The sequence below is a fragment of the Brachyhypopomus gauderio genome, chromosome 21 (assembly GCF_052324685.1).
Source record: "Brachyhypopomus gauderio isolate BG-103 chromosome 21, BGAUD_0.2, whole genome shotgun sequence".
Classification (NCBI taxonomy): Eukaryota; Metazoa; Chordata; class Actinopteri; order Gymnotiformes; family Hypopomidae; genus Brachyhypopomus; species Brachyhypopomus gauderio.
The window spans coordinates 2,280,471-2,568,828 of record NC_135231.1 but is presented as its reverse complement, the minus strand read 5'-3'; the positions used below and the strand labels follow the sequence as shown (position 1 = coordinate 2,568,828).

The window sequence follows — 288,358 nt, the reverse complement described above, 5'->3', positions numbered from 1 at the left end:
ACCAGAGAGAGATATTACGGAGCCTCTCTTTAATAGGTCTAACCTATGTGTCGGTCAAACCAGAGAGAGATATTACGGAGCCTCTCTTTAATAGGTCTAACCTATGTGTCGGTCAAACCAGAGAGAGATATTACGGAGCCTCTCTTTAATAGGTCTAACCTATGTGTCGGTCAAACCAGAGAGAGTTATTACGGAGCCTCTCTTTAATAGGTCTAACCTATGTGTCGGTCAAACCAGAGAGAGATATTACGGAGCCTCTCTTTAATAGGTCTAACCTATGTGTCAGTCAAACCAGAGAGAGAGGGAGATATTACGGAGCCTCTCTTTAATAGGCCTAACCTATGTTTCGGTCAAACCAGAGAGAGTTATTACGGAGCCTCTCTTTAATAGGTCTAACCTATGTGTCGGTCAAACCAGAGAGAGTTAGATGGATGGCTGTTCAGGGTATTTAAACACCTGGACTGTAGACACACCCTTACTTCCGTCAAAGCAAGCTTGTTCCATGTGTTGCCAGTGGTACTGCCACCTGCTGGTTTAGCATGGTACCTACATTCCCCCATTGGTCTTCAGACTGGGGCTGATGTCACAGTCCTGAAGAGCACAAAAGGTTATCCATGCAGTCCATGTTCCCTGTAGCATCCACTGGAAGGTGATCAATTCCATGAGTCAAGTTGTCCATCCCGCTCATAGCATAATCCATGAGATGGCTGGGAGACGCTGTAGACACACATCTGGGCAACAAGTTCACTACTGGGCAGTTCTTGAACAGTAACTAAGGTTAACCAAATCAAGAAAAACAATGAAAGGATACTAATGCATGGCTTAGATTTCTCTTGGCTTTACAATAAGAAAACAAGGTCACATGCAGGGTTAAATGCCTTTGATGGAAAAGAGGAAATACATCAGGCATGGAGAAAGGTGTGGAGTTAGCACATGTTGGTGTTAGTCTGTTGGCTGGAACAAACCTAACAATGCTTTAAAGGAAAGATCTTGCTGGACTAAAACATTTGGGTTAATGTCCAGTTAGAGTGTGGCTTCTTGTGAGATCTAGTAAAATGTAAATGGGGGTTTAACTGAGGTGTAATGCCTCATCCTATCCTGTGATAGACAAGTATTTAAGTATCTCACACTTGCTATACTGGTAGAGGAGAGAATAAGATCTGTGTGAGGGGTAAAATGTAGAAGTTAGGAGGTAACGCCGGTTACACCCCCCTTAGTAAAGAACCTATTGCATTGAGAATGCAGAACTGTGAGCGGAGATGATGCCAGGGACATCTCCCTTTAAAGGGTTAGAGATCTGGAAACATAGCTACATGTTTACAGGCTGAAGGTTTACATGTAACTTTGTATAAAGTCAGTTCTACCTCCCCCCTGGCTCAGGCTGGAGGTCCACTAACTGATCCTTATCTATGGCTGTCCCCCCTTCCACTGGTTCTGCCTCTCTTTCCACCTCTTGGCTCTGTCCCTGTGGCGAGAGTAGTGAGAGGGGCCTGCAGAAAGAACAGTGTCTGAATTTACAGGGAAATCATAGGGAGGATCTTGGAGCTCTTTGGAGTCTCCTTCAGGCAGACTGGGCTGCATAACAGTCTCCCAAACTGTCTGCGTGGTCTTTCTGATCTCACGCATCGACAGGTCACCCTGGCGTGCTAAAAGTGAGACATGGGTTCTCACACAAGGGTGGAGATTGTGCAAAAATAGGGATTTGAAGATGCTCTGAACGCTTGTGCTTAATTTTAATGGCCGACATGAATGCTGACGCTTCGTCAAAGAAAGAGGAATACTCCTCAGCGAGGGCTTTACAAAGCTGAGTGTAACTGTCCCTAATGGAAAACGGCTGTGACTCTATGAACGTGTGAACTGATCTAGAGGTGGTTTTCCAAATTAGCTTCACTTTCTCTCGTTCTGTTGCATAAGGCAAGTCCGAGAGGCTACACTCAATTTCTTGGAGGTAGCCTTCAACATGGTAGTTTGACCTTGCTGGGTCGAATGGCTCCATGTCCTTGGCTAGTGAATCTAGTAACTTTAACCGAGGGAAATGTTCAAGGACATGTCTATTAGAATAGGAAGGTGGACCTTCACTATCCAAGTGGTGTAACTCTTGGTCAATAGGATGCCTACTGCCTCCTGTCTCTCTGTGCCTAGGTGGCAGTAATGAGCCTTTATGCATCTCAAGTTGGGAAATATCTGTATTTCTCCTTGAGGAAAAAGCTGTAGCATGTACGTCACTGTGCCAGCCTGTGCGTGGGTCAGTGGAATGATGCTCAGCGTTTAAGTAAGGCCTGTTATCTGCTCTACCTGGTGAGACGTCCCTTGTCTGTACGTTCTGCCAGTGGTGTACATCAGCATGACTTCTGCCGTCCTGCTCTGTGTCTATAGGGAGCAACAGTGAGCCTTTGTGCATCTCAAGTTGGGAAATTTCTGCATTTCCTCTTGAGGAAATAGCTGGAGCATGTACGTCACTGTGCCAGCCTGTGCGTGGGTCAGTGGAATGATGCTCAGCATTCATACAAGGCTTCTTAACTGTGGTACCTAATGAGATGTCCCTGGTCTGGACATCATGCGGAGGATAATGGTCATCAGCATGCTTTCTACCTTCCTGGTCTCTGTCCATAGGGGGCAACAGTGAGCCTTTGCGCATCTCAAGTTGAGAAATACCTGCATTTCTCCTTGAGGAAGAAGCTGGAACATGTACGTCACTGCGCCAGCCTGTGCGTGGGTCAGTGGAATGATGCTCAGCTTTTAAATAAGGCTTCCTAGCTGTTGTACCTGACGGGATGTCCCTGGTCTGGACATCATGCAGAGAATAAGGAGGGCCAAAAGACATAGCAGGATTAGTATTACTCTTCTTGTTACTCAAGAGTAAGGGGGCAGAAGCTAGGGACGAGTAAGAGGGCTCTGCTGACTCGTAGCAAGAGGATGCAGACAGGGCATCTGCTCTTGGAGGGTGATTCTCCACAGAGGCTTCACTTTGAGCTTCAGAAGCTGAACCGTCAGTAGTATCATATGGATACTCTGAGGAAGAACTAGTTACATCTAATCTAAGACTCGTGGGGACTGGAGATGTACGACAGGTGTATCATCACCTGTGGAGTGCTGACTATATTGGCTTTCTACTGTAACTAATAAAGAAGGTCTAGAGGTGCCAGATCTAGTTGCAAGGAAATCTTGCTCTCTTGCACGGGCAAGCTCACTCTCCCTTTGGAGGCGGGCAGTTTCTGTTAAGCCCGTGTGACGTTCACTTACGGTGAGCACGTCATTCAGCGCACGAGTGGTCAGTTGGAGGTTGTGGCGAAGGCTCTCAACCTCAGAACTGAGCTTAGCAGTGTCCTGTTTGAGGAGTCTATTTTCCTTGCGTAGTGCCTCTACTTCTAAGAGAGCCTGCTGCTGACATAGAAGGAACATTTTAAAAACTACATCTGGAACGGTAGGGGTCTCCTCAAAGGAGTCCTTTAGAGGTTTGTCAACTTCCTTTCTACCTGGTTCAAGCATCTGAAGGAGCTGAACAACCAGAGATGGACAAGTATTCTGCTTTAGAAAAGCCATGGTTAGTCTCTCTAAGTGCACCTATAGACTATTTCAAAAAGGGGCAAAATCAAATCAGCTTTAGTACAATCTGGCTTAGTTAATGTGCCGCGATCCTGTGTCTGGCAAGTGTGGGCACGTAAAAGGGTAATACCTAGATAGGCAAGCCAAATTGAAACTGGGATAAAAAGAATTGTGCAAAAGGTGATTACAGTCTCTGAAACTAAACACTAGCACACTGGACCAAAGACTGCAATAGTGAAGTTATACAAAGACAGTGAAATCTGATAACGGTGCTAAATAATTATCCCAATACTTCTGCAGTACAGGGGAAATCAGTGGGATGCCACACAAATTAAAGCAACTGAATTACTATTGAAGTAATCAGAAATTAAATGAGTAAAATAAATATACTGATCTTCAGTTGATTGCTCAATGAATGTGAATAGTAACCAAATGGTAATCAAATTAGAACACTATCACCAAACTGTAGTTACCAAGTACTAGCTTTCCTCTATAGGAAGACTTGGGAAGCGCTCTGGCGGCCTCTTCTGGCGAATTTGGAGATGGTCCTATTCTAATGGCTTGAAAGCCTGTGATATGAAAAATATGGTTGATATCAAACAAATATGGTTGAGCCAGAAATCTCCCTCACGCAGGGGCACCAATTATGTAGGGGTTTCACCTACTAATCCTTTAAAGTAGTTATACTTTGTTTTACCTTAATTATTAATCAGTCTCATTAATTTAGAAATCAGTCTCATATTCTAATTATACCAGAACCACAAGTTTAGTTATCAACTAAGGGTAATTAATGGTTCGGTATCTGAAGGATTTAACAATGAATTCTTTGGAGGTTTTGGCAACAACCACTTTTGAATGACATCAACACAGACAATTTGGTGAAAATAAATGATACATTTATTTAAAACCAACTATTCTAAAACACAAAGAGCATCAACATGGATCAGTATATTTACAGTGAAGACTCAGCATCTAGTGTGTGTGTGTGTGTGTTTGTGTGTGTGTAAAAAAAGGGGAGGAGTAAGTGTGCGCGCTTGTGCGCGTGTGAGGAGGCGGAGTTGTAATCTCAGTTCTCCTATGGAGAACAAAGCAACTAAAATGGCGCCGACTTTAAACAGTAGAGCAGCGCGACTATGTTAATGAGCTCAGCTGGTTTATTCCAACGTGGTCAGAACAAAGAGTAATGGCGCTGGCTTACTAACTAAAAATTAATGTAGTGTGTCTGAGAATGGGAACTACAAGTTGTCAAATATTCAGAAGATAAAACATGGAGATTGCATGCCAGGTGGAGAACTTGTGTGTACAAATCTTAACAAAGTTTATGAAAATAAAGTTAAACACAAACATTCAGAATGTATTAACAGAAAACTTAGTTAACTCTGTAGTTCAAATAACTATGCCCTTTGATGAACTATGCCCAGCGGTAAGAGTCTCACGTGTTGAGGATTTGGGGTTTTGTCGTCCTCCCTGAATTCTCCTGGAATTGGGAGGAAATTTCCACCGCAGGCTCCTCGTTGATTAAACGACGTCATCCAGGTGTGCTGGGGAATCGTCCAGGAACGCGAGTCTCGTTCACGGTTTAACAACAGGGAGTTGATCGCCTTTGTTTCAGTCCGTGTGGCCGCGTTAGCAAGCTTGATTGAAGCAAATCGGTGAATTTGTCATCACGGTAACGTTGATCGGTTGGTTGGTGTAACTCGGGCTCGTTAATGAGGTAATACGACATTCAGCTGTTTGCTGTTAGTCGTATCAAAGTTTGCGTGCTCTCAGAGAAAACCGGAGAGAGAGGAGTGGCGGAGCCTCTCTTTAATAGGTCTAACCTATGTGTCGGTCAAACCAGAGAGAGATATTACGGAGCCTCTCTTTAATAGGTCTAACCTATGTGTCGGTCAAACCAGAGAGAGATATTACGGAGCCTCTCTTTAATAGGTCTAACCTATGTGTCGGTCAAACCAGAGAGAGATATTACGGAGCCTCTCTTTAATAGGTCTAACCTATGTGTCGGTCAAACCAGAGAGAGATATTACGGAGCCTCTCTTTAATAGGTCTAACCTATGTGTCGGTCAAACCAGAGAGAGATATTACGGAGCCTCTCTTTAATAGGTCTAACCTATGTGTCGGTCAAACCAGAGAGAGTTATTACGGAGCCTCTCTTTAATAGGTCTAACCTATGTGTCGGTCAAACCAGAGAGAGATATTACGGAGCCTCTCTTTAATAGGTCTAACCTATGTGTCGGTCAAACCAGAGAGAGAGGGAGATATTACGGAGCCCCTCTTTAATAGGCCTAACCTATGTTTCGGTCAAACCAGAGAGAGTTATTACGGAGCCTCTCTTTAATAGGTCTAACCTATGTGTCGGTCAAACCAGAGAGAGTTAGATGGATGGCTGTTCAGGGTATTTAAACACCTGGACTGTAGACACACCCTTACTTCCGTCAAAGCAAGCTTGTTCCATGTGTTGCCAGTGGTACTGCCACCTGCTGGTTTAGCATGGTACCTACATTCCCCCATTGGTCTTCAGACTGGGGCTGATGTCACAGTCCTGAAGAGCACAAAAGGTTATCCATGCAGTCCATGTTCCCTGTAGCATCCACTGGAAGGTGATCAATTCCATGAGTCAAGTTGTCCATCCCGCTCATAGCATAATCCATGAGATGGCTGGGAGACGCTGTAGACACACATCTGGGCAACAAGTTCACTACTGGGCAGTTCTTGAACAGTAACTAAGGTTAACCAAATCAAGAAAAACAATGAAAGGATACTAATGCATGGCTTAGATTTCTCTTGGCTTTACAATAAGAAAACAAGGTCACATGCAGGGTTAAATGCCTTTGATGGAAAAGAGGAAATACATCAGGCATGGAGAAAGGTGTGGAGTTAGCACATGTTGGTGTTAGTCTGTTGGCTGGAACAAACCTAACAATGCTTTAAAGGAAAGATCTTGCTGGACTAAAACATTTGGGTTAATGTCCAGTTAGAGTGTGGCTTCTTGTGAGATCTAGTAAAATGTAAATGGGGGTTTAACTGAGGTGTAATGCCTCATCCTATCCTGTGATAGACAAGTATTTAAGTATCTCACACTTGCTATACTGGTAGAGGAGAGAATAAGATCTGTGTGAGGGGTAAAATGTAGAAGTTAGGAGGTAACGCCGGTTACACCCCCCTTAGTAAAGAACCTATTGCATTGAGAATGCAGAACTGTGAGCGGAGATGATGCCAGGGACATCTCCCTTTAAAGGGTTAGAGATCTGGAAACATAGCTACATGTTTACAGGCTGAAGGTTTACATGTAACTTTGTATAAAGTCAGTTCTACCTCCCCCCTGGCTCAGGCTGGAGGTCCACTAACTGATCCTTATCTATGGCTGTCCCCCCTTCCACTGGTTCTGCCTCTCTTTCCACCTCTTGGCTCTGTCCCTGTGGCGAGAGTAGTGAGAGGGGCCTGCAGAAAGAACAGTGTCTGAATTTACAGGGAAATCATAGGGAGGATCTTGGAGCTCTTTGGAGTCTCCTTCAGGCAGACTGGGCTGCATAACAGTCTCCCAAACTGTCTGCGTGGTCTTTCTGATCTCACGCATCGACAGGTCACCCTGGCGTGCTAAAAGTGAGACATGGGTTCTCACACAAGGGTGGAGATTGTGCAAAAATAGGGATTTGAAGGTTCGGTCTTCTGTGAGACCGGGTCCATTTCTTCCCTGGAAAAATGTTTGTTTCAAGCGATTAAAGTAATCTCTGGGATGCTCTGAACGCTTGTGCTTAATTTTAATGGCCGACATGAATGCTGACGCTTCGTCAAAGAAAGAGGAATACTCCTCAGCGAGGGCTTTACAAAGCTGAGTGTAACTGTCCCTAATGGAAAACGGCTGTGACTCTATGAACGTGTGAACTGATCTAGAGGTGGTTTTCCAAATAAGCTTCACTTTCTCTCGTTCTGTTGCATAAGGCAAGTCCGAGAGGCTACACTCAATTTCTTGGAGGTAGCCTTCAACATGGTAGTTTGACCTTGCTGGGTCGAATGGCTCCATGTCCTTGGCTAGTGAATCTAGTAACTTTAACCGAGGGAAATGTTCAAGGACATGTCTATTAGAATAGGAAGGTGGACCTTCACTATCCAAGTGGTGTAACTCTTGGTCAATAGGATGCCTACTGCCTCCTGTCTCTCTGTGCCTAGGTGGCAGTAATGAGCCTTTATGCATCTCAAGTTGGGAAATATCTGTATTTCTCCTTGAGGAAAAAGCTGTAGCATGTACGTCACTGTGCCAGCCTGTGCGTGGGTCAGTGGAATGATGCTCAGCGTTTAAGTAAGGCCTGTTATCTGCTCTACCTGGTGAGACGTCCCTTGTCTGTACGTTCTGCCAGTGGTGTACATCAGCATGACTTCTGCCGTCCTGCTCTGTGTCTATAGGGAGCAACAGTGAGCCTTTGTGCATCTCAAGTTGGGAAATTTCTGCATTTCCTCTTGAGGAAATAGCTGGAGCATGTACGTCACTGTGCCAGCCTGTGCGTGGGTCAGTGGAATGATGCTCAGCATTCATACAAGGCTTCTTAACTGTGGTACCTAATGAGATGTCCCTGGTCTGGACATCATGCGGAGGATAATGGTCATCAGCATGCTTTCTACCTTCCTGGTCTCTGTCCATAGGGGGCAACAGTGAGCCTTCTTCCTCTCCTTGAGGAAGAAGCTGGAACATGTACGTCACTGCGCCAGCCTGTGCGTGGGTCAGTGGAATGATGCTCAGCTTTTAAATAAGGCTTCCTAGCTGTTGTACCTGACGGGATGTCCCTGGTCTGGACATCATGCAGAGAATAAGGAGGGCCAAAAGACATAGCAGGATTAGTATTACTCTTCTTGTTACTCAAGAGTAAGGGGGCAGAAGCTAGGGACGAGTAAGAGGGCTCTGCTGACTCGTAGCAAGAGGATGCAGACAGGGCATCTGCTCTTGGAGGGTGATTCTCCACAGAGGCTTCACTTTGAGCTTCAGAAGCTGAACCGTCAGTAGTATCATATGGATACTCTGAGGAAGAACTAGTTACATCTAATCTAAGACTCGTGGGGACTGGAGCCGGGGCCTTAGGATGTACGACAGGTGTATCATCACCTGTGGAGTGCTGACTATATTGGCTTTCTACTGTAACTAATAAAGAAGGTCTAGAGGTGCCAGATCTAGTTGCAAGGAAATCTTGCGCTCTTGCACGGGCAAGCTCACTCTCCCTTTGGAGGCGGGCAGTTTCTGTTAAGCCCGTGTGACGTTCACTTACGGTGAGCACGTCATTCAGCGCACGAGTGGTCAGTTGGAGGTTGTGGCGAAGGCTCTCAACCTCAGAACTGAGCTTAGCAGTGTCCTGTTTGAGGAGTCTATTTTCCTTGCGTAGTGCCTCTACTTCTAAGAGAGCCTGCTGCTGACATAGAAGGAACATTTTAAAAACTACATCTGGAACGGTAGGGGTCTCCTCAAAGGAGTCCTTTAGAGGTTTGTCAACTTCCTTTCTACCTGGTTCAAGCATCTGAAGGAGCTGAACAACCAGAGATGGACAAGTATTCTGCTTTAGAAAAGCCATGGTTAGTCTCTCTAAGTGCACCTATAGACTATTTCAAAAAGGGGCAAAATCAAATCAGCTTTAGTACAATCTGGCTTAGTTAATGTGCCGCGATCCTGTGTCTGGCAAGTGTGGGCACGTAAAAGGGTAATACCTAGATAGGCAAGCCAAATTGAAACTGGGATAAAAAGAATTGTGCAAAAGGTGATTACAGTCTCTGAAACTAAACACTAGCACACTGGACCAAAGACTGCAATAGTGAAGTTATACAAAGACAGTGAAATCTGATAACGGTGCTAAATAATTATCCCAATACTTCTGCAGTACAGGGGAAATCAGTGGGATGCCACACAAATTAAAGCAACTGAATTACTATTGAAGTAATCAGAAATGAAATGAGTAAAATAAATATACTGATCTTCAGTTGATTGCTCAATGAATGTGAATAGTAACCAAATGGTAATCAAATTAGAACACTATCACCAAACTGTAGTTACCAAGTACTAGCTTTCCTCTATAGGAAGACTTGGGAAGCGCTCTGGCGCCCTCTTCTGGCGAATTTGGAGATGGTCCTATTCTAATGGCTTGAAAGCCTGTGATATGAAAAATATGGTTGATATCAAACAAATATGGTTGAGCCAGAAATCTCCCTCACGCAGGGGCACCAATTATGTAGGGGTTTCACCTACTAATCCTTTAAAGTAGTTATACTTTGTTTTACCTTAATTATTAATCAGTCTCATTAATTTAGAAATCAGTCTCATATTCTAATTATACCAGAACCACAAGTTTAGTTATCAACTAAGGGTAATTAATGGTTCGGTATCTGAAGGATTTAACAATGAATTCTTTGGAGGTTTTGGCAACAACCACTTTTGAATGACATCAACACAGACAATTTGGTGAAAATAAATGATACATTTATTTAAAACCAACTATTCTAAAACACAAAGAGCATCAACATGGATCAGTATATTTACAGTGAAGACTCAGCATCTAGTGTGTGTGTGTGTGTGTGTGTGTGTGTGTAAAAAAAGGGAGGAGTAAGTGTGCGCGCTTGTGCGCGTGTGAGGAGGCGGAGTTGTAATCTCAGTTCTCCTATGGAGAACAAAGCAACTAAAATGGCGCCGACTTTAAACAGTAGAGCAGCGCGACTATGTTAATGAGCTCAGCTGGTTTATTCCAACGTGGTCAGAACAAAGAGTAATGGCGCTGGCTTACTAACTAAAAATTAATGTAGTGTGTCTGAGAATGGGAACTACAAGTTGTCAAATATTCAGAAGATAAAACATGGAGATTGCATGCCAGGTGGAGAACTTGTGTGTACAAATCTTAACAAAGTTTATGAAAATAAAGTTAAACACAAACATTCAGAATGTATTAACAAAAAACTTAGTTAACTCTGTAGTTCAAATAACTATGCCCTTTGATGAACTATGCCCAGCGGTAAGAGTCTCACGTGTTGAGGATTTGGGGTTTTGTCGTCCTCCCTGAATTCTCCTGGAATTGGGAGGGAATTTCCACCGCAGGCTCCTCGTTGATTAAACGACGTCGTCCAGGTGTGCTGGGGAATCGTCCAGGAATGCGAGTCTCGTTCACGGTTTAACAACAGGGAGTTGATCGCCTTTGTTTCAGTCTGTGTGTGTAACGGTGGCGTACCCGAAGGTAGTGAGGGATCCATACGCAGGTGGAATAACAGGAGTTTTAATCAAACACAAGGACTGAGCAGACCCCGTAGGGAAGGCAGGCAACAGTACAAAAAGGGCAAGGCAAAAAGGAGAGTCAAAAAACCAGGCAGAGAGTCAAAAAACCAGGACAGTCCAATAGCAGCAGGCAGAGGTACAGAAGGGCTAGGCAAACAGGCGTAAGACAAGAGGGCAGAGCTAGGATCGGTAACCAGGAATGCAGACAGGATAGTAAATACGGCTTGGTAATGCTACACGGGGAGGCAATACTTCGCACTGGTCTGTGTGAGCAGAGTCCTTAAGTAGGGCGTGTATGAGTAGCCGATCAGGTTCAGGTGTGCAGATCAATATTCGGGTGATGGCGCCCTCTGGCGGTCACGGGCGTGATTGCCATTCCTGACATCAGCCCCCCCTGAACGGGTGGCTCCAGCCACCCGAGAGACACGACGACGGGGACGGCCCCGGGGCCGCGGCGCAGGGCGATCCGGGTGGGCAGCGTGGAAGTCACGGAGTATGGAGGGATCCAGGACCTTGTGGGCGTCGACCCAGCTGCGCTCCTCAGGTCCGTACCCTTCCCAGTCCACCAAGTACTGCAACACACGCCCCCGTCTGCGGGAGTCCAGGAGCTCGTTCACCCAGTAGGCCGGGCCACCGTCGATGTCCAGCGGAGGTGGCGGGGACGACTGCAGGTCAGGAGACAGACTGGAGGGCTGTGCAGGCTTAAGCAACGAGACATGAAAGGTGGACGAGATACGGTAAGTAGGAGGAAGTTTAAGCTTGTAGGAAACGGGGTTAACCTGAGCCAGGACCTCGAAAGGCCCCACGTAGCGGGGGTTCAACTTCCGGCATGGTGTCTTCAGACGGAGGTCCTTGGTGGAAAGCCACACCATCTGGCCAGGTGAGTACACGGGAGCCGCCCGTCTGTGGCGGTCGGCCTGGATCTTCTGGTGGCGGATAGCCATTCGGAGTCTCACATGGGCCGCCTCCCAGGTCCGTTTGCTGTGACGAAACCAGTCAGACACTGCAGGGAGATCTGAAGGTTCCCCCGAGCATGGGAACATGGGAGGCTGGAAACCTAGGACACACTGGAAAGGGGTTAGACCGGTGGATGAGTGGGTGAGAGAGTTCTGGGCATACTCTGCCCAGGGCAGGAAACGACTCCACTCCCCCTGCCTGTCGCTGCAGTAGGACCTGAGGAAGCGGCCAATCTCCTGGTTCAGACGCTCCGCCTGCCCGTTGCTCTGGGGATGATACCCCGACGTCAGGCTCACTGAGATATTCAACAGTTTACAGAACGCCTGCCATACCCGAGACGTGAACTGGGGTCCCCGGTCTGACACTATGTCCTCAGGAAGCCCATAAAGCCGGAATACATGGGAGAAGATAGCCTCAGCCGTCTCCATGGCAGTAGGCAGCTTAGGCAGAGCGATCAGTCGGCAACCCTTTGAAAACCGATCTATCACCACCAGGATGCAGGTGTTTCCTTGGGACCTGGGGAGATCAGTCACAAAATCAACAGAGAGATGCGACCAGGGCCGCTGAGGGATAGGTAGAGGCACCAGTAGCCCTGCTGGCAGGCGTCGGGGGGTCTTACAACGAGCACAAATGTTGCATCGGTTTACGAAGTCCTTCACATCCTTCTGGAGCTCAGGCCACCAGTACTTTCTCTGAAGCAGCTCCACGGTCCGCAGGATACCCGGATGCCCAGAGGTCGGGGCTGTGTGTACCCACTGCATCAACTCCTGACGGTGTGTAGTAGTAGTAGGCACATAGGTCTTACCCCGGGGACACTCGGCAGGAGCAGGTTCGTCACGGTGAGCAGTCCGGATCTGTGTATCCAGGTTCCACTGAACGGGAGCAACCACCATGGAGGCCGGGATGATCGCCTTGGGAGGCTCCGACGTGTCGCTTCCCTCATAGAGACGGGAGAGCGCGTCTGCCTTGGTGTTCTTCGATCCTGGCCTGAAAGTGATGACATAGTTAAAGCGAGTGAAAAAGAGAGCCCACCTCGCCTGTCGCGCGTTCAGCCGCTTCGCCGCCTTGATGTACTCGAGGTTCTTGTGGTCGGTCAGGATCAAAAAAGGGTGCGACGCCCCCTCCAACCAATGTCGCCACTCCTCCAACGCAGCCTTCACCGCCAACAACTCCTTGTTGCCCACATCGTAATTCCGCTCCGCCGAAGAGAGCTTACGTGAGAAGAAGGCACAGGGGTGGAGCTTCGGGGGCGACCCATGACGTTGCGACAGAATGGCCCCTATGCCGGTGTCCGAAGCATCCACCTCCACTACGAAAGGGAGCGCGGGGTCAGGGTGCTTCAGAATCGGAGCAGAACTGAACCTCCGCTTCAACTGCGAGAAGGCGCCCTCCGCTGCCTGAGTCCACGGCAGCTTTTTCGGAGACCCCCTTAGCAAAGACGTGAGGGGCGCAGCAACCAGACTGTAATTGCGAATAAAACGCCTATAAAAATTGGCAAAACCCAAAAACCTCTGGAGTTCTTTAACCGACCGGGGTCGCGGCCAATCACGCACAGCTCCCACCTTGCCGGTGTCCATAGCCACCCCCTGACGACTAATGTGATAGCCCAAAAAGTGCACACCCGTAGTATGAAAGGCACATTTCTCCAGTTTGGCGTACAAGTGATTTTCTCTAAGGAGCTGCAACGCTTCTCTGACATGCACGACGTGGTCCTCTGGGGTTTCTGAATAAATCAGGATGTCATCAATATAAACTATAACACAGCGATTAAGCAATTCTCTGAAAACGTCATTCATGAAAGCTTGGAACACTGAGGGGGCGTTGGCCAAACCGTATGGCATAACTAGGTATTCGTAGTGTCCGTTTGAAGTGATAAACGCTGTTTTCCATTCGTCTCCCTCCTTTACACGTACAAGATTGTATGCGCTGCGCAAATCGAGCTTAGTAAACACAGTGGCCCGACGTAACTGCTCCACTGCAGCAGGCACCAAGGGGAGAGGATATGAGTTTTTTACCGTCACGGCGTTTAGACCGCGATAGTCTATACAGGGGCGTAACCCACCGTCCTTCTTCTCCACAAAAAAGAAACCAGCCGCTGCAGGTGACACAGAGGGGCGAATGTAGCCCAGTTGTAACGCCTCTTCCACGTATTCCTTCATGGCTTTTGTCTCAGGGATCGATAATGGGTACGCCCGCCCTCTGGGGGGAATCGCACCGGGCATCAACTCAATAGCACAATCAGAGGGACGATGTGGGGGCAGAGTAGCAGCGTTAGTTTTGCTAAAGACGTCGGAGAAGTCAGCATACTCAGGAGGGAGACTAACTGTAGTCTGGACGACAGGGCTTTCAATGTTAGTCGTTCTGACTGCTGTATGTAGGCAACACTCGTGACACTTTTTGCTCCATTTAACCAGTTCTCCTGACGACCATGAAATGGTGGGGTTATGTTGAGCTAACCAGGGAAACCCCAACACTACGGGATGTTCTGGGGAGTGTATGACGTGAAATGACACCGTCTCAGTGTGTAACAGACCCACTCGCACGCTGACTGGAATGGTGCGTTCGGTGACTGCACCCGATCCGACAGGTTTGCCGTCGATCCCTTTGATATGGAGAGGAGTAGTACATGGAATCAGGGGAACAGACAGATGGGTCGCGAACTGATGGTCGATAAAATTTCCCGCTGCTCCCGAATCTACCAGGGCTGCAACAACAGGCGCAGAAACACCCCACATTACTTCTACAGGCAGAGTCATCTTACGTATGTCGTAGGGTAAGGAGATAACAGGACTCACCCTTCGAGCAGTCGCTCCGCCACTCAACACGGGGCAGTTTGCTCTGAAATGACCTGATTCGCCACAGTATAAGCAGAGTCTGTCCTGGACGCGCCGTTGTCTTTCGGTCTGTGACAGGCGAGCGCGTCCCACTTCCATGGGTTCAGGCTGGGTAGACGAGGGGGATACTGGGGCTGTGGTGGCTACGGCAGAACTCCTCCGTGACCGAATCAGATTATCTAGCCTGATAGACAGGCGTATCAAATCATCTAACGACAAGTTGTCGTCCTTACATGCTAGTTCAGCTCGGAGCGTGTCAGACAAACTCTGGCGATACACGGTAAGTAGGGCTTTCTCGTCCCAGCCGCTGGCTGCGGCGAGGGTGCGGAACTGCAGGGAGTGTTCTGTAGCAGACGACCGACCTTGGCGGAGGCGCAGGAGTTGTTCCCCTGGGTCACAACCTGTTTCTGAGTGGTCGAAGACTTCTTTGAACCTGAGTTCGAATGCAGCATAAGTCTGACCTGTAGTGGCCGTACCCCCAACTGCCATAGCCCACTTGAGGGCTCTCCCAGTAAGCGGTGACATGACGAATGCGATCTTTGCGGCTTCAGAAGGAAAGGCTGTAGGCAACATACTAAAATACAACGAGCATTGTAACAGAAACCCCTGACAGAGACCTGGGGACCCATCGTACTTATCGGGGATCGCTAGACGCACAGGGGCGGAGTGCCCCAGACTGGGGTCTGAAACAGGTGGTGGCGAGGGCTGAGGCGCAGCTGACTGGGCAGTAGTCAATCAATCAATCAATCAAAGTTTATTTGTATAGCGCTTTTCACAACACATGTTGTCACAAAGCGCCAGTATTAAGGGAGAGACCTTGTAGCGTGCGAGACAAGCCATCAACTGCGGATACCAGTTGGTTGAGTAGCTGTTCGTGGCTTCCCAGCATGCGTCCCTGGTTCATCATCGCGGCTTGGAGCGCTGGCAGTCCTGCTGGATCCGGTGGCGGCGAAGTATTCTGTAACGGTGGCGTACCCGAAGGTAGTGAGGGATCCATACGCAGGTGGAATAACAGGAGTTTTAATCAAACACAAGGACTGAGCAGACCCCGTAGGGAAGGCAGGCAACAGTACAAAAAGGGCAAGGCAAAAAGGAGAGTCAAAAAACCAGGCAGAGAGTCAAAAAACCAGGACAGTCCAATAGCAGCAGGCAGAGGTACAGAAGGGCTAGGCAAACAGGCGTAAGACAAGAGGGCAGAGCTAGGATCGGTAACCAGGAATGCAGACAGGATAGTAAATACGGCTTGGTAATGCTACACGGGGAGGCAATACTTCGCACTGGTCTGTGTGAGCAGAGTCCTTAAGTAGGGCGTGTATGAGTAGCCGATCAGGTTCAGGTGTGCAGATCAATATTCGGGTGATGGCGCCCTCTGGCGGTCACAGGCGTGATTTCCATTCCTGACATCAGCCCCCCCTGAACGGGTGGCTCCAGCCACCCGAGAGACACGACGACGGGGACGGCCCCGGGGCCGCGGCGCAGGGCGATCCGGGTGGGCAGCGTGGAAGTCACGGAGTATGGAGGGATCCAGGACCTTGTGGGCGTCGACCCAGCTGCGCTCCTCAGGTCCGTACCCTTCCCAGTCCACCAAGTACTGCAACACACGCCCCCGTCTGCGGGAGTCCAGGAGCTCGTTCACCCAGTAGGCCGGGCCACCGTCGATGTCCAGCGGAGGTGGCGGGGACGACTGCAGGTCAGGAGACAGACTGGAGGGCTGTGCAGGCTTAAGCAACGAGACATGAAAGGTGGACGAGATACGGTAAGTAGGAGGAAGTTTAAGCTTGTAGGAAACGGGGTTAACCTGAGCCAGGACCTCGAAAGGCCCCACGTAGCGGGGGTTCAACTTCCGGCATGGTGTCTTCAGACGGAGGTCCTTGGTGGAAAGCCACACCATCTGGCCAGGTGAGTACACGGGAGCTGCCCGTCTGTGGCGGTCGGCCTGGATCTTCTGGTGGCGGATAGCCATTCGGAGTCTCACATGGGCCGCCTCCCAGGTCCGTTTGCTGTGACGAAACCAGTCAGACACTGCAGGGAGATCTGAAGGTTCCCCCGACCATGGGAACATGGGAGGCTGGAAACCTAGGACACACTGGAAAGGGGTTAGACCGGTGGATGAGTGGGTGAGAGAGTTCTGGGCATACTCTGCCCAGGGCAGGAAACGACTCCACTCCCCCTGCCTGTCGCTGCAGTAGGACCTGAGGAAGCGGCCAATCTCCTGGTTCAGACGCTCCGCCTGCCCGTTGCTCTGGGGATGATACCCCGACGTCAGGCTCACTGAGATATTCAACAGTTTACAGAACGCCTGCCATACCCGAGACGTGAACTGGGGTCCCCGGTCTGACACTATGTCCTCAGGAAGCCCATAAAGCCGGAATACATGGGAGAAGATAGCCTCAGCCGTCTCCATGGCAGTAGGCAGCTTAGGCAGAGCGATCAGTCGGCAACCCTTTGAAAACCGATCTATCACCACCAGGATGCAGGTGTTTCCTTGGGACCTGGGGAGATCAGTCACAAAATCAACAGAGAGATGCGACCAGGGCCGCTGAGGGATAGGTAGAGGCACCAGTAGCCCTGCTGGCAGGCGTCGGGGGGTCTTACAACGAGCACAAATGTTGCATCGGTTTACGAAGTCCTTCACATCCTTCTGGAGCTCAGGCCACCAGTACTTTCTCTGAAGCAGCTCCACGGTCCGCAGGATACCCGGATGCCCAGAGGTCGGGGCTGTGTGTACCCACTGCATCAACTCCTGACGGTGTGTAGTAGTAGTAGGCACATAGGTCTTACCCCGGGGACACTCGGCAGGAGCAGGTTCGTCACGGTGAGCAGTCCGGATCTGTGTATCCAGGTTCCACTGAACGGGAGCAACCACCATGGAGGCCGGGATGATCGCCTTGGGAGGCTCCGACGTGTCGCTTCCCTCATAGAGACGGGAGAGCGCGTCTGCCTTGGTGTTCTTCGATCCTGGCCTGAAAGTGATGACATAGTTAAAGCGAGTGAAAAAGAGAGCCCACCTCGCCTGTCGCGCGTTCAGCCGCTTCGCCGCCTTGATGTACTCGAGGTTCTTGTGGTCGGTCAGGATCAAAAAAGGGTGCGACGCCCCCTCCAACCAATGTCGCCACTCCTCCAACGCAGCCTTCACCGCCAACAACTCCTTGTTGCCCACATCGTAATTCCGCTCCGCCGAAGAGAGCTTACGTGAGAAGAAGGCACAGGGGTGGAGCTTCGGGGGCGACCCATGACGTTGCGACAGAATGGCCCCTATGCCGGTGTCCGAAGCATCCACCTCCACTACGAAAGGGAGCGCGGGGTCAGGGTGCTTCAGAATCGGAGCAGAACTGAACCTCCGCTTCAACTGCGAGAAGGCGCCCTCCGCTGCCTGAGTCCACGGCAGCTTTTTCGGAGACCCCCTTAGCAAAGACGTGAGGGGCGCAGCAACCAGACTGTAATTGCGAATAAAACGCCTATAAAAATTGGCAAAACCCAAAAACCTCTGGAGTTCTTTAACCGACCGGGGTCGCGGCCAATCACGCACAGCTCCCACCTTGCCGGTGTCCATAGCCACCCCCTGACGACTAATGTGATAGCCCAAAAAGTGCACACCCGTAGTATGAAAGGCACATTTCTCCAGTTTGGCGTACAAGTGATTTTCTCTAAGGAGCTGCAACGCTTCTCTGACATGCACGACGTGGTCCTCTGGGGTTTCTGAATAAATCAGGATGTCATCAATATAAACTATAACACAGCGATTAAGCAATTCTCTGAAAACGTCATTCATGAAAGCTTGGAACACTGAGGGGGCGTTGGCCAAACCGTATGGCATAACTAGGTATTCGTAGTGTCCGTTTGAAGTGATAAACGCTGTTTTCCATTCGTCTCCCTCCTTTACACGTACAAGATTGTATGCGCTGCGCAAATCGAGCTTAGTAAACACAGTGGCCCGACGTAACTGCTCCACTGCAGCAGGCACCAAGGGGAGAGGATATGAGTTTTTTACCGTCACGGCGTTTAGACCGCGATAGTCTATACAGGGGCGTAACCCACCGTCCTTCTTCTCCACAAAAAAGAAACCAGCCGCTGCAGGTGACACAGAGGGGCGAATGTAGCCCAGTTGTAACGCCTCTTCCACGTATTCCTTCATGGCTTTTGTCTCAGGGATCGATAATGGGTACGCCCGCCCTCTGGGGGGAATCGCACCGGGCATCAACTCAATAGCACAATCAGAGGGACGATGTGGGGGCAGAGTAGCAGCGTTAGTTTTGCTAAAGACGTCGGAGAAGTCAGCATACTCAGGAGGGAGACTAACTGTAGTCTGGACGACAGGGCTTTCAATGTTAGTCGTTCTGACTGCTGTATGTAGGCAACACTCGTGACACTTTTTGCTCCATTTAACCAGTTCTCCTGACGACCATGAAATGGTGGGGTTATGTTGAGCTAACCAGGGAAACCCCAACACTACGGGATGTTCTGGGGAGTGTATGACGTGAAATGACACCGTCTCAGTGTGTAACAGACCCACTCGCACGCTGACTGGAATGGTGCGTTCGGTGACTGCACCCGATCCGACAGGTTTGCCGTCGATCCCTTTGATATGGAGAGGAGTAGTACATGGAATCAGGGGAACAGACAGATGGGTCGCGAACTGATGGTCGATAAAATTTCCCGCTGCTCCCGAATCTACCAGGGCTGCAACAACAGGCGCAGAAACACCCCACATTACTTCTACAGGCAGAGTCATCTTACGTATGTCGTAGGGTAAGGAGATAACAGGACTCACCCTTCGAGCAGTCGCTCCGCCACTCAACACGGGGCAGTTTGCTCTGAAATGACCTGATTCGCCACAGTATAAGCAGAGTCTGTCCTGGACGCGCCGTTGTCTTTCGGTCTGTGACAGGCGAGCGCGTCCCACTTCCATGGGTTCAGGCTGGGTAGACGAGGGGGATACTGGGGCTGTGGTGGCTACGGCAGAACTCCTCCGTGACCGAATCAGATTATCTAGCCTGATAGACAGGCGTATCAAATCATCTAACGACAAGTTGTCGTCCTTACATGCTAGTTCAGCTCGGAGCGTGTCAGACAAACTCTGGCGATACACGGTAAGTAGGGCTTTCTCGTCCCAGCCGCTGGCTGCGGCGAGGGTGCGGAACTGCAGGGAGTGTTCTGTAGCAGACGACCGACCTTGGCGGAGGCGCAGGAGTTGTTCCCCTGGGTCACAACCTGTTTCTGAGTGGTCGAAGACTTCTTTGAACCTGAGTTCGAATGCAGCATAAGTCTGACCTGTAGTGGCCGTACCCCCAACTGCCATAGCCCACTTGAGGGCTCTCCCAGTAAGCGGTGACATGACGAATGCGATCTTTGCGGCTTCAGAAGGAAAGGCTGTAGGCAACATACTAAAATACAACGAGCATTGTAACAGAAACCCCTGACAGAGACCTGGGGACCCATCGTACTTATCGGGGATCGCTAGACGCACAGGGGCGGAGTGCCCCAGACTGGGGTCTGAAACAGGTGGTGGCGAGGGCTGAGGCGCAGCTGACTGGGCAGTAGTCAATCAATCAATCAATCAAAGTTTATTTGTATAGCGCTTTTCACAACACATGTTGTCACAAAGCGCCAGTAGTAAGGGAGAGACCTTGTAGCATGCGAGACAAGCCATCAACTGCGGATACCAGTTGGTTGAGTAGCTGTTCGTGGCTTCCCAGCATGCGTCCCTGGTTCATCACCGCGGCTTGGAGCGCTGGCAGTCCTGCTGGATCCGGTGGCGGCGAAGTATTCTGTAACGGTGGCGTACCCGAAGGTAGTGAGGGATCCATACGCAGGTGGAATAACAGGAGTTTTAATCAAACACAAGGACTGAGCAGACCCCGTAGGGAAGGCAGGCAACAGTACAAAAAGGGCAAGGCAAAAAGGAGAGTCAAAAAACCAGGCAGAGAGTCAAAAAACCAGGACAGTCCAATAGCAGCAGGCAGAGGTACAGAAGGGCTAGGCAAACAGGCGTAAGACAAGAGGGCAGAGCTAGGATCGGTAACCAGGAATGCAGACAGGATAGTAAATACGGCTTGGTAATGCTACACGGGGAGGCAATACTTCGCACTGGTCTGTGTGAGCAGAGTCCTTAAGTAGGGCGTGTATGAGTAGCCGATCAGGTTCAGGTGTGCAGATCAATATTCGGGTGATGGCGCCCTCTGGCGGTCACAGGCGTGATTTCCATTCCTGACATCAGCCCCCCCTGAACGGGTGGCTCCAGCCACCCGAGAGACACGACGACGGGGACGGCCCCGGGGCCGCGGCGCAGGGCGATCCGGGTGGGCAGCGTGGAAGTCACGGAGTATGGAGGGATCCAGGACCTTGTGGGCGTCGACCCAGCTGCGCTCCTCAGGTCCGTACCCTTCCCAGTCCACCAAGTACTGCAACACACGCCCCCGTCTGCGGGAGTCCAGGAGCTCGTTCACCCAGTAGGCCGGGCCACCGTCGATGTCCAGCGGAGGTGGCGGGGACGACTGCAGGTCAGGAGACAGACTGGAGGGCTGTGCAGGCTTAAGCAACGAGACATGAAAGGTGGACGAGATACGGTAAGTAGGAGGAAGTTTAAGCTTGTAGGAAACGGGGTTAACCTGAGCCAGGACCTCGAAATGCCCCACGTAGCGGGGGTTCAACTTCCGGCATGGTGTCTTCAGACGGAGGTCCTTGGTGGAAAGCCACACCATCTGGCCAGGTGAGTACACGGGAGCTGCCCGTCTGTGGCGGTCGGCCTGGATCTTCTGGTGGCGGATAGCCATTCGGAGTCTCACATGGGCCGCCTCCCAGGTCCGTTTGCTGTGACGAAACCAGTCAGACACTGCAGGGAGATCTGAAGGTTCCCCCGACCATGGGAACATGGGAGGCTGGAAACCTAGGACACACTGGAAAGGGGTTAGACCGGTGGATGAGTGGGTGAGAGAGTTCTGGGCATACTCTGCCCAGGGCAGGAAACGACTCCACTCCCCCTGCCTGTCGCTGCAGTAGGACCTGAGGAAGCGGCCAATCTCCTGGTTCAGACGCTCCGCCTGCCCGTTGCTCTGGGGATGATACCCCGACGTCAGGCTCACTGAGATATTCAACAGTTTACAGAACGCCTGCCATACCCGAGACGTGAACTGGGGTCCCCGGTCTGACACTATGTCCTCAGGAAGCCCATAAAGCCGGAATACATGGGAGAAGATAGCCTCAGCCGTCTCCATGGCAGTAGGCAGCTTAGGCAGAGCGATCAGTCGGCAACCCTTTGAAAACCGATCTATCACCACCAGGATGCAGGTGTTTCCTTGGGACCTGGGGAGATCAGTCACAAAATCAACAGAGAGATGCGACCAGGGCCGCTGAGGGATAGGTAGAGGCACCAGTAGCCCTGCTGGCAGGCGTCGGGGGGTCTTACAACGAGCACAAATGTTGCATCGGTTTACGAAGTCCTTCACATCCTTCTGGAGCTCAGGCCACCAGTACTTTCTCTGAAGCAGCTCCACGGTCCGCAGGATACCCGGATGCCCAGAGGTCGGGGCTGTGTGTACCCACTGCATCAACTCCTGACGGTGTGTAGTAGTAGTAGGCACATAGGTCTTACCCCGGGGACACTCGGCAGGAGCAGGTTCGTCACGGTGAGCAGTCCGGATCTGTGTATCCAGGTTCCACTGAACGGGAGCAACCACCATGGAGGCCGGGATGATCGCCTTGGGAGGCTCCGACGTGTCGCTTCCCTCATAGAGACGGGAGAGCGCGTCTGCCTTGGTGTTCTTCGATCCTGGCCTGAAAGTGATGACATAGTTAAAGCGAGTGAAAAAGAGAGCCCACCTCGCCTGTCGCGCGTTCAGCCGCTTCGCCGCCTTGATGTACTCGAGGTTCTTGTGGTCGGTCAGGATCAAAAAAGGGTGCGACGCCCCCTCCAACCAATGTCGCCACTCCTCCAACGCAGCCTTCACCGCCAACAACTCCTTGTTGCCCACATCGTAATTCCGCTCCGCCGAAGAGAGCTTACGTGAGAAGAAGGCACAGGGGTGGAGCTTCGGGGGCGACCCATGACGTTGCGACAGAATGGCCCCTATGCCGGTGTCCGAAGCATCCACCTCCACTACGAAAGGGAGCGCGGGGTCAGGGTGCTTCAGAATCGGAGCAGAACTGAACCTCCGCTTCAACTGCGAGAAGGCGCCCTCCGCTGCCTGAGTCCACGGCAGCTTTTTCGGAGACCCCCTTAGCAAAGACGTGAGGGGCGCAGCAACCAGACTGTAATTGCGAATAAAACGCCTATAAAAATTGGCAAAACCCAAAAACCTCTGGAGTTCTTTAACCGACCGGGGTCGCGGCCAATCACGCACAGCTCCCACCTTGCCGGTGTCCATAGCCACCCCCTGACGACTAATGTGATAGCCCAAAAAGTGCACACCCGTAGTATGAAAGGCACATTTCTCCAGTTTGGCGTACAAGTGATTTTCTCTAAGGAGCTGCAACGCTTCTCTGACATGCACGACGTGGTCCTCTGGGGTTTCTGAATAAATCAGGATGTCATCAATATAAACTATAACACAGCGATTAAGCAATTCTCTGAAAACGTCATTCATGAAAGCTTGGAACACTGAGGGGGCGTTGGCCAAACCGTATGGCATAACTAGGTATTCGTAGTGTCCGTTTGAAGTGATAAACGCTGTTTTCCATTCGTCTCCCTCCTTTACACGTACAAGATTGTATGCGCTGCGCAAATCGAGCTTAGTAAACACAGTGGCCCGACGTAACTGCTCCACTGCAGCAGGCACCAAGGGGAGAGGATATGAGTTTTTTACCGTCACGGCGTTTAGACCGCGATAGTCTATACAGGGGCGTAACCCACCGTCCTTCTTCTCCACAAAAAAGAAACCAGCCGCTGCAGGTGACACAGAGGGGCGAATGTAGCCCAGTTGTAACGCCTCTTCCACGTATTCCTTCATGGCTTTTGTCTCAGGGATCGATAATGGGTACGCCCGCCCTCTGGGGGGAATCGCACCGGGCATCAACTCAATAGCACAATCAGAGGGACGATGTGGGGGCAGAGTAGCAGCGTTAGTTTTGCTAAAGACGTCGGAGAAGTCAGCATACTCAGGAGGGAGACTAACTGTAGTCTGGACGACAGGGCTTTCAATGTTAGTCGTTCTGACTGCTGTATGTAGGCAACACTCGTGACACTTTTTGCTCCATTTAACCAGTTCTCCTGACGACCATGAAATGGTGGGGTTATGTTGAGCTAACCAGGGAAACCCCAACACTACGGGATGTTCTGGGGAGTGTATGACGTGAAATGACACCGTCTTAGTGTGTAACAGACCCACTCGCACGCTGACTGGAATGGTGCGTTCGGTGACTGCACCCGATCCGACAGGTTTGCCGTCGATCCCTTTGATATGGAGAGGAGTAGTACATGGAATCAGGGGAACAGACAGATGGGTCGCGAACTGATGGTCGATAAAATTTCCCGCTGCTCCCGAATCTACCAGGGCTGCAACAACAGGCGCAGAAACACCCCACATTACTTCTACAGGCAGAGTCATCTTACGTATGTCGTAGGGTAAGGAGATAACAGGACTCACCCTTCGAGCAGTCGCTCCGCCACTCAACACGGGGCAGTTTGCTCTGAAATGACCTGATTCGCCACAGTATAAGCAGAGTCTGTCCTGGACGCGCCGTTGTCTTTCGGTCTGTGACAGGCGAGCGCGTCCCACTTCCATGGGTTCAGGCTGGGTAGACGAGGGGGATACTGGGGCTGTGGTGGCTACGGCAGAACTCCTCCGTGACCGAATCAGATTATCTAGCCTGATAGACAGGCGTATCAAATCATCTAACGACAAGTTGTCGTCCTTACATGCTAGTTCAGCTCGGAGCGTGTCAGACAAACTCTGGCGATACACGGTAAGTAGGGCTTTCTCGTCCCAGCCGCTGGCTGCGGCGAGGGTGCGGAACTGCAGGGAGTGTTCTGTAGCAGACGACCGACCTTGGCGGAGGCGCAGGAGTTGTTCCCCTGGGTCACAACCTGTTTCTGAGTGGTCGAAGACTTCTTTGAACCTGAGTTCGAATGCAGCATAAGTCTGACCTGTAGTGGCCGTACCCCCAACTGCCATAGCCCACTTGAGGGCTCTCCCAGTAAGCGGTGACATGACGAATGCGATCTTTGCGGCTTCAGAAGGAAAGGCTGTAGGCAACATACTAAAATACAACGAGCATTGTAACAGAAACCCCTGACAGAGACCTGGGGACCCATCGTACTTATCGGGGATCGCTAGACGCACAGGGGTGGAGTGCCCCAGACTGGGGTCTGAAACAGGTGGTGGCGAGGGCTGAGGCGCAGCTGACTGGGCAGTAGTCAATCAATCAATCAATCAAAGTTTATTTGTATAGCGCTTTTCACAACACATGTTGTCACAAAGCGCCAGTATTAAGGGAGAGACCTTGTAGCGTGCGAGACAAGCCATCAACTGCGGATACCAGTTGGTTGAGTAGCTGTTCGTGGCTTCCCAGCATGCGTCCCTGGTTCATCACCGCGGCTTGGAGCGCTGGCAGTCCTGCTGGATCCGGTGGCGGCGAAGTATTCTGTAACGGTGGCGTACCCGAAGGTAGTGAGGGATCCATACGCAGGTGGAATAACAGGAGTTTTAATCAAACACAAGGACTGAGCAGACCCCGTAGGGAAGGCAGGCAACAGTACAAAAAGGGCAAGGCAAAAAGGAGAGTCAAAAAACCAGGCAGAGAGTCAAAAAACCAGGACAGTCCAATAGCAGCAGGCAGAGGTACAGAAGGGCTAGGCAAACAGGCGTAAGACAAGAGGGCAGAGCTAGGATCGGTAACCAGGAATGCAGACAGGATAGTAAATACGGCTTGGTAATGCTACACGGGGAGGCAATACTTCGCACTGGTCTGTGTGAGCAGAGTCCTTAAGTAGGGCGTGTATGAGTAGCCGATCAGGTTCAGGTGTGCAGATCAATATTCGGGTGATGGCGCCCTCTGGCGGTCACAGGCGTGATTTCCATTCCTGACATCAGCCCCCCCTGAACGGGTGGCTCCAGCCACCCGAGAGACACGACGACGGGGACGGCCCCGGGGCCGCGGCGCAGGGCGATCCGGGTGGGCAGCGTGGAAGTCACGGAGTATGGAGGGATCCAGGACCTTGTGGGCGTCGACCCAGCTGCGCTCCTCAGGTCCGTACCCTTCCCAGTCCACCAAGTACTGCAACACACGCCCCCGTCTGCGGGAGTCCAGGAGCTCGTTCACCCAGTAGGCCGGGCCACCGTCGATGTCCAGCGGAGGTGGCGGGGACGACTGCAGGTCAGGAGACAGACTGGAGGGCTGTGCAGGCTTAAGCAACGAGACATGAAAGGTGGACGAGATACGGTAAGTAGGAGGAAGTTTAAGCTTGTAGGAAACGGGGTTAACCTGAGCCAGGACCTCGAAAGGCCCCACGTAGCGGGGGTTCAACTTCCGGCATGGTGTCTTCAGACGGAGGTCCTTGGTGGAAAGCCACACCATCTGGCCAGGTGAGTACACGGGAGCTGCCCGTCTGTGGCGGTCGGCCTGGATCTTCTGGTGGCGGATAGCCATTCGGAGTCTCACATGGGCCGCCTCCCAGGTCCGTTTGCTGTGACGAAACCAGTCAGACACTGCAGGGAGATCTGAAGGTTCCCCCGACCATGGGAACATGGGAGGCTGGAAACCTAGGACACACTGGAAAGGGGTTAGACCGGTGGATGAGTGGGTGAGAGAGTTCTGGGCATACTCTGCCCAGGGCAGGAAACGACTCCACTCCCCCTGCCTGTCGCTGCAGTAGGACCTGAGGAAGCGGCCAATCTCCTGGTTCAGACGCTCCGCCTGCCCGTTGCTCTGGGGATGATACCCCGACGTCAGGCTCACTGAGATATTCAACAGTTTACAGAACGCCTGCCATACCCGAGACGTGAACTGGGGTCCCCGGTCTGACACTATGTCCTCAGGAAGCCCATAAAGCCGGAATACATGGGAGAAGATAGCCTCAGCCGTCTCCATGGCAGTAGGCAGCTTAGGCAGAGCGATCAGTCGGCAACCCTTTGAAAACCGATCTATCACCACCAGGATGCAGGTGTTTCCTTGGGACCTGGGGAGATCAGTCACAAAATCAACAGAGAGATGCGACCAGGGCCGCTGAGGGATAGGTAGAGGCACCAGTAGCCCTGCTGGCAGGCGTCGGGGGGTCTTACAACGAGCACAAATGTTGCATCGGTTTACGAAGTCCTTCACATCCTTCTGGAGCTCAGGCCACCAGTACTTTCTCTGAAGCAGCTCCACGGTCCGCAGGATACCCGGATGCCCAGAGGTCGGGGCTGTGTGTACCCACTGCATCAACTCCTGACGGTGTGTAGTAGTAGTAGGCACATAGGTCTTACCCCGGGGACACTCGGCAGGAGCAGGTTCGTCACGGTGAGCAGTCCGGATCTGTGTATCCAGGTTCCACTGAACGGGAGCAACCACCATGGAGGCCGGGATGATCGCCTTGGGAGGCTCCGACGTGTCGCTTCCCTCATAGAGACGGGAGAGCGCGTCTGCCTTGGTGTTCTTCGATCCTGGCCTGAAAGTGATGACATAGTTAAAGCGAGTGAAAAAGAGAGCCCACCTCGCCTGTCGCGCGTTCAGCCGCTTCGCCGCCTTGATGTACTCGAGGTTCTTGTGGTCGGTCAGGATCAAAAAAGGGTGCGACGCCCCCTCCAACCAATGTCGCCACTCCTCCAACGCAGCCTTCACCGCCAACAACTCCTTGTTGCCCACATCGTAATTCCGCTCCGCCGAAGAGAGCTTACGTGAGAAGAAGGCACAGGGGTGGAGCTTCGGGGGCGACCCATGACGTTGCGACAGAATGGCCCCTATGCCGGTGTCCGAAGCATCCACCTCCACTACGAAAGGGAGCGCGGGGTCAGGGTGCTTCAGAATCGGAGCAGAACTGAACCTCCGCTTCAACTGCGAGAAGGCGCCCTCCGCTGCCTGAGTCCACGGCAGCTTTTTCGGAGACCCCCTTAGCAAAGACGTGAGGGGCGCAGCAACCAGACTGTAATTGCGAATAAAACGCCTATAAAAATTGGCAAAACCCAAAAACCTCTGGAGTTCTTTAACCGACCGGGGTCGCGGCCAATCACGCACAGCTCCCACCTTGCCGGTGTCCATAGCCACCCCCTGACGACTAATGTGATAGCCCAAAAAGTGCACACCCGTAGTATGAAAGGCACATTTCTCCAGTTTGGCGTACAAGTGATTTTCTCTAAGGAGCTGCAATGCTTCTCTGACATGCACGACGTGGTCCTCTGGGGTTTCTGAATAAATCAGGATGTCATCAATATAAACCAGGGGTACTCAACTGGCGGACCGCGGTCCGGATCCGGACCCGAACGCAGTCCTGTCCGGACCCAATCTCATTCCTGATTAACTGGATACGGACCAAAACAAAACCGTAGCATTTATTTCAGGGCTATTGAAAAAACACTCCGTCACGAGTGTTACGTTCGCCCCCCCCCCCCCCCCCCCACAACAAGCCTGCCTGGTGACGCTTCGCGAGCGGCGCGAGGGTCCGCGCGGCGAAAATGACGTAATCGCTGTGGCTCCGTGTGTGCGCGAGTGCCTCGCGCGCTGTCGGTTCGCGAGGTCGTGCACCTCTCGACTTTTGTAACTTCGCGCCGCGCTTCAGCGCAATGAACAAAGTCACGTTTTCAGGGTTCATACACCTTTATAAGGTGGAATTAAAGCACTTGTACGTCACTTTTAAGGTCCATTTCAATATTTCCCAGCATGTTAAACATAATTAAGTTAAATATTTATACATATACTCGAAATAATTCGCTTTTTATCACATTATGTAATGGTTGTTTATTTAAAAAACGCCCAATCTTCACGTCTTCACGTTCTCTCATGTTTCGTCCTGGAATTACAAGAGGCTCGTATTTGTTAACCTAATACAAGAGAACTATTCAGTCAGACAGCTATTTGTTGTGAAACAACAAACAAGTTGTTTACAAGTAGTCACAATTTCAAGCATTTTAAAGTACTTTAACCTAAATTCCAGCACTTTTCAAACCTGAAACATATAGCAACATTAAAATTGGTCAGGTAAATGTTCATTCCCCTGTTTTGAGGGGTGTTTCTACCACATATCGTTTCGGACAAAACGCCTATCGTTTCGGAGAACATTGCAGTGACGCTCGCGAAAGTATAAACGCCTCCACCGTTCGCGCACCATCCCACCCCCCCCCCCCCCCCCCCCCCCCGCTCAACAACTTACGTTCGCCACCCCCCGCCGCACCGGACCTCAGGGCACAGGTATCTGCCAAAATTGGACCGCGGACAAATTTAGTTGAGTACGCCTGATATAAACTATAACACAGCGATTAAGCAATTCTCTGAAAACGTCATTCATGAAAGCTTGGAACACTGAGGGGGCGTTGGCCAAACCGTATGGCATAACTAGGTATTCGTAGTGTCCGTTTGAAGTGATAAACGCTGTTTTCCATTCGTCTCCCTCCTTTACACGTACAAGATTGTATGCGCTGCGCAAATCGAGCTTAGTAAACACAGTGGCCCGACGTAACTGCTCCACTGCAGCAGGCACCAAGGGGAGAGGATATGAGTTTTTTACCGTCACGGCGTTTAGACCGCGATAGTCTATACAGGGGCGTAACCCACCGTCCTTCTTCTCCACAAAAAAGAAACCAGCCGCTGCAGGTGACACAGAGGGGCGAATGTAGCCCAGTTGTAACGCCTCTTCCACGTATTCCTTCATGGCTTTTGTCTCAGGGATCGATAATGGGTACGCCCGCCCTCTGGGGGGAATCGCACCGGGCATCAACTCAATAGCACAATCAGAGGGACGATGTGGGGGCAGAGTAGCAGCGTTAGTTTTGCTAAAGACGTCGGAGAAGTCAGCATACTCAGGAGGGAGACTAACTGTAGTCTGGACGACAGGGCTTTCAATGTTAGTCGTTCTGACTGCTGTATGTAGGCAACACTCGTGACACTTTTTGCTCCATTTAACCAGTTCTCCTGACGACCATGAAATGGTGGGGTTATGTTGAGCTAACCAGGGAAACCCCAACACTACGGGATGTTCTGGGGAGTGTATGACGTGAAATGACACCGTCTCAGTGTGTAACAGACCCACTCGCACGCTGACTGGAATGGTGCGTTCGGTGACTGCACCCGATCCGACAGGTTTGCCGTCGATCCCTTTGATATGGAGAGGAGTAGTACACGGAATCAGGGGAACAGACAGATGGGTCGCGAACTGATGGTCGATAAAATTTCCCGCTGCTCCCGAATCTACCAGGGCTGCAACAACAGGCGCAGAAACACCCCACATTACTTCTACAGGCAGAGTCATCTTACGTATGTCGTAGGGTAAGGAGATAACAGGACTCACCCTTCGAGCAGTCGCTCCGCCACTCAACGCGGGGCAGTTTGCTCTGAAATGACCTGATTCGCCACAGTATAAGCAGAGTCTGTCCTGGACGCGCCGTTGTCTTTCGGTCTGTGACAGGCGAGCGCGTCCCACTTCCATGGGTTCAGGCTGGGTAGACGAGGGGGATACTGGGGCTGTGGTGGCTACGGCAGAACTCCTCCGTGACCGAATCAGATTATCTAGCCTGATAGACAGGCGTATCAAATCATCTAACGACAAGTTGTCGTCCTTACATGCTAGTTCAGCTCGGAGCGTGTCAGACAAACTCTGGCGATACACGGTAAGTAGGGCTTTCTCGTCCCAGCCGCTGGCTGCGGCGAGGGTGCGGAACTGCAGGGAGTGTTCTGTAGCAGACGACCGACCTTGGCGGAGGCGCAGGAGTTGTTCCCCTGGGTCACAACCTGTTTCTGAGTGGTCGAAGACTTCTTTGAACCTGAGTTCGAATGCAGCATAAGTCTGACCTGTAGTGGCCGTACCCCCAACTGCCGTAGCCCACTTGAGGGCTCTCCCAGTAAGCGGTGACATGACGAATGCGATCTTTGCGGCTTCAGAAGGAAAGGCTGTAGGCAACATACTAAAATACAACGAGCATTGTAACAGAAACCCCTGACAGAGACCTGGGGACCCATCGTACTTATCGGGGATCGCTAGACGCACAGGGGCGGAGTGCCCCAGACTGGGGTCTGAAACAGGTGGTGGCGAGGGCTGAGGCGCAGCTGACTGGGCAGTAGTCAATCAATCAATCAATCAAAGTTTATTTGTATAGCGCTTTTCACAACACATGTTGTCACAAAGCGCCAGTAGTAAGGGAGAGACCTTGTAGCGTGCGAGACAAGCCATCAACTGCGGATACCAGTTGGTTGAGTAGCTGTTCGTGGCTTCCCAGCATGCGTCCCTGGTTCATCACCGCGGCTTGGAGCGCTGGCAGTCCTGCTGGATCCGGTGGCGGCGAAGTATTCTGTAACGGTGGCGTACCCGAAGGTAGTGAGGGATCCATACGCAGGTGGAATAACAGGAGTTTTAATCAAACACAAGGACTGAGCAGACCCCGTAGGGAAGGCAGGCAACAGTACAAAAAGGGCAAGGCAAAAAGGAGAGTCAAAAAACCAGGCAGAGAGTCAAAAAACCAGGACAGTCCAATAGCAGCAGGCAGAGGTACAGAAGGGCTAGGCAAACAGGCGTAAGACAAGAGGGCAGAGCTAGGATTGGTAACCAGGAATGCAGACAGGATAGTAAATACGGCTTGGTAATGCTACACGGGGAGGCAATACTTCGCACTGGTCTGTGTGAGCAGAGTCCTTAAGTAGGGCGTGTATGAGTAGCCGATCAGGTTCAGGTGTGCAGATCAATATTCGGGTGATGGCGCCCTCTGGCGGTCACGGGCGTGATTGCCATTCCTGACAGTGTGGCCGCGTTAGCAAGCTTGATTGAAGCAAATCGGTGAATCTGTCATCACGGTAACGTTGATCGGTTGGTTGGTGTAACTCGGGCTCGTTAATGAGGTAATACGACATTCAGCTGTTTGCTGTTAGTCGTATCAAAGTTTGCGTGCTCTCAGAGAAAACCGGAGAGAGAGGAGTGGCGGAGCCTCTCTTTAATAGGTCTAACCTCTGTGTCGGTCAAACCAGAGAGAGTTATATTACGGAGCCTCTCTTTAATAGGTCTAACCTATGTGTCGGTCAAACCAGAGAGAGTTATTACGGAGCCTCTCTTTAATAGGTCTAACCTATGTGTCGGTCAAACCAGAGAGAGATATTACGGAGCCTCTCTTTAATAGGTCTAACCTATGTGTCGGTCAAACCAGAGAGAGAGGGAGATATTACGGAGCCTCTCTTTAATAGGCCTAACCTATGTTTCGGTCAAACCAGAGAGAGTTATTACGGAGCCTCTCTTTAATAGGTCTAACCTATGTGTCGGTCAAACCAGAGAGAGTTATTACGGAGCCTCTCTTTAATAGGTCTAACCTATGTGTCGGTCAAACCAGAGAGAGATATTACGGAGCCTCTCTTTAATAGGTCTAACCTATGTGTCGGTCAAACCAGAGAGAGTTAGATGGATGGCTGTTCAGGGTATTTAAACACCTGGACTGTAGACACACCCTTACTTCCGTCAAAGCAAGCTTGTTCCATGTGTTGCCAGTGGTACTGCCACCTGCTGGTTTAGCATGGTACCTACAATGTAAAGGGGGCATCAAAAATGTTGAGTGAATGTGTGACTCTTTCCCTTCTGTTTCAATAAAGCAGTCAATAAAGAGTTAGGATGAACACTCAAAACCTGTCTGGTACTCTCACTCCCGCCGACACGCTACAATATGTAGTTGCAACCCTGTTAGCTGGTGCTACATTGAATGGTGCTTAGCCAGTGTTTAACCTTTAGCCAGTAAGTGTTTCATTCACCCATTCAACGTTAATACAGAGTTGACACTAGCAAGACTGAAATTTCAGGATCTCCAGGACATCACCCCTCCTTCTTGCCAGCAATTAGCCATCCTTTTATTATGCAAATGCGGAGCACTGAGGCAGCAGGTCAAACACTAATATGGCTAAAAGTACGAGGAGTTTCGCAGGCAAACCACGCAGACCCCCGCTCTCCTTTCCACAGAAAACCAGCTCATCTGTATATCACAGCTTCAAGAAGCAATTCAAAAGTTACAACCCGTGAAACTATCTTTTTTTATAGCGCGAAGGTAATTATTCCTATGATGAATAGGAATTAATCTTTTGGTTTGAATCTCGCTAAACATTCTAACTGAAATAAATCTTCGCGATAAAGAATGAGTGTTTAATTTAAATAACTAATGCCGGTCTAATTAGCACCGTACTGTATGTTTTCCGTCATTAGTCCTAGTTGTTTATACTTTTTTTGTTGTATATGCACTTTCAGTGTACGTCTCCTTTTCCCTTCCCCTCTCTTTTTCTCTTTCTACACTCACCCAGCGATTTGTTCACCCACTTTCAAGACTGCATTGTATTGTATGCACACACACACGCACATGCAGGCAGGTAGGCAAAACAGACACACACGTAGACATATAGCACAATCTCACACTAACACACAGGAGATACACACACATGACCGATTCATGCAGGCACAGACACACAGGCATGTAGCGCAGACGCAGACACATACACGAAACATTCAACACAGGCATACTACACAGAAGTGCAACACACACACCTTTAGCAACCATCCAACACTCAAACAAGTAGTTTTAACATTAGTTCACTGAAGTTCGTCACATGGAATGTACGTGGAACTGGTTCGAGGGAAAAGAGATTGAAAATTTTTAATCGGCTAAACGACTTACAAGCAGATATTGTCTTTCTACAGGAAACACATATGTCTAAAACACCTACATACACACTGACCTCTCCTCAGTTCCCACACTTGTACTCAGCCTGTTACAACTCAAAACAAAGGGGGGTGGCCATATTAATTAACAAAAGGATAAGCTTTTCCATTAGCAACAATATAACTGATCCAGATGGTAGATACATAATACTCAACCTATCCATTCTAAATATGCGTTTATGTTTTGCTAACATATATGGGCCGAATGTTGACGACCCCTCCTTTTTCCACAATATTTTCACTGCACTCTCTGATCACTCTGACACCAAACTAATAATAGGAGGAGACTTCAACTTGGTACTTGATCCAGATATCGACAGGCTCAGTACAGCAGTGAGTCAAAGGAACTGGCAGTCTATAGACACCCTAAAACAATATATGAATGATTTTGGGCTCTCTGATGCGTGGCGTTCACACCACCCCACTCTCCGGGACTACTCTTTCTTTTCGGCAGTACACCACTCACATTCTCGTTTAGACAACTTCTTAGTTAGCAATTCCATTATGACAGATGTCACAGACACTTGTATTCACCCTATCACTATCAGTGACCATGCACCGGTCTCTCTCTCTTTGACACAGAAAAGAACCACACCAGCAACGAGGAACTGGAGATTAAATACATCATTACTTAAAGAACAAGATTTCATTAATTACTTCAAAAAAGAATGGGCAACATATTTAGAATATAACGATCTACCAGGTACCTCTCCGTGTGTTCTTTGGGAAGCAGGGAAGGCAGTAATGCGGGGGAAAATAATATCCTACTGCACACATAAGAAAAAGACAGAAAAAACACAGGTATTAGAATTGGAAGAAAAAATAAAATCTTTAGAAGCTGCCCATGCTGCTTCACCACAAGAACACACACTGAACAAGCTGAGGAAACTCAAACTGGAATTAAATGAAATAATAGATAAAAAGACACAATTTTTACTGCAAAGACTGCGCTGGCAGAATTTTGAACATGGCAATAAATCTGGAAAATTCCTTGCTAATCAGTTAAAGCTTAATAAGGAAAAAACAACTATCTCCTCTATTAAGAACTCAACAGGCAGCATTACTCACGACCCACAACAAATAAATAAAGCTTTTAAAGAGTTTTATAAAGCTTTATACGCATCACAGATTAATCCATCAGATTCAGCTATTGAAGAATTTATTAATAATATAAATCTCCCAAAGCTAGAAAACGAACAAATTGTTGCACTGGATTCACCACTTGCTCTGCCCGAATTACATGAAGCCTTACAGCAGCTACCAAATAACAAAGCTCCAGGACCAGATGGATTCCCTGTAGAATTCTACAAAGAATTATGGTCTGTGCTAGAACCAACCTTTTTTAGAATGGTAAATCAAATTCAAAAAGATCATGTCCTGTCTCCAGACATGAATTCTGCTAACATCAGTGTACTTCTAAAGCCAGGCAAAGACCCTACACTTCCTTCCAGCTATCGCCCCATTTCACTCATAAACGTAGATCTTAAAATTATTTGCAAAGCACTTGCCAGAAGATTAGAGGAAATCACCCCACTTATAATACATCCAGACCAGACAGGTTTTATCAAGGGTAGACAATCTGCCAACAATACACGCAGACTAATAAACATAATAGATTACTGCACAATTAACAAATTAGAAACTACCATTGTATCTTTAGATGCAGAAAAAGCATTTGACCGGGTAAACTGGAAATATTTATTAGCAGTTCTACACAAATTTGGATTTGGCCCATCCTTCATTAACTGGATCAAAGCCTTACATAGTTCTCCTAATGCACGGGTTAGGACAAACGACATCACCTCACAAAGCTTCACTCTGCAAAGGGGCACCAGGCAGGGCTGTCCACTATCACCCTCACTTTTCGTTCTCTTCATTGAGCCATTAGCAGCAGCAATTCGACAAAATGCAAATATTACAGGAATTAACACAGGAACCACAAACCATAGGATAAGTCTTTACGCAGATGATGTATTACTTTTCCTACAGAACACACAAGCTTCCCTTCCGAATACAATCAAACTTATAGACAGCTTCTCTTCTATAACAGAATATTCCATCAACTGGGGCAAATCAACAGTTTTGCCTATAAACTGTAGTTTCCAGAACACGACCACCACTCCACTACAATCAGGTAATATTAGATACTTAGGCATACATGTCTCTGCTAAACTGTTAGACTTGGTGCAGTTAAATCATATCCCTCTATTAAAAACAATAGAAGATGATCTCACACGTTGGAACGCTTTACCTATATCACTCATGGGGAGAGTGGCTACCATTAAAATGATGGTTCTACCCAAAGTTAACTATTTATTCTCATTAATCCCAAATAAACCCTCTGCTGCTTGGTTTAAATCCCTAGATTCAAACATCTCAAAATTTCTATGGAAAAACAAGCCATCAAGAATAAGTATGAAAACCTTGCAAAAGCCAAAACGCAATGGTGGCTTAGAATTACCAAATTTTTATGAATATTTCTTAGCCAATAGATTACAGTACATTTTAAAATGGGTCAAATACGACTTAATAGACAGGCCATGGTTGGACCTAGAACAAGCATTTTGCGGGAAAATAAAACTCTCAGACCTACCTTACATTAGCTCTAATATTAAGCGTCAGGACTGCTTTAAAAGCCTTAATATAAATACTTCACTGACAGCCTGGTGGGAATTCCTTAAATTAACTCGGTCCCCACTCATCCCATGCAAACTAACACCCATTTGGAACAATCCAGACATCTGTCAGAACAAGAAAGTACTACATTTTTCATCATGGCATGACAGGGGAATAAAAAATTTAGAACATGTTATTAAAGATGGAAACTTTGTCACATTCCAGGAACTTGTATCAGAATATGGAATAAACAACAGTAGATTTCTGGAATATCAACAATTAAAATCCATCATTCAACAGAGATTCAACCGCAATCAACTGAACTTAGAAATATCAGCATGGATAACTGAATTTTTTAATCTATATACTCCTAAATTATTATCAAAACTGTATAAATTATTGGTAAAATTTGATGACTCAATCTCCCTTCCGATAGCCAAATGGGAACGAGATCTATTTATTAATCCAGATCAACATTTCTGGACCGACATATGTACAAATATCTTCAAAATAAGTAAAAGCCCCAACTTACAACTTATACAATACAAAGTCCTTCATAGAACACACTATACAGGACAAAGGATGTTCCAAATGGGCCTAGCACAATCAAACATATGCACCCACTGTACAGGCAATATAATTGATAACTATATGCATGCTATATGGGATTGTAGGCCTGTTAAGGAATTCTGGCAGAAGGTATGTGTAGAATTGTCCACGGGGCTTAAAAGCTGCATCCCAACTTCACCCAGACTGTGCATCTTAGGAGACGTCAGTGAATTAGATACAGAGGCAGACATATCACACATAGTTCTCACTGCCCTATGCATTGCCAAGAAAACCATTCTTATCAATTGGAAAACGAAAAAGGACCTGCATATTACTCATTACAAAAATTTATTACTTGATCACATCTGTCTGGAGAGAATGTCTGCTTCCTCTAAAGACCAGTTGGAGGAATTTAATTCTCTTTGGTCCCCACTGATCAGTTCCATTAGCTAGTCGGGGTGGTTGGCAGGGGCCTCGGCCCCCGGAGGGCCGGTTGGTGGCTGGGGGTCGACCCCGGGGAGACTGCTCGTGCCGGCCACTTTCTGGGCGGGGGGGCCGGGGCTGCCGACCTGGGATGGCATGTGCTTGCCCTGGCGGGCGGTGGTTGGGGGGGGCTTGGGTGGCGCTCCCTCTGGGCTCTGGGGTGTGGGGCCGGGGCGTGGGGGGGGGCGGGTGCTGGCCCTCGGCGGGGTGGCTGGCCTCCCCTGTGGGGCCGGGTGGCGGGACCCGGGGCCTGGTGCCTGGGGCCCCCCGACCCCGAGCTGGGGCCCTGCCCGTGCGGGGGGACCTGCGCCGCTGCGGTTGCGCCGCTGGGGGGGGGGTGGGTCGGTCGGCCTGGGTTGGGGCGTTGGGTCTGGGCCTTGGGGCTCCGAGGTGCCTGGGTGGCGGGAGTGGGGCGGTGGATGATGGGGATGTCTGGGGTGGGCCGGGAGGTAGGGTTCCGGACTCCGACCAGCATGTCCTCAACACTGTTGATGTCTGTCATCGTTTGTTCACTGTGCGATTGGTATGGTTGTGGGTGCATACACAGGGGTGTGGTGTATATGGGACTAGCGTGTATGGGTATATATGTATGTGTAGATATATATGTAAATATGTATGTATGTGTATGTATATACTTATATATATGGATGGATGTATGTATGTATATGTGTATATATGTATATATTTATGGGTTAAATGTGTGTGAGTGCATACGTGTATGAAAGAAATGTGTGTCTAGGTGTATGTGGATGTGCGGACCGGCTGCCCTCTGTGGTGGGGGTGGTGTGGATCCGGGCTTGGATGTGGTGGTGGGGGGGGTTGCCGCCCTGGTCTCCCCGGGTCGACCGCTCCCTGCCTTGAGCTGGGGGGGCAGTGAAGTTCGGTGCTCAATGAGCCAGCTAGCAAGCTGGCTCTCCTCTTCCAGAGGACCCTTTCCTCTGGACCTAAGCATTCCCACCCACCCACCCCCCCCCCCCACACACACACACACACACACACACACACACACATCCTTGCTCATTTAGGATTCTGGGGACAGGCATGTACCCAGAGGTTGACGAGGTGGGCCTGCTGCCATGGTTCACCCGTCTCCTCACCACTGTCTGTCCCTCAGTTTTTACTGCACTTTAGACATTGAGGGCCTTTGAGGGGACGGTGTGGACATGCACTCACGTTTGTCCTAGCACCTGTCCCCTCAATTTTAACTGCACTATAGTATCACACACTACGACACATGCATATACACCAACACCTACACACAACACTGGGGGTGGAGGGGTGGGAAGGCCTTCCTTCACCCGCTTCCTGCTCCCTGCCGGGGCGGGGGGAGGGTCGCTGGCACGGGACTGGGCTGGTGGCTTCCTAGGACCGCTACCGGTCCTTGCTGGTCCAGCCATTTGCCCCTGCCGCAGAGGGTGTGCTAGTCTGGATAAGTGTGTGTCTCTGTCCTTGTTTTCTTCTTGTTTCTGAATGGGTGGATGAATGAGTGCGTGTTGGAGGGAGGGGACATATGGCCAGGTTTGGAGGTGTGAGGGTGAATTTGAGTGTATGTGTGTGTGTGTGTGTGTGTGTGTGTGTGGGGGTGGGTGTGTACATGGTGGGGGTGTATAGGGGCGAATGTAGGGTGGGTTTGGTTATGTGGGTGAGAACAGCTGGTTCTGGGTCGGGGCTGGTCATGCCCGGTTCACTCATGGACACTCCCCTGAGACTACTGCACCACTCCAGAGGGGGGGCGCCTTGGGGCTCCGGAGTCCGGCTTGGCCCCCCGGCGTAGGGGCGGTTGGCCCGCTCCCCTGGGCGGTGGTGGTATGGGGCGGCCGGGTGCTCCTCGGCGGGAGGTGGGCCCTGCCGGGTGGTGGGTGGCTTTCCGGGCGCGTGGCGCCGTGGTTTTGCCGCTGGCCCCTGGGGGGGGGGGGGGGGCATCCTGGGGGGGAGGCGCTCTGTTCCCTCTGGTTCCCCTGGACCTGCGCTCCTTGACTGGTGGGGCGCTGTCCGGGGTCTCTCTCTCCCGCCTGCGGGGGCGGGCGGGTGAGGGTTTCTGGGAAGTGCAGCTCTGGTACTCCACCGCTCTGTGGGGGGCCGTGGGCGGGTGGGATTCCCGGGTCTCTCTCCACCCGCCTCTGGCCTCTGGGGGAATGCTGTCACAGCTACCCACCCTTGCTGGTAAGTACATTCCATACATCTATCCTATGTTGCACTTCTAGGTTGCACATAAACACACACTCACACACACTCATACATCGCACTCATCTGCACTATATGTATTTGGTTTACTTTCTGTACTTCTTTGCAGTGGTCATTTGAGCTGGTTGCGTGTTTTATCTTATTAATATTATTATTATTATTATTATTATTATTATTTTTTTTTTTTCTTCTTTTCTTTTTCTTCTCCTTTCTTCTCCTACCTCTCTTTTCCCTTTTTATTATTTCTCTCCCTCTCTTTTCTTGGTCCACCTAACCCCAATAATTATCACTTTGCATATTGTTATCACTATATATTGTTATCACTACACTATATATTATACAGAATTGTTATAATTGCCATTTAAATCTGTACATAAAAACAAAGTTGTCCTCCAAAGATGGGGGGGTGGAGGTGGGCCAAAAAAAAAAAAAAAAAAAAAAAAAAAAAAAAAAAGAATGAGTGTCTGGTTTGCCTTGTGAAAATCGCACAACACGTATGCCTACTGCATGCACATTATTGTAGTTTATTCTTTAGTGCGATGGAGTAAGCATAAAATGCGAATGAAACATATAAAACTGGCTAGTCTGTGTCTGGTGTGCTTTGAGAAAATCGCACAGCATGTACGCCTATAAAAACAACGCGAGGATTTATTTCACTTAGAATGTTTAGCGCGATTCAAACCAAAGGATTCATTCCTATTCAGCATATGAATAATTATCTTCGCGCTATAAAGAAATATAGATTGTAACGTTTGAATTGCTTCTTGAAGCTGTGATATACAGATGAACTGCCCAGGCTGAATTTCCTTGGAAAGGAGAGCGGTGGTCGGCGCTTGACACTCATAAAATGGGCTAGTCATTGTCTGGTTTGCCTTGTGAAAATCGCACAACACGTATGCCTACAATGAGCACATTATTGTAGTTTATTCTTTAGTGCGATGAAGTAAGCATAAAATGTGAATGAAACATATAAAACTGGCTAGTCTGTGTCTGGTTTGCCTTGAGAAAATCGCACAGCACATACGCCAAAAACAACGCGAGGATTTATTTCACTTAGAATGTTTAGCGCGATTCAAACCAAAGGATTCATTCCTATTCAGCAAATGAATAATTATATTCGCGCTATAAAGAAAGATAGATTGTAACTTTTGAATTGCTTCTTGGAGCTGTGATATACAGATGCACTGGCCGGGCTGAATTTCCTTGGAAAGGAGAGCGGGGGTCGGCGCTTCAAACACGCACCATGTCTTTAGCAAGACAAAGGGCACTAATCTCTTCACAGCAGGGAAGTGGGCTACTCGGCGGCTGATTTTCCTCGCGACTTTTTTCGTAGCGTTGGCCTTCCCAGTGTTGACAGCAGCTGATGGCAGTATGGCCTTTGATTATCATCCTGGCTAAGAATACTGGTTATCTCCTTTTAGCTATGTGCTTGTGCTTTATTCACTGCTTGGTAAGTTGCTGTATTTTAGCATAAAGGCTAACCCAGGGTTGCCAACTCTCACGCATTTGACCGTTTTCACACGCTCTCACGCCACACTTCCGATATCTCACGCCGAAAAAAAATATCCCCTCAACAAAAGACACTCGCCACCGGCTCCAGGTTAAAATCTCACTCCAAGCGAACGTCAAAAGTTGGCAACCCTGCTAACCTGCTTAACTCTGCTGAGTTCAGCACAAACACAAACAATAGACGACAACAGTGACAAGAATAGATGAAAGGAATCCACATTTTATTTAATTTTTTTAGTGGTATGGTCGACCACATAACATAAATCAGGTTGTGCCAGTTGGCCTTTTGGAAATTGAGAGTACAGGGCACCGTGACAATTCTTCATCTCACCACTTAGTCCAGTAAGCAAAGAACAGTACTTGGTAGTGGCCTTTGTTGCACTTTAAACATTTCAGAAACATTTTTTGTGGCAACTTTTTCTGCTGGTTTAGCTTGCCTAAATTTTTGCATATGTTTGTTTCTTAATACTGAGCAACAGAAACTAGTCAATGGGGTAGTGCAAAAACTCCTTTCCATGCCTCGTACTTTTGTCTGCTGGAGTAAGGATTACTCTGCAAAATCATTGCTGGGAGGTGAAAGCATACCCCAAAGGCCAAATACTAGACCTCATCACTCCTCTATAACCATAGAGTATCTGTTGAGCTTATGTTACACCACGTCCTGTGCTATGTGCTGAACACATGTAAACATATTTGATACAGAGTGATACTCTATGAATAAATGCAGCGTGGTGTAAACACGATGAAGAAAGGTTTGTGGAGGTGAGAGATCCTGATGAATTAGTTTGAGCAATATTTGAGTGGAGGTAATTCAGTTATTCAGGAAGCGGTGAGGTTTCTGTGGAGGGTTTGGGAGAATATTGTGGATTTAAAAGCGACGCGTAGATACATTGGACATGCTGGTACGCTGGGTCATTCCTCCCATGCTAGAGCCGCCACTACCAAAACCCATCATACCACCGCCTCCACTCATGCCCATACCACCCCCACCCATGCCCATGCCTCCGCCTGATCCATAGCCAAAGCTGGATCCTCCTCCTCCACCACTGCCATAACCACCTCCCATGCCAGCACCTCCTCCGTAACCACCACCGTATCCTCCACCTGCAAAACACCAAAATAATGGGGCTAGTGGTCTTTCAATCTGCACAATGTAAGATCGTGCCAGGAACAATAAAGAAATGCATATCAAACTACTTACCACCTCCACTTGTGCTCTCCTGAATGTGGATGGTTGCAGTTGATCCACCAGATGCAATCCTGTGGGTGAAGTCAAACCACAGAGCTTAGACACAAAAATTGGAAAGTACAAACACACACACTGTTTACCTTTAATCATTATATATCTTTTATACTAAAATAAACTGACCTGATCTCTTCTCCTTCCAGGAGTTTCCTGTAGGTGGCGATCTCAATGTCCAGGGCCAGTTTGACGTTCATGAGCTCCTGATATTCACGTACTTGCCGGGCCATGTCCTGCTTGGCTTTCTGCAGGGCTTCTTCCAGTTCCCTAATGCGTAGTTTGGCATCTGCCACTGCTTGCTCACCTCGCTGCTCTGCGTCTGCGATCTGGGTCTCCAGATTGGCACGCTACCAAAATGAAAGATCCCAAAACAAGTTTCTATCTCCATCCAGTAGTAAGACTTTTAAAATGTAATGTCTGGCCATTATTGCATCAGTTATCTCACCTGGCCTTTCACAGCCTCGATTTCGTTCTGGAGTCGGCTGATCATGCGATTGAGCTCGGCAATCTCACTCTTGGTGTTGCGAATGTCGTCGCCATAACTGCCAGCAGATGTCTGCATCTCCTCAAACTGGTGAGATCAAGGAAAGCAACACCCTGTTAACTCCAGCGATCATAATATAGATGTAATTTATTTATTTTTTATCAGACTTTTCTTACCTTCTGTTTGTACCATGACTCAGCGTCAGCACGGCTTTTGTTGGCAATGTCCTCATACTGAGCACGGACTTCAGCCACGATGGCGTCCATGTCCAAAGTGCGGCTGTTGTTCATTTCCACAATAACTGATGTGTCCTTGATCTGTCCCTGAAGCTCACGCAGTTCCTGAAAAATTCAAGGATCCAATAAGGAAGTGGTGCAGAACCAGCTCTGCATATTTAAAGGGAATGTGGGCACTGCATTCATCTTCTGGCCACACTGTAAATGTATTGTGATCAGATCCCCACCTCCTCATAGATGGCCCTGAGGAAATTGATCTCATCCTGGAGGGCATCAAGCTTAGCTTCAAGCTCAATCTTGGTCATGTAGGCCCCATCAACATCCTGATGGATAATACATGTTATTTAATATGAGAGGCTTCCTTTGGGGGTGAGTAATTCAACAGATTTGTGGAATGTGTAAAAAATATAATTGTAGCCAAACCTTCTTTAGTAGAACAAATTCATTCTCTACAGCGGTGCGCTTGTTGATCTCATCCTCATATCTGCAATGTTAGAGATGTTTATGAGGTTCATTTATCATGTACGATTTCACGACCTGCAGGACAGTACAGACCGGGAGACTCACTTGTTCTTGAAGTCGTCCACCAGGCTCTGCATGTTCTTCAGTTCTGACTCGAGCTTGAGCTTCTCGTTGCCGAGGCCATCCAGTTGTCTGCGCAGGTTGGCGATGTAGGCCTCGAACATGGCATCGATGTTGGAGGAAGAGGACTTCTGATCCTGAAGCAGACTCCACTTGGTCTCCAGCATCTTGTTCTGTTGCTCCAGAAAACGTACCTGCAGGAAATATGACCAATTGGAATCAGCATAAAACGTGACGAATGGTTGATTATTGTACTAACGTTCATATTACATAAAACATTCCTAACAATCTCTATGAAGACTTATTCGATTAGAATTAGAACAATTAGAAGACGCTCTAATCTATTCTTAGATGTTTCGATCGAGGTATAATTCCATTGCATGTTGGTACTTGCTTTTAAACAGCTATGAACAAGTCATGAATTAGGACATGTATTAGCATAAGCATCTTATCTGTTGGGTCTTGCTGGCCGAAAATCATAATTTGTGCCCAGAGGCAGAGGTGGTCCTCTGATCATCACATTCCCTTCCTGAGGTTATGAAACACTAACTTCATATGCCTTTGCAACATGTTTTAACATTGCCTATGCTTGGTGTGTGATCTCTGGGCATTATCTACCATATTTTACACAGTACTTTGGCAAGCCCTCTAGGTGCCTATTGCCTGGTCTAAACAGTTATGATGGAGTGGGGGTGTGGTTAGGATTCCTACTATGCAATTACAGTGGTTTTGGGTGTTCACAGATGCAGAAAGAGTTTCTTTAAACTAGAGAAGTTATAATAATATGGGTATTCTTCTAAAGTGGCTTTATGCTTCTGTTAACAAAGCTTTGCCAGTCTATGCACTGACCATGGTCATGGAAATGGATCTTGCGTGGACTATAGAAAAGAGTGAACAAGGTGCAGTAGCATACTGTGAAAAGCTAACATAGCATTTAATAGACAGGGTGTGGCTGGAACCTTAATTCTCCCAAGAGGAAACAACACTCCAGAATTGATCAGGGGTAATTGTTTGTGAGCTACTTGACCAACATGAACCACTACCACTCCCTTTCAGAAAAAATTCAGCGTTGTTGATTACAGCACCCCCAAACACACACACAAGCACACACACATACACATACACTTAGTTGCCATGGGAATAGATGGCTAACTTGATCCATGCCCTTATTTGGATAGAACCTGCTGTCACTGGATCTGCCTAGGCTAAGGTTTCCAAACTCAAACACCACTGAATATGAACTGTTGCTGTCAAAGAAAACCACTGAACCAAACAGCTGTGGACCTATACTTTGTATACAGTGTAATGCAGAGCAATAAATCCAGTACTGAACATCTACTGTCTTGAGTGTATTAATAAAACATATGTTTGTGCTGTCTTTTGACTTCATAAACACTACGAGTATTAGTTAAACAACTAGGAATAAACATAAGACTTGATGAATGTGCTTTTAAGAATCTCATCTAAGTCTGATTGGTCCAGATCTAAGTTGGACCATGGTGGGATCCATGGTTTCAGTATGGCTGTGAAATATTTAATGAGTGTAGTGGTGTTCAGGTGAAAGCTATTACAATCACTCTGAAATACGTGGCCAAGCCCAAGACCACACACTCATCCAAATAGATCTCAGTGGAATGGGAATCTGTGCAATCACATAAATGGAGATGGTCATATTGTTTTGAAGGTGTGAAAGAGGAAAAGCCCCACCTTATCGATGAAGGAGGCGAAGCGGTTGTTGAGCGTCTTGATCTGCTCTTTCTCCTGAGTGCGGACAGTTTGGATGTTGGGGTCGATCTCTAGGTTGAGAGGCTGAAGAAGGCTTTGGTTGATGGTGACAGCAGTGATGGGCAGCGGCCCAGCTCCCCCAGCCATGCCACCTCCGAAACCATAACCTCCACCAAGACCTGCTCCTCCGCCATAACCTCCACCATAACCTCCACCGGCTCCTCCACCATAACCTCCGCCGTAACCTCCACCTGCTCCTCCGCCGAGACCTCCTCCCATGCTGCTGACGCTGTAGGCGTAAGAGCTGCGGATGGCACTACCGCCACCAGCACCTCCACCACCCCTGACGCCGAAGCCAGCACTGCCCCCGAAGCCACCGCCACCGCCACCGAAGCCACTGCCACCAGACTGGCGTACACTGATCCTCGAGCCCAGGGCAGAGGTCGACTGGCTGGAGAAGCCCCTCTTGAAGCCGCCGGCGGCTGAGCCGCCCGAACTGTAGCCACCCGAACTCATCTGAAAGCTCATGTTTCTGGCTGTTGGTAGGGTTTGCAGAGGGAGGGCGCGATTAGAGAACGGGCAGGAGACAGGCGAGCTCACTTAGAGGAGAGTCCCTCTGCGTGCCTCCTCTGCAGCAGAGGAAGCCTTTTAAACCTGTAGGGAGAGAGGGAGTAACCTGGACCTCCCAGCTAGCCTCAGGCACATCCCCACCCCCCACCTCATACACACACCCCACACACACACACACCTCACCTGTTCAGGGACCCACCCATCACGTTGGGCAGGTGAGAGAGTTCCGTAAGGGGAGCTGGTCTCGGCATTGTTGCTCACATGCTCACTGGAGAAAGTTTGGAAAGGAAAACAGGTCAATGAAATGCGTAATTATCAGGTAAATACCCTATGCATAGCCTTTCATGCTCAAAACTGAGTGGCAGTTTTTATGCAGGACTGTTCCACATTCTTTTGCAGTTAATAGACTCGGATCAGTTCCATGCTTGTTAAGGTTCACAGTGTTAAGTGCAGCAACATGCATGTTTCATGAGACCGAGAGTCACTACGCTCAATGTCTGCTTGGAGCAACAGGCTGCAAGCAGGTATTTTGAATAGGGTAATATTTGATGAAGGGCTTCAACACGGTTGCAGTGCACGCATCCGGATCTCATCATAAAAGCCTTTGTCCTTCAGCGAGTCCTGCGTGGAGCCACACAAACAGACCTCTGTTCCACTGGCGGAGGGCTGCCCTCCCTACTACTGAGCACACAGAGCCCGCTGGCTGAGCGTGGCGGAAAGCACAGAGCCTCGGCAGAGTAGGAGATGTTGACATTTGCAGGCATGTGACACCAGCGTTCGTTGGAACGCAACTAACGCCTGTGAACTCAAAGTCCTTTGATGCTGGCAGGCAAATGCAAGCAGCAGAAGACCAGAACAGTGAATAAGGCAAATATGTCAACACATTACACACCATGGTGCTCCAGAGTTAACATAAGCAACCGAGCCCTGATCCTCTGTATCTCTCAGTGGTCCGTGTTTGCATTTAAATGCCACTGGTAGCCATACACAGCATTTGAGCCATCTTGTTATATGTTTGGTAAAACTAGAAATGGTTAATAATCTTAATAAAAAAACAACTGGCATCCCAAAAAGCAGGTAACACATTTGAAATCTGTCAATTGGGTTCTGCAAGACCCCTTTTGAAATCTAAAGATGGTGATTAAGGTATTACATGTGATTCTCTTAAAGAGCGGTAAGTTTAACCTTATCACAAAGCCCTGTGGGCTGACAAAGTATAGGAAAACTTGTTATGTGACATTTTTTTGCAGAAACTACAGAGGGTGTGGCAGTGCAGAACTTGTGAGCCAATCAGGATTGTAATAAACAGGCCAGTAAAACACCAGGATAGAACAAAATCACAGTCACCGAAACCTTTAACTGTAATGATGTAATTTTTTAAAGCACAGCCATAAATATGTCATTAATATATGTTATATATGTTACTTATTTTGTAGATTGTCAAGGTAACAAACCGGTTTTTGTTCAGGCTTGTGCAGCTTTTGTATACACTGAATTTTCTTTTTTATGAAGCCAGCTACAGTGGCAGAGTGTTCTCTGTGTAGGCATTGCTTTACCAATTAAACAAGCAAAATAGCATTTGCAGTAGTAAATCCACTACACCCGAATTATCTTATTCACCACTTTGATTACCTTCACACATGAGGAACAATGTAGCAGGTTTTCACTCTCTTGCTGAACTCTGAACAAGTTTAGAATATCCAAACCAACATACAATCCATTACAAGGACCAAGACTTACACGCTACAAACATCCGAACAACATACAGAACCACAGAGTCCTTTTATGAGTTTGAACAAGTTGGATTATAGGGCCATAAATTCGACTCTGGCATGGAACGAAGTGTGTTGTCCTAAAGGCAAATGAGGTACTAGGTCGTGTTGTGAGCTGCCAGACTCCTTCTCCACAGCTACTGCTCCCCTGTTTACTGCCCCCGAGGTGCAGAGTGGTGTGTGAGACCGACGCCTACCAAACGCAGCATTCTGGAAAAAAAAAGAACAAAAAAACTAAAAAAAACTGCAGGTCAAACAGCTTGTGCGTGTTCTTCAGTACCAGTTTTCCCTGAAGTGTTTTACAAGAAACAAAACTCAGAACTGAAAAGTACATTCCTGCAGTAGCTAGTATTTAAATGTTAGAGTGGAATAAATGAAACATGCTTTAAAACTGTTGCATTTTTTAAAGCAGTACATAATAGCACGGCAATCTGACTGCAGGAGGAATACCTACAGGAACATGGGTGGATATACATTGTTTGTACAGACATCATCCCATAAGTCACATATGTACTTGCATTGTGGAGGGTACATGAATGTATGACTATGCCAGACCATCTGGGAGAGACTAATAAAAATGTCTCTCTGCAAAACTACCTTAATGAGTGTAACAGTGGTTACACTCATGCTTAAAGCAGGCACCTCTTCTACATACCCTGCCCCACCCAACAACATATATACAGTATATATATATATATATATATATATATATATATATATATATATATATATATATATATATATATATATATATATATATATATAGATATATAAAATTTAACGTGCAATGTTTTGGCTAACATTTATAGATAGAGTTGTCTGACTTTATTAAATTATTGTGAAGTTCTCATCAAGTAGCCTTTTCAAAGCTTTTCACTGAGGTTTGCCACAATGTCTGTTTCTCTTGAAGTTGCCTTTTCAAGATACAGTAGCTTGCAAAGGTAATGTAAATCAGCAGTGATGTTTTACTAGTAATGTCGTAGCTACTTCTTCAGATATGCTAGGCCAGCTAGTCTCTGCTGCCATACTAACAAACACTTTTAATTAGTTCCATTATCAGATGGAAATGTTCCCTACAGTATATGAATATATAAATATGTAAATACGTGAATATATAATTAATGTATGCAAGTAAGGCTGATGATTTTTATTTTAGTTTATTCATTAAATAGATTTATATAATTTTTCCTATCCACTTTTATTACCCCTTCTCTGAAAGGTTAGATGGGCCTGAGTGTACAACACTGGTGTAAAATGACTTTTGGTATCAGCTCAAAAACATGCACTGATTCTGGCAGTGGTCTCTGCAAAAAAAAAACATTTAGCCTTTGTGTCAGTTATTGTTGTAACATGACTTGCAGTACCGTTCTGTAAGCATGTCTACATACACGATTGGACCTGATGGTAAGTGGAGGCAACATGACAGCATTAAGGGACAAGACATGAGATGAAATGAAACCATAGCAACATTACAAAGCAAACACTTCCAATGGCAGTTTACCACTGACATTAAAATAAGGTCCAAGACTAGGCTTAATCTGTATCAGAATTTGTCCCTAAGTGACAACACCTTTATATTAAGGGAGATACAACACCTGAACCAAAACATTCCCCAACATCACTCACAAGCAACAGACCTTGAGGTAACCATAATTAGCATATTTAGATCAGATTACAGATGACACTGCCAATTCTAGACGGACAAAAAGAAATTAGAATCCTTGGCTTCAAATTAAAAGTTGGTAAATTTTGGTATATCGTTTTTCTTAGACTAAAAAAGAACTAGTTCTGGGTGGAAATTTGAGCTGTGTGGCCTGAAGTGGACTGCACTGTGCCACTCTTTAGGGATCCTACCTACTACCTAAAGCACCCTTAATTGACAGAGGTATCCTGGGCACTGCCTGTGGGGATTAATGTATCACACTTATGGAATGGTATGAAGCAGAGGGCAGATTTTTCACTGCAATGTGAGATTTCCATACATGTTCAGACACATTGACTTTGTTAGGAAGGCTGAGCTGAAGACTCCCTTCCCACCGCCGCACACCTATTACCCCGGGGGAAGAAGAACCCCACCCGCCAGAGCCGTGGCCTCGTCCCATATCCACCCCACGCCTCTCGTTCTGCACTCTGACTTCCAAACCTAGTGATGAATGTTCGAAATAATACAACCTGAGAAAACCCTCTAACCGCTCAGCATTATGATATCAAATGCAGTCCCAGGACGAACGCCAACGCCCCAGAGCCCTGTCAGGCACACTTCAGCGCTTCGCTGCACGGACCGACTTCATTCCGTGCCCATGTCGTGAATCCCAAGCAGGCACAAAGAGCTGAAAGCTTGCGCTTGTTCCAGCATGAGCTCCGTGGCTTTAATTCTTAAGCAAAGCAGAGAAGCTGCTGAAATGATGAGTGGGTCACATGTGTGGGTGTATTTCTGTTGAATGGATGGGGTTTGGGTTGGGTGTTATCAGGCAGTGTTGAGAATGAAGTGACAGAGACTTCAATGTACTATATAAATACTGCTAGATCTGGACATCCAGCTTTAGATGCTGCTATTTTATGACTTGGCGAATGTCTGCAAAGTCATTGATTGATTTATAATGTAGAACGGGGTTCATGACATATTTCGGACCTGAATGGGGCAGAGACGCTTACTGAAACCCCAGAGCAGGCCTGTTGGTGAACTTCTCATAAATCAAATCAAAATATATTGGTGCTAAAAGCGAAATTGCAACAGAACCAGACCACATCAGAACAAAGTGCAATTCTCAAAACATATGTCTTACAGTGTACATATGTTGCAGAAAGCACCTTAAAATAATGTCCTGGCAGCTGAATAATAATAATAATGTCTGCCATGGCCTCTGTTTTGGCCTGTGGTTATACGACCTCATGGACATGTATGCTTAAAGTCATCTGACTGTTGTCCCCTGAGGGATTGCAGCCACACCTCTAGGGAGTTCTCACAAGCCTGTGCCAGCCTCTTCTTTTAATGCTAAGCTTTTCTGAAATCATAACATGAAACCACATTGAGTTCTCAAGCTCTATTCCTGTGACATTTAATAATTGACTTAAAATGCCTCTATTTTTTAAACGCATGAGCACTGATGTCGATAGGGATTAAGAACAGTCTATAGTGATTGACAGGGTAATAAAATAACACATTGCAAAGCTACACACAGACAAGAGCATTTCTACACTATATAATGGAAATGACAGTTGTTTATATCCTGGGCTTAATGATGGCAAGTGCGCAATATACACTAAAACAGTCTATATAAAAAAAAAAATTTATAGCCTGTTTGCAATGTACAAACATACAATGGGAGAACCTGTGCAGTAATAAGAACGTTTGAAGCCCAGGAATTCCTGTGCATGTCAGAGTATGTTAACTTTTTTTTTATTCACTGCTGGTCCAAATCTGTCCATGTTAGTGTTGGCAAATTCTGATGAGAGAGAACAAAAGGAATGTTAAATTAAATATACAAAGCCACAGTCTTTTGTAAATGCTGACTTCATATTTTTCTTTCTGTTTAACATTTTTATTTGTATGTATTTTCCACTGACACACATTTATCTTGACACGTCTTGAAAAATGCGACATGTTGAGACACAGTGTAGTAGTGTAGGCTGAATCATGACAACGAGGAATTGACATATGAATCGCATTATGTACCTTCATACAACTACATCTCTCTTTCAAATATTACATGATCAAGAATTCAATTTGCATTTATTTACCCTTTACAGTCCTAACAGAGCGCCATCTTGAACAGCAGATGGATTTGGATGAATAATGTGAACATGCTATACCTAAAAAGAAAAGACACTTTTGTTCACAAATTGGCCAGTTGACAATTTATTAATCTGTAGTCTGGGGAATACCAGCATCTTGCAGGATGTTGTGGAACAAGCTGTTCTAGGTGTGTCACAACCATGACCCTGGACCCACTGAGTTCACACTTACCATGCTGGAGATGTCAGAGGCTATGAGTCCTGCCCAACCTCTGCATTTAGAGCAATTCTAGAACACCTTCAGCAGCAGACATTCTCCAGTAGTGTGCCAACACCTCCTTCCCCCTCACTGCACTGAGGCTTGTGACGCAGGGCGCCCACAGCGATTGGACTGTTCTTTCCCTCAGCCTAAAACATGGAACTGCTTCCAGTATGATTTTTCATTAACACATACAAAAAACTGTCATTTATCAAAAAAATGGATGTTGTATGATATTTATTACAATCCAAATAAGGTATATAGCATAAACATGTAGGTTAACGTTAGCGTTACCTTTTTATTCATGCCATGATGTACTGATGCGTTGCGCAATCAGTGAACCTCCCCGTCCCGCATAGACCTGCCAACTCTGGGGACTCAACTCGTCTGGTCTGATCAAGCTCGCTGGATTGTTAATCCGCCACACCTGATCCTCATCTGTCTTCCTGTCGGGCTCTTTCTTAGGCCTGCAGTTTCCGCTTCCTCGAATCTGCTGTCTGCTGAGCTTCCTGGTTGCCAAACTCGTTCATTTCCTGTGCAGACCGAGCCTTCAGACTCACCCTTGCCCCCTGGACTCTGCTCACCTTCTACGAGCATTTTATTGACTTTCCTCCGGGCCATTCGTTCCTTATCTGAGCCTCAGACGCTCTGCTCTCTTCTCCCCCGCCACACCCTCCAAATGGCCAACAAACAAATAAAGCCCTCTTGCAATTAAATCCCCGCCATCTTGAGTGTTTACTATAGTCACATGGTTGCGTGTGAGGATGATAAGTAAATTTAAGCACAGAAGCAGGGCTCACAAGCATAAATATGAAGATGAGCAGCTGGCTGAATTAAACAAGCTCCCGAAATTGGATGCTTACCTCAAAAGACAGAAGACGGTTAATAGTTTGGTCTTTTTGTCCGGTGAAAGTCCCAGAGAATTTGGACTTGAAACCTGAAATTGGGAATCTTAAAATATCTAATCTCTTTGGGACCCCATGGAATTAATGGGGCCCATGACATCCTAGTTACAACATTGATGATATGGTACCATACATGACCTTGGATTATCAGAAACACAATTAGAATTATTGGAACCTTGTGCTTTTATTTGATAGGATTCTTTCTGATAGGGCACTCCAACTAGAAGTGTGTGTACTGTGTGTCAGCTCTTTACACTTTTCTGTATTGTGGGTTTGTTGTGTGGATTCACCCAAATCAATCAGTCAAATTCCTGTTTCCCAAACATATTACATTACAATCATTTTAACTATTAGAGTCAGCTGTCAAAGAAACACTTGCCTTACCACCTTGCAAGACTTGCTGTCCACCTTTGGAAAATTAATTTTAATTCATTAAGTACTTCAAAGACTCACCCTGACATAGAAAAGAGTGTACATTTCACAAGCTTTGCCCTGTAGGAAAAGGGCAAACCACCTTCCACCACCCTGTGATGTTCATTATGTGTAGCGTGATTTACTATAATCAAACATGTCTGAGAGATCCTCTTTCTTAAACGAAGGTGTGGGCCTGTCATGTTGGTTTTACTGTGAGTGTTTTAATGCAGTGTTTGATTGATCGAGCTCCTTGAGGAGGTTTTGAAAGTAGGCTTCTTTCGTTCTGTCCGTCTTTTTGTCTTTCGTCCCTGCTTTTTTCATGCTCTCTCTCTCTCTCTCTCTCTCTCTCTCTCTCTCTCTGTTGGCACATTACAGTGTATGAGGTGTTTGGCAACTCTGTGTGCTGTGCTGCTGTTGCATCTGCGGGGCATCTGCACAGGCCCCACCACACTTGGATTAGGAAGAAAGAGAGTTAAAGCCACACCCTGAAGTGTGAGTGTGTGTGTGTGCAACTGTTTGTGTGTGTGTGTGAGAGAGAGAGAGAGAGGCAGTGAAAGAGAGAAAGGACGCTCAGACTGCTGTACTAAATAGACTGTTTTACTTAAGGAATTAGATTGCTCCGATTGAATCCTATTACTATAAATTTCATGATGCAATAGCTACTACACACAATTTACCACAAAATGTCTTTGTGTTTTTGCCGTGTCTGAAACGTGAGAACTGTTTCATGTAAACCACAGCTAAAGTTGGTGCTGAAATAAAGCCAATCAATTATAATTAGCTTATTCCTCCACAGTGCTTTATTTACAGGCTGTAACTTCTAACACTGATTCCTGAAAATGTTAGGAGTAGTGCACAGGTGAAGACAGTTAAATTCAGTAGTGAGATCCTCAGTAGGAAAATACTCAAAAGAGATTCAGTGGGTGATTACCTGCCTTAAATCTAGAAGCCAATAATCACCATGACTTTGGCCATGTGAATGAAGTAGCATTAGTACAATTACAAAGTAATGACAGCTGGATATGCCCAAGATCTATGTTGGTAGGAGTCAGAAAGGCACAGTCAATCTGCACAATCTGAGGTAAGACTGACTCTGCGTCAGGGGTTATGAGTCCTCAGGGCGTACAGGGCCCCGCATATTTTCTTCAAAGCCTCCGGCACAACTCATGAGCTAATTAACAAGCACGAGTTGGTTTGTTTAAGCAGGGAGGAGCTCCACACCCAACTGGATGAAAGTCATCATTCTCATTGGTCAACATTTACACTTTTCTTTGCAGAAGCCAAATACCAGCAAGGAATGCGCAGAGCATTGGGTATGCAGAATATGCAGAATATCTCATGCAAAGCACACGTGTGTAATTATCTAAATCAACCTGATGAGGAATCATCCATATGTCGTTTGCATAGCAGGACAGGCTGAATTCACTGTATACCCACACTGAGCGAAACTTGAGCCCTAAATTCTGAATGTGACTTGAACATACATGAAAATACAAGCCTGTGCAGTAGAGAGTCACACAACCATTTGCCCACAGCTCTGTCTGATATATTGCAGCAGGAAGGCCCTCAATTTTCAGAAAAAAAGCACCTGCACTGAAAGATTTGACAGGAGACTTGTTCTGTGGGATACCTGTGTAGAACAGACAGCCTGTCCCCTGGGGGCCAAACCAAGTACAGTCCCCTACTCCCTTCAAGCTCCTAGGGCCACCCTGGGCAAGTCCATTCTAATATCCTGCCCAGGCAGCATGCCGCTTGTGTTGCACAGCAGCAACAAAGATAGTGCTGATGCAGCTAAGGGCAAAGGTCACAGTTCAACAGAGAGATGATGAAAAAACACACACACACACACACACACACACACACACGCACGCATGCACACATGCACACATGCACACACACACTTGCACACACTGTTATGTCCCATACTGCTGGATCCACTTCCTGCTCCTTCGGACCTGGACTTGGCTGCCATCTTATGCTGGCTCCGCCCCTCCACTCAGGCCATATATATAGAGGGAGAACACGCCAAAGAGAAGAGAGATTCTGGAGACTCTGGATTCTGGAGGACCCCCCCCACACACACACACACACACACACACACACATGAATGCATGCACACATGCATGTACACACACACACACACACACACACACACATGAATGCATGCACACATGCATGTACACACACACACACACACACACACACACACACACACACACACACATGCACAGGCACACATACACACATAAAAGAATGAAAATAAATTCTCCCTAGTTGTAACAATGTCCTGTAATGTGTTTTTATCATTTTAAAAATATACTGGTCAAGTCTCTAGAGCGACCCTTGGATGGGTCGCGAGCCAAAAAAAAAGGGTCGCAAAAAAATAAATGTTAATATATTTAATAAATTATTATATTAATGGATTATACTTTCGCGAGTGACCGAACGGCGGAGGCGTTAATACTTGGCGATCGATCGCGATATAATACTTAAACTCAACCCCCCCCCCCCCCCCCCCCCCCCGTCAACAACTTGGCTGGGTCGCGTGAAAAATCATGGACAAAATGTGGGTCATCAGAACAAAAATTTGAAAAACACTGCTCTAGAGCATGTTTTGATGTGGTGTATGCATATAGGTTATAAATATGTCAGCATGCTTAAAGGCCTTTTTTTCCAACTATAACATCTATTACATAACATAGTCATGAACATCTCAGCATCATGAGAAGTGATTGACCAGTATGAGTTGTTCAATGTCAGTGGTGATATCTAGAGAGCAGGGAGACTGAGGGCTGACTCATTTTGTGTTGTTGGATTTTTTGCACTTTCTAATACTAAAAACAAATTATTAAAAAATTCTTAAATTACTGTAAACCTAAACTCTGCTATTGTCTGCATTGTCTGCATGTCCTGCAAGTACATTCTGCAGTATGCATATTTTAAATTGTCTGCATATATGCGATGTGTGTATGTATTTGAATCCAGATCCAGTGCTGGACCCCCCCCAAATAAATAAAGAAATAAAATAAAGAAATAAAAGACTTTGGGAGAGGAGAGCAGAGATGTGCATTTCGTGATTTGGTTTGTCCTTGTGTTGCCTAGTTTTGGCTTGCTCTGTCCTTGTAACTACATGCTGTACTAGTGGTAGGGCGTGGCTGTCATTTCTGTTGGGTTTGGCAGTCCCAAAATTAACAACAACAAAAAAAACCAGCTCCGAACTACAGCAAGGCTCCAAAACCTGTCCTCTAGGCTGAACCCCCCCTACAGTTCCCATCTAGAGGTGCCAATAAAGCCCTTAATATGTGGCTGACACACCCACTGTAACTAACAGTCAGATAGCAAGGGCAAATCAATACAACACGCCTTAAAAGGTAATGGAACCAACCTAAGTAACTAAACACAAAAGCTCCAATCTGCAGCTTGTCTTGTCAGGCCAACTCCTCTCTGTCCCTGTCCCTAACCTGGCCCTCTTCAAGGCTCCACAAACACCAGTCCACACCAGCGACCCAAATGCCTATGAAGTACATTTTAAGGTAAAGAACAGAGAGAACACCACTAAAAATTGAACACCCTAACCAGGACATTCATGCCTAGGGTACATGTGGCAGAGTATCAGCAGATACATTCTCAATTCTCCAACAGCGTCCAGTTGTTACCCCTGTAAAACCAGACACCACCTGTAAGCCTTTGGTTTGGGCTTTGTAAGAAGTGGAGGAAATTGTGGTTGTGGTGTGTTTTAAACCACCAGGGGGCAACTTGAAGAGCCCACATACACTCATGGCCACTTTATTAGGTACACCTGTACAACTGGTCATTAATGCAAATTTCAAATCAGCCAATCACATGGTAGCAACTCAATGCATTTAGCCATGCATCGAGCTCATGAAACGACAACAGTAACTCAAATAATCACTCATTACAACTGAGGCATGCAGAAGAGTATCTCTGAATGCACAATACATCGAACATTGAGGTGGATGGGCTACAGCAGCAGAAGACCACACCTGTCAGATAAGAACAGGAAACTGAGGCTACAATTCACACAGGCTCACCAAAATTGGACAATAGAAGATTGGAAAAATGTTGCCTGCTCTGATGAGTCTCGATTTCTGCTGTAACATTTAGTTGGTAGGGTCAGAATTTGGAATCAACAACATGAAAGCATGGATCCATTCTGCCTTGTATCAACGGTTCAGGTTGGTGGTGGTGGTGGTGGTGCAATGGTGTGGGGGATATTTTCCTGGCACACTTTGGGCCCATTAGTACCAATTGAGCATCATGTCAATGCCACAGCCTACCTGAGTATTGTTGCTGACCATGTCCATCCCTTTATGACCCCAGTGTACCCATATTCTGATGGCTACTTCCAGCAGGACAATGCGTCATCATTGCAAATCATCTCAGACTGGTTTCTTGAACACGACAATGAGTTCACTGTACTCTAATGGCCTCCACAGTCACCAGATCTCAATCCAATAGAACACCTTTGGGATGTGGTGGAACAGGAGATTCACATCATGGATGTGCAGCTGACAAATCTGCAGCAACTGTGTGATGCTATCATGTCAATATGGATCAGACTCTCTGTTTCCAGTACCTTGTTGAATCTATGCTACGAAGGATTAAAGCAGTTCTGAAGGCAAAAGGGGGTCCAACCCGATACTAGCAAGGTGTACGTAATAAAGTGGCCAGGGAATGTAGACCTTAAAATTTAGCAAAGCCCAAATGAATGGCAAAGCCTCTTTCTCTCGTACAAAATCAACTGGGAGAATCTGAATCAAAAAACTGCGAGGAAACTGCACCATACTGACACTGGGATTAATTTGAAGTTTAGAGTGCAGTTCTGACCTGGGTGCAGCTGATGTAGGCATTAGTTTAAGGAGTGACGTTATGTCCTCGATAGCTTGTTGGCGTCTTATGACCCTCTCAAACTTCGAAGAGGTGATTTTAGAACAGAGACATTTTTCTGCAGAAAGCATGATAGCACCTTAGCCTGTCCAGGAATCTCTTCAATCAATCAATCAATCAAATTTTATTTATATAGCGCTTTTTACAACAGTTGTTGTCACAAAGCAGCTTTACAAGTGCCGAGTCCTAGCCCCCAGTGAGCAAGCCAAAGGCGACAGTGGCAAGGAAAAACTCCCTAGTTTTTTGCATGAGGAAGAAACCTTGAGAGGAACCAAGACTCAGGGGGGGAACCCATCCTCCTCTGGCCGACACCGGTCACCATGACAACAACAACAATATAGACAGAATGTAGACAGAATGTAAAAGATGCAATAATGTCAATTTAGACCGAAAAATATGTAATAATGTCCATCATGGTGTAGGCATCCGGTTAGGCAGGAGGTGGCCGGCCAGGATGGATCGCTTGTCTCTCCTCATCTCATTATTCCTCAAGCAGGCGGGCAGCCATGTGGAGAAATGAAACAGGGAAAATTAGCTCTGTATGAGGACATATACAGGACAGGTAAAATTATAAACATTTCTGGAGTGTGGCAGCAACTCCGGCACTAAGTTAAATTATTACAGCCTAGCTAAAAAAAAGGCAGAACCAGAAGGTAACATAGGCTTGGGGGCATTCTGAGACAATGGCATCCGTCCACTGCACTGTCAACAAACTTGAGTGACCACGAGCAGTGACAGGATGACAGCACCAGTACCCCAGTCTACCATAAAACCCTTCGTCTATGAACCCCTGGATCTGTACCTTTATCTAAGGGGGATATTAATTATCAAACGCTAGACTAAATAAGTGGGTTTTCAACCTAGATTTAAAGATTGTGACTGTGTCAGAGTCCCGGACACATTTAGGAAGATTATTCCAAAGCTGGGGGGCCTTATAAGAAAAGGCTCTTCCCCCTGCTGTTACCTTGTTAATTTGTGGAACTAATAACAGACCAGCACCCTGTGATCTTAGTTGACGTGGGGGTTCATAGTAGGAAATAAGTTCCTGGAGGTATTCAGGAGCAAGCCTGTGTAGTGCTTTATATGCTAATAATAGAATTTTAAAATCAAAACGAAATTTAACTGGGAGCCAATGCAGGGCTGATAGGACTGGTCTAATATGCTGAAATTTTCTAGTTCTGGTCAGAACTCTAGCTGCGGCATTTTGAACTACTTGAAGTTTATTTAGATTCCTATTTGAACATCCTGACAGTAGTGAATTGCAGTAGTCTAGTCTAGAGCTAACAAATGCGTGCACCAATTTTTCTGCATCATCCTGTGATAATGCATTTCTTAATTTGGCAATGTTGCGGAGATGTAGAAAAGCTATCCTAGTAGTATTATCTATATATTTATCAAATGATAGGTCAGAGTCGAGTATGACGCCTAGGTTTTTGGCTACTGTGCCAGGTGTAATGGGATAGTCTGCAAGATTAAGCATTAAATTTGGAATTTTCTGTCTTGCGGCCTTAGGGCCCACAAGGAGAACTTCTGTTTTGTCCTCATTTAATTGTAGGAAGTTTAGAGACATCCAGCATTTAATATCTCTTACACAGGCCTCAATTTTTCCTAAACTGAGTTTGTCATCGGGTTTGGCTGATATGTAAATTTGAGTGTCATCCGCATAGCAGTGAAAATTGACACCATGTTTGTTTATAACTGTGCCCAATGGTAGCATATATAATGTAAATAATAGTGGTCCTAAGATGGAGCCTTGCGGGACCCCATATTTAACCATTGTACGTTTGGATGAAATATTATTGAGCTCTACAAACTGATAGCGATTTGTTAAGTAAGACTGAAACCATGAAAGGGCTGTGCCTGAGACTCCAACCCAGCGTTCTAACCTTTCTAGCAAGATCCTATGATCAATTGTGTCGAAAGCTGCACTAAGATCAAGAAGCACTAACAGTGATACATAGCCTTGATCTGATGCAAGGAGGAGATCATTTGTTACTTTAACTAATGCTGTTTCAGTACTGTGATGGGGCCTAAAACCAGATTGGAACTTTTCAAATGTGTTATTCCTATGCAGATATAGGCATAATTGCTGGGCAACAGCTTTTTCTATGATCTTAGATATAAATGATGTGTTTGAAATGGGTCTATAATTAGATAGCACAGTCGGATCAAGATTTGGTTTCTTGATCAGAGGTTTGATAATTGCTAATTTACATGATTTGGGCATGTGACCTATTGTAATGGATGAGTTAACTATAGTTAGAAGAGGTTCAGTTACAGCTGGTAATACCTCTTTTAATAACTTTGAGGGAACTGAGTCTAATGTGCAGGTAGTACAATTTAAGGAAGAAATTATTTTCTCTAATTCTGATTTTGGGAGTGGATGAAAAGCATCAAGTTTTTCTCCCGGTATGTAATTTAAATCAATATCAACCAAACCAGATGACATACCAGTTGTATTGCTAATAAAGGGTTTTATATTTTGTCTAATATTCTCTATTTTATTATCAAAGAAATCTATAAATACATTACTAGTGAGGTTTACTGGAATCTGAGGTTCTGTGCCTGCTTGATTTTTTGTAAGTTTAGAAATAGTATTAAAAAATAGCCCTCTTCCTCTTCACTCTCCTTTTTCTTTGAAAGATAAGAAAACTCATCTATTGCAACAACTGGACACACCCCTGCTCCACCACCTTTCTCTAACACATTACCATGACAACTCCCATCATACCGGAGAGGTTTGACTTGATAAACCAATCACATAGCACGCTGATATGGACCAAGTTTATTGTGTCACTAAACACCACAACATTCAAGTATAGAACAAAAACACTGCAAAACAGCACGAACCAGCAGTCCTATTTGATCAATGCATCTGTGGTAAAGGGAAAGAATCAGGTTTAGTTAATGCATTTATGTGATGATGGGGTCGTGGCGAAGGATGAGACACCGAATCCTCCTTTAGACTGACGTCACTTTTATTTTAAATAGGAATTGCGCAATAGCGCACACGGAACACGTATACATACACACTGAGACGTGTAGACTTTAGACAACGACGAGCACAGGACACTGCGCGAGCGCACATTAAATAGACAAACCACATTAGCCCCATGTGATTACGAGACGATTCACAGGTGATACACATTATCACACGACATAGCCTTCACCACAGAGTTCCACAGACGCAGACAAAGCACGTGGACCACGTATACACACGCCCAAAGGGGAGGGGCCGGGGTCCTCAACGTGACAGACGCCCCCTCCAAGGGCACTACCCGTCCCGGGGTGCCAACAGGACCGAGTGCCCCGAACCCACGACGATGGGCGGATCCGACGCGCTCAGTCCTGCGTCTGGGAGGTGATTGCCCTTGGCGAAGCGTCCGTCACGAATCGCCTAGCACACCCTCCCTGGGAAGACCGGGGAAAAAACGTTAGACACATTCAACGGAACAGATACGAATACACACACGGGTACATTAACACAAAGAGGAACGAGAGGGAAAAAGGGGTTAGGTAGACCTACGGGTAGACTTACAAACACTGGAACAAACAAACACGTAACAGGTGCCAGGCTAGGCGCCAGGAGTAGGGCGATAAGGGGAGAGAGATCGGGAGCTGCAGCAAACGGTCCTCCTCCGACCTGTGCTGTGAAGCCACCGCCCGGTCGTCAGGCGAGCCGCGAGGGAGCTCCTCTGCTTTGTCCATTCCCTCCTCTGACCTCTGGCTCCACTCCATGGACTGCTCCGGGCTGCCACCCCGGGAGCAGTCCATCGCACTCTCGCCAGAGCGATCGGAGGGTGGACTCCTCTTCGTAGTCCCGACTGTTCTTTCGGAGGAGGGCGGACTGTCCTCCTCCTCCTCCGTATAGGAGTCCTCCTCCTCTTCCTCCCCGCCTTCCTCTACGGTGGGAGAGGAACCTACGGGCGGAGGGAGGTATTCGTCTCCCTCCGACTCCTCCTCCCCTTCACCGTAGTCGATGGTGAAAACGTCGCATAGCGACGGAGGGTAGCCCTCTTCCTCGTCATCCTGCTCCTCCCCTCCACCGTAGTCCACGGTGGAGGCGGAGTCCTCTGACCGAGGGTAGTCCTCCTCCTCCTCCCCTCCACCGTAGTCTACAGTGGAGGCGTCGTCTAGTGACGGAGGGTAGGTCTCCTCCTCGTCCTCCTGCTCCTCCTCCTCGCTTGGAGAGTCCCCCTCTCCAAACTCGCTCTCGGGGGTCCTCTCCATCCCACAGAGCATAAAGGAACCCACCCGCAGGGGTGAGGGATCCCTGGAGGATGAGGGGGGATACTTCCTCCACAGCCGCACCACCTCCTGGCGGACCTTCTCCGCAGACTCGGGGTTGTCATGCTCCTGAGCCTGACGCAGCAGGGACGCACACACCGGGTCCTGCTCTAGTTGTTCCGGCGTAGGCGTGGCCTCGTGGAGCGGGGAGGAGTCCCCCTCAAGCTCGTAGACACCCACACGCAGGGGCGAGAGCTCCCGGGAGGGAGAGGGGCGCTTCTCCAGCCACACCCGCACAGCTGTCCGGCGGTATTCCTCCTGTAACTCAGGAATAGCCGTTTCCCGAGCCGCGCAGAGCAGGTAGGCGCACTCTGGATCTTCCTGGAGCTGCGCCAGAGTCGGCGGGGCTTCGCGGCGCGGGGGGGAGGAAGACGTGCGGTGATGCCGCTTGCTGGGATGCTGTGCCCTCTTCGGCCGGGTGGCATAGCCTGGCATTCTTTCGGTGTCTCTCGTAGGCTCGTCGTTATGTGACGATGGGGTCGTGGCGAAGGATGAGACACCGAATCCTCCTTTAGACTGACGTCACTTTTATTTTAAATAGGAATTGCGCAATAGCGCACACGGAACACGTATACATACACACTGAGACGTGTAGACTTTAGACAACGGCGAGCACAGGACACTGCGCAAGCGCACATTAAATAGACAAACCACATTAGCCCCATGTGATTACGAGACGATTCACAGGTGATACACATTATCACACGACATAGCCTTCACCACAGAGTTCCACAGACGCAGACAAAGCACGTGGACCACGTATACACACGCCCAAAGGGGAGGGGCCGGGGTCCTCAACGTGACAATTTACCTTATATAGAGGTCACTGCAAAGGTTTGCTTACTTATTAGCATGAAGAAGACATTTGTTTTTTAGAGTATCATTTTAGAGTATGTAATAATACTACTATTATAAGGGGTTAGCTATCATACTATCATATGGCGACCCCTAAACGGGAATTGCCGAAAGAAGAAGAAGAAGAAGATGGGGTCAGCATTAGCCACATCCATGTTAACTTTAATTTGTAGAAGTGTGAATGTTTGAACACTGTACAACAGGCAGAGGGGCACAGATTTTATGCAGATCTTTAGCATTTTTGTCTGGCCCTGAAAACACAGTCAGCAGAACCAAAATGATCACCAGGATCGACTGTCAGGACGCAATGGAGAACTCAAATTCATGGGGAGGTAACAGCCAAGAGGGTAGCTTCAACCCAAATATACACCCTATTTTCTGTCATAGAAGCATTTTTATGAGGGTTTTTATGGAACCACTCCAAACTTGCTTAACTTAACAATCTTGCTTGAGTGAACAAGCTTGGTTGACTGGCTAGGAACTTGGCTAAACACAAAGCAGTTAAAGTTTTAAACCCTTGATCAGACTGAATGACTATTCAAATTGAACTAAACTGAATCCTGGGGTCTGTCCCAAAACCTAGTGAGCTGTCTACATAGACAGCATTTACGTCATAGTGTGCGAAGGATTTATTAGTGTAGATTACGAAGCAGTATCCCATTTTTCACTCTCTACATTGGACATTATGGTAACCACTGACATTACGATAATGACATGTGATCTACTTCCTGGTCCTTTTACAAATGTTATATTGCACATTCTATGTCGACATAAAAATAAGGCAATTCCTGATGAAAGACCTTCATTCATTTTCTTGTACCAAGGTAATAGGCAAGAAGCCGAGAACTGCACACAGTTGATTTTCATATCATCATCCTTATTAAACCTTGCATGGGCATGAATGATCGCCAGTGCAACTGGTTCAGTTGTTTTATTAATGATGTTATGACAGTTTTATTTAATGTATGATTGCAATCCAAATAGTTTTATTGATGATGATGTGATAGTAAAAACAGGATGATTTCTTATCTGCTCAGATCCAAACTGGTATCCAAATGCCTTTTCAGTTCTAAAAAGCAGAATATTCTGGCCTGTGAAGTCATTCACCTGATCTGAGTCCCATCTGAGTATGTATTTCACTGTAATTAAATCTGCAGGCAAAAAAACCTTCCAAAATAAGCGGTAACAGCATTTTATACAAAGCGTGTCTACATAAAACATTCATAATATTCATATCTTAATCTCATATCTGTACTACAGAACACCTTCATGAGTGTTCCTATCAACATGATGTTTTCATGTTTTACCTTACATCAATGTGTCAGTTCAGTTTTTTATTATGTCAGAAACTTAAAAAAGACCCTATAATGGCTTGTTTCAATGTCTGAATGCTCGAATGCTTGAGTAGACTACTTTATTATATTTAAGATATTCAATTGATAATCATGTATGATGTGATGTGATGTAAAATGTACAAATAGACAGAAAGGAGTTACAAACAAATCCATAGTGAGGTTCTTGCTGCCATGATTTCACCCCTTAGAGGGCAAACACACTATATTAGTTCTGATTGACACGACACTCTGCCTGCACCTGAAATGCCAAGTAGATCTAAAATTCAGCACTCCCAGATCATTCAGTTCATTCAGTCTTTGAACATCTTAAGTCATTCTGTACAATAAGGCCCTTGGTCTTTATTTGGTAGAAGCGCACAATAGCACACTCTGTTTAACCACTGAGAGAACTGGTTTAATGCCATGGGGAGTGAAATCAAATCTTGCAGGGTGTCCTCAGCCTAGAAAGACAGCCTTCACATGGTTGCTTGCCTTCTGCAGAAAGCTGTCAATGTCTTTAAAACATTGACTATTTCTACATTAGCTATAAATGTTTTACTATAGTACAAGGACTTTGACTAATGCAATATAATTAATTTATATTAAATTTACACAGTATATATAATAAATTTACAGTGTATATATAATGAGTCATATATACAGTATATATTCCATTAATGGCATAACTGTTTGCATTGCTTGACTGGCACTCATGGAACTTTAGAACACCATGGAGCTAATGTCATGACTTAAACGTCTACTTTTCTAATATGAAGATCCACCGTGGGTGTGGGTGTGGGTGTGTCTGGAGGTGGGGATGGGTGTGTGTGTCTTCCAGACTGGGTGGTGGCCAAGACATGTCAAAAAGGGCCAAGACAAACTATAAATCAGAACAGATTAGTATATATATATATATATATATATATATATATATATATATATATATATATATATATATATATATATATATATATATATTATTAATAATAATAATTTATAATATATAAATGAACACATCCATAGTGTTTTAAATATTTTTTATTCTGTTGCATTGCTTTTTGACTTTGTTACATTGGCTATAGTTGGGTTGTAGGAAAGGGAATTCTCGCTATGACCTACATAGGAACGCAAGTCATTCTGCATATTGTACATTACAATCAGTACGACAGACATACATGGCAAAAATAAGAGATTAAAAAAAAAAAAGTAGACCCAGCAACTGTTAAAGAGAAAAACAACAAGAAAAATAAGAAAGTAAATCATATAAACACCCACATACACAGACAAAAAATAAATTATTTTTTTAAATTGTTTACTACACCAGACTCTTGCATAGTTATGGTGCGGATTGTATGTCCTCCAATAATAATTGTTTACAGATCTAATATGAGGACAGCTGTGCCACAAATAGGAACAACAAGATGCTGCCACGCCCTGGTCAGTATCCAGTCACAAATCACACAGCAAGAAATCACTCACGTCAATCATGACACTCAGCCACGCCCCAGTTATCAATCACCCATGTGTTGGATTATCTCAACCTCCTGTACTTTATTTATTCCCATTCCTATTTAATCCCCACAGGCAGTAAGTTCAGTCCTTGGCACTGAACGTCTACTGTGCAAACCTTGTTTTTGTGCTTTCTTACAAAGCCCTTTTTGTCTTAATTAGGTATTTCCACAAAATTTCACAGATACAATTTTAGTAAAGAAAATTCAAATGTCTTAATGACGAATAGTAATATTCTTGTATGCAAAAATCATTCCAGAGTAGCAGATGTAGAGTTGGAAACGAGGCACACTGCCAATATATGTGTTACACTGTAGTGTGAATTCCCTTCCAGCAATCAGAATACATGCATAACAGTCTCTACATCCATAGAACATATAAAACACTGATCAGACTAATTTGACAATCTTCTCTGCAGGTGAAGTGTTTAATGGAGTCTTTAGTGAGTGGATATCAGCATTGAAATTGCTTGTTCTATATTTGTCAGACACTTCATTGTCTGGGGCTCTCCTGTAACTGTCCTGTAACTGTCCTGTAACTCAACAGGTTGAGAAAGGAGTTAATAACAACGGGGGTTTGGGTTCAATTTCCAAGAAGCACGCTGCTATGTTTCCAGTGCTATATGTCACTTCACACTTACAGAATAAGGAAAGTATATAGGCCTACATGCTGTCAAATACTCTAAATGTACCATGTAAACATGTAGTGTTTAATTCTGATCCAACCATCTTAATCCTTGTACTCCTTGTAATTAAATGTTCCCTTTGCTTAAAAATTGTAATGGACCTGCTTGAAAAGGTCTAAACCACTGAAGGATGAAGTTTATAGCAGCTTGCAGTAGCAGCATGGATGTGGTTGATGGTTAATGAAGACTCAGAAGCAGAAACAAGCCAATGTGTGTCAGCCAGGAGTCTTCATCAGACAGGAGTCTTCATCAGCCAGGAGTCTTCATCAGACAGGAGTCTTCATTAGCCAGGAGTCTTCATCAGACAGGAGTCTTCATCAGCCAGGAGTCTTCATCAGACAGGAGTCTTCATCAGAGTGTTTTCACCACCTTGGCAACTCAGGCACCTGGCACGTTTGTGGAAAGCTGTAGAAAGCTGCCAGTGTTATGCAGCTCCACCTAGCATGATGAATGTAAAACCTCAGAGACATCTACGTGGCTCATTGCTAAAACTGACCCAACAACTTGGGAGTGTTTGGTATTGTCATTGAGTTGCATTATATTCTGTAGTCAACATTTCCAGGAGAAAATCATTAATTAAAAAGGAAAAAAATATATTCATGGCTCCAATTGCGTTTGTTACTTTACCCCCCCACCCCATTTTTGTAGCCACTGAAATTTTTTAATAAATATTTCTAATGCCACCCTGCTGGAAGACAGGTGTTCCTTTTGCAAGACCACTTTAGCCCAGGGGGCTATATGTCCTTTCTCAACAACACAGCTGCTGCTAGAAATTACCACTTGAATTCAGGGGATTGTGACTTACGTTTTAACTGGGTGAGTCGAAGAAAGAAAGAAAAAAAAAACAGAGAACAATTCTCAAAATGTGGCACCTTTTCATTTAGACACCTGGTCCCACACTAATCAGTCAGCCCTATTCACTTTCACCCTCGCCCTCTCCTCTCCTGGAAGCTAATACATCTGTCACACATATCCCCAGGCTGTTGTGTCAGTCAGAAGGTTGTGTAGCCAGTTCTGCTGAGACCACAGGTGTCCCGCAGCTCTGCTTCAGTGCGTTGTGCCTCCTCCTCTCTCTGCCCTCCTTTGCTACTGCACTTCATCAATCATCTATTGTGCATGCAGCTTTGTGCTTGATCAGATATTTGCTCCCTATCTTGTTTGATATTACATAACCTACACAGCTAAATCTGCAGGGATGAATTTAAACCTGCATGAATTAACCACCGGTGTTCAGCTGGATGCAATCAAACATGTCAAGACATAGTACATCACCAGGGATTGGGCTCTATAATACTGATACGTAGGGTAATAAAAATAATGTTGGCGAACTTCAAATCAATGACTACAATTGTAGCTAAGATGTGTGCATATGCATGAACTTTAATGAGCTACAGATGACCACACAACATGTGCTGCACAACTGTAGAAGCAGTGTTTATCAAGAAGGGAAAAAGACAAGATGAACTCCGCTGCACTGGGACTGGTCCATCACATTCGCCAAACAGCAGCGCCCAAAGCTGACATTAAAAACATGTCATTGCAGCATAATATAAGAAGGCGTAATAAAACAGAAAAATTACATTTCGCATTCTAAAAATACTACGGTGGAAACTGTGCTGTGTCTGGCATGAGGCCCTAGTATTTATGTGAGTGGTAACATGAGTGGCTCTAACCTGCCCGTTATGACTGGTCTTAAGAGTGTGCAGTCAGACATGTTGGTACAGATACTTCTTCAAAGTAGGAAAACTCTCTAAACACAAGGTTAGTTTAGCATATGAGAGTATGCATGTGTGTGTTTGTGTGTGTGTGTGCACATGTGTGTGAGTGTGTGTGTTTGTGCACGCATGTGTGGGTGTGTGTGCATGTGTGGGTGTGTGCGTGTGTGTGTGTGTGGGTGTGTGCACATGTGTGAGTGTGTGTGTGTTTGTGCACGCATGTGTGGGTGTGTGTGTGTGTGTGCGTGCGTGTGTGCATGTCTAAAGAAGGATTTGCCTCAGCCTGCATTGCAATGCCAAGTACCTCCTCTTTACTGGCTTGTCAAACGTGTCCTCTGTCTTTGTGGTGTGACTCATTTAAGCTGACAAGAAGAACAACGATCTCTTTCATAAGGGACTAAAACATTTCCCTTCAAGACTTCACCATTATGTAAACGTCTGGTCAGTATTACCTATACAGACCAGACTTCACTACAAGCCCAGCCTCAATCATTTGGATGAATTTTCTGCAGAGGTTATAGGAAGGAGGGTTTAGATGATCAGCAAGAACGTTATAATGATGCACATTTGAAAGATTTGCCTCCTGGTGCATTCACAGAAGATTTGCTTATGGTGAGAGTAAACTTCGACCCAATTTAGTTTACCTAATGCTCTCTAGAAAGTTAATTAATTACATTTAGTAAGTAGTATAATAGTATTGTAACTATTGTAACAGAACTACAGCATAAAAAACTATTTCAGAATGTTATTTATGAAAAGTGTGAAAGCTATGCACCTTGGGACCAGATGACCCAAATAAATTCAGAATATCTGTAAAAGACACAAATGATATGCATGATGGTACAAGGTGGAATAGCCACTTGGTAATGAAAAGACTAAAAATATTGAGATCCATAAACTCCAGGACCAGTGTCTTGTTGCTGATCAAAGGTCTCTTCACAAGTGTACTGTACAACAAGACCAAACGTGTCCTCCTTACTGGCTAAGGTAATGTGAAATGAATTCCCTGACTTGGATGTATCAGATTACGAATGCACCCCAATTTATTAGGGAATCCTACTAATCCTAAGAAGCTGTAAGGTGTTTCTCAGATTAATGAGTAATTGGAGTTTCTCAGATTGATGGATAATTGTTGTGACTATTCATTTAAATGCAGAGCAAGTTACAGTCACAGTTACACTAGCAAAGTTCATTCACCTCTGCAGGCCTAAACATTGCATGAAATACACCACAAGCATCTCGTAAGACTAGGAGTGTATGGTTCTGTTCCTTTGCTTCTTTGCAAAATCCCCCTTTTTTTGCAATGAATTGCCAGGTTGGTTCAACACTTGCACCAATTTTAAGAAATGAAATATGAGAATTATTAATCAATTTGCAACCAAAAAGCACCACAAAATGCTAATACTTAGACGCATGGGTTTTTTCTATGTGTAATTACATCTCAGATTACAGTGAGGTAAACCTGACTCAGCAAATGTACACTTCACCATAGTTTGAGAAATCCCTATCATTAAACCGTATGGCTTGTAAATGCTTGTAGCTTTACATGTCACGACCACTGATGTTGGTGTCGTTTGTCCAATAGCAATGCCCACAGCGTGTGTCACACCAGGTTCAGGGGACCTCTGGTATGTTCACATCTGACAGCAGATAGGAGTGTTGCTCTCGGCACAGCATTAATCTTTCTCTCTCGTCAGCACATTTGACTCTCGTGGAGAACAGAGCCTGTCAATACCAATCAACTTTAGCTTGGGAACCACATTGAGCCCTGTCGAAGAAAGATGAAATGTTTGCAGTAAAACCACAAATTCCAAAGGCATCAAAACGCAAAGGAACACGACCATGTCATAGTAGTATGTGTGATGATTGACAGCTGTGACAAAAAAAACAGGCCCAAGCAATATGCAAATAGGCATAATAAAGGTGTCACAGGATACCCCACAGGTAGGCAAATGTCCATTCTTCAAGACCTGACTCAGGGCAATTTCTATTAATATTCTGACACTTTCACTGTTAAAAAAGGAATATATTGTCATTCCTGACAAATTGTGAGTTTCACAATGATCAGACTGATCTAGATTTCCTGGCTCCTAAAATGAATGATCTTTAAAAAGTGATGAAAAAGAGATTATTGATTATAAACCTCCAACAGGAGGATGAATTAGTGACTGAATTAGCGACTGGAATCAGATGTTAGGAATTTATATATACATGGTGCATTTACATATAGGCTACAGTATATAAAAACACAGTAAAGGAATAACATTTGTTCATGTGCAATATGTCCTGGTCAAAGAAGTCTTTCCCAATATTAACCTAATAATAATAATAAAAATAACAATAATAATGATGATGATGATAATAATAATAATCATAATAACCCAATTAATAAGCTCATATGAACAGAAATGATTGCAAAGAATTATCCGCATTGCATACTACTTATATAGCCTGCGTATTTTCATTAAAAATTTTAATACGACACCTTCTAGTCACTCTAACATTTACAAATATGTAAAGTGTGCTAAAAGAAAAATAACTACTTACTGTAGTTATTAGCTTTTATACATATTGCACTTGAAGCTTCACTTAAGTAGGCTTTAAATATAGGTCTGGGTGTTTACAAATGCGATTTAACTTGTTTCCATGTCAGTTATGGCTAGTTCCTATCTAGGGCGTTTTCACCCTTGCCCCGAATTCTTAAGTCCGCACCCAGGACCGATTCTGGGCTCGTTTGGGCGAGGAGCTCATTATCGCTGATTTGCTTTCACACACAAAAATTCCAACCGAACCGTGGACCGATTGCTCAATTCCATACGTCACTTTCTGCTTGCAGGTTTGCAAAATATTAGTCACTAATCCGTTTACTGCATTTTATTATTTCCCTTGGATACACTCATGTGGTGAAGAAAAGCGCATAGCCTACATGTCTTTTCAGCGTGCAGGACCGCAACCGTTCTCTGGTGTGAGAAGGGGTTTGAGAAGGTCTTTGGAGATGTCTCCAGGTACACGCTCTCGCTCCACACAGGTGACATTATTACAGTAACTGCTTGACGAACACAAAACCACCGATTTCGGGAGATCCAGAGGTCGGTTCTGCGCTCGACAACAACTTTCACACTTGACCATATGTATCGAACTCGCAGAGCAGGCGGTCCTGTGCACACACACACACACACACACGCACACACACAAAACTAGCGTGAAAACGCCCTTGTCACGTAACAAGCATTAACTCGTTTCTATGCATAGCCGTGAACTGGCGCGATATCCCAATGATAGGGCTAAGCTTCAAACAGTTACACCACTAAGGCATAAAGTTTCATGTTTTGACATATGGACTTACATATTTGCATAAATTACGTACATATGTAGAAGTACGTTTAAAATCCGCTTATAGGTCTTACACTTTTCAAAGTTAAGCGGTTATGTTACTTGTGTGTGCGCGTGCGTGCGTGCGTGTAACGTTTGATTTGTTAGTTAGGCTACAGCTTATTTACTTATGTTGGACCCTTCTGCTGTGTATGACTGTCATGATACTGCTGGAGAACTTGACTGGCGTCTTTGACACTGGCAACTCTGACGTGATGGCATTTTGACACAGGAAGAACTTAGCCTACAGACAGACCAGTAGGTTGTTTCTTTTGGTAGGTTTAATGTCCTCCATCACCCAGGTTAGTAACCTCAGTGTCATTTTTGTACTCCACACAGTAATCTGATGATCATATTAAAACCAACACAAAAACCTGTGCATCTTAAGAATGTGACTACGTGATCCCACTGGTTTTACTAAATCCAGAATTGCTGCACTGATCTCTCTGGGCCTCTTGCCTGTGGGCTTAAGAAGATATGGTATGTCCAGAACTCAGCTTCTAGAGTTCTCTTTCATACCAGAGCATGGGAAAACAGACGTTCAGCCTGCTGCAAATACTGTATTCAGAGCTTTTTATTGTTCATGATAATTCCAAGATGAGCTGAATTAAGTATGACAGAGTAGGAACTTAAAAGATTACAGAGTGCTGTGAAATTCTATCTGTTAGTAAATGTCTAAGAAATGCATATATCTGTGAAGCATGCAAGCTAGTCTGCTCACCATGCCTGTCACACCTACCGCAGTTCCACACTTTCCTCTTTGGTAAGCATGCTTAAACAAAAGCTTGACTTTCTCAGGTTTACCAAATACCACAGTAGCTTTCTGTGATCTGAATCTAAATAAGGTTGGATCATGCATCAATCAAATCAACGGTCCAAACACAGCTGACTAAATAATCAGCAGACTGGCTCAAACAGACATGTTGTGTTTTTAGAAGGGCCAGGTGTTCATCTGAGATGCCACCTCATTCAGATCACATTTTAAGTGCCACTGAAACTGATATGCTGATCATTCTGAAGCATTCCAAAAAATCCATTTCCTACAATTTCATCCCCAAATCACTATAAAATTGTAAAGCACTACAGAGTGCCCCCTAGTGGTCAGAATATTCTATGTCAAAAGATAACGTGACACACAAACTGAGAAAAAAAACTCATTGTGAGTCACACACACACTGAGTCACTGCGAGCGGCCTACAAAATTATTGGCCCACTTAAAAAACATTTGAAAAAAAGATTATGAAAAAATGCTCCACTGAAACTATGAGCTAAATTTCACCTTACCACGAGGTAAAATGCAACCAGCAAAAGCACACCTTAAACTCCACACAATCATGGTTCCCCAGCCATAGAATTAAACTCTTGCAGTGACCTACACACCACTGAACTGATAGACCACAAGCGATGACCACAGATTTTGGATGATGGCCTCTGATCCCTTAATGGGTGTCATGCCACCCAATTTAGCTTTATAATAGAAAATCAGGGCTGCTTCTTTGGCAAAGGGATTACATGCAAGGGTGCAGTGCAAGACCTCTCAAGATTGCAGTGTAAAATCTTCCCCAAGGATACCATTAAGACATCACTGTATCTGCATCTGTTATAATCTATTGTCTATAGCACCCTCTAGTGGTAAATAAAAGTTTTAGCTTTGAGTTGCACTGTTGTTTAATTACAGGCCATGTTTCTTGATTGCATAATAAACCGATAATTGTACAGTAGGGCAACAAATCAACAAGAGAAACGTGGTTTCTTTTTTTATTGAACACATAATGAACACGCATCTTTCAGGTACAGGAGCTCAGGCCATTTTTCAGGTTTTCTGGCTGATTAGTTTTTGTGAGGTTTTACACTGTGATTGCCCCCCCCCCCCCCCCCATCCCCGAGGTCTCAGAGGTTCTGCATCCGATGTGACTCATTATTGCATTACTTCCCATCCCATTATTGCCAGTGCTACCAGTACCAGAGCAAAATATTCAAGACTCCAGTTGAATAATATTGACTTTGTTGGAGGATGCTTCATTTGACTACTTAGATCTATCCAGCAACACATTCCCTGAAATGAATCCAGAGTCCTCCAATGGGCACTCCACTGATCAATGGGCACTCCACTGATCAATGGGCACTCCACTGATCAATGGGCACTCCACTGATGTGTAGCTCTAAAGCTCTGCTTTAGAAAACAGAAGAACCTGAATGTTGTTGTCTTGGCAAGTGAAGCAGAGTTGTGTCAGCTATTATTAGAAGTTACTATTCACTCCGTATTTGACTACTGCAAAGTCTTGGTCTTGACTCTTGACTCTGACAATGATTTTGCCTTTTCAACAGAACCACATAACACCACACGTGTTATTGGACACTGATACCAACCAGAACAGGAAAGTTTGCAGCACACCGATGTAATACAGGCCATTCAGTGTTCAAAATGGTCTCCATGAATGTTCGTCACTGGCTGGTGATGTTGTGAATCTCAAAGAAACACGAGATAATGACATAATGCTGAATGCACAAACATGACCTTTGGTGTCTAGTACACTGCATGTTTTGCCAGTAATTTGACTCTGCAGGTGGTTTTACTTCAGACAACATAACCTTCATGATGTCTATGGGAAAATATTTCTGTTGAGGCAGATGAGTACAATACCCCAAAGCTCTACTAGTGTATGGGCCTTCAGAGGCTGACCTCAACTTCCTGTTCCTGGGCTAAACACAAATGTCAAGTTTCCATCAGGATCTCCTGGTGTGTGTGTGTGTGTGTGTGTGTGTGTGTGTGTGTGTGTGTGTGTGTGTGTGTGTGTGTGTGTGTGTGTGTGTGTGTGTGTGTGTGTGTGTGCGCGTACAAGCGCTTGCATGCGGGCGTGCGGGTGTGTGTATGTGAATGAAAGCAATCTAGCTCTTTGAACTGAAAGGAAATATCCCGTTGCGGCTAGATCTTGGGTGGGATAATCACAGAAATGCCATGTAAGTAAACTCTGTAATTTGCTCACCCTCTTAAACGAATGCAATAGAGAGGACATTTGCATATTCTGTATGTCCTGATCCAATCCGAATGCACAGCACTGCCTCCTTGTTTGCTTTCAACTTGTTGACTAGTTCAATCTTCTGGAAGCAACTGAGGGGAATAAACGTAATATACAAATGTACTGGGGACATCCTGAACAGACATTGTTCAGACCACCACGTGTGTGATCTATGACATCAGCAAGTACAGTGTGCACATGACACATATATGCTAGCCGCACTTAAGCTATTTTTTATTAACATATCATTTATATGTCATATATAAGCAAGTATGACTGTAACCACGTTGTGTTGGTTTCCTGTGCTGACTCAAGTGTATGCGGTCTAAAATACTGTGGATGTACTGCTGTAAACTGCCACAGATACAGATGTCCAAAAGGAAAAGGAATGCGGCTTTTAAATGGAGTCGTGACCTTTGAGTGTCATTTGATTGTCAGTGATTTACAGTCCTGGGCAAAAAATTGGTTATATTTAAATTTAACAAGCAACAAGCCTCCATCTGATTTGGAACAGTGTTTAACATATTTTTTTGTTGAGGTTTGGCAGGAAAGGAAGACGTGAACAGAGGAAATAAAAGTTGTCCTTTTAGACGCAGGTGTTGCAGTGTGCGATGCACTGTGGGAGAGATGCTGCCCTCTTGTGGTTGCAGCACACAAAGCGCTAACTATCTTGGGACGTTAGGAACTTCACATGATCATGTAGAACTCTCGCAGGGCCCAGACAGGACATATCTTCTACATCGTATATGTTTGTTTAGACAGTTTACCCTTTTTATTTAAAAAAGTGAAGTTAGCGTGAAGGAGGATTCCATTTCTGTTTATTTCAGATATATCTGTATAACGCTTAGCACGTATGTTATCATTTAGCAGACGGCAGTTTGCTTGAATTGAAATGTCCCACCCAGCCCGACTCCTTTATTGATCAAATGTCTAGAAGCACAATATGGGATTTGGTTAATTGCTGAGATTGTTATTGTCTTGATTGTAAGTTGCTAAGTTATTAGGAGCCTGCAGTGTGTTTGGTGAATACTAAACACAGAACGAAAAGAAAACAATATCTTTATAGGACAATTAACCACCACAGCCTTCAGAATGACTGGAATGTTCATAGACATTTGCTTGAGAAGATTCTTGGGAATGCCAGTATTGTAGGCATAGAACGTCCACCACTATATTTGACCTTGAGAAAATTTGAAGTTATGCAGTGACAGCTTACTAGTAAAACTCTCCGTGGTGAGTGTTCCTGTCAGTCCACTCCCACGTCTCCTCCCTGTTCTCCATGACTCCCACATTCCATTCTTGGATCTTCAGCAAGGAGAGTCTGGTCGACTGCAAAGGAGATTTGCGGCCTAATCTCTCTTACTTCATTACCATCCAAGTGGCGAATGTTGGAGTGGCGAAGCTTCCATTTACCAGCTCATAGGTGTGGACTGGAAACCTTGCTGAGCCAATCAGAAGATTCTAGATGGGGCACACTGATTGGTTTGTTTTCAGCTGACGGCTGTCCTTGCATTTGCAAAGACCGCTTTAGACTGTTTGAAACTGCAATTAAAGACTTCACTGTTCTTGAGTTTATGTGTGTTTAAATGTAAGAATCAGAAAATCGAATGCATTTTAAGTAAACACTTTATTTTGGTAGCAAAAACAGCACCTCGGGGTACAGTGTGGACATTTCCTTTGCATCTGAGCGAATACAATGGGAAGACATTAGATCTGCCATAAACAGCACTGCTCTTTAAGACAAATGTGAATATAACCCTTCATAAACAAAATTGTGAATACCCCTCACAGTGCATTGGATAAGGTGACACAAAGAGTGGCAGATGTTTGTAGCAGATTCAGCCCACAAACGTGGACTGGGTGGTCTGTTGTGTAAGATACAGGTTTTGTAAAAGGAGCTGACAGCATTTATTTTAGTGCAGAACGTGTACTTAAGGCACAGTGTAAGGCACAGTGTGTGAAGATTGCTTGGTCCCTTGCAAATCCTTTGGTCCGAATGTAAAGACCGTATTGCTTTACAGCCTGGCGGGTGACTGCATCGCTCCACAACTGGTTACTTTAACCATCTGATTGGTTTACAGGCAGGGAGAGGAATGGGTACGGAGACATGGTTAGAGAACTCGAGCGGAGGTCGTGTCTTCTCTGCTCAATCTTGGACGACCTCAGAAGACTCGGACACCACTTTGCCATCCTTGGTTTCGATCATCTTGATGACCACGCTCTTCTTGGTCTGGGTAAGGCTGCTGTCGCCATAGCCACCGCCGTAGCCGCCGCTGGTGCTGCCGCCGTAGCCGTAGCCGCCGGAGTAACCACTAGAGTAACCACTGGAGTAATTACTGCTGTAGCCACTGCTGGCGCTCTCCATAGGGAAGGAGCTATAGCTCGCTAGGGTCGCACAAAAACGATGCGTTAGGATTCATAGCGCATTTCCGTGTTTCTATTAATGTACTGTACATTATTATATTGCGTTAAGCAGGTGTTGATGAGGAGGAGAGAGACTTACAGCTCTGTTTTGTGATGTTGATAGCCTTGATGCCACTTGCCAGTCTGTTGGTACAACAGATGCATGGTTAGAGCTTCAGTCTTGCAACAATCGCAACACAAAATATCAAGTCATATTGCAGCAAAATAGCTTAACTAATGGACTCACCTGTCCTCCTCTCCTTCCAGGAGTTTCCTGTAGGTGGCGATCTCGATGTCCAGAGCCAGTTTGACATTCATCAGGTCCTGGTACTCCCTGATCTGGCGTGCCATGTCTTGCTTGGCTCTCTGAAGGGCGTCTTCCAGGTCCTTGGTGCGAGCCTTGGCATCTCTCACCGCCATCTCCCCACGTTCCTCGGCCTCCGCAATCTGGTTCTCCAGGTTCGCACGCTACGGTGGGACACAAGACACTTTGAACAACGGCCTTTGCATGGAGCCATTGCCATATCCTTTGCAGGTATTCATTGTTTCGCAGATTTTTTTTTTCAGATGTCATTTCCAGTAAAAGTGGACATGTGGCCGTGTCACTGTGCAATCACCTGGCCCTTAACAGAATCGATCTCGGACTGCAGCCTCTGAATCATGCGGTTGAGATCATTGATCTCCGTCTTGGTTGATCTAAGGTCATCTCCATACCTGGTGGCTGATGTCTGCATCTCCTCATACTGAGCGAAGAAGAAATTCCAGGTTAGATGGTTTGGTTTAGTGTTTTACATGACCGGTAGTCCTCTTTTTGACATTCGTTGGCCATACCTTAGACTTGTACCACGTCTCGGCCTCAGCACGGCTGCGGTTGGCGATGTCCTCATACTGAGCACGGACCTCAGCCACGATGGCGTCCATGTCCAACTTCCTGCTGTTGTCCATCTCCACCACCACTGACGTATCCTTGATCTGAGACTGCAGCTCACGGATCTCCTACAGGGGCCAAACGGGGCAAATAATGAGCACTCATCAAGTATTAGATGCATGTAAAGACACTGGACCAGCAAATATGGCTGACGGATAACGTACCTCCTCGTAGATCTGTCTGAGGAAGTTGATCTCGTCTGTGAGACTCTCGAGTTTAGCCTCCAGCTCAACCTTATTCATGTAAGCCTCGTCAACATCCTGGAAAACCCAGAGAGAACATCCCAGAGATTAAAATGGATTATGGCAGTTGTAGTTGAACAGCAGCTGTGTGGCAACAGTTGGAGTGTACGTGTCAGCAACAGCCGTTGCCGTCTAACCTTCTTGATGAGGACAAAGTCATTCTCGGCCTCCGTACGCTTGTTGATCTCATCCTCGTACCTGAAGAAGGCGAAGAAAGTGCAATCAGTAAACACCAACGTAGGTCAAGCACCAGCACATTAGCAAACTCGTTATTTTGCTGTTGAGCAGTTGATAACTGCAAAATAGCAAATGATCAAGAAACGCTGCTCTTATGGCAACCGAGAAGAGAACCAGACCTATGTCATAACACGTATGACCACTAGGGGGAAGCAGAGCTGTGTCTTTGAGGAAAGAGCTCTGGGTGTCCTGGCTCAGGTTTCAGGCAGAGATTCGGTTTAATATCTGATGTCTCCATGTAAGCCTTGATAGTTAATAAGCACATCAGATTTATCTGCAGCTGCAGAAAAGGTGTGGTGTACCATCTGTGACTCATGCTGACTGTAGGCCAGCTTTGCTGTGCTTTTGCAGTTAGACAAACACCCATTGTGTTATCCATGACATACCAGGTATTATCCATGACATACCAGGACAGTGATGTAAATCCTGTCCAATAAAAATGAGACAATGGATTTAACAAACTAGGGAGTGACCTCAGCAACCATTCATCGTATGATTTCATATCATATGGAGAGGAAACCTTATGCAGCCATGTTTTTTTCTCCCCTTGTTGCATAAATGAGTCTGGCAACCTGGACGTATTCCTGAAGCCCCAGTAAAAAATGCGTTTCTCCTTCTATGTGCATTTTTGGAGCTCGTTTATTCTGGGAACACTTAACCACGCGAGCCTGCTACCCACACACACCTCTTGGGCACGATCCATTCACCACGACCCAGGAGCGGAATGGGTCCCAAGTGAAATGTTTGCCACTCACTTGTTCTTGAAGTCCTCGACCAGGCCCTGCATGTTGTGCAGGTCGGCCTCCAGCCTCATCTTGTCGTTGCCCAGACTGTCGAGCTGCCTGCGCAGGTTGGCGATGTAGGCCTCGAACATGGCGTCGATGTTGGAGCGGGTGGTGGTCTGGCTCTGGAGGAGGCTCCATTTGGTCTCCAGCATCTTGTTCTGCTGCTCCAAGAAGCGTACCTGGGTGGACGAGAGAAGAACTGGGTCATTGTTATTGTTTTCAACACATTCAGAGCTTCAAAGCGCCTGCTGGTGTCACTGAACGGAACTGGGACTTTTTGGGTCTAGTGAAGCACAACCAGATGCCTACAGGCACGGTGTGAGACGGAGAGCAGCACAGGAGCCCTGCTGGCCTGATGGGGTTCGGCACGCATGACTCTGCAGGATTGCGGTGTTTCTTTCCAGGGAAATGGTGACGCACATCCTGATAGACGTCCAGAAATGGGGAGATGGGGCTAGCTGACGAGAGCAGCGGGATACTCCTGGGGGCGGAGGGTGGGGGGTTGGGGGTGTGGTTCCAGTTAGGGGGGTGTGGTTCAGTATGTTAGGTAAGGACAAAGCTTAGTTGACTCACACAGAGTGATGGTGTAGGTGCTATTTGTGCTAGTGGTCAGTTATACTATTTTGCGTACAGTGGATGACATTACAAGGAAGATTCCGAGATCAGCTCTTAGATTGTTAGAGGTGTGCAAGTGTGTGTATGAATGCGTGTGTGTCTGTGTGCGTACATGTGTGTGAATGTTGGAGAGGTGATTAGAAAAGTTAGAATTAGGTGATAATGGATTTTACAAATGATAGTAATCATGGTGCCTTTATTTAAGATAAAGCGCTATTTGATTATTATGAATATTTGTTATTCAAAGAATTCGTTCATTATGTTCAGTGCAATGCAAAACAGATTATTTCCATAAGGCCAAGACAAAACGCATGGAAAACGTCTAGGTGCTAATGTTAGGCAGTGAAAATTATTAAAACTCGATTATTCTTTGTCATCACTGCCTTGAGAGTTTGTTACATAATCTCTTCAGTGAACACGACACCGTTTCTCTTGATCAAATATTAACTCTGTAGAGCAGGTCCTGTAGGTTAAAGGAACAATAGTTTTTTTTTTGCCTGGTGGTAAGAAACTTTCCATTTAGGAAGCTTAGCTACAATCTAAAGAGGTTGTAATGAGCCAATACCATCCTGAAGTGAAGACTGCATTAAAACATGACACTATTACTAAATGTAATTATTTAGATAGGTAGTTATTTAGACACAGGTTTACATGCAGGAGATTCGTCTGCTGTGGGTGTGAACACCCGACTTCAATCGGAGCCGTCTACCCCACCAAGTGTGTTGCAAAGTTATTCTCTTCCATTCTGGTCAGAGACACACCCTGTTCCCAGTTTGACCGTGCATCGGCTGTTCTCTACAGCAAGGAAGTCGTTGTAAGCCCATCTAAGTAAAATATGGGAAGTGTGCGGCTTCTACCCAAAACAAACCCATCCCAAATGTCTCTGAAAGTCTCACTGAATTCCTCGTTTTGATTTGCTCTCATTGTCCACAGAAACTTAAGAAGCAGATCGGAACCGTTATTGGGTTTTCCAAGTTCTGTGTCAGTTCGTACAATGACTTGCACCACCCTTCATCCACACAGTAACACACTAACACACATTGTACCATGCAAACGGACAGAGAATGAAATACTACAGTCGCTCACCTTATCGATGAAGGAGGCGAAGCGGTTGTTGAGCGTCTTGATCTGCTCCTTCTCCTGGGTGCGGACAACCTGGATGTTGGGGTCGATCTCTAGGTTGAGAGGGGCTAGCAGGCTGGAGTTGACGGTCACGGCTGTGATGGGGACCACCTGAGGCATGCTGCCGCCTGCCATGCTGAGGGGGGAGGCTGAGGTAGCGTAGCTGAGCTGACTTCCCAGACCACCTCCAAGGCCTCGGTTGAGCCCTCCGTAGGTGCTGCGGACGGTGTAGCTCTGGCGGCTGACGGCGGGTCCGGAGTAGGACAGGCTGCTGAAGCTTCTAGGGGCCGTCGCGGAGGACGAGGACTTCATCATGTAGCTTCTGTTGTGCGACATTCTGCCTGTGGAGTTTCTGACCTGGAGTGGCTGAGATTGAGACTGAGAGTGAGACCGAGCAGAGAGCAGCAGCAGGAAACTGGTGAGCAGGGGAAACCCGAGCAGATGGGCAGAGCGAAGGACTGGCCCTCTTAGTATAGCAGTGCTGCTCGGGGGGAGGAGCTATGGCATAGTTCTGATTGGCTCGTTCTCTCAGTGTACAATGGAATGGAGGCGGGACTGAAACTCCACACTCTCTGGCTTACATTCTTCCTCTAATCATTACCTGGTTGGGTGGACCCCGCCCTCTTTTCTGCCCTTTTCAGTCCAAACCACCAGGAAAGTTTCTGTGGAAAGTCGGGCAAAACAAGAATTTAACACTGGTGCCTAGGGATGTATATATTAATGGAAAATTGCACAAAAAAATTATTTTACATTGTAGCATATTGTTTGAGGAAGGTGTACATTAGAGAGCCAATAGGATTACAGTGCTTGAAATGGGCTAGCTGTAGAAAGTATTTAAAGCATTCTAACACATCCATATTTACCGAAAGCTGCAGAAATAAAGAAACATTTTCTCAGAATAGTGAATTCGACCAATTTGTTTCAATCACATGAACTTAAATAATGATAATTGTAAACGATAATTGTAAATACATCCTATATTTTGTATTCAGCAGAATGGGGAGTATTACAGCCTTGTGATACCTCAGTGAATGCCTCATATCAAAATAGGCTAAAATGTTTTGCCTATTCAAATAAGTTGTGGCTTTAATAACCTCTGTAAATATGTGTGCATGTGATGCTTCCTGGGTCTTAATGCTGCAGGCACATTCAACCTGACATATGTAGAAGGTGGAGCTGTGTTTGCACATACCAGCACACATATCTTGCTCTTTATAGCATCTGCTGTGTTATAAATCACACACATCACAAGCAGTATTGCATGCGTTTCCATTTAGAATGATTGCAGTGTCAGGATAATGCATGATCATTTTACATCACAGCCCATGTAGATAAGCAGCAATGAATGCAGTACCTTCTACTCTGGTGAGAAGACACACCTTTGTGGTGTTGATAAAAGCCGTGCCGCAGGCTTGCAGCAGGATTCACAAACCTGATCAGTTTTACATTCATTTTAACAACAATGGGCTTTGCCGACATCAGCAGAGCAGTGATATCACAGGGGCTGAGCTCTGTTGTACAGCTTAGAGAACCACGCTTGTGCAGTTCATGATAAACTCACAGTTTCTGAGCAACGCAAGCGTTGCAAAGTACACATACTACGATCAACGCCATTTTGATTTTTAATAATTCCTCTACACCAAGCAGAGTATTAGAGGGAAATAATTTTCTCCTGAGGTATGTCATCACAGGCCATGAGGTAGAGTGGGGAGTGGGGGGTGTGTGTAGGCGTGACCACATGACTGCAGCGGGCGGGGGTCAGCTATAGCGGTATCTGGGCAGATAAGGCCGGACCAGGGACCGCCTTTACTTGTTCCTCAAGACGACCCTGCTCCCCTTCTCTTCTGAGATTGCGTTATGTAGGTATTGTTGAGGGGTCAGTTGAGTTGGTATGGTCCACTCAGGATTGTTATGCAAATGGCCGTTTTGGAGAAAGACGTGATCACATGGCAAACGTGTTAAATGGTTTCTGCTTAGATGTAAACTATGATAAACTGGTTAGCTCCTGTATGGTGGGTCGTACATTTCAACTTAAGGTTGACTGCACACACAGATGCACTATTACATATCTGTTCAATACTCCCAACCACTGTAATAATAAGAAGAATAAATGACTTTGCTGCATTTTTCCCTCTTTATTCTTAGTGAGTCATCTTGTTTAATTTGACTTCTCTTCCTGTGGTCCTTTACAGAATCCCGGCTTTTGTTTTTGAAACAGGAACCCGTAGAAATAAAAATCTAACTGCTCTCATTTCTTCATCCAACTTGAGTGCGATCCAACCACAAGCCAAAGAACACAAGACAAGCTACAGAACGGAAGCACTGTGGCCAGTACATGTACCTTCTCTCTCTCTCTCTCTCTCTCTCTCTCTCTCTCTCTCTCTCTCTCTCTCTCTCTCTCTCTCTCTCTCTCTCTCTCTCTCTCTCTCTCTCTCTCTCTCTCTCTCACTCACTCACTCACTCACTCACTCACTCACTCACTCTCCCGTTCTCTGTGTCATTGCTCTCTTTTACTCTCTCTTCCTATATTGTACTGATACATAATCATTATATAATATAGGTTATCATGTGACACATGGCAACCATTCTGTGCTCTCGAGCTTAGATGTAATAAATCGCTATAAAATGAAAATGACTTTCTGTAGTGGCCAAAACTCATGACTCATTTTGCCCAGTGAAGGAAAAAATTGTGCCTCGAAATTAGAAACACTTTACTGTGGAATTACTGTGGAATTCATGCTTTTAAAACAGCTTCTAGTTTTTAGTTACATCCAAAAGCGAAGTTAGCTGTCACACCAAGAGATTGTAATGTCATGTAGTGTTATGGAGGTTAATGTAATTGTAATGGGCTACTCTGGGAAACAGGATACAATAACAAGGCGAGACTTCTAGAGGGCAAAGAACCAGTCACACATCACAATAAATACAAACCTAAATCAAGAAACAGGTCAAACTCAGTACACAGCACCGAACAGGGCAGAGGAGGCTGAAATGATTCACCATAAATCATTATGTCTGGATTGGTAAATTGTAAAAGATAGATACTGCTCAGAAGCGTGGAATGAGAGACTTCACAAAGTCCTGATAACAGCTGATGAGGAAATGGTGCAAGATCAGATCCAGGTAGGAGGCGATCAACATGCCGGAGACATGTGAGCGGGGGCATGACAGCACCCCCACACTTCAGCCCTGCGCTGCTGGAGGTCTTAGAGGGGCCCTGGGGTTTGTGACCCAGCAGCTGTGTTTAGGGCATAGCCAGCACAGTCCTCACAGAGCCTGGTGAGAACCGCATCCATTTCCAACTCAGAAGGTGGAACCGGCCTGAGAAGGGACATGTGAAACGTGCTAGACACATGAGGGTTATTGGACATTGAAGAACCTGCTCAATTTAGAAACCCTGTCGACTTTGATTAGTATAGTGGTGTAACCATTGGTCAGAGAGGTCATTGAAAAAGTCTAGGCTAGAGGAATAAACTGACAGACAGAGCAGGAACCGACATCAGTACCAGACCAGTGTGGACCAACAGTATTTTTATGATATTTTATGGTTGCAGCATGGTGAAGGTTATGTCTGGATGGCCTGTATGCTGTGTGAGTCCTGAAGATCAGATGCGGAGAAGGCACAAATGTCTCATGCGGAGAGCAGGCAGGTGTCTGATCTGTAGCCCGAGGACTTTGGTGCAGTGTGTACTAGACCGTCCTTTGAAAACGGAGATGAGGGGGCCCGCTACCGTATCACAACCTGGGATCAACAGACAGCAGACGTCGGGGAACCCCAGGAAACCTCCTCCAACACGGGCTTGTTCATTCCTGTCACCTCCACAGGTGACAAGGTGTGTCTGCCTCCTGCTATCGTTCATGAGAAGATATTTTTGTGCCGTTCTTATCTTATCTCAAGATCAGGGTGCAGACACATTTAAATGGCTTTGTAATTACTCATGTGCATGAGTCTGTGGTCATAGTAACCAATTTTATTGGTTTACTAGTAACCAATAAAAGGTGTTGCATCACCTATAAAAGGTGTTGCATCCGGTGCTACCATTCCTCAACTCCATCTTCATAAACGTATCGATGTGGTCACGGGAAAGAAGTTCAGGAATGCTTTAGGGTTAGGGTTAGGGTTAGGGTGACAACCAGATCAGGAAGTTCTCCAGTCCACACTGAGCGGCCCAAATACTACTTTAATTCTCTATTCATTCACACACTTGTGGCCCAGTTCTCGGCCCACCTGAGGCCTTTCAGGTGTGGATCTGTGTGTGTGCCTGAGTGTGATTTAGACAAACCTGCATGGGATGGTGCAGTCTGCCTCAGCGTCGGTGAGGCTGTGGATTAACATCATTGTAGTGGAGTAAAAGGACCTGTCTGACTATGACTCATTATATCAGTGGGTCGTAGATCCTGGATACATTTTCACCCGCTTCCTCATTTAGGGGCTTAGCACTGTGATTCATCTCAAATGCCCTGTCACAGTGGCACAGTGAAACCAGCTGGTTGGCACGCATGCACACACACACACACACACACACATGCCCACAAACACCAGAAAGTACAAGAATAATCATGAGACCCAGTCCTTTCACATTAAACAAAGTAAAGCCCTTCTATAAGGCTTCATAAGACATGTATGTGCTGTGCTGTATGATTCCATGAGACCAGTCAGACAGCTTTCCGAGTTTTCCTGCCTTCAATTATGCTATGACTCACCACGCAAAATGTTTGCTTTGTTAGTCTGTCCAGTCTGCGTATCAAAGCCATGAGGGCTGGTGTTCACTAACACTGCTGGAGCTATGACGGCTGACTTTAACGTTGAAGTTCTGGCCGTTGACGGACAGCTAGCGTTTTCTTCAGTGTGAGTGCTGAATCCAGACTTTACTGTGTAATATTTACTGTGGATCATAAGTTTACTGCACTGTCCCAAGCTATGTGCCTCTCCACAGAACTTCCCCCATGGTCTCCTGGGCAGCTAGCCACACCCACAGTTTCCATAGCAACAGGGTTACCCGAGATCACACACACACACACTATTTTGCTACGCCACACACTGACACATGACAGCCAACGGTGGAACGTTTACGCAGTTGCCATGGACACAAGGGATAAAGAGGAACATATGTCATGCCTTTACCCTTGCAGATATATATGTGTGTGTGTGTGTGTGTGTGTGTGTGTGTGTGTGTGTGTGTGTGTGTGTGTGTATGTGTGTGTGTACATTTTTAAATGTATTATACATAAACTATTCTTTGCTTATTTGTGTACGATCAAAAATGATACCATATCATAATACGACAAACATCCATGCAGACATGGTTTTCTATTCTTTACTCATAAAGAAGCATGTAATCCATATCTTCTCTTTTTCTTTCTTTCTGGGGGGGGGGGAGAGGGGGGGGGGGGGATGGGGGCTCACTCTCATTCCTCACTCCTGTACCTCATTTCACTAAGGGACCAATAATCCTTAATATTAGTATTTAAATATTAACCCTCCAGTTTAAGAGCTTAGGATTCTTTTCAAAGGCTCACATAATTATGATACTCATAAATAAATCTTTGACACTCATAAAATAGATGTCATCCTAATTACCATGTAGCTCGTGTTTTGATAAGCTCATTTGTGTCGGCATCAAAGAGACAGTGCTTGTTTCTCTGCTTCCAATGGGATTCACACACAGGACCGTTAAGACACGCAGTGCGTACCGTGGGTAAAAAAAAAAATCAAAGAGCTGAAGGCATGAACCACCTCCCCAGGTCCTCCAGACAGGCGGTGCGTGTGCTGTCGGCAAACGGGGGAAACTCCACCAATGAGGCGGGAGAAAAGATGGAGAAATGTTGGGCTGCTTCCTGTCGAGTCGTGTAAAAAAACAACCTATATTGTAACCTACCACTCTGTTTAGCCTTTGTTTGATGTGCTGATGAACGGTGTGTTCATTGCTACGGAAATCGTTGCCTTGAAATGAAGCCAAATGCTTTCAAAGTAGAACCCTTCTACATGTGAGTGGTTCAGTTCTAGTCTGTCTCAGTTGAAGGGAGCAAAAGTGAGATGGAGAGATGTTTCAGGCTGCTTTAAGGTTTCTAACAGAGAGATTTCTGGTCCTCAGCTTCAAACTGAAGATCTTCAACCGTTACTTTTCCCTGTTGGTTGGATATGTTTGAAATTAAATGGAAAATGAGAACCCGGGAAAGACTTTTCCCTGCTGCAGTTTTCCTGTAACCTCATGCATGATTCAGAGTTTCTACAACTAGACTCTATTTCTGTACCCAGTCATTTTCGACCTCAGAAGGACTAGGCCGAAGCGAACAGTATGTGAATTTGAGAGAGTAATGTGTAAGTTAAAAGCAAGTGTGTGCACATATGTGTGTGTGCGTGTGTGTATGTCTGCATCTGTGTGTGTGCACGTGTGTGTGTGTGTGTGCGTTTGTGGCTGTCTGAACTGCAGTAGCCAAATTGCCAATTGTATCCAGCTGCACCCTGACTCAATCATTTCACGTCTCAGTACTGGATTCTCAGGACTGGATTCTGCAGCTCATTCAGTACTTTAGCCCAGTGTTCTCTGCAGCCCTGCTCGACACATTCCTTTCTTGTGAATCACCTACTGACACCAGATCAGTAACAGAAGTGGAGGAGTCCAGATTCCTACAGATTTAGAAGCTTGTTCTTGCATAGTCTCTTTGCGTTCCCTTTATGATCTAGTTCTTGAGTAGTGGTTGCATATGTAAGTGGTGTGATTATGATGATAACTTTTAGAGCTTCCCCCTGTTTCAAATATACACACTTGAGATGATAACACATTATCTGACTCACTCTGTAGCACCTTTATGGGGAGATAGAGGTGTATATGTGTATATGTATGAAGGTCAAAATGGCCTGTAGCTGGTCCACTCATGTGGATGTAAGCAGACATTTTCATTTTGGGAGAAAGATTACACAAGACATGCAGAAGTATATCAGGGTGATGAAATGAGGTGTGGATCTTATACACACAGCCACCCACCCACCCACACACACACACACACACACAAAATCAGTGCGTAAGCCAGTATCTTGAAAGAAATCTGTAACCAAAAAACGTCAGTGAGTAGTTTCTCTGAGTGGGCTGAACAGTCGACATTCTAACCCCACCTTCGGCTGACCTGAACTCCCCCCCTGCCGTGACAGACAGGGACTCGCCTCTTCTCTTCATAAATAAAGACTCCTGCTTCATAGCCAGCTTCTTCAGGCAAAAATGACAGCCAGCCTACAGCCAACAAACCACTAACACCATCCTCAATCACAGTTGCCATCTGCCTCAGTCTTTCTAAACCATGTCAAAGTTTGCGGTGGTCAGTGTTTGGGTGGTCATGGCTTGGAGTGTATCACAGAGTTTGGTCACTCCCGTCTGAGATGACACCATCTTAGTGTCTTAGGCGATTCGTATTTGCTGTTTTGTAAGTGTACTGCAACAGTTGTCATTCAGTCCTATGACAACACAAAAATTCAACTCAACAAAGGAAAGTCCCCAATATTGAGTTATCTCTTAAACCTCTTGGTTGTCTATGCCTGGACAATGTTTTTGCTTTGTTTTGTTTCTTTTCATGGGGGATGCATTTCTTTGTTTGGTCCAGTTGAGTTCATTAAATGACATTAAATGACAAAAAAACAGCAGAAAACCAGCAGATAAAATGTGCTTACCTTGAACAAATGTATCTATAGTTCATATACATACTATTATTACATACAGAAATATTTATTTTTAAAGTTTGTAGTTTTGCCACTTTTAAATGGTGTGGAGGGTGTGTGTCCAGGCTAGTCCAGGCACTTCCATGCGTAGAATAAGATCCTGAGAAGATCCTTCATTTGTAAACCACAGGGTGTATCCTGAAGGATTGAGGTGTGTAGGCCAATTTGTTTACCTTTGTGTGTGTGTGTGTGTGTGTGTGTGTGTGTGTGTGTGTCCATACTGGTTGGACTCTTTTGCCTGGCTGTTGACAGAGTGTCACAGGTTGTAGCAAGTCTGGGACGGACTGGTATTTGCTAGGAAAAGAAATGTCATGTACCATTGAAATGACCCACCTGCTTTGATCGAGAGAGACCAAAACGACCATGAATTCCCGCGAAATGTGCCAGAATGTAGAAGCTGTTGCTTCAGATGGCTTTCGTTTTCTTATTTCATTGCTTCTATCCAGATTTGCTTTTGTTTGCATTTTGTACACAACACCCGGTTCATTTGCGGTTCATTCCAAGGCACTGACTGTTAAAAAGAAATCCTGCATGCGCACACAGACGCGCCCCCCCAGTAATACATAAATAATGTGAAATAATTACCCGCTGAAAGTCATGGTTTCAGTGTGGCCTGCAGAGACAGACCCAGAAAAGCATATACGGATGCTTCTTATATGGATGAGTTCCAGAAAGCTGGGGTGGTAAGATGCATTCTGGGTGAGAAGACGAGGCCTCTCAGTTGTTGCTATGCTGCCAGCACTAAGCAGATGCACATGTGCTGTCCACATGGCTGTGCACATTAATGGATGCTGAGCGCGCGTTCTATGCAGGGAACACACACACAACCGCCGCCTCGGGAGAGACTTCTTAAAGAGATAACTCTCGAGGGAGTAGTTACATATGAAGGTTAATAAACATTTCTAGTCAGCATCTCTTTAATTTCTCAGACGCCTTTTTTTTCACTTTAATGAGAGGGGAGGTGGAGTCAGTTTTAGGTTAGTTCAGATACGCTAGGCTAAAAGACACCTCAGGACACGAGTGCTTGTGTAAACGACTGGCGAGCAGATCTATTTAGGAGCATTTATTTAGGATGATTATTTAGTCCATGTTTAGGACAGGCGCACATTTTCTATTGAAGATCTGCCTAAAGCTACTGACTCTAAGGCATGCATATCTGGACCTGACCACACAAGCCCCCGAGCTTCTGGATAGACTAGTTTCTGTGCCTGGAGTTGTATTACAGAATTCAAAGAGCAAAGGGGGTGGTGGTGGTGGTGTTTTTTTTTTTTTTTTTTTTTGGGGGGGGGGGGGGGGGTGTTCTCAAAACAATGTAAAGACAAGCTCCCACCACAGTGAATCAAATCTTAATGTGTCACTTGCACCCGTTGAGCCATTTCCGGTACACTGGAAGCGAATGGAAGCCCGCACAATAGCACAATGGTCCAGTGTTTGCACTTCCACCCTGCCTCGCCCTGAGCTGTGATTGGGTGTGTGCATTTGGGGTGTGGCCCTCTTGCGAACGGGCTGCGATTGTCTTTCCTAGCACGCTTTGCGTGGGCACCGTAGTAAAGGGAAGGTGCCCACGACCGAAGATTTGCCCTCGATGTTTTTAACGTGTTGCCGGACATGCTTAACCGCCCGCGTTCTGTCTGTCCGTCCGTGTGTGTGTCTCTCTCTGCCGTGTGGTAGCGGCGTGGACGTCCGGGCGAGCCTGGGGTGAGTGGGTGGTGGACTGGCTGGGCAGAGCTGCGGCTCTGAGCAGCAGGTATGATGGAAGGGGATAGGAATGTTCTGGGCAGGCAGGAGGTGGGAAAAAAGTGGAGGAGAGACAAGAGAGGGAGGGAGAAGTTGGAGGGAGAGAAGAACGAAATTGCAGCAATTTACTGAGATAGGGAAGTAAGACAAATGGGGCTTTGGATGAAAATAAGGTGTGTCCAGTTCCTCACCTGAGCTCTGTTCACATTTGAGCTCTGTCCACACCAAAGGCTTTTGCCTTCATAAGTCATTTTTTCCACTCTGTATTCATTCTATCTTTCTCTCTCTCTCTCTCTCTCTCTCTCTCTCTCTCTCTCTCTCTCTCTCTCTCTCTCTCTCTCTCTCTCTCTCTCTCTCTCTGACAAGGCTCATCCTGCAGAGATTCTACATCAAAACACCCCACTGAATTTCTTTAGCACCCACTGATGCCATATCTTCTTTAACGCCTTAAGTTGCAGTTTTGAGAGGTTGGAGAAGAAGGCGTTTTAAAGATGGCTATCGGTTTGCAGTTTGACGCTTGAGGTAAAATGTGACACTCGTTAAAGACCCTTTAGCGTGGTTTATTGCTTCTGGTAGAGTGAGAGAGATGAAAAAAGAGAGAGACAAAGAAAGAAAGATTACAGGGCTGCTCAGCAGAAACGCCTTGTGTTGCCAAACCCTTTAATGTTCTCCTTTAATTCTCTTTGTTTCTCTTCCTTCCATTCTCCCTTTCTCATCTTCCCACTCTTTCTTTCTCATCCTTTCACATGCTCTCTCTCTCTCTCTCGGGCACAATTAAATTGGGTCTCTCTCTCTCAAATCTCTCTCTGGCCTCATTCCTGATTATGCAACTACTGCCTAACTCTTTCTCCCCAAAACTGGACGAACTCATGATGAAAGACAGAAAGAAAATGAGAAACATGGGAACATGTTTCTCAGGACCTCAGCAAAATGTGTGGAATTCTGTTTAGTCTGGGCACTGGGCTTCATGGCACCAGCCAGCAACTAAATGAAAGAGGCAAGAAAGGCATGTCAGAGGGAGAAAGCAATAAAAATACCAGCATTACTATTTTGGTAATCACTATGCATATAACCAGTGTTGATTCTTCTCAACTGGCTGGTAAAATTATATTAACTGTAATTTGGTCTCATTGGAAATGTATCAAATGTGACCTGTGACCTTTTCTAGGTGATTTTTTTTACTCCACCAACCACATCTGATGACAACGGTTACACGAGTAACGCATTAGCCCCACTCAGTGGCTTATATGGAGCCTCTTCAGTCATTAATGACATGAAAAGTGTTCATGCACTTGCTTGCGTGTGCTGATAGGTCGGCACTGAGAGAACCTGTGTTTACCATTGACACAGTACTGTTGGCCTCTCGTTTGCACTGTGCTACATTATTGATGGGGCACTGTGCACCTGCTGTGGACGGGCCACACCCTTCAGTAAAGCAGCTGAACTTTAGTCAGCAATAAAAGAACAATCCAGCTGCTCATCTATTCAGCACATGCCAAAACCCACACGGCCATCTCTATGAGGCCTGTGATAGGCCCACATGGCCGTCTCTGTAAGGCCTGTGATAGGCCCACATGGCCATCTCTGTGAGGCCTGTGATAGGCACGCTCGTCTGTCTCTGTGAGGCCTGTGATAGGCCCGCACTGCCGTGTCTGTGAAGCTTCTGATAGGCCCGCACGTCCGTGTCTATGAGATCTGTGATAGGCTCGTACTGCCGTGTCAGTGAAGCCTGTGATAGGCTCGTACTGCCGTGTCAGTGAAGCCTGTGATAGGCTCGTACTGCCGTGTCGGTGAGGCCTGTGATAGGGCTGCAGTGCCTCTTGGGAGACTGTCACCTGGATCGAGTTTGGCCCTGTGAATTTCTCATTTAGTACAGCACGAACAAGTGAGGAGGGCTAGGATTACGCCACGTGGCCTTAGTGTACAGCTCAGTGCTTGCTTGATTACAGGGCTTGGGGTGTGTGTGTGTGTGTGTGTGTGTGTGTGTGTGTGGGTTTGTGTGCATGCGTGCATGCGTGCGTGCGTGCGGGCGTGTGTGTGTGTGTGTGTGTGTGTGTGTGTGTGTGTGTGTGTGTGGGCGTGCCTGTGTGTTTGTGTTTGTGTGTGGTGGAGCTGGTCTTGGCACTGAAGGAATGAGAGGAAGGGTGATAGACAGGAAGCCGGCCTGATCGGCCCAAGCTCAGAGGCAGGTCCTCGGGGTGGGGGTGGGGGTTGTGGGTGGGGTCAGGAACAGGGTGGGGGATTTCTTAGCATGCGCTCTGGCCCCTCCAACTCCCCAGAGACGCTCCAAAAAAAGGGGGGAGGGAAACCATAAAATTGTGTAAAACGTGGGAGGAAGAGAAGAAGGACAGAGGGCAGTGAAAAGAGAGAGAGAGAGCTGGAGTTAGAAGGGCAGAGACCTGAGGACTGATATTTAATGAGGGCTCAGAAAGAAAGATGGAAGAGATGCACAGATGAAGGGAACAGCTATAGAGTGGGAGTGAAAGTTAATAGTCAGAGAGGGAGAGAGAGAGAGAGAGAGAGAGAGAGAGAGAGAGAGAGAGAGAGAGGTAAAACATGGAAAAATAGCATTGCCACACACTCTGTAGTGAAAGAGCATTGTTAAGACAACAGGCAGCAGAGGATTTAAAGGCTGTGTGGTCGATCGCCGCTCCTGCTGACCCCGCCCTGCTGACCCCGCCCTGCTGACCCCGCCCTGCTGCTCGGCCCCAAATGGCGTTTTTTGGAAGGGTTTTGCCTGGATTCGTGGGCGGTGCTTGATAAGAGAGTGTTGACTGCACAGGGCTCCTGAGGTCCAGCTGAGCACTGAACTGTGGTACAGGACAGGCTGAAAGGCTGGACGCCAGTGTGGGGAGACAGAAGGAGATTGGAGGAATTATAAGTTATAACTTACCTGCAGCACACCTGCACACAGTGCCCCCTGCTGTTCTGATGTGGATCTGTCATTCGTGTTCCACCAGCTAGCTATTGGCAGCATCATGTACAGACAAATATTCACAGTACTTACTCAATATACATATTACTGATTTTCAAATTTGATGCTAAGATCCTTTTTCAATAAATATCACCTTAAAGTTTTATGGTTACATGGTTGCGCACTGGTTTTGATATTGGTTATTGAGGCAGACTGTGCACATGTCATCTCCTGTTTAATATGATACCATATGACTGGTCACGATAGCAACGGTATCAGTGATGCTGTGTTGCCAGGAGATGGCTGATGGTTGCCGGGGAAATGACCTTCGTTTGTTTGAAGCAGTAACCCACTAGTCATCACCAGCTCATTACATTACAGCCAACTAGGTACACAGAGCTGAAGTTGCATGAACCAAATTGTGTACTGGAGCTTTGTGTTCATATTAGCAGACAGTATACCATTCATGTCCTTGTGTCTGCTTCCTGTGGAGTGTTGGCTGGCCACAGACACATAGAGGAACATTTAGAGTTGCTTTTGTAAATATGGAAAGGAATTAAAAGTTGGAAGAGTGACAAAATAATAAGTAGAATTGATCAAAAGAATGTCTTTCTTCTGGGTTGATAGGATTGTGGGGTCTTTGTCAACATGAGTAATCCACAGAGTGTGGATCAGCTCTGATAGAAACGTAACACCAATCTGAGCCGGGATTCAATGTTTTTGTCACTCATTAAAATGATTAGCTGAAAAAGAGCTGACTCATGTCACATCTCTCTTCTGACTGGATTCATTAGGGAGTGTTGGAGTTGAGATCTTTCTCCAGGTCATAGGGTCAGTAATCTGTTCAGCAGCCATCACTCACTAAGAACGTTCTCTGCACTGTGAATGACCAGAAGACTGAAGCATTTCAGATCACATGGCAAAACTGAACCACGACATCTGCTTATCAGTCAAATGTAACATTAGCTTACAAACGTAACTGGTTTACTTGTGACGGTCAGCAAACTAAAGACAAAACATAGCTAACATTGTCATTTGTTTCCTTTAGCCATTTTGATATATGTTCTGAGGTCACCACTGATAACAGACAATAAACATCCTTGCCACTCCAAACCCCTTATCAGTAGACCTTAAGGTTCACGTTGTCAAAATTCCATCACTCTCAGGGTGATTTCATGTTGTCTGTTATATGTTGGTTATTTCCTATTGTCTATGTTGTTGATGTCATGTTGTCTGTTGTACGCTGTGCCTGTACACTATGTACCATGTGCTTGTTTCTTCATTCTTTCTTTTCACACCGGATTGCAGGTCTCTTTCATACCGAATCACAAATCTGTGAAGGAATTTTCAGTGTGTTGTGGCGTGATGAAGCTAACAGACGTGTGACTAAACTGAGACAAGCGTCTATCAAATGTCCCCCGCGTGTTTTAAAAGGTGTGGAGCTCGACTTGAAATGGCGTGTCCACGTGTTCATTTGGAGGACAGTGTGTGGCTGAATCTGGAGTGTCGCGACGAATGAAAACGGAAGGAGACGTGGGGCGAGCTGAACACTCAAACGGTAGACACATAACAAATATAAACACAAACCCAGGCATCGTGTGACCACTCTCATAAACACATTCTTGAATGGCGGCCATTGTTAGCCCTTGGTCTTACACTGACTACATTCAGTTGCTGTTTAGCAAATAAATAATGCTGCATCTGAATCGTGTGAGTATTTTAAACTTTCTGTGCATATAATTCCCTTGTGAGGGAAAGAAATTCCCATTTGAATCACAGTTAATTTCATATAGCTGTGACAGCACTGGATGGAATGCTCAGATAAACACGGCAAGATAAATCGGACGAGATGTGAACACAGCGTAATATGTGAAGCAGGGGTTGTGTGTGTGTGTGTGTGTGTGTGTGTGTGTGTGTGTGTGTGTGTGTGTGTGTGTGTGTGTGTGTGTGTGTTTTGTTGTATTTGCTTTGCTTTCAGGGCAACCTGGTTCACTGACCTTGCAGGTCCTCCCTGTGCACCCTGTCCTATCTCTCCCAGTGTGTGTACCACATTCCAGTAGGGCTAAAGGAGAAGAAAGGACAGTGTGGAGCGAAGAGAGAGAGAGGGAGGAGAGGGAGAGGGGTTTGAGTGGGATGAGTGGGAGTCTTTGGTGAAAGACCAACTGGCCTCTGATCCGGAGACACCACCACACCCAGGTCAGTATCACTACTGCACGCACACACACACACACACACACACACACACACACACACACACACACACACACACACACACTAGTGTGAGACCCTCCTTTGCCTTACAGTTACTCACCCTGAATGCAAACACACACACACACACACACACACACACACACAGATGCATAAACGGACCTAAACCCACCCCTTATTCTGCATGCAGTTCTGTTCAGCTGAAGTATTTTTGCAACCTGTCTAGTTCATAAGTGGAGGATTATGTGAATGGAATATCCCTGCCTTAGACATTGCACAGCACAACTTCCTGTCTCTAGCTGAGGAGGGAGTTCCTGTCAAACAGGACAAAACAGTGATAGGATCATGTCTTGAGAAAGGGAACCCTGTCTTCCTGTGGTCTCTCTCTCTGTGTCACACACACTCGCACACACACCACAGACCCCCATATACCCACACATGAAAACTCTCTGGGCAGATTAAAATAAGACCAGGCCACTAGAAGAACTAAAATAAGGTGGAAAGTCCCATATAAAGTTGATCAAGATCACATCTCTTCCTTAGATACACAAACACTCATAAACACACACTCTCTCTCTCTCTCTCTCTCTCTCTCTCTCTCTCTCTCTCTCTCTCTCTCTCTCTCTCTCTCTCTCTCTCTCTCTCTCTCTCTCTAACACACACTCTTCCACTATGGTACTGTCCCTATTTCTCTGCTGACAGCCTTAGCAAACTCTCAACACAGGACCAAAGTGAGGGCACTAGGTTTGTGACGCATCACCCTCTCACTCTCTGGCCAATTTCGTACACCCATGCCACCCTCCACAAACATATGAGGTATTTCACTAACCAGGGCCATGGCAGGGGAGGGGGCAAGAGAGAGGTCAGGCGGGTTGCCAGATCAAAGCATATTCCTCCTAATGGATGGACTTGAATGTTCAGTACAGAACAACACTATGACTAACTTATTGTTATCTAGGTTTTTACAGCTGGATTGGACTCGTTTCAAAGTTCCCAGAAGGTTAGCACCTCTTAAAAGCCCTGCTGTGAGACATTGTTTTCATTTTGATGTTAAAAAACCTCTTGATAAAACATGTTCAAGCACGGGATTTTACCTTGGAAAACTCATTTTAGGGTTTCTAATACAGCTTTGTTTGATGGCTTCTGACTGTGGGAAACAGTGAAAAACACTTCTGAATTCTTCAAAACCTTCCGCTGTAAAGCATGGCTCAGGAGGCTTTCAGCATTTGAAGGCCACACCAAGCGCTACACCAGATCCACTGTTCAGCGCCGGGGCCCTGCGGAGGGAAAACAAGTCACCCGTGATGGAGGTTCCGCGATCCTCCTGAAAGCCGCAGACATTACTGCAGTACCCAGCCGACTTGTCCCTCAACGTCCGCTGTAATAGGCTGATAAAGCCAATTACTCACATAAACTGCTTTCCACTGACACACAAACACACACACACACAGTAGCCTTCCCGCGATTAAGAGACACTCAGCGTGGGAGGCTGTAGAGGGTCCTTGGCAAGAGGACAGAGATTCTTTTCTTCCACCAAACTTTTTTTCCACCGCTCTGTCTCGCCTGTCCCTCTCTCCAGCCCATTGTGAGGCCCAGAGTCAGGGCACCGCGGCCCATAAATTAGCCAACGCCTCTATGCTCCATCAGGAGGTGTGGAGCAGGCACTGCAGGACCCAGAGACGTGCAGCTGGACAGATGGCTCAGTTGTGAAATGTGGTGTGTAATTTTCACGAGGGCCTGCAGAAAGAGGAGGGGAGTGAGTAATAAAAAATAAAAAAAACTGGGCTCTTCCCATGAAGGAGAAAGTTGTTTCCCTCCAACCTGGTAAACTATAAATGGGGCCCTGCTTACGCAAAGGGGGAGTTCTAGCTGGGCCATGTCACTGGTACAATACTACATTTAAAATATACTGTTCCCTTACATTTGAACAGCCATTCTGGGTTTGTGTGTGTGTGTGTGTATGTGTGTGTGTCTAGTTGCCATGAAATAAAAGTCCACATGAATTTCACTAGTGGAATTAGTCCAACAACAGTGTTTGCACACATAGTTTTACAAACACACACACAAACACACACACACACACACACCACTCCTGTCCTCCTGAGCTCTCCCTCCTCTGATGTGGAATGTGCTCTGCTGGAAAACCACAGCAGATCTACAGTAATGAGTCTGAACGCTCCCCCGTCTCCCTTCAGCTCAGTCATGTGGCCTCGCCAACACTTTCTCATGCCCCGAGTTACGCCATGACTCCACTTTGTGGCAGCTCCCTCTCAGGTCAGGGGAATGTGCTATACACCTGCTGTCTGTTTTACCAGGTGGCTGAGCGTCTGTCCTGTCATCTCTGCGGTGACACGGTCTCTGTGGCGGCGTGTCAGCGCAGGTCAGGTAATTGTGCTCTTGCAGCAGACACAAAGCCGACTGGAACCTCTGTCACGTTCCACTTTTGGATATGGGGGAGGAAGGTGCAATTTCTCTTTCCCGTCAGCCTTCTCTGCGGAAGAGAAGTCACAAATAACTGGCAGGGATTCATGTTAACCTAAGGGTCAGCTGTACACACTCATAACTTGCCTCACACAAAGAACTCAGTGTGTAGTGTACCCGACTGCACAACAGGAGACACATTCTCTTCGCTTAGAGCTAGAACAGACTGGACCCCCTCTCTCTCTCAGACAGACTCTCACATCGCTTTGTCCAAAGACCAGCCGAGGCCCGAGCAACCCGGTCGGTGCACTCAGGAATCAACGACAACACAATCCTGTAAACACCCATCCATGTCCTGTTCACCATTGGCCCGGCCCACCGAGTGATTCACTCAGTCACTGTGTCACTTTATCGCTGTGCTAACGCTGCAGGTAGTGGCCTTATCTGTGTGAGCTGATAAGCTACATAGCATGTGGACGTACAACCACACCCGCACTGCTGCAGGCACGAGGGCAGCTGAGGGAAAGTGTTTTTCGACGTTTTTCGATCCACATATTTCCCATGTTACCTGGACCCAGGTAATGTAAACATGCTTGTGACAGTGCTCTTACTCATAAATAGTCATGTTGAAAGCTGTCTGGTGATGAGGATTACGGCAGATGTGATATGAGGAGAAGCTTTGTGAGTGAAGATGTTTGCTTGGCACCAACATGTCAGCCCAAACTGGTGGGTGCTAACCAGGAGGGCTTTGTGTACTGAGCCCGTCTTCCTTATCTGCTATGATGTAGTCTAGTCTTGACTGACTAGCGCAATAAGCACATGATGCAGTGTGTGTTTATGTCTCACTATTCTTTGAAGTCCAGTTTAATCTTCTGAGCCATAAATGAATTATATGAAGTTTGTAAAAATTTCTCCATGAAGAAGACATCTATCATGTCGAGCAAAGGTCACAAGTCCATATAGAAAAGGTCAAAGGTGACAAAGGTGTCATAAATCCTTTCACAGGCTTTGCTCACTGGGGCAACATTTCAAATCTCAATATAATAAAATAACTTTAATATAACTTGTGGTGTCTTCCAGCTGAAATATTTAGTCTCACATACCCCTTCATAACTGAGAAGGGACACGCCACACCCTTCCTATACATGTCTGACTCAGAACAAACACTGAGGTAATCTGACATTCATATTTCCTCACAAATCTATCCACTGACGTTCATATGCTACACCACAAGACATATACATAATGCTTTTTCTATCACTGCATATGGTAAAGAAGCCCTGTAAAGCTCTTACCAGTTAACCTCACCTTAAACGTGTTGATGCACCTTAAACATGTTGCAGATAAACATCTCACTAGATTTCAGTGGCCTAATTGCGTAACACAACCACTGAGCAACAAATGAACAATTACATTTGAACTTTGACAAATGGAAAGTTTGTTTGACAAATTAGGGGTTATAAAGTAACTGACAGTATATACTAACTCTTTTGTGTGTTATTCAGAGTTATAATCAGGGCAGAATAGTGCACATTTCAGAAATCTTTCCTCCATATGTGTTAATGGAGGAATTGAGAACAATGGGAAGAGCTTCAGATAGAGAACAAGCTCAGCGACACTAAACTGAATTCTTTCAGTCCCCCCCCGTTCCCAAATTCCTCTCTCTGCCCTTCCTGTCTCTCAGAGCAAAAAACACATTCCACTAGGTGGGGTAACAGAAAACAATCCTGCCCAGTTGCCCCCCCCCCCCCCCCCCCCCCAAACACACACACACACACGCACACACAACTCACTTCCACACGAAAACAACACACTAAAAGCAGTTTCACTGCTATTTACATAATAATAAGTGCGGCTTGTGCAGTCAGGGCAGTCCTGAGCAATGTCCCTAAACTTGTATTAACCTCTGAACCCCTTACAAAGGGTCACAGTGTACATGTACTTCAATGAGAACATCGGCGTGGTAACTTACTGCATAGGTACTCAACTTGGTGAAAAGGAAGATTATGATATGCGTGAATGCGCAAGGTGGGGGGGGGGGGGGGGCGAAACCGCAGGGCAGCGTAGCAAGATTAGTGGAAGCTCTTTGTCCCTACATGTGTGTGTACTCTGGAGCCAGACTAATTGTTCATTCATGTACCTTCACAAACATCCATATCCTCTTACAGGCGGGGCTGTGAGAGAAACAGCTCTGTTGGCTAAGCATTAAAAAAGCCATTATAGCTAGCATGTTAAAGAGAGACAAGTTTTGCTTGTAAAAGTTTTCACAATATCATCACAAAGCATATCATCACAATATCATCACAAACTCAGCATACAGCACATAGATGTCCATAAGAAGCAGGTAGATGGTTGTGTTAGTATTTACGTAGTACTTCAGTAGTATTTAAAATCTGCTTGTGATAAATAAGGAAAATACTTGGAAATGAGCCAAGATTCAAAGTGGGGGCTTGCCTTGCCCTGGGAAACAGTTTTTATAGTGGTATTACAATCACAGATGATACCTTCAAATACTATATCTTACCCATCTTGTATTACTTTCTTTTCTAGTTAAGGGTTTACAGGAACAGATGAGTGTAACATGCATGTATTGACCTGAATTAGATTTAAAGGTGTGAGCGCCATGCCTCAGATCATCTGTCACTGAAGCACAAAACCATTTCGTCAGACTCTGATTTCTCAATGTGGCGTTAAATGATCTTCATACATGTGTTAGGAGACTCTTTTTCTCTTTAATCAGTTTCCTTTCTTACATCTGGCACAATAAAGGACTTTTTATATAAATTTTGCTTGTTTTACTTCAGAATCTTTTCTTTGGATGCCAGGATTTTAAGTAAATTGAAAAAAAGAATTGTAAAAAAAATTCAGAATGTTCCCACAATACCAAAGTCTTTTTTCTTAACTTTGATTATAGGAAAGAAAAATGCATTTCAACCACTCAACTACACAAAACCACAGACATGGAGAGACGTGATTGGTGTGAGTCAGAGCCAGAGTCAGAGGGGGCGGGACTTTGAAGCCTGGAGTTGCTTTAAAAGGCTGACCGTCTCCCTCCCTGCTGCCCTGTGCATTCATCTAGTTGCTGTTCTTTGCCTCACCGTTGCGTGCCTCTCTAACTCACACTACTGCCACCATGACCTCGAGACCCTCCTTCTCCGTGCGTTCATCCACCTCCCAGGTGCAGCGCAGCTCCATCCTGCCTTCCTTCACGTCGGCCAGCATCCACGGCGGAGCAGGAGGCCATGGGTCCCGCATCTCCTCTGCTTCATACGGAAGCCTTCGCAGCGGCATGGGAGCACCGGGATCCTCCATGTCCACCTCCTTCCAGGTGTCCTCCACCGGTGCCACCGGCGAGATCATGGGCAACGAGAAGTTCGCCATGCAGAACCTGAACGACCGCCTGGCCTCCTACCTGGAGAAGGTGAGGTCTCTGGAGAAGGCCAACAGCAAGCTGGAGCTGCAGATCCGTGAGGCCTTGGAGAAGAGGGGCCCAGACGTCCACGACTACAGCCGCTACCAGACCATCCTCGATGGCCTGCGCAAGAAGGTGAGTGTGTGTGTGTGTGGGGGGGGGGGGGGGTACAGGGTGAAGGGTCTGGGGTAGGACATTTCAGAGAACCTGGGTCCTTGACTGTCTGAATGAATGAACACAGTAGAGGACATTCACCAGGTCCAAGGACAGAATGTAACAAATGAGAAACAGCACATGCTGATCTTTTGTGAGAAGGATCATCAAAAAAAAAAAATTTTTTTTATCTAGAAAGGTGTAAGATAGCCAAGACCCACAGGCCAAGAGCTACAGCAGAACCTGCTGCTCATAGTTAGCATTCCTGTGAATAAGCATTTCCGTTCTTTGTTTATTTCTCACCACGCATTCAGACATTTCTGCATTTCCCTGAGGACAGAAACTCTACGACTGAAGAGAGAAAGAATTTATAGCCTGTGGGAGGCTTAACGGGAAAAGTAAAAAAAAATAGTCTAAACAGTTTAAGAGTTCACCTGGAGCAAAGGAAAGGGTGACAGACATAAATGCTGTGAAAGTGTTGAGGTGATTTGACTAATGTCTTATCACAGTAAATGACCAATGCTGACTTGTTCAGGTAGTTACGGCAGTTGAAATGGAGACATAAATTTCCTAAAGCACACATAAAGCAGTGTAAGAACACACTTCTTTACTGTGCTACGAGAGCAGCCATTAGCCAAACCATATGTATGATATGAAGGACCATGTACTTAGTGTCATGTGGCTGTCATTCATCAGGCTGCTGTATTACACTTAAATGAAACTAAAGCTACCATTTGTCAAGAGTTGAGTCAAGCAAGGACAAAAGAGTTTCAGAACAGTTCTGTGAGGCCATGTTATATAATCATTTTTAATATGTTATTGTGCTATAGCGATAAAGGTAAAACTGCTTTACTGATTCTACACGCAACATTTATCAACAGTTCAAATGTTTAATGAAAAACATTTTTATTATGACTTATTTAGTAGGCTATACATCAACCACATCAACTCATATTGAATGCAGATATGATGGCTTTATATGACACCATTTTTACTTATTTAACAATTATGATTATTAAAATGACTTTATAGTTAAATACACAGTGTTTGGGAAAACGAAATGCTTTCTTCTTAAATTAGCATAACTGTGCATACAAAGCGCAAACCCCTTGTGACTCATGTAAGCATTAGCAATTGGTCAAGGTGCTTAACCTACATAAGGCTAGCTCACTAGCAATAGGTATTATGGGTAACACATTCTGCCTTTACACCAGGATCAAATTGCATGATACAAAGCATTTGTAAAACACCCTTGCAGGAAAAACAAGAAATGTGACACGGCCTCCAAGCGATGGCATGAGCTTTGATGTCCCCTTAAGCTAGTTTGGCCTCTGAATTAGCTGTTTGTTAATGATTATCCCATGGACTCTGACACCTGTGACTCTTCAGCTCTTATCCAAGCAACGTGAAGCCAGTGAAGGATGGCTGCTTCCCAAAAAAAATTTCAGTTTCTATTTCTCAGATTTCTCAGTTTATTGCTTTATTAGTTTACACAAACTGCAAAGTCACTGAGGAGAATACGAATACAATGATCTCCGACCGATTCAGATTGTTTATTAAATTTGACTAATGTTCTTTTATACGTTTCTTCTTTGAAGCTACATTTCGGGATTTTTTCTCCTGGCCCATTGTCTCCAATCATTGGAACAGTTTGCTAACCTTGTTTTTCTGATTGGTTGTAGGTATTTGACGCTACTGTGGATAATGCCCGCCTTGTGCTCCAGATTGACAATGCTCGCCTAGCTGCTGACGACTTCAGGGTGAAGTAAGTGAATTTTCACAATAGACCATCATTTTGTATTCATAATACAGGGTGGTCTGTGTAATTTGTAATTCCTCTATATTAAGAAAATGTTACATTATAGCAAAATCCTTGTTTTTTTAAAGGTTTGAGTCAGAATTGAACATCCGCCAGTCAGTGGAGGCTGACATTGTTGGCCTGAGGAAGGTCATCGATGATACCAACCTTGGCCGCATGAACCTTGAGAGTGAGATCGAGGCCCTCAAGGAGGAGCTCATATTCCTCAAGAAAAACCATGACAATGTAAGTTTTTGTCCAGCGCCATCTATGTCCAGCTGTACATATGTCTATGTACAGCAAAAACCGTGTTCACCTTCTCATCACTTTCTTTCTCTGCCATAATAGGAGGTAATGGAGCTACGTAACCAGATCTCCCAATCAGGAGTGCAGGTGGACGTTGATGCTCCAAAGGGCCAGGACCTTGCCCAGATCATGGAGGAGATGAGATCCAAGTATGAGAAGATAGCTCAGAAGAACCAAGATGAACTCAAAGCCTGGCATGAGTCCCAGGTATGTTTAAGCAGAATCTATCAAAGGCATTCATTATTTATTATTGTGTCTTGGAAATGTGTTCTGACATTTAGACATTTATAAATTATTATAAAAATATATTTCCAATTGTCTGCTCATAAGGTAAAAACTCACTGTCTCCTCTCCAGATCCAAGAAGTACAAGTACAAGTCTCACAAAACACAGAGGCCCTCCAAGGTGCGAAAACAGAAAGCACTGACCTCCGCAGACAGCTTCAGACACTGGAGATAGAGCTGGAATCACAGAGGAGCCTGGTGCGTACACTATTTAAAATCATATACTTTGCTGCTTTTGTTCATTTTACTTACGCCTTGTGAGTTACTTTTCTCATGTGGATTTGCATTGGTGTCATATATAAGCCATCATCCAAACAGCGTTCATATGTAGAATACTTGTCAGTTATTCTAGGGTGAGTTGCCTTTAATTCACCAAGATTCGTGATTGAACATCTTTTGGTCCTAACCAAGACCTGAAATGTGTTCTTTGTAGAATCTGCTTCCCTGTCATTGGCTGAATAGGTTTTCTTGTGGCGCTCATGGCTCCTGTATGATGTGTTTTTGCAGAAAGCATCACTGGAAGGCTCCCTGCGGGACACAGAGATGCGCTACAATGTGGAGATCGAGAACCTGAATTCGGTCATCATGCAGCTTGAGGCTGAGCTGATGCAGATTCGCAGCAACATTCAACAGCAGACACAGGACTATGAAGCTCTACTCAACATGAAGATGAAGCTGGAGGCAGAGATCGCCACCTACAGGAGGCTTCTCGATGGCGGAGACTTCCAGTGAGCTTAAGTTCAAAACTTATTCTTTAATTGTAGTTCACTGTGTTTCGCAAAATGTCTTAGTAGTCGACACATTTCAAGAAGTCTCTGTGTGTCTCCATCTCTTCTTCCTCAGGCTTGAGGACGCAGTTGACGAGCAGAAAAGAGTGAAAGTGATGACGGTCACGCAGACGCTGGTGGATGGAAAGGTGGTGTCCTCAACCACAGAGACCAAGGAGAGGAACGTCTGAATAACCACAACAGCACAACAGAAACGCATCAAAAGCCAACAGTGTCAACTATCCACAGCCTAGTTGGATTGAGAGAGCAAAAGCTATTTATTGCAGCCAACGTGCCTTACTTGCAGTCCATTTTGTTTAACTCTGACAATTACTTTTCAGTGTTAACTAAGAATGTTTTGTTAATGAACACTTTTACTCTTTTTTAATCAATGATTAATTGGCGATGGTGGTTTTCCTTGTTGTGTTATTTCCATTCTGCTCGGTCAGTTTCAATAAACCTGAAAAAAAAAGTCTTCTCGTACTTCATGGTGTATTACGGGCAATGAGCAGTTGCATTCAAGTTCAGTCATAACACAAAGCGTTACCTCTAAACCTTTGGGTTTAAATAGGAAAAACATAATGAGTCACACATAAAAGCAGAAAAGAAGCATAATACTCCATACATCTCATTTTTAATAGACATGACATGTCTATTAGTCTAGACATGAATCTACTCCATGAGACATGAATCTACTCCATGAATCCATACCCCCTTGAGATGGAACCCTAACCCTAACCCTAGGGTCTAAAAAGTACGTATGCTTTGAAAACATCTCCACATTTCTAGAAAAATGTCTGATCATGAAGTATAAAAAACGAATAAAATAAAATGAAATCAAATAAAATGTGTAGAAATGTGCTATCCCTGAACTGCCTTTACATGATTCAATTGATTAGGCAGACAGCCAGCAGGCATGCAGATACAAATACACAAAGGTTGATTTTTATAAATGCTATTTTAAAACAGAACTATTGCATTCAAAAAATTAATAGCAGACTAATGCTATTTCATTCAGGAACACAGGAAATGGGATATACTGTTGTGCATGAAAACTGTAGGATATAAATATCTTTTTTCATTTTTATCATTACGTATGACTTACCATCTCATATCTGGATGCTGTTCACTATTGTAAATAACAGTACTCACATTTTGGATTTTTTGTTGTTGTTATTGTTCAACCCTAAATTTACGAGGACTGAAATACACACCAATCAGCCATTAAAGCCACTTGTGTTGGTCCATGGTGACATCAAAGCAGTCCAGACCTGTCTAGGCATGACCAGACCACTGGAGGTGTTCTGTGGTACCTGACACCAAGATGTTAGCAGAAGCTCCTTCATGTCCATAAAATTGTGAGGTGGGGCCTCCATGGATCAGATCTCTGTTGATCAGATCTCTGTGGATCAGATCTCCATAGATCAGACCTATTTTTCCAGCACACCCCACAGATGCTCGATCAAATGGAGATCTGGGGAGTTTTGGAGGTCAAGACAACACTGCAAACTCTCGATCATGTTCGTCAGAGCATTGCTGAACAATCTTTGCAGTGTGGCAGAGTGGATTATCCTGCTCAAACAGGCCAGTGCACACAGTGAACACCATGGCTATGAAGGGTTGTACTTGGTCTGCAACAATGCTTAGGTAGGGGTAACTAAGTAACACCCACATTAATGCCAGGACCAATGTGTTTTTTTATCATTTTAGTTTTGGTGGGTTTTTTTTTTTATTAAATAATTTAGTTAGTTGGTTAGTTGGTTAGTTAGTTAGTTAGTTAGTTAGTTAGTTAGTTAGTTAGTTGGTTAGTTAGTTAGTTAGTTCGTTTTTACATAAAATAAATACAAATATGAATGGGGGCACAGAGTTAATAATCAGTAAAAAATAAATGTATTATACACAAAAACAATGTAGTATTATGCACATTCACAATATAACAATATATCTAATTATAGATACAACGCTCAGCACATACGTACACATAAACACCCTTCATCTCATGCCTGATATCCAGAAAATAGCATCACCAAAGTGTCACCACAAACCACCCTATCCAGATGTTTGATGCTGGACCCAAGGATTCCCTCCCAAAGCATCCGCCCGCCTTGCCCTCTGCCCATAGTTCATCCTGGTTCCATCTCTTCTCCAGGAAAACGACACGCAACCAGCCATCCACATGATGCAAAAGAAAGTATGATCCATTAGACCGCCTTCTTTCACTGCCCCGTCCAGCTCTGATGCTCTCATGTTCACAAGCTTTAGGCAGTGTACAAGGGTCGGCAGGGGGACTTTGACCAGCTGAACGGTGTGATGCACTGTGTTTTCTGACACCTTTTTTTATCATGGTCAGCAAAACCTTATTCAGACATTTGTGCAATTTCTGCACAACCTCATAGGACAGTTGGAGGTCAAAATCGAAACCTACACAAGACTCCTGGGTGATGGAAACACCAAGTTAATGTATACTGAGTACAATTACAGTATACATATATACCGAGTACAATTACAATATACAAAAATATACCGAGTACAATTACAATAAATAGATATACCGAGTACAATTACAACATACAGATATACCGACTATTTTGGAAACCGGAAAAATGACAATGAAAGTCCCATCGCTACTTTAAGAGTCTGTTTGCAACTGTTTAATGTTGTAGCCTGTTTAGTGTAAATAATTTTCTGGTTATAATTAGGAATTATTTAATTTACTAAGAATTAATAACATTGTTTCAAAAATGATAATAATAACACACACAATTGATTCGCATCATATCCATCATTGCATTTAGCCAAATCCTGACTTAGTTTTCTCAGCTAAATAAAAACTAAAAGCCCTAAAGCTGTTGTAGAGCTGTCCTGAGAAACCTTAGCTGTTGTATTCAATATCACACTTCTGCTTATGCCTGCCAAACCGAGCCGTTAAATGGGACCACCCCCTCCGGTCCAACTCACCCTAGCCCTTCTCCAAAGCGCACGCCCACCAGACACGCACCCTGAGGGCTTCACATACTTCACATCACATATTGTGCTGCATCAAAGGGTTCATTTGTGACAACTTGTGTTGTAGATAGCGTTGTATAAAAACTCCACTGCATGAGACTTTTTCTCAGTGTTGTTATTTCAGTGATCTAAATTATTCTTTAAAAATATGATATAGCAGTTTTAATTCTATCTTCATGGGTATATAGGATTGAGCAAATAGTTACTCATGGAAGAACCTCTTTATGAAAATAGCTCATTTTAAATCATCTTGAGTTTATGTCTCCCCCCAAGATATGCAAAGATGCCTCAGACTCCACTGTAACCTCAAGCTGTTAACATGAGCATGCCAGAATACAAAGTTACGATTTGTGTGTGCATGCGTGTGTGTGTGTGTGTGTGTGTGTGTGTGTGTGTGTGTGTGCATGTGTGTGTGTGTGTGTGTGTGTGTGTGTGTGTGTGTGTGTCTGTGTGTGTGTGTGTGTGTGTGTGTGTGTGTGTGTGTGTGTGTGTGTGTGTGTGTGTGTGTGTGTGTGTGTGTGTGTGTCTGTGTGTATGAATGAACTATTTATCTGCAGGTCAACTAAGGCAACTGTGGTAAAACGTAGTGTAATTGCAACATTACATTTATAATGTAGCTTAATTGCAACCAGGCAAATACAGTCAGGAAAATGACTTTAGTGTCCAAGGATTTCACAGTTCTTATAAAAGCCTTACATGGTATGAACAGTCATAACATAGAGTGCATCATTAACCTTTGTTAAACACTGTGAACCTGGTTGACAATATTACACAAGATGTTACACTGTTACAAACAGGATGACATACTACTCTCTTGAGTAAGTGCCTCTCCTTAAGCAGCGGTTTCCTTCTCTAGCCTTGTGTGTGAACGTTTGCATAATAACTAGTAATGTCATGTCTACAGCAGCCATAGACAGCAGGAGGGCTCTGCTTCAGGGTGGGGTACGAGACTGCATGGTATGAGGTAATGTAAAAGTTAAATTAATGGTGACTTCAATGAAGTACAGCGATAAGTATGTTTACATTTAACACATACCTACTACTACCTATCTACTGTAGTGCTATTACTTCCTCTTATATCTAAAGAACAATGACAATCAAATTCCCAACTAAGGCTACAGACATGTTTGCAAAGTAGGTAAGTGTTGTGAGGGAGAAACTCAGTGAATGTTGGCCTGTTCTGGGGATCCAAATTAGCTAGAAGAGGTTTGCACCCCTAAGAAGAAAGGCTAGAGTTTCAGGGGTGACTTTCTCCCAAACTTCAGTTATTCCATAACTCCTTTACTTCCAAGCCTAATCACCATCTTTTAATTATTCAATTCAAATAATTCATTCTTTAATCCCTGCATTCCTCTAAACTTGTTTGTGAAGTAAGTTTGCCTCAATATTGCACACGCTCAGGGAGACGAACCCTACGATTGGACTCCCCAATGAGAGAGATGGAGTGGTACAGTAACTAAATTTAGAATGTTCCACTGTGGCTTCATCTGAAAGGAGAGTTTTGTGGCTGACCGTGATGCAGAGTTTCCACTCAGAGCCTCCCTCCTCCTCCTCCTCAGTCTGGGCTGCTTGAAAGAGCCCATTTGGGAGAAAATGGCTGAGGAATTGCAGGCACCAGCAGTTTGCTCGGACACGGGACAAAGAAGCTGAAGGAAAGAGAGGGAGCCAAAGAATCACAAATAACGAAAGTGTCCGGAGTCGTGGATCTTTTGAGCGTGTTTATTGAGCTGTTTCTCTACCACATCTAAAGGTGTCAGCTTTAAAAAGAAAAAAAGCCATGGCAGACTTCATTTTTGTCTGTATGACTTTATGTGCATTATCACAGACTTATAGTCTAAGTAGACGAATACATGTAAAATACGAAAAGGATAATCAGTAATCCAGATAAAGTTATAAACTTCTTAATATCTTAATATGAGTAGGATCCTGTTTAGTGTTTGTCAGTATTATGTGTGAATATTTTATGATGTATAGAGCATGTTGCACAAAATCCTGCATTTCCATTTCTAACACCTTGTACATTATTGCCAAAAAGTTACCTAAGCAACCTAAACTAAGTAAAATTAAAAAGAAACTGATGAGAAGCTCAGCAAATGCTATAAACTTGGTCATATATAGAACAAAGCCTATTTTCTCAGAAAATCAGACAAAAGTCATCATAATAAAGGATCAATATCAAATATGATGTGTGAAATGTGAAACTGGAGAACACAAATTCAGTCCTTAAAAAAAGTCACAGAAAGCACTGTGACGACTTTCTTATCTCAAACAAGGAATCTGAATATTTGACTTGCAAAATCTTTTGCCTAGTGGCTTGCAGCTTCTGCTAAGAGCATAAAACACATAATAACCCTCCAGGCTGTATTCAGTTTCAGTTTCAGGTTGCTCTATGAACCTTTGTCCAACATATATTGATCATGTTCTCAGACCTCTAGTTAAGCTGAACTACAACCCCCACAACTGGGAGGCTTGGCACTTATGCTCACGCTCAAATCTACCCACCTTGAAAGTTATTTAAGACAATATATTCAAATGCTGGACAGCAGGGCAGCAGGGTAGGAGTTAAGAATTTCTGTTAGACAGCAAAACAAACAAACAAACAAACAAACAAATGTTCACTGTTATCTAAATGGTCCACAGTTTTAAATCCAAGCTGAGAACACTATTCAGGAACAACCCAGTTTGTATGTAGCATCATGACTTGTGCATCATCCTATGTGCTCTATTTGATCTAGTGCAATCACATGGACTTCAGTCTATTGGACTGCAGAGGTGAATGTGATCAGTGTAGATCTGGAGTGACTCAATTTTTAGAAACTATCATACTTGCTGTGCAACCTAAAAGACCAATCACTATTCCTGTTATCCTTCAATCTCCCTTTTGAATCATTCTGGGTGTTAACACCTGGCTGTTCTCACCTATAGGGTGGGAATCACTAGTGACGCCCAGTTGGGGGACATTCCTACACCATTACCTTCCAGGGAATTGAACTGGTGTTGCCTAATACAGTTAAATGGACATATTCTACCTTGTTTAACAACATATTTGTGCAAGAGGCTTTGATCTGATGGGTATCAGTGGTCCTGCCAAAGCATGTGTATGCATATTCTTTGCATCTTTCACAGTTAACTTTTTAGTTCTGTACTTGTTATCTAAAACATAATTTTATTGTGTAACTGTTTGGCTTGGTTTTCTGAAGACAGAAAACATAACTGCTGCCTATATACTTATATGTGATTTATTACATTGAGTGAAACACAATAGAAATAATCTTAATTGTGAATGCATGTCCATTCACATAAGCATAGCTGATGATTATCATAGCATCATGATGCATTTCCATACAACTGCTTACTAATCACATACGTGAGCAATTTACTCTTACTGTCTTGTGATGACGTTTAGATATCATGAGATTAAGTGCTCTAACTTCACTTCGGAAGTTGATTGAATTTATTGAATTCCCACATTTCCATGTCAAAGGTCCTGCACATTATTACCAAAACGTTACCATGTGATCTCATCATGTGGTTTTAGTGACACAAAATTTCTGTTGCAATACACCTCCCTTATCTGGTGACACGATGAGTTTGAGCAGGGTAATCACCAAAAAGGACAGGACTCTAGTTCACTCCTATCCTAATGTAAAACTTCAAAAAACCCTTTAAACTAAATGAACACTTTATTTATATATAACTCTATGTCTGAGATTATATATGAATACTTTAACTGTTACTTCCACACTGAGGATATTCCTGTTTAAAGAAAACCCTTAAGAAAAACTTCAGGTCAGATCCTGTTTAACTACTGTACCAGTACCACTACTAATTTTAGACATTGGACATTTTACAAATTTAGAAATTGACAAATTCACAAGGAAGAATTGACAGGTTTTCCTTTTCCATATTTAGGTCTTTGTTTTGTTCTCCTAATCCTGTGACACCTCATCTGCACCTTGACAGGAGCCAGCGTTCGCAATCGTGACAGGATGAGTGGACTTCAAAGGAGACGTTCACAATGGAGCAGCGATGAGAGAAAAAGTCTTGGCCCTTTGAACGTCACATTGCTGCCATTCCCACTGTCCAGTCGGCCTGAGCTGGAGGTCACGTCGTAAATTCCCTTGTGGGTGTGGTTTTCCTGACGCACATTCCGAAGCTTCAGCCGAGAACATCCCCACACACCTCGCTTCACTACACACCTCACCTCACCACAAACCTCACTTTACTACACATCTCACCTCACCACACAACTCACTTTACTACACATCTCACCTCACCACAAACCTCACTTTACTACACATCTCACCTCACCACACAACTCACTTTACTACACACCTCACCTCACCACAAACCTCACTTTACTACACATCTCACCTCACCACACAACTCACTTTACTACACATCTCACCTCACCACACAACTCACTTTACTACACATCTCACCTCACCACAAACCTCACTTTACTACACATCTCACCTCACCACACAACTCACTTTACTACACATCTCACCTCACCACACAACTCACTTTACTACACACCTCACCTCACCACACATCTCGCTTCACTACACACCTCACCTCACCACACAACTCACTTTACTACACATCTCACCTCACCACACAAGTCACTTCGGTTCAAAATGGAGGCAATCCCCCCCCCCCCCCCCCCCCCCAACTTCCACTGGGGTGCCTCACTTCATCTAGAAGCTGCTCTTAGACAGATCAGCCAAGCGGGCGGGACTCGTCAGGAGGGCAAGTGAGAGAAAAGGGGGAGGGAAGTAAAACAAAGCCAAAACAAGTAGCGTTTAAGGAAGCGGCAGGCGGACCGTTATATTTCCCCTCAGCGGGCGTTAGTCATGGCCGTGCGGCGAGAGGCACGTGGGCCCGCTGTTCCGGCATCTTCCACGTTCATTTGGGAGGGGAAACCCAATGGAATGTTAACCACTGTTACCATGGCAATGTGTAATAAAAACTCCTGCATTTGGGTGTTTCCATGGAAACCAAACTTTGGGCTGGACTGGGCGGATAAGCGACTCCATATGCAACAGTGTGCTCGCTCAATATAGCCCAGTAGCGCTGGACCCTCAGCTTTCATGGGCCACTACCCCTTATACGTTAGCGCAATTAGTTCAACATGCCAAAGACAGAATTCTACATCCAATTGTATTATCAAAGCATCTTTCACTTAAAATGTATTGTTTAAAGCTCAGAATAAGACTGTAACATTACTGTGTGCAAAAGCCACGGTTTACTATTGATGCTTTCAACATTTTATTGTTATTGGAGTAAAAGAGACTGTAACCAGCTGCTCGATATAAAATGCTTAATGAGATTATAGAGTTTTGGTCACACAAATAGTAAATATCATAAATATTATCTTATATGTATGCATAAATAGTATTCCAGTAATATAATAGTATCTACTGTAAGTAAAAGCTAGTTATCTGTTTAAACTGAAAGGGGGTCTTTCATTAATAAAGAGCCCTTGGGTTTAAATGGGGGACAGACATTAAATGGGGTTAATGTTGAGTAATAATGTGAGCTGGTGACAACCAGGACGACTCCGTCGACTTCACCTTCCAACAACAGAAAACAATATTTAAACAGGTCAAAGGTCACAGCTTCACCACAGGAAAAATAACACAGTATAACACTCAAGGACACTTGTGTGATTGTAGCACTTGATTTCAAATGGGATTCAGATCAATTGTGTTCACAGCAAACCCAACAGAGGACAATAAATGATTAAGAGTCAATATTCAGACACATGGGCTACACTTTGTGTAGTAGACAAAGAGCAGAAGCTTGCATATATCTTGTGTGACTGAACTTAGTGAGAAGGGGGAGACGGAGAGACACTTTTTAGCAGTGGAATGTTTTAACGAGACAGGGCTGAGGAGGGTCAGGAGGTTAATGGCTTTGTTTATCTCCCTTAAGTTCAGTTGCATTGTTTACAGTCCATCACATCTGTTTGTCTACATTACTTAGGCAAACTGAGACCAGAAACAGAAATGCTGATGTTTTTTGCGGACGCACCTTGAAAGTTATGTTTTGCTGTTTTTGTTTTATATTGTATATATACATTTTTGGTCGAATGTTAACTATATGAGAAACAGGACTCAAATAAAGACAATACCTTAATTCACTTAAATTTATTCAGCATTTTAAGTCTTTTTGACATAATCGATTTCTTGTATCTTAAAAGTGGTTATTTCTTTCACAACTAGACATAATAGATCAGACACTGTCAAAAGTATTACTTTGTAAACAGAATTAGTCTAGAATGCTTTGAACCAGGCCATTTCAGTATCTAATGTGTGTTGTAAAAAAGTTGACAGATAAAAAATATATAATTACCGTATAATGGTTTCCCCTGTGTGTGTATATGTTTGTGGGGGGGGGGGGGGGGGGGGGGGGGCATTCATTTTGTGTGTTGACTAAACATGACTAAGCATTTGGATGAGTAGCACTATATTGACATATCCATACTATTCTTACTATTATCCATACTATTATCCATACTATCCTTACTATTATCCATACTACCCCTATTATTGACTCATTTGTGTCTTGAGATCTAACTAACATTAGAAAACAGTGATAAAATGGATTCACAGTGCTTCTTAATTCTGGTGGGTATGAAACAACAGCAATACAGTGGTAAAAACTATCATGCAAATAACCATCAGGTTTCAGCTTAAAATATTCTGGGAACAATGATTATATGTCAGAGTCCGTTCAATGTTACTGAACAGACTGATTCTGGTGAGTACAATGAAAGGTTTCTGTGTGACCTCGGGAAGATTTCCCCTACAAGGATGTATTGGTACCTTTTGGTCACAGAGACAGCTGTGAGACAAATGAAATAAAACATCCTGATATGTATTTTCTGGTCCAAATTCCTCACCCGTGATGCCTTCCAAGGGCTTTCACAGCTTTTCACAAAACCACCTCTTGAAATCCTCTGCGAGAGTTCAGGATTTGTTGTACTTATGAGGAAATGATCTGTCTTCAAAAGAATGAGGAATGATCTCCTTGTGACTTCGTAGTGAAGACATCAAGTGTCAACCTGACCTTTCTCTAACATTCTACAAGACGGTCTGACCAACGGAGTGATGTTATTACAGCAAAAGTAATGGTGCTTGTTTGAGCCATCATAACCTGCTGAAACCCCGCGTGCTTTAGTCTGAAAGCATTATTGGAAAACAGGAGTGGATCACTGTGTGACTTCACAGGGCCAGCAGAGGAGTAGCACTGAAGCAGAAGCTCTTTCTCATGAGTAAAGTTATTGTCTTTTTTGTGACAGGCCTAAAGTGAAAAGCACGCTGCCGGCCAAGTCACACAGTGGAAGGGCGAAGGGTCAAATTGCAATACTGGCCGTGTAAGTCCAAGATCTGATCCTTCTCATTGGCCGAGCTGATCGGTGGTCCAGCTTAGTTCAGATATGACCAAAAAAGGGATTTTTTTTTTCTCTGAGCTACTGAGAATTCCTCTCAGCAGAGGGTAGCAGGAGGAAATGACTTGTTATAGGGCACAAGGAAAGAATGTTGCAAACATAGTGTGGTATTAACACAAATCTCGTAATGACTGGACGTCAGGGCTCAGGGATAGAAATCCAGTAGGAAAGGGCAGTGTGATGAGATGAGCCCATGAAGGCTGCCTGGGCGGTCCCTGGTTATGAGGGTAGACAGTGCTACCGAACTGCAAGCTGGATCAAGTCCTGATGGTCTGGTCTGCAGACAGTAAACACTGTTTAAGGTATGGGTGTGCCAACTGACTTCAGTGCATGCTTGTGTCACGCAATGCCCCACCATCTATAGGTAAATCAAGCAGTCTGCCCTTAACCAGTGTTTATGGTCTTATTTTTGCTTATTCGCATCTACTGTGTTTTGTTATTATTATTATTATTAAATATGTAACTCGATCAGGTGAAACCCTTACTGTACTGGATTGCAGCAGACACTGGGCTGTGTCTGTTTTGCCTGCGGACTACACCAGCTTCTCTTGTCTGAGGATGTGAGAATCCACAAGATATGTATGTTTGTAGTATACTAAGTAAAGAAATGATTATTTGAATTCAACTTGTCCGTTTGCAGGTGTCTTACAGTATGGCTTAATGCTATAATCCGTAGTTAAGCCTTTGTGTGGTTGAAAATCATGCCTGTTGGCTTTGAAGTCTAAACCAGACACTGAGAGAGTTGTGTCATCCTCAGTGGGTGTCCGGGTCTGTGTCTGCCAGGTGTGTCTGAGCCACCAGTGAAGGTGTGTGTACGCCTACTTTCTCATATGATTCTAAGTTGCACAATATTGCAGCTTGGCAGACTTAGCATTTCCGATGTTATCTGGAGAGTTCATAATCACCTGATGGTGTGTGTGTGTGTGTGTGTGTGTGTGTGTGTGTGTGTGTGTGTGTGTGTGTGTGTGTGTGTGTGTGTGCAAAGGTATGCATATCTTTGCACTGACTTACATTCTATCATGGTAGACTGTGTGTTCCTGATCATATCAATGGTTCACTTGGCTGATATACAAAAGAAACTGAAAATCCCCTAGCTATGGTCTTGTATACCAGCACTGCCAGACGGGACTATTCCTGTGTCTTTTCCCAGTCATTAAATGCAATATTTTAAACAACTGACAGACAGGCAGTAAGTAGTACACACACCTCTGTGCCTATTAAGTGCTCGTCTATCTTTAAACTGTAAATCAAAGTGATATTTGGCCCCGGCAGCACATGATTATGGCTAAAGGTGAGAGATAAAGCCATTTGTCAGGCTGGGAGTGAGTGCACAAAGTGCAGGATTACATGAAAGAATCTGACTGTGGGCTCCTGAACTTTATCTCAAACCTGAACTTTATCTCAAACCCACTGACGTAAAACATGCTACCCTAGAGCAGAAGTCTACTTGCTAATTCTTTAAGAAGACATTATCCATGCGCAGGGCTTAAAAGGAATAAGTATGTCAAATGTTTCTAACTCACACTGAGGGGTAGGCTTGTAACTACGGTATGACTAGTGCTTGCTCGGAGTTTGTTATGGGAAAATTGCATTCATATTTATTATCCATTTTCTTATTGATGCTCAGTTTCAGACAGTTCCTCCCTTTGGGTTATCATTTAGACTTTTTTAAAGGTTTGGATTAACAGCGATGTAGTGATTCAGTCATTCCAATTTGTCTAAATAGCTACCATTACTGTCCAAATGCCAAATGCATTAATTTTGTGTAGTTATAAACTGTACTGCACTGTACCAGCACACACACAGATCAAATCACCTGTGTGTCAAATCACCACCTTCCAGTAGAAGCTATGAACATATGTAAGGCCCGAGGAAGGTTTGGCTGTCTGGTTCTCTGGAAAGTGATGTCTTACGTTACAGTGCATGCCATATAAAAGTATGTTGACACAGCATTATGAATATTTGCATATAATTAAGAAAGGCATGAAATGTTATGATTATCAACAACATCATTTGTAAACCTGCTCAGTGTATGGTAAATATCAGAGGTGACACCATGTCTGTTGATTTTCAACCACCGATCCTTTGTTTGGTTAAATAGGCATGTCAAATTAAAAGTGTCTAGACAATGTCTTTATCTTCCACTTATTTAGGTATGGCTACATGTCAGTGCATTCATTACATATTCTATAAATGACTATTATTGTTACTGTTCATCAGTTTCAGGTTTAGAAAAAAGCTTAACTATGTATTAAAAGGGATTTCTCCTTCACAGTGCTGACCACGCCAAAAGTAACTCAAAACTCTTGTTTTTCTTAGGTGTGCTCAGCCTTAATGATGGCTCCACCGGGCTTTTCTGTTTGTGTTCATGTTGTTTTACTTCTATGTGAGGAAAAATGTTTAGTATCCGTATAATCTAATCAGAAGTGCATGAAGGCCACGCACAGGCTGTTGTCATGGTGGGGTTTACTTCTTATGCACCGGTGTGAGAAACCCGATCATATCTACTTCCAGGAATCCTGGGAGAGGAGGAGGTTTCTGCCGGATTGGTTTTAGTTTATTCGCCGTTTGCGGGAATGCTCAGATCCAGCCTGGCCGTGAGGGTGTGAGTCAAGAGTCCGATAGGCATCTGTCTGTCCTGGGAAAGAAAGCTGATCCGGCAGCAGGAGGGATCCAAACACTCCGGATCATCACCATGACACTGTCCCGCCCACGCTCGAGGACCGCCTCCGGAAACATGGGAAACGCCTCGTTTTCCACGTTGTGTTTATCATTGCAGCCATATTTACTTAACCTCGTGTTTGCAGGGTTAGGTGAGCTACGTGGGCTTGTTTGACAGGAGGTGAGAGTGAAATGCAGGAGAGAGACAGAGAGAGAGCGAGAGATGCATGTCCACAGGTTGATTGATATGACTTTTATGACATTGACACACTTTCATAAGAGTGAAATGGCGCCGTGTGTAAGTTACGCACACTGCCTAGTATTATGTAAGTGTTTCAGTGCTTAGTCAGTGCTGAAGACTGTTAAGCTCCTATAAAACCTCACTCTGTCCAGAACTGTCTGGATCTAGTTTAACAGTAAACACTGTAGAGGGAGGTCAGTAATGAGGCCATTACCTGGCACAGATTCTCGGCTACTAAAACAGGTCTCTTTTGTAAATGTTGGAACACTCTAAACAAATTGTTCTGCCAAACAAACCATTAACTGTCGTTCTTTATATGAATGCCATAAAGTGCACCAATATCTGACATGAATGCCAAATAGCATCTAAATGTTAAAACCACAGGGAACTAACAGACTGCATTGAAAAATTGCTTGTGATGCATATTTACTGCTTATAAACGTATAGGTATATGTGTATGTGTGTGTGTGTGTGTACGTCTGAACAAACTGAAGAAGGTTCAGGTGCTGCTTCAACATTCGTCTCACTTCACTGGTTCATATAGCCTAATGATCACACCAAACTAAACACACATACATGAATGCGCCCATGTACACTCAAACACACACACACACACACACACACACACACACACACACAGAGACATGTATGGTTGTTTCTAATAAAACATTCATGCAGCTCAATACAAGCATTGAGAACGTGTGATGTTGATAATTTAGTTGCAGCATTAAGCAATATGAAAAAGGCCATTCATAAAATGAGAAAGATGTACTTTAATTGCTCAGTGTGTTTTGATCAGGGCCCCCAGGTTATGATTAATGAACAGCTGTTGATCCAACAGGAGTAAACAGACAACTGAAAGAGCTGGTGAGTTGTATGTCCGTATTACACACACACACACACACACACACACACGCACGCACGCACACACGCACGCACCCACACACACACACACGCGCACACGCACGCACACGCAAACGCACACATACGCACGCACGCACACGCACACACACATAAACACACACGCACACGCGCGCACACACAAGCACACACACACACACACACCCCCCAGTCAGGTTTAAACCATCTATGGTCTATTCTTTTACAGTGACGAATAACCTCATGACACATCACTGTCAGATAGCAGGGGCGTGTATGCGGAGTGTCATTTAGATAACCTCTCAGTCATCGCCGTAATCTCTCCCACCGGACCTGCCTCTCTGTTCCCATCATCAGCACTATGAAAACCCTCAGGTGGGCATTCATCTGGCAACCCCGCCCGCACAAAACAAACACTCTGCTGACTCGCCAGACTGCAACCTGGCAACCGCAGTGCAGGGCCCCGTGCAGCAGTGTGTGACTCCAGAGAGAGAACTGCAGGATCACTACCCAGGTGTTCCATGATCCAGCAGCTCCTGGATCAGCTTTGTTTATGAGAAACAGATTGGGGAGGTTAACTAGAACTGACTAAACCTGTATCTTGGTTTTGCCCATATCTGATTACTCTTTACATAAAAACACCACTCTTGGAGTTTTACTGTGTTAGAGGAGTTTATTGATTTGCTGATTACATCGTGGTGCATGAGCAGATCTGGTTGTGATGTGAATCATAAAAGAAAGCAAAACCCAGGGACTCTGAATGGCATAAAAGCACTGTTTGAAATGGCCTGGAAACTGCACATGCGGGCCGCAGTTGGGAATGTAAGGAGAGATGGCCTGTTGTCAAAACAAACGATGTAGAGACCGCCTGCTTGGCAGATGCTAAGACCTTTGGAGAGTGAGCGAGTGTGAGAGGGAGTCGTGGCTTCCGAGCAGTAATGTGGTGTGGGCGTGTGGGCGTGTGTCCAGCCACTCGGACCCCTCCCTCCCACCCACCCTGGCCTTGCCCTGCAGGGACACGTGGGGGGGCGTACGGAAGCCGTTGCCATGGCTCCCGCCCTGCGATTTGGGTAAAAACAAACCTCCCGAAAGGGGGAATGCCTTGAGGAGTTTCTCCCACCCAACCCTGTGATCTTAATGGAGGATGAAATGAATGGTAAAGCATTCTTAGCAGAATGACTTGCTGGTGAAAAGATCTTGGGGCAAATAGGAGTTCTCTCGGGAATGATTTTAGTCAGTTAATAAATGTTCCATGGCAAATTTGAAAACTTCACCTTTTAAGGAAAGATTTGTCACAGGAATAAAAAAAGAAAATGAAGAAATTATACTTCACTGGGAATTAAACAGAGCGTAATTACCAGATCACAGATCTATATTTCCACTGTTTGCTCTGCTTTTGTGTCTGACTGGCTAGGTGAAGCCTACACAAAGCACCAGGCAGCACAGCACTATGCTGAACTGTAATGGACTAACACCGCAAAGCAGGTAAGAGACTGATACCGTGTGGTAATTTCAGCTGAAACACCAAGACAGTTCCTTTGAACTGGGTGTGAGAATAAAGCAGAGAAATCAGTCCCTGACCTAGAGGCATTATTCATTCATCTGGATTGCTGTTCGCTTACAAATAAAACTAAAGTACACCACACCTCCTTTCTTCTGGTTCAATCGGCCATCAGGTTGTAAGCTTGACGTGTGCTACAGATGGTTGACGTCTGTCTTCAGCGATAAGATAATGCCATCTAGTGGCTAATCACTGAACTGCACTGCAGCTTTTAATTAGACTCCTTGTCTAAGATAATTTGTATTAGCCACCTATTCACCGAACAGTTTCTGACCACAGGTCTGCCTTCAGCTGAATATGGCAGACCATTCTCAACCTAGAGGTGACCGACACATGCTAAACATTCCTCCAACACTGTTTCATTTGATAACTTGTAACCATACAGTATGTGCTAATGGTGTATTGAGAAAGGTCCACCACCCAAATGAAGGACTGATCTTGTGGTTACAAAATGAACAGTAATGTCGGGGGCAAAGGGTTTATATTCAAAGGGACAAGCTTCTAATCCTATCTAAGAACTACATAATAAAGAGAAGTGAATGTCGTTTGCTGCCTCTATCAAAGCTGATGGGCAGTAAATGTTCTCTCATGTAAAACAATAAACATTGATTAGTTTACATTCAAACTCATTTTTATTGCATACTTGTTTCTACTTAAACAAGACATCTGGACTTCCATGTTGACCTGATTGACTGGATTAACTGACTTTTTTAACGGTTTTTAACAGGACTGTTATAAGTGTGGGAAATTCCTTGTTGAAGAGGGAGGAAACAAGGAGAATCTTCGGTACGACAGATATTCATATTATATATATATATATATATATATATATATATATATATATATATAATTTCTTTCACGTGTAATACTATGTTCTACCATAGTGGTCAAAAGTAAGACACATTGCCATCATAGTTATATTTGGATATTCCAGATCTAATCCCCTATACAGTTTTTCATTGAAAGGTTAAGCTAGGATGCAGAGTAAGTCCACATGAAGTACCGCTCTGATATGTTCCGTGCAGTTTGAACAAAACATGCATTCATATGGCCAATACTGACCTCTGCCTTACACTGTCAGTGACGATCTAGCAACATTTAGCTTGTAATGTAACTCTGGTTGGCTAGACAGCCGAATGAGTTGTACAATTTTTACAATTCTTTTTGGCCTTCTGGGTAAAATGTAGCCACAAGGGCGCATACTAGCACACGTAAGAGTTAACCTAGCTAGTTATGTCTAGTTTATTAACCTAGCTAGTTATGTCTAGTTTATTAAACTAGATAGTTAGGTCTAGTTTATTAATCTAGCTAGTTATGTCTAGTTTATTAATCTAGATAGTTATGTCTAGTTTGTTAATTTAGATAGTTATGTCTAGTTTGTTAACCTAGATAGGTAGGTCTAGTTTATTAACATAGCTAGTTATGTCTAGTTTGTTAATCTAGATAGTTATGTCTAGTTTGTTACACTAGATAGTTAGGTCTAGTTTGTTAACCTAGCTAGTTATGTCTAGTTTATTAACCTAGCTAGTTATGTTTAGCTTATTAATCTAGATAGTTATGTCTAGTTTATTAATCTAGCTAGTTATGTCTAGTTTGTTAACCCAGATAGTTATGTCTAGTTTATTAACCCAGATAGTTATGTCTAGTTTATTAACCTAGCTAGTTATGTCTAGTTTGTTACAAACGCAAATCTAGGAAGGTGAGTCAATTTAGCAACAGGACGCTAGCTAGCTAACCTAGCTTCTAGTTCTAATTCACTAACGTTAACGCAATCACACTACTAGCTACCACAAACAACCCCGTACTAGTAGTACAAATAGGGCAATTAATTTCAACCAAAATTATTTTATACATTCGCCACAAACAAAGAAAAACAATTACGAGCGAGCTAGCTATTCTACCTACACAACTAGTCCACGGTTTTACCGCAAGACGCGCCGCGTATTCGTTAACGTGACCGTAACCGCACTGGATGCGCGCGCACGGCTGCTCCGTGCACGAGCGAGTGACGTCTCCATCCGGGGACGTGACACGCGCTCGTTCTCCATCATGGCGGCGTCAGGTGAGACATTTCAAGGGGTTGTGCCTGGGCCGGTGTGTAAATGATGGTCGTAAATTGTGGCTCGAGTCGGACGCGGGGTGACCGGAGCGAGGCGGACGCGCACTGTAGCCTGTTGTCCTGCCGCCGACGGTGTTTTAACGGCAGCGAGCGAATATCGAGAGCCTCGGTTTTGAGTTGGACGGTCGCTGCGTATGAAAACTGGCGTGCACCGCCTAGCTGGGAGAGTGAAAGTGCGCGGAGACACGGCAGCGTTGGTCGCAGCTGGGTCACACACCGGCCGGGGCCGGCTGCTCCGTGCTCGGGTAGCGGTGAAACAGTGTTGCGTAGCTTCAGCTTATACTCCCGCACACGTCTCTCGTCTCCGTTGGCCCGCAAATGCGGCGCTGGGAGTGTTTAGTGCCTCAGAAGGTGTTGATTCCGTGGTGTCTTGGCTGGATGTCCAACAGCTTTTTGCGCGGTGTCTCGGAGTGTCATGACGGGGTGTTAAAACGTGTGCTTTGTCTACACGTTAAATAAGTTTTATGAACAGTTGTCGACCAAACGGCGAATGGCTTCGGTGCGTTAAGTTGTTTTAGGCGCAGGCGCAAAGTTGAGGGAGGGGCTGTTTGCTTTTGAGAGGCGCTGTAGTTGGTTCACTTCCCACGTGTGCGTCTGGAGGGAGGGGGTGAACTGGTGTGTTTACTCTCACGTCTGACTGAAAACAAAAATGAAGCTTGTAAGCGCCGACGTCCGATACTTGTTCATGTACCAAGACTAAGGGCGTACTCACACTAGGCTCTGTGATCCGGGCACGGTTGCCTGCCGAAGCACGGTTCGTTTGGCTAGTGTGAGCGCTCCAACCGTGCCCGGGCCCGGATCAGTTAACCGTGCTCGGGCCCGCTTTGAAGAGGTGGGCCAGGGCACGATTCATGTGGACTCGGGCACGGTTCGCTTCTAGTGTGAGCGCTATCCGTGCCCGGGCCCGCTTGGTGCCTCTTCTGATTAGTTCATTTCGCTGGAACTCAAACATGACATCAGTGATGCGACGCTCACGTTAAACAGTCATAGCGGCAAAGCGATTAGCAGACAATCGTTGTGTTAAATTATCGATAAATCTGTGCTTGCACCGTGTTTCTGCACTCCCAAAACGACTCCAAAAATACAATAAAAAGAGAATCGTGAACTCTATAGTGTTGTGCGAGCGCGCTTTTTTCCAAATAAAGCGGCGTTGTGATGACGTAAGCGTGCTCGGGCCGGGTTGCTGAAGCGAGTGTGAGTGCAGGCCAGAGGGGGAGTGGGGAGGGGGGATAACCGGGCCCCAGCACGGAACGAGCAAACCGTGCCTAGTGTGAGTACGCCCTAAATGTGGTAGATAGGCTACTGTCGCACGCTCGTCCCGGGACATGAGCTGTGGAAACATTCAGAATTCACGTTATGCTGCCAGTTGCAGAATACTGTTGTTGAAAATGGGGAAAACTTTAAAACTCACCTCAGAGGGTTCACGTGAAGGCTCTAAAACCCACCTCAGAGGGTCCACGTGAAGGCTCTAAAACCCACCTCGGAGGGCTCACGTGACTGCTCTAAAACCCACCTCAGAGGGTTCACGTGAAGGCATGTAGAGAGCTATTCGAGGTGTGCAGAGACCAGCAATGCGATGCGCATGAAACAGCAACTGTACTTTCTGTATTACTGCTTACTAACGTGAAGAGACGCCAGACATACTGAGGCCACAAGTTATGCTTGTGGTTTACGAAATTGTTTACAGCATTATGTCCCGAAGCTATGATGCTCAGGGTTTTGTTTAGGTCTGGCTTTGAGCTATGGAGCACCCAGATTCACAGTGACGGAATGTCCTGACCACGCAGATTACCACAATAGACTTCGTTAGGCGCTTAGTAACTTTGCAGCTGCAGAGGAGCAAAACACGTCCACGGTCCACCCCACCCCCGGTTGGTGTATCGGGCGGTTTGTGCTAATTCCAATCTAATGCATATCAGAAATATGGATTTAGTCTACACTTTAAGTCAAGTTGAACGGTAAATAAGCAAGGCGGTTTAATCTTTTAAACATGTTCTGCTTCTGTCTTAGTTACAGCAAAGCTAATATGTGGAATCATGGCTTTATCATACAGAACCATACAGCATTTTGCATTATACTAATTTATTTTTACCTAAGGACACACCCACTACAACAATTGCAGCCCTTATCTGACATGGTTGTCTGCTCCACTGTGCGTTTGTGTGTGCATGTGTGTTGGGTAAACACATCTGTTGGTTCCAGTCAAAGTTGTGAGACCAGTTCATATATGTCATCGTGATATACATTAAACCAGAGAGCGCTATGGAAACGCCTGCCTGTTACTTACCTCCTCCTCTGCGCCGTCCAGAGCGCTCCGGTCCCTTTGAATCAACAGAGGAGACACGTTTGGTCTCTTTGACTGCTGTAATGGAGCTAAGCTTTAAGCCCTGCTCTGTGGTATTTGAGGTAGCTGAGCTAAATAAGGGCGGTCACTTTTTAAAATTAACTTTTACCTGTCTACCACAGCTAAGAAGACCAAGAAGAAGGGGAAGACCCTCACCCTCACTGACTTCTTAGCAGAGGACAGTGGTGGGAATGCGCCCAGCTACCCTCCCCCCAAGCCCACCAGCTGGGCAGACGAGACAGATGAGATAGAGGGAGATGGTAAGACATCAGGAACCAGACACCACATGTCTTAGGCTTTGGTAGGCCTCTGCAAATCTCTTCTAGCAGTATGTCTGTTAGATGGGCCTCTTCATTAATTTGCCATTTTTGCCGTTTTTGGCTGTTTGAAGACCAGTCTGGGTCCCTCCCTCTCAAACTGTCCATTCTGCTCCTCTTCAGCAGTTACCACGTCCTGGCACACGGAGGACGACGTGTACCGCGCGCCCCCCATCGACCGCTCCATCCTGCCCACGGCACCGCGCGCGGCCCGCGAGCCCAACATCGACCGCACACGCCTGCCCCGCAGCCCCCCATACACCGCCTTCCTGGGCAACCTGCCCTATGACGTCACCGAGGACTCCATTAAGGATTTCTTCCGGGGCCTCAGCGTAGGTGGCTTTGTTTCCTTTTGTCCCTGTCCCCGTATTGAAGGCCAATGTCCAGCCATCACACCCCCCCCTACTGGTCAACCATTCGCAGAAACGTTTGCTGTTTTGCAACTGACGATCCGCCTTGATCGATTGATCTGAGAGGAAACGACAGCATTACAGAAACAGTTTGAAGGAGTGCAGGATTTTTCGTTCAGGGGCTTTCGAAGCTGCGGTTTTGAACTTTGAGACCATCATGAGCAATGGATCTCAGCATATCAGCCATAAAAGGAACACGCGTCTGTGCTTGGAAAACCGATCACAGAACACAGGTTGCGTGGAGTGGTTTGCTGTTTTGTGCAGGAATTTATAGCATAGTTTTTTTTAAAAAAGTCTTTTAATGCGTCTTGCCATGCCGATTGTAAAGTCAATTAATGTTTTGTTCTTGCTCATTGTGAGAAAGCTGTCAGGCAGTTTAGCTTCTGCAGCACGTGCAAGAACTTACTGGACTGGTTAGACTGGTTTGCCTCTAAAATTTTGTGGTATTCACATACAGCTGTTGATTTTAGCATCCAAAGAAGAGCCTCACTCCACTTTTCCACGGTCTAATGCTGACATGTTGCAAAATGGACCCCGTTTATTACTGGGATTAACCCAGTATATAAATGGAATAGAACTGGGTGAAGGATTAGGCCATAGTTAGAACACGGGTGTAAGGGAAATGCATTACGCCACCAGTCTGGGACACAGCCAGGGTACCCGCGGGTCCTTAAAAAGTCTTAAAATGTCTTAAATTTAGTTTTCCATATTCAAAGCCTAAAAATGTCTTAAAATGTCTGGAATTTTATGAGGGGAGGCATTAAATTATTATAAGTGTGTGTTGTTCAGTTGTTCTGTTTTATTTTACCGACGATATGTATATTATCATTTTCGCAACGGCCGTATACTCCGCATGGTAGATGGCGCGATGTGAACTTTGCCGAATCTAGCGCTAGGACCATGCAGAAAATAACCGCTCCAGGGTCCTAGTGCTAGATTTCTAGCGCTGGAGTATACGGCCTCAACAACGTCAACAATTCTCGTTCGCCCCCCCCCCCCCGTCAACGATGTGGAACACACCTGCATCCCCAGTAACAGTATTATTTTTTCTTGTGAGAGGTATTAAAAAGGTCTTAAAAGTCATTGAATTTGAGATTTTAAAATGTGCAGATACCCACCCTGACAGCTCCAAGAACGCTCTCTACCTGTTGGGAGATTTAGGGAGGGTGTTTAACATTGGAAGCACAGCCACGCAGATGTTTATGGTAGTCTGTGCATATAGAATGGTTCAGTATTATTCCTACTATATAAAATCATCCATCAGGAAAGCCAGCCTTGTACGTGTGTGCCAGTGGACGTGTTTATGCCATCCCAGCAGTGCTGTACTATTTGCAATCTATTTTGATCCCATCTAGTTGGAAGTTGTAGCATCTCTTGAAGTCTGCGCAGATATCACTGTCCTTTGGTCTTTTTCTTTATCTCACTGTGCGACAGGTCACGGAAAATCTATAAGGTAGGTATCTTTAACGCCGTGTGCATGTTTCTTAGGGCCAGCACGTCCAAACTAAGCAGGCAGGAACGCAGAATACCTGGTAGAGCTGTGCTGGGAGCTGGTATAGAGCCAAAATGTCTGGACATTCACAAGGACTGGAAACACTCCAGGACTCTGTGCTTATATGTACACTGGGACCTTAGGATGAGGAAGGGTACAGGCGGCTCTCCAGTGCACACGGGGCGTTGAGCTGAGATTGACACGTGCGTCACTCAACTCGCGGGTGGGTGGGGCGATGGCATTGGGGGAGCCGTGGATCCCCAGATATCTCGCAAGACTTTACAGCTGCACTTTACAGCTGCACTTTACAGCTGCACTTTACAACTGCACTTTACAGCTGCACTTTACAGCTGCTCACTGCGTTTTTGCAGATCAGTGCGGTCCGACTCCCACGGGAGCCCAGTAACCCAGAGAGACTGAAGGGCTTTGGCTACGCAGAGTTTGACGACGTGGAGTCCCTGTTGAGCGCGCTCAGTCTCAACGAAGAGGTGAGGGCTTTAATCTTACCATTTTTATGAACTCGGTTACACTACATGCTCTGACCAAAGGGGTTAAATACAACGCTAATAACAACAATGCTTTTTAATAGAACTGCTGCTAAGTCCAATGACAGAAGTGGCCTAAATGAATAGAAGATAAGAGAAGTAACAAAATCTGAAATTTTTTAACTGCATTTTTGCTGAGGGTCTAAATGCTGTTAATATCACTTGGGTGGCTCTCTTTGTCCACTAGGTGGCGTTTTCCCTCTGTTTTATATTAAACGTTTGGGATCATGGGATGCTTGGATAGTGACATAATGTTCCTTTTCCCACATACTTCTTTAACAACCCGTCTTTCTGCAGAACTTGGGGAATCGCAGGATCCGCGTGGACATTGCAGACCAGTCCAATGAAAAAGGTATGTGCCTTTTTACCCTATATTGCATACGCGTCGACGCAAATTATTAGTGTCTGTGCAAGATGGTTTCAGTAGAATGTATTTTCCTTTTTTCCCCATCACTATCCTTCCCATCCAAATTCATCTAGTTTGGCCTGTTGGGAATATTGAGAATGAGTGGAGTTCAGTGTTATAAGGGTCAGGAGTGTTCGTACTGTTGGCCTTTCACATTTCCCCCATTGTTCTAAACTCTTGGCCTGCCCTGTGGACGGTTGTCTTCCAGAGAGGGACGACCGGTCCTCATCGGGCCGGGACCGCAACCGCGGTGGCGACCTGGGGCCCGACAAGACGGACTCGGACTGGCGGGCGAGGCCGAGCAGTGATGCGGATGAAGGACCACGAAGAGACGACTCGTACGCAGAACGTGAGGACATTTTCAGGCTTCAGACGACACATTCTGCTGTATAGGATGGTTTATTCAGCCAACAGCGATGCCATTTCGACTTCTAACGCCCTGCCAGTTATACATTACTAGAACAGACGTAGCTCTCATGGCAGCGTTTGGAGCTAGTAGTAAGCACACCGTTTAACTTGACTTTTAAACACACGTTTCTCTTTCTTTGATTGAGGGTCCCGAGATCGCTATGAGTCGGATCGGTTTCGGGACGGCCCACGGCGGGACAACGATCGCTACGATAGCGGCAGAGACAGATTTCGGGATCGCTACGATGACCGCAGAGACTACGACAGAGGTGGAGCGGCCATGCTAATTTTATGCTGGATTTAAACGCAAGCTTGGGAAATACCGACTCGCTGAGCATCTCGATCTGCTGTGCAGGGTACGAGTCACGCAGCTCGGGGCGTAGACAGTTCGGCAGCGGCTTCCGCCGCGACTACGACGACCGGAGGGACGACTACCGGGGCAGCGGTGAGCGCTACGGTGACCGTTATGGAGAACGCTATGGCGACCGGGAAGAAAGATACGAGAGACGGGAGGAGAGGCATGAGGAACGAGGTGAAGCAGCACGTTTTAATCCAGTCCGGCGCTTTAGAGAAACGGTGCCCCAGGGGTTTCTGGGATGTCGGGTGGCTTACAATAGCGAATGTGTCTGTTTGTCCAGGGCCTCCTCAGAGGCCCAAGCTGAACCTGAAGCCACGCAGCGTCCCCAAAGAGGAGGACACGGGCGGCTCCCCCACCACCGCCTCCAGCCGAAGCGCCTCCATCTTCGGAGGGGCCAAGCCCGTGGACACGGCCGCCAAGGAGAGGGAGGTGGAGGAGAGGCTGAAGAGGGAGCAGGAGAGGCTTCAGAGACAGCTGGACGAGGAGAAGGGCAGAGGGCCGGAACGCAAGCCGCGAGAGAGGTATAACGCACGCACACACAAATGCACACTCACTATTGCACGCACGCACAGGTGTGCGCACACACACACAACCGCACGCACATGTGCAAACACAAACACACCATAAGCAAACATACGTAGTTTATTTCTCTATGAAACGGACTGCCGTCCATAAAATTTATGGTTAGCCTAGTGTCCAGTGTTGGACACTGTTTGGATCACTTCCCAGCTGATGTGCAGCATGAGCAGTAATAAACGCCCGACATGGAAGACCTGGAGATGGAAGGAGAGAAGAATCCAGCAGGACTTGCTGCTTTGAGGTCCACCACAACGTCGACATCAGGCTAGCGGACTAACTGAAGGAGTTTGTTGTCCCCAAATGCAATTTGAATGAAGTGGATTGATTTGGCCAGAACAGCCAGTGTGGGGAGCCCTGCAAACACTCTTCTTCCGACACTCTCATCTCCGTTCAGAACACTGTTCAAACTGCACGAGGACCTCCTTCCTCAACATCCCATCATCAGCACAACGTGTTCTTCGGGGCCATCGTCTTCCTCGTTGCTGTCCCACTTCCCCCGGAGTCTGAAGCCAGCCGTGCGTCCCGTGGCCCCCAGCCAGGTCCTCCTGCTCCACACTGGCCTGTTGAAGCTGTTCCTTCTCACTTCTCTTGGCTTTGGCTCGCACCTTTAGGGTATGATGTCATGGAACAAAGTTTAGCTCACATGCGTGATAAAGTAAACAGATCATATAAAATGAAGGAGTAACAACGTTGGCGAATAGCGTAGGGTGTAACGTTTTGATGTTCTAACAGCACTGGTGCAGAAATTACTTTTAACATGGGAGCAATGAAGATTTAGAGAATCAGTTTTTTAGTGACTACCACTAAGAAACATATTCCCAGTGCTGATAATCCTTAATCCATCATGCTTGGATGGCAACAGCGTGTAAACAGAACCGACGGTGATTACTTGCTAGCTTGATGCCAAAGTGCTCCGGGATGCTTTCGATTTCAGCGTTCGTCCAGACCGGTTGTACTGCTAAGATTAAACCATTTCCAATTAGGAGTGTTTAGAGAGCCCCACGTTGTTATAGAGCACATTCCCTGTCTGAAACACTCCCACGTTTCGGAGAATCGCCTTGCTTCATAGCGACGTGCGTTATACAAATTGACATGCTTATGTAAACGATGACGTCGGTAACACTGATGGGTCGCGGCCCCTTCCCGTAGCCCTTGTATACACGTCCTCTGGTGAATCCCCTACTCTTGTTGAGTTACTTATATGTTAAATGTGGCCACACCTGTCTGCCTGTCATTTTGAGGGGAGGAACCATGTTAAGTTCTGTTTCCTCTGCCCATATTAAGGCACCCCAGCTGGCGAAGTGACGACCAGGCCACAGAGCGCTCTCGCACAGGAAGTGAGTCATCACAACCAGGAACTACTACGAGCAGAGGTAAGCTTGTATTGCATTGACTGGTCAGTCGTTTGTCGTAGGTGCGTCCACCCCGGCTAGGTTAGGTCATTCTGTCTCGCTTCGCTCCTGCAGGCTCCAGGCGCCGGGAGAGCGAGCGCTCTCTGGACAACGAGGTGTTCGGCGGCCGCGACGAGGAGCCGCCCTCTCCGAGCAGCCACACCCCCCCGGCCAGGCAGGAGGGGGTTCCGCTGAAGGTGGTCCCGGCCCCGCCCCCCAAGGAGAACGCCTGGGCGAAGCGCAGCACCCTGAGCTCCAGCGAGAGCGAGGCCAAGCCCGCCGTCTCCGGCAGCAGCGCCACGGCCAAAAGGTCAGGGTGCAGACACCCAACGCCATCGCCACACCCCCTGCCCCCACACCCAGCAGCACGTCATTACTGAGGTTTCCACACAAACCCACAAAATAACCATTATTTTAAATTCAAGAGAATTCAAAGAATTAATGTTCTATAATAAAAGTAAATTTATATGGGGGCTCTTCTGCTTGGTTTCTGGAGACATTCAGATGGAGTGGCCCTCAGGGTCTGCCTCAGAATGACTCTGAGTCCTTTTTGCCTGTCTGATTTCAGCTCTACAAGCTCAGCTGATGAGAGAGTTCCCCAGAGAGGTAAAGGTAAGATCCTGACTCCTGCAGGCCAATACAGCCTCCACACGTCCAGCCCACCGCCGTCTCTACGCCTTGTCCAGCTTTTTAAAGCTTTTTTTGTTTTTTAAGACTCGTTCTTCCACACCCATCCTAAAAGTTCGAGCAAGGCGAAACCATTACCTCTCAGACACACCTCCGTATGCCCAGGAAAAGAGGCGTCTGCTCCAGACAACAGCCTCCCTTTCGTGGCAGACGCCTCTTGGTGGTACCTTAGTCAAGGTTAAAATGGCCACTCTGTGCTTGGCTGTCTGTAACCTCACCCCCACCCCTCCCCTGCTGACCCACGTAGCTGTGTGGTAGTCCATAGCCCCCTCTACTGAACGCCTGGCTCTCCTTGCAGATGAGAACAAGGCAGACGGTGTGCGTCGGGACAGGGGCCCCTCACGAGGCCGTGGCGGGGCCTCGGGTCCTGGAGCAGGGAGAGGCCGCGGGGACACCGCCAGCCGCGACCTGCGGAAGGAAGCAGACAGGTTAGCCTCCCTCTGGCACCCCTTGTGGCCAAAAGAGGAAACGGAGTGGAGTTCCTCTCGCTCTGCCCACCTCTGTAAGGATATGCCAACCAGCAAATGGCGGTTGTTGAGACGCAACATTTTGGCTTTATTTATTCTTTGAAAAAGAAGAGATGGGTGTCCCAGTGGAACTTTGTCTCTGTTCAGGTTTGCCTGAAAAGGTTTCATTTAGCCTCGTACCTTTTACAGCAGGGTTTTGAGTAGTTTTAGACTGCCAGATCGTTCCCTGTGGCCGTCATGTAGCTACCCTGCACTCCAGGCATTTAAAAAATCAAATCTCAGACATCTAGGGCTAAATCTAAAATGGGCTCTTCCCTGATTTGCTGTCCACCATGTAGCCTGTAAAAAGCCACTGCCTTATCCTCTTGGAATATTCTAGATCATTTAGGCTTGGCCCAGAACTGGCATTATGTCCTTTTCACTAACCCAACAACTCCTCCTGGGGGGAGGAGGGCATTTTTCAGGTTGTTCGTGGCCTTTAAGCTGAAACAGACTACTGAACTGTTAATATCCCTTTGAATCCTTGGTCCTCTCTGGGCAAGTTACATTTGGCCTCAGGAACTAAAAAAAACATTAGTTAGGATGTCCTTTTAGCTAGTGGACTAAGTGTGGACCAGGAGTAGGGGTGTGGCAGAGACTGGCCTCTACAGTGCTGTTTCACTCTGTTGTACGTTACTTGTAGAAAGGACCTCAGAAGAGAACGAGATCTCAGACCAGCACCAGAGCCAAAGCAATATGAGGAATCTCCCAGTCCTGTGAGTGACAAAGTAAAGGCCCCCACCCCACCCCCCCACTCCGAGCCCTGCGCTCCTCACTTTACCCCTGGGTGTACCCCCGCGTATTTGCCCCTGGGTGTTCCCCCGCGTATTTGCCCCTGGGTGTACCGTCCTGTCTTTGTCTAAACATTTCGACATGGATAATTCCTGGGTGAAATGTAAAAATGATCTTGTTTATCCAGTTAATTCAGATTAGTGTAAGAAGTCACCAGTAAGTGGAGAGGTGACCACTTTAGGGCATGTTAAATGCATTCTGTCTAGAATAAATATTTCACATTCAAAAATGGCGTCCTTTACAGAATAATGAATGTGAGTGGCAGGTTAATTGGGGAGGGGGCTTTGTTAAAGCACTTACTAGTGATGTAGTTTGCTTCACTACACAGTTCTGCTCCATTTCGTTTGTCAAAAACATTTATTAGCTGACATTGTTTTACCTCATTAGTCTTGTTAGACGAGAAAAATGTAAAGAACTGTTGCTTTGAGAACCTGGCCCATAAAGCCCCTGTTATGGGTGTATCTGTTGTTGTCCCATGGCCTAAGTCAGCAGTAAAGAGTAATCCAAATGGGTGAATCAATAAGTCATTACTCGTATTCGTACACCTCAAAATACGAGCGAACAAATCCTTTACGTTGTTTTGTTTTGTGGGGGTCTGTCTTCAGCAGGGTGTGGTGGTCAGTAGAGGTCACCCTCTGTCCTGTGTGGACATGTGTGTTGTTTTGAACAGATGTTTACATGGGCCCGTAGACCTGTGTTTAACAACAGTGTAACAGTGTACCTGGAGGAAGCATAAGTTCGTAGCCACACTCAACCTGTGGCGCCCAGATGTAATATTTCCACAAATTACTCAAATGGATAAGAGGTGGGTAAGAGGGGTCACTTCTGTCTCAGATGGCTTCATCATCAATGAGAAGAAAGCTCTCTTCTCCTAAACTGCATGGTTACATTTAGTGTTTGTTGTCTTTTTAAAGCCCCTGCAGAGCCTCTAGCAGGCAGGTGAGAGACCGATTATGTGGGGAACTAGAGAGACTAAACCTAACAAAAGAAAAATAAGAAGGGTTCAATCGGTCAAAATAAATCTGCTGGCATCAGGGTTTCATCAGACAGTCATGGCCTGGTGGTTATGGAACTGGTCTTGTGACCGGTGGGTCGTGGGTTCTATCTGCCATTTCTACAGGTTCATCAGGATCACCTTCTACATAGGTTGTTTACATAAAATCTTGTCTTGTTAAATCTGTCTACAAATGAGTGTTACTGTTCCTTTTTGCTGACCAAAGCATTTTTCCAGAATGTATTATTTATTTTTAAGATTTTGTGAGGGAAGATGTTGCTTGTGAACGCCAGGTTGGTCTGATGAAGCACATCAAGTGTTGAATGCAGCAGTCTGGAAAGGCCTGTGTCCTCTTTTTGGTTTTGTGCTCTTTCACTCCGTATTCTTGCACAAACCGTAACAATCAGCAGAAGTCAGTGTGTTGAAAAAATGCAGTGTTGACGCCAGTATTGGCTAAGGTCGTTCATTTGAAACAGAGGACCATTCCACACGTGAGGGGGGAAAAAAAAGAAATCTGGTGTTTTAATTTAGCAAAGGAAAAGGTTTTTTTTTTCCTTATCTGGCTAGCTATTTTTTCTTTGGCGGTTTGATTACAACTTGCTGTCATCTCTCTTGACAGAAATTCAGCTCAGCCAGTAAGTACGCAGCCTTGCTAATGGACGGCGAGCAGGGAGAAGACGCGGAGGAATCGGAGACCGAGAGGAGGGCGGACTGCAGTGAAGACGGTCAAAAATGAATTAATTCTTCAGCTTTTTTCCCCCCCCCCTTCTTTTCCATGCAGCTCTGAAGGTCCCAGCTCTACCCCATTAAAGTGAAATCCCTGTCTAAGAGCTACCTTCTCCAGGACTTGAAAGGACATGAGTGTGGGGGGGGAAATATCGGACTCGTTTTTTAAATAAATGGACGTATGGGGAAGTTGGATAAAATGATTCATGACTAATAAAGAAGTGGGCTTCAAAAGAGAGACAATCTGATGCCGTTGGTGCGGTCACTTCCGCCTAGGGGACACCTTGGGTGCATATCTAGCTCTAGCTTAAAAAGGAGAGTGCCACAAGGTAGGTCTCCTTCCACCACTGGGTCTAGTTGCAAAGGGTTTCCGCTTTTCTCTTCACCTGTAGGACTGTGTCAAACAGCCTCATTGCCGTCCTAGAGACGTCTGTGGCTTGTGTGATCTGTTGGGTGGTGGTCCAAACCCCCCGAACCCAACTTCATGTCTTAAACCCTAGCGTACTATTATCTGAGGCTTGAAGCAGGGATGACTTCAGACTAACTGGTTGCAAGAGAGCAAACGTTTCCCACACCATATGAATTTTTATTTTATTCTTTTTGCATACTCCATCATTGCGATGCCTTTTTTTTTTTTTTCTTCCCCCACCCAACGAATCATGTTGCAGATCCATTCTTACGGACAAGTTTATTGAGCTACCTCTGTGGCCTGATGTGCCGTCCGAACAAATGTTTTATATCAGAAGTCTCCCATTTAAACGGGTCGGGTTAGCAGCTTGTTAGTCATATACAACCAGCATCCCTTTGCCCAGTGTACTCGCAGAAGTTTGGTCACCTACGTTGCTTCTGAATCACCCAGTGCCGTTTGTGTGCATTCTGAATAAAGGTTTTAATAACAATTATAAAGTCTGTAATCACAGTTGTACAGCCCAGAGTCTATTGATGTATTGAGCATCTCTGCACGTTTGAAAATTTCCTGCAAATCCAAGGAGTGCAATTATATGAAATGTCATAATGTAACCTAACAATTCTAGATTTAAAAAACTTGTTTTACAGCATCCTCAGGATAACGGAGACGAATGGAGAATTTTAAACACATGACCTTTTCAGGTCTTGTTTGGAAAACATTCAAATGCCAGCACTGCTATTTCTGCAAAAAAAAAAAAAAAAAACATGCTTCTGGCTTGTCTAAACACAGGCTCCCTATCAAGTGAACAAGACAGAGATTGAAGTGCTGAGAAACATGGTTCCTCCTGCAAAGGCAGAAGGTTCTGAGATCTTTGATAGGAGGAGCAGGAGGTTCTGAGATCTTTGATAGGAGGAGCAGGAGGTTCTGAGATCTTTGATAGGAGGTGCAGGAGGTTCTGAGATCTTTGATAGGAGGTGCAGGAGGTTCTGAGATCTTTGGTAGGAGGTGCAGGAGACTGGCTGAAAAGGTCATACCCTGTAGTCCACCCAAAAGCCCAAGCTCTGTTAAAGATCTGTCTCTTTTGAACTCATGCATGGCTTTGAGGTCAAGGATCATCTGTACGGTTCCCCATTGCAGCTGGTCAGTGTGAAAGGAACACGATCCATGTCATGCAAGACATCATGAGCCTGAGCTTCCATGTGCAAACACTTAAGACTGTAGCGTATCAGCTTGATGCAAAGCTTAAGGGAGATTCCATGCTCTTCATAATCTCCACTTCCCATGAACGCGAGCACACTCGCTGTGGGAATGTGGGGTTTTGGTAATAAGCCCACTCTGTGGTTGTTGAGGGATAGTTTTACCAAAATGGATGCAGGGAATTTTACAATCAGGCTTGCCCGTGGGTCGTCAAAAGCCACAAAAAACATGTTTGCCAATTACTCTGTGCTTTGATTGAAAGCCCTGAGCGCTAAAGTGGAAGCCCATCCCTGCCGTTTTCCTCCAGCTCCACACCAAGGCCCACTGCCTTAGCCTCCCCTCTGACCTCTGACCCTTCGCTGGGCCGAGGCCGAAGAATGTGCCCTCAACCCCAGGCTGCTGGGGTCTTGTAAACAGAGGCCAGGCCCCGGAGCCCAAACGCTGCTCCTTGAGCAGCAGCCGGGGATGGGAATCGGCCGGGGGCCGCGGGGTGTGCTGCTGAGGACAGGAACCCAGTGTTCCCAGCCTGAACATCTGTGCCAGTGCTCCCCCATCTCCATGCTATTCTCACCATCGTTTTCTCAGCGTCGGCCTGCTGCTGCTTCAGACTATGGTCTGTTCTGATCTCCTGGCCTAAGTATGCTTAAGTGAAGACCACCGGTCTAAAAACAACGCCAACCTTTTCTTTTTTTCCTGTTTTTCTGTGTTACGTTGGACATAGATCTAGACTCCTGCTAGCCTTTGGTTTGGAGCCCAGTCAGATGTTGTTAGCTTACCCCATGGGTAACTGTCCGCCTGACACAGGATGTTGCTTGTAGCATCCCTGCCTCTGTCATTCCCACCACCATATTTGGTCATTACAGTCACTATTAATAGCGCCCGGTTGCACGTCCGGCTTTTGTACCCTTGAGTCGGTGCACAACGGGACTTTTGTTGTCCGGTTTTGAACCAACTGTGTCGATTGATTGGAGCTCGTTCCTTTCCTTCCTGGATCTCCAGTCTGGTTTCCAGGCACTCATGGCCCAGGATTCTGCCAAGTTTCCCCTCAGATCCACCACATAGAATCTCCCATTGTAGAGGATGCTGGTGGTTAAAAAAAAAATTGTCTCATTTTCACCACAGCCTAATGACTCTAAACAGATGAGTTCTGCTCAGATACATTACACGCTGTTGATGCTCTAAATTTACCCAGTGAAATTACTGAGCAACATAGTGCTAGAAGCTTTTAAAAGTTTTTCAATAAACTCCCTGTGTAGGATTTGGCTGTATGCGTCTGCTTTCAGCCTGGCTGTTCTCTGGAGGAACACAAGCGTCATTCAGGTGAGATGGATGACTTCACACATGGCAGCAGTGTAGTGAACACTGAGGACTCGGAGACGGCTCGTCGTCCTTTAAATATCCCCAAGATGTTAAAACCCTCAGTGATCTGAGGGGAGACTTACAACAGCACGCTTTGTTTTCCTGCATTCATTAAATTCTTTGAGCAGTCATATGCTACTTTTTAAAAGATGTTTTTCAAACATACGTTATTTATATTTTCTTTGTTGCGCAACGGTACTTGGAGGTTAGCCGCACTTTGGTGCTTATACGTGAAATACTGCCACGTTTGTGGTCTATTCCTCAAACTCGTGGACACACCCTGATCTGGGCACAATCGTTTGGTTGTTGTTTTTTTTTTTTTTTACTTGGGCAGCAAACTCAAGATTAGAATTCTAAATACAGGCCTAACCAAACCCTGGACAATTCCTGAGCATTACAATATGTGCTAAGTGAATGCTGGTTTAGGTGGAGACTGCGGTAAATGTAGAAAATGCCTTGTTTAGCCATTGTGGGGGTTTTTAGATTATGGTTTAGGATAAACAGTGTCCTCTACACCGTAATCTCTATTATGTTATCCCCCGTGGGTGGTGTCATGTAGCCATCTGTTATGTCTTGGACTTTAAGGACTGCACTTAGTGCTAATATACATTTTACAATTAAGAACTGCACTTAGTGCTAATATACATTTTACAATACAATTGAGCTCTTCCTATACATTTCTGTATTAATATGTGGCATTAAGACGTTTATTTGCAGTGTTCCTTGATTGAAGTTCCAAGCACAAGTTGGCCTCAATTAGCCAAGCCATTAACAGCCCTGTAAACATGCTGTGATACAGCCTCATAGGCCAAACCCAGGTGCATTAGACTGCTGCCTTGCGGGCATATCCACCAGCCAAGGAATTGCTATAAACAGGGTGGAAGGAGTCTTTCCTAACCGTGTCAACCTGGAGGAAAACCGGCCATCACAGAAGCATTTATTGGTGACTCCCCTCTTTTAATGACTGCCCCATAAAACCAACAGATGCAAACACTGCCCGTTCCCCGATACAACTCACCTAACGACTTAGATGTCCAGCGATACAATTTGTTCAAGATTACCGACTCATTAGTAAAGAGGCCGGTTAGGCATAATAGCCTCTGAAGTATAATTCACGCATTATGTTCAGGCGTGAACACTGCGCCATGCGGATTCTCCTTGGTCACTACATGTTGGGTTTGGTTTTCTTGTCTTCCCGTGTGCTCGGTCTGGTTTTAAATAAACGAGTGTTTATTTTAAAACAAAACAAAAAATGGAGGTTGGTGTGTCCACTGGTGCTCCTCTGCCTTCTGTCCGTCTCTCCTTATTTGGGCGGGCTGCGTCGGCTCTATTTTCGCCGCTCCAGGCGCGCGTTCTCCCGCTCTGTTTACTGCGGTTCTGCGTGTCCCGGCGGGACGCTAACAGACGGAAGGCCCGGATACCCCGAAACCCCGGCGCTACCCGCATAAGTCACTTATCATCTCGGCCTCTTCAGTCTAAATTTCTTCCCCTATCCTCCTGCAGCCTAATTCTTTCCCTTTAAAAGTCTCCCTAGACCATTGCCAGATAGTGAGATATGTCTGCGCAGACAGCCGCCAAGTGAAGGCCTTGCCAGAAAGTGCTCCGCTGTTGGCCGCCGGACGCGTTTGTCTGCGCGCGCCGCGGGACGGTCCGCCTGCAGTCACTGCAGGTGCTGAAAGACGTTTTACTTGTTTTGTGGGCCGGTTTGCTTCACAGGGGGCCACCTCAGGGTCCGACACTCAGGAAATGTGACACTGTTATTAGGATGCTGTGTTATGCTAAGAATCAAAGCTGAACAGTAAATGCAGAGGGCTTACGCACTGAATCAGTTTTTGCATTCACTTTTTTCAGTTTTGCATTAATACTGTCATTTTGTGTTAACGAACACCATGATTTTCCCTTTATTAATTATCTCCTTTAAAAAACATTTGTTGGTAAATGTTTGGCTTGTCCCTCCCTAAAATATGCACCTACAGATCCTCTTATTGGAGATGTATGTGGTCGGGTTAGTTTCCAGCAGTAAACAGATATGAAAGAGCAGACTGTGATAATTAGTGCCGCCTCACATTGAAATCTTTTGATCAAGCTTTAGCTTTTTTATCATGTCTTGTTTGTATGTACATGACTTTAAAAAAAGGAAAAGGGTGTAGAGACATGAGTGGAATTTGCCTTAAAAGGGTTACAGTTTAAAAGCCCCACAGAATCGGCCTGCATCCTTTTCTTTTCCAATCCCCAAGACCCCCCCCCCACCCCTCAAGAAAAACAACCTTGAAAACAAGTGAAAATAAAAAAAAACAAAAGAAGGATAAGAAATAAAATGTCCTCTCAGCAGGGGTGTACTCTGTCCCTGCCCCGCTGGAGTGGTGGAGGCCGTGGCGGGGGGAACCCGGTGCTGGTCGGTGCACGGCGGAGGCGGTGCACTCCTCTCGCTCCTGTTGTCTCGCTCGTGCCGCCTGTCCAGAGCGGAGTGTGAGCATCCCTCTCACGCGCTCGCCTTTCCCCAGAGCGCCACTGGACGAGCTGCGAGAGAGCGCAGGAGTGAGGGGTTAATAAAGGGTTAATGAGCGCAGGGAGGGGGTCCTGGCTGTGTGGTGTGGGAGCAGAGGGACAGGGACGTGGAGGGTGGGGTAACGCTGAGAGGACACCGGGCCGGGGACGCGTGTTCAGGGGAAAGAAAATAACCGCGGTGCCCGCATGTATCTGGGGTGGCCAAATTCATGTACATATGTATGTCTGTCCAGAGAGGCAGAGAGTATGAATGTGAACATAACGTCATGTGTGTGAGTGTGTGTGGGGGGAAAAGTGGGGGAGTGGGCACAATAAATATTCCCCAGGCTTCAACTCAGAGAGTGTGTGTGTGTGTTACTGTGTGTCTGTGGTTTCGAGTGTTGATAGAGGTTTGGTTTTCATAATCCTGGAGTGTCTCAGGGGTAAATGTGGGAGTGAGTATGAGCTGGTGTGGGAGTGAGCGTGTGTGTGTGTGTGTGTGTGTGAGTGTGTGTGTGTGTGTGTGTGTGTGTTCTCGCCTGAGCAAGAGCCAGCAGAAGGGGAAGGGCCTCAAGTCGGCTGACAAAAACAGCTGCTGCAGTGTGCTGGGCAAAACACACGCAGGACAGAGAGCGCGGGCCGGAGGCAGGACGGAGAGTGCGGGACCAGTCTGGTCCACGGCTCTATATGGGTTGCACCCTGGGGACCTACTGCTGCGGGGACGAGCCGGAACCAGAACCGGTGACGGGGGTTGTGAAGAGAGAGCGTGCAGGCAGCAAGGGAAACAACATGAAGCTCACCAAGGTGAGTTCCTCAGGTTCCTCCAGAGTGTGGCTTTGTGGAGCAGCAGTTTAGGAAGCGTGAAGACTGTGTGGTGTCCATGGCCTGGCTCCCTGTTGAGCAGGACTGCTCCGAGAGACATGTTGGAGTGAGTCCAGCTGTCTGCAGAGTGGTTTTATATATATATATATATATATATATATATTAAACTTTTGGTCCAGGTCACCCTTTTGTCTCTTCATTTTCCTATAATTGTTCATGAAATGTTTGTTTGGGTTTTTTTTATGTTTGATGTTCTGTTCCTCTGCTCCAAGTTAACTTTTATCCCGTTAGAATTCATATTTTTAGAACTGTTTATATACAAGGCTGTGGACATTCTTCAGTGTAATGGTGTTGAGTAATGATGTTGATTTGTTCTCAGTGAGTGGAGTTGGAATGAGTGTGAAGTGTGTGTGTGTGTGTGTGTGTGTGTGCGTGCGTGTGTGTGTGTGTGTGTGTGTGCAGTGGTTGGGTCCCTTGGGCTTTGCTCACATCATGTGTACTGTGGGAATGTTTTGCTCTCTTTATGATGTCACTGACTTGAAGCGGACCCTCTGTCTCCAATGAAGCTCTGGGAATCAAAGTTAATTGTGTGTGTGTGTGTGTGTGTGTGTGTGTGTGTTTGAGAGAGAGAGAATGAGAGAAACAAAGAACCTCCTCTCCTTTCAATATGATATTGCATTTATTCCATCATGCTCACTGAATTCCATCATGTTCATCACCATGCTGTGAACTATTGTCTCTACCCAGACACATGACTGAGTGCTTCTAGTAAAAAGTTCACATCCAGTCTTTATTCCCAGCCTTGTCAGGCTAGAGTTTGTCTGGCAATCCCCCTGTTGATACTGTAATAGCACGGTTTGCAAAAGCCTGAGGTTTATTTTGAGTTTTTCTTCCTATTGCTGTGAGCACAATATTTGTTTTTGCAGACATTTTTCATTTCAATAATGGTATGGTTTTTATACAGTGGGACCACTATGGGTTTGTGGTAGCATTTTAAAACAGTACTTGATCATATCACGAGTAATATGATTTGTATCAAATGTATTATGGGACCATAATGAAGCCGTATGAGGTTTATCCACACTTAGAATGGAATCCCCAGTGTCCATGTACCTAAACAGCCCATCCAAATAATTTACCCCTTACTCACAGAGCTATGCGCTACCAATTTACTTCCTTTAGCAAAGCCCCCATGTTTGCATCTTGTGGTTCTCTGTAAGGCAGAACAACGAGAGAGGTTTTTCTCTGGAGCGATCGGTCTTCAGCGAGGCTGTCCGAGCGTCTGGGCTGCCTCGCTGAACGGCCGTTGTCATGGAACTGACCGGCTCTCCCTCCTCGTCTCCGTCGCCACCCCGAGGGTCTGGCGTGGGCTTCGACGGGCAGGATGTAGGTCGGAGGTCAAAGCCCCCGCAGTCCTCCAGGTTGGCTGTCACTTTCTGTCCTGCTTAAGTCACAGTACATTTACATTTACGGCATTTGGCAGACGCCCTTCTCCAGGGCGACTTACATTTTTATCTAATTTTTATACAAGTGAGCAATTGAGGGTTAAGGGCCTTGCTCAGGGGCACCTCAGTCATGGCCGCAGGTCTGGGAATCGAACCCACGACCCTCCGGTCACAAGGCTAGTTCCCTAACCACCAGGCCATGGCTGCCCTACAACAGTAGAGAGGAGTGTCCACGCGGTGTTGGGTCGTTGGGTGAAGGCTGACATTGGACCCATCGTGTTTGACCACAGGTATGAAGGGATAAGGAGGCCCTGTGTCAAAGTTGATAACACGGTGGGCTTTTTGTCAATGTCAATACAAACAACACACAATTGTGCGTCTCCAGTTTTTTGTGAATCTGCTCACGCCAGGTTGTGTACGTGCTGTAAGCACAATACGTCCTGACTTTTGTGTGTGCGGTTTGTGCTATATTCCTAGAATATCCATGGAATGGCAAACCTTTAACAAGTAGTAGTTTATGGCATCCAGGATCCACAGGCATGCACCATAAACACCACACAGGGAAATGCCTGGTTAGGTCCACATATAACAGGGTCCAGCTCTTCCCATAGCAGTGAACACACGCTCACGCCACCCTGTGAGACACGTGTTGGATGTTCGCTCACTGCCCACTGCGTTAGAAACAGTTCTGCTGTGGTAACAGCCTTGCAGGTCAATAGTGGCCTTCAGGTTCTGGTCAGTTTCTGACCACAGGGCTGCCATTGGCTGGAACTACTCACAGTGGTGACACTGATGTGTGTGAAATCTCCAGTGACACTGCTGGGCATACACACACACACAAGCACAAAACCCGTTGGCGTGCCAACGACCGTCCGTCATAATGCTGCGTTGAGATTGGCTGGCCGCCTGATTTATATGCAAGCAGCAGGGTCCCTGTGGCCGAAAACTGACCAATGACGAACGGGGTAGAAGATGGCTGACCGGTTAGCCGTGCCGACAGCTTGTAACTGCACACCCAAGAAGCACATCTATAAGAGTAGTGTGTCTGAGTGGATGGTGAGTGTGAGCAAAGTTAGTTTTTCAAACAGCCTGGGCGGTGACTTTAGTTCCCAAGGTGACCACGAGAGCGTTTGTAACTGGGCACGAGCACTTGCCCTTGCAGAAATGTGGCCAGACCGTGTTTGTGTGGGCACTGTTGGTGTCGTCAGAGCAGGGCTGTCGACAGGGTGACGGGAGAGAGGGGATCTGACACAGAACGCCGTTAGATGGCAGAGGGCAGGAAAGGCACTCATCCTGTGTTTCAGCTGCCCGGTGTGACGGCAGCCATGAGCCTGACCAGGTCATGAAAACAGATCCCCACCCCCTCACCACCTCCCACCCCCTCCCCCAAGGCCCGGTTCTGCTGGCCCCTGTCGCTGGCGGCCCACCCCAACATCCACCCGGAGTGAGTGGAGCGTGTGGCGTGCTGCGGGCGTTTGGCGGGCCAGGCGCACAGGGAAAGAGGTGGATGTGCTTCAGCGTTTTATCAGCCGCCTAAAACCCAGAGGCAGCGTTCCTGTCTGTCACCCTCCTTCCTCGTGAGCTGTAGCGTTTGTGTTTTTGCTCTCTTTGTCTTTCTCCTGTCCAATACCCAATCTCCCCCCGGCTGCCGCTTACACCCCCCCCCCCCCCACAGCTGCAGTTGATCAGCCCTTGGCTTTACTTTTACCCAATCATTCCTGCCCCCTCCCTCCCCCTTCATTTCCTCTGTCTAAATGTTCCCATCTCTCTCTCTCCCTGCCTGTCTCTCTCTCTCTTTCTCTCTCTCTCTCTCTCTCCCTCCCCCCTCTCTCTTTCCTCCTCTCTCTCTCTCCTTTTGTTTCCTCTTTCAGCCTTATATCACCTGCATTTCTCAGGCCATTAAAGTGTTATACACCATTACAGCTCCACTCCCTCCCTAAAGTGCGCATATGTATATACGGGCACTGCAATTTTGTTGTTCTTGAAAAAGTGGCAATGACAATAAAGATTTATCTTATCTTTTATATATATTTATATATATATATAATGTGTGTGTGTTCTTTAGTTTAAATTAAGTACTTTTTCCCAAATACACCCCCGGCCCACCCACTACCCCTCAACATTGTACAGTCTACGCTAACTTTAGGTGTGTGCTGGCTTCCTGTTTTGTGTGGCCGTTATTGGTGTCATAGACACACGCATTCATTGAAACATTGTTTTTAGTGTCATAGATACACGTGTCATTTTGAAACATGGTGTTAGTGTCAGACACACTTGTCCGTTGATACGTGGTTTTTAGTGTCGGACACACGTGTCCGTTGATACGTGGTTTTTAGTGTCGGACACACGTGTCCGTTGATACCTGGTTTTTAGTGTCGGACACACGTGTCCGTTGATACCTGGTTTTTGGTGTCAGACACACGTGTCCGTTGATACATGGTTTTTAGTGTCAGACACACTTGTCCGTTGATACGTGGTTTTTAGTGTCAGACACACGTGTCCGTTGATACGTGGTTTTTAGTGTCGGACACACGTGTCCGTTGATACCTGGTTTTTAGTGTCGGACACACGTGTCCGTTGATACCTGGTTTTTAGTGTCGGACACACGTGTCCGTTGATACCTGGTTTTTGGTGTCAGACACACGTGTCCGTTGATACATGGTTTTTAGTGTCAGACACACGTGTCCGTTGATACATGGTTTTTAGTGTCAGACACACGTGTCCGTTGATACGTGGTTTTTAGTGTCAGACACACGTGTCCGTTGATACGTGGTTTTTAGTGTCAGACACACGTGTCCTTTGATACGTGGTTTTTAGTGTCAGACACACGTGTCCGTTGATACGTGGTTTTTAGTGTCAGACACACGTGTCCGTTGATACGTGGTTTTTAGTGTCAGACACACGTGTCCGTTGATACGTGGTTTTTAGTGTCAGACAACGTGTCCGTCAGCCCCTCCCGAATGGCACAGCCGGGGCTCCTGTTCAGGTGTCAGTTCTGCTTCATTGGTTCCCAAACTGCTGTGTCTAGTTTGGCGTCCCCATCAGTGCATTAGGGCGGGTTCCCTCCGGGCAGGTTCCCTCCGGGCGGGTTCCCTCCGGGCGGGTTCCCTCCCATACCTTCCCCTCCCGGTGCTTACGGCAAAGCAGAGAAGAGCTGGAAAGAGAGACAGAGTCGGCTAGGGAAGGAGTGGGCTAGTGAAGGAGTGGACTAGGGAAGGAGTGGGCTAGTGAAGGAGTGGACTAGGGAAGGAGTGGGCTAGTGAAGGAGTGGACTAGTGAAGGAGTGGGCTAGTGAAGGAGTGGGCTAGTGAAGGAGTGGACTAGGGAAGAAGTGGACTAGGGAAGGAGTGGGCTAGGGAAGGACTGGACTAGGGAAGGAGTGGGCTAGGGAAGGACTGGACTAGGGAAGGAGTGGGCTAGGGAAGGCAGGAGGAGGGCGTGGGTTCTGGTGAGGCCCCTCCGCCACACAAAGGCTCCTTTTTTCTCGCTCTCGCCGCTCCACCCGCACCCCTCCCTGGGGTTCTGTAAACGGTGTAAATTCATATCCACGTGGCTGTGGGACTTGCGGAGTGTGATGGGGACGTGTTTCATTCCTGGCATGCGGGCCTCGGCTCATGTTCACTCCCCGTGATCTCATGTTCACTCCCCGTGATCTCAGCACTCATCTCTCTCACTCTGGATCCTTTCTCTCTTTTTGTAAACTGATTTTTACCCCCCTTCTTCCATTTGTATCAAATTCGTTCTCTCTGTGTCTCTCTCCGTCTGTCTCTTTCTCAGCTACCCCTTCTCTTTTGCCCCTAGAGTGGCTCACACAGTAAAAACACACCTTTGCAATGAAGAAGTGGGCCATGCTCAAGACTCCAGTTATATTTTGTGCTGCTTAATGCTGAGAGATTCTAAGCACGCCATCTTTTCCTATTCCCTGGGTGTCCCTCACCTGGACGCATGGCCTCCCTCTCTGTTGGGAGGAAAACACATTTTCAATCATTCATACATGATTTTAGGTTAAGGTTATTTCCTTTAATGGGTCCTTTCCTAAATGCAAAATATGGGCCTATAAGATTTGTGATCAGATAATTTTATTGAAACAGCATGCATGTATAAGATAGCATTATATATTCCATCTATCATCACTTTCAGAGGATCCAACATAGATGGGGTCTAATTAATTCCACTAATCCACTAATCTACACCTATAGGAGAAATTATACCTCAGTGTACTCTGTGCTTCACAAGAAGAAAAATATTTGTGGCACATGTGATTCATTTGAGCTTGGATCTGTTCTTTTTATAATTTATTCGTTGGGATGACCTTGAAAAACTTGGAAGAGAAAATGATGCTAAATTATTTACATTTTCAAGATTATATTTTATGAATCAGAATCATAGAGCACATATAACATATACTATAATATAATGGACATAATGAAAATATTATGGTGTAAGTGATTCCATCGCGTCTTAAAAAGTTCAGAATCGCTTTGCTAAACACAATCTTTCCAGAGACATTTTTGTGTTTTTGAGCTCAGTATTATAGCGCGCGCACAGCTACGCTATAGAGTAAAAAGACGCGATGACATATTCTACCACTTGATGTCGCCATAGTATTATTAGTGCGCTATGTGCGCAAAACTGATCTGTAAATAATTCTGTTTTTATGTTTCACTATACCATAACTCTAAACTGCATTAATCGACCAGATTTATGCATTAAATTTATAGCAAGCCATCTCGCACCTCAATGCAACCTAACTTTATTAACAAACTTTTTTTCTTCTTCTTCTTTTTCAGTACACATGGCTTGCATTTTTGTATTTATGCCCGAGTTTATTTGATTAGGATCTTCTCACTGGCGCTGGACTAAAACTTTACATTGATAGCCAACGAAACGGGCACATCCCATTTTGCATTCTAGCCAATCAAGAATACATTCTAGACCCCTCGCCACGAAGCAGCCAATCAAAAAGTGTTCTTCCAGTAATACGTTCCACAAGCGTATTTTCCTCCGTGGCTCCTCCCATGACCACAGAGTTGTGGGAAAGTAAAGAAAACATCACAATATCAGCAGTTGGAAGGCTGTTCGTACTCTATTGAGGAATGTATGAAATGTATTAAAAGGTGAAATCCATGTTAGGTGGAGTTCCGTGGAGAAACATGAGTAAGGTAAGGTTGGAGTTATAAAAACAAAAACCAGTGTAAACCTTTCTGGCTTGTGGGGTTCGTATTTCCAAAGCCGTGGCCGTTTCACTTAGTAACATTTTGCTTGCCTTTGTTCTTTTTTTTTAATCAAAACATTTGAAAGTATGTTTTGAAAGTAACATTTGAAAGACACTGGAGTAGTCTGCCAGTTTCTTACCGCATCATACTGACAGTGTTGCGCATTTGTCGCTGCGCGCCGCACCGTTTTGCGCGCGGTGCGTAGTGCCGCTAAAAGTCTACATGCGCAGTCAAACTAGTCCTAACACTGTTTTAGTATCTGGCGTTCGATTTGTGTACAAGCATAATGCATCAGCAATCACCGCTTTTTTGATACGGGTTAGCTCTGTGTAACGTGAGAGGGCACTGCTACCATCTTCTGCTGTTGACGCTGGCGCAGTTGCGTCTGCGCTCTCCACGTTTTCCATGTTCTCTGGCGCGGTTGACGGCATGAGAGAACGAGCACGTCAGAGATGGTGTAACGCAACGTTTTTTCCCTCGGTGGGTTCGGCACGCGGTTTGGTTGATGATTGCCCCGCTTACATAACGACGAGTAGAACCCCACTGAGACGACCTGTAACTTTTTATTTCTTTCGTGATTAAATTTGATTGTCTCTAATTCGATCCCCGCAGGCATATAAAGTGTTTATAGTAAACTGTGCGCCAACACTGAGAATACACATGCTCATTCTAACTTTTGTCTTATTTTGGACCTAACGTTTGTGGCAGGAAAAAAAAGTTATCATATGACCTTTGGAGAAATCCTCCCCACTGTGGCGCGATGAATTGGTTACTAATAGTTACTGCGTCACAAATTATTAAACGCCTCAGTGGAGACGCTCTAATGCCGCAAAGGTGGGGGGTGGGGGGGTCAATCTCAGACAAATACATGCTGTGGTATGACGTGTTGGGTGTGTGTGGTTAAGGATTTTAAGACTCTAATGTGATGCATTAAGAAAAAAAGGCTGTGAAATTGCTATAATTCAGAAACGTTTTTATTGTTTCCTTCATAATGTGAGCACGTAATTTTCGGCAGTCGGGGACAGAAAAACACAAAGGCAACAAACCGAGCAGGGTGTGAGGGTTTATAAACTCATTTCCTAGTGTAGACCTCTGTCCAAGTCAGAATCAGGAGCTGAAATCTTAGGAGGTGCAATCCTGCCAAAACCTCACTAGTCTCCTCACACAGACACAAGAATGATATTTTAGTGAAAGCCTTCGTGGGCCTCCTCTGGTCAATAAAATAGATAAAAGGGAGGCCGAAAATAACTGCTGAGTCTATATACAAATCCGTAGCGAGAAGGAGACTGGATGATTGGATTCACTTTCATAATAAGCAGGAGGCGCTGAGCGGTGTGCTGTGTGTGAACTCCTCTGCCAGTGTCATGGCTGTTTTAATGAAGTGGGCCGGCACCAAAGGAGGGGAGCGGGTCTGAGGGAAACCGACACTCCTGGAATTTGTCACAGAGCCAGCGCTGGGTGTCGTGGGGAGTTCCTGAAACGCTTCGGGCCGTTCTCACAATGACTCCTTCAAAGCACGGTGGATGTTGTGCGGGGGGCCGTTGTAGTCTGTCCCGGTGTTAATGAAGTGCGGGACGTTTGCTCAGACCTACAAGCGTCTCTGACGTGACGTAGGCAGGCTGCGCTCTGAGCACGCGAGTTGGCATAGTGCCACATATTTGCATCTCCTCGTGAACGTGTCCTGATAATGACGAGGTAAACAGCAGATAAGAGTCGGCGCTTGCTTGAGAGTCTCTGGGTCGGGCTGCTCCCCGCTCAGAACGGTGCTGTGCTGTGTCCAGTATGGATTTGATATTTGATAGATGCTCGCGCTCTCACTTGCTCTCTGACCTATGACCTATGGCTGCCCTGCGTGCGTCTTGGACTCCACGGAGCTCACGATGCTTTCTGATGGGTTTGCCTGAACTGCCTCAACTCATGTCCAGCTGTGCGCGCGAGCACACACACACACACACACATATATCCCTTCAACTGTAACTGAATGAATTGCACTGGCTAGAGAAAACAGCTGTTTACCCAAGAGAAACTCACACTGAAAGAGTTCTGAGTTTGTGAAGAGTAACTGCGCTGTTTAGCAGAACGACATAACAGTGGTGACTGAGTACAGTGTTGTACAGTAAACTGACAAGTGAAAATTACTGTCATATAAGACAAGTACAACGATTGCATAACAAATAAGTCAATTCCATAATTGAGGCTTGTTCAAAGAAAATCCCTGTGTTTCCTTACACAAAGCTACAATTAACATTCCTGCAATGCTTGGAACTGTATTTAAAATATATATTGTTGTGTGTGTTTTTGTTTTTAAGTGATTAGGCTACTTGTAACACAAAGCTGGTGCTTAACCATACAAACACATAGGCAAGAACCTGTGTGTCCCAGATGAGCAATAGGATGTTGAGAACAATATCCTAGCTAAATATGTGTGGGGCGTGTGTGCATGCCCCTGGTTGTGTGTTTGTGTACGTTTTGAGTAATATGTGCGTCTGCGTTTCCTCCAGTGCGTATCCCATAGTCTCAAGGTCCCCGGTCTGTCTTAGTATTTTGAGAAAAGCTGAAGTGTTATATTTGGGAAGCTGATAACATTGTGGCGTTCGGCGTCCTCTCTTGATAACCGCCTGCCGCCAGTCGCCCGATGGCACAGTGAGCATGTATGAGCTGTGTTCAGAGCTCCGGCACTCACCGCTCAGACACACAGATGATGGATCATGAGAATTAGTTCCTGGACAGGCCGGACAGCTTGGCAGATGTTGTTGTTGGCTATAGATCTTCAGCAATCATGTTTCAGTGCGCATTGCTTTAAACTCCAGAACAGATAAAGCAGAGATTCCTCGACATCTCAATTGTCGTGAGAAGTGAATTAGTGTTCATAAGGGCCAGTAGTGTTGACCCTTCCAAAAATAAACTGCAGTTCGCAAGGTGATTATCAGTAATGGAATCGAGGTGTGACATGTACTAGCGAGACGTGAGCAAACGTGCGACTGTGGCACTGGGGGCAGAGGGGACGTGTGCGTGCGTGACCCGTCGGGAAGGCCGCGGAGAGCACAGGGCAGGAAGCTGGAAATGGCGCCGTGCTGACCTCATCCCTGGAACAGGCCGGTTCTGTTCCTCCGGCTGCCTGTCCCACCCTGCGCGCACAAACGGGCCAATTTCATACACACACACACACACACACGGAACAGTTCCTTCTTGTCCCTGTCCCACCCTGGACACACACTGAGTCAATGAGGCGGGGGGGGCGCTCGCAGACACTTGGACGTCCCCCGGCGAGGAAACGGCGCTAATGACAGGGGCGACGGGTGGAAGACCACAAGCATGCGAGAGCAGCGAGCTCGGCTCCCTCTGCCCGCTGTAGTGAGACCGCCAGCAGGGAAATAGTTGGGCTTCTGGAACGTTCTGCATCGTTTTCAAACCCACAAGCATTCTAGAGGCATCAGATCGGATTAGTCTCCCATCAGTGGCAAACCAATCCTCAAATACAGCTGCGCAGGACTTCTGATGTTCCTGTTTGCAGGCGTCCCTGTCCTGCTGCGCTGTGTCCTGCTGCGCTGTGTCCTGCTGCGCTCTCGGTGGACACCTCGGGCTGGCCGCCGCCGTATTGCCGACGGTGACCACGTGATGCTTTCTGTTGTGTCTGCACTGGGTGATTGGCCACGGGAAACGGCGATAGCCACGGGTAGATGGGAGTTGGGATGGAGCCTAGGCAGAGGTCCTTTACCGGAGATTTGTGTGTGAGCAAGTGTGTGTGTGTGTGTGTGTGTGTGTGTGTGTGTGTGTGTGTGTCTGCCTCTGTTCTTTGATTTGGTCCTGGAGTGGAGTGAGGAAGGGGGCGGGGCCTCTCTGTCAAAGGCCGTCTTTTAAAAAGACTTTCTCCACCATGGCGCCTCTGGCTGGTTGGAGTGAACTGAACAGGCGCTCCTTGTCTGTGCCCCCGCACACCAGCTCTGTCCTGGCCAACTGCTCTCTGCTCGCCCCACCACAGGGTCCTACGGTGCCCCCTACAGGGTCCTACGGTGCCCACCACAGGGTTCTACGGTGCCCACCACAGGGTCCTACGGTGCCCCCTATAGGGTCCTACGGTGCCCCCTACAGGGTCCTACGGTGCCCCCTACAGGGTCCTACGGTGCCCACCACAGGGTCCTACGGTGCCCACCACAGGGTCCTACGGTGCCCACCACAGGGTCCTACGGTGCCCCCTACAGGGTCCTACGGTGCCCACCACAGGGTCCTACGGTGCCCCCTACAGGGTCCTACGGTGCCCCCTACAGGGTCCTACGGTGCCCGCCACAGGTTCCTACGGTGCCCGCCACAGGTTCCTACGGTGCCCCCTACAGGGTCCTACGGTGCCCCCTACAGGGTCCTACGGTGCCCCTTACAGGGTCCTACGGTGCCCGCCACAGGGTCCTACGGTGTCCTACGGTGCCCCCTACAGGGTCCTACGGTGCCCCTTACAGGGTCCTACGGTGTCCTACGGTGCCCCCTACAGGGTCCTACGGTGCCCGCCACAGGATACTGCACTCACGTCGAGAGAAGGAATGCGAAGTGGTGGTGGTGGTGGTGGTGGTGGGGTGTATTACAGCTAATACAGATAGGTAGTATTACTTTCACAATGAAGTATTGGGGTGTAAATAATTTTTCCGTTTGAAAAGGTAGGAGGTGTTGCCCCCCCCCCCCCCCCCCCCACACTTAAATATGAGCAAGAAAATCTTAAGACATGGAATGCCATCCATTCGTGGGATGAAATGTAACAAAAAAAATGTAACTGTCAGGAAGTCTGAGTAAATGTAACTGTAGGTATAGGTGAGGATTCTGTCCTGAGCTTTATCTTTTTGGGGTGAGTGGGATTAGGGAATTTACAGCTTAACACCTAATTGTTGGGATATTCTAACACAGCATGTCCCTTTTGGCAACAGCCTGTATTCATGTGTGTGTTTCACGTTCTGCAGTCACAAGACCACCAAGACCACCAATCTGTCCTCCTCCAGTCTGTCTCTCCATTATATAACAGGATCTTGAGACGAAGCTAAAATCTGATGGGTAATACTTTCAGATATGGAAAAAAACGATCAGTTCTCTCTCTTTTATTGCTTATTTTTTATGTTTATAGGTTGTTTTAATTTAACATCAAAATTCATAACATCTCAACTGTTTCTGTTTCACATTGTAGTTGGTCAATGGCGTCAGGTTTCTCCCTGTTCAATATCGCATTTCCTTCAGTCCTTCTATAGCCTATCCAGGATCTCACCGCACACATATTCGTCCTCACTGAACATGCAGCACAGCATTCTGGGAGTCGGGAGTGAGGCGGGAGGGGTGTTGGGATTCGCCACAGCTGCTGCCTTTAATCGAGCACGAACACAGCGTTCTTAAGCCAGCTTCACCCGATCGCCAGGTGTGGCCTTGTGGTCTGAAGGAGCTGGAGTACTAAGTGGGTCTTAATCATGGGGGCGTCAGATCGTCCAGGCGTGAAGGAGCGACCCGTTTGGAAGATGGAGGCGTGCCTGCACATTTGATCCGCTCTCCGGTGTGTACGAGGGGTTTTTAAAGCGGTGGCTTCACTCGTTATAGATACATGACTTATGTAAACATGCAACTTCATCTCTCCTGGGTATAAAAGCAAACGTAGGTGTGTTATCCAGTGTCCCTGCAAGGATGGGGAAACGTGGGAAGTGATGGATGGTGAAACGGCTTTTTGTCCAGCTTGCATTTGGAAAAAATAAAAAAGGTCCTTTTGGTTAGTGACGAGGTTGGAGTTAGACTCGCCTGTTTCAGGTGAGGGGCGGGGCGAGGCAGGGTGAGGCGGAGAGGGAGGCGGGGTGAGGCGGGGAGGGAGGCGGGGCTAGGCGGAGAGGGAGGCGGATCCTCGGTGGTGGGTTGTGTGGCACTCATGGGCACTACATCTCTGGCCAGCTGTCCAAACAGTGCCTGCTGGTGTGGAGAGATGAGAGTAGGAACGGGCTCCCTCGGCCTATGATGATGGACACACACACACACACACACACACACACTCAGCCTCACGCACAGAGGCCTTCTCCTCTTCAGCCGAGACGTCACACGGTGTGCAATGCTCGCTGTTCTCACAGACGCCACTGACGCGGGTGTGCGCAAAACATAGCACTTCATCCATGATCGGCTCAGATCTTAAGTCACGCGGCTTAAGGTGTGTGTGTGTGTGTGTGTGTGTGTGTGTGTGTGTGACACGGATGATCATCGCACTGGATCAACCACATGTGAGCCCTCCAGCTTCCCGTAGCCATGAAACATCTTAAGACGAGGTGTGTCATAGTGACATTAACTGTTATGCAAGACAGGCTTTGTCCTTTGACTTTGAGACAGAGAGGGAAAGACTCGGGAGTTTCAGACTGAAATCGAGACGCGGTAACGTCTCTGACTAAGACGAGACCTACTGATGACTCCAACGAGAGAGAGAGAGAGAGAGAGGGAGAGAGGGAGAGAGGGAGAGAGAGAGAGAGAGAGAGAGAGAGAGAGAGAGAGGGAAAGACTCGGGAGTTTCAGACTGAAATCGAGACGCGGGTAACGTCTCTGACTAAGACGAGACCTACTGATGACTCCAACGAGAGAGAGAGAGAGAGAGAGAGAGAGAGAGAGAGAGAGAGAGAGAGAGAAAGCATGGACATAAATGGACAGTGCAGTCTAGGGGACTGAACCTGAAGGAGATCACGTGTGGTTTCCTTGGGGACGGCATAACCTCAGGTGGCTTTCTGTCCTACAGACAAAGGGCGAGCCCCATGTCTTCAAGGAGAAGACCTTCAAGAAGAAGCGCCAGTGTGGAGTGTGCAAGCAGAGCATAGACAGCCTAGGGTCCTTCTGCCGAGGTAAGCCCCTCCCCCCTTGCCCCGCCCATCAGGATGACTCCAATTGCTTTACAAGTCGTATTTAGCGCACGAGTAAACTGATACAGTCCCGGCTGCTGTTGGACTGTATTGGGAATAAGTAGCTTGTGAAAGCATGACTCGGAGAAACAGTGTTGCGAAGAAAGTTCATATTTAGCATCTTTATCTTGCTAAATCTGTTCATGTCATTCTCTCCTTCATCTCCAGTCTGCAAAACGGCCACTCACAAGAAATGTGAAAACAAGGTAAGCAGCTATTTACATTTCACTGCTCCCTAGTAATATCACCCACAGCCGTCCAAACAACGGTAGCACCAGGCTAATAAAAGCTTTGGTTTCTCAGCAAAATCCAATAGCTGGGTCTAGCTGTCTGTGTGTGTGTGTGTGTGTGTGTGTGTGTGTGTGTGTGTGTGTGTGTGTGTGTGTGTGTGTGTGTGTGTGTGTCTTTTTCTCCACTGGGTCAGAGCACCACGCCCCACGCTGTTCTTGTGAAAGGCTCATTGATGGGTTCAGGATGGCAGTTCTGGCTCCTGCCTGGTTTGGCATTCCAAGACCGCGGGCGTGTGGGGTGTGTTGTGCCAGGAGAGCGTGCATCATGCCGCCTTAGCTAGATTAACGCGGCCCGTGACCCCGCCCAGCCTGATTACCTCTCAATTACAACTACTCTTCCACAGATGTGCTGTGAGAGTTTCATGAAAAGCATGAGGAAATGCTCAGTGTGTGTGTGTGTGTGTGTGTGTGTGTGTGTGTGTGTGTGTGTGTGTGTGTGTGTGTGTGTGTGTGTGTGTGTGTGTGTGGACGTGTCGAGACGAAGGCGTGGATTGAGCTCTGGGTGGAAGGTCTTTGCTTTCGTCCACTGGATACCATGTTGGTCTTGTTACTGTGTATTTGGGTTTAGTTCTAGCCTGATATAATCTGGATTATTGACTAACTGCTGACAGGACTGGTGTGATGTGGCCTCTCTGTTCTTCAGGGAGAGCACACAGGACCAGCTAGAATCCATTACAGCAATAAGACATTTTCCAGATTCTATTTCCCGCCGTTCACCTGCGGTGTTTCGCGTGTTTTCTCTCTACATTCTGTCTTGCTGCATCACGGATTCTTACTGCGTCTGGAATTTAACAGGATTTATGAAGAACAACAGTCTCTTTGCAAATACGAGTGGCCAGTGAGAGAGAGAACAGTGGAGAGACATGCTGTGTCGTTCCCTGAAGTGCTGGGAATTGGCCTAAGTCCATACAGTTGTAAGTGGAGGTTTGGGATGTATAGATAGTCTCTACAGTTGATGGTGATTGGTTAGAAGCAAGTTGGTGTGTCTTCCTGGGTAAATGCGTCTTGACGGTCTGTGTGTTCATTGTGTTTACGTTTCCTTGCATCTATACAGCAAGTCGAGACTCTCTGCACTGCACGACTCTCGGTGTCCAATCGCTGTGTTTCTTCGGTCATACGAGACGTCTGGCTGAGCCCCAGCGAGCGGCCCGCCGCCATCGTCTGCCAGCAGCGATAGGGATCGTCCCAGCGGTGGAAGGGTGTGGCCGCCGGGCCCCGGGGGGAGACCTCTTCACCACCCTGCTGCTCTCGCGGGGAGGCGGGGTCCCGGCCCCCTCAGCCAATGGGATCGAACAAAGAGCTCCTTTGGCAAGCGACCTCGCCCCGACTTGCCCCACCTGGGTGAGGGCGGACAGAACAGCCTGGCACGTCTTAATGCCAGCGGCACAGATCAAAGTGGTCTCCAGGGCTTGGGCCCAGTGCGGTGGAAGAAAGCGAGGACACTCGATGCTGCCTGGAGGGGACAATGGCTGTAGTGGAGTGGACAAAGGCTGTCGACAGCAGAGCAAATGGGACTCTCGGGCTGCTAAACAGGAGCTCAGGCTAACTCTAACCTTGGCTCAGAATAACACCGAGCCTAACCCCAGGCCTCACTAATCCTATCTCTGTTTTAGATTAACCCTAACTTTAGCTCAGTCAAACCCTAACCCCCCCCATCGATGCCAACTACCTGAGGCCTCGCAGCACTGTATGGGCGGGGCCGTAAACCCCGCCTCTCTCATCGCCAATAACAAACGTCTGTCTGGAGTAGAATCAGCTGCTTCCTGTCCTGCCCCGGGCACTTCTGCGTGCCTTCACGCACGATTCATTTTGACTGTTCCTCCGCACGAGACCGGCCCACCGAAACAGAACAGACCCAGGTCTGTACAGTTAAGCGAATGTTGCTTTGACTAGCGAAAGAAAGAAGGTTTGAATCGCAGCTGCGCTCACGTGTGCCCTTATGTACCACAGCTGCGGAGACGCTAGACTGGTTAAGGAAGCAGGCTCAGTTGCTGGCTTTAGCTGGCTTTTGACCTTTAGCCTTACGTCTCTCTCTGGATAAAAGCCCCCGCCTGAAGATGTACCCTGCAAAGACGTGTTCGGGTAGTGGCGTGTTCGTACTTCTGTCCAGACGGTAGAGGTATCGAGGCAGCAGTGGGTGTATTTTGTTAGAAGGGTAGAACAGGAAACGGTTGAACTATTGTGTTCCAAGTTGGAAGTACTCTTGAAGGTAGTTTTCTAACTTTTTCACCATGACAATGTTGGGAGAAAACATGAATATTTGAATAACACATAATAAAAGTCCTTCGGCTATATTTCTTTCAACACCATCAGCTCCAGTCTGTACGGAGTTGATCTTCTAATAATGACTTAAGCGTTTTTGATGCTCATAACTTGCTGAAACATGCACAAAACGCATATGACTGTTCTCCACAGCTGTGTTATCTTAAACCATTTAAGTCCTATTTATGAGATCCTATAAAAAACAAACAGTAAAAGCAGGCCCTAGATCAGTTTCCTCAACATCTTATCTAATCAAAACCATTCTGATGTAAAAGGCCAGCAGCCACTCCAGGACGGTGGCTGCATCCGCTGTTTGTGTGGGCTGACTGTGCACTGATGAGTAAGGTTTCATGTATCGGTGGGTTTGTGCTGCAGTAGGATAGCCGCCCCAGTCGTTCTGTGAGCTGGTTCTGTAAAGTTCATCTACAGATTGTGAGCGGCCAGCGTGGCCCGGGGCGACACAGCCAGGAGGCTCATGCTTTATGGAGCTGGTATCTGCTCTCTCCCTCGCCGACTTTTTTTATGGTGTTTTTCTCAAATGGCATTTCCTGAAAGCAAAGATAGAACCGCGATTGTTGTCTGTGCTCCTATTTGTGTGTGTGTGTGTGTGTGTGTGTGAGTGTGTGAGTGTGTGAGTGTGTGAGTGTGTGAGTGTGTGAGTGTGTGAGTGTGTGTGAGTGTGTGAGTGTGTGAGTGTGTGTGTGTGTGTGTGTGTGTGTGTGTGTGTGTGTGTGAGTGTGTGTGTGTGTGTGTGTGTGTGTGTGTGTGTGTGTGTGTGTGAGTGTGTGTGTGAGTGTGTGTGTGAGTGTGTGTGTGAGTGTGTGTGTGTGTGTGTGTGTGTGTGAGTGTGAGTGTGAGTGTGTGTGAGTGTGAGTGTGAGTGTGAGTGTGAGTGTGAGTGTGAGTGTGTGTGTGTGTGTGTGTGTGTGTGTGTGTGTGTGAGTCTGGGTCATGGTATACCCTTGTCTCCAACCTTAAACCACAGTAAAGAAACTCGGGTTCTATGAGAGACAGCTGGCTCATCTCTATTGTAAGGAGTTTCTACATCCTTTCTTTCTCTCTCTCTCTCTTGCTCTCTCATACACACACACACACACACACATCTTAATTTAATTTCAGTGTCCAAGCCATGAGAATGGTTAGATCTCATTTGAGTAGCAGAGTGGACAGATTGTCCATGGAGAGACAGACGGAAATGAAGGGACAGAGAGACAGGCAGGCAGACAGACAGAGAGAGAGAGAGAGAGAGAGGGGGCCAGAGGGGCAGAGCAGGTAGTCTGAGGGCGGAAGGAACATCTGTCACAGTCCAAAGAATAAATAGCCCCATTTCCTACTGTAACGGGGGGAGGGGAGAGGAGATCTTTGATGGTGTAGGACTGGCCAAGCCAGACGAGAGGGCTGCTTATTCCAGTAACCCCTCACGCTAGCATGTTTACAGTCTCATCAACGTCACAAGCTTCCTCTACTGTGTGTGTGTGTGTGTGTTTGTGTGCGCAGTGTCCAGAAGGCTGATTCAGAAGCGTAGTGATACAACTATAGGAGCAGGACACCGCTGAAGCCACAGGGCTGTGACAGAGTGTTTGGTTTAGCTGGTGATTCATTACACACACAGACCGTCAGGTCAAAAGCTCGGCAAGATACGTGATCTCGGTCGATAGCGTACTAGAGGCCGGATCATGACAGCGGAGTAGCTGATATCACGCAAAGAACACGCACTCCGCTTCAAGTAATGTACGCCATGGACGTTTCACGACGTGTATTCACACGTATGGGAGATAAGAGATTTCTGAACACAATTCAAAATATGAATAGTTTAAACCCAATAGCGTGGCGTCACAAAGCGAAAGGTGTTTGTTGTTGCCGGAGCCCCACGTACGTGGCCCCGTGTGTCTGTGCTTCTCCAGGGCACAGACCCCCTGAAGAGCCGCTGTAGCCGTATGGGAACCACCACAAGGCTGTGCTGTAAATAAGCCAGAGGTGACGTGGGATTTTTCCACCGTGGAGATCTCTTAACTGTGCCCTCTCGCTCTCTCCTGCTGTTTTTGTGAGGAGTGTGTTTACTTGTGTTTATTTCTGTCCTGACTCACAGCTCTTTGAATGGTTGCCTCTCCCCGGTGGGCCTGTGGTTCCTGTTTACGCTGGCGACATGACAACAAGTTGAATATGATGATGATGGGGTAAAGGGGGGGACGACGACTGGGATAATTAAAGAGCCTAAATGTAGAGACCCGACTCCCCATATGTCCACTGGGGAGCACAAGAATGTTCCGGATCGGGGATGTTTGTTGAGGAATTGCTATGTGTTGGACCCAGAACCAATCTGGGATCTGGGTGTCAGTTGAAATCTGGAAGGAGTGTGTGTGATTGTACATTTGACTATGCTGTGTACTTTAGCAGTGTGCGTGTGTGTGTGTGTGTGTGTGTGTGTGTGTACAGTTGTGCCCGGTCCTCCATCAGTGCGTCTCCATAACTCCCATGTTTCAGAAGACACGACCTTGACTTAGCAGTCGCCCCTCAGGGAGATGCACGACATCGCTCCGCGTAGTTTATGAGGTCGTAACCTCATATTCAACCTCATGGGGACCATTCCAGACCTCACAGTAAAAACAGATCTAAGGGCCTCTCTCATCAGCGCACCATTACGGGTTGCGGTGGAGGAATGAGATTTATATTCATCAGTCTGTTTTGCTGTGACCAAAAAAACAATGTAAAAAATCCGTTTAGCTGTTCGATGCAGGAGTTTAACGGCGACGGAAGTGGCTTTCACGTGCCTGTCACGCCGTAGATGCTGGCGGGGTGAACAGCAGCCGTACCGTGATGGTCATGCCTTTAGACACATGCCGTGATGAATACAGGTCACCACAAAAAGAACAAATGTTTATAAATCTGCTGTTGGCAGCAGCGGGGAGGGCTAGAAGATGATGAGGAACTGTTAAAAAACGGCGGAAAATCCCTTTCAGGCCCTTAGCAGGAATGCTAAATTACACCCTGACTAATCTGACTAATGGAGATGTTTACACCAGAGGCTGTCTAGCCTCCCACACATCCTCCGCTACTCCATATCTCTCTCTCTCTCTCTCTCTCACCTCCCCGAGTCCTTACTTTAGCAGTTATCCACTTGTCAGACCACAGCCTGCCGTCTCTGTGTTTCCCCCGTTGTGAATCCCCCATCCTGGACACGGGCGACAGGTTTTCCCCTAAACCACCGAGAGACCAGATAGCTCCACGTCTGCAGGCACGGGACACGAGCACTAGTTCATCAAGCAGACAACCCAAGAGCTGTGAAGGGCAGTGTGGGTGGTGCTGGGTGGTACTGGGTGTGTGGTTCTGGGCGTGTGGTACTGGGCGCGTGGTACTGGGCGCGTGGTACTGGGCGCGTGGTACTGGGTGCGTGGTGCTGGGTGTGTGGTACTGGGTGCGTGGCGCTGTCTGGGTGGTGCTGGGTTTGTGGTACTGGGTGTATGGTACTGGGTGTGTGGCGCTGTCTGGGTGGTGCTGGGTTTGTGGTACTGGGTGTGTGGTACTGGGTGCGTGGTACTGGGTGTGTGGCGCTGTCTGGGTGGTGCTGGGTTTGTGGTACTGGGTGCGTGGTACTGGGTGTGTGGCGCTGTCTGGGTGGTGCTGGGTCCGGTCAGGGCTTCTCACTCTCACCAGGTAGACGGGGACTTACTGTTCTGATGCACTGAACCTCAAAGTCACAGAGTGCACAGGAAGCCTGCTGGGACCTTGGCTGCTCCCATTAGAGAGAGTGAGAGGGAGAGTGAGTGTGAGGGGGGGAGTTAGGGTGAGGGGGAGTGAGGGAGAGTGAGGCTGAGGGGGAGAGTGAGGGGGAGAGTGAGGGTGAGGGGGAGAGTGAGGGGGAGAGTGAGGGGGAGAGTGAGGGTGAGGGGGAGAGTGAGGGGGAGAGTTAGGGGGAGGGGGGGTGAGGGAGAGTGAGGGAGAGTGAGGCTGAGGGGGAGGTTGAGGGTGAGGGAGAGTGAGGGTGAGAGGGAGAGTGAGGGGGGAGGGAGAGAGAGAGGGTGAGGGAGAGAGTTAGGGTGAGGGGGAGTGAGGGAGAGTGAGGGTGAGGGGGAGGTTGAGGGTGAGAGGGAGAGTGAGGGGGAGGGAGTGTAAGAGAGAGAGAAGGAGGAGAAGAAGGAGAGAGGAGGAGAGGGCGAACAAGCATTCGCAGGAAACAAGTGCGTAAGTGTTGGCCCAGGAGATGGAATCTGGCATGTTTGTTCTGGCGTAATGCTCCCCTGCTGAAGAGAGAGAGAGAGAGAGAGAGAGAGGGCAAGAATGCCTCATGTGGAGAAGGGAGAGAGAGTGGAAGATGGAGAGAATAAATTAGGAGTCTGGAGCTGGACTCGGGAGCCAACAGGTTCGGGGTCGGGGGTCGGGGGGAGGAGTTTGGGGAAAGAGAGAGAGGACGAACACTTAGATGACGGGACAAGGGTCTGAGGGAGGGGGGAGAGAAGGAGAACAAGGGAGACGAGGAGAACCATGGGCAGGCCGGCGAGTGGAAGAGGAGGAAAAACCATAAAAAAACAAGAATGAAAGGACAGCAGAATGTTGGGCAGGGGGGGGGGGGAGAGGAAGAAGAGAGGGGGGTGTTGAAGGACATCTAGCACCAAGCGCTCACACAGCGTGAAGCTCCTCCCAGAACTCCCAGAACTCCCAGCACTCCCAGGTCCGCCGCTGCCGTGCGCGTAATAACTTTTCCGTGCCCTTCCTAACAGGCGCTCCAGTCTGCTAAACGTGTTGAAGGTCGTGATGCGTTTCCTGCGCTGCCCTCAGAGGCGCTCGCTAGCAGGAGCAGCAGCGGAGAGAGGAAGACGAGGACTCTTCCTCCTGTACGCTCACTTTAGATACGACAGCAGGCCTTTGGCTGAGAGTTGAGGACACACGATATTATAACGGGAGCCCACCTAGCAACCCATAAACACACACACACACACACACACACTTTTTTCCTACTGTGTTCCATCAAGCTATTCTCATCTCAACATTTAAGTTGACTTTTCTTTAATTCTTACACCGCACCCACCCAACACACAAAGACCTCCAGGCACAAAAGAGCCCCAGTCACAATTTCTGTGAACGCCAGAAGTGTACGATGTCCCAGCCAACGTGTCCTCCCTCCATGAAGCCGTGCATTTATTCAGCGTATCACATAACCAAAGTGCACATCTGATAACTTCTTTCACCAACACACACACACACACACACACAAACAAACACACAAAGAGTCGGAGAGCAAGGCCAGTGGCATGAGCTCACCCGCCCTGAGCGTGTTTCCTGTGGCCAAACAAACAGGGCAGTACTGGGTTGGGGAGCGGATGTACTGGGGGGGGGGGGGGTGCAGTGGTCCGTTATGTAAGCACTTGTGCACACACACACACACACACACACACACACACACACACACACACACAGACGTGCCCACACACACACACTTTCTCTCTCTGATCTGCCCCTCAGACTGCCTGACTTAAGCCCACTGTCAAGTATTTCTCTCCTTGCTTAGAGTGGGTCAAAGGTCAAGCCCCCCCCCCCCAAATTTCCAGCACTAAGGGGAATGTAGACCTCATTGATAATCTGTGGCCTCTTCTGCACCCCTCCCACCCCATGACAGTAGCATGTGGGAGGTGTGTGTGTGTGTGTGTGTGTGTGTGTGTGTGTGTGTGTGTGTGTGTGTGTGTGTGGGAGATGTCTCTAGCCCAGCTTATCTGTCACTTTGAAGGAAGCATTTCCTCTGGCCCCTCCCAGCCCTTCCTCTTCCTCTTCCTCCTCCCCTCACCCTGCAGATGGTGAGAGGGCTAGCGCTGATGGGGGGGGGGGGGCAGGACCACACCCCCAGGGTGTGTGGGGGGGCGGGGCTGTAGGTATGTGGGGGCGGGGCAGGTGATGGTGTATGGAAGTTTTTCTGTCTCAATATTAAAATGAAAATGTAATGCGCATTTGCATTTACATGTTCTACTCATACAAGCAACTTTGAGCTCAAAATTCAAATTCAAATGCAATAACTCCATTTTCATTTGCAATTGTTCCACTCATACAAGCAACTTTGAGCTCAAAATTCTAATTCAAATGCAATAACTCCATTTACATTTGCAATGTGATGGACATCCATTCACATTTCATTTACACATACATTTTGATGCTTTATATGTGTCTTTATTGAAATTAAAATGTATTTCCCGATTTGAATTATCAAGTTCATGTGATCATGCAAAGGTTGTATCAAAATTATAATTAAAATGCTATTCGCTTAATATGCTTTGCATTTCGTGATAACACGTTTGAAACGTAATTTTCAACCTCACCACCACGCTAAAAAGATGTCAATATTCAAACCTTAATGGAGAAATAGCGCCACCCCCGTTTGCAATAACATTACGATACCAACAGCGCTAAAACTGTGTCAAAATGCATCTTGAAAATGCAATCCGAGCAGATTGCATTTTCATTTCCATGGTCTTCCACTATAGTCAAATTATAGTCAAATTAGATCCCATCAGCCTTCCAATCAGATTCCACCTCCCTCCACTTTATTCAGCCAATCGGGTTCCCCTTTCCACCTCAGGGAGCCAATCAGGACGGGACTAAAGCACGCTCAGCACAGAGCCATATAGTTTCTGGCTCTGCAGTACAGGCGAGTTTTTGGTCTTGATTTATGATCCCTAATGCCTGGTTCACACTGCACGACTTTTCAGTCGTCAGGTTTTTGTGCCGTTCGCACTACACTGGTTGTGCTGTAATCGCAAGTCTTTCAGTTGTTGTGGCTTTCACACTACATGACTGATCGGTGACGCGGGCTCACGAATTACAGGACTGGGGAATCGCCGACTCATCTGGCTGCCGTCCAAAAACACGAGAACACGAAAACGAAACTCTCGTGAAAACCAGCAACACCACATAAAGAATAAAACAATGTACATGTACTCCACATTTTCGTTATTATTATTATTTTAGTCCCATAGTCCCAAGTTGCCAGAATTATTTCATCTCTCCGTTGCAGTGAAAATAGTTATAATCAATCGCACTATTTCTCCAGTGCTGTCACAATAACTTAAACAGTGTTGTAGTAAAGTTGTAAGAAAGGTGAGGATTTTGTGTGTTTGCTGGGTTACTGTTTTGAAAGCATTCTTGAAAGTTTTTTACATTCTCAGAGATATCTTCAGCGGTGCCGCGGTTCTCTCTCCGCGTTCACATTGGCTGTAGTTAGACGCTGCTGCCGACTCTCAGTCGCCGACTGGGCTAGATATTAAACACGCTAGATATTAAACATGCTAGATATCTGCCGGTCGTCTGCGATGAGTCGGCGACCACTCGGCGAGCGTCTTTCAGCAGTTCACACTACACTGAGCGAGCGACGAGTGATCGCCGATTTGCCTCCGACCACAGTTTCTGTCGGCGATCTACAAAAAACAGTCGGCGACTGAAAAACCAGCCTAAAATCGTGTAGTGTGAACCGGGCATAAGGTGCAAACTATAACGTAGAGGAAAAGAACTCGTACGAAAGACAGACCAAAGAATAAAAACGTACACTGAACACTCGATTAAACAAACACAATCTATGAACCCCAAAGGTATAGTCTGAGACTAGGGAAAGGCATGAAACGTAGACAACGGAAGCTTATACTAAGGACTTACCAAGGCATGAAAACATAAGGACCACTCGACTCAAACAAGGGCAATCTATGAACCCACAATGTGTAGTATGGAGTGAGATTGCGGTCTTTAATATGAGAGCGCAAAGATAAGATTCAATCAAGCAAGTCAGACACACTGAGCACGCAAAATCAAGAAAACCGAGCGCTGTTAGGTGCGCTCACTTCCCTGTTTTCAGTGCGCGTTTCAGTTTTTTTGCTCGCTTCTAAAATTTCTGCTCGCGTCATGATTACAAGTACGTTAAAGATCAAAGCTTGGTAGAGAATTACCTGCGGGTTCAGGTAATTATGCCGCGTCTGTGGCATTAACCACACTAAAAAGGGACGCTGGGGGATTCTAGATAACATCACTCATCGAGGCATTACCGCTTTATAACTTTAAAAATACGACAGCACAAATGTTTATTTAAATAAACCAGCATTAACGAGCAGAAATGGTTTTCTGTTTCTGATCACACGAGACGCTTCACGGAGGTCGGCCGTTGTACCGCCGTAGTTTGAGGCACACAGTTGCTCTGCCACAGCGCTCAATTTGGCAATAACAGTCACATCAGCGCCAGATAAGGCTGATATGTCTGCCACTTGATCGATTAAACTTTCACACTAATGTAGTGTAAATTCACCATAAGGACTCGTCTGCTACCCTTTGAATTAATCTAATGAGCGCTTCTGTGACCATGTCTAAAAAAACTCGCCTGTACTGCTGCGCTGTAGTCCCGTCCTGATTGGCTGCCCGCTGTGGAAAGCTGTGGAACCTGATTGGCTGAATAAAGTGAAACCGTGGAATCTAATTTGACTATAATTTGACTATAGTGGAAGACCATGGAAATGAAAATGCAATCTGCTCGGATTGCATTTTCAAGATGCATTTTGACACAGTTTTAGCGCTGTTGGTATCGTAATGTTATTGCAAACAGGGGGTGGCGCTATTTCTCCATTAAGGTTTGAATATTGACATCTTTTTAGCGTGGTGGTGAGGTTGAAAATTACGTTTCAAACGTGTTATCACGAAATGCAAAGCATATTAAGCGAATAGCATTTTAATTATAATTTTGATACAACCTTTGCATGATCACATGAACTTGATAATTCAAATCGGGAAATACATTTTAATTTCAATAAAGACACATATAAAGCATCAAAATGTATGTGTAAATGAAATGTGAATGGATGTCCATCACATTGCAAATGTAAATGGAATTATTGCATTTGAATTTGAATTTTGAGCTCAAAGTTGCTTGTATGAGTGGAACATGTAAATGCAAATACGTATTACATTTTCATTTGAATATTGACACAGAATAACCTCCATAATGGTGATGGCGATGTCTGTGTGTTCGACTTGTGCTGCTCAACTCTGCTCTCTGTGCATTTGAGTCATGCTGTTCTGCTTCATTTCAGGTCAGCGGCGCCTGTGTCCCGGCCCAGTCCTCCGACCCGGTAAGTCCTGTCCCCCCCCTGTCCTGCCCCCCCCTGTCCTGTCCCTGCTCTTCAGCTCTCTGCAGCAGGCTCGGGACATTTCTCACTTGTTCCTTGACTGTTTCACTTATGTGCTCCAACCATCTGCCCGTCCAGCCCTTCCTCCACCCTCTTCATCCCTTCCTCCACCCTCTTCATCCCTTCCTCCACCCTCTTCATCCCTTCCTCCACCCTTTCATCCCTCCCTCCACCCTCTTCATCCCTTCCTCCACCCTTTCATCCCTTCCTCCACCCTTTCATCCCTTCCTCCACCCTTTCATCCCTTCCTCCACCCTCCTCATCCCTTCCTCCACCCTCTTCATCCCTTCCTCCACCCTCTTCATCCCTTCCTCCACCCTTTCATCCCTTCCTCCACCCTTTCATCCCTTCCTCCACCCTCTTCATCCCTTCCTCCACCCTCTTCATCCCTTCCTCCACCCTTTCATCCCTTCCTCCACCTTCTTCATCCCTTCCTCCACCCTCTTCATCCCTTCCTCCACCCTTTCATCCCTTCCTCCACCCTCTTCATCCCTTCCTCCACCCTCTTCATCCCTTCCTCCACCCTCTTCATCCCTTCCTCCACCCTTTCATCCCTTCCTCCACCCTTTCATCCCTTCCTCCACCCTTTCATCCCTTCCTCCACCCTCTTCATCCCTTCCTCCACCCTTTCATCCCTTCCTCCACCCTTTCATCCCTTCCTCCACCCTTTCATCCCTTCCTCCACCCTCTTCATCCCTTCCTCCACCCTCTTCATCCCTTCCTCCACCCTTTCATCCCTTCCTCCACCCTTTCATCCCTTCCTCCACCCTCTTCATCCCTTCCTCCACCCTTTCATCCCTTCCTCCACCCTTTCATCCCTTCCTCCACCCTCTTCATCCCTTCCTCCACCCTCTTCATCCCTTCCTCCACCCTCTTCAGCACGGCTCCTGTCTAATTTAGGAAAACAAGCTCTTCCTTCACACCATTGCTGCCCCTGACTCAACACCTTGACAGCTCGTCACCGAGACGTTGGGCTTCACCCGTGGGCAGGAAAAAGTGCTGAAAGATGGAGGTGTGGAGATGTAGCGGGGAAGCTTCAGTGTGACTGCAGTCCTGAGGGTCCCACCCGCTCACGGGGAGCTGACCACGCCTTCTAGGGAGGGGAGGAGAGTGGGTGGTGGGAGGAGGGAGGGGCCACAGGAGGAGAGATGGGTACAGAAGGAGGGGGGGATACAAGAGGAGAGGGGGCGACAGGAGGGGGGGTACAGGAGGAGGGGGGGGTACAGGAGGAGAGGGGGGGGGGTACAGGAGGAGGGGGGGGTACAGGAGGAGGGGGGGGTACAGGAGGAGAGGGGGTACAAGGAGGAGGGGGGGGTACAGGAGGAGAGGGGGGGGTACAGGAGGAGAGGGGGGTACAGGAGGAGGGGGGGGTACAGGAGGAGAGGGGGGGTACAGGAGGAGAGGGGGGGTACAGGAGGAGGGGGGGTACAGGAGGAGAGGGGGGGTACAGGAGGAGAGGGGGGGGTACAGGAGGAGAGGGGGGGGTACAGGAGGAGGGGGGGGGGTACAGGAGGAGGGGGGGGTACAGGAGGGGGGGGGGGGTACAGGAGGAGGGGGGGTACAGGAGGAGGGGGGGCCTCAGGAGTCCCACCAGGAGCCTGAGCTAGTGGAGATTCTCACTTCTTCATCCCTGCCATTCTTCTTGCTCCAGTGTGTGTTTCTTCCGCTCCTTCCTTATGTGCTCTAAATATGAAACCGACATATTGACACATTCTTGTGTTTGTTTGTGCTGTATCTGTCCGTCTGTGTGCAGCAACGCAGAGCCACAACTTCCTCCAGACACATTCAGCATCTGGTAAGAGTCTCTCTCTCTCTCTCTCTCTCTCTCTCTCTCTCTCTCTCTCTCTCTCTCTCCTCTCTCTCTCTCTCTCTCCCCCCCCCCCCTCCCTCCTCTCCACTCCCCCCCCTCACAAGTGCCGTTCCAGTCTGGCAAATGTCCTGGCATTCCCATGTCCGTAAGAGAGGCGGACGGGATGAGAGATGGAGAGAGAACAGGTTTGCCACTAGGGTCTGAAACGTGAAGCTGGTTGGTGAGCTCACTGCACTTCCACCTGTGGCCACACACAAGTGTGATCTGACCACGTTTGTGTCCAGCGAGGTCTCAGTGCTCTGGAGTTGGTGGTCAGACTGGGAGCCTCACAGCCAGAGAACTCGTCTGTGGTTATGGAGAGAGAGTGTGTGTGTGTGTGTGTGTGTGTGTGTGTGTGTGTGTGTGTGTGTGTGTGTGTGTGTGTGTGTGTGTGTGTGCACCCAATGGTAGAAAAATAAGATATAATCATGTTTTGTGTGCATTTAACCAGTCTGAAGCCAGGAATTTTTATGTAAAAAAATAAAATAATAAATAACACTCAAAAAAACACAAAGGTTACTGAGCCCAAGGTTAAACATCACCTATGGTTTGTGTGTGACCATAACAATATGTGTGTGTGTGTGTGTGTGTGTGTGTTGTGTGTGTGTGTGTGTGTGTGTGTGTGTGTGTGTAAGCAGTAACATGCACATACATTTGTGTTAATGATAGTCCTGTAATCTTGATTCTTGTCCAGGGGTCCACCAAGTCTCTGACATACACCAAGCAGAGGAGTACTCTACCCAGGTAAGTCCTCCACAATAGCGCCCCCTAGCTGTCCCACCACAGCACTGAGGCCTTTAACGGCTTCAGCCCTTACCCTGCCTGCCAGCGCCTTAAGCCAGCTACCCTCCACAGACATTACAGATTAATGACCTAATCTCAGCCCTTGTTTATTTGCTCATAAACGTTGGAGCTTTATCAGCGGGCTAGAGCCTGTGGAGGTAATCTGGTCTGACACGGAGTGAGGAGTGATAGCAGGACCTGAGTCATCCCTCGGGCACGCGGCCGAGGACACGGCCCTCCCTGCACAAACCCACAGCTTGTCTGTTTCATATCAGAACCGGATGCTCGCGACCTCCACACCAATTAAACGTGTCTCAATGTGGTATTCGCTTTCTTCACACTGTCCAAGTGAGGTCAGTGGGATGGATGTAGTAAACGATTCATAAATTATTCTTGACACATTTTCGTTCTCCTCCCTCTCTGTTTTTCCCCTCTGTGCCAAACCCAAACACCGCAGGAGTTTCAGCGTGGACCGGGTGATGGACCGGGTGATGGAACGCCACTACGACTTCGACCTGACCTACATCACCGAGCGCATCATCTCCGTCTTCTTCCCCCCCCTGCTGGACGAGCAGCGTTATCGCCTCAACCTCAAGGAGGTGGCGGCCATGCTGAAATCCAAACACCAGGACAAGTTCCTGGTGAGCGTCTCGGGGAGTCACGTCCCGCTGTGGTGCAGCCGAAGCTACGGCGACCTTTCACCCTGCGCTCTCCTCTCCTCACGGGGATGTTCTTTTCTTTTCCTCCGCAGTTGTTCAACCTGTCGGAGAGAAGGCATGACATCACACGGCTCAACCCGAAGGTAGGCTTTTTATGGGTGTGATGTCACACGTTTACAATGATGCACAATGTAACATCGCTTGAAGGAACTGAGAGTTTGACCTCAGTGTTTTTTGTTATTACTGCTTAACATTCTCTCTCTCTCTCTTTATCTCCCTCCCTCTCTCTCTCTCTCTCTCTCTCTCAGGTCCATGACTTCGGCTGGCCAGACCTACACGCGCCTCCGCTGGACAAGATCTGTGCCATGTGCAAAGCTATGGAGACCTGGTTGAACTCTGACCCCCAGCATGTGGTGGTCCTGCACTGCAAGGTCAGAGGTCATGCCTTTTAGGGGGTCACATGGGTGGGCAGACCACGGTGTGAAGCTCCAGGCCTCTCAGCATGCAGTCAGTGTGGACATCAATCATACACCAGACCTTCCTTCATCCAAGACAGAAGATGAACAGAACTAGTTCAGATGTTATTACATTTTATTTAAGCTGTCGTGTATCTGTAATTAAAATGAAATCTCCCCCAGGTACTGAATAATCTAAGAGCTATTCTGCTGTAGATTTGTAATTTCTTTTGCTCCAGAATCCCGAGTCTTTGCTCTGCCACCGCGTTTAGAGCAGGGATGCGACAACAGATTCAGGTCATGTCCCTTTTCTTTTGAAGCTCCAGTAACCCTTGTATTAAATGCTGGTGTCTTCCTAAAGGGCAACAAAGGGAAGACCGGCGTGATCATCGCTGCCTACATGCACTACAGCAAGATCTCAGCAGGGTGAGGAGCTCCACTCCACACATTTCTCCAAATGGCCTTTGATGAGCTGCTTAGCTTAGCCTGGATGGGTTCACTGAGGAAGGAGATGACAGTAATCACACTCACGAGGCACGGGAAGACCAGGCATTAATAGATGGAGACTTCACATCAAATTAACCTATGACATGAAAAAATAGCTACGCCAAGAATACGCTCGAGTCCTGTGGACTGTTGTGTGTTTTCTTGTTTGTATCAACGTGGCTCCCTCTGTATACCCTTCTTACATTCTTGGCATTCTTTTGCTTTTCTTCCTCTCTTTCTCTCGCTCGGTCCTCTTACGTCGTTTGACTTGTCCTCTTGTGTCCACAGGGCGGACCAGGCCCTCAGCACTCTGGCCATGAGGAAGTTCTGTGAGGATAAGGTATCATCTTCCCTCCAGCCCTCTCAGAACAGGTTTGTTTTCCCGCCTTTTCCACCTCTGCGTTTACTCGCTGTCGGGGCATCGTTCTGTTATTGCTCTGTTTGTCGTTTGATGTTCTACGCTCATCTTTCTCATCTCTTTCTCTCTCTGTAGATATATATATTATTTTGGCGGCCTTCTGTCAGGGGCCATAAAGATGAACAGCAGTCCTCTGTTCCTGCACCAGGTCCTAATCCCCACCATCCCCAGGTTTCAGGCTGACGGAGGTGAGCAAAGCAGGGAGCCTGTCTGTGACCTGTCTGTTTAACCGGCACCGGTGTGAGCCGCTCGTCACGTTGCGGTGGACAGCTCGGTGTTAGTCAGGGTGACGGTGTGTTGGTCAGTTGGAGACTTCACACTGACAGACACACTCACAAACGCATCCCACCCCCACCACATACGGAGAGTGTTTGTTTTTAATCTCTCGCAGTGTGGGAGAGGGACTGGTGAGCGGAGCTGGCTCGTTCCTGTCTCCTTGTGTCTCCTGTTGTCTCCTGTTGTCTCACAGTTTGTTCTCCTCTCCAGGCTACTGCCCCTTCCTGAAGATCTATCAGTCCATGCAGCTGCTGTACACCTCAGGCATCTAGTGAGTGAGGAGATAAAGCTCGCAAGCCCCAACATCAGTTCCACACTGCAGTTCCTAAGAGTGTGTGTGTGTGTGTGTGTGTGTGTGTGTGTGTGTGTGTGTGTGTAGTGATTTGCAGGGATCAACAGGCAGGAAGCTGTGTGTGACCATTGAACCTGCCCTGTTGCTGAAAGGTGACATCATGGTGCGTGAGGCTGTTCGTCAAACTCACTAGGACATCTGGTCATCTAACCCGCAAACACACACACAGGCACTAATACATTCAATACACCAATATCAACAAATTCACTAGCTCAAAGAACACCTTCACTACTCTACTCAGCTTGTTAATCACCTTGTCAGCTTGTTAATCATGTACCTGTTGTCTCTTAATAAAGGTATCTCTCTCTCCCTCTAGGTTAAATGCTATCACAGACGTGTACAGATGGCGGAGAGGGACACGATATTCCGGCTCCAGTTCCACACCTGCACCATCCACGGAGCACAGCTCTGGTTCGGGAAAGGAGAGCTGGATGACGCTTGTGCAGGTACAGCACCGCAAACCGCAGCAGCCCAGAGATCTCTCCCAGACCCCCGAGATCTCTCCCAGACCCCCGAGATCTCTCCCAGACCCCCGAGATCTCTCCCAGACCCCCGAGATCTCTCCCAGACCCAGACCCCCGAGATCTCTCCCAGGCCCCCGAGATCTCTCCCAGACTCAGACCCCCGAGATCTCTCCCAGACCCCCGATATCTCTCCCAGACCCCCGAGATCTCTCCCAGACCCCCGAGATCTTTCCCAGACCTCCGAGATCTCTCCCAGACCCCAGAGATCTCTCCCAGACCCAGACCCCAGAGATCTCTCCCAGACCCCAGAGATCTTTCCCAGACCCCAGAGATCTCTCCCAGTCCCCCGAGATCTCTCCCAGACCCAGACCCTGGAGATCTCTTCCAGACCCCCGAGATCTCTCCCAGACCCCCGAGATCTCTCCCAGACCCCCGATATCTCTCCCAGAACCCAGATATCTCTCCCAGACCCCCTCCGTACTGCGTGTTCCACCGCCTCGACCCGCCACGGATTACAGAATGTTAAAACCTGCCACAAAGCATCAGAATGAGTTTTCTAGAACCTCCCGGGGTAGGTCGGGTTTCAACTGCGGCGTGACCCGTAGCTCTTGCTGATATGGGCCCCAGCAGGCCTTTCATTAAAGATCTGCGGACTACCAGCCCTCCTCCCAGCGGGTAACACCTGCTCACCACAGCTGTCTAATTGAGATTACATACACCAGCCGCATTCTCTGTAGGCCCCGTAATGGTTCAGCAGGGAATGGCCTTAAACTGCCTGAAAACGGCTGGGAATATTAAGCTTTTATCATTCTTACTCTGAGAGACGTTGTGTCTCACGGTTTCGAGTATAAAGAAACTCTGATTTGGCTAAAGATGAGGACTCGCGGGAGTTCACTTGAATGGCTGATGTAGCCGATTTCCTGTCTTCCCTTTGACACATTTGTGCCTCGTTACTCTCTGTAGATGACAGATTCCCCCCAGACGCCACCGTGGAATTTGTCTTCTCTTCTGGACCAGAGAAAATCAAAGGTCTTTTGCTCTTTCAGATTTATTAGGTTGAACTGCCATTACGTACGTTCTTGTAAAATGTTGGTATTCTAGAGATGTGTAGATTTATTCCATTAGATACACATATGTATATATTTCTATAAAATACACGCTCTCATATGACTATTAGTCTTAGTACTTTTACTAGATTGCTGTATTAGTGCGTGTTTACGTTGTAGCTCGTGTGTTTCAGGGCGCGAGTACCAGCGGAATGATCCCGCCGTCACTGTGGACTACAACACTGCTGACTCAGTGGTGCGCTGGGACTCGTACGAGAACTTTAACCTGCGACGTGAGGACAGTCTGGAGGGTACGAGACGGCAAACACGAACCTATTTACACACCTGCTGGTAACGCCCAGGGAAGGCTTTGGTAATGTGAGATGTTTGTACTTCTTCTAAGATATAGCACACACCAGAGGGCCATTGGATGGCAGCCTGTATGCCCAGGTGAAGAAGCGTCGGGCAACAGGCCTCTCCCCCCTCCCCTCCACCAATGGCAGTCCAGGGCGGAGCCCCGAGGAGAGGCCCACTCAGCTGCTGTCGGTCAACACCGACCTGAGCCAATCGTCGTCTCCGCCCGAGCGCTACGAGGACCCGCCCCGAACGGCCCCGCCCACTCAGCAGGAGAGGGAGGAGCTGGACCGGCTGCTGGGAGGGATCGAAGGAGAGAGGGCGGGGAGAGACCGCGAGCGGGAGACGGCCATTTTGGACGACGGCGAATCTCTGCCGCCGCCTGAGCGTACGGGCTCGCTGCGATTGGCCCGCTCGTGCTCGTGCCGGGCGGGGTACAGGTCTCAGCGCTGCGTGGAGCCGGGCTGCGACCGCCTCCACCGCCTGCCCAACGGGTGCTACCTGGAGCATGCCGCGCCCACCAACGGCCACACGGGGGCGCCCTCGCCCGCCATGCCGCCACTGCTGGGGCTGTGCCAGCACCACGGCGCCCACTCCCACCAGACCCTGCCGCCTCCAGACCTGCTGTGGGACCGGCAGCAAGGCCCCCAGCACTACCTGCACCGCACGTGCTCCGAGGGCCCCCCCCCCCCGCCACCTGTGCTCATATCCATCCCAGGAGCTCGGCCCCCACCCCCACGGCCCCTCCCCCGCCGGCCGACTGCTCTGCAGGGCGGATGAGTACGTCCCCTACCCCCAGCCCCACCACCCCCACCCGCACCACCACAAGCCGGCCGGCCCCTACCACCACGACGTGATGCTGATGGACGCCCTGCCTCCGCCCGGCTGCCCGTGCCGGGATTGCTGCCTGAGACGAGAGGACTTCCACGCCCTGCGGCTGGACAGAGGGGAGGGGCTGCACTGGGAGAGGGAGGAGCTTCCCCGAGAAGGCGGGCTGAGGCGGAGCAGAGAAGCTGACCTTCAGAGAGGGGCGGACCTGCACTGGGAGCGAGAGGCGGGGCTTAGGCGGGCCCGAGAGGCACCCCTCCACTGGGACAGGGAGGCGGAGCTGCAGTGGGAGAGGGAGCGGGAGGCGGAGTTCTGGCACAGAAGAGCCACCGTGGCCCCGTATGGCCCACCGGGTCACGACGTGCCGGCCTTCGCCTTCGACCCGCTGCCGGCGGGCCACCCGGCGTACCCAGAACCCTCCCGCTCGCACACCCACCTGGACATGAAGTACAGCAGCAGCTCCAGCGGCTACCAGACGCCCCACCAGACCTGCCCCTGCTCGCCATACCAGCCGTCTCCCTCCGAGAGCCGCGGCTACGCCTCGGGCTACCAGTCCGAGTCCACGTCCCCTCTGCCCTCCAGCTACACCTCCTGCTACGGCCCCGCCCACCACACCAGCGTCCTCCCGGACAGCCACGCGGAGTCCCACCCACAGCACTACGCCCCCAACACACACCCAGGTCAGCACGCAAACACGCACGCACAATAGATGTGGCCGGTGAACGTTTTTTGACTTTTGTGTCATCACACACTAAATTGACACAGAACTGTCTGATTATCTTCTGCCAGATGGTTCTGGAGGTCCCGGTGAGAATGTGGGTTGGCGGGACCATATTACCCATGGTTCCCTGAGACGCCTGCATCGAGATGCACGTGTTGCTTGCTCCACCCCCTCTGATATCTCTGGTCCGCCCACTCCGGTCCACAATAGTAGCCCCATGCGCACAGAAGAGAGGTAAACTGGGCTTTTAGTCCAAATGCAAAAATACTGTGTTGCAAACTGAGTGAAATATAGTCAGCTAATTCACCATGTATGTCCTGTCCTTTACAGCCCCAGTCTGAGCGTGCGAGAACAAGACGGACGATGTTCAGAGGTCAACGCTGACGGCAACATGTCCCACACCCAGGAGAGGGCGGAGTCTCAGCAAATAGAGAGTCCAGCCACCAAGGTTTCCCAGCCCTCTCCCCCTCAATCAAACTCCTCCCCTTCTCGGCAGCTCTCCACTCACTCCGCCCTCGCCACGCCTACTGCCGACACCCACCAACAAGTCCCGCCTCCGTCCGCCCACTCTCCCCCAGCCTCCCCTGTGAAGGACAGCCAGCAGCAGAGCGCCAGCCAGCCTGGCCCAACTTCAGCTCCGCCCACCCAGGAAGCGGGTGCCGCCCCCCCAGCCGTATCACCTGCCCACAGCGAGCAGCCACAGCCTGCTCCCCGGGTTCATTCCATGGCCCCGCCCCCTCCGCAGCCCGCCCCACCGACCTCACCTGAGTCTGGACCGCCCCAAATGCAGAGCAACGGACTGCCAGCGACGCCAGAACCAGAGACGCCTAGATCGCCCTCCTCCGTGCCCGCTTCGCCTCAGCCTGCCCTGGGCAGCCAGGAGAGCTCGCCCTCCCCAGAGCCTCCAGTGCCTGGTTTTGCCACTCTGGGCAGGAGGCTGATGCTGGGTGCCGACCTAGCTCCGCCCATAGTTCACGTGCAGGACTCCGCCCCCTCCGACGGCCTCTCCATGCCCACCTTCCCCCTCTCGGCCGGCTGCTACCCCGCCGTGGCCCCACCGGGTCCCTACGGGCCCGGCTCCAACACACAGCCCCCTCTCCCGGAGAAACGCAGACAGAGCTCCCTGCCTGGCTCACCCGGGGAGAGGTCGGGCACCCTGAGGGCATCGGCGGGTCACTCTCCGTCGGCCCAACACCACGTGACCTTCTCCCCGTCGGTGGGAGAGGTGTCGGGGGCCGGCGGGCAGGACGAGGGGCCTGCGGACAGTGACTCGGTCACCCCGGTCAGCGTGAAGTTTGTGCAGGACAGCTCCCGGTTCTGGTACAAGCCCGGCATATCCCGAGATCAAGGTGAGGCGTACATGGATTCATGTTTGAATCTAGCATGGCACATGTGCAGGTCTGAAGATAAAGGTCAGGTGAAACATATGTTCTTGTTTAAACAAGACACAAAACTTTAGCACATGTCCCAATTCGCAATGCGTTAAACCAATTTGATCTGCTTTTCACATTTCACAACACTGGATAAATAAACATTGCTGCTTGTCAGAGACCTGGATATTAACATTACTCACCAACCGACCATTATAGATAATAATAATAATAATCTTTATGTGTATAGCACCTTTCATACATACATGCAACTCAAAGTGCTTTACAGAATAAATAAAAAAGAAACATTAAAAGGAAGCAAAGATAAGAAGACAAAAAGAAAATGTTAAAAGAAAGAAGATAAAAATGAAACAAACAATAAAATAAAGTGAAAAATTATAAAATAATAGACAACATAATGTAATAAAGTAAATAAGATGGCAAAACGTGTAACTAAAGTTACAGTTTCTTTTAGCAGGACACTTGTGGTTTACTTTGCAAACTCTTATTTCTCCCCTAATTCTACAGCCATCGCTGCTCTGAAGGAACGGGAACCTGGTGCATTTCTCATTCGCGACAGCAACTCCTTCCAGGGGGCCTATGGCCTCGCCCTCAAAGTGGCCACGCCCCCACCGAACATCAGTAACCACAGCAACAAAGGTTAAGACACTCCCCTCCGCCCTTCTCTTGACAAGAATACACCTGAACACCAGCTGCTGTTATCATAACGCACTGATCAGTGTGAGGATTTAATACATGCTACATGGATTAATGTTGGAATGTAGCACATGTGCAGGTCTGACGACACAGGTCAGGTAAAACACTCTAACCAGGGGCCATTTCAAAAGTGTTAAGTGTTTCGTTTAATAACCAGGACTTGAACTTCCAAATGTCTAAAAGAAAAAAATGTTTTCCGTGAAGGAATGAGACCCATTAAAAGAATGTGTTCTTGAATGGGTTTTTCTTGGATTATAGTTCATGTAATCTGTAAAGATTTTGGAAATCCAGATGCAGTCAGGAATGAAGATAAAGACGTTTTTACTGATTCATTAATAGGGAGACGTACAGGCCGGCAGAAACATTTGTAATGACATGGGAGTAAAATTGTTAAGTGCCAAGATTACATTTTTGAATAATTTTAATACATGAAAAGAAATACCGTGCATCCAATTTTAAAGTGTTTGTGTATTAATGATTGAGTGTTGGTGCTCTGGTATATATTCAGCTCAGAATTTTTGTGCAAGTACAGTCTGTGTCTCAGGCGCCCTCTTGTGGCCACTTACCTCAGATATAATACAAGACAGGTTTGCACTCAAGAGTACAATTTTGATCTAGCAGATTAAATGGTAGTTGTGGTTTTCCTGTTTCCTCTGGATAGTGGGCGACCCTCTGGAGCAGCTGGTCAGACATTTCCTGATCGAAACCGGCCCACGAGGTGTAAAGATCAAGGGTTGCCAGAACGAGCCCTACTTTGGTGAGCAGCTCGGTGTCGTCCGGGTCAGACTCCAGCTGGGACGGGCTGCACCAGTCGTGTCTGCTGACTTCTGAAGTACCCGTTTCTGTTCCTCGGAAACTCCAAAAAGGCCGATTTAACGTGGAAATGCGTGGCCGGTTGAAGTCGGGTACCAGATGAAAGCGAGACGGCGCGTGTGTTTTTAGAGCTGTGGCCGTACCTGCTCCCACAGGGCTGTGAGGGAGGTTGCCATCTCCATCAGATTCCCCCACAGCCCCAGGCGTCCACTAGGACCTGCTGAAGTGCTCGTCCGTCCCAGAATTCAGCTCCTATTGGCTAAAATCCGCTGGGTTTTTCTGTGTGTATTATGTGGCATGAAATGGCCGCCGTAATGCTGTGTGCTTTTGCTCGCAGGGAGTTTGTCGGCACTGGTGTATCAGCATTCCATCACCCCCATCTCCTTACCGTGCGCTCTCCGCATCCCAGAGAAAGGTAAACACCGAGCACAGCTATTGGAGAGGTTTTACCGCCTCTCCCACCCCACCAAACAAACAAAACAAGACCCACAGCACGATCAGGACCGGCGTCTGTACTGCGGGAGGCACCAGAGGTCGAAGGTGCCAGAGGTGGAAGGTGTAGCTGTTCAACACGTGGACTTTTATTGGCTGCAATAGCCGATCGTGGTTTTTAGGAAGTGGCGCTGAAGTAATACTCCAGCCTATTAGAACACGGGGTGGGCGGAGCTTGAGCTGAGTGAGCATTTGATGCTGTAACGTGGCTGTTTTGGGCTCCTCCCCCCTGCAGACCCCATAGGAGAAGCGCAGGAGGTGCAGCCGCCCAGCAACATGAGCACGGCAGCTGACCTGCTCAAACAGGGAGCAGGTGAGGACGACCCTCCCCCACACCACCTCCTGCTTCCTCTCGTCCTCCTGTTCCTCCTCTTTACCGACCTCCTCCTCCTCCTCCTCCTCCTCAGCTTGTAACGTGCTGTACCTGAACTCAGTGGAGACGGAGTCCCTGACGGGACCGCAGGCCATCGCCAGGGCGACGGCGGCCACGATGTCGCGCAGTCCACGCCCCCCCGCCACCGTGGTCCACTTCAAGGTGTCTGCGCAGGGCATCACGCTGACCGACAGTCAGCGCAGGTACGACGTCAGCGCCGCTGACCCCTACGCGACCCCCTGCCTTCCGTTTCGGCAGTGTCGGGGCTCCACGTCTGTAGCAGCAGTCATGCGGTTCGGTCCAGCTGTGGCGATACCGGCACGTTGCCAGTTCTGACCGCGGCCATGTTGTTTTTGCAGGGTGTTCTTCAGGAGACACTACCCCATCAACAGCGTGACCTTCAGCAGCATAGATCCACAGGACAGGAGGTGGGCGGGCCGACGGGGCAGGGGGCCGGGCAGGAGCGGGACTAGCTCCGCCCCCGTCCTGGCCCCCAGCAGGGGGACTACAGGACTACACTGAAGCATGATGGGCTTTGCAGTGCTGTTGTTTGTGTGTTTGTTTGCTGGCTCGTTCATTGTTTGAGTGATTCATTTCCATGTCGTGCGATACTGTGACATCACCCTCATACGTGGAAGCTTTCATTGGGTGTTGAACGTTACATTCATTGCTTGACACGTGATTTTTACAACTAAAACTGAAGAACAATCGTCTGGCAGGTAGTGCATGAACAGGCTGCACCGTGTGTGTGTGTGTGTGTGTGTAAGAGAGTGTGAGTGTGTGTGTGAGTGTCACGGACAGAGCATGTCTGTACCTGTCTGCAGCTTTGTGTGTGCGCATGTTTCTCAGTCCGTCTCTCTGTCTCCCCACCGTAGGTGGACTAACTCAGACAGCACGACGTCTAAGTAAGTTGTGTGTGTGTGTTTCTGGGGTGGGGGGTGTTGTTTCCTACGTCAGTGTTGTTTATGTGCTGGTGATGCGCTTGCCATCTTGTTCATTGATTTCACACCATCAGTTTTGAAAATGAAAAATAATTTGAAATGCACCACTAACACCACCAAAATTAATATATTGACTGTAGTGTCTTAGTTTGAAAAAACATTGAGCAATAATTATTTTCTCCATCAGTCTGCACACACTCAAGGTTCTCTCTTTCTGGGTAGAGTGTTTGGGTTTGTTGCTAAGAAACCAGGCAGCGCGGCAGAGAACGTGTGTCACCTGTTTGCCGAGCTGGAGCCCGAGCAGCCCGCCACCGCCATCGTGAACTTCATCAACAAAGTCATGCTGGGTCCGCAGCGCCGCTAGAGGAAGAGGATGAAGAGGAGGAAGGCTTCACTCGCCAAAGACCAAAGACCAAAACCAACTGTCATTAAAGTGCTAGAATCTATTTTTCAACACTTTCAAATGCTGCAAAATAGAAAATGCATAAAGTAACAAAAATCACCCCCTAGCACAGAGAATGCAAATTAATTTCAAGATCGTTTGAACCAATATCAAGCACTGTTTGCTCAAGACATTACTGTTTCACATGCACTCAGAAAAGCAAAATGTTGTATAGAGGAAAGTTATTTCTGCAGCTGACAATCATGTATATAGTTTTGACATAATTGATAATTTGTATTTAACTATTTTGATACAACATATTTTAGCAGCTTATAGCTTTTTTATTTTTTTAAGCTTAACACGTTGCGGGGTGGGCATTGATTTCTTGTGTGGCCTACAGCGAGCGAGAGAGTGTAGTGTTATGTGTGGAGTGTTCGAGTGTGTGAGGCAGGGAGCGAGTGGTGAACTGGGATGTAGAAGTAGACAGGTGAGCCTCGCGCTGCACCAGGACCCCATGGAGGGCGATTTTAGTTCTGGAAGTCTAAAGGTGGTGTTTTTCTTTTTAAAGTGAGTAACTGTTGATGAAGTCGAGGCAGGAACTTAGTTTTTGACCCTCAGCCACTGTTGTAATGTTTTCGTCGGTTTTTCAGCAATAAGTGCCGCCAGGTTTATTGCTATAAACAGCTGCTTCCACGCTGTGGGTCAGTTATGTTCCTAAGGATTTAAAATAACTCCTGCTGTAGTGTGTAGTGCGTCATCCTATTGCGACGTAGACGAGAGACGAGTAAGGCAAGTTCTCCACCCTCAAATGTGTCACTTCATTTTCATGTAAACAAAAGAAACGAAAACAACCCCCCCCCCCCAAACTACAGAACGAGAGCCCTCAGCACGCTTGTATTTGAGCTTTTACTCAGTTCTGTTTTTAAAGTGCCATGTCTATTTGCGTGTACCAGTGAGTTAATGTTGCTTTGATTTTTAAAGAGAGGGATAGAAAGACATGTCCGACAGCTTTAATATATTGTATTCTATATTTTCTTGTTGATCTTTTGTAGTAATATATTCACACGCAGCTGACGTAGAAAGACTTCAAGGAGACATTTTTATGAAATGTATTTTTTTAAATATGCTATTTTCCCAGTATAAGCACACATGAAGAATATAATAAAGAAATGTAAAGATGTCATACCAAATTATTTGGTCTTTGTGGTTAATACAATGCTGAACCCAATCAGATGGCTTTATTAAATACATAAAAATGCTTGCTCACTTCCATATAGCTGCTATTATTTACCAAAAACCTTAAAAAGGTTCAATTTCAAAAAATTTTTCAAAAAATCGAACAACTACGAAAGCAAGTTCTAAAACAGAAGTGGAAGTAAACGTTGAATATCGATCCAGTCTGTCTTTACCCAAAGAGCTAGCCTTCTCCTTCCATTATTTAATGGATCAAGAAATATGCTCCATTAATATGCTCTATCTAGCAATATGTCTTGTTTTAGCTGGGTGCACAAACTAATTACACCTGCTAGCTTGAGATATTTGGCAAGCAACTGGATGAAAATCCTGGGGTAGATTTTCTCCAATACAAAAAACCTGAAATCCACACCTCATGACGGCAGTGGTTGATAAAAAGCAGCATGTTCTATGGCCCATGCATGGTTATTTCAGTAGCAAGTGAAATTTGCAAGATCATTTCAATGCAGATAATCGTCTGCAATGAATGGAATGAATAACTCGTGTGTTTTGGGTTTTGTTTGTTTAACCAAAGATGAGCCTCTGAAGTCACATGCCTTGTATGTTTTTCTTTATCTCCAACCATGTTTAAACATTACATATCCATGCAATGTATGGGACATTTGATACAGTCTAATGAGTCCCAACTCAACAGAAGGAAAACATTTCTGTAATGGTATATCAAAAGGGACGATGTAAACAAAGCACATATCATAAAAAGCATCTTCACTTTCACAATCTTTGGTAAGTTGTTGATATTTTCTATCTACAATTGGGGGGGGGGGGGGGGGGGGGGACCTACCAAAAACTAGACAAAAATGTTGCTCCACACAGACATTTGGTTTAGCTCCTTGTTAGTAAATGAACACATGAAACCTGCGTTTTGACTGTTCGTTTGTGGTGGTGTTTATGTGACTGGATACAGCATTATTCTGTACAAACACGTGGAGAAAAGCAAATCAAAAACTAATAATTAGAAAAACATTCATCATCAAGTGCTGGTTATAAAATGTTCCCTTTGGTTTTGGTTCTACCATGAAAATAAAACGAAAAGAAAAAAAAATGAATTTCAAAAGACATTCACGATTTCAGTGAGCAGACTGACAACAAAAGGGCAGACCCATATTTAAGGCCGAGTGTGACCCCCCCAATGGTGACCAACCACATAGTACTTGAGGCAGTGGTGCTCAAACATGGACTAAACATAGTTCAGCACATCGCAGAAGTGAGAAGACTCATAATAGTGAATCAGAGTTCCTGGAGTTCCTACGTTCGCTTTTACGGCAAGACGGGGGTGGGTGGGGGGTCAGGGCGGGGGGAGTCCTGGTCCTAGATGCTTCTAGTGTCAAAATGGCACTCGCAGTAAAACCGTAACATGAATCACCTGATTGAAGTGATGAGGTTTTGCAAGTAGCCAACGCAGGTGGTGTAGTGCTTATTTTAAGTGTAGACTGGAGACAACAGACCGGGCAATAGCCCTCCTCTATATCCTCTGCTAGTCTATGGGCTAACCTTTACAATGTAGCCATTACCTCTACGAAGAGAAGCCCTTTGTACCGCGGAGGTCATTCCATTGCATACAAAAAAACAACAGGTAGCTCCAAAGAATAAATAAAAAGGTTGTTCCCAAGTGGAATAGTTGTGAACTCAACTCTGGTTGAAACATTTCTCAGAGTCTGCTGGTACATGGTTTAGCTGTCAACTGAGGGGCTTCGGTTAAGAACTTGAAGTGGTGCGGGAATGGTCCCGAGCAGTGGCGGTGTTTAAGGAGAAGGCAGCCGCTCGCGCCGTCTGGGGGTGGTGCTCTTCGGCGTAGTCCGCGTCGTGAGCCATGTCTGGGCTGTGCTCGTCCCCCATCTGTGGGGACATGGAGTCCTCCACGTCCTCCATCTGCTCCACCTTCATTCCGCCGTGGTGCCTGCGTACACACGGCCATTCCGGGTCAAGCAGGAGGAACTGCAGCACTGCACACTCAGTGGCCGGCACAGGAGAGCTCTGCACTTTTACTGAGATTTGGGGGGGGTGTAATAATTTTATCTGGCTCCGGAGGTAAAAAAAGACGTTAACTGCCAGTACATTTAAAAACAAAGGGTAAAAAAGGGTAAATGTTACTATAAAGAACATGCAAATAAGGGGGTCTAATAAAGCGTTCGTTGGAAGACATTACATAATCACATTACAGCAATTACAATTTATTTACAACCCTACGTCAATGAAACAAATTAGCAGGTTTAATCTTGAGCAAAGTGTCTCAAAGTTACCCAGCCTTGAGATTCTGAAGACAGCGTGGGACAAACTTAGGAGAGGAGCAGGGGGTGTGGCTAGTGTGCCGAGTGGAGTGGAGGTATGGCGAGACTGTTTAAGGTGACTCACAGAGAAGACATGGGGGACAGGTCCAGGCTGGAGTCGCTGCGGGAGCCGTCCTCGTGAGCGCTCATCTCCTCGTGCGCGCCACCCGCCAGGCCCTTGAGACCGCCGCCTCCCACAGAGGCGGAGCCGTAGAGGGGCAGGCTGCTGTCCACCATGGCCGCCTGGAGGGAGTCGCGCCGTTAACCACGTTGCCGCGGGGGCTTAACTAACGCGTGCACATCTCTGCTGGGATCAGTGGTAGCCTGACGGGCTGACGCTGAACACGTTTAATGAGCAACGTTCAGGCATCGGGTAAATGGTGAAAGACTTCAGCAGATCCAGTTTGACCATGTATGACCAAGTGGTGTGTGCTACTCTGACCTATCCAAATATGCCCCTCCCCCATCCCCTCACTCATTTTAACGTCAGAATGTCACCTGACACCTGGAGCGTCGGCGTGTGTACCTGTAATGCGGAGAGAGCAGGGTTCTGACCAAGACTCGACTGGATGTTCTTCACCAGAGACGGAGACCTACGGGAAAGTAGAGCCACATTTTACGATAAACCCAAAAAGGAAAGCAAAAATTAAACGCAACCCTGCAACGTGGGAGTGGGCAGTCGTACCCAGTGATCTTCTGGGGTCTCCTCTTCTGGAACTCCTGCTCGTCCACGGTCCAAACGGCTCCTTTCACATTCTCCACCCTCACAAAACACTTGTGGAGGCTGAGATTATGACGGACCGCATTCTACCGGGGAAAAGGGCGAGACAACATGGATCTTACATGCCATAAATACATATTGCCAAAAAACCGTTGGACAACAGCACCATCATCATCATCGTGTTGTCTCTCTATAATCATCGTGCTTTTACCTTCCATGTTGCTGCGTTGCGCCTGAAATACGCGAATGTTCGAGTGAACCAGTTGTAGATTTCGTTTAGTGTTAGCTGCTTGTCCGGGGACTCGAAAATCGCCTGAAAAAGATTCCAACAACCATTTATCCATAACCGTTTTGTTCACATCTCGGTAAATGTTACGTCTGCACTGCAATCCTTAAAGTAACAGTCTGTAATTACAGTGTGTACACAGTTCCCAAACCAGACCTGGATATTTACAAACTGTAGGCGTCATGTGGCGTCACAGAGAGCTCAACGATAGCGCTAGCACGTCAGCCAGTGTCCTTACCTGTCTTATTAAAGCTGCGTACGTGAACGGGGGTCTGACCTCAGCACTTAAATAAAACTCCTTATTCTGCACAATATCTGAGAGGTGGAGGAAAAAAAAACAAACACAGAGACAACACAGTCAAAGTTGGACCATGAACTTCCTTCTCCCAGGAGCTCCCCGTCGGGCATTGAGAAGCGGTTTCATTCAGGAACTTCAACCCTGCCGTAAGGGGAGTACAGAGGAGGCGGCACTCAAGGTCAAACAGGGGTCAGCAACAGCGCTGTATTTACAGAACATCGCATGACCCGGGTAGGTTCACCGTTGATCAAGTGCTCATTCATTGCGAGGCTGTAATTGCACGGCTGGTTAAAATGGTTGGTGCTCGACTGGTTGTGTCCGTGTAGGAGGGTTTCCTTCACCTTGGTCCATGGCCAGGTTGTACTTGTCCGAGTAGCGTTTGCGTACGGGCCCCACCCCGTGCAGGCTGTTGGGGATGATGACGGTGGGGGTCTGGGGCAGCGGCGTGAGGGGCGTAGACGGGGCCGTGGCACTCTGGGAAAGACTCATGGAGGGAGTGGCCTTGGGAACCGTCGCCTTGGCGAGGGTGAGGTTGGAAACCAGATTGACCTTTCAGAAAACACACACACACACACACACACACACACACACACACACACACACACACACCTTAGTTTTAACTCTTTACAGCCATTATGTAATGGCAAGGTAAAATTAAATGTAGAAATTAACAATAGGATAACCATACAAGATAAATCGGCACATCTGCATTTACCAGTACAGTCAATGTACTATGAACTGCTATAAAGGTTTACACTTTTTTGTTTTTAAATCAGGCACAATATGTAGATTGTGTAGTACTCTCACACACAGACTCAGTTCAGCGCCAACCAGCATCTGGGACTGTTTACCTCTGTGCTGTGGCCATCACACCATCCAATCATGAAGCTTTATGCAAATTAGAAATCCAGCCAATTTCATAGGACCAAAACGTGTCTTGAAACTCTTCACTGCACCACCCAATGTCAGTTCCCAATGTCAGTTCCCATAAGTCAAAAAGTAATCTTTATCTGGACATCACAGTTGCAATATTCCACATGAAAATAAGACAATTTAGTGTATTTATTTTGGAAATAAACCACTGCTGTGTACATGTTCGCAGACATTGAGGCCAGCAGGGGTTTCCACTGTAATAAAATGTATTCGAGTGTAACTGCCCGCCCTGAAAAGGTCCGGTGGCTGAAGGAGAGTCAGAGTTGGGGAGAAGCCCAAAGTGTCGACCCATGAGGCGAGCTGGTGTACTTACGGGCTGTGGGCTTTGTTTGGGCTCAGTAGATTTGACATGGAGGTGGGCCATCATTGCCTGGAGTCTTTCTTTGTCTTTAGCGAGCTGTTTGGCAAACACAAACAAGGCGGGCACAAAGATGAATAATGTGTTCGCAGAACTTCCCAGAACCTTCTAGATCCTTTCTCGATTATTGTTTACCAGGATATCCATTTATGGGATGTAAATAACTTCATTAAATAATTTTTTTACGTACTGAGTTAAAAGTAAATTTCACAGCTCAAAACACATCACCGCCCACATTTGCTTTTGAAAACAAGTGCAATAACTTTCACACAACAAGAAAGTGGTGCGTCTCATCATGGTGCCTTGACCAAACTGAAGCCAAGAGCTCCGTGGTGCTGGTATGCGTCTGACGTCCTCCTGAACACCCACCTGCAGCTCGAGCTGCTGGACTACCTGCATCTGAACTCGACACTGGGCTGTGCTCTTGTCGTCCAGAGCGTGTTCACTGTTTAAATGCCTGAAAGCACAGAAACCAACAAGAACTATTAGAGAATTGGGGGGCACAAAAGATCCAGACATGAGTGAATGACCAGAGTTGGAAGGAGCTTTAGGTTCAGCTGCGTTTAAGAGGTTGGTCACTAGGGGGCAGTTTAGTCAAAGGTGAGTGGCACACCGCCACTGCGCTCAAAAGTACATGATCCCACGTTTCTAAAGAAAACCGAAATATGGATTCACGGCATAGCTGGTTTTGCTGCCAAGTTCACTGCCCACTCAGAGCTGAACATTAAAACACCACTTGCTGCAATGATTGCTACCGTGTCAATCAAAACTATGCTCCATTTAAATAAAATCCATATTCTCTGAAACCCAAAAGAACACCAGATTACCTAGAAGTGGATTTGAAAACAGGAGGAACAAAAGCCAAAATATAAACACTGCAACCATACACATGACATTTCTATTATTTACAGCTCCTTAAACCGTAAAGAAGGCAAACACAGTTCAGCGCAACCATTTCAAACGCAATCACAATTTATTGGACTGTTTATGATCCTTCAGCAGAAACCTGCCGCACCTCTTATCAAACAATTTCAACTGTTTAAAGTTCCAGCGGGGAATGACGGCGTCGTGGCTGAAACGGCTGGTGCGCGCGGCCGGAGCCGTGGACGACGGCGGGCTGATCTGTGGTCATTTGGAGAGTGTGTTTTTTTTTAATAGGCCGGCAGGGGCGAGCAGGACAAAGCCAGTGTTGTGGCAATAGGCAGGGCGGGGACGCGGAGTGGGAGCAGGGGTCAGGGTCAGCGGAGGGGGCACAGATAAACATCCTCCTGTTGTTTGTTTTGGGAGGGACGGCCAGGATCACCATGGGTACACTGTTTATCACAGAGCACGGCTCAACCCTGAGGGGCCCCCGTCGTTGCACCACCGCAGGGGAGGGAGGGAAACAGGGGGGGGGGTGGAGAGAGAGAGAGAGAGAGAGAGAGAGAGAGAGAGAGAGAGAGAGGGGACTTTTGAAGAGGAAGAAAAAGAAGGGCACATGTTAAAATAAGCTGACAAGGAAAGAAAAATGGAAAAGAAAGGAAAAACGAACGATAGAACAGAAAGCAAATGAACGAGTGAACGGACCAGAAACCACCAAGCGCCGGAGGCGTGGGGGTCGCTTTCTTCAGCGGGTCCCCCCCACCTGCACAGGAGGGGCACAGGCAGGACGACGGAGAGCGAGACGGCGCGGGACTCTCCACTTACTTGAGGAAGGACTGGAAGTCTCCCAACACGGCCTCACAGCCGGGCCACTTGCAGACGCCGTGGCTGTACAGGGGATGGTTGCTGTGGGAATGGGCCTCCTGTGAACTACCACACAAAGCACAGCGTCAAAACACGCAGCACGCCGTTAGATTTTGGGGTGTGACGACATTACACATCTATAGGCTCAATCTGTTTGAGTCGGAGGTCACGGCTTGATTTTCTATATTTTGCTGTATATACGAGAAGACGCTATATTGACATTGCATTCTGCTTACAGGCAAGTTAAACTACGCATGCTAATTAGACTCAGAGTCAATTTGTGCAAGATTCAAATGCACCACTTGTGCCAAGAGTCAAAATGTTAGCGTGTTCACACCAGCAGCACACGCAGCGGTAGGAACAGCAGCCAATGATTAACGATAGCAAAAACGTACGTGTACCAAAGGACCAGCACCTCTACTCGGAGCCGAAAAGCAGACGGGTTCGGTTAACGAGCAGCGGCCGAGCCGTTCGGACATTCGGAGTGTCTATGGGACATGCCCAACCACAGCCTCTCATCACACATTATTTGACTGTTTGCAATTGCCATGACTGACTTGCCAATGCAAATACGCCCTTTAGCAAAGTTCTAGTCAATAGTTTGCAGTCTAATGTTTGTCATTTTAAGCAATTCTGATATTTAAAAAATGTGTGTGTGTATTATATATATATATTATATTATATATATATATATATATAATATATAGGCCGTCCAAAACATAGACTGTGTTAGACTCATATTACAAAATTGATACTGTTCACAGCCAATATTTCACTACTGACAGATGCAGAGATTGGATTCATCAGCAAATCGAAGCCATGCAGGTGAAGAGGTTGATTCAGAAACACGTAGCCAGGTTCACGGCCTCAGTGACGGTCAGTACGGGCTCCAACCTTTGTTCTGGAGGTTCGAGAGCTGCACATGGTTCGCCTTTCCTTTACACAGCAACCAGTGGTGCAGCAACAGTGTCCAAGACACTCTTCCGCTATGGTGACAAGCATACTGCTTACTACTGATCACAACAGGACTGGTCAGATGTTGGTTTATCCATGTAGAAGGCAAAGTATAGCCCCCAGAGAGCCCCGTCCTCTCATGAATATTCATATGATAGGGTTTTAATCACTGATCTCAGCTCAGTCATCCTAGAAACTCAGGTTCAATCCAAGACTTTCATTTAAAATGGCCCATTAGTGCCGCACAATGACACATTAATTGCTACCGTTATGGGACATTACGGTTACGACACAGTACTGTTACGGCACACTGCTCGAGACACATTAAGTGCTACTGGTCTGTTAGATGAGAATTTAGAAAAGGCAACAGAGTAAAAACATGGGCTGGGAGGACTGGTATTGCACGAATGCAGGTGGTACTGCACTGGGACCAGTCCAAGGTGGGAATACAACTATGGTTCTCCATTTACTCTTCTGCAATGCAGTTTTTCTATTCTTGAGAATGTCGCAGGAAGTGACGGAAACTTCAGGAGGTAAATAAATACAGCATTAAACAAGCAAACAAACTCTAAATAGAGGCATTCATATCCCCATCAGGCTGTTCAAAGTAATGTTCCTGTAATAGCATGCTAAAGAGGGGAATATTACTCCTCTAATATTCATAACAAATGCTGGAATTTTCCATCTGCCAGAGCTGGGATATGCAATCTTGTTTACAAAACCATAAATGGAATGATGATTCATTCCTTACACATTCCAGGTAAAATAAGATTATGAGCAGGTCTCATCCCCTCCACCGCGTGTGACCACAAATCATATCACATCCAGCATAGTCACAAATAATGCAAATCTGGCAAACAAATTAATGCAGCCTTTTTGCAAATAAATGAGAATGCAAAACACAACAAAATATGTTTACCGGGTTTTGTTTACATGCACTCTCTGGGCCAGACGGCACTGTGAAATTCCAGCCCGCACATCAGAAAGCACGACGGAGGCTCTGGGCAGAAAAGGCAGTGATGAGCTGCTACCGTGGAGCTGAATTAGTGCTGGAAAGAAAAGCTGGAGATGGGGGTCTGGGGATGAGGGTCCTGGAGGAAAGCTCTCTGTGACAGAGTAGGATGCTTCGGGGCATTGGGAGGGTGGGGGGGGGGTATCGTGCAGGAGAAACAATGATGGCGTGTCTCCGTCCTCCAGGAGAGGTGGTCTCGGCCTCGCTCGCCCCAGCTGGCGTACACGCGCGGTTCTGGCTGCTGGCGCCTTGCTGCCGGCGAGGAATTTGCGGGACACATGAGACACACGGGCTGCGTCCCGACCGATATCAGCCACCGCAGCGCAGGGCCGCGGGGTTTCAGAGGGGCAGACGCACAGCGGCCGCTGCCCGGAAGAGGTCTTGGAATAACCTCTGGCCTCCGCTATGACTTCACACAAGGACAGGTAAAAGAAGCCAGTCAATAATCCCCAAATGTCAAAATTAAAACCTTGGTGGGCTGCGAGTTAAGCCGGGCATGTCAGAAAGGCCTTATTTTACAATATAGTAGGACGTTATGGAGTGTTAAAAGCTTCATGATGGAGCAGAACAACCATATTGTAGTAACATTATATCGCTGCTGCATTACCGCCTTGGGAGGTTTTGAAAGTGAGCACTTCCAGCAACAACCTGAACGTCCTCGCTCGACTGTGCGGCCACATCTCACAGTTCATCTCGCAGACGCCAACGCTGTGAGGACTAAGGGCGTCCCGCGCGGTCCCAACACGCAGGACCCGCGGCCATCCGCGAGCCAAAAGTCCTTAAAGACGTGCGAGCTAGATGATTTTGCACGTACCAACGAACGGGTTTGCAAGCGCAGGAGTGAAATGCCCCTGTGCACGCGAGCACGTAAGCAAACATCATTAAGCCTGCGGGGCACAAATTAGCACAGCCAAAAAGAGTTCCACACGGCCACGCAAACAACTGCTGCGCCCAACGCCCGAGCCATTCACGCCACCGCCCTGCCTCCGCAAAAACACCAGTTACCAACCAGCAAACAGTCGCTGAACTGGTTTTCTGGGAGGGGGGGGGGGGGACCTCAAATGCCTGAAATGCCAAAGGGAAGCAGCTGATGCACCTAAAGGCATGTGAAATTTCATCAAATTGGAGCTGGGAGAAGCCAAGGCTGGGTCAGGAAGCGCATTAACAATCGCCTGTGGTGCAATTCCTGAACCTGACTCGCCCCAAAAGCGCTCCTGAAGATCCCTGCGGAGCTCACCTCCACACACACCTGGCTCCGATCTTCAGATGCCACCGAAGGGCTCAATTAACTCGACGAGCTGCTTTAAGTTGGGGTTGGAAGCAAAAACTTTGCCCCTCCGGGAAGGGAGACCGACACCCCTTAAATGTACAATTAAAATCAGCTACTATTGACACTTGTTTATTATTGCGTTTTATACTAACGAAAAACAATAAGACAACTTGATCAACAGACGGTTACTATGCTGACATTGTATCTATGTGTCAATAAGAAATAAAAGTGTTTGTGCTTGTAAGATCTTTTTATTTTACTGTCTACACATGAACAGGTAACCAGTACCAGCAGGACAAGCTGATGCAACACAAAATCTATTTACAGGATGGGCTGCATTTTAAAATGGTAAGCAGCTTCATAGCTAATGCCATGACATGACAAGTTGACACATGTTCAGTAGGTGTTTGAAGGTGTGCTAAAAACGTCTGAAATATTACCCGATCTACCTTAGTGTATTCTAATGACCAGCGGTATTAGTGTTTCGGTCATTTGGATGGGGTTGTGCTGGCGTGAGCTTGTTGTGGCGAATCAGCTGCGTGTTGCCAAGCGCCGTGTCCTCGCGCATGCGTGGGAATTACGTTTAATTATCGAGCTGCTGCCGAATCCTCTCGCTTCACCGTAGGACATTTCCCTTTCGCTCACACGGAATGTATGTATTTCTGCGTGAAACTCGTTCGTCCCATTAAAGAAAACGAACCGAGACTTTGCTGGTTTTCAAGCATTCGTGTTAAGTCTGAAATTCAGAGCAACTGGGGACCAGGGCGCGGGTGGCAGGGCGCGGGGGGTCAGTACCTCTCTCTCCTGGCGGGCCGGTGTGCGTGGTGCCCATTGGTGCTGGGATGCTGAGCGATGGGCGGAGGTTTGGGCGGAGAAGGCGACTTGTCGGCCCTGCTCTTCTCCTCCACCCTGCCCTCCGTCACGTCCTTCCACAGCTGCTGCAGTTCGGCCGGGAGCAGACCTGCGGAGCACAGGTGGGTGTTGAGCAGCTCACCTGTGGTCTAATGGAGCTCCACCTCCTCCGTCACCGCTACATCGCTCGCGGTGGGGAGTTACTGCTAACGGCGCCCGCTGCCAAAGCGCAATCGTTATTTACATTTCTGTTATTGCATTTGAAATGATAGCAGTACAGATTCTACCCCCTTGGAAGATCAATCAAAGTGCTTTTTAATAACGCGCTTGGGAGACGATACGTACCGTAAAAAAAATCTCAAACCGCAAAATAATAATTTTCCTAATTAAGTGGCCGTACGCTAGAGAAACCATTAAGGCTCATGTTCTGTCTGGAGTCGTCAGGCAGCTGTAGTGACTAGCGCCGTGTACTGGAACGGACCGGCTCACTGTACCGCTGCTCAGACACATGTAACACGAGAGCTCCATGACTTCACCGAGGAGAAGACTGCTGTGACAGCACCACCCCCTCCGCCCCCACCCTGCCCTAGGTCATCTAGGTCAATCCAGAAATCTGGTCCCAAACTGACTAGGACTAAGGACTAAGCCTGATGCCACCAGCCAGTGAGAAAAGAATAAGGAGCCAGACGGGGGGAGGAGCCAGGGGGCATGGCCTACCGTGAGGCAGCGAGGCGAGTGCGGTGGTGGGGGGGGAGCGCGAGCAGGCCCTGCCTCTGCAGGCTGAGCAGGTGCTGCTGCTGCAGTGAGAGCAGCTGTTGCTGGACGGCCATCTGCTGGGCAATCGCATGCTGCAGGAGAGGACACACACACACACACACACACACACACGCCGTCACAGAGGATGAGGGAGGTGCGTTTGGACACGGCGGCAGGTGTGTGTGTGTGTGTGTGTGTGTGTGTGTGTGTGTGTGGGGGTGTCCTACCTCCTTGCTGGGCTTGCTGGCGTGTTGCTGCTGGAGGAGCTGCAGGTGGAGCTCCTCTTGCTGCTTCTTGTAGAATTCCTGGAGCTGCTGCTGCAACAGAGCGAGGGCACGGTGCCCGGGGCGGGCGTTAGGGGGCGGGGCTTGGGGGGGGCGGCGGCGTGCGGTGATTGGACAGGGGCGCGCTGGCATTTTGAGCGACGTACCTGCTGTAACATCAGTGCCTGTTGCTGCTGCTGCAGGAGGAGCTGGAGCTGCTGGGGACTCAGGACCTGCTGCTGGAGGACCTGCTGCATCTGCTGAGGGGTCACCACCTGAGGGGTCACCATCGCCAAGGAGACGGGCACCTGCACACACGCACGCACACCTGCATCAATATTGCCTTTTGATTAATAAATCCCCCAAAAATAAAAAAAACCCCACATTCTCCTGATTTCTCCTGCCACTTGAGACACACACACACACACACACACAACTCCCGGCAAAGCTGCATAAAGCAACAGTTCCACGCGTGATTAAAAGTCTTTTCTAGCCCCCAGCTGTAGCTAGCCAAGCTCTTCGGCGCCCCTGGAGGAGAGGCGGTAGAGGCGCAGCTCTCTGGTGGAGCAGGAACAGACGCGCCCCGCGGCCGGGACCGTGACGTTCGTCTGGCAGAGCCGGCCCGGCCGCAGGGAGGGGGCGTACCGCACCACTCCCCCAACACAGACGGCAGACCCCTTGTTTTCACCGTCTGGGCATTTCGGGGAAAGATCTCAAGTTCTCAGAGTTTTAACTGTAAACATCAACAAGGCTACATAAACAAACAAACATCTCTTGAAAACGATGTGGTCCCCAGAATTCCGCATTGCTTCTGCAGAGACAAATTCCCCTGATCTGAAAATGTGTGTGTGTGTGTGTGTGTGTGTGTGTGGGGGGGGGGGGGGGGGGGGGGCGCTAGGCTACTTATTTAAACCTCCACACATGTATAATTTACAAACATGATTGAGGAAGACAAAAAGAAAAGAATTTATATACAAAAGAATTTATATAAAAAAAAGACAAATGCATTATTCATTTCCACTTCTGTTGTGTCGACATGGGTTCAGACATGAGCATTAAAGCAACTACAAAAGAAAGCCAAAAAACATTAATACCCACAAGAGAGACCAATGTCTCTACAAATCTACAGCCTTTAAAATGGGCTAGCATGCTTCACCTAGCCCCAAGCAATTACTGCTCCTTAAGCCGCGCGCTCACGTACGTACGCACGCACGCACGCGCACACGGCTTTTTAAAATTGTTTACAACAAACATAAACAGAATAATTAAAGTCACATTTGTGGAGCCATATAAATAATACATCCACTGGGGTACACAGCAACTGTAAAAACAAAACTGGAGATTGCATTTTAATTAAGGCTCTGCAACACAAACAAACAAGGGGCTCCAGTAAAGCCAGCTGTGTTGTGCCTCAAGTAAACACAGACCTGGACCATGTCACTGCTGCTAGGAGTGAAATATAACAGTGGACCGTCACACACACACACACACACACACACACACCCTTCTTTCCCACACTATCTCTTTGTGTGTGTGTGTGTGTGTGTGTGTGTGTGTGTGTGAGCTTACTGTGAAGGTCTAACAGCTAAAAATTATTTTTTTTTTAAAGACATCATTCAACCAATGACAGAGAAGGAAACAGACAAACAAAAAAATTGCTATCAGGGCTATTTGTCTAACGACCACAGCAAAGGGAGGGGGGGGAGCCCAGCCTGGGGAGTCCGGGCAAAGATACTTCCCTCCAGCCCCAGTGCAGGCCTGCTCCAACAGCCCTGGGCTTAACCCCAACATACCCACCAATTAATGTAAATAATTCTCCTTTTACACTCTCAGCCAGTGCTGATGAGTGCCGTCTCCATGACGACAGACAAGTCCAAACATCGTTTTGTTGTTGTTATTGTTCTTGCCAGTGTGTCAGAGAACCAACTCCCCATGAGTGAGCACATGTCAACAAGAGAGCGCTTCTGAAAACACAGCCCATAAATCAACAGGCTTCAACGGTCCAAAAACAAACATAGCCCTTTGTTATTGCCCTCAATACCTTCAACATTTCTGGTTTGGGTTCCCCACCCAAAGTAAAAATAACATTCTTTCCTTTACTCTGCATCTGGGTAAATATGAAAAGCAGACAGAGAAGGCAACAAAAAAAATAAAAGGTACAAGCTAACAACTCACGCTCTGGCGAGCCTTTCTCATCTTAAAGAGGGACATGATTCGATTTCTGCACAGCTAATGATAGCAGGCCACAACGAGAAGGAGAAAGCCTTTTAGCCCCACAGAGCTATTGTTTACAACACGCAACCCAAGATCAGGTGTCACCGGACCCCCAAACCCCCCCACCACCACACACACACACACTCACACACACACACACACACATCCCCTCAACCCCCACAACCACCCAGTTCAGCACTTGTTGTGTGACATTACAGGGGGAGTGGAAAGAATGAAATATATATATATATATATAAAGCAGTCAGTCTTGCCCAGATGTAAACGACTCCCTCCCGGACCCAGAGTCACACTTCACAACACGCTGTAGTGCTCTAGCAGCACATTCACTTTCACACAGTTCATGAAGATCTACTGCTAATCCAACTTACACTGATCTAAAGGAACCAACCGAGCAGGTGATCGATAACTGTAAAACTTGGTGCACATGCAGGTACAACATTCGATACGTTTTTATCGGAGACCGGTACACAAGTTTAAAAATAGCGCCTGTGTCTCGTTCAAAAACGGCACACATAAGAGATAAAGAATCTCGTCAATAAGACTAGCAAATGCACTTTGCACGCGGTAGCCTCCGTTCAACCAAACGCACAGCAGCAAACTCGCCCGGCCACAAACCTGATTAATTCCGTTGGCATTACAGGCAGAATGTTACGCTGTACCAACCTTGTTTGAATCAGGAGAGTAGAGGTGGCAGCATTCTGCTAGTGGGAATCCAACCAGCCAACCAATCCTGCCCCCCTCTTCCACCAATGGCAGGCGCCCAAAGAGCACAACCTCAGTGTGACTGGGCGTTCACATGTCACTGGCCGGTAGCCCCGCCCTGCTCACCTCCCATATCGACAGGATACTCGGCCTGACCCACCGACAGGCTAAAAGTCTCCAACTTTATCCATAGGCACGCAAAGAAATGTTCAAGATCAAAATGATCAAGAAAGTGTCACAGAAACAAAAAGAACACAGTATTTTGTCTGTGAAGCACTTTAGGCCTTTTGAAAACTAACAAATAAATAAGGACACTTTCATAAAGCCCAAGCAAACATTTGGACAACAGATTTATGTCCTTGGTAACTGGTGCCCAAGGCACATGATAGTTTTAAAAGAATGCTGTTCTGTTCATGAGTATGATCTCCTCAACGCAAGGTAAACCTTTTGTGTTTATTAATATTAAACATCATCAAGAGTGTGTGCGTGCGTGTGTGCATGCGTCAGTGTGTGTGTGTGTGTGTGTGTGTGTTGAGCAGTAAACAGACTGTAGTTGTACCTGTGTTTCTGGCTCCTTCTGCACACTCTTCTGGGATTTCTCCCCACTCTGTTGTTGCTGTTGTTGAGCAACTTGAAGTGCCTGAAGATGCGAAAAACAATAACAAAATCCTGATTGGCTGGGCAGATCTCCAAGGACTATTCATATGTTTCAGAGAGGAGCACATGCACGTGGGCTCTTTGTCAGTCTGTTAGTGCACACAACATTTGAGCCTTTGTCCCCTCGTACATTTCTATAAAGGCCATGCCCTCTGGAAAAGGCTGAAACCCCTCAAGAACAACAGGGTGGAGTGTTTTAAGCTCCACTTCCACTCTTTATTTTTTACATGAGTCCCAAAATACATTCAGGCAACACAAGAGATTTGATTGTCTGCTTTCTAAACTTTTATAACCAGAAATCTTAATATCTTTTTATTTAATATCCAAGCCAAATTTCACAAAGAGGAGTCGCTTTAATGTTTCAAATCACAGCTGAACGTTTCAAAGCCGGCACCATCACGGCTGTAGGAGCAGGCAAACAGAAAGACGCAGCACACGTAAGGAGCCAGTGTGGAACCGGCCGCAGGTGCCGGGCTCTTAAAAGGGTCCAGGCAGCGCGGGATGAGGACAGACAGGGGCCGGACTCTTGAATGGGGCGGCACGACCCGCAGGTGTCATAAAATACCACCTGGCCAAAAGGAATGGTGGAGTTATACCACACGCGGCCGACCACCAGCTGTGACCACGGATAGGGGCACTGTCAATTTTAGACAAGAAATTCATAAATGTGTCCTGAAGGAGACATCAGGGACCTCAGTGCTAAAAGGTATTAGGGTGTAAGTAATGATTTATAACAATATGACCTAAAAATGTGATGATCAGTGCACATTTTCGACATGACCTATGAACATTTATTAATGATTTTGCCCTTGTCAAAAGGCCGGAGTGTGTATGCATGATTGTGTGGTGTAGGTAGCCGGAGTGTGTATGCATGAGTGTGTGTGGTGGTGGTAGCCGGAGTGTGTATGCATGAGTGTGTGTGGTGGTGGTAGCCGGAGTGTGTATGCATGAGTGTGTGTGGTGGTGGTAGCCGGAGTGTGTATGCATGAGTGTGTGTGGTGGTGGTAGCCGGAGTGTGTATGCATGAGTGTGTGTGGTGGAGGTAGCCGGAGTGTGTATGCATGAGTGTGTGTGGTGGAGGTAGCCGGAGTGTGTATGCATGAGTGTGTGTGGTGGAGGTAGCCGGAGTGTGTATGCATGAGTGTGTGTGGTGGAGGTAGCCGGAGTGTGTATGCATGAGTGTGTGTGGTGGAGGTAGCCGGAGTGTGTATGCATGAGTGTGTGTGTGTGGTGGTAGCCGGAGTGTGTATGCATGAGTGTGTGTGGTGGAGGTAGCCGGAGTGTGTATGCATGAGTGTGTGTGGTGGTGGTAGCCGGAGTGTGTATGCATGAGTGTGTGTGGTGGAGGTAGCCGGAGTGTGTATGCATGAGTGTGTGTGTGTGTGGTGCGGTGGTGGTAGCAGGAGTGTGTATGCATGAGTGTGTGTGGTGGTGGTAGCCGGAGTGTGTATGCATGAGTGTGTGTGGTGGTGGTAGCCGGAGTGTGTGTGGTGGTGGTAGCCGGAGTGTGTATGCATGAGTGTGTGTGGTGGTGGTAGCCGGAGTGTGTATGCATGAGTGTGTGTGGTGGAGGTAGCCGGAGTGTGTATGCATGAGTGTGTGTGGTGGAGGTAGCCGGAGTGTGTATGCATGAGTGTGTGTGTGTGGTGGTAGCCGGAGTGTGTATGCATGAGTGTGTGTGGTGGAGGTAGCCGGAGTGTGTATGCATGAGTGTGTGTGGTGGTGGTAGCCGGAGTGTGTATGCATGAGTGTGTGTGGTGGAGGTAGCCGGAGTGTGTATGCATGAGTGTGTGTGTGTGGTGCGGTGGTGGTAGCAGGAGTGTGTATGCGTGCGTGTGTAGTAGCGGAGGCGCGGGAGGTGTGCAGCAGCTTGGGGGGGGCACTGGCACGCGTGTGGCGAGGTGGGGGTGGTGGTGAGGTGGGGGTGGTGAGGTGGGGGTGGTGGTGAGGTGGGGGTGGCGATGTGGGGGTGGCGATGTGGGGGTGGCGAGGTGGGGGTGGCGAGGTGGGGGTGGCGAGGTGGGGGTGGGGGGGGTGGTGAGGTGGGGGTGGTGAGGTGGGGGTGGTGGTGAGGTGGGGGTGGTGGTGAGGTGGTGAGGTGGGGGTGGTGGTGAGGTGGTGAGGTGGGGGTGGTGAGGTGGGGGTGGTGAGGTGGGGGTGGTGAGGTGGGGGTGGTGAGGTGGGGGTGGTGGTGAGGTGGGGGTGGTGGTGAGGTGGTGAGGTGGGGGTGGTGGTGAGGTGGTGAGGTGGGGGTGGTGAGGTGGGGGTGGTGAGGTGGGGGTGGTGAGGTGGTGAGGTGGGGGTGGTGAGGTGGGGGTGGTGAGGTGGTGAGGTGGGGGTGGTGAGGTGGTGATGTGGGGGTGGTGAGGTGGGGGTGGTGAGGTGGTGAGGTGGGGGTGGTGAGGTGGGGGTGGTGAGGTGGTGAGGTGGGGGTGGTGAGGTGGGGGTGGTGAGGTGGTGAGGTGGGGGTGGTGGGGTGGTGATGTGGGGGTGGTGGTGAGGTGGGGGTGGTGAGGTGGGGGTGGTGAGGTGGGGGTGGTGAGGTGGGTGAGGTGAGGTGGGGGTGGCTGGAGGTACACGCAGCAGAGCGGAGGAGACAGCAGACGTAGTGCTGCGAGAGAAGATAAGCTGTGGCGGCCTGCCGCTGTTTACCTGCCGACACACGCTGCTTAGCATCGAATGCTAGCAAACGAGTGTGTCCCAGGATGCATCACTGCTGGGTCCGCTCCAGGAAGGTAAAGTCCAACTGTACACCCACCCTTCTTATTGGGTAGCCAACCATCAATCTATTTCTATCCCTGCCCACGCAAATGTTTGCTATTGTTGCCTCTGAGCCATGAACAGCAGCCGCACAGATGAGACGGTTCAATCACCCATCGGCGATGGCAGACACGTCACCATGCTGAACCAGCACTGCCACAATAATGCTTGATATTATTGTGCTTATTATGGAGAATGTGGATCTACATTCCAAAATCAGTTCATGGCAGTGCCAATGAAGAGTGTTTAGTAAAGACCGATTTATGATTCCTAAACACTGCAGTTTTTCCAGCATTTAAAGAATATTGTCTAATAGGTGGAAGACACGGGTTAGTGATGCCTTTATTTTAAAGAGAAAACAATAATGTCATACCAGGTTCATCATTTTTACAAAAGGACTGTGACGTCATTTAAATAAAACTTGAAAAGGTCCATTGAAATTAAAAGTAAATATCTTTAGGCCCCCAGTAGTTATTGACCCCCCCCCCCCACTGGCTCTTCCTCCATCACTGTTCCTGTGTAGATATGGTCATATCGCCCAACCCTTCTGCTCATTTAGCTTACAGTTTTGGTGGAATGCAAGGCCAAAAAAGGTCACTTCCAAAATCTTCCAAATAATATAGATGATAAATAAATATCAACAATGCTCTATATAAACTAATGTGCTCGCATGTGTTGTCAAAAAAAAATCACAGCCTTCTACACTCTGCAGTTAACAAATAAAAGTACAATGCGATGGTCTGTGGTCTAAGGACTGCTTGATTAGAAGCCAGCTTTTAACAGAAGTGCCTATTCAGTTGAAACGGCAAACAAAAAGCTTAAACAGTCATATAGCAAAAACTTTCACACAATACCAGAAAACCACAAATGAAAAACAAGCTGCACCAGAGCAGAAGATTTTACAAAACAATATTTCCCCACTTTCTCTTATATACATTTTCCATTGTTAAGCAGCAAACAACGAAAAACCAGGAAACCGGAATTCGACAACTGTGAAAAGAAAATGACCAGCGAGAGGAGCGTCCTCGCACCTCGACGGGGCCGAACATCTGGCCCTGCGGAACTCCCCCATGAGGAGCAGAGGCGGAAAGAAAAGAATGGAGGATGGGACACGAGGGGGGGGGATGGAAAACTTCAATGGAGACGTAACGGGGGGGGGGGGGGGGGGGCAGACAGATCATGTCGAGAGAAACCCGAGGGACCTGAAAATGATACTAGATACAGGAGAAAGCTAGAAGGTTGTTTTTTCCACAAAAAAGGGGGGTGGGGTTGTGAGGTTGGGGAATGGAAGGGGGTAGAAGGGGCTGCCCTGAAACCCACAGCTGTCTGGAATAGATTTCAGAGGCTGCAGGGTGACTGCGGTGACATCATTTGTCTGGAAGCTGAGAGTGAGGCGTGGGGAAAGGCCGACAGTGTTTGGGTGATCGGGGGCAGAGTGGCTCTGGGGTTGGGGAACCGTGCGGTCACCAAAGCCATGCCAAGGCCAGACCTTTGGGCAGGAATAAGGCTTTCGAGTGATAGCTAGCTTAGAAATTACAACGGTGGAAATTACAGAACAAAAATGAGCAGACAGCTCTGCCTTCAGAGATGGTCTGCTGCATGTTTGCTCAAGATTGGTTGCCTAACAACACCATTGTGCAACCAGTGTTGGAACGTCAGTTAGGATTTACTTTTGAGTAACCATTTCCTTAAAGTAACGCGGTCTTCAGAAATTTTACAATCAGAAAGCTAGTGAAAACGATCACTGAAAGCCTCCATTGATGGGGCTTTGGGAAGGTCGATGGCCTGAGATGACCCTTTACCTGTTGTATCTGCTGGGCGTTGGTTGGAGATGCTTTGAGTGCTGAAGTCTCGCTGGTCACCTGCTCCTCCTCAGAGCCCAGACGCTCCTGGCCGGCCGAGCTGCCGTTGGGAGCTTCATCCGTCTTGGACTCCTGCATGTCAGCGTGACGACCTAAACCGAAGACACGCACGCGTTAGTGCCGATCGGCGTACTGTTAGCGGTCTGCCATGCTAGAGCACATTGAGTAAGGGATGAGGGGCCATCACAGAACAGGCAGAAGAGCAGATGTACGGAGAGCATGAGAGTGTACAAATTTAGCCATCTTGTGTAATACCACATGAAAAGAAGACAGAAGTGGAAAACTGCTGATACAACATTCTCTCAACGAAAAATAATGGGGCACAAAAAGTGTCATTTTGAAAGAATGAAATGTTGGTTCTGCCCTTGAACAGATATCCTGCTTTGTCCTCCTTAAAGTCAACAAACATCTGTGTGAAACAGCCTGTTCGCATCAATGTCTCTAAACAATCTGCCGTGAAAACAGAACATTCCCAGGCCTCCTGCTATACGATGTAGGTTAACCTGTTAGACAGCCCTGGTGAATATTTCAAATTCAAAAACAAAGTTAAACTGAATTTTGCTCTTATGGCACTAGCTTTCTGTAAGAAGTGGTCCGCAGGAAGGACAAGTTTCATGAAGCAACTGAACCGACTCCAGAGATTTTGCCTTCTTAGAGTAAAAAAAAAAAAAAAAGTCTACAAAAGACCACGCCCCAGTCCTTCCACGGTAAAACCTTCTCCCACACAAGGAACCCAGAGCCGATATTTTCTAAATAACCGACTGCCACCATGACTACAGTAAACAAAGGAGCCCAAGGTTCGCTGTTTATTAACAAACATCGTGCTTCTGGAGCAATTTAACATTAACCAGGTGGTACGATCCGCAGATCTTGCAGGTGCCATAATACACTGGGAGGGCCTTATGTAAACAGCTGGTGGGGGTGGGGGAGCGATTCAAAAAGCAACACCGCCAGAGTAAACAGCGGAGAAAATCTCTAGACAAACAAGCAGCCCCTCTCCTGACATGAATGTGAACCAGAACACAGCTCATGGGACACTAAGACGCGTAATTTGATGCAAACTCGCCTGCAGGCCTTTTTACATGGAAGATATTACACTTTCAAATACTTTTAGTTTATCCCGATACTTCACTCGTTATGCGTGTCATTAATGTCTTTAAAATCATTTGTAGTAGATGCGGCATCAGTGTGCATCATTACCACTACTGCAGCAGGCTAATGGCATTAAGAGATGCAAATGTGCAGAATAGCAATCATATATATTTAAACAGATTAACAGTCGTGAGAGAATAAATGTGAGTCCTTCTCATTGACAAGTATGGTATGTTGTATCTGATCTTAGCGGAACACTAGAATGCATTATGTTTTAGCAATACATTAAACTCATTAGATAATTAACATGCAAGCTATGCAGTGCTGAACTTTGCATGACAAAACAGATGAACGTATTAAAAGACCTTTAACTTTTCCCCTTTCAATAAACCTGCAGAAAATCACAAGAATCTCTCAAATGGTTTAATTCATTTCTGTGAGCTCTCAGATCTCCGGACTCGACCCAACGTGAAAACGACGCTCGGCTGGTGGATCTTCGTGTTTTGTTTTTACTCCTTGTTTAGCAAGATGCGTTCCCCTGGCTCCTCGTGCCTTCAGCTCAACCTTGGGGGTCATCACAGATGTACTGGTCAGCTTCTGTGGTACAGACACAGAGACTGACCAAGAGAACGCACACCAGGAGGGAACCAGAGTTACAGCAGAGTAAAACGGCCATGATTAAACATCTCAATTATTGACCAGGGGGTATGATGACCAGGACCTCTCAAAATCCTGCACTGGCAAACAAAGAAGAATTAACGGCTATTGTAAACGGCTCTGAAAGATCCTTGCAGGAACCTGGAATGATGGCATTGCTAAATTTTTGGTGCAACCTTGTTCTACTGGCCAAATCATCCATCATCGATTGGCAACAACCCAACATGTTGAACTTTGTTGCATGACAATACAAACCTATTTTGCTATGGTGCTGCTGTTTTTAAACACAGTTAACTGTGGGGGGTTATGCCATCGCTGGGGCATGTTACAGCAGTTATGTGCAGGTAGTAAAGAAGATAATGAAGCCTGAAATTTTGCAGTGAAATAACCTACCCATGTGACCTTGAAAAATTAGCTAATTAAAAGTGCATCAGTATAATCAGATAGCTTAGGGGGGTAAAATATCTTCCAGATAAAGAATACATTTCATGGATAGAGAGAGGGGAGAGAGAGTGTGTGTGTGTGTGAGTGAGTGAGTGAGTGAGTGAGTGAGTAAGAGAAAGATTGTTTATAGGGCACCTACATTTTATGACAGACTTTAACACAACCACCACCACCGCTTGCTAATTGCATAGCTAAGGCAGAGAACGAGAACATAAACCAGGTAAATGATTGTCAGATCATTCGTTTTTCAATGTTACATTGTGAACATGTTTAGCCAGTCATGTCATATCATGGCCTCTAAGCTTAGGAAGAGACACAGCCCTCTATTACACCACTCGACGGAAAAACGTTTATGAGCCCGGCATAACTAACACATATGAGACTATGAGAATTTAAGCCTCGAGCACCAATCTACAGCTCTTAATTTTCACCGAAGAACCTTCCGAACACGTTCACAACCTTACAATTAGTGATGCCTGTAACCATAGGTACAGCTCCCTCATGACAGACATAGGATTTAGCCTGCCTACTGACTTGCAGCAAAACACACTACAGAACTGCTGTACAGGACAACACAGCTCACCATGACAAACTGTCATGTTCTATTACATTTGTATTCATTGCTCAAAGGCACAAATAGCTTCATAAGTGATATGTTTGTTGTTTTTTTTTTTTGCACAAGCCGCACCGCTTTCTTACATTTCTACTTGGACCGGTTCTTTCCCCCCTCACCATCAGAAGGTCCCTTCACCGTGGAAGCAGAGGTCCATTTCCAGAAATTGGCACCGCAGACCAGATTCCTTTTTCTACCACAATTCTCAATTTCCACTCTTGTACTGGCATACGGCTGCCAGAAACGGGCTGCGAACCCTTTCCACTTATCTGGATTTCCGTAAGAATAAAAAAAAAAAAAGAAAAAAGAAAAGGTTTAGAGGAAGAAAATAAAAAGTAGTTGGAGTCAATCAAGTCAGCAAGGAGTATGGAGCATATATGACTATCTCTGCCATACACAATCAATAAGAGCACAGATACACTGCAGGAGCTGTATTCTCACCACGGCTACAGTTGTCTCCCAGAACAGCCACAATTCATCATGTCATCAACTCCACAAGGCACTGGAGCACATTCATTTGAGAGTTTGCTCCATGCAGACAGAATTGCATCATGTAATTTCTGCGGATGTGTCGGCTACAGGTTTGTTCTATGGATCCCCCGTTCTATCACACCTACAAATGTATGCTCCAATGGCTTCAGATCTGGCGTCTACGTGGGGCACTGCCAGATTGCACGTCGTCATACTGGAAATAGCCAGTCCAGTGTGCTGGGGAAGACGGGAACGTTGGGGCCATAACGGAATGCATGTGGCCTACAACGGTGAGAAGCTCTGGCAATCAGTGGGCATTCGACTGGCATTAGGGGACGGGATGAGTAACTCCGTGATCCCATCACCACCACCCAGAACCACTGACACAACACAGGCAGAGTCAACGGAGCATGACTCTCCTTAGAATAAATCAAGATTCATCAGTAAGGCCATCTTTACCTGTCCACGTTCAATTAATTAGTGACCATTGTAGCAACCTGTTCTGACTGGCATTCTGTTGTTGCAGTCCATCAGCTTCAAGGTTCAGTGTACTGTGTGTTTTGAGATGTTTCTTGGCTCACTGCGGTCGTAAGGAGTGGTTATTTGAGTGATCGCCGCCGTCCTGACAGCTCAAACCAGTCTGACCGTTCTGCTCGGACCTCTCGCATCAACAAGGCGTTCCCACCCACGGAACTACCGCTCAATAGACCCTTATTGCACCTGACTGTGGAAACACTGAAATGTGTTCTGCGTGAACAAAACAGCTTCTGAAAGACCCACAGCAGCCCATCTGGCAACAACAACCACGCCACGTTCCAGTTTACTCCACACGTCCATCCCCCTGGAGAAGCTTTTACCGGGAACGCCGACTGGATGTCTTGAGCCATGTCTGCATACTTTCATGCACAGCACTGCTGCCCTTTGATTGGATGACTGGATAGCTTCATGATTGAGCAGGTGTACAGGTGTTCCTAATTAAGTGGCCTACTTGATCCCGATGAGAACTCTGTTGCAAACTGTGTTATGTGGTGCAGGATGGTTTTTTCAAGAAACATTTAGAAGACCTTCAAAGAAAAGCTTAAACTAATAAGACTGGAAGACGTTATACCCTTCAGCAGTCTGGGCGGACAGTTGTAAACAGAAGAAATGCAGCTTTGCCGCACTGCCGTCACCCTGCCCAGGAGATCACTCCTTCTATTAAGACCAGTGCATTTGCTCAATCCTCAAACAAGATCCCTAAATGCCAGCTGAGGATCTGGAAGCATCGCTTGCATTTGCTAGAGGAAGATCTTCTGGATGGTGGAAAGAAACGTTGGGCCATACATATTGGTAAACGTACAACGTCATGTATGGACTCACCGCACAGAGAATATTGCATACCATTAACCATCATAGCCTCAGCCAAAGTGTAAAATCATGATGGGCAGAACGGTTTTGCTGCCTCTGGGCTATCTAATGAATTCCAAGCTGTACCAGGAAACAGCTGAATATCAGGGTGTGTGTGAGATCTGAAAAATGGGGAGAGTCCATTCAGAAGTACAGTGATGCAAAACACTGCAGTAAATTAACAAGTAGCTCAAACTAAATAATCCCCTTTGCAAATCCAGTTTTCAAATGTTCAAATTCTTTGCAGAAGCAGGTATTTCAGGCCAGACATTCAAACAAACATACAAAATAAGCAAACAAGTATATAAGAAATATGTATAGAGGGACATATTAAAGCACCAGAACATTGGTGATGAAAGCCGGGGGGTTTTGTAGCTATTTTTTATGCCTGAACAATTGATTGGCACTGTAAACCTTACAAAGGAGTACAGGTAAAACAGCTGGGGCTGTAGGCCCGTAAAGGTGATGATGACGGCATGGTAGCTTCTTCATCACTTAAAATACTGCATCACATCTGTCCTACACTATAGGAAATGTGGGGTTATCCATGATCAAAATGAAAAGACACACAAACTTTGAATGTGCCTTCAAATTACAGACACTATACAAATATTCTCTGCATTTGAGTCAGTCTCACTGAAACAAGTTTGTCTGGCTAGTTCATGTGTGCTAAGCTAACATTAGTGAGGCAACCCAACAGGTTAGGCCTATCTCACACATGCATCTCACATCATATTCTGTAAATGTGGTTCAGTAGTATGGTATTTAACCACACTATTTTATTTTATTGCATACATAAAAGATTAGGAGATTTTATCTACACCTATACATGTGGCATCACAAGTGGAATCATACACAACTACTCACTACAAGTCGGGTAGATATGGCACTGTAAAATTAACATGTATTGTTAGTTAAATCCTTTTGTCATTAATACACTTCAATGATAGGACAGAAAAAATCCAGGTAAGTCCAAATAACCTCAAACTTTCTTTCAGCTGCAGGAAACAAAATGACACCAAGTGCCACACCAGTGCATTCATGTTGGCCATCAACGTGACATACAAACAAACAAGTTCAATCAGTTGAATATTTTGAGTCAACACATTCTCTCTCTGTTCTCAAAAAAAAAAAAAAGTGCTCCTTGCCTTCTTTCACTTTGGATTTTATCAGCGGCGTTGTGACAAGCCAAAACCAATCTCAAGGGCAAACAGAGATTGCCACAAAGGTCTGTTGTTCTACACAATTTGGACAGGTGTGTGTGCAGCTTAAGATATGACATAAGAAGAAGTGGCATTTGTAAAACGATCGAACTGATACTGTAGAGAGATGCAGCGTGTGCGCCATCCGTCAAACAGCTGGTGGAAGGGGTTTGGGGTTTTTATTTTGTTTGTTTGTTTTTTTTACAAACAGGAAATTTGGGAGAATTCAACAGGGTCGATTCTTGTTAAGCCTGCGCAGAGCTGGGCCAGCTTGAACGCACAAAAAGGCCCTCAGACGATTTAAATTTGGGAACGGACATCAGACACGTGCAACAGAGCTGGCGTACGCTTGCAAGAGCTACTGGATCACAACCCTGGGCTCCCTCTCAGAGCACACACACCTCACGAGCTGCCAATGAGGCGAGGAAAGGTATACAGCAGACGAGCATGAATAAGAAAGAGAGGGAAGTTTTCAGCCTCGGTTCAGACAGGTACCATCACATCTGTCCCAGCGCGCGTTTGACGCCGGGCGTGTCTCAGAGTCTGCGTCTGCAATTACGGCAAGGAAACATCTCGCAGCCATTGGCGTAATCGCAGACAATTAATCTTCTCTTGCCCGAAACGCCCAAAGTATTCACCTTAATCAGCATGTTTCTAACAAGTGCCACAATGGTAATGCTAAGAATGCAAATGGATCCAAGCAAGAACGAGGTTAAGAACGTCGCCGTACCTTGGCGAGACAAAAAAAGAAAACGTAAGCACGGCCGGGAGGTCACGGCATCACAACAAACACGAGCGGTTTGTTGGCACATCGGCCAACATGCTGGGGGGGGTTTGCCCATTAAGGGAAGCCGCATCGCTGAATCAGCTTGTATTAATGTGGAGGATGCAGGATCCAAGCAGATTTCCTACATTCCAAGCTTCAGGTGTACCCAACGCTAGTCCATATCGTCAACACACACGGTCTTGTGAAGCACCCAACATGCCCCAGAGAGATCAGACAATCTACGGAAGTTCTGACAGAACAAGAGCCTCACAGTCCGAATGAGAGACTATTATGCACTGGATTAAAACAAACAAACAAACAAACACAGAGTATACCAAGTAGTGTTCTGTTTCCCAACACTCCAGTTTAGTGGCATTTACTTCCATTTTGTGAAAAAAAATTAATATACAGACAAACCTTATGTTAAATTACCAAAACAGACAAACAACTCTCAGAGTCCACAACTATCCGTGTTATGATGCCTAATTCTGGGCATTAGGCTTCTTTGAAGACCTATGTAAATTATCCTGCATATCATTGCTGGATCCTATTGTATCTTTATCAATCACATGAGCCAAAACCCAGTTTCAGCAGGCACAGAGCAATTTAAGTGCATTAGCAGCAGGGCTGAAACCACAGAGGAAGTGGCTACTACACTCCCTGCCCTGTGAAATTTTATTTCCAATAGTTAGGATATGTACATGGTTATTAATACATTTGAGCTGTTGCAGTGTAATGGCTGCCCCAGTACGAGTCCTTACAAATACAGAGCAACATTTGAAAGTGGCAAAAATCATGAACCTCATAACTGAGTCACATAATATTGATTGTAAGAATATGCTAGCCACAACACTGACTGGCACTGCAGTCTGCTTTACTACAGACCAGGAAAGTGGAGGAGAGAGATGTGGGGGGGAGGGAGGGGTTGAACATTAAACAGATGATGTAAGGAGATGAGAACAGAATCGCTCAGAACACAGGTCCGCACTTTCACTACACATGCAATGACATGAAATGAGACGAGCATGGAAAAGCACCCCACTCCCACCACGCACTTACACACAGGAAACACTGCAAAGTCATCCAACACGCCCTTAATAGGCAAACAATACCCGGTATGTCAGCAGCTGTCAAAAAACCTCCCATAGACGCTGCAAAGTCACACCCTAAAATTTAGTAAAAAGAAATGAAAAACACTTTCAGAAGATCCTAATCGTTACATCTGGTCCAGGATATGAATCACATTATGCCCCAATTGAATTATTAAATGCAGGTTAACGATGGATTTGGGAATAAATCATTATTTAATTGCTTCAGTGATGTCTGTGCCAAACCCAATGTAATAAAGAACAATTCCTCATGACATTCAACCACAACTGCCCCACTGAAGCAGAAACAGTGTAAAAATACAAAGCCACCACGAGACACGTGGATGACAATCTTGCATTACAAACACTTGCATTGAGTGTAGCACAAATAAGCAATTTCATAAATATAATGTACAATTAAATGCATTTTTGTTAAACTCTGCAGAAAAGTTCAACCTCTAGAACAAGTGTTTGAAAGGCGTTGAGTGCCGCTGGGACACCTACATCCTCAGGGCGCAACACCTGGTTCACAGAAACTCAAACCCTGTGAAGAAAATGGTCCTGACTCCAAAGGGCACTTATGATACTACTGTACTTAAAAAGAGCGTTTAGCTTCCTTACCTTAGTTATCACCTAAACACTTTGGGGTACTAAAAGAACAAAAGAAGTGAAACTAGTTCTTTTTGAGGCATCTGAAAGGACGAAACTGTGTTGCTTATGTGTTGTTGTCATGAATATACGAGTCCCAACAACGCAGTTCATCTGACTGTGTTGAGGGAAATAAACATTCAGTTTTTCATACCAGCAGCAGCTTTTCTGTCTCGTCTACAAGTCGTGGACGAAGTTGCCTTTAAGCCTTTACTGCAGCTAAGAGGTCAAATATTATCTTTGAAACCTTTCAAACGGTCAAGTACGAAACTACAGTAAGTTACTGGACTCTAGCAGACACGTATTGGACCGAAGCGCCGGTCCTGTCGTCCACACATCTGGACCACCAACTCCAACACGTCCAACTCGCCCCGCACAACTTCTGTCGGACCCACATGTGTTAGCCGGGGGTCCGAGCTGCGTCCCGAAAACGCTGCATGACATTTACAGACGCTCTTGTTTACGGCAACACCGGAGAGAACAGCACTCAACACGGATACCTGACGGTTTAACGTCGAGGCCACCGAGTGAACACGGTGAAAACGACCCACTTTGTGGCCGAGCGGCTCCGCTACCCACCAGTACGTACTGGGCTAGTTAGCGCGCGACCAGCTAGCACGTCATCCCGCACCCCTCACGTTAGCCTGCTAGCTAGCCAGCCCAGGCTTGGAACACGAGACGTATAAAACCGTGGCGTGTGCCTGTCGAAATGTATCAACTCACCGGAATGAGGTTCACCGGGCACAGGTTTTGACGAAAGTTGACGAAAAGAGGGCGAACGGTTTATTTTGGTTCTCGCAAAAGCGACAGCGGCAACCGGAGCTCACTCGCCGCTGGCGCAGCCTCGCTCTAGTGTGGCCGCCTGGAACGCGCTCGCGCACAAGTACGGAGCACAATGTAAACAAATGTATTAATGCGCTCCTGGGACTAGCGAACTATTCTCGCAAACTAGATAAGCAAAAAAAAAAATATATATATATATTCAGCAAAAATGTTAAAATCTTTGAAATTTATTCTTGGACTATGTAGTTGGTACCATGTAAACGTGGACTTTGGGTTTGTTCTTTTCAGTAAGTTGTAAAGTCATGACGTCATATCCACCTGCTGAGTAATCACAGAAACATAAAAAAATCCTTGCTATACACGAGATTAATTTTAAAACGCATTTAATAAATTGGACAACATCGAGTCACAGTAAAAAAAAATGCAAAGAGCAAAAATGCAGATTATCGTGAGATCAACAGTTCAACGTCACATAAGTGAGTTAATGAATTATTAGTGGGTGAATATGTGCCAAAATTTAAACCTTTATATTTACATTATTGCTATGGGTCAAGGAAATGTCTAAACTGTAGAAAAACATACAAGGATCATAACGAATAAAGCTTGTGGGTGTAGACGCCTACAAACCGATGTCAAAACGGTATTATGCGCCACTCTCTGGCGAGGTTTAAAACTGCAACTATAGTGTAGTACAGGAAATGTAGTTAAGGACTATGAGCACAGTTGAGCAGTTAAGCACTTTATTATTAGCATTGATGTTAATGTGACGAAACAATAAAACTTTCCAAGGTCCTCAAAAGTTGTGTTCTTATTTATTCAATATTTCAAAACCTATAAGCAAAAAATCAATTTACATTATAACTGATTAAATATAAAGATAAAACGATATTCTATGAGTGAAACCCTGGGAGAACACAAGGCACCATTCCAGAAGATTGATCAGTTTGAGGTCTCACATCCTGACAGGGAGCCCTGGATTACTGACACAAATGCTCATAAAAATAAAATCATCATTTCAGTACATGTGTCTCATAAGAAGATTTATAATACATTGGAAAAGCTGCTGTATGAAAGGTTGCTGCATGTATTGAATCCTTGCCCACTAGAAGTACAGACTGATCATTGTGCTTTGAGTGCATTTTCACATAAATGACCCAGGCCATAATTTAGGTATTAAATGAACGTTAAGAAGACCAAGGGAAAAGAACACCAAAAGAAAGACTTAAAACAGCTAATATTGGCTTTGTATGGAAAAAACTATAAACTCTGGACTTAACTAAATGTACTAGTCTGTGACAGGGCAAGGGTGCAGCCATTGCTTCTCATGTGCATGTTCTCAGCATACCAGTTGAGAGACGAGGACTGTGGCATGGGACCGTTTGCCCTTTACGACACGAGTGCGAGGGGGGACGTCTCTTTGGTACAGAAAACGAACACATTCATTCAATGCTCAAAAGTTTACACAGGTTTTTGACAGTTTCTTAAATTTGACAGTATCTACCCCATCTCCCTCTCATAAAATATGCTTATCAACATTTTAAACATGATAAAAAAGCATAAAAAACTAAGCACAGTCGATATAATGGTTGAAAATAATTAGTACTTTCACACTATGAAAATATTGTAACTGCATTATACATCAGTCCCTCCAGAATGATTCTGTGTACAGAAGTTACACCCCCCCCCCCAAACACAAAAAACTGAGAAAATAAAGAAAAAAATAACCTCCAATAAGAATGTGCAACACGTTTGCATAAAAAACCAGCTAATGTACTAGTCTACACCTACTATGCCTAACCAAAAGCACAATGGGACTCTGTGGCAGAGGAAATGTCAAGTTTCTAACACACAGAGAACATGCTCTGACAAGCAGCAATTATGTCACGGGGTAACATCCCACCAAATGATCAAAGAGAAGAGCGAACACGGAGACCATGGCAACTTTCCTCTGCTGTGATGAAACAGAACACATTATGCTACTTGCATGTGAAGCGCATCACCTAATAATCTCTCATGAGAAAACGATTTGCCAAAAGAACACAGACATCATTTGAAATAGCTAGAATTAAAAATGAGCAGTAACATAGTGTTTCAGTTCTTGCAGAATAAAATATTGAAAATGCTTCTGATCGGGCAAGAGAATGTGTGATATGCTTTTTAGTCCGTTTTCTAACATTAGTCCAAGAATGAGAGAGACAACAGAAGATAGGTGTTGACTGTGCAAAGTTGGCTAATGTCTTGAGCGACCACCTTCAAATGCATGGTGTTCCTCATGTGCTGAAAGAGAAACATGAAGATCTTACCTAATCATTACGCCTGCACAAATCATTTTAACTTCACAAATAATTGTTTAACCATTTTATGATAAAAGGTAATTTAAAGACATTATGGGCACAATATGATAGGTTTTAGCATTCTGGGTTAGATAGGAGTTTGTTACTGGACTAACTAAAATAAAAAATAAAAAAAAACAGTGTTTAACCATTATAAACACACCTGTGTGTAATAAACAAAGCAATGTTTTTCTACAACTATTCAACTATTCAAATACATAGACATAATATACCAAATATAATTTAAAGTACATTATATCAAAAGAACTGCTGTCGTATGAACACAACAACTTTGCTTATTTTTTAGTTTTATACCATGTTTACTTACAACATACTGTAACATAATATATTGTATTAATTCTCATAAACCAGTTAGTCTTTCCTGACCTACCAAGTCCAATATGTATTCATACAGATAATGTGGAATCAAATACTTATGGAAATTCTGGTTAGGTTTTTTTTTTTATTCATTTTTTCCCCACCACAGATCAGGAAAACAAAAAACTATTCAACTCAAATCTAAAATTAAAAGGCTGCACATGAGCCTTTTAAAGAGTTTTGCCTAAAATTCTTAGAGAAAAACAACAATGAAAATATATGTTGATGGAACTTACGCTTATAAAATACTGCTTTAAATGAGATCTGTGGAAGTAGTTCATAGATTCTTCCTAAGATGTTTGCCTCGTTAGCAAAAGATGCGTTTCCATTCCAAACCTGAACCACATCCTCTCGGTCTCGCACACTGACGCTCACTCCGACAACCTCGTCCTCTAAAAGCAAGAGAAACCCAAGAATGAGATTGTGTTTATTACAATTTATTTAACTTTTATATATAAAATGCACTGGAAAACTCTGACATGCCCATTCACCTGAGGCACAGCAGTCAGCAAACTGTTCTCCAATTGTAGCCAGTAGTAATTCTTTCCACACAGCTGACTGATAGCACGGTGATGGTTGGGGGTGGGGGGTGGGGGGGGGGGGGGGGGTTGGTGGTGGTGGAAGGCAAACAGAAAAAGCACACAGAAATAGGTAGTGTCACATATCACTAATCTGGGCAGTCAAATCAGTGTTAAACCTGAGGTCTAATCATGGCAACTTGTGGTTATGCAGTTCTGAAGCTTGAACAAATGAGGGAAACATATCATATACAGGCTAAAGTACGATTTCCAAATGAGACGATTCTCAGCAGATCAGACTTACTGTGCTCTCCTTTGGTACCTTCATTTTCCACACACCTCCTTTCGCATTGCTTTCCTCCTCCCTACACAGAAGAAACCAGAAACATCCACGTTCAACATCCACAAGCTGATAAACAAGGCCTCAGATTACTGCTGCCACTATTTCACCAGAATCAAGGGTAATGTGTACGATTGAAATGAAGTTTACCACAGTGGTCTTCTTTCTCCTCGCATTAAGTGGTAGCTACATCTCAAAGGGAGGTAGGACACTGCAGGTATGTTGTTGTACACACTCCAGAAGCTCTATTTAACAACAAAAGAGCAGAGAATCATAGATTTTCAAATGGAGAAAGAAAAACCTTGATAGTGTCACAATGCAACAGGACAGGTGTATATGATACAGAGGCATCATTTTCTCTCTGAGCCATGAAATCCTAATAGGAAATATGATAAACCTGGGGTGTATAATAGTAGCTTCTCACACTCCTAATCACAATTTTAAGAAATGCTTTATTCTTTCATTTTTTCAAAGCTCTCTCAGTACACATTACAAAAAGGCATCCAAAAAAAAACGTACAGTCCTGAAAGGGTTGGACAGCTGTGCACATGCTGATACACACCTGAACAGTCTGTGCACATGCTGATACACACCTGAACAGTCTGTGCACATGCTGATACACACCTGAACAGTGTGTGCACATGCTGATACACACCTGAACAGTGTGTGCACATGCTGATACACACCTGAACAGTGTGTGCACATGCTGATACACACCTGAACAGTGTGTGCACATGCTGATACACACCTGAACAGTATGTGCACATGCTGATACACACCTGAACAGTGTGTGCACATGCTGATACACACCTGAACAGTGTGTGCACATGCTGATACACACCTGAACAGTCTGTGCACATGCTGATACACACCTGAACAGTCTGTGCACATGCTGATACACACCTGAACAGTCTGTGCACATGCTGATACACACCTGAACAGTCTGTGCACATGCTGATACACACCTGAACAGTCTGTGCACATGCTGATACACACCTGAACAGTCTGCACTGTGTAGATCTTTTTCAGATTTGATTCACACTCTGCTGCTGTTGTCCCTGGTAATGACCTGGAAAATACATAGACATAATATACCAAATATAATTTAAAGTACATTATATCAAAAGAACTGCTGTCGTATGAACACAACAACTTTGCTTATTTTTTAGTTTTATACCATGTTTACTTACAACATACTGTAACATAATATATTGTATTAATTCTCATAAACCAGTTAGTCTTTCCTGACCTACCAAGTCCAATATGTATTCATACAGATAATGTGGAATCAAATACTTATGGAAATTCTGGTTAGGTTTTTTTTTTATTCATTTTTTTCCCCACCACAGATCAGGAAAACAAAAAACTAGACTTTCTGCTCATCACTTTTAGCAGTACATCCAGGAGCAAACAGGACTTCGACCCCTGACCTTACATATCCTAATATTTAAAGGTTTGCCTCAAGTTACTCAATCTACTGTCAAAGGTAGATATCTATATACATTCAAGCAACTGACTACCATGCAGTTCAGCAGTATATGTAAATAAAACAACGTCAAAGAAAGATTTCAGACACCTAGAATGCAAATGTAGCTCGTTAAATAAACAAGTTTAACACCGAAAATAACACGAGAATTGAGGAAACAACTTCAGCTTGTACAGCAAATATATTAAAAGTCTTACTATATACTGAATATTTGTACATTTAAAATGTCTCTAAATAAGCAAGACCAATAAAAAGTATGACCTGCAGTTTCCGTATTTAACAAGAATACGAAGACAATATTCAGGTTTGTTTAAGAATAAGTTTAAATAATGAATAATTTAATTTGGTTAAATAATGACCTTGACATTTTGTTTCCCACCTAAAATGGAAGTTATAAACCGTCAGGTCAGCAGTTAAGTAACAAACAACTAGCATCATATTCAGGTGACGTGCGACTCGACCTAGTTTTGATGTTGCTAACTAGCTAACCTAGCAAGCTAAAGCTAATGCTAACGCTAGCTGGCTAACTTCACCTAGGCTCTCTCTACAGTTAGCTAATCATAGGATTGTGCACTTAGACAAATTAAACGCGTACGAATTACACAATTTTAGTTATTAACCTGAAAACTGCGTGTATGTTGGCCGTGTAAACCCCTCAAGTACGTGAGTGCCGTGTTAGCCGGGCAGCTAAAAACACGGCGTTGCCTCCGTGACGAGGAAGCGCCGGGGAGCCCCAGGCCTACAAGCTAACCTTTGTTAGCATCGCGTAGCTAGCAGCTAGGCTTGCTAACTAGCTAACGTTTAAGAGTCTCACTGCAGACGGCGCTGAACGACCGTTAATCGACACGGTGCGTGCGGCGGCAGCGCGCCCAGGGCGGGACCCTACCTGTCCAGCCAGAAGGTCCACGGCGAATGCAGGGGGAGCGAAGTGGCGTTACTGTCTTCCACATTGTTCGTGATGTTCTCCAGTTCCTTCTCGTCGATGTGGATGTCGTTTTCGGAAGAGTTCACCGGGCTGCTTTGTCTTCCCGCGTTCATCTGCAGATTTGGGGCTGCAGGAGCCGCCATATTCGGGAGAAAAGAGAACGCCAGCCGATGTCGATGGTTTTAGGAGACTCCTAACGTCCACATGCGGAGGATGCGACGTTATTGACGCTGACTCATTTGCCGCTCGAACGGACAGCCTGCCGCGTCACCGACACAACAACAACAACAAAGTCGTGCTGGGAACGAGTGAAGCCAGCAGCAGCGAGGCGGAAACATTCCCCAACACGACTTAGGCTGGTGTTTCAAAATAATAGCATGGGGAAATTCTGCAAATCACTATTTTTCTTTTAAGGTGATTTGTACCGAACTTCCTGTTATAGAATATTAACTTCACATGGATTGTAATCTCAGTTTATAAATTTGCTCACCTCATCTGTCAGTAAAATGACACCAATATGACAAAAAAAGATTTGATGAAATATTAAGCTATTCGTGGTCACAATGGCTCATGTAGCCTATTCTTTGAGTGAGAAGGACATCCCATTGATATAATCTAATCAATGTGTCTTTTCAACATTACAGCACAATGCATGTGTGTACCAGAAAAAAAGTTAGTGTGTATACTCATGTTATATAGAAATAAAATATGGAACAGGCAGCTTTTATAAAAATGAAAAATTTATTTAAAAAATTATTTTCTAAAGCGGTTTTCCATCTTTGCTCATTTTCAGTTGTATTAATGATGTACCCTCCATTTTAGAAGAAACATGTGGGGAGAGGAATATTACTACATGCTAGCCTATGGACAGATATACTCTTTTAGGCCAGTCTACCCATAATGCTGTGTTTGGACTGGTTTGGACCTCCATTACTATTATATAAAGGATATATAAAGCTCTTTAATGATTAGCCAAAAGCATAAATCCACAGCAGTGGAGCACAGTAAGGACAAGTGGTGCTAGTAGAATCAACCTCCCATAGAAATAGGCAGAGAGTCTGGGAGACACTGTATTACACAAACGCAGTAGCTTTATTGGAAATGAAGACTAGGCCACAAGCAAAGATTAGAAATACAGACTTCAGTCTGAGGCAGAAGAAATGACCAAGCAGCACTGAGAGAAATAGTGCACATGATAATAGCTATATTTTTACACACAATAACTGGGTTAAGATGTCAAAAGTACAAGAAAAGAACTGCGTAAAATACTAAATACACCACAAATAAAACATAAAAGCAATACTCTATATTAAGACCGTATTAATTATATGTAACCATTTTTACATAGTAAATTAAGGTTACCAATCAGACACAAGAACAGAATTGCTTGCACTAAATAAATACACTAAATAGTTTGTTCACTGTATTTCAAATTTGGCCATTTACTATATTATTTGTCCCCATTATCACAGTTTATGTATACAGGCATTACTTTGAGAAGTAAAAAGTATAAGGGTTTCTCTTGGATCTACTTAATGGCCCACTCCAAATCGTGACATCGTCCAACTGACATATAGTGTCATAATATCACTGGAGATTGCAGGAAAATCGCCAGTCATACAGGCAATTTTCATAATGTAGAGAAATTACACAAAACAGGAGATCTAAGGCTCATATATATTCAGTGGATTTCAAAGTCCATTCAATAATGCTGACTCCACAACATACGAATCTACAGTCCTTTCATGGGAATATGCGTTAGACCACCAAGAAGTTTGTGGCAGAATATCAAGATGGAAACGGTCTCCATGCACGCCGACGACCCTTTGTCCTTTTATGATAAAGTATATAAGTCACAGGTGAGCCCCGTGAAGGAGAACACCGGGGGCCCGAGGACCTACGTCCTTTTACAGGACCTCGCTGTTTCCGGAGGCGAGGTCTCGACGCGGGGTGGAGGCGCGAGATGAGCCCTTGTCCGTGCTCTCGGAGCTGGAGCTCAGGTGCTGCTGCTCAGACCCAGCGCTGGACGTCACGGTGGAGGAAGAGGTGGAGGAGGAACGGGTCTTCTCTTTAAAGTCTGTGATGATGACGGTCACGTTGCCCACCGTTATGGCTAACTGCTGAGCCGAGCTCCGATCTACGTTTTTCAGCTTTGGCCTGCGGAGAAAGGACGGAGCACAGAGGTACAGAACTACACCCGCAGACCGCGACTAAACCTTCACAGGTTACAGCTACGTGGTTCGAACTGGACAAAATCCATGCAGGTTGAACACTCAATAATCGACAGCTGCAGTTGGCATGCAACACGAGGCTCCCAAACAACACGGAACGGACGCCATTAAAGCATTACGTGGGTTTACACAGACGTAGTTCCTGAACAGTAGCAGTTTGGTTGTCAAGAAGTGACTGCAGCTTCTAATAATTCATAATGTCCATGTACACAACTGGAATGACGAATTACAAGTAACAGTGGAATTCTACAAAGCGGTTTAATGATGTCTGCAGTATCTCACCGTGTTGATGTTTTAGGAGATTAACCTACCGTGAAATAAGAGATTTGTTGCTCTTAGCAGCTGATTTGCCAGACTTCAAGCTATTCCTTTCACTAGGAGGACCTTTATGAATGTGCTTGGGCCTAAGGACAGCAATGAGACAAGCTGCATTAATGCAAAACCTGATACACTGATAGCTGAAACGTACGTGAAGATCATGACACAGTAGAAAACCATCTCTCTGACCACAAGGTCTCACTCTGCACACCCTACAATGAAGATTCAGAAGACAGGCTCCTGTAAGGTTCGACCTACTTCATCTTCTTAGCCGTGGGCTTTTTGCTGGACGCGAGACCCTTCTCCCTCTCTTTGAGTTTGTCCACAAGGGTCTTCTCCAGCTTGCCCTTCTTAAGGTCCTCCTTCTCGCCCCGCGCCTCAGACTCGAGGTCAGTGTGGTCGTGCTCCCTGTCCGTGTGTGGCCTGTGCGGCTGGGCCTTATCCGTCAGTCCCGCGTGAGGCTGCTCCACCTGCACCAACAGCTCCTGGGCCAGCGCTGCTCTCTCCAGCCTGTCGGCATGGAGCCGCTGCTGCTGGTGCCCGTCCAGTCCGACCCGCTCCTGCCTCCCGTCTCTGGGCAGGTGCCCGCGCTCCGCCGGCCCGCACTCTGGGCCCAGCCTGTCCGGCTGGTCCGAGTCGGGGTGGACGCTGCCGGGTCTGTCCGAGTCGGAGTTGTCCATGTCGTAGTGATCGTCGTCGGGCAGGTCCCGGTCTGCACGGTCCCGCCTCTCTTTCTTGGCCGGGGGGGGCGAGGCGTACTGCTGGGCCACCTGCTGTGCCACGAGCTGAGAGTTTATTCGAGGTTTTCTGAGGGTGGAGCGTAAAACACGTTTAGATTTTTTTTTTTACTTTTTACAAATGGCTGTTGTGCATGTGAAATCTCTAACCACAGCGAACATAACTGTGCAAAAACGAGCCCTTTCTGGCCGCTGCATGTTCAACTTTTTATGTGCTGCCCACACTCAGTATGGCTAACCCGAGCCATCCACTCTCAGTGGCACTGTGATCTTACAACATAAGACTCGCTGGTAACATCTCTGCAATCCGATTGGTATTCTGGGATATAGCCTTTCTACCAATGACCACAGACCACTCTTTAACTCCACCCCTTCTTGCTGAACTTCATCTCTTTCTATTAAGTGCTTGTGTTCACTAGTGTGAGCCGGCTTGCCTCCCACACAATGGCTGCTGAAACATATCTGAGGTATTTTCAGACTCCAGGAAAAGGTAGCCCCGTAGATTCACACGGTCTGCGCCAGGCACATCTAGCAAGAGTCCTCGGACTAGTATCAAGCCAGGATTAGCAATAGAACCTGGCACAGAAGCGAACGCCAAAAAAAGAACATGGGATTTGACATTAGAAAGAGAAAGAAGTCACGAATTCACTCTCAAGTGAATTCCGCTACCAAGCTTATCCAGAATTTTAAGAGAAATTTCACAAATACTTGCAACTGCCAGAGATCCATCTATAGAGATAAAATACCGCATCCCATGTGCTGCTGTGTGATATCAGAATTTCTACCTTCATGTTGGCTTAGCTCATAATTAAAGAGGCTAAGTACACCCAATAACATTAAGAACGATGAAAATGTATTATCTGAAGATGACACATTTTTGTGAATCCTACCATTATATGAAAGGTCCATGTAAGTGAAATCCCACACACACACAACTAAAGGAGTTGTAGATCATTGTTAATACTGTGATATTGTTTCTAGTTTCTGCGTGGATGTCTACAGCAGTCTCCCTTTCAGCTGTTTCAGTATCACTGTGATACTGGGGAGGGGCAGGGAATTGCCTTGATCTGGTCCTGCCGTGGTGTCTATTGCGGCGGGCGGTTGTAAAACCCTTCCCCTCTTTCAGCCCTCACATATTCTTTCCTGAATAGCCAAGCTATTAGCAAAAGATGTCTGACTCGCAAAGGCACAGAGGCAAGGTTGGATATGAAAAAAATAAACGCAGAACACCGTTTTCTCATTTCAGAGGGACCCAAATAAGAAATTCTTGAACAAAGCCGACTCGGCCGTGAAGCTATTCCGACCGCCTGGCAATCGAGGCTAAGAACCATGACAATTCAAACCCCACAAACTTTAATCCATACATTGGGGGTATTTTTATTTTTTAAGGGCACAGCATTTCATACAGACTTGTGGAGAACTGTCCTAAATGTTTTCTTCACTAGAGGGTGTTTGCGTAGCCGAGGCCGAGGCTGACGTTTGTGTATCTCCGTTGGCAGCTGTACTAGGCTGACACGTTCCCGCTGTGACCCTGCTAGACACACCAAGTTCAATCTCAAAACCCGCAAACCATGAAAATGTTCCTTATTACCATCATAAAAGGTGTAAACTGAGATTTGAGCAAAAGATCTGGACAGGGCTGCTACAAACCAAGGCTCACACACACATCAGAACAAGCTGGTAATGTACACCTGTCCAGGTAGCTGAGGGTGTGTGGGGAAGAACTACGGGCAGCTGATCCCAGCAAGCACCGTCGCATTCGCCCCGGAAACAGTGGCCACGACACAGAAACACTACACCAGCCCCACGTACTCGTCCCACCATCACGGCAACGTTTAAGCACAGCCTGCTCCACCAACCAGCAGATTCCACACCCGTCAGCTTCACACAACATTAGCCGTGTCTTCACAGCACGTATTGAGACTTGGCTAAAGGTGGCTGGGTAAACAATTCTTGAACAGGAAAAGATTTTTACTTTTTTTATTGTCATTTAAATAGTAGTCCAATGGATATTTTGCTTTTGTACTCGTAGCAATGAAACAGATCGAGCATATGCATGAACTCATGACGTTTGAGTGTTTGGGGAAAGGAGGGTTATGTTGTTGTAATTCTATGTGCATAGAATGTATTAATATACATTAACCAAAATCACATGGCACGAACCGACAGAAAGGGCATATACTCATTTCTGTCTGGCACATCAACATGAAATGAAGGACCTGATTAACTGAACGAGTTTACGTCTTTGTGGTGCAGATCTCAGTGACACAAGCATCGTTTGCAGCAGGTATAGCCCACTTCGCAGCTCTGCTCCTTTGTTTCCTCCAAGATGTCTCCTTAGCTGTCTGTCCAAAGTATTTCTTCGCTAAACACATTTTTCAAAGCGATATGATTTTTTTAAAAAACTATCACGTGACATCACTGTGCCCTGATCAGGAAGCATGTGGCAAGTCAACAAGTTAAACGATTAAAGATGTTCTTAAATTTACATAATCGCAACGCTTTGCCCGTTTTCCAACGCATGTGGCGTTTCATCTCCTTAGATGTTCAGCCCACGAGAACTTTACCTTGTAGATGTTCCTTTCCGGACATCACATATACTGCATTTGAATGCCTCTGCACTGTTTTTGAAGGTGCAGACGCTACAGTCCCAAAATCCGTCGTCTGCAGAGGGCTTGGCTTGTCTTTTTGGCCTGTGTGAGATTGAAAAGAGAATTTCCAGGATGTGTGTTACAAAACCATCACTCACCTACATCCTCATCTGCCTGACAGTCAAGCGATTCGGCACAGAGAAAAGTAGCAATTTAAGAGCAACTCATGATCCCGCATACTACAACCGAATCACGAATAACTGCATCGTATCGTCTGCCGTGCCTGGACATAAACGATACTAGTACCAAATAAGAACAAAAACACAAAGAAAAAGAAGAGACGAGGCGTATCCTAAATTCCTTTGTCTAAAACTGCATAGCCGGGCTGGGAATAAGGCAAGGCGATCCGCCATGGTTGTTCTTTTCTTCTCTTTATGACCAGGAAAAAACATCTAGACTATCGACCCGCCGCGGACGAATTCGTCGGCGACACCGCGAAATACATTTGAAAGGCGAATCCGTCAAATACCTGGATGGGCATTTCTTGTCGCCCATAATGGGAGAAGCGCGGTCTTCCAGGAGGAGGGGGGCTTCTGTAATTTACAGTGTGGCGTCCAGACGGAGCCGCAGCCGCTGCTATCGCACACTCGCACCCGCGAACCGACGCAGCGCGGGGCGTCTGCGCGTCACGTGACCGCGTCGGCATCCAATCACAACTTTCCCCGCTTTAAAAGTCCAAATAATTTTAGTAAATTTGGTAGACCAATTAAGTTCGCCGCGTTGAAGACAACAGAGAGAAAGGACCATTGTTAATGGGATAAATATATTATAACCGTATTGTTTTATTTTATTGCTGTAAAATTAACCAGTGGAATAGAAAAGAACATTAGAGCAACCCATATCAATAATGAAAACCTAACAGGAGTCACTGATTAATAAGAAATGCTGTTTGATGGAATGGCCAAGGTAGCATATGATTTGTCCATTAGAGGATAGATTTGATCCATGGACTGGGCTGTGTATTAAGTTAATCTTGTGATAGTTATTTGTTGGGTAATACCAATACCATACCAATTTAATCTAATATATTGTCTACTATATTGTCCAAAGACATGCGTGTTAGGTTGATCGGTCACTCTAAATAGGTAGGTGTGTGCGTGTGTGTTGGTCATGTGGTGAACTGGCGACCTGCCCATGGTGTACCCTTCCTTCTCCCGATGATGCTGGGATCTCCAGCCCTCCCTGACCCCGACCGGCGGGATTAAGCGGTAAAGATAATGGATGGATGGATGGATGGATGGATGGATGGATGGATGGATGGACGGATGGATGGATGGATATTGTCTAACTGCTTGATTTTGTTGAAGTTAGCAGCACTTTCATGAAATGTGGCTCATGAAATACATAAAGAGAGAACGATTATCACATAGAGAAATTTTAAATTATAGTAAGAGTGAGAGAACCAACATAATACAATTCTCTCCAAGCAGACAAGGCCAGCCAGAACTAGTTTAATCTTTTATGGCTCTTGTGATTAGGCTTTCTGTTAGAACTTCTAATGAACAAAAACACTTGGACCAATCTGATATCTACTATCCTATAAGAAAGATACACAGTTGGTTTAGATGAGAGTGACCATTACAATATGATCTATGAAGAAAAGCATGTGTGGGTATGCTAATATGCTATTGCGATATGCTAATTGCAGACCTGCTAGACAACCAGTGTCATACACTGCATGACCAAAAGTATGTGGACACCTGACCATCACATTTATGTCGAACAACCCAATCCAACAGCAAGAATCTTTATTTATATTGCACATTTTAAAACAAGGATTACAACGTATTTTAGGAATGCAGTACGGATATAATAAAAGTGCATGGACAATGAATAGTGAGTAACGCTTTATAATATAAAGTGAAAAGTGATATAAAACAATTGAAAATAAGGTTGAGAAGCCACTTACAGTTTGATTAAAGGGTAATATAAACAAAGCAACCCTCCTCTTAAATGTGTCAACACTTCACATCACTTAAACACAAAGTACTTAAATCACAAAGCTTAAACTATAGTAAGAAAAGGCTGACTTGTCTCTCTGCAGTCAGGCAGTGGGTATGACTAACGTGTTACTGTTGGCAGATCTGAGAGTTCTCCTCCACACCAAACTCGTCAAACCATGTCATTGTTGGGCTTGCTTTGTGCACAGGGGCACAGTCATCCTAGACCAGGAAACGGCCTTCCACAAACGGTTGCCACAGAGATAGAAGCATATAACTGTCGAAAACATCTTGTACACTGTAGCATTACCACTACCCTTTGCTAGAACTGTAGTCAAAGCTCTGCAAAACAGCCTCTGAACATTGTCCTTCCTCCAACAAAATGCATTGTTAGCACTTAGCACTCTGCTAGGTAGCATTCTCTTGGCATCTGCCAAACCCAGGATTGTCCATCAAAATGGTAGACAGGAAAATGTAATTTGTCGCTCCAGAGGACGCGTTTCCACCACTCGACAGACCACTGGAGGCGTTCTTCACACCACTCCAGCTGAAGCTTGGCATCTCGCGTCGTGATCTCTGCCTGGCCGATGACAAGCCATTTCATGAAGCTCCTGACATAGTTCTTGTGCTGATGATGCTTCCAGAGTGTGTGCTTCTACAACTTGGTTGACACACCCTGAGAGAGTTTTCACACTAGCCTTTTTTGCCCAGACCCAATACCCAGGTCACACCCTGAGAGAGTTTTCACACTAGCCTTTTTTGCCCAGACCCAATACCCAGGTCAAGTGTGCAAGCCATCAAACCAAGGATCAGTCCAGACCACCTTCTGAAATCGGTGGTCTGGGGTTCGCATCAAGCAAGCTCTGGTGCAATCTGGTACAGGTGTCGAAGCTATCTGCACCTGGGGCTGTCTGATTGGTTTATTTTGTTATGTGACAACTTTGACTTATTGTGTTACTTCCATTTTGAGGTTATGATGGTGGGGAAAGGACTGCAGTGTATTTCATGCAGACTACCCATATGATGGTCGCATATTATCATTATTACACATTCATATATGCCTAATAAAACCACACTTCCATAGGTCTGGAGCAATGTCATGTGAATTTTCAACCATAATTATCAGCTACATCTTATATTTACATCTGATAAATTGTCAGTTTTTACTGTTAAAACCATTACAATAACGTGTTTGAATATGCTATATATTTGCTAATGACTTAAAGTTTCCGTTATTAAACAATGTATTTTGATCCTTATCGATAATTGCAGTGATTGTTACAATTTATTACAAAGCCTGTATAATGTACGTATTTAATTGCTCAGAAAAGGATGTAAATTCCTGCGATCATTGTATTATTTTAACCACGGCTAAAATAGTGTAACTTGCGTAAAATTATGAACACTGACTTATAAATGCACTAAAACTTTTAAGTGATTTTACATGTGTTTATAGTCGTTTCCCCTCTCTCTCCCCGGCAGGTAGTGACGTCACAGGCGCCATATTAGTGTCGATGTTGCCGTCCGTCTGTTTCCAACTGGACCCAGGGCGACCCGTCCGTTAACGGCAGCTCCACCATGGAAGTCGACACGCTCCTCGGCGCTTTCGGAGGTAATAACACGAGCACTCGTGGCGCAGTGCTAACGGGAGGTCGCGCGAGAAAGGATAAAGTCCGTATTATCTTTCGTGTGGCGCCGAATAAGGTTCGCGTAGGATAATGTTAAATCTAGCAAGTTAGCCGAGTAGCTAGCCACCTAGCCGGTGCGACGGTTAGCGGGCTGGTGTGTTGGGCGGTGAGTTCTGCCCTTCACGTCGTTTTAAAAATCTACTTGGCGACTACTTGTGTGTTCTGACGTTTAACTAGTTAGTATTAGTTAAATATCCGCATTGTTCCTTAAAGACCTGCGCTACAATCACAGCTAGTCTCCGAAAGCCGGTAGTGTGGCTAAGCTACCTAGCCAGCTCGCTAGCTAACGGTGCGCCGCTAGATTAGCACCGAGCTAACCGGCTATGGAGGGGTTGTGCTCGGCGTCCGCTCGCCGCTGTCGGCCTGTAGCGGAACGTTAGCTCGCTAGCACGACTGGTTACGTTAGCAGTGTAGCTGTAGCTGTACCCTTGTAGGCACAACACCCAGCTAGATAAGTGTGTTGATATGAGGACGTTCACGTTTTAATGCTTAACGTCGAAAAACACATTTGTTTGTGCTGGCTGGTTTGTAATGTTTTAGTGTACAGTAATGTCAACACTTGTTGTAACAGATGTAACGTTGAATGCGCGCGTCACTGTTTGTTACAGATTTCGAGAAGAAAGGAAAAAAGGAAACGTGCCCTATTTTGGATCAGCTTTTGTGTCATATCGCCAAAACTGGAGAAACGATGTGAGTTGTTTTCTCTTTCTTACAGGAATTATACACTAATTTAATTGATAACAACCTTAACTTCATATATATCGCATTTAAGATGATGTAGTTATCACTCAAACAAATGCTTAATAGACAAGTGGAACTGATTTAGTTACGTTTACTAAAAATGCGTTAATACAGCCTTTGTTACTTTTAAAATATTTTAAAATCCTTGCTGTGTTGTAGGATTCAGTGGTCCCAGTTTAAAAGCTACTTCCTCTTCAAACTGGAGAAAGTAATGGATGATTTCAAAGCTTCTTCGCCAGAACAGCGCGGTCCTGCCAATCCAAATGTTGAATACATTCCGTTTGAGGAGATGAAGGAAAGGATACTTAAAATTGTGGATGGCTATAGTGGGTAAGATAAAGTGATCTGGCTCAATGAACTCATCTTAATATTTGCTTTGTTATTCTGCGAGACGTTTCCTAAAATATGATGCACACAGGCGTGTGAGGATGTTAGTACCCTGCCATTAGTGATCTAATAGATGTCGGTTGCATGTCCGTTTGTTCCAGCATCCCTTTCACGATCCAGCGTCTGTGCGAGCTGCTCACCGAGCCAAAGAGAAACTACTCTGGGACGGAGAAGTTCCTCCGAGGCGTGGAGAAGGTAGGCCACGTCCCCGGAGTTGGGTCTCGCTTTCTCCACATCCCAGTGCTCCTAAATATTCTACACTCAGCCTCATGTACTTTGCCACTTCTCTCAAAACGATCTCGATGTGCTCGTGTTTGCAGAATGTGATGGTGGTCAGCTGTGTGTATCCTAGCTCAGAGTGAGTGAAACCATCACCCTCCTCCCACCAAGCCCTATTGCCTGCTTGTTAACTGTTTCTAGATAACGTGCACGGTTAGTAAATGTCCGTGCTGGGATGTGTCGCTTTGTTTTTGAAGGAAGAATGGATCCAGCTGCATGAACAGAATGAATGGAGTCATGTTTCCTGGGAGTGCCTCTGCTTTTTCAGATAGGTAAGTTTTAAGTGTCGCCGTTAACGTGGCTTGTGAGTAATTCTCAAGTCTTTAATGTTGCGAACAGCCTTATAATCTATTAACATTTAAATTGATCATCCCCCCCCCCCCCCCCCCCCCCCCCCCCCCACAGGAATGTGAATGGTCCTGGAACTCCCAGGCCCGTAAACAGACCAAAGCACCCCCTCTCTTACAGTGTAGCTACCAACGGCCTTCCCGACAGCACAGAAAACAAGGAACAAGCTCTGGAGCTGACGGAGAGAACAGTGGGGTAAGTCCTACAGACCCGCCACCTGCCCCATCAGTCTGTAGCAGCTGGACCGCCCTGCTTTGTTTTAGCAGGAATCTTCGTATGTCCGACTCCACTTTGTCAAACGGGCGCTTTGCAGAAACATGTGCCACAAATTCTGTATTGATGTGCATCGAGTGTTTGTAAATATGTTGAGATGCTACGTAGCCACAGGTGGCACTTTTGTCGCGCGTTGTCATGAAAACCCTGGACAACGCGAACATTTCTCACTTTCTCTCAGCGACCCCGTGCCGTCGGAGCCAGAGAGTTTGAGCCGGGTGCCGGTGAAAAGCAAGCACCGCGAGGAGGAGGAGGAGGAGGTGGCAGGGCAGGAGGAAGAGGATACGACGAGACGCGAAGCCAAGCGCCTCAGATTCGACCGGGATGAGGAGGAACGTGAGGAGGAGGAGGAGGACACGGAAGACGGGAACAAAACTCCGCCCTGCGCCCCGCCGCCAGAGAGCTCTACGGACACGCCTCCTCCGCCCGACGATCCCGAGCCGAAGGAGGCGCGCGATGTCTGCGTGGACGAGCAGGGTAGGGAGTGTCGCACGCCCAGCGTTGCTGGTGCTCATCTGCATATGTACACGTGCAGGACATTTGCATATGCATGAATTATTTATGTGCTGCTTGCATTTATGATTCGACAAGTTTGGTGTGGGAGTTTTTAGTTTGCTTCCTAGCACTTTTTGTGCAAGACGCTCCAAAAGAGGGGCAAAGGTTTTTGTGTCCCTGTCTCTCGCTGTCCGCTTGTGTAGTCCCTCAATAACGTGCTCGTGCCTGTAGTAGTGTTGGTAGCCCACAGCTCGGACTACAAATATAGCACGTTTTCTGCTTTAATGGCGGCACTTTCAGTAGCGCAAGATTTCATTTGTAGCAGCTTTGAATGTAGCGTATTCATGGGGATGGCACAGTGTCGTATCTCTGGGTTACTAGAGCGTTCTACCTGGCTGCAGGTAAAAAGCCCATCCATATCTCTGCCCACGGCGGTCTTGATGAGGCCTGCTGCCCGTCACCACCTCCAAGCTTAACGCACACTTAAACAGCACCATAGATGAACATCGCATACACGTTTCCCAACAATCAAACATTTTATTTAAGCTGCATGGAAATCAAGTCACCCCCCAGTATAGGCTGGGCCATGGCACACAGTCACTTCTTCTCCCCCCTTTCTCTCTCTTTGTAAATCATACATTTGCATAGTGGTTGGGTCATGGAGGTCCTAGTTGGGCTCTATGAGAGTGACCAGGCTGATTGCCATGACTGTGGTTGTTCCATGATAACACTGCAAGTTAAAATGTCGCCCAGTTTGTTTACTTGGCATTTCACTGTGGGCTGCGACCCTCTCTGAGGACGTGTGGCGTTCCTTTTTCCTCAGAGCCCTCCAGCACACAGCCGGATCCTGCCGATGACGAGGGCGACAAGTCCGGGACGGAGGGTTCTCCTGGTCCCACCCAAAGTCAGGACAGCGAATCGGACCCGACGGAGCAGCACGGCCGCGAGGCGGAGGAGGAGCCGCCAGCAGAAATGCAGGAGGCGGAGGAGAAGCTTGACCCGGTCAGCAGCAGCAGTAGCAGCAGTAACGGCGAGGAGCCGGCGCCGGCCTCCCCCAGCAGTACCACAGAGCCACCAGCAGAGAGCAGCAGCAGTGCAGAGAACAATTCAGACAGCCCAGAGACTGCAGACACCATGGAGCAGGAGTGAAGGCGGGGAGGGGGAGCCCCATTGCCACCGATTTTACACTGCACCACACCAGCCCCACAGCACCAGTCCTGTAAAGAGCGCGAACCTGTTACCTTACACAGGAGGAGGGCATTCTTGTGGCCGCCCAGGGAACCTCAACTCCCTCAGGTGTCTTGACATCTTCGACCCCTCTCCCCCCTCCTCGGTTGGTCACACTTCATTTTGTGTTTTGGTTCTGGAGAACGTTTTTTTTTTATCTACTTGAGACTCATCGTTTTTGCTGTGTTTTCGGAGCCGTTCGAATTCCCTGACGAGCCTTCGGCCCACGGTAGATCTCCTAATCCCACTTCTCACTTCCAGTGCTAACGTATCCCACAGCCGTCGGGATGCTACATTTCATTAAACGTCTCTGTGTGGAAGTGTACGGCAAAGGTTTGCGTGTGCTTTTGTTTGAGTATTGTCCATCTCACCCCCACCACCCTGGACCAAGTTTACGCAGGGAGAAAGATAGACTTCAACCTACAAACTATGGCTTACACATTCCATGGGCATGCCTCTTAAAGTGATACCATGTAGGATTAAACTGTGAAATGCAATTCACAGTTGCATTCATTCCTAACCTAAGATAAACTGAATAGAGAACCATGTAACCTGAATTACTGAAATAAATAAATTTTTATAAATTGTCAAACAAGCATTTAACGTTTTTTTAAACGACCAGTAAATCGGTGAGCGGTTTTTCGAAATTTGATGTTTACTCTCCACTCTGACGATGTTGGATTCAGGTCTTGGTATCGCTTTAACCGCACTGCCTTCTGCTCTCGTGTAGCTGCTGACTGGTTTCAGAGCATCTCCGTTCCCATCTCGCACCATTCACTGCTTCACGTGCTTGGCACAGTCTCCCAGATTTGCAAATGCCAGTGTTTGGAGTGGGGTTAGAGTTAAGTGTGCCTTCTCAGTCAATCCGGTGCCCTCTCGTGGAGTCCGCTCGCTCGATGACTAAGAGCCCTCTAGAATTCTTTGCAGAAACATCAGCTCATTAATTTCCCTCGTCCCCCTATTCAGACTGAGCTCTAGAGCATCAGAGACGGCCTCTCCGGGAGCAGACTGCGATAATGTGCACAGTAGCAACAAAAAAAATTATGTTTCATATGTCACTTTTTTATGTCCCCGTCTGGTGGAGATTCTAGTGTTTCATAGTGCTGGCAGACGACGTGTAGTGTCCACAGCATTGGGAAGGCATGCACATACTTACTGCACATACTTAAGTCATGTAAGAGTGAAGAACAGTATAGTCAGTGTTTGTGTTGAACCACTATTGAGCAATCATTTTTTTGTAAAGTTTTTATTTGTTTCATCTTTTCTAGTAAAGGCAGTTTGTATATGGTCTATGATGCACCCATTAACACTTCTCATCCCTGTCTTCTTCCTCTTGAACGTGTGTGTGTGTGTGTGTGTGTGTGTGTGTGCTAACAAGGATCCAGTCCATCATCTTTCCACAACTCCTCCTTTTTGATATTTAGAATTTTTAAATTTCTGTAAAGTAGATTTTGTAGGTTGTAATGAAGTGTTCACGGCTTTTGTGAAAAGTAAAAAAAAAATTTCTGTGAACTGAATGCCTGGGCTTTCAATACAGTATTCATAAAAAGCAATAAATGTTAACACTTAAAATGGTGTGCTTCATTTGTGCCTGACAAAGTGGCAGCCATCAAGAATGAAATAAAAGTTTGTAATCCTGTCACTTAAAACTGACTTAGAATAGAGTTTTATTGTTAGTGTGATGACCTAAAGAGAACTCCTGTGGTGTTTCATCATCCTGTGTTTGTTGATAACAAACAAAAGAAAAAAACCCCACAGGACTCCTGCAGTGTTTGTGCTCACATTGTGCTTCCTGGTACTGGTCCTGCGGAGTGTGTCCACTCCAGGGGTTGGTGTTCCCTGCGTGTGTACGGTACACTCCACTCGCACCTCACAGCCGCCCGCTGAGCTGCGTGGGGTGTGTTGGAGCAGGGCGCCCCGCGGACGCGCCCCGGGGAGGAGAGCTGCTCCCCCGGCCTCTGCGTCGAGATGCCATCTGCTCGCTTTTGTTGCCCGTCACGAGCCGGAGTTCCGTTCATTTGACCAATATTGTGCGTTCTGTTCGGTCCTGTGGATCCAGCGCTTCGGAGCGGACGCGTGGGGTACTCGCGGTAATGCGCGCGACGTGTCCGCTCTTTCATCGGGTAATTACCAGGCGCTTCGAGTTGAATAGGGGAGTGTGGAACACACTGGCGCCAGGTGCGTCGCCTCTGGTTCGGAGCAGAGAGGTCTTTTGGAAGCCAAAGCAGCCTCTGTCCAGATCGTTTTTGAAAGGGATGAGTGAACTTACTGCCACCGCAAAGCCCTTGCTGTCAAACCTGCGTATAGCTCACCTTGACTTGGCCAATATGAAACCACTAATCAAGCTATTCACACAAAATTGACCTTAAAACATTTTTGTTGTATGTTTACCTGATTGTATTTTGCATAGTAGCAGTTACAAAAATATTTTCTATGAGTGATTATATGCATGTACAAAAATGTATTTAAGTTTTTCACAGCTGCTGACCATTTTAAATATATGGATTGTTAAGGAGTGCTCCTGGGTCCTTAAAAAGCTCTCTGAATGCTGATATTTGAAAGCCACTGTCAGATTGAGAAAAAAATCCCGCAGTTCATTATTTTTAACATCTAACCTTATTTGCATAAAAAAAACAATGAATATTCATATGTTGTTTTGAACTTTGAGACAACAAAATCTGGCATGTTAAAAGTAGTGATGCATTGTTTATGTGGTAAATTTCATCTGCAAACATTTGTATAATATTGTCTGAGTCCAATTATCATGGAGGTTTGCCGTTTTCAGCAGTATTTTTAGTGGTTATAAGCTATAGAGCAGGTATCACCAAATGGCGGACCGCGGTCCGGATCCGGACCCGAACGCCGTCCTGTCCGGACCCAATCACATTCCTGATTAACTGGATACGGACCCAAATGCCAAAAAAAATTTAACGGGAGACTATATTTTAAACCGGAGAATTTATTTTCAGACGAGTGTTACGTTCACCACCCATTTGAGTGTTACGTTGCCCCCCCCCCCCCCCCCCCCGCTCATCAACTTTCGTTCGCCACCGCGGACCCGGACCTAAGGTCTGAGCTATCTGCCAAAAATGGACCGCGGAAAGATTTAATTGATTACCCCTGCTATAGAGGATGACATTTAGCCTCATGCTACATTTGCATGTAAATGTGCTTTCCTCCATTACCTACTGAAAATATCTTTATTTTCCGATATGGCCATTTATTTCACAGTAGTGACAGCATAAGTCCCTGTGATTGAGTAAGGAGCCCGTTACGCAGACTCTCACACCGTGGTGACAGAGACAGAGAGGAGGGGACTGTACACCATCCTTCCATCCGCTGACTTCACACCATGCGTCAGCAGCTCCTGAATCGTCGTCCAGTTGTCCAAGATCTTCTTGTTCCTCTTCTTCATCATCATCTTGTGGCTGAGCTGAAGGATGTCGGGCTTCTTCTCGCCCCCTGCCACCTCATCCTGGCCCGGCTGGCGTGCCTCGTGCGCTCCTCTCTGCTCCAGTACCGGCCCGTTTGCAGCCCGCTCGCTGCCTCCTCGTCCGTGGTGGTACTGCAGCGCTCCTGCCGGAGACGCAGGGCCCGCTCCCTCAGCCTCTCCTCCCGGGCGGGCCGCTCGGTCATGTAACGAGTGCCGTCATTCCGGATCTTCACCCTCCGCTCCACCTTGGGCACCCCGTCCTCCGGTGAGCCCCGGGGGCCCCGGCCGTCCTCGCTCTGCGCGTACTCCACGGCCACCCTCTGCTGCACCAGCTGCATGTAGCTGCTGTAGTGTTGGGCGTGTACGGGGATGTGGACCTGTCTGTAGGGTGAATAGAGAGGGGAAGCCGGAACATTCTTACCTGAAAGCCCATTTCCTTTGCCCTGATTGGCAGCCCTAGGTTCCGTAGAGGGAGACTTCCTCTTGGTGTGGATGGTCTCTTGTACAGGGGACAGTGTATGCTTAAAAGACCGCGGGATGGGTTTGTGTCTGGGTGTGACATCTGTCCCTTTGAATAGTGCGGTGTCTGAGGGAACCTCTAGAGTGGGAGAAGAGCTGGGGCTGCTGTCTCCGGTGTTGTAGGCACTGGAACTTTCTTTGTCCGTTTTCCCCGGGACACTGTACCCCTGCTGTTCTGCGGCGCTGCCGTCATCGGTGTGACTCGGCTGTCCTCGGGCTTCCCGCCGCTGCCCGTACGCTCGGGTGATGCTCAGGCACTCCAGCTCGACGGCCCTCGGCTCTTCGTTGAGCATCTGGACTTGCTCCACGCGGTCCGAGTGAAGGGTGTTACCGCATGACGCAGCACCTACAACCGTAGAGGGAGCGGCTCCAGGAAGCGGCCGCTTCGGGTCAAGCGTCTCCCGGAAGCGCAGGCTCTCTGGCTCAGGTTCGCCGGGCGACTCCACGCCGTCGACGGAGAGGAAGCACCCGCCGCCCAAGCACGTGGGTCTGCTGGTGAGATCACCTCGGCTGGAGCCGCGGCTTCTGCAGGGGCTTAGAGAAGGGTCGGGGTTGGAGGTCTGACCTTCACCCTGGTTCTCCTGATAAGAGCGGTCACCGTTGCGCGTGCTGTCATCCGTGCGGCCCACGCCACTGTCTTTTTCATGTGGGTTGGAGACGACAGTTACTGTGTCCATGGCGCATCCATCTTCCACTTTACCTCTCTGGATGGATTCGAAAAGACAGACATTAATATGTTAAACGTAACTGCTTCTATAAACGCCTTTGACGAACGTTAAATACCTTATTTCATTGTTGTATTACCACATCTGGAACTGTTCATCAACAAACACTATATTGTATTTCAACTGACCAGTCATAGCTGCATTCCTAAATATATGCTTTATGTTCACCTTTTCTGGTTGGATATACATAACATAAAATGTATAGACGTATAGCCTTATATCCAGTACACAATAAGCTAGATATTGCATGGTTGCTGAAAACATTTCTGAAAACAGCTCAGAGAATTCCTGTGCATGCTCCCCCCCCCCTGTTCCAACTCGGGCTCCTTTGTCAGAGTTTTGACAGAATACTTGTCTTACCCAGAGGACACATTTTACAAGTCCCTGACATTTTTCCTGCCTCTGACATACATGAATTGGGAAAGTGCTGCTAGTAAAAACCAGAAGAGGAAGTTGCTGGCAGGTACCTACCTGACGGAGCAGGCTGTCGCTGAACCGTAGGGCCCGGTGGTGCTGTTGCTCCAATACGGCTGTGGGGAAGTCGTCCCGCAAACTATTTTGCTCCTTCCTCAACCGTCCATTGTCCTGAACATGCAAAAAAACAAACAAAAAAAAAACTCTCGTAGCACTTTCTTTTGTTAAGCAGTGAAATACTGTAACGGTAATCTTTAGGCCTTCCTTGTGTAATTAAATGAACCACAGTCACTGCCTATTGGTTCTGTATCTTGATCATCAAGCAAAGTAAGTTTTGCCACATGCAATCCATATTACCAGGGCAGATGTAACCAGCAAAGGCACTCACTCACCTCACTCACATAAATACCAGTTTCGTCCTCCTCATCCTTCATACAACATAATGCCAGAGGCAGCTCGTCTTGAGTGGTCATTCTCTGTAAACCCACCTGCTGAAGATCAGATCAGATCCTTATGAAGGCACCGAATCCCAGTGGTTGAACTATAATATTCAAAAGCGCTAATGACAAGAACAATTAAAAATGCTTTTTATTCAACTTGAGTAACAGGTGCGCTGGTTTATGACTTTTAAAAAATCATATGGCTATTACACAATATTTCTTTCTATCTGTCATTCAATTGTTGCTAGGGTACGAGAGTGCAATGAGAGATGAAATATAGATCTCATGAAATTGGAGTCATGGAGCTCTGCCTGCAATACTGAGTTGGTGAGTGAGCGTGTATATGTGGATATGCATAAGAAATACCTTGTAATAGAGTTCTCCCTGCCCCGAGGCTTTTAGCTGGCCTTCAAAGGAGTCCCTTGGGGAAGCTGACCCGTGGCTTGACCCACGACCTTCTGCTTGACCCCTGTAATCGCTAAAACAAGGCTAAATTAATTTTAAGAGCCTTAATTTAAGTCTGCAGGTGGCGTTTCACTTTGTGGTGGCTGTGTGCTCTAGAATGCTGACGAATCAGGGCCAACTGTGCTATTTGCTTGCACTGCATTTACTGTGACACCTCAAATGCGACCAAGAACTTCTTGCCTTATGCAGCCCAGATTATGTGAGCATTAGGAATTTGCTCGCTTTACGTGGCTCAGCTGACAAATCGCACATGCTGAGGGGGGAGGGTTTTGGTAATGAATGCCTAGGCTGTCAGTTGACCTTTAAAGCACACAGTAGACATGCATTGTATACATTTGAGAAAAGTGATCGGCCACACCTATGATCATAATTGTAGGTCAGGAAGCATCTATAAAGTGGTCAGCTAAGTAAGTTAAGTAATGGGTATGAATAAAATACAATACATTCAGTTAAATCGGCCATAATCTGAAACAGGCATCAGTCAAACAACTGCTTGACACTTGAATACTTCAGAAAGCAATTGAAGGTACCAAAACTCAAGTCACTGACCTACTTTAAGCCGCTCATGTGATTACTTCAAAATATGAAACTCATGCATATTAATTTTTTGTAGCTGTAGGAAGGCACCGCATGCAGTGCTATGCTAAGTGATCTCATGAATATTTAATGTTGTATAATAAGAAAACAAAAAAACAGACAGTGACCTCATAGTCATAGGAAGAGGGGTGTTTTATAAGTAATTGGGCAGAGACTATTTGTTTTGCCTCTGTTGTCAGGCACATCAGATTTATAACCATGAAGTTAAAATGCAGTCTGTAAGGAAAAGTAATTGGACGGATGACTGCTCAGTTAATTCTTGGCTACCCGCATCACTGCATTGGTAGTTCACGCTCTAGGGAGCTAATAAAATACCTAGTGTTGATCTACATAAAATCTGAAAAAATATTGAAGTAACGGAGCAGACAAAAAACAGATCAGACAATACTTGTTTTGTTTGGTACATTTGTAAGCCTAGAGAGATTAAAAGCGTTATGGACACACAAGGTAAAGTATCAGGGGAATCCAAGGACCTGGTTCTGCTGCTAGTAGATCTGGACCACGTGCAGTTGGACCAGCAGCAATATGAATTTTTACAACATCTTAATTGCTCTGATCCAACCAAATCTCTTAAAATGTCACCAGACAGCACATTACCTCACAGCAGGACAATACCTGAAACCCACCGTTAAACTACCTCTGGAGGGTTTCTGGGACGAAGAGTGGAATATTCTTAGCATCTCTCTCACTTTTTGAAGACAAGCCCGATGGCAAAAACCCCAGACAACAAAGCAGGGACTGACAATGGCTGCACAACAGGTCAGGGAGAGCACCAGCACACACTCTGCTCAGTACCAGCACACACTCTGTTCAGCACCAGCACACACTCTGCTCAGCACCAGCACACACTCTGCTCAGCACCAGCACACACTCTGCTCAGTACCAGCACACACTCTGCTCAGCACCAGCACACACTCTGCTCAGCACCAGCACACACTCTTCCGGGATCTTTTACAGACATCAGGCAGACAAAGGATCTGTAGCTATGTACTAAACTCAGCCATTTTATTAAGGTTCATGTTCATTTTTTCCAATTACATATGAGACCCTGAAGCAGGGTCTCATATGTTTAAAAAGGGCCAAGATCTCCATGTCAAATTCTACTTCAAATGTAAAACACTGATTAATCCCATTTTGTTTTCCTGATTGAGTCTCCCGTAGCCATTGTGGCACACACGATCACTAGACACATGGTCCCAAATGGCTGCAGAAAACGTTAAATTCTTTCCTAAAAAACGAAGAGGACTTACTTATCCAGCATGGTCATACCCAGTGATGTGGCAGAGAAGGTGCCGCCCACCATCGTCTCTTTGTGTGCCAGAGAGCTGCCCGTCTGGGTGCTGGCGTCCACCCCGGGGCTGTTTGACGGCAGAGGGTTGGCCGTCCGCGCTGGGGCGACCCTGCGCACCACCTCCACCTCAATGAGGCCTCTGGCCATGGAAAAGGCCTCCACTGCCTCATCGTGAGTGGCCACTGAAATGTCCTTGGCATTTACCTGCATAAAGACAGAGAGAGAAAGTCCTACAGCACTGCAGGAATACTTGAGATTGCAGTCATGCTGATTCTATTTACAAAAAGCAAATGTCATGGCTTATCTTAGACCAGAATAAGTACGTTAAGATCAGGGACTCAACAGAGAATCCATTATACCCCGAGCGCTGTACGTGCGACAGTGTAAATGACGTCTACATTGATATACACGCACAAAAATAATAATAAAATAAAAAATGGAGAACGCTGCAGTGATTCACATTCAAGGCGATCCATATTTTGACACGGAACAGCACAATTCATTTGAAAAGCATATTTAGATTGAATGCTGTTGAAATTGCTTGTCCCGAGGCATGACAAATGGACAACAATCGTGCGTGGCTGAGTTAAAATGGTAATTTGAAGTCTCTAGTGTGAACTTATGTCATTTAAAAAATTACCAACAGCTAAATGGAAACCTGAAGGGCACTAGCTTAGTCTTCAACAACAGTCTAGCATAAGAAGACATAATGCTTTTGCTGTACCTCTTCAGTTAAAGCTAAACTGGCTTTGCTTAATTTTAGCCTAAACACCACAACATTTAACAGCCAAGTTATTCTTATTATAATCACAGGCAGACTTCAGTTCTACTTAATTAGGAATCAATACACTGTGTGAATGTCTTTGAATCAGAGATAGATTCGCTCCAGTTAAGGCTGATTAAAGAAGATCTGCACTATCAATGGATGTGTTAGTTTCACAAGCTTCCCAGTTGTGAAGTGTGACACATCACTAGAATGGTGTTCAGTGGAGATTCACTTGTCATCCCTTCTCCTTCTGTCTTTCACAGGTTATGCCATTTAAGCATCTGAGCGATTACCTTGAGACAACTTTAGTGCACATAGTGTATCGCACAAGGTTATGCATTGCAAACATTTATTTTATTACCTTGATTATTTTATATAATATCTAAAAGCAAATTTGAGCAAAAGTGAATACTGTTGTGTGCTGATGAGGACAAAATGAGACTGGGTTCCAGCTGTAGCTACTTATAAAGGGACTCTTGGTATAGTGTCTGTTATAACGAACAAACACAATTATTGTGTCTGGGTCACAACCATTTCCCCTCTTCCACAGTAACGTGTAACCCTCTCATGACCCTGTTAAATGCAGACAGCCTTCACCAGCACACTCCGCACACACACTGATATTTCTCCCAGATGTGGTATTGGAACATTTTGTCTTAAGTATAATTACCACAGGAGGCAAACAAGTAAAGATCAATGATGCCAGGCTCACACAATTAAAAGGAACAAACTCAGGGCACGTAATGAAAATGCAACATATACAACATTCATCTGTATTTAAGTGATTATTTTGTTTACCTGTCAGATCTCCTGTAGTAGCCTGTAGTGTTACCCTGTGTTTAGCAAAGCACAAAGAACTCAGCCCCTGATGGTAAAGCATTAGAGTACAGAAACTCCACACAGTCCCCACAAAGAGAGGAAAAGCGAAGCTGACAGCTAGCCCAGTGTCATGCACTGACAGGTCTGTCTGCAGGGACTGAAATAGAAAAGTGTGTGTTTGTGTGTGTGTATATATATATACTTGTACACAAGTGAGAGCACGCTGTTTCTGCCTCACACTCAACTAAACTGCAGTTTTCCTTGCCTGTTTGATATGAAGCTAATCAGAAAGCCAACAGACGGAGACACACACACACACACACACACACACACACACACACACACACACACACACACACACAGAGACCCGAGGGCACTGTTGTTCGTTAGTCCTGCAACGGTACTGGGGAGGGATAACGTAGTTTAGGCTGTCAGGAACCTGTGTCTGTGTACTGCCTTTGCAGCTCTGTTGACCTGTGATGCAATACAGCGAGTCTCCAAGATTACAGGCCAGCCGTGGAGTCCACGGATATGATATTTTCACGAGTGTGTGTTCAGTGCATGTCGGCTTAGAGCTGTATCAAGGTGTCATGAGGAATGACAGCGTTAAGGTCCTGAGAGGAAAAGATGATGCTGAACACACACGTTCAGCATCAAATAATCACCAAAAGATATTCTGTGGAATTATCAACTTACTGCCTATCATACAGACCATGCACCAACCATACCCTTCATAAAAACGTGTTATTAAGGTTATTATTTTTAAATTCCCCTCCAAAGTATTTTTGGACATCCTTGTTTGGTCCGTGGTAGTCTCCACTCGTTATGTCCTGATTAATCAAATCCAAATCACTAACCTCACAGTCTCCTGTCAAAAAAGTAATAAAAGTGTGTGCAGTAATTCGGCCCTTGTCAACATTAAGTCTCCCCGACTGGTAAAAGTTGGCTTATACAAAAAATTTCCTAGCCTTTAAAGTTTTAAACTGAAGGTATTATTTTCAAGTGTTACAGTCAAGCGATATTTGCCAGTCCTTATCTGCTACTGACAGCCGTATTGTGCATCTCTTGCTCCCGGGACATAATCTCAGCGGTGAGCTTAATGTCCCGCCCTGCCTACTTCACAGCTCTATTAACCTAATGAGGATCTCTGCTTGTGAGTCATATATCACAGGATAAATTCCCATAGGCAGAACTCCAGTTCACTTGTGGTGTTTGCATGCAACGATAAGACCCAGGCCAGTTTGAACAGAGATTCCTGTCGAATGTTTAAAGGAATTTGGTGCTCAAGTTAGGAAAAGCATGACAGAGCAGGGAGAGTTCATTTCTTCAACTAAGTGCCTCTGCCTCCAGATTTAGCTCTCTCCGTTTGGCACTCGGTAAGCTAAGCTAACTGAGCTAAGTGTTAATAGAGCTGCAATCATGGTTAATTACAGTTAACGCAGTTCATTATATTGCTCCATAATTGATTGAATTCACTCTCCAGAAGACTCATTATCAGTCCGTAATCATCTCAAAATGTTTAAACTGTTATGGAATGATGAAAGGTTATGGAATTATGGAGGGTTGTAGAAATCAATCAAACAGAATGCAAATCTTCCTTAAAACCTGAATTTTAAGACAAATCGCTTTGAGGATTGAGTAATGTCTTTTGCATGGCAATGCCGTTCTGGGAGTTGGCTAACTCATGACTATTATAAATGTTTACAAGCAAGCAAGCACTTGGGCCTACCTAAATATGTCACCTGCAGCAACTTCAGTTCAATGGTTTAATCAATGGACATAAAAGCCGGTGTGAGTTTGACATTTCCAATGACTATCCCTCTGCTTTTGCTTTACAGTACCATCAACGTGCTTGGTACTAAAATCTGCCACCCTAAAGAGAAAGCATGGGTCGGCCTGCCGCTGTCCTACGCTCACACAACAGAGGATGTGTAGCGCAGTGCACGTATTTTCCTGCAGGGGTGCTACACGCTACGACACCCACAGCTCCAATTATATCAGCGCCTCCACCCTCTGTAAAAAAAAACCCCAATAATTATGATAATAACACAGCAGCACCGCTACACGGACGGGACGCTGTCTCTATTAACACCCGTGCACGTGAAGACATGCCACGGTGCAGACAGTCGGGGACACTATGTACAAAACACGCGCATGAACCCGTTACGCCCCATGGGCCGACGTGTTCTGTTCTCTAGTTTAATGGGCTTTGATTCAGCATTTCAGAAATAGGTAAACAGCATAGCGCCGATATGTTAATGGAAAAACAGCACACGTCAGAGGGCTGAAACCAACAGCTCCCACTTTAACGCCCTCGCTCAGTTCTGTGTGTAAAACTACACCAAAATCAAGCGCACGACTAGAGCTCCTTCCCCATGGGGTATTTGTGTTCTAGGCTTATTAAAGCATCATTCAAACTCTTTATTCTGGCTCAGTTGTTAAAATCCAATTCTGAGTGCTGTAAGGAAAACATTATCCCTGACAGATGAACTACGTTAAACAAAGTCAGGAGCTGTTTACTCATAACAAATTATACAAGATAGAAACTGTATTTGCTTGTAATGTTTTCAGCAGTTGGCAAGCACTCCTAATCAGAGAAATGTAATTGTTTATCAGTGTAGCACAGTTCACAAGCTGTCTGGGAACCCATGGGCCATGACCTTGGTATTGCCAGTAACCTGCACTACCTGCTCAACCAGATGACCTACAGTATTGAGATGAAAGTTTTAAGATATTCCTAAAACGATCTTTATCTTGTTAAAGGCAGTTTTTCTGTTTCACGATTACAGAGGAGACTACAAAATCAGAATACGAGTTGACATCATTGTGAACTCTAATGATATTTCAAGCTAAACTACTAAATGACTAAATGATGTCGTGTGGACTTCAGTTTAGCATGGACTGGTAAGATTTTCCACTGAAAGTTACTTCTCAAGTCCTAACCTTAAGGTCTTAGAGTTTAAGCCAAGGGCTTCCAAACACAGATACTGGATGCTTTCTGACCAGCTGGGAAAGGTCTACTTAAATTGGCCTGCTAGTACGACCGCTGGAAGTTTAACTCAGATACCCATCAGAAGATAAACATGGAAGGAAATACACAACGTGTGTGACATCAGCCTTAGTGCTGACTGTCCAATAATAAAAAAAAAAAACATAAACAAACATCAATGTTAGATTACATGAGTATGTTATCTGGGTCCTTTTGTGTAATTTTAGCCAATTTTAAATAGAAAAGGTTAACCCCATTTCATTTCTCCTTTGACCAATAGCTGACATGAATATTCTGATTTCCCAGTCTGCACAAAAACACCACAACACATGGGAAACGCAGAAGAGTATCTAAGATAGAGAAGGTTCAGAACCGACCCATCTGGTTCCATTTTACAAATCTCCATTTGACTGATTATATCATATCATGATTATAACATGCTAAAGAACAAATACAGTTTATTTCAGTGTCTAAATATGGCCCTCTTAATACAAACAATTATAATCAAGCATTCACACTGAATCTTTAAAGACTCCTGGTGAAACTCCAGTGTTGTGGTGCATTTAAGATCAAGTTCAACGTGGGAGCATTATCATGAAAGCGCTTCGTCTGAAGTCTCTGCTTACACAGTAACTGTCATAGTAGGCTGAGCATGAAACACCACATTACCAACTAGCTGACATGCTGTTTTACATGTAAAACATAAATCTAACAGAAACAATGCCAACATAAAAAAACCAAAACACAGGTGCAGAGTGAATGACAGTGTAATGAGATTCTTAGGACGTGGACTGGCGCTATAGCGATTGCTCTAATGAGATGTCTCAGAATCTTTCAGGACACTGTGCTCTTCATAAGAGTTTGATTCTTCCACGGGGAGCTTCAGAGGCTTAAGACATGAAGCACATGTTTAGAGCCAGGACATCAACAACCTGTGCTGCACTCCACACCTCCAGGGACTGAAGATGCCTCCTCTGGTTCAGGGCAACTTTTGCCCACTCCAGGTCTGCGAGATGCAACTGTATGGTTTATATTGTAGTTTTTAAAGGTCCCAGCTAGGAGAGTAGAGGGATTTAAAGCAGTGAAGACTGCAACGTGTAGGGGACTTAAGCTTAGCTGAAGCATATTTTATAAAACAATACACCAACACATACACTAGCTTGGAATAGCTGCTAAGATTATTACCCACAATTCCTTCCACCCTTCATCTGAGACCATGAAAAATACACTCGCTGATCAAATTAAAAGTGATTAAAGGCATGCACCATCTATAATGATATAGAGTATTATTAATGACTATTACTCCCATCAATAAGAACACATCCATCAAATTAATGCTTCATTAAAAGTGACCACAGTATGTGACCTCAGCTCACGTCCCTGTCTCAGAAATGTTTCTGAATATTGTATGACTCATATATGCCAAATTCATCAGAATTTGATTAATGCTGTACTATGTGCTTGCACAAATGCTGTGAATCAAACCAAAAAGAGAGATTGTGCAGAAAAAGAGGAATTGTGCGCTGACATGTTTACTCCCATGAAATTTTGCTGTAGAGAAAAGGGCACATTGTGAAGTCAAACGCACAAATGTTCAGTGAATATTAAAGCTGTAACCTTTAAAACGCTGCCCTTTTTTTATTAAAGCATCCCATCTTTTGACACTCAACTCCTCTTGGACTTCATACACCCAATCACAGTCCTGCTATGTGAAACATCACAGATGGTGAACCACTCTCACTCCACGTGCAGAAGCGTGCGCCCGAGCCCTAATCCTCTAACCACATCATTTTTGAAGCAGACCTCTAATGAGGGCTACTAGTGTGCTTTCATCTTTTCACCTAAAACAATGGAACAAAGGTGCACATGATACAAAATGCAAGGGGTTCCCATCACCCGCCATTCACGTCCATCGCTGTCACATCCTGAGCGCAGAAAGGAAATGCGGTGTGTAAAAGTGACAGTGGTTGTGCGTCAGCGGGGGACTCTCCACATACACATGTTCCCTAAATACGTGCTCTTTGCAGAATTACTGGAATCAGAGTCCATAGATTGGGATCCTTTTAAAGTCTTTTAAATAACTGTTGAATATAGTAAGCCTGTAGGGTTTGAAAGTAAGAGTATGTATCTAGTGGGGACATGTATACGTAGAGTACCCTGCTGATACACGACCATATGAATATAAATTTATAGTACTCTCTATACTCTAGTATACTTCATAAAAAAAATCTCTAAGGTGTTAAAGGGTAGAGTCAGTGTAGTGTCAGCTTGAATTTGATAGAATCTGCATCTATATTGGTTGAGTCATATAGGAATGCCCACCTTATGTATACATAGTTCACTAAAAGGTTGTTTATGCCTGGTAATTAATTAACTGAACAGTGTCCAACACACCAGAGTTTGCTTTAAGTCCAAGATGTATCAGGGCTGGTGCTTGAAGTGTGAGCTCTCCCCCACAATTCAAGGATGTTCTTCAACCCCAAGGGCATCTGGGAATTGCAACATCATTACAGTATCAACAAGAGGCTCTGAACAAAAAGACCTGGCTATGCCATGCTTAACACATTAAAAATTCCCTGGGAGCTTCACAGGAGAGATTAGACATGCGTTAAATTCACAAGGACGTTTTTCCCCAGCAAAGACCTACACTCACTGCAGTAATTGACCTGCTGGTCTGTCACGGGCAATTTTTTACATACAGAAAATCTTAGAGCCGCAGCAGTCAAACACCAAATGGTACAAGAGTGTCTCGGTTTTCTGTTTTTTCTGCGTGAGGGAGCCAATGGGTGTGAGCACTGCTCACCCTACGAGGAGGTCTGAAATAAGCCTGACACTCTCAGCTGTGTTTCATCTCTTCTGGGATGAAAATCAGCAGAATATGTGAGTGTGACTACATGCACAGCAGTATGCAGATTACTGGATGCAACCAGGTGACAGCACTAATTTGAGTGATGTGTGCACCTGCACAGCAGTGCTACCATTACACCAAGTCCTGTTTCCATGGGATTACTGAAAGGATTTGGTTTCTGTTAATAAAGAATATGATGTCCCCCAAGGTTTCCCCAAAGCGAGTAGTTTTAGCTGCAACAAAAACCTTTAACGTGAATCCTTTGCTACAACGTTGGCCTTATTGCACTAATTATGCTTGTAGAATGTATATATGTATATATGGGAGAGAGACTGGATATGTCACCACACGTGCTTTCAAAAATACAACAACTGAACCTCAAAGTTTACATGCTTGGATTAATGAAAACAGCAGGCACAGATTATTGTGGTGTGACGGGCAGGTGTGAGCAACTAAAAAGGAAGCGATCACGCCAAGTCTCAGGGAAATAGGATGGTTTAATAGAAAGTGTGCAAACCAAAAACCCGTGCATGGTTCCAGATTAAGGAAATAATAACCAGCAGTCAACTGGTACAAAGACAAGACATATATAGACGAACAAACGACCCTCAGGTGAGACGGATCGCGGGCTCCGCCCACCTGAGGGACGAACACAACACCACACCCACAGGACAAGCTGCTGCTGTAGACGGGGGCGACCAGTAGGCGGCCGCCGTACCGTGACAGATCCCCCCTCCAAGCCGCACTCCCCTCCATCGGCTGTGCGGCCTACAGCAGCAGCACACAAAACAAAGGGGCAGGCAGGCAGGGACAAGGGACACACCCCTTGTAGTCCCGGAGCTGAAACACAAAACACAAACACAGGTTAGCTCGCCTACCTGGGCGGGATCCTGGACCGACTGGGCCGTCAACAAGACAAAACCACGCCCCGGTCGGTCACAGGGCCCTCACGCCCTAACCGGCATTAAGCCGCATAGCCCCACAGGTGCGAGGACGACGGGCCACGGCTCCTTGTCCGTCCGGGGTGTATGTGTGTGCAGGTTACCTCCCTGGGGCGTGGCTACGTCACCTCCAGGACCCCGTGGAAGGGTCTCCGTCTTGTGCAGGAGCTCTTCAGACCGGAGCCCCATGGTCCCCAAACATCCGGGGGCCCCAACCCTTTAGGGAGGGGCTCTTTAAGACCGGGCTCCGGTCACCCCACAACATAAGGGGGCTCCTGCCAGGTGGAGACCTCCACAAGGCCCAGGAACGCCACGATCCACCGCCAGGGAGAAACACCTGCACATAAAACACAAATGCACACACACCCACACACACCAACACAAAACACATACGCGCACTGCCCTGATCCCCCTTACAATGGGGGAGGGGTCTCCGTCTCAGCAGGGGACCTCCACCTGCTCAGGAGAACCCCCCACGTTCCTGGTCAGGGCCTCCCTCAGGAGCGACGCCCTCCGTGCCACTCCCCGTGGCACGGGACCATCACTGGTCCACCCCCAACACACACTCAAGGGGGAGGAGCATGTGTGGAATTACATTCAACATAATCATGGGCACGCAAGAACAACACACGCAAAGACTAGACAAAAACGGTGTACAGACGACGAACGGACGAGACCCACACATGCGCGCTCGGTTTAAACACACAACAGCGACGCGCCGCTCATGTTCGCAGTCACTCCCCACATGAAACACAACACAACGGGGAGCGAGGCGACAGTGAGGAGCGGCTTCTGCGCTTTACACAAAACATTAAACATTCAACACCACGAGCACGCACACTGATCCAGACGCCCGTTCACACGTACACACTTTACACTCACACAACATGAAGAGTTTCCCGGGGAAGACGCCCTGGTCTTCGCCGTGCCACTCACAACACTAACGCATGGCGAAACTCCTCAGACAGACAAACAATGTACAGGAAGAGCTTTCCCAGGGCAGACTGCCCTGGTCCTCGCCGTGCTACACACATACACAAAACACATAAGCACGGCGAAGCTCTTCACACAAAACACCACACAGACAAACACTTACCACGAGACATGACCACGAACGAAGGAGAAAGCAAAGGAGACTGGCGGCTTCCGAAAGTGGCTGGTTATTCTGTGACGGGCAGGTGTGAGCAACTAAAAAGGAAGCGATCACGCCAAGTCTCAGGGAAATAGGATGGTTTAATAGAAAGTGTGCAAACCAAAAACCCGTGCATGGTTCCAGATTAAGGAAATAATAACCAGCAGTCAACTGGTACAAAGACAAGACATACTGTATATAGACGAACAAACGACCCTCAGGTGAGACGGATCGCGGGCTCCGCCCACCTGAGGGACGAACACAACACCACACCCACAGGACAAGCTGCTGCTGTAGACGGGGGCGACCAGTAGGGGGCCGCCGTACCGTGACATGTGGGTGTTAAACCGGTTTTGCTTACTGGGATTGCCAGTTGGAATTACAGAACTTCTCAGTAGTGTAATGTCACGGTGAGCAGTTGTAATTTATAGCTGCAAATGCTGGACCCAATCATAATCCCACAACAAGCGTCCAATCAAAACAAGACTGAGTGACAGAGATCAACTAGATCAACCTGCAGAAAACCCCAGCCCTCCTCGTCTGTGTGGCTGCAGCGGTGGATATGGGTCCAATAAACAGAGTGGAACACTTCAGTCATCTCTCCTGCCCTGCTGGAGACTGAAGTTCTTCTTTACTCCTCTGGATGATGGATTAGCTGGCGAGCTTGCCGAGACCGTGCTTCATTAGACGCAGTTGGCGCTCTTTAAGTGGAGTCAAAAGGGCGTGCTTCACGAGGTTATATCTCGTTTATGAGAGTTCCCTAACAGCTTTACTGTACGGCATGTGCAGGGAATGGAAAGTATCGTCTGATCTCACCAGTACTCAAGAACAGGAGTGCCATGTGCTCATAGCCTCTGTGCTACAGGAGCGGTTGTGAGGTGTGTGATGTGAGTCGAGCTTCGGTTGGAGCCCTGTACTCTAAACATGGCAGACAGGAGTTACACATGCGTAACCCGTGGGGAAAGGAGCTCGTCTCAGCATAGATATCAGCTTGAAATATGGATGATGTGTTGCAATTTGGTTGCAGGGAGGGGATCCACGCCCACCTAAACGAAGACGCTACCACAGCCAAGTCGCCACAAACGAGACAGTAAACATCAGCTGCCTAACAGCATAGAAGTGGTGTAAGATATTTTAACGATAGGGCTTTGTAATTGCATCCATTAATCACTGGGCAAATCTAAAATAATAGTTAGTTATCAAATAAGAAAATCTGCAAAAACCAGTACAAGATCGATAATATAAAACATGATTTTTGCTCCAATTTGCAGATCCATTGATTTAAATTTCGTTTTCAAATAACAAGATGAGACAGATTTCGCATTTCTATGTGAGAAATTGCTGTCTGCCTTATGTCTGCCTTATAATCTCTAATAGGCAGTTTTAAATGGGTCCTGTCTGAAGTGCTGTGCATCACATGGTGAGAGAGTAAAACTGGATGAGAAGAACGGTACAGACGTTCCACTCAGTACAGACTAGGCCATAATGCTCCTGACACAAAGTCATCTGTTTAACACAGTACCATGCAATGTTCTGCTCTGTATTGCATCAGTGGGCCGTGTCTGAATATTTTAAAAGGGCCTGCATGTCGGTTCATTATGAGTATCAAGGCAGAAAGAAGTGAATCTCAATCTGATCTCAGCTGACCTCGTAAAAGGGGCCAAAATCTCCAAGCCCTATTTCATTTCTATCCCTATTTTAAATGATGCAATCACGTTCTCAAAGCCTCAGAATGCAAAATCGCAAACAGCAGAAGCCATACTGATTTGATCAACCCTTTGATGATTTCCAGATGAAGTGCAAAGCCTGTGTCGTATCACAACAGGTGTGCCGTAACTCATCTGAAGTCAACAGAATAAGCTATAAACTGTTATACCTGTTAAGTATGGTGTAATGCCACTAACATCTCTCGTTTGGAATGATAAGAGAATTTTTGTCGGTGCATTTTACTTCAAAATCTCAAAGATCATGACACTCAACTGTACATTCTGCCATACAGATTTCTATAGGCAAAGTCAGCATAAAGTGTATAACATAATTTGCATTATCCCATGAATATTTTGTGTGTAAGGACCCACTGGCCCAAACCCTTGTGCATCCAGCAGACCACTATTCAGTTCTCTCACTAATCTCTTCATTATCCTTCCTTATGCTCCTTTCTCACTGGACACTTTAATCATTCTGAGCTGCAGTTTTGAGTCCCTTAAGCTGAACAGGACAGGAGAAGACAGAGAAGAGAGTCGCTGGCTTGGCTCGGACAAAATACAGACCAACGGATACGAGGTGCCTGTACCAACGTCATGCGAGACATGAAAAGGTGGGACTGAAAGAGAAGTAAAAATAAGAGAATGGAGCTGAACTATGGGCAGTGTCCAGGTCACGAGAGCTGAACTATGGGCAGTGTCCAGGTCACGAGAGCTGAACTATGGGCAGTGTCCAGGTCACGAGAGCTGAACTATGGGCAGTGTCCAGGTCACGAGAGCTGAACTATGGGCAGTGTCCAGGTCACGAGAGCTGAACTATGGGCAGAGTGTCCAGGTCACGAGAGCTGAACTATGGGCAGTGTCCAGGTCACGAGAGCTGAACTATGGGCAGTGTCCAGGTCACGAGAGCTGAACTATGGGCAGAGTGTCCAGGTCACGAGAGCTGAACTATGGGCAGTGTCCAGGTCACGAGAGCTGAACTATGGGCAGTGTCCAGGTCACGAGAGCTGAACTATGGGCAGTGTCCAGGTCACGAGAGCTGAACTATGGGCAGAGTGTCCAGGTCACGAGAGCTGAACTATGGGCAGAGTGTCCAGGTCACGAGAGCTGAACTATGGGCAGTGTCCAGGTCACGAGAGCTGAACTATGGGCAGTGTCCAGGTCACGAGAGCTGAACTATGGGCAGTGTCCAGGTCACGAGAGCTGAACTATGGGCAGTGTCCAGGTCACGAGAGCTGAACTATGGGCAGAGTGTCCAGGTCACGAGAGCTGAACTATGGGCAGTGTCCAGGTCACGAGAGCTGAACTATGGGCAGAGTGTCCAGGTCACGAGAGCTGAACTATGGGCAGAGTGTCCAGGTCACGAGAGCTGAACTATGGGCAGAGTGTCCAGGTCACGAGAGCTGAACTATGGGCAGTGTCCAGGTCACGAGAGCTGAACTATGGGCAGTGTCCAGGTCACGAGAGCTGAACTATGGGCAGTGTCCAGGTCACGAGAGCTGAACTATGGGCAGAGTGTCCAGGTCACGAGAGCTGAACTATGGGCAGTGTCCAGGTCACGAGAGCTGAACTATGGGCAGTGTCCAGGTCACGAGAGCTGAACTATGGGCAGTGTCCAGGTCACGAGAGCTGAACTATGGGCAGTGTCCAGGTCACGAGAGCTGAACTATGGGCAGAGTGTCCAGGTCACGAGAGCTGAACTATGGGCAGAGTGTCCAGGTCACGAGAGCTGAACTATGGGCAGAGTGTCCAGGTCACGAGAGCTGAAGTATGGGCAGAGTGTCCAGATCACGAGAGCTGAACTATGGGCAGAGTGTCCAGGTCACGAGAGCTGAACTATGGGCAGTGTCCAGGTCACGAGAGCTGAACTATGGGCAGAGTGTCCAGATCACGAGAGCTGAACTATGGGCAGTGTCCAGGTCACGAGAGCTGAACTATGGGCAGAGTGTCCAGGTCACGAGAGCTGAACTATGGGCAGAGTGTCCAGGTCACGAGAGCTGAACTATGGGCAGTGTCCAGGTCACGAGAGCTGAACTATGGGCAGAGTGTCCAGGTCACGAGAGCTGAAGTATGGGCAGAGTGTCCAGATCACGAGCGATGAAGCAATGAAAAGCATATTAGGCTATACATCCTCTATTCTCCTTAACCCACTAAGATTCTCTTAACCATGGAGATCAGAGGGAATAAACTCAAGAGGATTTGGGGCTAATGTTCTTCAGAGGCTCTTCTGAATATTCCAAGTTGATGTACTTTAGAGGGTCTTTTTGAATTGAATAATGGTTCTTTAAGCAAACCCTCTTGACTCCGTATGGGGCACGTAAAGTTCAAAGCCAAGGCGTGTGTTAAGTATATACTTACAATGCTGACCACTTAATTAAGTGTAACTAAGCAAAGCCAGTATGTAGACAGTTACAGGGTATGACTCCCTTCTACAGATGACTGCACAAAAGCGACGGTAATTTCAGCTCACTTGACTTCCTGTTTCATTATAATGGGGCAGTGTGTAGGTATTCTAAATGTGATTCCAGTCCAATTGACCATATCTAGTTATTTAACCTATCAGATATTAAAACATGCTTCAAAACACAGACTCCATTAATTAGAACAACTAGAATGGCTGGTTCCTCCTTGTATTCCATCTCTAAATGCGATGTAGCTACATATGACCAAAGCTATAATACAGCTTCAGTTACAGATGTATTACTGTTGTACTGCATATGTAAATACACATGTATGAGCTTACACAGCCATAGCACAGGAGCTACTATATCACATGAGCGTTATGTAATAACTGTACAATGTGTCTGGCATCATGTGACGACCGGGCTTATACAACGGGATTAACATTCCCTGGGTTGGGTTACTATGGCAAACCACAAATTTACTACAACTAGCTAAAATGAAGTGAACCTGAAGTTCATATTTATTTAACACAGTTGTACCACTGCTTGCTGCTTAGCAGCTGCACAGAGCGGTGGTTGTGGTTTATGTAAAGATTGTTTAAGTCTAAGTCTAATCTACGCAGATATTAGTATGACTGCATGCTACAGATCTCAGGGAGGAATACAGGGAAAATGCTAGCAATCACAGTGATGCATAGAGTCGTGCAGTATGGGTAATCGGTCTATTGCCTGGGGCGAACTGACCATGCTAGAATGGGTCAGTTTGCTGATGTTGATCAACTCTGGGGATCTCTCTGGAAAAAGAGCCCTTACAAAAGAGTTGAGTGCAACCGCTCAAAGCTAAACTAGCAACAGATATAAAGATTAATGGTGTTATGTAACTATGAGCTAAATAATATGGTACAGTGCTTGGCAATAATAAATAATGTGGTACTACGGATGGTATTGCTTCAAGTCAGAGGTTCAACGCCCACTTGGAGAGAACTCCAATTATACCCATATGATACACATGTGAGAAAGCGACCAAAATAGCAAACCACCTATGAATCCCACTGTACGCTACAATATCGACATCCACAAAATCAAAGTCAGAGCATGTGAAAGATTCACTCAAAGCTCAGAGGATCGGGGAGTGGAAACATCAGCTGTGACATGCTGTTGATTCCATACAGCTGGTGGTCTTCACCTCCAAGGTCATGGAGAGCTCCTAATGAAACATCTCAACAGGAATGCCTGCGTAATCTTACTTACTGGAGGAGGTCTGCTAGTATATATTAGACGCTAGAATTACAGTACATATTCTACAGGTTTCTTTTTCTCAAACTACAGAATATGTTTAAGCTCTGTTGGCAGACGACCCCCTGCTGTATGGTTAGATCAGGAAATGCCCCAATGTATTAACAAATACGGACAAAAAACCTCAGTGCAGTGAAAGACAAACCAACAAAAGATTGAAAGAAATCTGAGTGTATAAAATCACAGAAAAGCATGCACATATGCACATGTAGAGACAGTCCTTCCTTTTGTTCATAATCTTGGAGTGCAGTCCTGTAAGCCACTTTCCGAATATACAGTGTGAACAAGGTAAAGTGAAACAAAATATTACACTGTAACAGGAAGCTCTCAGAATCCTCAGACCCTGGAACTGTTCACTCTTTCTTAGTGAAGGGTATAATTTCTTCAATTAGATCTGAGGTCGAGTGGTTCTGTGTGAATTTTTCGAATGTTTTATTGATAGGATGCTCTTTTACTCACTCACTCTTTTAGTCAGTGGAGTGAATAATTGCTGCTGCCAGCTGTTAAATCTGCCCTTCTACCCACCTCTGCCTCTCTCTCACTCTCTCTCACTCTCTTACCCGAACTACTCCCTCAACCTTTTTTTCACCATTTAAGTGTATGTTTGGACTTTTCTTACATTTTTGCTTTTTTTCCATTCACTCTTATCTTACCCGGATTAACATACAAATACAGTGCGAGGCCAATGCAATGTTATTTATGTGCAAGTAAATGGCATATATGGCAATAATAGCCAATAATGAAAAAAGTGCGTCACACAAACCCACCAAACACAAACACACACAGACCAGTTCACCCAGCACTGTCTGAGTGGGTCACAAAAAGGCTGTGAATCAGAGCACACCCCCTCACAACTCTGACATCTAGCAAAGAATAAAATCACTCCATCCTATATATATATATATATATATAATTATTTATTTATTTATTTATTTGAAAGGCTATTGCCTTCTAGCACGTTTCCCCAGTAATATTTATGTAGGCCAACACAAATGAAACAATTTATGAACAGACAGACAGCCTTGGTGAATGGTTTACCATTCCATTGTTCTATGAGGTTTAAGAGAATGTTAACCTATTAAAAAATAGAACATAGTCTAGAAACTGTAGAGTGACACAGGTTGGATGATCTGGTATGCTTTCTTTTGCTACCTGTTTCAACTATAAGAATATCAGTGTCTGATGTATATATGCTGTAATATATGTTATCTTTAAGATGAATCACAACTGCATTAGAATTATACAGTTCATATAAAAAGAAGACAGGGCTCCATTCCTCACAGTTTATTTTCATCTGTTATCATTTTGTTTTTTTTTCCTGCAGGCAAGCTATAGTCCTTATCCACCAGTCAAATGAAAACTTCCTGTCTTTTCTTTTGTTGTTTTCTTGTGTCTCAGAAATTATAATTGTGTATATTGATTTGGTTTGTTTCTTACGTACATATACAAACGTCTTCTATCTAATCTTAGAATCCGTCTAACCACTTTTCATGATGTTTTATTTTACCACTCAAGATGCTAAACTGCAACTTGACTGATGTCTTACAAACGTATCTATTTTCCTTGATCAAAGGGAATGATGTAAACACTAATACCTGTTCCATACCTTTATGATCCTATCATATGTCTGCAGGCCTCCTATGTCTGCTGGTCCATTGTCCATTATCTTGGACACATAAATGCCATCACTGAAATCTCCATGGGAATCAGACCACTGCAGAAACAGCAAACATAAAACATACATTATGAAAGTTTCATCCACAATGATTATCATTTGTGCATTCAAATAATAAATCTAACAAAAATAGTTTCTTATGGAACACTGCATGGATCTCATATTCTAAATTGAAACAAAACTAGCAGCATAAGGCCTGTAAATGAGAGTGAAATCACTGCATTTAGTGGGATGCAAGTCCCATAGCTGTTCACTGGACCCCCTGGCCCGTAGCACTGCTTCACTGGGATGGAGATGAGAGAAAAATGTTGGGCCAGAGCCCGCAGTCTCCACCAGGGGGCCATCTCCACGCCAGTGGGAGACTCTTCAGTCCCACCACATCAAAGCCTTCTTCCTGAGCACACAGTGCTTGGGAGGAATGAACAGACTCTGCATTTGCTTTTTGACACCGACTACCAGTGAGAGAGGAACGGAGTTCACACTGCAGGGGCTGTAATTATCCTGTTTAAGCCTGGCTCGGTCATTGTTTGTGTTTGCTCGCTCCAGAGGTTTTTTTTTAGGCATGCCCGCCAGTACCGAGAGCTTCTACCAACTAAAATATCAAAGTCGCTTTTTACTTCTCATATTACATGAAACATTTTTATTCTGGATATTGCAATATGCTGTTACCAGTAGGAATTACCACTTAGTGCTAAAACAGAGGCAGAATCACATGGCTGAGTTTAAGTGCAGCTCGCACGGATAGCCTGACTGAGTTTTGCCTTTACGAGAACAAGTGAATGCAGGCCTACCGCACACGACCTTCCACCTGTGATGTTGAAGCCCAGAGAACCTGATGATCTGTGGAGGGTGACTGTGAACCTTCTTGTCTCTTCCCCCTGGGAATGTGGAAAAAATAGAGAGAGAAAGAAAGAGAGAGAGTTAGAGAAGGAGAAAGAAATAATGTTATTTTAGCCAAGCTAACACAAACACAGAGTTTTCTCTCGCAACTAGTTGGTGATGTCACTTAAAGTGTCACTGGACAGAACTTCAGCAGTTGTTCTAGGATATAAAGTATATTCACCGAATGTCACAGGAATCATGACGGTTGTGGAGGTTTGCCCTACGTGGAGGTGGCACATTGTGGTATGAGTTAAACAGTAAAGGAGGTTAACCCCACCACCTTCTTCTAGTAGCAATTTCTGAGGAGACATCAACTCTTAGCTCGCTCAGTGGGCCAGTGCTGGTGAAGCATGACAGGGTGCTACATTATCCTGATATATTTTATTTATTGTCAAGGTGAGACCATCCATATTTTTTATATCAATAAATGGTCAGAAGTCACCAGGTATTCACTAACTGGGCTGTGTGAAGCAGGAGTGATACATCAACTGTGATACATCCATCCACTATCCTTGGTTGAAAAGGTTTATAAGGCAACTGGCTGCAAAATATGCAGTAAGGCATATTACAAAGGATTTCATAATTCTCTGCCTGATTCCTAACGCTATACGACAGACACTTTTATGGCAACAGACTCCATGCGATCCGTTATGCTTCAGCCCTGTGACAACCCTACATTTGATAGAGCGGCAGAAAAGACAAGGTTTATCACCCTTGGTCCATAACATACCTGCGAGACACTATGAAAGATAAAGCATGTCGAAAAAAGGATGTTACGCATCAAGAGATCATAGCAATATCACGCGCGTGCGTGGAAACAGGTGCGGGAAGCGGTTCTTGATTAGCGCGGCAGGATTCAGTGGCGCTACAAACACGAGCGCGGAGCTGTGGCGCCGTCTGAGGAGATTATTGTTTCATCCTAATCAGATCTGAGTCGTTTCATTAGAGTCCAATGTCACGAAAAACCGCAAACAAACTTTTTCCTAACTTTAAACAAATGTAGTGAAGATGTTTTCGTGAAGACGCTTCGTTTAAAAGATGTTCTGTTCTATTCTTGTCCCATATTTCCCTCTTATGAACGCCTGCATTTCGGTGAGATGTGGCAGCAAGGTTCATGTTCTGGTCCCACTTATCAATGCTGACGCATACAAAAGACACCTGGTGAATTATACAGGCACATCTGAAGAGAGCTATTTACTGTTTACCCATTTATGAAACTTTTTTTACCTTGCATAATGGGACCCAGTTGTTAGAAAGCGCGTCAATCCTTGCCTTATATGCGGTGAGCTTCTTTTGATATCTCAGTGCTGTGATCTGAAGCTCACAATGGGCTGTAGAGAGTTGGGCGAGTAGTGACCTCTCGCGATTGCTTGACCTGATGGTTTGCCGCCTTAATTCTCCTTCCAAACTGTTTAACTCTCCTTGCAGCACGCAGTTCTGTGTCCTGAGCGCGACTAGGCAGCTATGATTCTCCAACTTCTCTTTGAGGTTGAGCATTAATCCACATCCATTGTTACAGATCTCAGTTGGTCTGTATTCACATTTTTCACGCATATGCGAGTCCATGTCTATCAAGCTAAGAACTGCGTTGCATCCTTTATTTCTACATTTTACTGATGAGAAGTCACACAATTCAGCGTGGTTTGAAAGATGCTGAAGTTGCACTCCTTTGCAGCCCCGGGTATAGTTGACGCACCTAATATCCAATTTCAAAATGAGGTTTTTCATCGGGAGTTCGTGGTTCAGGTCTTTCCTGGAGATCCGCTGACACTTGACAGGACAGCTGCTCTGTTCATCGACCCATGAAATCACGCAGCCAGCGCAAAATACATGCCCGCACGGAGTTGTGAGAGGATCTTCTAAAACTTTACCACACAACCTGCATGCAAAGTCCGGATCTACTGGACTTTCAAAGCGATCAATTTCAAATCCCATTTCCCCAGCTTATTTAAACCCAATAATTGGGAGATTTTTTTTTCAGTGAACAGGACGCATTTGTTTGACAATAAGGACTTGTCTCCATCCACACCGACACCACAGAGGTCCCTTCAGAAGTGGAGGTGTGTGCTACCGTAAACACTCATATAGCTGAGCACTGGAGGGGAAGAGCTTTGTGGGCGTGCGCCACTTATACAAACACTGCTACGTACAAACGTGAGTCACCAATCGACAAAATCTGGCTAAAATTGTGATAATGACACACATTTGACTTGCCTTTACAAACATAATCATTTTTCTGAAGGGCAGACTACCAAAGTGTCACTTAAAAGAGACTATAAATGTGTCTGGTGATGAATCAGAGACAGGCGAGGATGGGTTTTGGTGGAGGTTCAAGCGGTCAAGGCAAAGAAAACATTTGTTTATGTGCTTGTGACACCATTCAGCACATTTTTCTTCGTAGATTTCTCTCTCTTCTTTTGCACTGCTACAAGCTGCTGCTACTCACTCGCGCTGCAGTGTCTGTGGCTCAGAGCGTCATGCACAGTACTGGGTGGGCATTGACCTTTGTATTAATATGAGAAGAGAGTAGAGAATAATCAGTATACAAAATAGGGTGGCAGAATCAGCTAGAACAAAGAAACACTTGATTGTGTTTCTGAAGCTGTGTTGACTCTAGATGCTTTTTAGCTGGAATGGAAACCCATTTGAAAATGAGTACAGTAAGTCATTTCAAAAATGTAAACACAATGTAAACGCACAAATAACCTAAGTTGGCTTTATCTGAGAAGAAGAATGTTTGCTTTCTGCTGAGAACTGTAGGAAACGACAGAATGATGCATCCTGAGGAGGAGAAGATACAGCACATACTGTGTCTATGTAAGCAACGTTAAAGGGGAAGATCAACACAGTTATTTATGCATGAATCTTCCTCTTATTGCTTGAGATGGTGATGACCGGTGTGGGTCAGGTTCCCTGGACGCTTCCTGTTTGAGCTGAAGCGTGTGCGGTAGTGATGTCATTTTGAACACTCCCGTCTAAAGGCTGAACCTTACAGTGACTCATTGTAGGAAAATACAAGAAGATTGACATTATTCCCATGCCATTTGCTTCTGCTGTATTACTTCATTGCATAATCTGCTGTCACTTGTCTAAATTCTTTTAGACATTTCTTTGTTATGATGTTTCTTTGGAAACCATTTTCCATCTGTTATCAACTGACAACACAGATCAGCTGTCAACATTCAGGAGATGAAAGGAATTGCTTTGGTATGACTTGTATACATTTCGTAAAATGAATCCAATTAAAACATCAGTAAAAAGCAGGTCCAATTAAAATATTACAGTAAAGTATACATTATATACAAATGTACTCATGGTTATGAACGTTTATTACCACTGGGTCTTTAATAACCAGCATCAATATCATGCTCTTAATACTCAACCTCCCAGCAGAGTATAACACTATACTCCTCAGCAAAGATCCTCCCAGCAGAGTATAACACCATACTCCTCAGCAAAGAGATGAACAGCAGATGAGAAGAGGAATGTGAACCATCCTTGGGGAGCTGCAGTGTGGAATGTGGAGGTACTATTATCACAGCCACTTATCAGGCCTGAATTTATAGCGCACAAGCACGTACGTCTTCCTGAGCTCGGAAAAACGGGAATGTTTATCTTCCTCTTCTTCCTCTTCTCCGCACACAAAAAAAGGGCTTTGTGGAGCGAAAGGGTCAGATGGCAGACACGATGCTGTGAGCTGAGTGCCCTGCTGGAGACAGGAAGTCGCGGGCGCGGGAATCTTCTATCACCGCCGGTCTCCCGTCAGGGCGGAGGAGCAAATCAAACGAGGGTCAGTGAGGTGCAGGCTTGGCGCATGCGTAAAAGCACCTGCTGGTGAAGCAGAGGAGGATCCCACTGTTCACACTAAAGCTGAGTCACACAACACGCCACCCTCCTGGGTGCGGGGTGGGAATAAGACCGGAGTGATCGCTCTCTCCTCTGTGCGTAAGGCAGGAGAGTTCAGTGGGCCATACCCATGTACGCATGGCTGTGCAGACGATGGAGTAATTAGTTTTCGGCTTCAAGCATGTTGAGACATTTGATGGTGCTGCAATGGCTTTTGGCTTGAACACAGAGAGACCATAGACAGCAGCCCCCCCCACCCTCGGCCAACTGTGGTAGCAAGTTACTGTTAAGCAATACTGTTTGGGAATTGTAAGCGTTTGGGAGCTTAGAGGGATCTGGGTTACACAAAAATTAGAAACTCAGTGGGAGAGTGCACATTTTCCCTCTTCTTCCGTGTGCTGCCAATATATGCAGTGGCAAAGGGGATTTTTAAAAGATGTCTAATCCACATTACTACACAGTATTCCACAGTGTACAATATGGAATTCTGGAACAGGAAGTATTAGCGTTCTTCTATAGCAAATACAAGCAAAATATGCGAAGGGCCAGAAGATCGCCCGCAACTTATATTTATGACACAGGAAGGGTCCGGCTCAACCACTTCATCTTTGAATTACAAGTTTGAACTCTAGACACTCACGGACGCAGCCCAGCGAAACCGAAATAGCTCACACAAAAGAGAGGGCAGCTTCACGCAGTCTGTCAGGGCTCATTGAGAGGTTCAACTGATAAGAAAACAGCTGCAGGGCCCTTACGTATCAGGCCACTAGGAGAGCTTATCCAGGATCAGCACCTACTTATCCATAAAATCGTATCTGGGCAGAGGCATGAGGTGAAGAGGCCTGATCCTAAAGAAGCACTATTATTGATCAGAGGTGTTTCATACGTGTAGACCACACTGTGGTAAAGGAAACCTGTAGAAAGAATAAACTGAATGTTGTCATTAGTCCATGCACCAGAACCATGTTTCAGTGGAACCCCAACTAAGGAGACAATAGCTGAAGCATTACTGAAATGCCAGCTACATACATGGGATAACCTTATGGGGCTTAAAAGACCATCAATAATAATGTATCAGGTCAAACATATAGAGCGTCTCTACAGGGCACAGACACGTTAGGAAAGATCAACTCATTCCACAGTGTCGTGTTCATTTGAAGATGAAATAAAAGAATGACCATAAATAGCACCTTTATAGGGAAAAGCTTCATAAATGTAGAAAGGAAATGAGAATATGTTGCAACAAGATGTAAAGACACTCGCATTGGATTATTATTTTATTTTTTGCCAGAATTTCTCTTGTGTAACACTTGCATTAATACAGTGAACAAGACAGACAAGACATCCAGGCAGGTTTAGCCATAGGCCAATGTTTTGTAACGTCTGCAATCCGAAAAAGAAAACAGCTGCCAAGCTCGTGCGATTGTGGCGCGATTGTGGCCTAAAGGCTGTTGCAGTGGTAACGGCACGAAACGCCTTCAACTCGGAGACGCTGGAAGTCAAACATATCGGTGTGTTCAAAAGGCCATCACTCAAGCATAACCACCGATTATCTCTGCCTGCAGACAAATAAGAAAACATATGTTTGTGTGTCTGAGAGAAAAAGAGAGATTGTGTGAGAGAGAACGAGAGTGGAGAAAGGAAATAATATGCAGAAATGAACTCTTAATATCTGCTCTCTCTGGTCCTTATCAGTTTGCCGGTTATCTTTTTTATGTCTCATTCTCAAGCACATTGCTTGATTTAGGGTTTGGAGAGTTGCTCAGTACAATTAGTTCCCCAAAGACCCATTACCGTGAGCTAATCATGCCAGAGATTTCCATAACTCTCGAAGTAGTCCCAAAATGTACACTTTCAAACTCGGGTTGTGGTGTTTTCATCTCCTGGCTAAGACTCTTTGAGACTGTTTGGTGATGCAGCAAATTGTCCTGCTGTTATTGTGCGTGTATATATGTGTTTTCAAGGAAAGAAACTATTTTTTGGATTGACCTTTGATATACAAAGGCGCACACACATAGGACATGGTAATGTGGACCTTTCTATAAGGTGAATGAACCAATGAAGCAATATCACAGTATTGCATTAAACAGGCAGTTTTTCAAAGGAACAAGCTTAAAGACCCAACAGGGTTACTGAATGACTCTTTGCTGTGGTGCCATCTATTGGTCATTAGAAACGTAGTTCATATAACACACTTTGGGTGGCGCTATTTTGCTAAAAATGAGAAATGCCAATTTAGATGAGTTTCACCTGCTGGGTTTTAAAAGAAAAACGATATAACGGCAACTTACCAAAATGGGAGAGAGAGCGCTTGGTACCTTTTATGAAAGCAGACTAGTGTCATCCGAATTATTCTTACTGTATCCATGAAACCTCAATGGAAGGTTATTTTTTTCATATCCAAAGCTAAAATGTAATATATCTTTAAGTGGCTAAATATTGTTCATCTAAAGCACTCAAACCAATACTGTAAATGATTTATGCATTAAAATATTTTAAACTGATAGGAATGACTTCGCCTGACAAGTACCATGTAGTGACAAGGACAGTTAGATGTATCTCAGCACCAGAAGATATGCTGTAGATGATTCTTACTGACTTCTAGTAAGAGTTTGTTAAGGAGACTGTGCTAAATGTAAAGTAAGAGACTTTTAAATCAATTTCATAGGTATTGTGAGTATTGTGAGTCTCAAACCCCATTCCTATTTTATAGGAGGACAATCATCCTCTTATAGATGCCTCTTCTGTCCAGAAACCTGAAGCTCAAACAGCGTGGCAGGGAGCTGGACTTTTCTCCTCTCTCGTCATGTCCCTCATCATGGTTGCACACTGGGAGTTTGGCCATGACTTCAGGACATGACAGCTGACATTTGTCTGCTGATGCCTCTCTTCACAAGTAATAAATCATAAAGTTTGGCCTGCACTATCACTTAAGTCTGAGCAAATTTTCAACACTGTATTGATTTTCAGCTGTGTCAAACTACAGTCGCGCTATCAGCCATGAAAGCACGGCCTGCAGTTTTGGGGTAAGCAGAAACGCTCCACAGAGACAATTCAAGATGAGGTCTTCTGAACTCGGACAACCATGGCGTATTACTTTCTGAGGAGGGTGATGAAATTGCTTCCAGGGGACAGTCAATGTGTTGGAAATGCCTTTGAGCATCTTAGAGACAATGCAAAAAATGAAACCCTGACATGCACCCAAACATCTGACACCCAAACCGTCACCTGCACCCAAACACACATCCTCCACCCAAACCTCCACACATGATCCCACATACACATCCTACACCCAAACCCTCACATTCCCCACACACATCCTACACCCAAACCCTCACAGTCCCCACACACATCTTACACCCAAACCTTCACATTCCCCACACACATCCTACACCCAAACCTCCACACATGATCCCACACACACATCCTACACCCAAACCCTCACATTCCCCACACACATCTTACACCCAAACCCTCACATTTCACACACACATCCTACACCCAAACCCTCACATTCCACACACACATCCTACACCCAAACCCTCACATTCCCCACACACATCTTACACCCAAACCCTCACATTCCACACACACATCCTACACCCAAACCCTCACATTCCACACACACATCCTACACCCAAACCCTCACATTCCACACACACATCCTACACCCAAACCCTCACATTCCCCACACACATCCTACACCCAAACACACATCCTCCACCCAAACCTCCACACATGATCCCACACACACATCCTACACCCAAACCTTCACATTCCCCACACACATCCTACACCCAAACACACATCCTCCACCCAAACCTCCACACATGATCCCACACACACATCCTACACCCAAACCCTCACATTCCCCACACACATCCTACACCCAAACCTTCACATTCCCCACACACATCCTACACCCCAACTCCTTGGGGCATTTTTAACCAAACCATACAAGCTTGACATCATTGCTAATTTATAGAGCCAAAAATAAGAGCATTAATATGCATAAACCTCACATAATTGAGATGATTAATCAGCTCTAGATCAAATTGCACTTGATTAGTAAGAACTAATCCCCTAATAAGCACTTGATTACAATTAAAAAACAAACACAAAAATTGACCCAGTGGATGGTAACTCAAGATGAAGCACAGACTAGCAGAAACGAAGCGGCAATAACATGATCATAGAGGTAATTAGGAGGTACACGGGTTATTTTGGGAAGTAATCTCCCTAATGTCCTACCTATTCCTTGTAATCTTTTTTGACAAGTCAGCTGCATACGATGAAATTTGAATTTACAAACATACCATGAAGGAGCTTACAGGCGGGTCACAGACACTGTGGTTCAGCATCTCCAGAACAACGTGACACGTGCGAAAACACAAACGAGACAGCGACAGAAGCTCTCTAAATCCTTGGTGTATGCTTGAATATTAGAACTAGCAACCCTCCTGTTTAGTATTATATTATGGTCAATAATAAGGTAAGCTTAGCATAGAACCTCCATGCTATTGCCAACATTTTATGTGCTACCACACCTGAATGAGTCTTCGTCTTAAAGAAGAGGGAAAGATGGCTTCAAATTAAAGTTCGTTAATTGTTTTTTAAAGAACCACACCACCACAGCCTTATGGTAGCAAACATGTGACGGACACTGGTGCTGAATGACGTGATCATCGAAAGAAGACCTCAAGAATGAATGAAATACTTCTGTTAATAGGTTACTGGCATTCAAATAGAATTCATTAGATACGTGTAAATTGAACGCCTTGAGAAAAACAACACACCTGTGAACCTGTCAGTAAGGTATGAAAACGGAGATCCTTTATCGTTTGACAGAAGCAACAGCACATTTTGTCATAATGTTTATTTTAACGTTTAAAAGACTCAGCATTACTGTTTTCAGTAGTTTTGAATTTCACGCATACTGAAAACGGTTTGCGTTGTTTCAAAGACGAGAATGTTGCCCAGATATTTAAAACGGTGGTCAAATGGAATTTTCATTGTGAGGCGAAATTAACGTTATGTGGAATGTGAAGGAATTATTTCATTAAAACTGACCTTGAAAAGCAGAATTCAAATCCCTGTGAATATTTTAAAATATTACCGCGACGAAAGGCTCGTAGGGCCAAAATGCGTTATATGCCCATATAATTTGAAGCGAATAGCTTATTTACACCCATGTACTTTTTACACGCGATCTCTTACATTCTCACCCAGTCACTGTCCTTCCTCTCTCCTTCACATAAAACCTTCATTTCCGGACCAGAGGCTGCGGCACAATCAATTATTTACTCCCCATCTCGGCATTATTGTCCGAAACTGATCATCCCTATTACAGTACGTACTGCAGAAATCTCATTATACGGACTCTTTCATCAGCTGAAGCATCACTGTGACATGCAGGTGACTGGCGGTTCCGTAGGCCGCAGGAAATTGGACACATGGACATACGTTTTCGATCAGATATCTCTGAACCCGTTTCTCCCCAAGTTACGACAGAAAGCGTCCGAGAGAACGCAAAACCCAATAAGGCAGGACAAGAGTCCAGTCAGAGCACCTGGCTGGGAACACTGGGAGGGTTCAAGGGGTGGGTAGCACACTTGCAAGTTCATGCATATTTTTGAATGAGCGGATGTATGAATGAAGGTTTTCACATTGTTCTACACAGTCAGTTCTGATTCATCAGTTCGACTGACTGTCTACAGTTTGGACTGCGATCACAGAGCTACAGACTGAGCTCGTTTCGGTTTCGATGAAAAGCCCGCACCTTAACCCCCAGAGCCTGTGATGGCGCAGGGTGCTTTGCAGGACTGTCACTCATCCGCGCAGCGTGGAGGATGTGAGATGACAGGATAGTGCCATGGGACGGGCGCTGGACACAAATAAAGGAGAAAACGCTGATCAGCACCCCTGGTGGTCTCGCCTTCTTCTGACAGAACAGAGGACGGAGTCAGAGACACTGTGAGGAAGATTAAAGACCCCCTGCATACATTTCCCAGTAAGGGGCGAAATAATAAAAAAAAAACCCAGCAGTACTATACAATTCACACATAAGACATTGTTAAACGGGGAATAAATGGGGATGCCCTGATGAGTTCTGTCTGATGGCTTTGTTTGTTGAAAAGAAATGTCCAGACGGTGATCTGAGGCTCAAGACGAGTGAAGCAGATTTTGGAGACCATAAGGACGAAGCAGTAGCTCGCAGTAGTTCGAAAATTCAGAAACTTTAATTCTGTTGCCACTGTCTTGTATTGAAACAACCAAAAATTCACGTCTAAATAGATACATTCAGAGCTCCACAACCCTATCACGATTTTACTTATTTTCATACATGCATCTGCATAGCTTTCAGCTCATTAAAAGTTGGCTCTATAACAAAGTGGAGAGAAAAACACTTATCATGCCCAACTAGCGCACAAACCTCTGCTGACCCGGAATACATTCACCTAACTGTAGTCATTTTCAACTTTAGAACGTGCAAGCCAACATCTGAAAGATTTTAGCAGCATTCCTTGAGCTCGAGGAATATTGGAGTGGCTGAATCCCCACCCCCGGTGTCCTACTGCTCGGTTGTCATCTATGATCGCACAAATTAGTTGCCGCAACGAAGAAGCCGGAACAAAAGCTCGATATGTGGTAGACAGAAAGTGATAAAACGATACGCCCGTAGAACATGGCGACACTCCTCAGATTTAATCCACGAGTCACCAAACATGCCAGAGATTCACACCTGACGGTGAGAGAGAGACGGAGAGAGATCTAGCGCGAGCTATAAATAGTTTTAGCGCTGCATCGTAGCTTAACACGAGGCTCAGGTGTTTATTTATTAATTTCTTTTTTTAATTTGAACATCTGCTCTTTTGTTCTGCATCGCAGGAGATGGTCGGCCAGAGCCAGAGATGAACAGTGAACAAAAATCAATAACAATAGGATATAAACATGAACCCCAAATTCCAGGAAAACCAAAATATGCCTCAATAAACATTAGTTAAAGAGATTTTTTGAGGAATGTAATCAGTGATGCATGTAAAATTTCATCCCACAGGTAGAATGAGTTCCTTTTTCCTGTTCAAGGAATACTACTGTAGCAGCAGACAGACATCACATTTAGGCTACTAGATGGATATTTGACAGGTGTGCTGATTATGGCCAGTATAGGATGAACAATGAATCTGCGAGTTTAATATTTCGTCCGAGGCTTGCCTAGAAGTCTATATAATCTGGACTGTGTGACAATGGATGTGAACATTGATGTGATTTACAACTTCCATCGGTGTGTTTTCTTTCTCTCGATAAGTCAATAATATTGACTTGTACCACAAAAGATATATCAGACAGTCAGTATATTGTGTTGAAATGGGGTGGCCATGTCTATCTATTCCTGGAAACAATTTAGGCCTATTTCAGGCCAAAAGATTAAGACGAGATATTGTTTCTCATACATAACAGCAAAATCACTTTATTATTTCTGTGGAAATCACAGCAATAGAAAAAAAACCCTGTTCTTGCTGACATCACTTCCGGTTTGAGTCCGGTTTAACACAGCCATAAACACTAAACCCCAAACCCTACGCCTTAAATGACCATAAAGATGACGAAGGAATATCGGCTGACGTGAAGGCTAAAAAACGCCTCGTCACGGAACCATACTATAAGAAAGAAACCCTGTAAGAAATCCCGTAAGAAAGCATCCAGTCCAAGATGCAACTCTGCTACACAGATGTAATAAATTGACTTACACAAGGGAAATTCTAAAACCTAAGCAACACTGGGCAAAGAAGATTTTTCTCCAATCAAGAGTTGAGGAGATGGAGCACGAGGCAGACTTTTTAATATGTCTCAGCATTGATTGGAAAGATAAAGAGCGGCTCTTCATTATGAACACGGGCCCTAGGGGTGCGCGCACCGCTAACGTCAGACACAGGGAGATATGGATTTCTGTGCCTGTTTCCATGCAGGTCACACGGCTCAGATATATTTCGGGTTTAATATGTTCAAGGACCCCCGTTAATGATGTTGCCCAATCCCCGACTAATTCATTTCCCCGACATCCGGTGCGCCACACGGGGGGGAGCAGGTCGCGCCCAAATAGAAATGCATTAGCCGACGTCTTCATGACGGAGTGCCGAAGCAGATAAGGTAGAAACATTAGGCTACTGTTCTCACAATGCTGATATGTAGATATACACATCAACGCTTTTTATTTATTTATATATTTACCACACCGCCGAGCGGCAATAATTTGCTGCTTAACATTCGTTTCGTAGTCCAGAGTTTGGGCATGGTTCTCAGCCCCAAAACATGACTACATTTTCGATTTGTACGCTGAGACAAAAAAAAAAAAAAAACCCGGCCGCTTCCATATCCCAGAGTAAAGAGCAGACGCACAGAAGCCCATTCGTCGACTACTTTGTGTGAAAACGCAATTAACTTAACAAATCCAAGTCCAGAGGTTGTGGAGCAGAGTGAAATTCTGTAATTGTGGACTGTTAGTGGAATAGTGAGTCCACATATGGTGTTTTGTACCATCTGGGCCCGTGAAGTATATGTGGTTGGTATGTTGCTGGAGGCTAACAGGCAGTGAGCTGTCACGGCAGCTGTCAGGAAACGAACCCATAAAGACTTCCCTGGTGCTTAAAGAGCGTACAATGCAGGCCTTGCTCGATTCTGATTGAGTCTGGGCATTCCTTTGATTGCATCGAGTTCCCTGGTGTCCACAGCGCAGGATTAAGTGAAGGCCTGCATCCTCAAGAGCGGCCTGATGAAAGGATGAGAAGACGGTTTTCCTCCCCTCCCACTCTTCCGTATTGCCGTGCTTCTACGATCACGTTCATTAGTGCATTACCCACAGGGTTCGAATGGCGCGCCAGTTGATGGCCGTTGGGCAGGAACCTTCCTACCCAAAGCTGACCAAAAAGGCTTACACTATCTTTGATTTGTTTTTGATTAATGTTATTCAGTTTCCTTTCGTCAGGTCTTCGCTTATCCTTAGAGCAGGGTGTCGGGCCAGAAGATAGCGCTTCAAAGATCGGGTCATTTGAAAGGCGCGTGTTCTGCTAAACTGCCGCGCGTAAAAATGTCTCAAATCATTTAAACGTCTTCTATTTGCGGATGGAGTAAGTTAGGCAAAATTTTGAAAATGTTAACAGAGGGCGTTTAAGATCACTTGATCTTGGCACTTGGAGCTAAACTTAATTGGCAGTAGGGTCAAAGCACCTAGGCATAAATGTTATTACATCATTAACATGGCTTTTGTACCCCCTGCGTATCACACATTCATTTATTAAATACTGTGTCTATGGTTTTCTCAGCGAGGAGATCACATGAACTCTTCTGCTCTGAAAATAAGGTGAAGATGATGTCTATGGCATCATTAACAACATGCCTATGACATACCCAATTAACACATCGCACATGCACAGGTGTCTTCACTGGCTCTGTAGGAGGCAGGGGTGACTCTCACACTCCGATAAGCCATTGGTATGGTAAACAGGTCCTTCACAAAATTGGCACGTCAGTTCATTTGAAATGTTCCTTATATTTAACCTTCAGAATACGCCACATGGCAACAGTTGCTATGCAAAGCTGCAAAGCTTTTAGCAATGCTAAAAAAATATTAAAAAATAAGAACCCTACAAGAGCACATTTATTCCTCTTTGCTGATGATTTATATTCAACTCATGTATGCTTGACCTTGCTTAGAAAACCACTACACAAAACAAACATTACTTCATACTCCATCTGACATTAAAATTGTGCGTTTGTATAGGGCTCTCAGCATCTCCTGCCTGAAACGAGAATGCAGATAAAGACTGAACTCAGCTGGTGTATTTATTCAAAGATCTCGGGTGATACGATTATTAAACTCCAGCTGAAGACATGATATACAGTAGAAACGGGAGGGCGGGAGAATGAAATGGCGAGATGTTGTCCACAGTAAGCTGTTTCAGTTCGGGATTTATGCCCGGCTCGCTCTCTGGTTGTTGGTCTTTAATAAGCAAAAATGTTTTCCAGTCACCCTGTATGCTGTGCAGTTGAGGTTATGGTTGTGTTGACACTACGGAATGAAATACTTGCACTTACACCTCGTACTGCATTGCAACATTGTCACATATGGGTGTGATCTAAAATATAGAGTCAGACATTCAACCTGCTAGAACTCACCAGATCTTTGTAACTGTCATTAGATAAGTGACTGGGTTGAGTTCCTAATGATGAGTAGCTCTCACTCTGCACCTAGATAACGAGTTCTAACAGTGTGAAGTGCCATCTTAACCTTTAAGACGAGGGGGAGATGCATTCATTATCCTTCCACGTGCAACGTCCCGTTGTGTCACTTTCGTCACAGATCCAGAAGTGACTTTATTGAATTCCGCTCAGAATACGGGGGGGGAAAAAGCAAAACGCCACTCCTGCTGTCTGCGTTGGCTGAAGTAGCCGCCGTTGGACAACAAGCCAATAAAGAGGAGGCACGGCCACGGGAAATTAGATTCGGGGGGGCCCGCAGCCCCGCCGCCCGCAGCCCTGCCGTCGGCACCGTGGCCGAGCACCTCTCGGCACCAGCACTGGCGCTGACAAGTGGATGTCATGAAGCCATGAGCTGTGTCGTGATCCTGACGGGTCTGGCTGTCACACTTGCCGAACCCAGCAGGATCTCATTAATAACGTCTCTTGGGTCCCGCCGCTCTACCACTGTACAGGCTTTTTTACAGTACCGCTCCTGTCATGTTGGGACGGTTATTCTTCTGAAGTGATGACTTTGCACAGTCTTGCAGCACTCCTCATTTTGCCTATGAACACAGTGCACGCTTTAATAATGTACGGTTCGGTAAAATTTTCAGTGTAATGTCTGTATATTGCACACTGTATTATGCATATTATCTGCTCTAGGATTATCATATACATATTGTTAAAAAAAGGTTTAAAAAGGGCAGAAACAAAGTCAAAGGGAAATTTTAAATCTCAGATATAGTCATATTAGCTCATAACACTGTAGGGGAAAAAAATTAAGTGTTATACAGATTAGACAAAATCTGTACCATGCTCCCTGGTCTAACAAATGGCCATTGAGCTACACAAACTTGTGCCCTCATGATATATTCCTATTGGTATTAACCAGCATTGTCTATAAATATCCCTAGAATCCTGGTTGATCAAAAGGGGGTCTGTGCAGAAGGTACAGAGAACCTGTACAGATGACATGGAAGACAGTTAAACCATTTCACATTATGTTCTGGAATGTTCTCTTCCATTGAAATGTCATGTTGTGGGGCCTAGTTAGGTCCTCTAAGAGTTGCTATCCTGTTAAAACGCAAAGGATCTTCTGTCATCGGACAGAAACAGAGGAAGTAGGAGGTGGAACGTTTTTCTTCTTGACACCTCTATCCATTTTTGCTTTAAAGTCTGTGTTCATGGTTCACATGAGTTAATCAAGCAAACCATCCAACTTTTAACATTCAGCTGATAAAGGTATTTAAAAAAATCTAGAAGGTGGTAAATCTTTACAAAATGCTCAGAGATTAAACAGATTTTGTGCTTTAACAGATGTATCATAAAAGCTGATGTCTAGTTCTCAAGTGAACTGACACAAAAGACCTATAAGAATATAATCCTGCTTTCATAGCCTCACACTGGACACAGGCGACTCGAAGGGAACTGGGTGTCAAACAATGATAAAAGTCAGCTTTGACCTTTGAATAAGATAACTGTTATATAAAGATAGAGAGAGATTATTATTTTGAGGCAGACCGTTGATTCGAAGTCCTCAGCAAGGGCTGTCCTGGCTGGTCGAAATTTCACTCCAGAAATTTGAAAGCGAACTGTAATGAAGTATATAACTGAAGTATATTGATAAGGAAACTTCTGAGGTCGGCTATGTGTCGGTGTAAACCCCCATCTACATATTCTTTAATACTTTATACACTGATTTCTGTGATCTCAGCACCACTCATTATATCAGACCACTGTAACACATTGGCTTGTGGTAGGCAGGTGACACAGACTGTGCAAATCACATACCTGTCAGAATAGGACACAATGCTGAACTTACCAAACAAAGATATAAGGATGAGGTAAAAGATTCCTGGCATTGCTCATATTAAAGTTTAGAGGCAGGCAAGCACAGACAGTCTTAACTGACAAATTTTATTTAATCGGGTTGAGCAGACGGCTTCCTTTTCCGTTAAATCACCTCTACCTGTGCCAAGAGGTCGTAAAAAACTCAGAGGTGATATTGATCTACAAGATTTACTTAAATGCCAGCTTGCATGAGGACCCGCCATCTTTGTTTAATTTAAAGGAAATTTTCTGCAGAACATCCAGACGATATCCCTACACACTGACCATCACTCTTTTTAAAAATGAGTATTATGAAAATATAATTACAAGTATTAATTTTCAATATTCCAGCTTCCAGTGTGTAATATGTGTAGAGTGAACTCTCAGTGACGCTGGGAGCAGTAGGCCCATGACTAAACAGATTGCCTCAAATGACCATCCGTGCTTCTGACTGGCACGGTTGCTCACCACAGATGAAGACTGGACCCGTTCGTTTGTTTGTTTTCCCACGATGCCCCTGTTGGACAGGACTGTGCGTGGCAATTTATGAGAGCGCTGAAGATGTTTCATCATACACACACAGCGCATACGGCATTCATCACGCAGCCCGGCAGCCTACAGCCTGCGGAGCAATCCCGCAGGTGACAGGTCGTGAGGCGTGTCCTGAATCACCGCCTTGGCCAATCTCGAGCCTGTAACGGCAAAGGGAAAAAAGGACTAAAGAAAGACCAAGCTTGTCTGGAGCTCCAGAAGATGGGCACTGATAAAGTGCTCTACCAGAGAGCCACAGCTGGGTAATTAAGGAGCTCCTGGGTTGGACCTGCTGTAGGATCTGCTGCATTTATGAAAATTGCTGTCGGTTTATTTGGGCATAATTCTCAGGCATTGTCAGTGCGTTAGCAAAGACATATTTAAAAGGTTACTGAATCTATTTCAAAATTCACATGCAAGTGTAACAATGTCATTTTCTATATGTAATTATGTTATTCTCTTATTTGGGAGCTGGGTCAGTCTGCATTATGTATTTCAGTATATGAAGCTGCTCTGAGATGCGTTTTATATTCAGTTAGAACTATCCAGCCTTATCCCGACACATTTTTAGTCATTGTTCTTCATCTGAAATTCCAGACGCGTTGCATAGATATTTTCTCTTCTCTAAAACACATAAATTACCTTAATGCAAGTTTAATTAAGCAACAAACTACATCATGTGTGGTGTGTGAAAGAAAACTATAATCCATAAATACACATATACTTAAGTTTTTCTCGAGGCACTGCTTAATTTCAAATAACCATATTCAGCTACGTAAAGCAGGTGGTTCAACAAAGTGATGAATATTTTCAGTTTTAGAACGGAGTCAGTCAACTCCAAAACAACCTAAAACTGGCATCTAGTGAAGCCAAAGGTAATGCTTGTTACATTATACCAGTGACTAGTGACAGAGTTATAGTCAGTCAATGGTATCATCTTTATATGTGTAATTTAACATGGGTCTTTTTAAAGGCTGCATTATGCCTGTAAATCTCCAGTAAGTCATTTTATTAAATGTATCCTTAAAAAATTACATACACATTAAGCAATTAGAAACATGCACTGCTTTACTGTACAAGATGAGAGAATTGCTTTTCAATATGAAAATAACATTCTGGTCAAACGTCTCATCTCACGGAGATTAAAAACATTCTACGAATACAGCAGTATCAACAGAGTAGGTCAAATTATACATGAGAAAGGTGCACCCACCCGACTGTAACAGACAAAAACACATGCCAACATCAGGAAAGCAAAACAAACAAAAACATACCGCAAAATCAGCACATCCTGTTCATTTCCATGAAAATGATCTTGAAAACCATTTTTCAATTTCTTTTCAAGTGAACCTTTCCTTTACAAACACTTGGCCTTGCGTAATTAAAAAGGGGCCCATGAAACACAAAAGGCTGATACAGTCATCGAATTTCAAAAACCAAAACAATGATCAAAACAACACAATAGTACTTTTACAACAACAAAGGAGCAAGGTGCTCTCTTCCCTTGGACCATATATTCGGTTCGGTTTTTGTGCACAATAAATACAGGAGTGATAGGAACTGTCACAGCAGTGTTTCCCAATTCTGTTTGTGCCCTCCTCCATAACTTTCATATTTCCCTATTCCTACACACCCAATTCAACACAGAAAGGGCTTGTTAGGCTAATTGGCTGAAAACTGAAAAAGAAAGTGAAGAAAAAAAAATAACTACTCCGGAAACTCAGAAACAAGCACGCAGCACATAACTGACTCCAGGCACCTATGATGTTGGTTGCAGTAATCAGGAGCCGAATCAAAACTACACAGCAATTCCAGCCCCTAGAGATGAGAAGTCTGGATGGTCTTAACAGAACAGGGCGTCTCTATTGTACCACAAGCATGTAAGATCAGCACGTCTCTTTCCAACGCAGGAAAGGTGTGTGTACTCTGCACCTGCCTCCTCTTTTGTGCCAATTTTCTTTCGACTTGGAAATTGTTAATAAAGGTTGAAAGCGGCGGTAGCTGTGGAATGTGTTGCTTTGCATGACCCGAAGCCATGGCGACCGTTAAATATTCACCATCGAACAAAAGGTGTCGAGGCTTCCTGGCCTGCAGCCATACCCGGCGTTTTGTGAGCGAACGCTAGCTGCAGCAACAGGTGAGGGATGAGGGGGTCAGCACGTGGGATGGAGACAAAGATCTCCGCCATCTGCCTGGACTTTGCTGGTAGAGCTGGACGAGGTGCCCGTCTCACGCCCGTCGTCTCCTCGGTGCCCTGATAACCATTATTTCTCTGCCTACTCAAAGACACCCAGTGGGGTGTGCCGTAATGTATTAGTATGTTTTAATGGCTTCTGAATCACAGCATGGATTAGACGTTGCATTCATCATAAGATAACATAAGTGACCTTTAGTTTGTGTGCTTCTGGGTCATCTGCTCTTTGGGTTCTGCCAGCTGAATATGTGTAATCTTTATCTCCTTTCATGTTAAACATAGTACTAGGGCCATAATTTAAAGAGCAGAAATGGAACCTTCTCGTATGCCCTGTGTTTAAAGGAATACTTTGGCAAAGAATCAGATTTTGCCATTGTCCCCATTCCTCAAATGTGGTCAGTCGTGATGCTTCCTTCTTCATTTTTGAACTGGAGAAAGGATGTTGTATCTAACCAGAACTCTTAATTCCATAAAACACGTACAAGTTCCCCTCAAACACTGTCTAGTGCTTAAGTAATGTCATGCAAGCGTACTACCACTCATTGCTGATAGAGGTTAAGTTAAGGGGATAGTTCTCTTGGACAGGCATGAGTCTGATGTTTTACAAAACAATGCCTAGTTAGATTATGCTGTTTAAGGCTAATGTATAAAGATTTGGTTAGACATTTACAGTCGAGATTCCTGTGGGTCACCAAATGTTTTGGCAAATCGACCGCATTTGGGGTAAGTGGAGTAACTATTCCTTTAAACCTCATCCTAGAACTCAACAGTCATCACTTTTCCATCATGTGCACATAGTCAGACGAGCAGGCATTCTGCACTGATTTGACAGGCCAAAGTTAGCAGTTCCCTACAGCAGATGTGAAACTCTTCTGGGGTAAAATGCTTAGTGACGCTCACTTAGATAAGACCAACTTTCTCCAGAGCCTTCCGCAACATTCCCAGGTCTTCACAGAAAACTAGTTTAGCTTAGAAGGACACCCTCAGAAGAGTTTCCCCAGGAAGACAGAAAAATGTCAGACATTGCTAGCTAACTGTAGGAGTTATGCTTCCTGAAATGCAGCTTCCAGAAAATCGATTCCTAAAATGTACTGTAGCTTTGAACAATACCATATTATCAGCTCATAATGATATTCCAGTGTCATCAACAGACATGACACATTATAAGTTAATGCTCAATTTTAAGTAAGCAGATACCTAAATGTTGTTTGCTATATTTGCGAGTGTTGACAACCCAATTACACAGTTCATGATGCATAACTATAACCTCTGTAGCTGCTAACCCAGGTCAAATGGGCATCATAATTCAGATTACTATGACAAATCCGCTCCAGTGACGATGAAAAGCCCCAGCCGTCGTGGACAGTAGAAGCTTGATGATGTAAGATAAATATGTAGCTACAGAAGGCACAATGACAAATCATCTAAAGTGGGAAACCCGGAGCTCTTGTACATCAATGATATGTAATAATACTCTACAAAACCACTGAAGAACATCAAGATTTCATATCAAAAGAAATAAAAAGCAGACGTTTGGACAAACGGTATCTTAGCAACAGGAAGAAGAGGACATGAGAAGGGCATCAACTACTTTGGCATGTACATGGAAGTAAGGCATCTTGTTCTCTTCAAGGGTCACCCAGACCTGTGGGGAAATAGTGCACTCTAGTCATGACAGCCCCATACAGTAAGAAGAGTACGACCCGAACCTGTTCAGTCTTTCACTGCTTGCTGTGAGACGACGATACACTGTACTGCAACATGCACACCAAATCCAATCATTGCGAGGGCCTGCCGTTGTCCTGTCAGTTTCCTGGAATGGTTTGCCCGGATCCCGGCTCAGGTGACACGTGGACAGTTGGGAATGACAACCTTGCGTCAGGACGCTTCTGGCGGACGCCGGGGTTTTATCGGATGAAAGAATGGGAGCGAGGAAGAGCGAGGAAGAGCAAGTGGGGTCCAAGAGGGTACCTTCACAGAGCTGGTCTCGCCGTGGTTATGGCGACGATGATGAAGACCAAGGAGAGGGGGGTGGCCGTTGGCCGCCATGCCCGTGAGCCCCGCACACTCATACCTGCCACGCAGAGAAGGTGTGAGATAGTATCAGTCCCTCAATAAACAGTCCCTTCTACTACTACAAACGGTTAACTCAGGTGACGGCGTCAGACGGATGTCAATATCTCTTGCCTCAACATCAGGAATTGAGAAACTGGCTCCAAAGGCCAGAACATTTGATTTGAAGTGCTTTGTGAATGTTGCAGTAATGATACTAATACATATGTATATAATGTGTGTGTGTGTGTTAGTGTGTGCTTATATATATATATATATATATATATATATATATATATATATATATATATATATATATATATATATATATATATATATATATATATAATTTAGTAATGGATATGTAAAACCATGATTGTAAATGTAATTCTGATTTTACAACTGACTGTGTAATAGAAAAACACAGAATCTGTATACTGACATTTTATTTGAACCATAGCAACCATGGCACAGCACTGTAGCACAACAAAATCAACAACTTGCTATGGAACACACCAGTTTGCCTAACAAAAGGCAATCACCAGGTGGCAGAGGGTACGAAACTATGGCTTTATCAGAAAAAATGTCATTAGAAATAGTGCTTACTGTGTAAGGTTTCAATCAACTGCATTCAGAAAACTTCAGGCGAACGGAAAAGCAAAATTACAAAGCTTTTACTGCAAAATTCAGACATTTCCCTCAGCACTAAAAGGTACATGGTTCTAACAAAACAAAAAAAAAACCTACAATTATATGGGGACAGAGATGCGGTACTGTAGCTGTGCAACAAAGCGCCAGGCAGACGAGATAAAAATAAACTTCCACTTAGGTGATGGCAAGTAAGGAGACCAGAAGGGCCGAGTACACCACCTCGTTTAGAACATGGTGGAGTTAATGTCCAGAAGGGCCCACTCCGGAGTACACCACCTCGTTTAGAACATGGTGGAGTTAATGTCCAGAAGGGCCCACTCCGGAGTACACCACCTCGTTTAGAACATGGTGGAGTTAATGTCCAGAAGGGCCCACTCCGGAGTACACCACCTCGTTTAGAACATGGTGGAGTTAATGTCCAGAAGGGCCCACTCCGGAGTACACCACCTCGTTTAGAACATGGTGGAGTTAATGTCATGGCTTGGGCACTTGGAGACTTCCAACCCAAATTAATAAATAATCATTAAAAAAGAGGCCCAGATCAAACGCAGTGTTTGATCAAGGTAAATTGAACCGCCCTGCCAAGACAACCCAGCAGTTGGTTAGCGGGCCACTGGATGCGTGTGGACACAAGGGGGAACGGGCTGAGATCCCTTTCCATATTAAATTACACCGATCAGTCATTACTGAATGTAACCTTCTCAAAACAAATAATAACTCAACCTGGCTGCTGCAAACGTGTGGAGAACGGCTAGGCGGCTGCGCAGACAGTCTCTCTGCAGTCACTACATGCAAGTGACGCTACCGCAAACTCAATGTACTACCGTAATTAAACTTCTAACTATGGTCAGCGTTTCTCTAAACATTGGAAACGCCGTTCACCAAGCACAATAAGACGTAGCCTCATAATAAAATACACGACACTATTCAGTATTTCTCATATTCTTTCATTGCAGACTCCTTGATATATTCAGTAAAAACATAAGTCTGACTTATAGAGGGTACTGTTTTAATAAAGCTGGATGTACAATGAAAATGTCAAATGCACCTTCATGCTGGTAATAGAGTTACTGTGCTCTAACTTGTTTTTGTGCAGTGCTGTTAAGCATGTCACATCGTACCTGCAGAATACTTTTAATATAACCACTTTCCCTGTTGGACTTTAAACTGCTAAATGACAAACAGACAAAGTGTTTAATCACAAGGTCCCATGAGACTTTCATATAACCATGTGAACACTTTCACATTTTCAGGCATATAAGTATGAACCTAATGTTGATTTAAGAAAACATGAAGAACTGTGATGTAAATTTGTGAGTAACATCAGTACATCTTGGACTATGGAAAAATAAAGAATACATGATTTCAACACATTAAAAAAGCTCTTAAAAATCCTAAAATGCAGTGTCCCGTGTCTCATTACTTTGACTGCTTTTGTAGCCTTTTCTTGTGAACTTTCTAACAAGGTTAACTAGATCTCCTTTTTCACACAGGAAACAGAAACAGAGCTGCATTTTAATCCACACAGCAACTGCAGGATATTTACCCTCGCACCTTAGTTCCTTACTGATGAGATCTCATTAAAACTAAAGCCTTCATTATTTCATGCTCAGCCCCAAAAACGAGATTGGAATCAGGGAAATGTTATTTTTATTATCTCATAAACTGAAGAATCTGGTTCACGCACTTACGCCACACATGACCAAGAATAATGAACATGTTTTAATTATGTTTGCCAGTTGCACTGTTTCAATTTTAAAGATTATTAATTTCGATATATATATATACAAACGGCAATAGCTACTATTTATTTTACTACCTCCCACTGAAGAGAGCAAAAAACCCCAAAAAACATAACTTATTAAGTGTTAAATTTAAGAAAAAAAGGATACTCTGTGCAAAAGCAAAAAAAGAGTATTCCTTCCTGAAATATAGATAATATTCTGTGCCAACAGTGCTGAGAGAAAAAAACCCCCACAGCTTTACTTGTTCGTGAGAAGTGGACGTGGCAGACTAAGAAGATGAAAAATGCGACTACCTTCTATGCTGTGCTGTTCTCCACTGCACTTTTATCTGCCTGTAGCCTGGTACTCAGGAGAGAGCTGAGATGAACGGGCAGAGATAGATGGCGAGAGCTAAGGGTAGTTAATAAAGATCACGGCGCTTAGCCCGGCGGAGGACGCACTGTGTACACTGCGGTTCGGAAGAGGACATCTCCAATCAGCGCGCGCTCGTTTAGAGATCTACGTTTACGTGCTGAGGGCCGCAGTTTCCGAGAGCGAAACGCGCACCTGCTCTCTCCACTCAGGGGACGAGAAAAACCCACCGACCCGGCAGAACATTATTGGGTTAAACTTACCTTGTTTACTCTAGATGCGGCTGGTATTTGTATTTAATATGTTTTTGATGCCATTCATCTTTTATATTACAAGCTAAGATGCAACTGTAGACTGTAGTGGCTGTGGGGAAAGATGTAGGGGGACATTTGTGGTGCGAACACTTAAGTAACTTTTAAAGGATGAGTCCAGAAGTCTATATATCTGAAAAATAAAGATAAAATAAACCTCATGACCCAAGAACCTTTCATCAGAAGAACCTTCTCTAATGGTGGTAATGTTCTCTACTGAAAATGAGGTTTCAGGCTAAACTGTATGTGATGTACACATCACAAGGAACACCTGGAACTTGTTCCTCAACAGTTCGCCTGGTCTTACAAACTTCAGGTCCAAAAACAGGCAGGGTTAGAGTTAGGGGACAGCATGTGAAATCCTAATAATAAATCAGAAACAGTAAAAAAAGTTTTTTTGATATTTCACCTTATGAAATCTATGGCATGTCTGTAAATACATGTTTATTCCAAATCTGTCCTCTGCAACATGTTTTAAAAAAAGAAAATGATTTGGGGGTATGGTGACCAACATACTACCTCGCATTTGGGTTAAACACCACCAAAGAATCCTCTAGGGACTGAAGACATCAACCAATCTACTTTACAACACTGAATTATCAACCCTTCCGTTGTTGTGTAGGTCGTCGGTGGCACAACAGAATGGGGTCTATGGTGACATTTTTGCATTTCATAATGTGCCACGGGAGTTTTAAACGGGAGGCAGGTCTGACTCTGAACCAAAGGCAGGCTGGTCTAGCACGCACACCGTGTAATCACACAGCCGAGCTGTTGTAGCGAGTGTGGAATGTGGCTTATGCTGAACTGGGCGCAGATGTCACTGAAAAACACATCGCCTCGAATGCAGTGTGTGCACCTCTGAAACGCGTGTATATATTTTTCAGTTAATGAAGTCCACGTTTCTCATGATAAAGGTAGACCTTTGATTTTAAAACTTCATGCTGGTAGCAATCCGGATGGTTCTTTGGCCTGGAGATCACAGTGTGTGTAAAGTGCATGGGTGACCATATTTTTTTAACATTTGTCCATTTCACGGGGACTTGAGCTCAGAAAAGTCACCAGTGTTTCTGGACATTGTTAAAAGTTTGTCAAAGTCTTCCTATATATTTAGCGCATATGGTCGTCCGCCCTGTATGTACAGGAATGTCCCTGCCCCAAATCATTTGACAATAGTGCACCTACATTCCTTGCAATCTCTCACTGAGGAATATTTTTCATAAATTGCTAGATTATTCACTAAGAGATTTCTTCGCACTTTCTGTCTTTCTGTTTGCATTTGATGTGCCGTTTGAATGGTTTTGGAACCGTCACGCCCCAGTTAGCACCCAGCCACTCATCCATTCACAACGACACCAATCGCACGTCACGATCCCTTCCGCGTGCCCGCTCAGCTCGTTACCGGTGTTTGCTCGCACCTGGTTCTCATTAGCCCACACTACGTAAACCCCACGCGCGTCACGAGCACGTCCGCGTGGCCGGTCAGCTAGTAAAGTTTACTGGCGTTTACTCACACCTGCTTCTCATTAGCCCACACTTCTTAAACCCCACGGGGGTCTCGTCTTCAGCGCTTCGTATTTAGTCTAGCAATGGACTGCAACTCAGCACCGTTTTCTACACGCCCCGCTTGATTCGTTTTTATTTTATTTTTTCCGTTTTACGCGTGTCATAGCGGTGCTTCTTTCTGAAAACATGGCATTGCCTCCACTAAATGAGGTTTCTTTTTGAAACGTCGCATTAACTGAATCAAGTGTGTTGACGTGTTCAATGTTAAACGTAGCATGGTGTGGAATCCTGGTTTTAGAGGCCGAGAAAGTAGTGTGGTTTTGGTTACTAAGCTGCAAAACACCAGATTGACCAAACTCGCTAAACCAATGCAACATATACCAGGCATGTAGTGAACATGTAAATATTCTCAGCATACTTAACATTATGCAGGTCCAACAAAGTTGTGTCATACTTAAAGGGCACATGCTGTGACCGCCCTTTAATAGCAATCAAACAGCAGCGGCTGGCGTTTTAAATGTTCTCTAATAACACTCAATTAAGATGCACCAACCGTTTTTAAAAAAAAATCCACACATCAAACACAACAATCAACATATTGGACAGACCGGCAACTGTGAAAGTTTAATAACCAAGGAATTTTTGTCAGGGAAAACAGAAGGTAGCATCTGTTTACACCGAATATTGCAGTCATTCCTGTGTTACCATCGCGCTATAAACGAGCGTTGCCGAGTGTTAAACTTGCGGCAAGGAAAATGCTAGTGATGTTGATTTTCACTCCCAACAACACAACATCTCGTGTGATTCCACTTAAATATCCATTTTGTGACTTCTGTTCAGTTCAACAGAATGCAACTCCGTCTTCGCCTACCTCCAAGCTGTCAGGGGGGGTTGTTTATCGAATGTAAATTTTAGGATCAAATCAAATTTGGGTTCAAATAAGCATTTTTCTAATGAATCCATTTCAATTCGAATAGATTGTAACATCTCATTTTATTACATTTTTAAACAATTAAAAACATCACCGATCATCGCCTTTCCATGCAGATTTAGAGGAGGGGGGTTATCACAACGGGTCTGCCCAAACACCTTTTCCCTCAATCTATCTCTCTGCTTACACTTCTTGTCGGTCGTTGTTGTTATCCCCGTGTTTCATTTTGTTTTAATGTTTTCTGGCTATGCGCCTTTGTCTGGTCGCCTGACCTTCTCTGTTAAGGTCAATGAGAATGGATTTGGACTAAGTAAACGTCGCTCATCCCCGTACACACTTCCTAACTCACATCATGTTCCAATGTTCCACTAAAATCATTCACACCTTTCCTTTCAGGTCTTGTCTCTGCAAACCACTGCATGTTTTCATCGCGTTTTAACAATATCGGTTATCAGGTTTCGAATGTCACATTACAGCATTCATTCAACTTCAATCTAATCGTGAAAATCAAATTGGACCGCGCTGAAGTCACGAGCACGTCTGAAGTTGCTGCACGAGATCAGTCAGGTCACATTCGGTTCTGTCCAGATTAGCGCACGGTTACGTGATCTTACTCAGTTTGTGGATGTTGAGGGGCTCGGTGGGCGCGCCCTCCCCGCCTTCACTCAGAGCGCAGATCTGTATCATGTAGTCGTCGTCGGCAGGGAGGATGATCTCCACGGAAGTGAGGTTGGTGGTGACCGTGTTGAGCTCGCTGTGTCTGTTCCTCCTGTAAGACACCTGCACAGTGGGCCACCAGGACCAGGAATTCCATTTCATTAGTCACTCTGTATCGTTAGTAACAATCACATCCAGCACAGCTTTACCGCAGTCATTAGGGGAATGTTTACAACTGTGACACGTTTAATACTTTAACGTGCCTTTCAAAATGCTCCAAAAACATGTTGAACATAGTACATAGTAATCTCGATGTAGCAAAACCTGTGCATGTAAAACCACCTGACAAAAACCTGCAAAAATCTGTCCAAGCTGTTCTACTAATATCATCTACAGAAGATTGCATCTTTCAAATGACCAAATTAACACGTTTAGTCTGATTTGCAGGTTTGCCTTAATGAATATGCAATTTGGGGCGTTTGTACCTAAGGGTGCAAAATACAGGGTGGTGTCAATGCAAATAGGATAATTTAGCACCCAGAAGGTGGTTTATCAAGCCTTAAAGTATTTTCGAGACTGTCTGTGTGCATTACTGGAGGGAAGGTACTAGTCTTTTGCAAGTTTCGCAGCTGTTGATGTTGTGACAGGATGGAGGCTATGAGAGAGATCACAGAGTGTTTGAAATCGTGCCAAGAGGTCAGAATAATGGCATCGCATATGGCTTATCTAATAATGTCACCTTATTATTCTGTTCTTACATCTTCTGACATTTTGCTTAAACTCTCAAGATTTCTTTTGTTTTACAGAACGCAAACTTTATTTATTCATAATTCATTATTTAAACTGAAAAAATAAAATAAATAAATCAAATTCAATTCAGGGTTGGGGCTGGTAGCAGAGCCTAAGTCTGCAGCACAACGTGAAAATATATTGTAGGGCACACACACACACACACACACACACACACACACACACACACACACACACACACACACACACACACACACACACACACACACACACACACACACACACACACACACACACACACACAGAATATTTGCAGTCATTTGATGATGTTTTTTCAGAGAATCCACAAACCTACTTGATAACCAGTGACCTCTGATTCCATCTCCATGGTGACAACAGGGTCCCAGTGCATGGTCAACTTTGAGCCAATCAGGTTCCACTCCACATTCAGAGGTGGCTGTCCTGGTGCTGAAGGAAGAATATTGATAGGGTGACCCATGAGTCTAACATCTCTGTAACTCTGGCAGAGGATGGACTGGCTCTGCTGCCCATTTAGATTCTTGAGCATATCGATTCTTATATCGGCACACCGAAATAAAAACACGACAGAATAAATTGCTAGGAAATGCCTTTAAAATACCTGCCAGTGCAGAAGATATCAGTACTGAACTACCATATTTAGACAGTAATACCATGTCCTGGTCTCCGCTGGCTTTCACCCCATGAACATAGAATGTTGTGAATAACTAATTTTCACCTGATGAAATTTGCTATAAATACACACAGACACAATTTTCTTGTGTTCAGCTTCAACTTACGGGACTTCTTGGTTGTGACGTTAATGGTAGGGGTGCGTGGTCCTGTGCCCGCTGTGTTGAAGGCGCTCACGGTTAAGGAATATTGCGTGTTCCCTTTGAGGCCGCTGATGTTGACGGTGTACTGGTTTGCTGACACTCGGACCTTTCCCATGGTCTCGGGCTTGGTGTCGTCCTCCCAGTACACGACCTGTGATCATACAGCAGAGTGTAGAGTTGGCACAGCCTGCCGGAATGGCCCCATGATGCCAGACGGGAGACTGTCTCAAAGCCTCGTCAATAAAAGCAAGGTTGTTTTTTGCACTGTTGTGATCGAAGTTCCACCGAAGGACCTATAATGGAATCTTCCTTTTCCCAATACCGCATGGTAAGCAGCCCATCTATGGCTCAAAACACAATGTCATTTGGAAATGGTGTGTTTCCATGGGTGCAGAGAACAGGTGCAGCGTGGGAGATGACATGCGCAAGCAGTACCTGGCATGCATTTCAAAACAGTAGGCCGAGTCATTTACATTTAGAAGGGGAGGTAGACGCACCTCATAGCCCAAAACTCTTTCAGGGGTGTCGGAGAGCGTCTGCCAGCCAACTTCGAATTCCGAGGCGGAGATGCTCCGGGCCCAGAGGCCCCCGGGCACGCCGCTGGGCTCTAGGAGGAGAAGGGGTAAAAGAGGAGGAGCGTAGGGGAGAAGGGGGAGTTAAAGAGATAAGGAAGGGAGATGAAAAGAAAGGCCGGAAAAAGGAGTTAAAAAAAAAAACCCCAGTGGTACAGACGATTCTCACAATGTATAATGCCTAGCTGACAAGCTGGAGGGGGACTGATATGAAATCTTTTCACCTAAAACTATAAATGACTATCCGTTGGCTTAATATGAAAGCTGATTGGCAGAAAGGCATATTATCAGTATGGGAATTCAATTAAGGCTAGAGCTCGGTGACAGGCCAATGTCTGCCTGTCAGTCCTCTCTGGAGTAAATGATATCAAGCTCACTATTAAAGAAGCTTATCTGAAGTCACTGGCATCCCCCTCATTTAGACGTGCACAATTACTTAAACCCCCACTGGTTCACTTGAACACAGCAAGCCACTGAAAACCTGAGCAAATTCTGATCACTTTCCAAAAACACTGATGGCACATGTATGTATCTGTATGTGCCAATGAAATACAAAGACAACAGGCGCCATTTGTCTCAGCTTGTTTTGTGAATTCTTCTGTGTAGGTAACATTACTATCTCTGCCCAAGCAATTTGCAAGGAAACGCCAGAAAAATAACCACAATAAAAAACAAAACGACACAAAACAAAAATGTCAGCCAGAGCCAGAAGCGCAAAGAATAAACTAATCTCCCAAAGAAGCAATTGTGCAAAATAAATAGGTAAAGTAGGGTGTAGCATAATCAGGAGAATAATTTTCTGTTTGTGCAAATGAAAGCACTGCCGGCATTAGCGCTGCGCTGGAATCGTTTCGGCAGCCGTGCGGTGGGTCCCTCGCTGCTGGGAGGCTGCGACCTTCTTCTCCAAAATCCCGCGCTAAGCCAAGGGACGCGCCTCGCCACACTCACCCTCCTCCGCCGAGAAGACGGTGGCCACGGCGCTGAACGGCCCCTGGCCCTTGGCGTTGTAGGCCCCCACCTTCACGTGGAACGGCGCGAAGGGGACGATACTGTCGTTGCGGTAGACGTAGCGGCCCGGCGCCGACGTCACGGCGTGCGTCCACGTCAGCTCGCCGAGCGCACGCAGGGCGATGATGTAGCCGAAGCCGTCGCCGTTCTGCAGCTCCTCGGGCACGGGCTGCGAGGGGAGGCGCAAGACTATAGCGATATTAAAAAGGCACGCGCCCGGGGCATGACCTCGGCAACCGGGGTCACGCCGTACCACCCATCTACGACTCATTACTGCTGACGCGAGTCGCCCCCCCCTTCTCCCCCAGGAGATCGGGGTGAACCTGTATGTAATAAGAAGCCGCTGCAGAAAGGAATAGCGTTATAGGACCCGCAGGCCCAGCTGGAGAATAGGTTTAGTTTTGACTGGGGTAATAAACACTCCCATTCAATTCCATTCAATTAGGCAAAACCATTACCTCACACAGAGGGAACGGTAATATAGACAGATGACTTACCTCCCATGTTATTACCAACTCTGACTTGGAACCGCCCCCACCTCCGACATTAGCCGGCGCTGTATCGGGTACTGCGAGCGAGAAAACAAGCGGGAAGAGAAGAGACGTCCTGCACTGAGCACGGCGGGCGGACACACAGACGCACCTGTCCTTCATCTTTGTTTTTGCTCTGCCTTTTCTCCCAGTCTGACTTTCCCCCCTTTATGTTCAGCCTCATTATCGGTTTCAGACGCAACAAAGCGCCGGTCCCATAGCAACTGCTTTTAAAAGGGCCTTTTCTTTTTAAGGCTTTTGAGAGCAGCCTCTGAACAGGCTGATCTTGCCAGCACATTTCACCATTTGCCAAGAGGCGCTGATAATGCGCAGTAACAGTTTACTCTGGAGCCCAAATGAAACGGCGTGTAGTACGAATGCTGAACGTGCTGAAACGCGTCGATGGGCGAATGGGGAGCTTGAGATACCACGATGTGCCGCTGGCCAGAGAAGGAAGTGAAAGGGAGGGGTGTGACAGGGAGGGGTGTGACACAGAGGGGTGTGACACAGAGGGGCGTGACACAGAGGGGCGTGACACAGAGGGGTGTGACACAGAGGGGTGTGACAGGGAGGGGTGTGACAGGGAGGGGTGTGACAGGGAGGGGTGTGACAGGGAGGGGTGTGACACAGAGGGGTGTGACACAGAGGGGCGTGACACAGAGGGGCGTGACACAGAGGGGTGTGACAGGGAGGGGTGTGACAGGGAGGGGTGTGACACAGAGGGGTGTGACACAGAGGGGCGTGACACAGAGGGGCGTGACGTAGAGGGAGATGACGGAGGGGTCGGACAGGGAGCGGCATGGTGGGGAGGGGCATAATAGAGAGGGGAGTGGTAGGGCGGGGCGTGACTGGGAGGGGTGGGGACTCACCTGCGTCCTCAGTCCTGCTTTTGAGTGAAGCCGGGCTTGGCTCCCCGATACCGACGCTGTTCCGGGCCAGCACGCGGAATTCATACTCCACCCATGCGTTTAGGTCCACCACCGTGGCCGTCAGCGTGTTCCCATCAATCACCTCGGGCACTGCGAGCGAACGCACAAGACCTGGCTTAGCCACAAGTGCCTGAGGGGGTCCGCCCGCGTCCCACCCGCGTCCCGCACGCGTCCCGCACGCGTCCCGCACGCGTCCCGCACGCGTCCCACCCGCGTCCCGCACGCGTCCCACCCGCGTCCCGCACGCGTCCCGCACACGTCCCGCACGGGCGTCGCAGCTCCCTTGGCCCTCGCACAGAGCGCTAATCCAGGAAACATTACCTAAAGGCAACTTAAAGCGTACGTTGGCTGGAAAGGTTCAGAAGAAGTTGATGCGTGTTAGCGCTAAGCAGTCCTTATATCCACTTAAAGCAAGCCCAGATTATTTTCCACCGGCTGAAACTCGCTGCGGTCATGTTCTGCACCCCCATGGAAGAGCCGTCACACCGGACTGGCAGAGGTTAAACCTGCAGCGTTACCCGTGTTCACCGCCTGCCATCCCACGGTGAAAGGTGTCTTGGTCTGGATGATGTAGCTGGTGATGGGGCTGCCGTTGTCCTGACCGGACCTCCAGCTGAGCTGCGCCGTGCTGTCCGTGATCTCCTCCACTGTTACGCCGTCCGGAGGTCCGGGGGGACCTGACTCAAGCCGACAATAAGCAAAGTTAGCTTCTTTCCCACCTTACACCATGGAGGTGGTGGAGCGCTACACCCACATCCATTACAGGCAACCTACGGACACCAGCATCACCGAGAGCCACAACCATTATATATATAGGTTGCCAACACTCAAAATTGAAGCTGGCAATGTAGACAGCGATTTGCTTGCAAATGATTCCAGAAAGCTTGAAAAGTTGTAAATTGCAATTACAAATACCAGTCACACCAATTACAAATATACAGGTACATGCAAGGGACATACAGGGGCATGCAAGTGATGTCTCATCATTTTAAAATTAATTACTTGACAAACTCCTTAGTTCTTCAATAAAGCAAATAAATAACAGAGATGGCCTAGTTCATACCTTTTCAGTCTGGTAAGTCTGATGTATTACTACAAGGCTTTTTTTTTTTAAGTACAGTCAGCAGTGTTTAACATGCCCAGCTAATCTTAATTGAAAGCTATTGATCGTCTAAAACTCATTAGTGCTCTCTGATAAACAGCTTTGATATGTTCCTCTAATTAACTCATACTAACAGAAAATAGAATAATGGATCAATTCATTATCAAATTCTATTTGTTTCAGAGGGCAATGAACCTGATGTGCCAGGGGTATACATGGTTGGTTGTTTTTCTAAATATCTCTAATGGTCTGTTCCTCTTTGCGATATATAAACTGCATTGTGGATTTTCATAATGATGTAAACCATTTTTACAAAATGTGGATTTTACACAACATGTACCATTTACCTAAATAATTTAAAATATTACCTACATTCAAATAATTGCATTTATATGGTTTTCATCATTGAATAAATGAGCTGTTTTCTTAATTATCTATTTAAAAACTCTCAGGGGAGGTTCAGGAAGGAATGAATGTAACACTTTTTTAGATTTATATTTTGTGTTTTGTATTCTTAGGTGATGGGAAGTTAAGTTGTTCTGGCAATGGAGTCAATGAATGTATTTACATTTGCATAAAAACTCTTTAATTGAACCAATGTTCAAAACTATTGCTTCGAGGCCATTTTCTATAGCCTTACATTGCAGGTTAAGACGTATGTGTTGAATAAATTATATATACTAAAATCATTCAAGTATTTTCTAATATGCGGCAAGCAGTTCTAAATATGTTCTATAAATAATGAAATGACATTAACAAATCATGTTAGTAAATAAACAATTTTTTTACCTTTTACAATCAGAATGGCAACAGTAGAAAGACTCTCCACGTCGGTGTCGACCACACAGACATACTTCCCAGCATGCCTCAGCTGAATGTTTCGAATCATTAAGTCTCCAGCTGTACTCTGCGCGCGCACACACATAGACACACACACAAGCACACAAAGTCACACACAAATACACACTCACATTTCAGCACCTGCTGAACCGCACCAGGTTTCTCAACACGCTGGTATCGCCACACGCTCACACTAAAACACACTAGACACTACATTAAGATCTAGAGGATTTTGCAGGAAACTGGCAACCTTCCACAGCAGTCAAAGTATCTGCAGAACCTTTGCAGGTAGAGCACTACCTGGGCTGCTAACGTTCACCACTCCAGTGTTTGAGACGTCCATCGTGCAGAAGCACTCTGACTGCAGCAACAGCTCCACCACCGCTGCCTATGATCCAGTCAATGAACCGAGCAGCTAATG

At 46.1% G+C, this 288,358-nt stretch overlaps 11 protein-coding genes and 2 long non-coding RNA genes across 20 annotated transcripts in view; 4 read left to right on the top strand and 9 right to left on the bottom strand.

Annotated features, from left to right (window-relative positions):
* Positions 1 to 40,927: 40,927 nt before the first annotated feature.
* Positions 40,928 to 45,626, bottom strand: krt5 (keratin 5). The gene is made up of 9 exons (XM_076984679.1): positions 44,976 to 45,626; positions 43,254 to 43,462; positions 43,110 to 43,170; positions 42,914 to 43,009; positions 42,627 to 42,791; positions 42,412 to 42,537; positions 42,093 to 42,313; positions 41,925 to 41,983; positions 40,928 to 41,827 (listed from the first exon to the last, which is right to left on the bottom strand). Exons 1-9 carry the CDS (start codon positions 45,519 to 45,521, stop codon positions 41,592 to 41,594), a joined length of 1,719 nt encoding a protein of 572 aa, XP_076840794.1. The 5' UTR covers positions 45,522 to 45,626; the 3' UTR covers positions 40,928 to 41,591.
* Positions 45,627 to 50,028: 4,402 nt separating this feature from the next.
* Positions 50,029 to 51,914, bottom strand: LOC143485227 (uncharacterized). Its single transcript, XR_013122814.1, has 4 exons — positions 51,624 to 51,914; positions 51,303 to 51,478; positions 51,077 to 51,148; positions 50,029 to 50,781 (listed from the first exon to the last, which is right to left on the bottom strand). It is a non-coding gene; the product is annotated as an uncharacterized LOC143485227 (long non-coding RNA).
* Positions 51,915 to 75,941: 24,027 nt separating this feature from the next.
* Positions 75,942 to 81,119, bottom strand: krt8 (keratin 8). The gene is made up of 9 exons (XM_076983576.1): positions 80,630 to 81,119; positions 78,899 to 79,107; positions 78,044 to 78,104; positions 77,829 to 77,924; positions 77,568 to 77,732; positions 77,354 to 77,479; positions 76,984 to 77,204; positions 76,837 to 76,880; positions 75,942 to 76,718 (listed from the first exon to the last, which is right to left on the bottom strand). The coding sequence occupies exons 1-9, from the start codon at positions 80,999 to 81,001 to the stop codon at positions 76,480 to 76,482; spliced, it is 1,533 nt and encodes a 510-aa protein (XP_076839691.1). The 5' UTR covers positions 81,002 to 81,119; the 3' UTR covers positions 75,942 to 76,479.
* A 19,588-nt stretch (positions 81,120 to 100,707) lies between these two features.
* LOC143484864 (keratin, type I cytoskeletal 18-like) lies at positions 100,708 to 104,854 on the top strand. The gene is made up of 7 exons (XM_076983869.1): positions 100,708 to 101,206; positions 102,907 to 102,989; positions 103,112 to 103,268; positions 103,371 to 103,535; positions 103,685 to 103,810; positions 104,120 to 104,340; positions 104,456 to 104,854. Exons 1-7 carry the CDS (start codon positions 100,793 to 100,795, stop codon positions 104,568 to 104,570), a joined length of 1,281 nt encoding a protein of 426 aa, XP_076839984.1. The 5' UTR covers positions 100,708 to 100,792; the 3' UTR covers positions 104,571 to 104,854.
* Positions 104,855 to 122,106: 17,252 nt separating this feature from the next.
* On the top strand, positions 122,107 to 135,176 carry eif4ba (eukaryotic translation initiation factor 4Ba). 5 transcript variants are annotated; one of them, XM_076983833.1, is made up of 15 exons: positions 122,107 to 122,245; positions 124,769 to 124,906; positions 125,090 to 125,295; positions 127,237 to 127,353; positions 127,708 to 127,762; positions 128,025 to 128,165; positions 128,371 to 128,493; positions 128,580 to 128,756; positions 128,863 to 129,103; positions 130,446 to 130,534; positions 130,628 to 130,862; positions 131,121 to 131,164; positions 131,538 to 131,667; positions 132,389 to 132,461; positions 134,151 to 135,176. In XM_076983833.1, the coding sequence occupies exons 1-15, from the start codon at positions 122,233 to 122,235 to the stop codon at positions 134,265 to 134,267; spliced, it is 1,899 nt and encodes a 632-aa protein (XP_076839948.1). In that variant the 5' UTR covers positions 122,107 to 122,232; the 3' UTR covers positions 134,268 to 135,176. The 5 variants fall into 5 exon arrangements, with proteins under 5 accessions (XP_076839948.1, XP_076839947.1, XP_076839950.1 ...); XM_076983832.1 differs by having other exon boundaries at positions 125,087 to 125,295; XM_076983835.1 differs by lacking the exon at positions 131,538 to 131,667 and having other exon boundaries at positions 125,087 to 125,295.
* Positions 134,297 to 138,830, bottom strand: LOC143484848 (uncharacterized). The gene is made up of 2 exons (XR_013122729.1): positions 138,241 to 138,830; positions 134,297 to 136,946 (listed from the first exon to the last, which is right to left on the bottom strand). It is a non-coding gene; the product is annotated as an uncharacterized LOC143484848 (long non-coding RNA).
* A 1,323-nt stretch (positions 138,831 to 140,153) lies between these two features.
* On the top strand, positions 140,154 to 180,415 carry tns2a (tensin 2a). Its single transcript, XM_076984610.1, is given in 29 exon segments — positions 140,154 to 140,513; positions 153,926 to 154,028; positions 154,254 to 154,291; positions 165,690 to 165,728; positions 167,539 to 167,580; positions 168,329 to 168,378; positions 168,875 to 169,058; positions 169,169 to 169,219; positions 169,385 to 169,507; positions 169,893 to 169,957; positions 170,306 to 170,389; positions 170,511 to 170,623; positions 170,922 to 170,982; positions 171,091 to 171,166; positions 171,380 to 171,509; positions 172,491 to 172,556; positions 172,768 to 172,884; positions 172,977 to 173,611; positions 173,613 to 174,435; positions 174,545 to 174,710; positions 174,807 to 175,825; positions 176,375 to 176,506; positions 177,225 to 177,320; positions 177,714 to 177,791; positions 178,104 to 178,181; positions 178,276 to 178,444; positions 178,601 to 178,669; positions 179,117 to 179,146; positions 179,405 to 180,415. Coding segments are annotated over 29 exon segments (4,896 nt in total). The 5' UTR covers positions 140,154 to 140,396; the 3' UTR covers positions 179,547 to 180,415.
* A 244-nt stretch (positions 180,416 to 180,659) lies between these two features.
* foxp1a (forkhead box P1a) lies at positions 180,660 to 210,017 on the bottom strand. Its single transcript, XM_076984611.1, is given in 18 exon segments — positions 180,660 to 182,715; positions 183,171 to 183,328; positions 183,612 to 183,678; positions 183,771 to 183,892; positions 184,018 to 184,119; positions 184,331 to 184,407; positions 184,732 to 184,939; positions 185,637 to 185,720; positions 186,051 to 186,138; positions 187,368 to 187,472; positions 191,438 to 191,603; positions 192,212 to 192,245; positions 192,247 to 192,342; positions 192,478 to 192,567; positions 192,681 to 192,821; positions 196,010 to 196,090; positions 200,670 to 200,821; positions 209,820 to 210,017. Coding segments are annotated over 17 exon segments (1,959 nt in total). The 5' UTR covers positions 200,808 to 200,821; positions 209,820 to 210,017; the 3' UTR covers positions 180,660 to 182,513.
* Positions 210,018 to 210,669: 652 nt separating this feature from the next.
* Positions 210,670 to 216,183, bottom strand: eif4e3 (eukaryotic translation initiation factor 4E family member 3). The gene is made up of 7 exons (XM_076984614.1): positions 215,821 to 216,183; positions 214,445 to 214,517; positions 213,599 to 213,693; positions 213,413 to 213,473; positions 213,082 to 213,148; positions 212,827 to 212,982; positions 210,670 to 212,156 (listed from the first exon to the last, which is right to left on the bottom strand). Exons 1-7 carry the CDS (start codon positions 216,000 to 216,002, stop codon positions 212,110 to 212,112), a joined length of 681 nt encoding a protein of 226 aa, XP_076840729.1. The 5' UTR covers positions 216,003 to 216,183; the 3' UTR covers positions 210,670 to 212,109.
* Positions 216,184 to 216,930: 747 nt separating this feature from the next.
* Positions 216,931 to 222,416, bottom strand: rybpa (RING1 and YY1 binding protein a). The gene is made up of 5 exons (XM_076984613.1): positions 222,266 to 222,416; positions 221,713 to 221,838; positions 218,667 to 219,215; positions 218,402 to 218,494; positions 216,931 to 218,016 (listed from the first exon to the last, which is right to left on the bottom strand). Exons 1-5 carry the CDS (start codon positions 222,289 to 222,291, stop codon positions 217,767 to 217,769), a joined length of 1,044 nt encoding a protein of 347 aa, XP_076840728.1. The 5' UTR covers positions 222,292 to 222,416; the 3' UTR covers positions 216,931 to 217,766.
* Positions 222,417 to 225,218: 2,802 nt separating this feature from the next.
* On the top strand, positions 225,219 to 229,499 carry ppp4r2a (protein phosphatase 4, regulatory subunit 2a). The gene is made up of 9 exons (XM_076984612.1): positions 225,219 to 225,348; positions 226,033 to 226,114; positions 226,325 to 226,495; positions 226,654 to 226,747; positions 226,873 to 226,910; positions 227,029 to 227,103; positions 227,237 to 227,374; positions 227,634 to 227,929; positions 228,771 to 229,499. Exons 1-9 carry the CDS (start codon positions 225,315 to 225,317, stop codon positions 229,094 to 229,096), a joined length of 1,254 nt encoding a protein of 417 aa, XP_076840727.1. The 5' UTR covers positions 225,219 to 225,314; the 3' UTR covers positions 229,097 to 229,499.
* A 2,731-nt stretch (positions 229,500 to 232,230) lies between these two features.
* Positions 232,231 to 256,565, bottom strand: pdzrn3a (PDZ domain containing RING finger 3a). The gene is given in 9 exon segments (XM_076984553.1): positions 232,231 to 232,648; positions 232,651 to 233,830; positions 234,323 to 234,436; positions 234,658 to 234,756; positions 235,072 to 235,183; positions 237,018 to 237,262; positions 253,561 to 253,668; positions 254,421 to 254,507; positions 255,739 to 256,565. Coding segments are annotated over 9 exon segments (2,844 nt in total). The 5' UTR covers positions 256,447 to 256,565; the 3' UTR covers positions 232,231 to 232,457.
* A 15,373-nt stretch (positions 256,566 to 271,938) lies between these two features.
* The window catches only part of cntn3a.2 (contactin 3a, tandem duplicate 2), a 72,470-nt gene continuing 56,050 nt past the window's right edge, over positions 271,939 to 288,358 (bottom strand). For 3 of the 4 annotated variants that reach the window (XM_076983622.1, XM_076983621.1, XM_076983623.1), the window contains 10 exons: positions 287,887 to 288,004; positions 286,514 to 286,672; positions 285,936 to 286,085; positions 285,034 to 285,104; positions 284,477 to 284,705; positions 283,454 to 283,563; positions 282,921 to 283,107; positions 282,458 to 282,570; positions 281,310 to 281,475; positions 271,939 to 275,225 (listed from right to left, as the gene is read on the bottom strand). In XM_076983622.1, coding sequence (XP_076839737.1) covers positions 275,125 to 275,225; positions 281,310 to 281,475; positions 282,458 to 282,570; positions 282,921 to 283,107; positions 283,454 to 283,563; positions 284,477 to 284,705; positions 285,034 to 285,104; positions 285,936 to 286,085; positions 286,514 to 286,672; positions 287,887 to 288,004 — 1,404 coding nt within the window. In that variant the 3' untranslated portion in view covers positions 271,939 to 275,124. The remainder of the gene's footprint in view (positions 275,226 to 281,309; positions 281,476 to 282,457; positions 282,571 to 282,920; positions 283,108 to 283,453; positions 283,564 to 284,476; positions 284,706 to 285,033; positions 285,105 to 285,935; positions 286,086 to 286,513; positions 286,673 to 287,886; positions 288,005 to 288,358) is intronic. The other variant, XM_076983624.1, reaches the window with a different exon arrangement.

Coding starts and splice junctions, on each gene's coding strand:
- krt5 (XM_076984679.1), bottom strand. CDS start 45,521: ATGAGCTTTCAGATGAGTTCGGGTGGCTACAGTTCGGGCGGCTCAGCC. Junction 43,010..43,109: donor AATTTGTTCTACTAAAGAAG/GTTTGGCTACAA, acceptor ATTATCCATCAG/GATGTTGATGGGGCCTACAT. Junction 42,314..42,411: donor TCGAGGCTGTGAAAGGCCAG/GTGAGATAACTG, acceptor TCATTTTGGTAG/CGTGCCAATCTGGAGACCCA.
- krt8 (XM_076983576.1), bottom strand. CDS start 81,001: ATGTCGCACAACAGAAGCTACATGATGAAGTCCTCGTCCTCCGCGACG. Junction 78,105..78,898: donor GTCGAGGACTTCAAGAACAA/GTGAGTGGCAAA, acceptor CGCCTTCTTCAG/GTACGAGGATGAGATCAACA. Junction 77,925..78,043: donor ACTTTGTCCTCATCAAGAAG/GTTAGACGGCAA, acceptor TGGGTTTTCCAG/GATGTTGACGAGGCTTACAT.
- LOC143484864 (XM_076983869.1), top strand. CDS start 100,793: ATGACCTCGAGACCCTCCTTCTCCGTGCGTTCATCCACCTCCCAGGTG. Junction 101,207..102,906: donor TCGATGGCCTGCGCAAGAAG/GTGAGTGTGTGT, acceptor GATTGGTTGTAG/GTATTTGACGCTACTGTGGA. Junction 103,269..103,370: donor TCAAGAAAAACCATGACAAT/GTAAGTTTTTGT, acceptor CTGCCATAATAG/GAGGTAATGGAGCTACGTAA.
- eif4ba (XM_076983832.1), top strand. Junction 130,535..130,627: donor AGGAACTACTACGAGCAGAG/GTAAGCTTGTAT, acceptor TCGCTCCTGCAG/GCTCCAGGCGCCGGGAGAGC. Junction 132,462..134,150: donor ATGAGGAATCTCCCAGTCCT/GTGAGTGACAAA, acceptor CTCTCTTGACAG/AAATTCAGCTCAGCCAGTAA.
- eif4e3 (XM_076984614.1), bottom strand. CDS start 216,002: ATGGCGGCTCCTGCAGCCCCAAATCTGCAGATGAACGCGGGAAGACAA. Junction 213,694..214,444: donor ACACAGTGCAGACTGTTCAG/GTGTGTATCAGC, acceptor GTTGTTAAATAG/AGCTTCTGGAGTGTGTACAA. Junction 212,157..212,826: donor TAAAGCAGTATTTTATAAGC/GTAAGTTCCATC, acceptor TTTCTCTTTCAG/CACATGAGGAACACCATGCA.
- rybpa (XM_076984613.1), bottom strand. CDS start 222,291: ATGGGCGACAAGAAATGCCCATCCAG. Junction 219,216..221,712: donor CGGAAAGGAACATCTACAAG/GTAAAGTTCTCG, acceptor CTCCACCCTCAG/AAAACCTCGAATAAACTCTC. Junction 218,495..218,666: donor CCCACGGCTAAGAAGATGAA/GTAGGTCGAACC, acceptor TGCTGTCCTTAG/GCCCAAGCACATTCATAAAG.
- ppp4r2a (XM_076984612.1), top strand. CDS start 225,315: ATGGAAGTCGACACGCTCCTCGGCGCTTTCGGAG. Junction 226,911..227,028: donor TGTGTGTATCCTAGCTCAGA/GTGAGTGAAACC, acceptor TTGTTTTTGAAG/GAAGAATGGATCCAGCTGCA. Junction 227,104..227,236: donor GCCTCTGCTTTTTCAGATAG/GTAAGTTTTAAG, acceptor CCCCCCCCACAG/GAATGTGAATGGTCCTGGAA.